A 288358-nucleotide genomic window follows, 5' to 3' on the forward strand; every position below is an offset into this window, starting at 1 on the left:
TTCCACAGCATGACCGTCGCCGACTATGTCCATCCTGCTCCTTAATACACCTTCATTTCCACCGTTCAACAAATCTCCGAAGTGCTCCTTCCACCTGGCTGCCACCATAGTCTTGCCTGTCAGCAAATTCCCCTCTCGATCATTGCACAAGGCGCAGTCTTATGCCGCGAGCCATTGACAGTTGCGTAACACCTCCGCATGTAGTTTCTATCCATGTTCTCATGTTCTCCTGCGCTTCAGCTATTACACTCTCTTCGTGTTGCTCTTTTTCTGCGGTGGATTTGTTTCTCTTCTGCCCTTGCTACACTGTATCACTCTCTGTTGGGACGGGTACGAGCCACTAGCAGTCGACTCCTAGCAACATTTTTCTCGTCCGTCACTCGCTGACACTTCTCATCAAACCAACCATTTCGTTCACGTCCTGCGCTGTTCTAGTCACAGTTTCATGGATATTTTCCCACAATCTGTTGACGTCGCCAGATCCGGAGGCATCTCCTATCCGCTCGTCCAGCTTCTAGTGGTACTGTTCAGCAACTCCTTCAACTTACGAGCGTTGGATATTGAAACGCATCGTTCTGTTGTTTCGTGAATTCGTGACGCTGTAAAGTCGCGCCCGATTTTTGCAACTACAAGGTAGTGATCCGAGTCGATGTTCGGACCTCTGAAAAATCTTACATCTATAATATCCGAGAAATGGCGTCCGTCCATCAGCACGTGGTCTATCTGTGAGCAAGTATCTCCACTCGGATGTTGCCAGGTGTGTTTGCGGATATTCTTACGTGCGAAGTACTGCTGATTGCCATCCCTCTAGCAGCAGCAAAGGTTACAAGTCGCACACCATTATCGTTGGAAGCGGAATGAAGACTTTCCGTATCCATAACAGAAACTTGCTCTTCCGATCTGCGCATTTGCATCCCCGATGACAATTTTATCATCGTGTGTTGATTACTCTCCGTATGCCTTATCAAGGCTCTCATAGAACTCATCCTTCACGTCATCAGGCTTATCGTTTGTTGGGGCATATATGCTGATCAGGCTATAGTTGAAGCATTTACCCGACCTTCTGCAGCTCACGAGCCCAACACGTCCGGGTTCATTCAAAGTTCTCACGTTTTAATATCCGACTTTCCAATCGTTGTCCTTTATTCGTTGCCGAGTCTGTTGCCGTTGAATCAATCCATTTGCTCTACTTTTGTCTTTCTTGGTAACTGTAGAATCTTCGATTACCAGGGTTGCGCTACCTACATCGCGTTGAAGGGGGTTCGATGGGGGTACATACCTTGGACTCCTCAAAACGCTCTGATCGAATAGAGAATAGAGTTCGCCGCCGTACCAAACTGACTATCTACAAAACGCATTATTTATCAGATCGCTCACTGCAAGAAAACTATCAAAATTTGAAATCTGATAGATTACCTGTAAGAGCTGGTGTCCCCCAAGGCAGCATACTGGGGCCCATGATGTATAACATTTTTACTTCTGACTTACCTGAGCTAACACCAGGGTGTCAAAAATCTTTGTTTGCATATGACACGGGCCTTTCCGCCAAAGGTCGAAGCCTTCGTATCATTTGTAGTAGATTGCAAAAAAGTTTGGATATTTTTTCCATTTACTTGAAAAAATGGAAAATTTCCCCGAACGCTTCCAAAAATCAGCTTATAATTTACCCACATAAGCCGAGAGCTTCTTATTTCAAACCTTCTAGCAGACATATTGTCACTATGAATTCCAATTTTTTGGTCTAGCGAAGCTAAATATTTAGCACTACTGCTAGGTCAGAAATTAACTTTTAAAAATCACATTGAAAGCATTCAAGCCAAAACACGTTCATCTTTTAGCAAGTCAAAGAGGGCCTTATTACCTATGTTGTCTGCCATTTGTAAGAATTGTAAATATAAATTCGAACAACTACTGTAACCATATTCGCTAATCTGCCACCTCCTTCTAGCTATCCTTATTTCATCCACTAAAAGAACTTGCTTCTTTCTTACAAACCCTCCAGGCTTTGTTTCTTCTATTGCGCTACTACACTAACCCCCCACCCATTTGGTGCGCCGACTGAAAAGGAAACTCTAACGTCCAAATTAGCATATTTGCGATAGAATCACTTTCGAACAAAGGCGACCGGGGCGGCGGTAAAACGAGAGTGAAATAGTCTCAGATACGCACACAACCACCCACCCACCTGACTGTCGCCAAGCCTCTTCCCGCACCTTTCTTCAAATTTCACCACAAAGCAAGTGTTGGGTGGTAGGATCGGAATCAATCGCAACGGAAAAACGGCTCTACAAAGTGGGTGGTGGTGGTGGTGACCGACAGGCGAATCAAAAATCACAACAAAGCTCCAACCGTGCGGCATGGTTGCAAAAAAGGGGGTTTTAGATTTTGCCTGAAGCGCTGCCGCTGGCATTAGGTCGGAGAAGCCGGGACAAAAACTATAACGACATAGTAGTGGGCCAGCAGCGGCGCGCCAACGTCCATTAGGCACTTCCGTTTTGTTGTGCACGTGCACTCAACTTTTTGTATTGTATACATAGGTAGAGTTGCAATTTATTTGAATGAGTTTTGTCTCATTCACTTTACCCCTCTATGATATAGTCGGGCTCTCATTTTCAGTTTTGGATGGCAGCAAATTGTAAAAATTTCAATATTAGGCTCTTGTAATAATTATAATCCTTTTTGTCTAAGGACTAATGATAGAAGGCAGGGAGACTCATAGTGTTGGTGTTGTGTAACTATGAAAGGGCTTTTAGGGTCTGAGTGCTTCTTTAAGAATTGAAATGTCCGTCGATCGGATTGATGATATGTAGATACACATATGTAGATAAAGAACCTTACCTAGCTGTGCGATAAGATGCGCGGCCACAAAGCAAGACCATGCTTGAAGGAAGCTGGATTCAATTCAATAGCGGAATCATTCCGTGACCATTCCGTATCCTATCTATCTGCACAGTACTTTTCAGCAGCGTACTAGGCTTAAAGTTTGCATGGAAAGTTTACAGCGGACTATTTCCCTTACTATGCAGGACAGGTGTGCTGGATCAGCTTTCTTTCTTTCTTATTGGCATTACATCCCCACACTGGGACAGAGCCTCCTCGCAGCTTAGTGTTCATTAAGCACTTCCACAGTTATTAACTGCGAGGTTTCTAAGCCATGTTACCAATTTTGCATTCGTATATCATGAGGCTAACACGATGATACTTTTATGCCCAGGGAAGTCGAGACAATTCCCAATTCGAAAATGGCCTAGACCGGCACTGGGAATCGAACCAAGCCACCCTCAGCATGGTCTTGCTTTGTAGCCGCGCGTCTTACCACACGGCTAAGGAGGGCCCCTAGATCAACTAGTACCTATAAAATAAACAATATCCAGAGACTTGGCGAATCCCTCTGTGAGCTGTAGGATTTGCCTAGGAGTTTGACAGTGGGCTACGTTAAACCTCTAGTAAAAGCTACATAGATCTTAAAACAGTGGTTGCAGTCAAAACTGCGTTTCACTTCTCCACTGCTTAGGACATCCTCTGGATAAGGGTATCCGGGGTTGTGTCCCGACCGCAAACGCCTACACCCAAAAAAAATTCTGTCAATTATTGTATAAAATCTGAGCATATACAATTCTGTAAGCTTTTTATACAAATATTGTATTAAAATAATACAAATCTGTATTATTTCAATACAACAATTGTATTAAAATCTTCCGAAATTGTATATGCCCAATTATTATACAGTTGCTGTAAGGTTCTTATGCAGAACTGTATTAAAATCTGACATCCGCTGGTTGGGTGTAGCATAGCTTTTATTTCGACGTCTAAACGAGGACATACGAACAATATGTGCTCTACAGTTTCGTTAACACCTGGGCAGTCATGTCAGACGGAGCTCTCCGCGTGCCCAAACCTGTGGAGGTACTGGCGAAAGCAGCCATGGCCTGACAGGAATTGAGTCAGATGGAAGTGAACTTCCCCATGGGGTCTCTCCACCCAGCTTGATATGTTAGGTATCAGCCGGTGGGTCTACCTACCTTTAGAAGAGTTATCCCACTCGCGCTGCCATCTGGTAACCGAAGTCACCCTGATACGTTCGTGGGCTCCTCTGGTGCTACGTAGCTCGAAACACTCCTCATCTTCCCGGATGACCAGCCCGACTGGCATCATGCTCGCAATCACGCAGGCTGCCTCGTGTGATATCGTACGGTAGGCAGATATCACTCTGAGATACATTAAGCGGTACGTGCTCTCCAGCTTCCGCAGGTAACTGGTTACCCCCAGAGCTCTCGCCCAGGACGGGCCGCCGTACCTGAGAATAGATACGGCAACGTCTACCAGTAGCCTACGTCTACTGCCACACACCTTGGAACTGTTGGACATCATCCTCGATAATGCCGCAACAGCAGTCGAAGCCCTCTTGTACGCATAGTCGACATGACTGGCGAAGGTCAGCTTTTCGTCTATTACGACCCAAAGGAGCTTCAATCTCCGCTTTGATGCGATCGTGACTTCACCCACGTGAATCATTGCATGTTGAACCGACTTGCGGTTGTTGACGATAACCACCTGCGTCTTATGTTGAGCGAGCTGCAGACCTCTAGCGCTCATCCAATCCTCCAGCGTGCTGATCGCGTGTGCTGCGGTCAGTTCTGCGTCGGGAATTGGCTCCCCGTAGACTTCCAAGGTTACGTCATCTGCGAAGCCGACGATCTTAACACCAGGAGGGAAATTTAGCTTCAGAACCCCGGCATACATAAGGTTCCATAGTACCGGGCCCAGAATTGAACCTTGCGGAACTCCTGCGGTAATAGGTACGCTTCTCTGACCGGCATCGGTCTCGTATAATAGAACACGGTTCTGGAAATAGCTTTCCAAAATCCGGTATAGGCCCAGCCGGTGTAACAAGAGCGCGATGGCATCCCAGCTTGCGCTGTTGAATGCGTTCTTCACATCAAATGTCACTAACACACAGTATCGAATACCTCATCTTTTCTGTTGGATCGCTATCTCGGAGGTCTTTACCACCGAGTTAATAGCAACAGATTGGTCTATGCACCGATGGGTCGCCCGGCGGCTTCACGGCCTTCGGCAACAACACCAGTTTCTGTCTTTTCCATCTTTCGGATGGAGCTAGCTAGCCTGAACATGTTCGGGTTCGCTATGATTGCTGCCTTGAGAGCTCTTCAGAACGACTAAAATAAATACTCCCTCTAAACAATTAGAAAATTCCCATAAGAAAATAGAAAATTGCCAATAAAGAAATCAGGGTATGAGCAATAAATAAATATAAAATTTCCACAAATAAAACAAAATTTCCATAAACAATTAAAAATTTTCCACAAAACAAAAATAAATAAGCACTTTTAAAAGCAAAAATTGCAATTATAAAAGAAGAATTTTCCATAAAAAAAATTGAATGTTCCACGAAAAAAAAATACAAAATTTCCATAAATAAATCAATATTAGCAATAAAAAATAACAAAATTTTCCACAAAATAAATATATTTTTTCCATAACAAAATAAAAAATTTCCACGAAATGATCAATAAAAAGCAATAAAAAAATAAGAAAATTTCCATAAAGAAATATAAAAAAGCAATCAAACTGTGCTTTTTTTCCAAAGATGACCCCATCTTTAAAAGCGTTTAAAGTTCATGTAAAATTTCATTAGCTTTATTGCTTTCTTGTATTTTTTAATGGAAATTTTCTTATTTTTTCATTGCTCTTTATTGATTATTTCGTGGAAATTTTTTATTTTTTTATGGAAAAAAAATTCTTTTGTGGAAAATTTTGTAATTGTTTATTGCTAATATTGATTTATTTATGGAAATTTTGTATTTTTTTCGTGGAACATTTTCATTTCTTTATGGAAAATTCTTCTTTTATAATTGCTATTTTTGCTTTTAAAAGTGCTTATTTATTTTTGTTTTGTGGAAAGTTCTTAATAGTTTATGGAAATTTTGTTTTTTTTGGGGAAATTTTATAATTATTTATTGCTCATACCCTGATTTTTTTAATGGCAATTTCCTAATTGTTTATGGAAAATTTCTAATTTTAAATGGAAATTTTATTTAGCTGCCGTTCGGAACTCCATCAGGCCCTGGAACTTTGTTCGTTACCAGGGATTTGGCCACCGCGAGTAACTCTTCGTTCGTCACCGGAGCCACCATTTCGGCCGCACCCATATTGCCTTGCGGTGCAGGAGGCCAGGGACTTGTGGTTCGGAACGGGAAGAGTACCTCGATAATCCTCGCCAACCAACCTGTTGAAAGCTTCCAATATCTTGGTAGCCAAATGGCGTCAGACAGAGGAACCAAGATCGACATAAGCGCACGGATTAAGAAAGGAAGGGCTGCTTTTGCGAGTTTAAGAAATATCTGGAAAAACAGGCAGATAAGTGAACGCACCAACATACGAATTTTCAACTCTAACGTGAAATCTGTGCTGTTATACGCTAGCGAAACATGGTGTGTATCAGTGGAGAACACTCAACGTTCATTAACAGTTGCCTGCGGCATATAATTCGGGCCTGGTGGCCTCACAACTGGATCTCAAATAACGAGCTCCATCGTCGTTGTCACCAGAGGCCGATAGCAACAGACATTCGGGATCGGAAGTGGGGCTGGGTCGGCCACACTCTACGTAGGAGCGGAAACGAAATCTGTAAACAAGCATTAGACTGGAACCCAGCGGGACATCGCAGCAGAGGCAGACCCAGAGGCTCATGGCGGCGAAGCCTCAATAAAGAAATAAAAGAAGTCGACCGAAATCTAACCTGGCAACAGGTTAAAGCGATAGCCGGGAAACGCTCAGGATGGAGATCTTTCAAGTCGGCTCTTTGCACCACCGGAGGTGTACAGGATCCATAAGTAAAAGTAAGACACACGACACCTTCCATCCATTCCTGAGGCAGGACCTCATCCTCCCAAACCAGTGCAGCGCTCTAGCCAGTGCCTCACCACCGTGTTTAAACAGCTCTCCTGGTAGTTGGTCAACTCCAGGAGCTTTGTTGGTTTTCAGTCGGCCGATCTCCTCCTGGATTTCCTGGAGATTTGGAGCCGGAAGTCGTGTGTCCTACGCGCGTGCTCCAAGGTTCATTATTATACCGCCACAGTTGTCTGGCATATCACCATTCAGGTGCTCTTCATAGTGCTGCTGACACCTTTGGATCACCTCACGTTCGTTTGTAAGAAGGTTCCCGTTTATGTCCTCACCCATATCGGGCTGTGGGACTATGTCCAAGGGCTTGACGATCCCTCCCCAGGCCATCTGCGAGTTGTGGGGCTTGCCTAGGATGTGGTGGGGTTTGACAGTGGGCCCTGTTAAACCTCTATAAAAAGCTGCATGTATCCGCAAGTAAGCCCCACCAAAGCGACCGTGTGCCGCTCAAAGCGCACAAGCCCAAGTCCTGGTGTTAGGTGGGACGCTAAACAGCCCTGACACGACGGCCCTCCGACGAGACAGGAAGTTTGCGCAGGCCCAATAAGCCCCCTGGAAAACCAATCATTACGAACAATATAAGAGATAATGCGACTCGATATAATCGGCAAAGACCTAGGCGACGAATACAGGATCACGATTGGAAGCTTGGAACATGGAACTGCAAGTCGCTAGGTTTCGCAGGATGCGACAGGGTGATCTACGATGAATTACATCCCCGCAACTTTGACGTCGTGGCGCTGCAGGAGATTTGCTGGACAGGACAAAAAGTGTGGAGAAGCGGGCATCAAGCGGCTACCTTCTACCAAAGCTGTGGCACCACCAACGAGCTGGGAACCGGCTTCATAGTGCTGGGTAAGATGCGCCATCGTGTGATTGGGTGGCAGCCAATCAACGCAAGGATGTGCAAGCTGAGGATTAAAGGCCGTTTCTTCAACTATAGCATCATCAACGTGCACTGCCCACACGAAGGGAGACCCGACGACGAGAAAGAAGCGTTCTGCGCACAGCTGGAGCAGACATACGATGGATGCCCACTGCGGGACGTCATCGGTGACATGAACGCACAGGTAGGAAGGGAGGAAATGTATAGAGCGGTCATCGGACCGGATAGTCTGTACACCGTATCGAATGACAACGGCCAACGATGCATAAACTTCGCAGGCTCCCGCGGAATGGTAGTCCGAAGCACCTTCTTTCCCTGCAAAAATATCCACAAGGCCACATGGAGATCACCTAACCAAGAAACGGAAAACCAAATCGACTACGTTCTAATCGACGGTGCGAATATTTAATCTGACCACTACCTCGTTGCAGTATGCCTACGCTCAAAACTCTCGACGGTGTACAACACGCGTCGAAGTCGAACGCCGCAGCCTAACATTGGGCGGCTACAAGACGTAGACTAGCCCAAGAATACGCGCAGCAGCTGTAAGTGGCACTCCCAACGGAAGAGCAGCTAGGCGCAGCATCTCTTGAAGATGGCTGGAGAGATATTCGATCCGCCATTGGTAGCACCGCAACCGCTGCACTTGGCACGGTGCCCCCGGATCAGAGAAACGACTGGTATGACGTCGAATGTGAGCAGTTAGTGGAAGAGAAAAATGCAGCATGGGCGACATGCTGCAACACTGCACGATGGCGAACGAGGCACGATATAAACGGGCGCGGAACAGACAAAACTCGATTTTCCGGAGGAAAAAGCGCCAGCAGGAAGATCGAGACCGTGAAGAGACGGAGCAACTGTTCCGCGCTAATAACACACGAAAGTTCTAAGAGAATTTGAACCGTTCACGTAGGGGCCAGAGCCTGATATTTGTAAGAACATAAACGGGAACCTTCTTACGAACGAGCGTGAGGTGATCCAAAGGCAGCACTACGAAGAACACCTGAATGGCGATGTGGCAGACGAAGATGGCGGTATGGTGATGGACCTGGGAGAACGCGCGCAGGACATAATTCTACCGGCTCCGGATCTCCAGGAAATCCAGGAGGAGATTGACCGCCTGAAAAACAACAAAGCCCCTGGGGTTGACCAATTACCAGGAGAGCTATTTAAACACGGTGGTGAGGCACTGGCTAGAGCGCTGCACTGGGTCATTACCAAGATTTGGGAGGAGGAAGTTTTGCCGTAGGAGTGGATGGAAGGTGTCGTGTGTCCCATCTACAAAAAGGGCGATAAGCTGGATTGTAGCAACTACCGCGCAATCACATTGCTGAATGCCGCCTACAAGGTACTCTCCCAAATTTTATGCCGTCGACTAGCACCAATTGCAAGGGAGTTCGTGGGGTAGTACCAGGCGGGTTTTATGGGCGAACGCTCCACCACAGACCAGGTGTTCGCCATTCGCCAAGTACTGCAGAAATGTCGCGAATACAACGTGCCCACACATCATCTATTCATCGACTTCAAAGCCGCATATGATACAATCGATCGGGACCAGCTATGGCAGCTAATGCACGAACACGGATTTCCGGATAAACTGACACGGTTGATCAAAGCGACGATGGATCGGGTGATGTGCGTAGTTCGAGTTTCAGGGGCATTCTCGAGTCCCTTCGAAACGCGCAGAAGGTTACGGCAAGGTGATGGTCCTTCGTGTCCACTATTCAACATCGCTTTGGAAGGGGTAATACGAAGAGCAGGGATTAACACGAGTGGTACAATTTTCAATAAGTCCGTCCAGCTATTTGGCTTCGCCGACGACATAGATATTATGGCACGTAACTTTGAGAAGATGGAGGAAGCCTACATCAGACTGAAGAGGGAAGCCAAGCGGATCGGACTAGTCATTAACACGTCGAAGACGAAGTACATGATAGGAAGAGGTTCAAGAGAAGACAATGTGAGCCACCCACCGCGAGTTTGCATCGGTGGTGACGAAATCGAGGTGGTAGAAGAATTTGTGTACTTGGGCTCACTGGTGACTGCCGAAAATGATACCAGCAGAGAAATTCGGAGACGCATAGTGTCTGGAAATCGTACGTACTTTGGACTACGCAAGACGCTTCGATCGAATAGAGTTCGCCGCCGTACCAAACTGACTATCTACAAAACGCTTATTAGACCGGTAGTTCTCTACGGACACGAGACCTGGACGATGCTCGTGGAGGACCAACGCGCACTGGGAGTTTTCGAAAGGAGAGTGTTGCGTACCATCTATGGTGGGGTGCAGATGGCGGACGGTACGTGGAGGAGTCGACTGAACCACGAGTTGCATATCAGCTGCTGGGAGAACCATCCATCGTTCACACCGCGAAAATCGGACGACTGCGATGGGCCGGGCACGTAGCCAGAATGTCGGATAGTAACCCGGTGAAAATGGTTCTCGACAACGATCCGACGGGCACAAGAAGGCGAGGTGCGCAGCGGGCAAGGTGGATCGATCAGGTGGAAGATGACTTGCGGACCCTCCGTAGACTGCGTGGTTGGCGACGTGTAGCCATGGACCGAGCCGAATGGAGAAGACTCTTATATACCGCACAGGCCACTTCGGCCTTAGGCTGAATAAATAAGTAATACAGTTCCTCCGTCTCTTCACGGTCTCGATCTCGATGTCGGCTCCAGCTGTGTATAGAATGCTTCTTCCTCGTCGTCGGCTCTCCCTTCGTGTGAGCTGTATACGTTGACGATGCTATAGTTGAAGCCTTTTATCCTCAGCTTGCACATCCTTGCGTTGATTGACTGCCAACCAATCACGCGTTGGCGGCGCATCTTTTTCTGCACTATGAAGCCGGTTTCCAGCTCGTTGGTTGTGCCACAGCTTTGGTAGAAGGTAGCCGCTCGATGCCCGCTTTTCCACACTTTCTGTCCTGTCCAGCTGATTTCCTGCAGCGCTACGACGTTGAAGTTGCGGGGATGTAATTCATCTACGAATTCTTTTACGATATTCGCCAGAAATTTCTTTGGGATATATTTTAGGAATTTTTCCCATTTCTTGCATTCTTCTTGTAAAAATTTGCTTCGAAGACTCTAGGCAGAAATTCTTTCAATTTCTTCGAAATTTCCCACAGGAATTTCTTCAGAACTTCCTTCAGGAGTTCTTTTGAAAATTCTTTTAGGAAAGTCAGAAGTTTTTTTTCACCTGGAGGAATTTCCAAATGTATTTGTGAATGAATTCTTGAAGGGATTGGATATAAAAAAATGTACATACATTTCTGAAGGTATTATTCAAGGAATTTCCTAAAGAATTAGAGTAAGAATTAGAAAGAATTTTCAATGAACTCTCTAAACAAATATCTATTAGAATTTTCATATAAATTTCTAGATTTCTACAAACTCCTGCAAGAATTCCTTCAGAAACATCTGAAAAAGTTGCTTCGGGAATTCTTTTGAAAATCCAGACAGTAGTAAAAAAACCTTGTTTTGAATCTGGAATTAAGATTTCATACCTTGCTTTAAAAAAAACAAAATATCGGGATTGCAGTCGATCCATCATCGTAAATGTACGGATATTCTGATGTATTCCTTAGGAATTTACTTCAAAAGTTGGTTCGAAAATTTCTCCAGAAAGTTTTTAGAGTATTTATGAATTTATCCAAAATTTCGTTCGGAAAATCCTCCTTACATTTTTTTCTTAAAAAATAACCCCAGGAATTAATTCGGTTATTCATTCTGAAATTTTTCCAGTCATACCTGGCATACCTGGAATTCCATCGTTAATTTATCTAAGTAATCCATTGCAAATTCCTTCAATAATTCTCGAAGAATTTCTTCAAAAAATATCCGCAAACGAATCTAGAAACACCTACAAAAATTCCTTAAGGAATTCTTACGAAAATTCCTTTAAACAATTTACTAAAAATAATTTTAGAAGCTCCTCCGGAATTTCCTTCAAGAAACCTTTAGCAATACTTTCAGCCATTCCATAAGAAATTCCATTTCCTTGGTTTCAGTCTGGAACTTCCGTCATTAATTTCTGAACAAATTCCCCAAAGAAATTTCCGACATTTTTGAACATCTCTGGGTAAACATTCAAGAATTCCTTCGAAATTTCCTCCAGATATTCTTCCGAAAAATTCTCAGGAAATTGGAAATGGAAGATATGGGAGGAATTGGAGGAAGTTTCTAAAGAATTTCCATATTGAATTTCCGGAGAATGTTAAAAAGGAATTCCTGACGTCATTTTCCTGGAGTTAATTCCTGTAGGAGTTCTCACAAGAATTTTTAAAGGATTTTTTGATTTTTAAAATAATTTCCGAAAAAAATCCTAAAGAAATTTCCGGAGGATGTCGCGGGAAGGAATTTCGGAAAGTATTGCTAAAACAATTTCTGTAGGTATTCCAGAAGGGTTTCCCTAACGTATTTCCGAAGAAATTTTCAAACGAATTTCCGAAGAAATTTTCAAACGAATTTCAAAGGAATTTTCAAAGAAATTTTTAAAAGAATTTCTGTAGAAATTCCTGAAAGAATTCGCAAAGGAATATCTGAAAAAAATTTCTTGGAATTCAATGATCGAATTTTCAAATGAATGTCTTGAAAAGTTTCCAAAGAAATTTCTGGATTTATCTCCGCAGTAATTTCCGAAGGATGTTCTGGAGAAAAAATTCGAAAGAATTCTTGTAGAAATGTCTAAAAAATATTCTTGGAAAACTTTAAGAACGTCGGAAATTCGAAAATTCCTTCAGGGGTTACTTTGACAATTTCGTTGGAATTTCGTTCGGAAATCCCTAAGGAAATTAATAAAATTTTGTCCTAGAACTGTGTAGAGATTTCTTGAAATTCCGGAGGAATAACTGAAGAAATTTCCGAGGGAATGGAATTTCCGGTGGTATCCACAGGAATTCCTGAAAAAAAATTTCAAGTTCAAGAAAAAATGTTAAAATGTAATTCATCCATTATCATTCTGTTTCATCCATTATCATTCTGCTTAGGATATTCTCAGGAATTCAAGGAATTGGATTTTTTTTGTAAAAACATTCCAGCAAAAAAACATGTAAAAACATGCCAGCTCCCGCGGACTGTGAGGTCAGACTTTCGGATACGCTGCAAGAATGAAGAATGACGACATCCACACTGTTCAAGACATGTACTTTCATGAAGGGTGTTTAATTTATCCTTTTCGCAGAAACGAACCCCGGCAGCGACCCAGTCCAGTGAGTCAGTTGGGGTTAGGTCATTGTGCTAATTTGTAATTGCTTGGAAAATGTACAAAAGGTACGTCACAACGCTGGACTGGACACGTGAACGTGCAGTTTTGCAAATGATTGTCGACTCGATTCGAACCACGTAGCTGAGGCATAATAGTTTGACCATTAGCTGCACGAATGGTTTTATGGATCTTGCAAATGTTGTGACGTTTAGCTTCAATTAGATCTAATTATGAAACTTTTTTTTTAGTAATGAATCCTAATAGAGAATAACATTTCCAAAGCTTATTAACAAATAACGATTAGATGCAGAGTTGTGTTAAGCATTTTCGACTGGTATTGATTTCCCGTCATAGACTGAAAGCAACATCCCTTTACACCCAACCGGTGGTTGTTAAATTCTCCAACAATTATGTATAAGAATCTAACAATTTCGCATATGCTAAGTTCCTATACAGGTTTTGGTAGATTCTTATACAGAATTGTTAGAAAATTCAACAATCGCTGGTTGGGTGTAGGTACTGTCTTATCTTTTTGGTGTTGATAGTCATTCATTTATACCTTGTTTTCTGGACCTTTTGTCTTATTGTCTTCTTGCCATGTCTTTTTATCTTCTTTTTGTCTTTTGTCTTATTGTCTTTTTGTCTTCTTGTCTTCTTTGCTTCTTGTCTTCTTGTCTTCCTGTCTTCTTGTCTTCTTGTCTTCTTGTCTTTTTGTCTTCTTATCTTTTTGACTTCTTGTCTTCTTGTCTTCTTGTCTTCTTGTCTTCTTGTTCTTGTCTTCTTGTCTGCTTGTTTTCTTTTCTTCTTGTCTTTATGCCTTCTTGTCTTGTCTTCCTATCTTCTTGTTTTCCTATATTCTTGTCTTCTTATCTTCTTATCTTCTTACCTTCTTGTCTTCTTCTATTATGAGAGAAAAGAAATAACAATCACTTTGAACTGATTTCTCGTTTTTCCAATATATCCTTTTTTCAACACCCCTCGTTTTATCATTAGTCATGCGCATGTCCAAGAATATCCTTCCATTGCTTGTTGTTGTGCGGCACAACTGAGTTGTGCCTGCGAAAGAAAGGGAAAAACTACGAATGAACCCCGACCATCTGTGCGATAAATTGTTAATTGCCAGCAACCCACTTGGCATTTGTTTGATAACAGCAATCATAGAAGGATTCATTCCAGCTATCCTGCTCCAGCCTCGTACTATCGGTGAACGTCAAACAAAGTGGTAGCCAACGTTGTCCTTTGCTTTGTCCAATCGCTTTTCACCGTTGTTGCAGTCTAAACACTTGAAGCTTATCCGTGGAGTATCATCGCAAACAAGCACGCATGAGGTTTGAGACAGTGGAGGTGGGGTTTAAAACAAGAAATTTTCCGACTTGCAATTACGACTAAGCGAGCGATTTCCGAGAATTGGTTTTCGTTTTGTTTGCTAAATGAGATCCCAATCATTCCCAATGTGTGCTGCTATGCAGGTGGACCGTAGTGTAAAAGCTGCATAGCGTGAAGTGGAAAGTGTCGTATCGAAGTAAGTAAGTCGTAACAAAAAAGAACAAGAGGCCGTATTTGTTGGGGTGAAAATTTCTATTCTGTGAAAGTTTTCTGTGTCAGTGTGTTACGTACTTGAGCCTGGATCCGTGTCGGTAGTTTTCCTTGTTCCTGATGGCCTAGGACTTTGGCGGTCCGCCGTACCACCGTGAAAAACGACCAAACATTCTAACATAATGATGCAAAAATGTCAATTATAATAGCAATTGTACTGATGGGATTCATCGAAGCAGGTAGGTGTCGACGAAATTGCTTTTTAAGATGTATAAAGTTTCAAGACATAGTGGTTCAAAAGAGTACATCTGTTGCTAAATCAATATTATTTTTTTAAATAATGAAAATGTTTCAGTGAATTTACAGAGAAAATCTGATTTATGTTTACATTTTCAAAAGGGCCCTAAGCAGACACATTTCGATTTTCTAGAATAAGTAGCGCCAGCGTAAAGATCAATGCAGCGAAGAGATGGATTAACTGTTTCTTGTAAATATCGCGGATATTTTATAAGAAGATAAACCGTTGACGAAAAGGCTGCAGCCAGACATGTGTAGGGACGCAGAAAGGAACTTCTTACCAACAAGTGTGAGGTGATTCAGATGTGACGGCAACATAACGATCCTCCCTTACCGACTTGAAACTCGTGTTCTACTGCAGCTGCTACGGCCCACAGCGTGGTCGGTAGAGACGATTGACAGACTAACGTTCGACCTGGCAGGTTAGAAGCCATTGGTTATGGTGGGCGATTTTAACGCGTGGGCATTGGAATTGGACAGCCGATGAACCACCACTAGAGGACGAATCTTACTTCGGGACAGTACGTTTAGTAGGAGTGGCGTTCTGTAGTTTTGGTTTGACCAAGTGATATGAACTGGAGAATGGACGGAGGCTACACACAGCGAACACTTGGCGTTCTAATAGAAGGTTAGCCATGGCGATCACAGTGTTTGGTGTACGAATACTTATCAAGCAGGTGAAAGGACTCGGACTGCGAGGAGGAAATTTCACCTCAACCACCCCTTAGGTTAGAGCACGATACCCAAAAAATCTAAATGGCCTATTGACATGGCGATAAAAAAAAATCAAATGCCCGTTACAAGTAAAAATCAATTTTGTAAACAAAAATGATTGTTTCACAGTTATTAACTGCTAGGTTTCTAAGCCTAGTTACGATTCCCAAGTTTATCGCTTATGCCCAGTTTTTATACAGATTTTGGTAGGTTCTTATTCAGGTTGGGTGGTTGGGTGTGGATAACTAGCTCAGTAGCATGAAACCCCTGAATTGTATTGCCGGGTCGGCATGCTCTTGTGTAATTCGGAAGGGGGTTGCGCACAACAACGTGGGTGAGTTGAATCCGTTGTTGGTATAAACCGTTGGTGTTGTTCGACGACGTTGACGAACGTTAGTTGTAGCAGAGGAATTGATGATTGACGAGTTGATTCTTTTAACCCGTATCGGCCTAGGTAAAGGAAACAATCGAATTGTTGCCATTTCGTCATTTTATATCGTATCGGCCTGGTTTTATCACCATTATGCTCGTACTGGTTCAATTGCAGTAAATTTGACCAAAACTTCCTTTTGGGGATCCAACAAAATTTCACTCTTTTCGTCTCTATTAACACCATTTCAGTAGATTTGTATATAAGGATTCTTCTTCTTCTTCTACAATGGCTCTACATTCCAACTGGAACTTGGCCTGCTTTTCAACTCAGTACTCTATTAGCATTTTCTCAGTTCAAAGGAGAGACCAGTTCATATTGAGGACAGTCATCATAATCGACCATTTAAAACAAAAAAATCACAAACTATGCCAAAATATAGAAACTCCTAGAGGAACCTCCGGAGGAACTCCTGGAGGAACATCCGGAGGAAACTCTGGAGGAGCCTCCGTAAGAAACTCCGGAGGAACCTCCGTAGGAAACTCCGGAGGAACCTCCGTAGGAATCTCCAGAGGAACCTCTGGAGGAACCTCCGGAGGAACTCCGGAGCATTCAGGTCGTTCTGTGCGCGATTTTAACTTCGTTTTTTTTTCTATCGTGGCAGTGATCCACCAGTTCTTAACCGTGAGGTCGCTATTGTTTCCGCCGTAAGTGACGCCAACCGGGAAGGGCGGCTCCTGCTTTTCTCCTGCTTTCAGCAGCTACAGATTGTTCCTGCAATAGGGACGCCGAACAAGAAAAGTAGTGATTTGTGATCAGTGAAGAGTTATTGGCTGAAGGGTCGCCAAGCTCAATAAAAATCGCATCTGTCTTGGGATTCGAGGCATTGCCCGGAGGAAGCCGACTCGCTAGCGACACGACAAGTTGATAAGCAATTGTCGAGTGTGATTCCGTTAGACAACCATCCCCGCCTCTGGAAAACGAGGCCCTTATGGACGACACCATCAACGAGGCTGATCCGCGAGCTGCTGCTAGTCAAGGTTGTGGTTAGGAACGACACATCGCATGGGCAACGTAAATCTCCTGCTCCATCCCAGGTTGAATGATGACAAATCCCATTCGGACCAAGCCGCCACAATAAATGGAATAAGATCGAGGGAACGAAACACCGCCACATGTCGATGACCCGGCAGCCTTCGTCATCGCAGCCCAGCATTCTTCCCAGTGGAAATCGTCAAACGTGTGTAGCAATCCTTTTCTTGTCCCTTATTTGAAATCCATTTCACATCACAATGAATAATCAATCGCATTAAAATGAAAATGTAAGCCTAAATTATTTACTGGATTAATTTATAGAGCACATTCCCTTTTTCTACTACCTTTTTTATTGATTGGTCCACCTTGACCGTTTGTTTAAGGGAAGCATTTCCGCCCGCCCGTAAACCCCCCAATTACTTCCAAGAGATTTAAGAAAAACGACCCTGAGGTCACGACAAGGGCAAGACAAAAGTCCCCAGAAAAAGTTGCTCTTACAAGGAACCTCCGGAAGAACTCCTGGAGGAACCTCCGGAGGAACTCCTGGAGAAACCTCCGGAGGAACTCCTGGAGGAACCTCCGGAGGAACTCCTGGACACACTTAACTCATTTCTCAGTATTCGGTTAATTTTACCGAAATCTCAACAGCAGAACTGTTCGGTAAATATTTTACAGATTTTTTGTAATTTTTTCCATTGTTCAACTGTCAAAATCACCGAAAATCAGTAAAATTATCTACCGAGCAGTTCTGCTGCTGAGATTTCGGTAAACTAGGAACTCCTGGAGGAACCTCCGGAGGAACTCCTGGAGGAACCTCCGGAGGAACTCCTGGAGGAACCTCCGGAGGAACTCCTGGAGGAACCTCCGGAGGAACTCCTGGAGGAACCTCCGGAGGAACCTCTGGAGGAACTCCTGGAGGAACCTCCGGAGAAATTCCTGGAGGAACTTCCGAAGGAGCTCCTGGAGGAACCTGAACTTCTGAACTTCTGGAAGAATTCTCCAAGGGCCTCGAAACTGCCTTCAAGGGGGCTACTATCCCCAAAATCATACAGGGGTTAGACAGAAAACTAAAGAGTTACTGCGTCCGATGGTCTTAGTTTTATCAAAATCGGATAATTTTATGCAAAGTTATGCTGATTTGTATTTCGACAAAATTTTGCCTATCTCAACCATTTTGTCTAACGGTCTAACTTCTGTATACGGATGTCGTAATTCCTCTTGTCTTGCAAAAAATGTTGTTTGATACCCATTTCGCCATAGTTTGTGATTTTTTGAAAATTGTCGATTTCGATGCCCCTGGAGGCTCTTTCAAGGGCCTCGGAACTGTCATTACAAAAATCGAAAAAAAAATCAAAAAAGGGCTGCAGTGTGAACCGACCTGAACATTGAGATTGATGCTCTACTAAAATCTGACAAAAATCAGTCCAAAATTAGATTTCCGTGCTTTTCTAATTTTTTTGATTTTGGTTTTTTACTACAGAAGCGACACAGCAGAAAGTCTTTTGGAAAGTTTACCTGTTTTTTATTTTATTATCAGACTAAGGCCGGAGTGGCCTGTGCTGCACATAAAAGTCTTCTCCATTCAGCTCGGTCCATGGCTGCACTTCGCCAACCACGCAGTCTGCGGAGGGTCCGCAAATCGTCCTCCACCTGATCGATCCACCTTGCCCGCTGTGCACCTCGCCTTCTTGTTCCCGTCGGATCGTTGTCGAGAACCATTTTCACCGGATTACTGTCCGACATTCTGGCTAAGTTCCCGGCTCACCGCAGTCTTCCGATTTTCGCGGTGTGAACGATGGATGGTTCTCCCAACAGCTGATGCAACTCGTGGATCATTCGCCTCCTCCACGTACCGTCCGCCATCTGCACCCCACCATAGATGGTACGCAACACTTTCCTTTCAAAAACTCCCAGTGCGCGTTGGTCCTCCACGAGCAGCGTCCAGGTCTCGTGTCCGTAGAGAACTACCGGTCTTATAAGCGTTTTGTAGATAGTCAGTTTGGTACGGCGGCGAACTCTATTCGATCGGAGCGTCTTACGGAGTCCAAAGTACGTACGATTTCCAGCCACTATGCGCCTCCGAATTTCTCTGCTGGTATCATTATCGGCGGTCACCAGTGAGCCCAAGTACACGAATTCTTCAACCACCTCGATTTCGTCACCACCGATAGAAACTCGTGGTGGGTGGCTTACATTGACCTCTCTTGAGCCTCTTCCTATCATGTACTTCGTCTTCGACATGTTGATGACTAGTCCAATCCGTTTAGCTTCGCTTTTCAGTCTGATGTAGGCTTCCTCCATCCTCTCAAAGTTACGTGCCATGATATCAATGTCGTCGGCGAAACCAAATAACTGGACGGACTTCGTGAAAATCGTACTACTCGTGTCAATCCCTGCCCTTCGTATTACTCCCTCCAAAGCGAAGTTGAATAGCAGACACGAAAGACCATCACCTTGCCGATACCCTCTACGCGTTTCGAAGGGACTCGAGAATGCCCCTGAAACTCAAACTAAGAACATCACCCGATCCATCGTCGCTTTGATCAACCGTATCAGTATATCCGGAAATCCGTTTTCGTGCATTAGCTGCCATAGCTGGTCCCGATCGATTGTATCATATGCGGCTTTGAAGTCGATAAATAGATGATGTGTGGGCACGTTGTATTCGCGGCATTTCTGCAATACCTGACGTATGGCGAACACCTGGTCTGTGGTAGAGCGTTCACCCATAAAACCAGCCTGGTACTGCCCCACGAACTCTCTTGCAATTGGTGTAAGTCGGCGGCATAAAATTTGGTAGAGTACCTTGTAGGTGGCGTTCAGCAATGTGATTGCGCGGTAGTTGCTACAATCCAGCTTATCGCCCTTTTTGTAGATGGGACACACGTCAGCTTCCATCCACTCCTGCGGCAGAACCTCATGCTCCCAAACCTTGGTAATGACCCAGTGCAGCGCTCTAGCCAGTGCCTCACCACCGTGTTTAAACAGCTCTCCTGGTAGTTGGTCAACTCCAGGGGCTTTGTTGTTTTTCAGCCGGCCGATCTCCTCCTGGATTTCCTGGAGATTCGGAGCCGGAAGTCGCATGTCCTGCGCGCGTGCTCCTAGGTTCATTACCATACCGCCACCGTTGTCTGACATATCGCCATTCAGGTGCTCTTCGTAGTGCTGCCGCCACCTTTGGATCACCTCACGCTCGTTTGTAAGAAGGTTCCCGTTTATGTCCTTACACATATCGGGCTGTGGCACGTGGCCCTTACGTGAACGGTATAACTTCTCATAGAACTTTCGTGCGTTATTAGCGCGGTACAGTTGCTCCGTCTCTTCACGGTGTCGATCTTCTTTCTGGCGCTTTTTCCTCCGGAAAATCGAGTATTGTCTGTTCCGCGCCCGTTTGTATCGTGCCTCGTTCGCCCTTGTGCGGTGTTGCAGCTATCTCATGCTGCATTCTTCTCCTCAACTAACTGCTCACATTGCGGATCGAATATCTCTCCAGCCATCTTCAAGAGATGCTGTGCCTAGCTGCTCTTCCGTTGGAAAGGCCCCTTCCAGCTGCTGCGCGTAGTCTTGGGCTAGTCTACCTTCTTGTAGCCGCCCAATGTTTAGCCGCGGCGGACGACTCCAACGCGTGTTGACCACCGTCGAGAGTTTTGAGCGCAGGCATACTGCAACGAGGTAGTGGTCGGATTCAATATTCGTACTGCGGTAAGTGCGTACGTTCGTGATGTCGGAGAAGAATTTGCCGTCGATTAGAACGTGGTCGATTTAGTTTTCCGTTACTTGATTAGGTGATTTCCATGTGGCCTTGTTGATATTCTTGAGGGTGAAGAAAGTGCTTCGGACTACCATTCCGCGGGAGGCTGCAAAGTTTATGCATCGTTGGCCGTTGTCGTTCGATACGGTATGCAGACTATCCGGTCCGATGACTGGTCTATACATTTCCTCCCTTCCTACCTGAGCGTTCATGTCACCGAAGACGATTTTGACGTCCCGCAGTGGGCATCCATCATATGTCTGCTCCAGCTACGCATAGAACGCTTCTTTCTCGTCGTCGGATCTCCCTTCGTGTGGGCAGTGCATGTTGATGATGTTATAGTTGAAGAAACGGCCTTTTATCCTCAGCTTGCACATCCTTGCGTTGATTGGCTGCCACCCAATCACGCGTTGGCGCATCTTTCCCAGCACTATGAAGCCGGTTCCCAGCTCGTTGGTGGTGCCACAGCTTTGGTAGAAGGTAGCCGCTCGATGCCCCCTTTTCCACACTTTCTGTCCTGCAGCGCTACGACATCGAAGTTGCGGGGATGTAATTCATCGTAGATTATCCTGTCGCAACCTGCGAAGCCTAGTGACTTGCAGTTCCATGTTCCAAGCTTCCAATCGTGATCCTTTATTCGTCGCCTAGGTCGTTGCCGATTGTATCGAGTCGTATTATCTTCTATGTCGTTCGTATTAGTTATTTTTTAAAGGCGGCTTACTGGGCCTGCGCAAACTTCCTGTCTCGTCGGAGGGCCGTCGTGTCAGGGCTGTTTAGCGTCCCACCTAACACCAGGACTTGGGCTTGTGCGCTTTGAGCGGCACACGGTTGCTTTGGCGGAGCCTACTTGCGGATTCATGCAGCTTTTTATAGAGGTTTAACAGGGCCCACTGTCAAACCCCACCACATCCTAGGCAGGCGCCACAACTCGCAGATGGCCTGGGGAGGGATCGTCAATTAACTAAGCTTAAGCCCTTGGACATAGCCCCTGCTGCCCGCAAAGTTTACATGTATTAGTCGGATAATCGAAAATGTTGACGTTGGAGTTATAAACCAATATTATCAATTCAGTGCAAACCCGAATTATAGCCGCTAACGAAGTTGGATTTTTCTCACAAACCTAACGTTAAACCTATAACTTCGGAAGTGGTGCGCTGTTTTCATTTGGTGATGTGCTACACAGCACACCACTTCCGAAATTAGGTTTAACGTATGGATTGTGAGAAAAATCCAATTTTGATAGCGGCTATAATTCGGTTTTCTACTGAATTTACAATACAAAATGTTGACGCGAAAGGCCAAATCAACATTTTATGATTCGTAATGATCAATGGGGTTTGGGATTTTGGGCTCAAAGGCACAAAATTGGATTACTAACATCCAGAGTGTATGTAATTAAGAGTGGCGACATGTTTCCTGGTCTCCTGCTCGTTTGGAACACGATTTAATATGGGAATGACAGATGAATTTTGTTCCAATTCTGACAGTGTCGCCACTCTTAATTACATACACTCTGCTAACATCCTTTTATAAGATGTGGAACATGGGAGTGAATGCGCAAGATTTATTTGCACACGTTCTGTTCCTTCGGTTGTATTTTCGAAACTATGAATCTCACGCAGTGTGAATAACACATGCTGAAGTCGTCTTCCACAAAATTTCGTTACAATCAGCCCAGGAGGCGAAATTTTATCGACTTTTGAAAGTGACGCAATTTGATTCCATACATACATCCGAGGTTTTAACACGGAGTTTTTGAAAAATTACAGAACAAAATTGGTGATTTGTAGCGCAATCAACAGAACAACATGAAAGCTTTTGATTGCAGTACCCAAATTAATTCATGAAAAAAATGTTAAACGAGAAATCGTTTAACTTGAACACCTGACTGGCAAATTTGCCCCCAAAATTCGCTACTGACGCCAAGTTTTGGCTTGTCCGTTCATACATTGTAAACCATTTCGATGATTCCCTCTAGTATATTATTTAATCCAGCGAAATTAATATTTTCATTTCCTTCATATGTAATCAGAAGCATTGATGACAAGCTTCCGCTCTTTTGAACCACTATGTAAACCACCCTTCTGCATAAGCGATTATCATATTCAACATGACGATGATGTTGCTAAACATAAAATAATTTCCTTATTCGAAAACGTTCGCAGCTCGTTCGCAGTATCTGACCAACACCGTGCACAAGACCCCGGCCGCATCCGAGAAGATAAACAACTTATTTTGCTACTCCTGCAATGCCACCGAGGACGGCGAGACGTGCATCGACCTGACCGGAAATAATGCTTCCTTCGTCAAGAAGTGCTTTTCGGACGAGTTCATCTGCATGGTGAGTGCGCGAACGAGGGGGTAGAGGTGATAACCGAATCCGAGGCTTGGGCGTGATGGGGTGAGGCTTGTTTCGCTGCAGAACGCGTACCTACTACAGCAGAGGGGGGTTGCAGGGAAAAGCGTGCTAAATGTAGGTCGGGCGATGTGCTTAAGCACCTGCAATGGGTGTCTTTATAGGTGTGTGGGAGTGTATTTTTAGATCGTCTGCGACCATCCATCCTTGGCGCAATTTGTATATCGTCATATTCTATTTTTAGAACGTGCTCCTTGAATATGTTATGGGAGGTATTATGCTGCGAGAGCTATTAATGCTTCCAATCTCAAATTGCTTGGTTTGCTTGCACATGAACGTGATGTTCTACTTGTGCTGGCCGTTGTGGATAATTAATATTCGCAAGAAGTGCTTCACACATTAGGTATTTTTATCTTTTCGTTTCCCATCTTGCGATCCTATATTCAATTAATCCTATATCCAATCAATCGTGAAGTAGGAAAGCAAACTCTTAAAGCTCATTGAATCTCACATGTTGACACGAGATATGGATATTATGGTTCTAAATATAACTACGAGAAGATTGAGATTAGAGTTAAGGGAATTAAATAACAAAGCCACAAATCGGCCATCTAGGGAACTACGTGCTTTTCCAGTAATTTAACAAGAGCATGAGATTAGAGAAACATAACGCGAATAAAGATAAAACTATGATGCATCATTTGCTTACTTATGCTGAACTATCGACTTTTTCAGCACTTGATGAAACTATTAAATTAGATTTGGGGCTGAGGTTACATATTGAGAAACATGTTGTGAATTTGATATTCACCAGGGGATTAATAGTATAATCACCTTAATGTATACCCACTTCACTTCATATCTTAAGACATGGAGGTTTACAAATCTCAGTTTTATACCTTTCTATCTTTGTTGCGCTCGATGATTCAATCTTTCCTACCACGTGTCAGGACAACCCCAGCATCCAATGTGATGCTCATGAGCATGTGTAATTTTCTCAGCCAGCATTCATAATGTCCAATATTTTAAGCGTGCGTAGTTCTGCTTTTTTCCTTCTGGTGTTGCTTGAAGTTTGAGCGGGTATACGACTATCATCACCTCACCGTTTTTTTTGGACGCTACAATTTATTGTTCTTGCGGCTGGTTATCTGATTATTAAATTCATTCCCTTCTTCGATCTTTTTCAGGTCAAGCAGTTTTCCTACACGGTGCACACCAGTAACTCAAATGTTTCGGAACCGAAACTCTGGTCTCTGGAGCGGAAATGCATCAGCTCGTGCGAACCGGGTTGCATCATAATCGGTGAACGTACGAAGCTGTACGCCTGCACAAGCTGCTGCTCCGGATCTCTGTGCAACTCGGGAAAGGCCCATTCGACTCGGGCTTTCAATCAAGCGGTCTGCGGGGGCTGGACACTGGTCGCCGTGGCATTGATAGCACGAATTTTCCAACAGCTTTTGCTTCTGCCTCGATAAAGCTAACAGTCAGATTGTACAGGAAAAAGCACACGCCAAATCAATTCTTACCAAAAGGAAGTAACTGGTTGCCAAACTGACGTTCATAACAAATGAATTGAATTTACCTACATATTATGGAGATAATAATCGATAAATCCAAACATGAACGACTCACTTATAATGAAGAAACGAATTTCTTGCACCTCTAATCTTTGAAGAAAATATACGAATAAATAGATTAGCAAAGAACAAGCTTTCGCTTAATTTTAAACGCTTTTACTTCAAAGGTTCTTAATCAAATACTAAATCCTAATCTCCTTTAAATAATAAAATGAATCTAATTAATATTTTTCCAGTTCCAACTTATTCAAAATCCAATAATTCTTCCATTTTAACCGTTTTAAATTATTACTTTGATGAAATACATCCGGTTCCATCAGCATGTTTTAAATTTGTATTTGATAAAAAGATCATTTTAAAGTTTGAGTGATAAAATTATTATCGAACAAGAATATAAGAAATATTGATTACAAATGATTCCAAAAGGGCCAAATAGATTAGTAGGATAAGTGAAGGTTTATCGCAAATGGGGAATTTTAACTTGAAAGAGAAGGTCGGTCTGTTTTCAAAAATACTTACATCCGTCAAATACAAATCAGCAGAAGCAGGGTAATTATAGTTTTGTTTCACTTTTCAGTTACAATTTAATACAGTAAATTGAGATGAAGCCTAAGAGCACAGGAATATGGCGCATCGGAAGCCAAATTGTGTATAATTTCAGGGTATTAAGCTTACTTGAAAATATGAATATCACCGATTGATTTTTATGTAGTCTACTTAAGGCAATAAAGTTTAATTGTGAAATAATTCGATCGTTTTTCTAAATATTATGAATGAAACTTATGACATCTTCTAGGCTTTCTGAAAGCAATTGCCGACCCTCCACTAAATTCTTGAGCCCTTTGGCTCTTTTCTCGCCATCTTCAGGTTGCTCCAGCCTTGGGTAATGCCTGGTGGTGGATTAATATTACTTCGACGGGAAGTTCAGTGACGTCGGATGCTCCCGCGCATCCGACGACCCTCTTCAACGGGTGATAGGACGGGTACCGATGTCGATTCCGCGTGGAGATAGCTTCCGGTCCATTCATGCCTCCAGACAGACATTCCAGTTTGTGACAGCAGCGCGTGTAGACGGTGCGGACGTGCTTTTTGCTCGCGCATTTTTTCCAAGTGTTTTTCTCGTTCGTTCGCTGTGTTTACGTTTTTGCTTCATTGCGTTGGCGTTATTCCCCCCCGGACCCGTCATGGAAGACTCGGTGGCCGACTCGGTCGCTGGCAAGGTGTCAAAACGCACCGCAAACGGAGGCGTGGAAAGCCCCTCCAAGAATATTCTGGAAAACAACGTCTTCTCGTCGTTGTCACTTGACGACGCCGGCAATCCGCCGAAAAAGCGCAATAAGCAACAACTGCAGCTACCGCAAGTACAACCAAAGCGGAAGGAGCAGTGCTCGTCTGTGTACGCTGGATTTGCGCTCTAAAATTCGCCAACTGATCACGAAGGGGCTAAAATGTACTTTTGGGTTCTGCAGCGAGGGCGTGAAAGTGATGCCGACAAACAAGAACCGTCATCAATCCGTCATGGAGTTTCTCGAGGTCCACAAGTATGAGTACGCCCAAGGATTTGCTGCGAGGATTCCACGACATGAAGGAAGAGGAGCTTCAAGTTGCAGCCTAAAGCCAGTGGCCGTGCACAAGATCGCTCGTCACGACAAGGTGAAGAAGTATCGTGACCAACTTTACCTGATCCATCTGGAACATGGCTCCACCATTTGGAAGGACCTAAAGCTAATCAACGTCATACATTACACCATCGTTGACCGGGAGCGTTGACCATCGTTTGGCGGGCAGCAGGGACTATGTTCAAGGGCTTGACGATCCCTCCCTAGGCCATCTGCGGGTTGTGGGACTTGCCTAGGATGTGGTGGGGTTTGACAGTGGGTCCTGTTAAATTCCTATAAAAAGCTGCATGTTTCAGCAAGTAGGCCCCACCAAAGCGACCGTGTGCCGCTCAAAGCGCACAAGCGCACAAGGTTTGCGCAGGCCCAATAAGTCGCCTGGAAAACCAATAATTACGAACAGTATGAGAGATAATACGACTCGATATAATTGGCAAAGACCTAGGCGACGAATAAAGGATCACGACTGAAAGCTTGGAACATGGAACTGCAAGTTGCTAGGTTTCGCAGGTTGTGACAGGATGATCTACGATGAATTACATCCCCGCAACTTCGACGTCGTGGCGCTGCAGGAGATTTGCTGGACAGGACAGAAAGTGTAGAAAAGCGGGCATCGAGCGGCTACCTTCTACCAAAGCTGTGGCACCACCAACGAGCTGGGAACCGGCTTTATAGTGCTGGGTAAGGTGTGCCAACGTGTGATTGGGTGGCAGCCAATAAACGCAAGGATGGGTAAGCTGAGGATTAAAGGCCGTTTCTTCAACTATAGCATCATTAACGTGCACTGCCCACGCGAAGGGAGACCCGACGACGAAAAAGAAGTGTTCTACACACAGCTGGAGCAGACATACGATGGATGCCCACTGCGGGACGTCAAAATCGTCATCGGCGACATGAACGCACAGCTAGGAAGGGAGGAAATGTATAGACCGGTCATCGTACCGGATAGTCTGCACACCGTATCGAATGACAACAGCCAACCATGCATAAACTTCGCAGCCTCCCACGGAATGGTAGTCCGAAGCACCTTCTTTCCCCGCAAAAATATCCACAAAGCCACATGGAGATCACCTAACCAAGAAACGGAAAACCAAAATCGATCACGTTCTAATCGACGGTACCCAAGCAACCAGAAGTTCAGATTTTACCTTAATTTACTCTTAACCGAACTAATTGGTTCACTATGGTTCACATCAAGTTCCAAGCATCCTTAACGGAACTTTAAAGTTCACTTTTACGCTCCCACCAAACTAAAAAATACTTAAAATGAGAGCTGATTAAGCCAAAATAGCCCATCTTATCCGAACTTCTGGTTGCTTGGGTAAATTCTTTTTCGACATCACGAACGTCCGCACTTACCGCAGTGCGAATATTGAATCCGACTACTACCTCGTTGCAGTATGCCTGCACTCAAAACTCTCGACGGTATACAACACGCGTCGAAGTCGGACGCCACGGCTTAACATTGGGCGGCTACAAGACGGTAGACTAGCCCAAGAATACGCGCCGCAGCTGGAAGTGGCACTTCCAACGGAAGAGCAGCTAGGCGCAGCGTCTCTTGAAGATGGATGGGTAGATATTCGATCCGCCATTGGTAGCACCACAACCGCTGCACTTGGCACGGTGCCCCCGGATCAGAGAAACGACTGGTATGACGGCGAATGTGAGCAGTTAGTGAAAGAGAAGAATACAACATGGGCGAGATTGCTGCAACATCGCACGAGGGCGAATGAGGTACGTTATAAACGGGCGCGGAACAGACAAAACCCGATTTTCCGGAGGAAAAAGCGTCAGCAGGAAGATCGAGACCGTGAAGAGCCTGAGCAACTGTACCGCGCTAATAACACACGAAAGTTCAATGAGAAGTTGAACCGTTCACGTAAGGGCCACGTGCCACAGCCTGATATGTGTAAGGACATAAACGGGAACCTTCTTACGAACGAGCGTGAGGTGATCCAAAAGTGGCGGCAGCACTACGAAGAACACCTGAATGGCGATGTGGCGGACGAAGATGGCGATATGGTGATGGACCTGGGAGAGCGCACGCAGGACATAATTTTACCGGCTCCGGATCTCCAGGAAATCCAGGAGGAGATTGGCCGGCTGAAGAAAAACAAAGCCCCTGGGGTTGACCAACTACCAGGAGAACTATTTAAACACGGTGGTGAGGCACTGGCTAGAGCGCTGCACTGGGTCATTACCAAGATTTGGGAGGAGGAAGTTTTGCCGCAGGAGTGGATGGAAGGTGTCGTGTGTCCCATCTACAAAAAGGGCGATAAGCTGGATTGTATCAGCTACCGCGCAATCACATTGCTGAACTCCGCCTACAAGGTACTCTCCTAAATTTTATGCCGTCGACTAGCACCAATTGCAAAAGAGTTCGTGGGGCAGTACCAGGCGGGTTTTATGGGCGAACGCTCCACCACGGACCAGGTGTTCGCCATTCGCCAAGTACTGCAGAAATGCTGCGAATACAACGTGCCCACACATCATTTATTCATCGACTTCAAAGCCGCATATGATACAATCGATCGCGACCAGCTATGGCAGCTAATGCACGAACACGGATTTCCGGATAAACTGACACGGTTGATCAAGCGACGATGTGCGTAGTTCGAGATTGTGATGTGATGTGCGTAGTTCGAGATTCAGGGACATTCTCGAGTCCCTTCGAAACGCGCAGAGGGTTACGGCAAGGTGATGGTCTTTCGTGTCTGCTATTCAACATCGCTTTGGAAGGGGTAATACGAAGAGCAGAGATTAACACGAGTGGAACAATTTTCAATAAGTTCGTCCAGCTATTTGGCTGGACGACGACATAGATATTATGGCACGTAACTTTGAGAAGATGGAGGAAGCCTACATCAGACTGAAAAGGGAGGCCAAGCGGATCGGACTAGCCATCAACACGTCGAAGACGAAGTACATGATAGGAAGAGGTTCAAGAGAAGACAATGTGAGCCACCCACCGCGAGTTTGCATCGGTGGTGACGAAATCGAGGTGGTTGAAGAATTTGTGTACTTGGGCTCACTGGTGACTGCCTAAAATGATGCCAGCAGAGAAATTCGGAGACGCATAGTGGCTGGAAATCGTACGTACTTTGGACTCTGCAAGACGCTCCGATCGAATAGAGTTCGTCGCCGTACCAAAGAGTGTAGATCGGTTCCGCTGTTTACCGTGGGAAGCCTCCGTGACAACTTCCCATAGTATCGTTGTACCCAAAGCAAGAAGAAGTTCCGAAGGAATATCCGGATGAATTTACAAAGACCTCTTCAGACGATTTTCGGAAAGAATCCCTGAAGGGAATTCCTGTAGCGGAAAGAATTTTTGAAGGATTTTCAAAAGAAATTATCGGAGAAATTCCTGGAGAAATTTCAGAATGAATTCTCAAACAAATTTTCAAAGTAAAACCACGCAAAATCAAGATTTCGGAAAATTTAGAGGTGAGCCAGCCTAGGGCTGAAAGCCTCTAAAATAAAGACAATAATAATAATAATAAGATTTCGGAAAGATTTTGCAAAGAAATTTCTGAAGGAATTGCCTCGGGAATTGCTAAAATCATTTCCGAAGAAAACTTACAAAAATTTTCAAAGGAATTTCCAATAGAATTTTCGAAAAAAAAATACCTATCTGAATTTCCAAAGAAATTCCAAGTTTATCCAAAATTTCTTTTTGAAATAACTTTAAGAAATTCCAGGAAAATCAGTTTTTTTTTCAGGGCAATTTTGGTGTAAGACCTCTTCAGATGATTTTCGGAAAGAATCCCTGGAGGGAATTCCTGTAGCGGAAAGAATTTTTGAAGGATTTTCAAAAGAAATTATTGGAGAAATTCCTGGAGAAATTTCAGAATGAATTCTCAAACGAATTTTCAAAGTAAAACCACGCAAAATCAAGATTTCGGAAAGATTTTGCAAAGAAATTTCTGAAGGAATTGCTAAAATCATTTCCGAAGAAAACTTACAGAAATTTGCGAAGGAATTTCCAATAGAATTTTCGAAAAAAAATACCTATCTGAATTTCTACAGAAATTTCAAGTTTATCCAAAATTTCTTTTTGAAATAACTTTAAGAAATTCCAGGAAAATCAGTTTTTTTCAGGGCAATTTTGGTGTATATAATTAATATCCATGGAAAATTTTCGATATGGTGGGTCACGTGTCCCATCGTGCCCCAGCTTAGCTCCGCCAGTTATTTTAGAATTTGGCGGAAATTAATTTTTCTAGAGCAATTTTGACGTATATAATTAAATTTCAGTGAAAATCTCGGTAAAAATATTCGATTTGGTGAGTCACGTTCCCCAGCTTAGCTCCGCCAGTGTACTCAACATGTTTTGAACAACAGAACAAAGAATACCGAAGCGACAATCTTTCTCGTAGTTTATAAAACTCTCGCCTCTTTTTATTGCACCAATTTGAATGATTTGAAGCATAGTAAATTTCAATTCGAGCATTTTGCTATCATTCTCTTTGCGAGTTCCTAAATCATCAACCTTTCTGCTTCCGTGCAGGTCCACATAACAACCCTATTTTAGAACAGTACTAAAATCTCTAAAACAAAACAAAGAAACGTCAAAACAACTGTCAGTCGTCAGCTGCACTCGCGAGTCGCGAAAGACCGAAAAAATCTTTTTACTGCAATTTAGGTGAGAATTCCAAAATAAATCCTATGTTTTAAATTATCATAATTGTTGCAATCTGCGGCAACTTTTATGCAATCCAACCAACAATGCCTTGTAACTGGTTTTCCGATTTCAGGGCTCCAGTGGTGCGAGCATCAGAATGGTTCTTACGAACGATGTTTATCTCCCGAGCGAAGCGGAGCTCACCGTTCCGGAGGTGAACCTTTCGGGACCTGCTCTGAGGGCCGGTGCCTTCCATCTGGGCAAGGCTTGCGAGGCGGAGAATAATGTGAGTAATGTGTGGATGGATGGTCGAAACGGTTCACGGCTTTGATGGGTACCGTTTTCAAGCAATCGGTTTGTTATATAATTTGTTCCCGACATAACCACGACCTAAGGAAAATAATAACAATCTGTTGTGTATAGATGGTTTTTATTGAATTTTGTGGCAAAACCTAACTCGCTGGACATTGGAAAGTTAACTATTCATGAATTAACTTCCTATTGTGATAATCTGGTAACAGTAATCACTCAACTCCCTAGGTAAAATTTGACCGGGCCAGGTAAAGCAAATTTTATACCTACCAAAGGTGTGCTGAGAGTGCAGCGTCTTAAAACAGTAAACGTTTTCGAAAATATTCTGACAACTGTAATAGTTCATTGAACATTTCCATCGGATAAATATTTGTAGCAACAGAAACCTTCCTACTAGCTTCATACATAACATAATTTACCTTCGTTAAATGTCTTTCGCCATACAAATTTCTGGTTGATATCAGAGTAATTAATCAGAAATAACCACAACATTGTATTATCAGTGATGAACTTGAGTATAAATAAATAATCATTAAAATAATGTCTTTAAAAATAGAGTATTCAGCAGGCTTCTGATGATATTTTAATTTTTAGGAATTTATGCTGTGTCGTCAAGAACTAAACGATCCTCGGGCTTGCATTAACGAAGGTAAAGCTGTTACCAACTGTGCGCTGGATTTCTTCCGCAAGGTTAAGAAGTCCTGTGCACAGGAGTTTACCCAATATGCCAACTGCCTGGACAAGAGCAGTGGCGATCTGAGATTCCAATAGTAAGTTTGAACTACAATGCTCGTTAAACAAATTGGTTTTCAGCGTCTGATTACAATTTCCAGCTGCCGCAAGACCCAGGGCGTGTATGACAAGTGCGTACAAGACAATTTACACATTGAACGGCCGGATTACGGGTACTTCACCAGGGCCAAGGTTCACGCTACGGATCGCCCAGCACCGCCCAAAAAGGAGAAAACCGTGTATCCGGATGCCACCCCCGGATTGCCAGACGATTATCCGCGTCCAGAAGCCAAGTATGGTTCCCGTTTCCACTGGTTGAACTAAGGGAGGTACCGAACAATTAAACCTTTGTAGCAATTTGATTGTTTTAAAGGGTGCACTTCGTGGAGCACTTTTCAAAATACATTAACATTATCATTATGAAATGCGTACTTTTGGTGGATTATTACAGCCGAACAATTCTTTAGTTAGATCTTCACTGCTTTAATAAGTGAGAATATTAATGAGCGCCTGTTCACCAATTAAGTGTTGCTTACAAAATGCACACTAAGGCCTTCCGGATATGTAGGGGGGTTGTGTAAGCCAGTATTTTAAAACACCTAGCAACGATTTATTAACAGAGTACGGACTAAGACATTTATCGCCAAATTCGTGACGACCAAAATTAAATCCGCGCCATTTCCGACTTCAAATGCAATCCATGAGAAATATCTATTTTTGAACACAACATTATGAAGATGTTTACTTTTTACCCTTCTTACACCCAAGTCATATATACCAATCAACCCAGCTCGACAAACTGAGCATATGTGTGTGTGCGTGTGTGTGTGTGTTTTTTTTTCTTCCTAAGCAATGGAGGGGGAATCTGCTCAACAGACATCCTGGGTTGGGCGTCCAGGAAGTGCGGGGTTAGGGATCACCTCCATCAGCAAACGAGGGAGGCAGGACTACATCCCCGACCCGTTAACCGTTTGCATTGCCGCCAAGCCCATCGTCCCTTCGGTACAACCAGAAAGTAATGCTTCAAAGGGGGGCCAGTGCACAATGCTCGACTTCGCGCCTGCTTCCCTCTGCACGACTGGTATCAAGAATGATGATGCAGCGTGCACCCCAAATTGACCTCTCTTAGATAGGGCCTATTCGCCAACAGACAGAGGGACTTGCCGACGCGGTGCCTACGCCTGCCCCAGCCTTGACGAGGACCCCTTTCCGTCCTCGGGCTCGGAACCCGCCCGGAACGCCTCGAAAGCGAAGTTACCATGTTGTTTTCGCGCGGCCACTTGTTCGATAAAAGAATCGAGTTCGACCACAGGGCACCGGTATGAGCTTATCATCTATCATTACCCCCAAGAGTTTGATGGAGCGTTCAGAGGTGACCAGTTGTCTGCCCTTATCACCGCTTGTTGCTCCGACTTTCGGTTGTTAACAACAACCACCTCAGTCTTGTGGTGAGCCAGTTCCAACTTCCTGGAACTCATTTACTCCTCCACAATTCCGATCGAGTAGGCTGCAGTCAACTCCACCTCTTCGATCGATTCGCCGTAAACCTCCAGCGTAATATCGTCAGCGAAGCCGACGATTACCACGCCCACCGGGAACTTCAACCTCAAGACACCGTCGTACATGACGTTCCATAGCACCAGACCCAGTATGGAACCATGCGGAACCACTGAGGTTATGTCAACGCACTTCCGACCCGCCTCCGTGTCGTATACCAGTACTCGATTCTGGAAGTAGCTTCCGAGCATCTTGTACAGGTACTCGGGAATTCCAAGACGTAGGAGCGCATCTGCAATAGCTGCCCAACTGACACTATTGAAAGCATTCCTCACGTTGAGAGTCACTACTGCACAATAGCGAACTCCCCTCCTCTTACGCTGGATAGCTATCTCCGCGGATTTGGTAACCGACAAGATAGCGTCTACGGTCGACTTACCCTTTCGGAAGCCAAACTGGTTACTCGATAGACCATCCGCACCCTCCGTGCGTATCAACAACCTGTTGAGGATGATCTTCTCGAGCACCTTCCCCGCCATATCAAGCAGGCATATTGGTCTATATGCCGACGACGGATCCCCCGGTGGTTTTCCCGCCTTTGGCAATAGGACCAAGCTCTGCCTTTTCCATGCTTCAGGGAAGACTCCCTCGTCCAGGCATCTCTGTATGACAGATCTGAACATCTCGGGAGCCTCAGCAATGGCCGCTTTGATGGCCAGGTTTGGAATACCATCCGGTCCTGGCGCCTTACCTACACTAAGGGACTGTGCAATCCCTGCAAGTTCCGCCATAGTTACTCTTCCCTCGTCGGCCACCCTGGCCCCTGGCGGCTCCACAAAGGGAGGCCAGGGACTTGGGTCGTGACGTGGGAAGAGCCCCGCGATGATCCTCTGTAGGGGCCATCGCCCCACGTGTCTTGGCCATTACGACCCTATAGGCGTCACCCCATGGATTCGCGTTGGCACTTTGACACAGGTCCTCGAAGCGGGCTTTTTCGCTTGATATAATCTTAGTCTATAGAGCGGCTCTAGCAGCCACGAACGCCACTCGTCGTTCAACACGCTCCTCCTCTGTGTGTGTATGTGTTTGTGTGTGTGTGTGTGTGTGTGTGTGTGTGTGTGTGTGTGTGTGTGTGTGTGTGTGTGTGTGGGTGTGTGTGTGTGAGTGTGTGTGTGTGTGCGTCTGTGCGCACCCACCCAAAAAAAAATGTCACTCATTTTTCAGGTACTTATCCTTAACCGATTTACTCGAGTTGCATTCGACGCAGGACACTCTGCCATTGTTTCCCATTGAAAATTGGTCAGATCGGACTATGGGCTCGGAAGTTATGGCCAAAATACCACTTTTATTACAGAAAAAAATGTCACTCATTTTTCATGCACTTATCCTTAACCGATTTACTCGCAACAAATTGCATTCGACGCAGGATACTCTGCCATTGTTTCCTATTGAAAATTGGTCAGATCGAACTATGGGCTCGGAAGTTATGGCCAAAATACCACTTTTTTATAGAAAAATTGAGTAAAAAAATGTCACTCATTTTTCAGGCACATATCCTTAACCGATTTACTCGCAATAAACGCAAGATACTCTGCCATTGCTTCCTATTGAAAATTGGGCAGATCGGACTATGAGCTCAAGAGTAATGGCCAAAATACTATTTTTATAATGCACGAGAAAGGCACCATTACCGCTAGGTGGATTAATCAGGGTTTTTTATATAATGGTGTGATAATGTTCCATGATGGTTCTCCAACTAACACACAAGCTTCAGAATCTTTAAAACACTCTGTTGGTCTTTTAGACCTCCAATATCTGAACTCATATATGACGCCGTAAATATCCCGGGAATGTTATGATTTGTATATATTTGGTATATTGATGTCCCATGGGGTTTCTACAACTGACACATACGTTCAGGATCCTATGATTCACAATGTTGGCCTTGTAGACCTCCAATATCTGATTCAAAAATTGTTTGGAGCACCGTAGATATTCTGGGAATGTTTCAATTTTCATATACTGGTGTAATGATGTCTCATGGGGTTTTTACAACCAACACATACGCTGAGTTGCCTTTGAATCACTCTGTTTGTCTTGTAGATCCCCAAGATCTGAATTCAAGAAATATTTGGAGTACCGTAGATACTCTGGGATTTTTTTTTTGTATATACTGGTGTAATGATGTTCCATGAGGCTTCTCCAACTAACACACAAGCTCGGAAATCAATGAATCACTTTGTTGGTCTTGTAGACCTCCAATGTCTGAATTCAAGAATGATTTGGATTACCCCAGGAACTCTGGGAATGCTGTGATTTGCATATTCTGGTGTAATGATGTCCCAAGGGGTTGCTCCAACTAACGTACAAGCTCAGGACCCTATAAATCACTCTGTTGGTGTTGTAGAACTTCAATATCTGAACTCAAGAATGGTTTGGAGTACCGTAGCTATTCTGGGAATGTGGATGTTTTTATATATTGACATAATCACGTCCCATGGGGGTTTTTACAACTAACACACAAGCTCAGGAGCCTATCAATCACTCTGTTGGTCTTGTAGGCCTCCAAGATCTGAACTCACGAATAGTTCGGAGTACCGTAGATATTCTGGTAATGTTGTATTTTGTATATACTGCTGAAATAATGTTCCATGAGGGCTCCTCCAACTAACACACAAGCTCGGGAACCTATGAATTACTCTGTTGATCCCTGTAGACCTCCAAGATCTGAACTCAAGGAAAGTTTGGAAGCCCTAGAAGATTTAAAAAATACGACGAAAAACAAATCCGTATTGAATCGGTTAAACACCTCGTCGTCGAAGTATGATGTCTTCCACATACGAGGGCTAGGCCTCGCCCCTTCTTCCGTCCGCTGAATGCTGGTCATATAGTCGATACTGTAGCGAACCGCCAGGTGGTCGCTGTGAGTGTAGCCATCATCTACCCTCCAGTTCGAACTACTCGTTTGGCCAGAGCTCCAGAACGTAACGTCGACAATCGACTCGGCCCAGTTCCAGCTGTAGGTACTTTTGGTACCGACATAAGCCAAGTTCACATCCAACATGGCCAGTGATTCCAGCAGGATCTGCCCCCGTTGATTCGTGGATCGGCTTCCTCATTCCACGGCGCAAGCGTTGAAGTCCCCCGCTATCACCACCGGCCTACGCCCCGTCAAGTTATCCATCCCCCATTCAGCAACTGTCTGACACAGTAGTTGCTGGGCTGCATCACAGTGGTTCAGGTTTAGCTGCGTTACCTGCACTGTGATTTTGCAGCACGCTTAAACGCCAGGCACTTCGAACCCCCATGGGGTGCTTGCTGTTCGCAGCTTTGCTGGAACAGATCAAACAGTTGGGAGGGTTCGTGCCGCATTGTGCCTTATGTCCCTCCAATCCGCAGCGTCGACAGAGCTTGCTTCTGTCAGGGCCTTTGCAGTCCCATTGCTTGTGCCCCGGTTCCAGGCACTTGAAGCAAACTTCGGGTTGCTCATATATGCCAACAGGGCATACCGACCACCCCACCTTGACGCTCCCTAACTTGACTACCTTGGAGGCGTCCGATGCAGATAGCCGAACCAATACTACCTGTGTCCCTGCCAGACCTTTCCGTTGCCGAACGGCTGCGGTGGACGCCTCCACTTCACACTGTCACCGCAGTGCCGTGACGAGCTCTTCGACTTCGGTGATCTTGTCCAGGTCTTTAATTCGTAGATTCACCTCAGTCGTGAGTGCCGTCACCTTGACCGTCTTGTGGCGCCCTTTTCCGAGACGCCCCGCTTCAGCTCGAGGATCATTTCGCCCTTCCGGGTACGTCTTATTCGACGTACGTCGGCGCCGAGTTCACCGAGCTTGACGTCACTCCTCATCGCCTTCAAGACGTCCGAGTACTTAGCCTCGTCCGTTTTGATGACTAGGGCATCGCCCCTGGAGCGATTGGCGCCTACCCTAGACTTCTTGCTACCCTCATTCGCCTGGGCCTTCTTTTCGGCCCTTGACGTCTTCGGTTTCCTCTTGTTCTTGACCAGGGTCCAGGAGGCGTCATCCCCCTCTATTTCCCTGGTCTGGTGCGGCTGAGAGCTCTCAGCCTACCGTAACCCCTTACCACCGTCTTTCCTGGGTGGACGGACCTTTCCAGGTCCTTCCTCCCCCGTGTGTGTGTATGTGTGTTTTTTGACGTAGGAATTACGTCTTTCTTTACTATACTGGGTGTCATTTAGATTTTTAGAAATCGAGAGCGTTACGCTGGAAGGGAAGATTTTGAACGTTACTAGCGCTTTTATCTTTCGATGGATTTTTAAGATTTATATATCAATCGACTCGGAAACTCTCCACCATTTTGCATATTTCATTGAAATTAAAGATTATCAACGATAAGCTATTGAAAATTTCAATTCTTGTCAAAGCCAGTAAAAATTTCATATGTAACCAATCCCGTGCATTCCTAACACGGACATCAGAATGCGGTATGTCACGGGCCTTCGGGTCTACCGCAAGATTTTCTTTGTGTATAAAAGAAAGTAGTTCCTATCGTGTCATTACGAGTCATTACAATTTGTGACAGCAGCGCGCACTGACGTGCTTTTTGCTCGCTCATTTTTCGTTTCGTTCGTTCGTTCGCTGTGTTTACCTACATAGCGACAGCATGCAGTCACCAGCGGTAGAACTGCCGGTGGGTCTGCGAATATGCATGAAAGAAGTGGGCGCATTTTTTGGTCATTCTGTGCTTGATGATGGTCGGATGCAGTGGGTGTCGGTTGCGATGGATGCAATCGCCCATCGCATCGCTCGGAGCTCACGGCTAGAGGCCGATGATGGCTGAGGCAGCGGTGGTGGATGAAGAAGAATATAAAATTTGAGAGATCTGGTCTGCTCATTGGTTTCATAATCCACATGATACCGGAATGGGTACGAGTCATGTCATATGACTGACCATATGTTAAGTTGTGTTTGGTACTAAACGACACGTACATTAAAACATGATGCTACTATAACAATTCAGATTCCCCAGCAAAAAGTAAAAATCAACTACACTGATGAAAATAAAAATTTGATTAAAATAATTACTTTCATTTATTTGCAGAAGGCATTAGCAATTAAAGATGCACAATCAGCAATAGTGTTAATATCCATTTTAGATTAACAAATTTCGCTGTATTACATGTAAATGTTTTAAAAAAGTCCGCAAAAAATAATTTCCAGAAAAATATTTAAATAAACTTTATCTTATTCTTTGTTTTTCATTTTCAGAGAAATTGTATGATTAAACTTGACGTAGACTCGGAGTTTAGAATAAAAACATTAAATAATTTTTCGTTGATGTATTAGCAGTACCTCCTCTATTTTAGTAGAGTTACTGCTCCTTGACTTGTTTCTTATTCTTGTGATTTTTTCAGCAGTAAGCACGCATGTTAGCAAAAAGAAGCAACGGAATTGGTGCTGTATTTCTTTGTTTTGAAAACGGGACAGTTCCCCTAAAATAGCACATTTTGCCCAAGCCTGAAAATTTTAAAAATAGAATTTTTAAACTTCAAATACTACCATCAATAAGAAATCTATAAATGCCCTACATTTGCTTGAATAAATAAGGGCTTAATAGATAGAAACAAAGCAATTCTAATTATGTATTTAATTATTAGTTTTATTTCCAGAAGTTTTGAATAAACAAATTGCTAATAATTCTACACAGCATGGAAGTTGTCGTTTCCAATATCAATACCTTTAATCAAACTCCATAGATCCAAAAGTTAGAAGTTAAATGTAAATACGTTACGTTTATACAAGTCCTACGTCTACTCGCGGTTATGTTGAAAACATTACCCATTGCTCGTTTTTTCTTCCTAAGCAATGGAGGGGGAATCTGCTCAACAGACATCCTGGGTTGTCCAGGAAGTGTGGGGTTAGGGACCACCTCCAACAGCAAACGAGGGAGGCAGGACTACATACCCGACCCGCTAAACCGTTTCCATTGCCGCCAAGCCCATAGTCCCTTCGGTACAACCAGAAAGTAATGCTTCAAAGGGGGGCCAGTGCACAACGCACCCTCGAGGTTAGCTGCGTGTCCTTGCAACACCGAACATCGTAACTCGCTTTTTTAGAAGAACACCATGGTATCGTGCCAGCGCGTTGCCGGCTTTCCAGGTGGCCTTACCACGCCTTGATTCCTCGGAAGGTGGGAAGGGTCGACTTCGCGCCTGCTTCCCTTTGCACGACTGGTATCAAGAATGATGATGCCGCGTGCACCCCAAATTGATCTTTCTGCGATAGGGCCTATTCGCCAGCACACAGAGGGACTTGCCGACGCGGTGCCTACGCCTGCCCCAGCCTTGACGAGGACCCCTTTCCGTCCTCGGGCTCGGAACCCGCCCGGTTGACCGACGCCGCGAAAGCGACGATACCATGTTGTTCTTCGCGCGGCCACTTGTTCGATAAAAGGATCGAGTTCGACCACAGAGCATGACCAGGACCACCGGTATGACCCATGAAGCCGACTCCGATCCCTTGGACCACCTCTTATTTTCGCCTGAACTAGCCATCCTTGAGTCCACGCGGCACCTTCTGTGTAGCTCCGAGACGATTTGGGCGATAGCCGATAAAACGGCGTTCCTGCCAACTTCATCTTTACACATCCTCCGAACTAGGTTGTCCGGGGTAGTGTCCAGACCACATGTGGCAAGCATGTGGTCACGCATTGCGCGAAAACGTGAGCACACGAACAACACGTGTTCCGCCGTTTCCTTTAAACCTGCGCACACCAAACACTCGGGCGAGGCCGAGCAAGCCAGCTGCGTTACCTGCACTTTGATTTTACAGCACGCTTAAACGCCGGGCACATCGAACCCCCCACCTTGACGCTCCCTAACTTGACTACCTTGGAGGCGTCCGCTGCAGATAGCCGAACCAATGCTACCTGCGTCCCTGCCGGACCTTTCCGTAGCCGAACGGCTGCGGTGGGCGTCTCCACTTCACACTGTCGCCGCAGTGCCGTGACGAGCTCTTCGACTTCAGTGATCTTGTCCAGGTCTTTAACCCTTAGATTCACCTCCGTCGTGAGTGCCTCATCTTGACCGTCTCGCCCAGGACCTCCTCCGCCAACTTCTTGTAGGCGGCGCCCTTTTGCGAGACGCCCCGCTTCAGCTCGAGTATCATCTCGCCCATCCGGGTACGTCTTATTCGACGTACGTCGGCGCCGAGTTCACCGAGCTTGACGTCACTCCTCATCGCCTTCAAAACATCCGAGTACTTAGCCTCGTTCGCCGTGATGACTAGGGCATCGCCCCTGGAGCGATTGGCGCCTACCCTAGACTTCCTGCTACCCTCATGTCGCCTACACTACTACCACTAATTGAAGAATTGACTTGGTTTTCCATTTTGGTCCCACGAGTTGCTCGGGAAAAGAGGTCCACCACGCCAGAGCCCAGCATGACGCGGTAAGGGACAATTACTGTGGAGGGTGCCCAGGTACCCCACAGGCTCCGTTAAAGGCCTAACTCATTATTTCACCCCCTGGCCATGCATCCCCTCGGCACGGGTCGCTTGACGCCTTGGAATTAGGGGTTAGGGACGATGGTCCCGGTCTAACTCGCAGTGGCCATGGGGAGGGGTAGTCAAACCCTTGAAAATAGTCCCTGCTGCCCCGTGCCCCCCCCCTCCCGTGTTTTTTTTTTTTTACAAGGGAGAATGCATTTACACACTAACCCAGTACACGTGCATTGTAGTTGCCAAACTACCACACGGAAGTGTACTGGAGTGTCGGACTCGACCATACCGGTAATACCGACTAAACTCCCTTGGGCTCCACCATCGTTTCCCCCAGGAACTACCTCGCAGTACTACTGCTGGGGGGATGGCAGTACTAAGCGTACTCGCTCATTATCGCTCACACAGGCACTCGTCCCACGCGAGACTGGCTTGGGTGCTCGCACACCATTCACTCCATTTGCTCCATTTAACTGCCTGGGCCTACAGATATTACGCTACGACACTCCTGCCTCAGCACGAGCAGATCAATCACACCACTGCCGAAGCAGACCACACGCTACCCTGCCGAAGCAGGGACACTCCCCATGCACCACATGTGCACAACTGTAGGTGTGTGGGTACAACCCACTGCTACCCTGCCGCCGAAGCAGCTTCTCCAAAGACCATTCGCTCCATGTGACCCTTTTTTGGGTGCTCACTCTAACACTCCACTGCAATGCCTCGAGGTGTCGATGGGTACCTCGACTCCTACCTCAGCATGTGCAGTCCATACTCAGACTTCTGCTGCGCTTCGAGGTGACAATAGCGGCGACACGCTATGACACTCCTGCCTCAGCACAACCAGATCACTCACTCCCTGCCGAAGCAGCTCACGCGCTACCCTACCGAAGTAGGGACACTCCCCAACTCACTCTAACACTCCACTGCCATGCCTCGAGGGTTCGATAGCGGTATGTAGGGACCAATCAACGATACTACGCTACGACACTCTTACCTTAGCATGTGCAGTCCATACTCAGACTTCTGCTGCGCTTCGAGGTGACAATAGCGGTGACGCGCTATGACACTCCTGCCTCAGCACAAACAGATCACTCACTCCCTGCCGAAGCAGCTCACGCGCTACCCTACCGGAGTAGGGACACTCCCCATGCCAATTGGCACTCCCTGGGCTTGTGCTTTTGAAGCGACACATAGTCGCTTTGATAGAGTCTGATTACGGGCACTTGTGGTTTTTTGGGAGGGATTTTAGCAGATCCCACTGCTAAATCCCACCACGCCCTAGGCAGTTCTCCCCCCCCCCGTGTGTGGGTGTGTGTGTGTGTGTGTGTTTTTTTTTTTTTTTTTTTTTTTATAAGGGTTAAAGGCCATCAAAAATCTGCGCGACAGACACCTCGAGCATCCACACTATGCTCGCAGGCGAACAGGATGGGCTCCTCCTGACCTGCTAAAAATGTGCATCCCGGATAAAATGGGTCCCTTATCCTCCTTGCCTCGATCCCCCCAGGACCACGGGATGTTGCGACTACTTCGGAGGGGGGCTGTACTCATGCACTTCTTCTGAAATTCCGGCCCCTAGCTTATGCTTGTTCGCCAACTGGCTGGTTAATCCACTGCTCCACTGCAACGTAGTCTCGATCCCTCGACGGTCATGCACCGAACCTCCTGACTCCCCCTGCGTCGAGGGTGGTCCACCAGTTCCGGTGAAGGAAACTTCCGCACTGGTGGTGCCCCGACTACCGGCGGCTATCGCAGGGGACGCTTTCACGCATTTTCTCGACATCGTCCTCGGGTGCCCTACGTACCCCAATCGCTTTCTTCTTCTTTCTTCTGCAGGTTGGCTGTTCGAGTGCCGAGGTCGGTCCGAGGATTCCGGTTGGCAGAAAACTTCCGGTTCACCGGCGCCGCGACGACCCGAAGCCAAACACTGCTCACTGCGCTGAATACTCCCCAGAATTGGCACTTATTCGCTGATCTCGCCTCCATCTACGCTGCAGCTCCGACAGTATGTGCGTCACGACTCTGCTTACCGAATTCCACGTGTTTTCCTCGTGACACATTTGCTCTGCGATATTATCCGCCCTTGAGACAGGCATTTCTCTATGAATTTCCGGAAACCGCGGACAATAGAACACCACGTGCTCCGGCGTCTCTTCAACATTCTCACATTCTGCACATAACGGGAATTGGTGTGTCCGAACCGATGTAAATACTTCCGAAAGCATCCGTGGCCCGACAGGAACTGCGTCATGTAGAAGTTTACTTCGCCATGCTTTCTATTCATCCACGTCGACAGATTTGGAATGAGCCGGTGGGTCCACCTTCCTTTCTCAGTACTGTCCCACTTCTGCTGCCACATCGCCATCGAGCGAATTTTCGCCACCTTTCTCATGTTTCCGGTGTCTCTGCACTGGTAGCACTCGATGTCTTCCGCCAGGGTGATGCAAATGGGTACCATCCCGGCGATAACGCATACTGCCTCCGACGATATCGTTCTATACGCACTTGCAACTCGTATGGCCATCAGCCGGAACACACTTTTCAGCTTTTCCCGGTTCCGCTTGGTTTGCAGTGCTTTGCCCCAGGCAGGAACCCCATACCGCAGTATCGATGACGAGACACTAACTAGCAGACGCCTCGTGCTGCTTCGTGGGCCGCCAACGTTTGGCATGATCCTCGCTATTGCGTTCATTGCCTTCGCCGACTTTTCACAGGCGTAGTCAACGTGGCTGTTGAAATTTAGCCGGTCGTCGATCATCACTCCCAGGTGCTTCAGTGATCGCTTCGAAGCAATCGCATGTCCTCCGACGACGATTTCCATCCGCTGGATAGCCTTGCAGTTGCTGATTAATAGCACCTCCGTTTTGTGGTGAGCTATTTGTAGCTTAACTCCATTCATCCAGCTCTCGATCGTGGCTATTGCCTCTGTCACAGACGCCTCCACTTCTTCGAGTGTCTCGCCCTACGCCTGACGCCTACAGGATAGTGATGAGCAAGACCAAAGGGAGCTCGTCATCCCCCGAACGGTCCCCGGATAGGTTGGCGAGGATTATCGAGGTTCTCTTCCTGTCCCGAGCCACAAGTCCCTGGCCTCCTGCAGCGCAAGGCCGAAATGGTGGCTCCGGTGACGAACGAAGAGTTACTCGCCAAATCCCCGGTAACGAACAAAGCCCCAGGGCCTGATAGAGTTCCGAACAGCGCTCTCAAGACAGCAATCATAGCGAACCCGAACATGTTCAGGATAGCTATGCAGAGATGCCTAGATGAGTGTAGATTCCCCGAAAGATGGAAAAGGCAGAAATTGGTGTTGTTGCCGAAGGCCGGGCGATCCATCGGCGTATAGACCAATCTACCCGTAGACACGACAGGCAAGTTGCTAGAGAGGGCCATCTTCAACAGGCTGACCCCATACTTAGAGGGTACGAACGGCCTGTCAAGCAATCAGTTCGGTTTTCGCAAGGATAAGTCCACGTTGGACGCTATTAACTCGGTGGTAAAGACCGCCGAGATAGCGATCCAACAGAAAAGGCGAGGTATTCGATACTGTGCGTTAGTGACACTTGATGTGAAGAACGCATTCAACAGCGCAAGCTGGGATGCCATCGCGCTCAGCCTACCGGTGGGCCTGTACCGGATTTTGGAAAGCTATTTCCAGAGCCGTGTACTATTATACGAGACCGATGCCGGTCAGAGAAGCGTACCTATTACCGCAGGAGTTCCGCAAGATTCAATACTGGGCCCGGTATTATGGAACTTTATGTATGACGGGGTTCTGAAGCTAAAGTTCCCTTCTGGTCCCGAGTAGCACAAGCCAGACAAACATGGTTGCTGTAACTTGAATGTGACTAAATCTGGTCATATTTGATTTTGATTTTGATTTTGCAAATCAAGTTTATAGAATTGTGTGAACTTATGCCCCAAAAACTATAGGAATTGTGTAATCGATTGATGAAAACCAAATTCCGATGGAAGACTGCTGAGAACCGCAGTTTTGCTTCAAGTTCCCCTCTGCAGCTCTCAGCGGACGATCATCAGCCGCCCCTAACATAGCGAACAGACGTTGTTATGCGCCGATCGTAACATGGAAAACAGATGATCTATAGATTTGTAGAAGCCCTTTCAGCATATCATCATGATTCACACCGGGGTTGTTCACCCGGTCGTCCCAAAGGATGCTCGATCCCGCCCGATTCTACGGTACGGTCTGAATTCTAAATTCTCCATCACTGATTTCACTCTAAGATTACTATTTCTATCTATGAGATAATGGTATGCAAAGCAATGGTCGGTTGCAAACATTTGATCGTTCGAGTCAGATGAATAATAGCAGATGTATCAAAAAAGCCAAATAAATGTTTAGTTCGTTGCTCAAAAAGGATAAACATGACGATGCAAGTAAAAATCAAATATTTTTCAATATTTCCCTGAAACCACAATGATCAACCCTTCCGCAGCATGGTGCACAGCGTGAACACACGGTCACCGATCGTCTGCCCCATGGCACCGCGTAGTTGTTTGTTGGCGCGAGTTGAGGGAGTCGAGTCGTAAAACAAGCTTTAGCGCGGCTACAGCCCGTAAAGTCACTCTCAGCTCAGCATCTCAGCTCGGTGGCGCACCATCACGACGGCACTCCATCTATCGACATCGCCACGACTGAACAGGGTTTGCCTGCACTCAGCAGCTCACCAGCGGACAGCAGGTTGCGATCAGTCATCCGTCCAACGAGCCAGTCAGTGCCAATGTACAGCTGAACGAGTGTGTTTCTCCCGCGCCGTTTCACTTAGATTGTGAGTTTTTTTTTATTTGCGTTCTTCTCTCAGCTCAGAGCTGGATTGTGATCGAGTGGATTATTTCAATCAGTTTGTTAGTTAGTGGTCCAGTGCTCAGTGGTTATACGATTGCCCTTACAGTCTCTACTACCGACCTAACTGCTTTACATAGTGCATACTGCTGCGAGGGTTAGATTTTTCGATAGCCTGCCTATTTGCGTCGCTTCGCATTTTTGATTTGGTGCATTTTAGTTGTTTACCAGCGTGGAATATTATTGACCGAGAGATCGCGGAACGGATTGTGTCGATTTTGTATGAATTTTTTCCACTGCGGATTCAGCTGATGTTGATTTTGCTTTTTTTGTGCGTCTGAAAGTGCATTGTGGCATAGTCATTGTTCGGGCTTTGAATAGTACTCGATCGCGATCGCGCTACAGTGAGTTTAATTTGTCATCCAAATTAATAATTTTCGCTGGCACTTCCTACTTTGGAGAGCAGAAAAACAGTAGGCACCAATAGCCATTTTTTCTCCTATGGTTAAATCATCATTCCAATCCTGAAGTAGGTATCATTATAATAGTTCGCATATATAGAGGTGATCACAGCGGTTTGTGTCGCTGTGTAGGAGAGAGGTGTGCAGATCAACCAGCAAGCGCTGGCCAGTGGCTGGGCACAAAAAAGCAGATCGAAAGAGCCAGAAAAATGTACAGTGGGCTAGGGTGTGCCGAGAAATCTGAAATATTGGAAATGTTTGATGTTGCGAGTCTGCTATTTTCCGTAATTTGCATGATTTGTTAACCTTCTAATGCCCAAACCGTCTTTAGACGGGGTATTTTGATTATTTTTTTTTGTAGTTTTCAATTATTCAGATTTCGAAAATAAAATGATTTTGATCAATAGTATAAACTTCAATGCATGTTTGAATGTGGTTTAAACTTAAATTACAAAATTCGACACAATCATTAAAAATATATTGAAAATAGAGTATTTTTTGTTTTATCGTTATATGGTAATATGGTTGTCCACTGAATTATTCTAAAATCTAAACAAACCCAGTGTTGGTAAAAACTCAAAATCTCATTGAACAATGAATCGCCTAATTTGAGCGTGCTTACAGCGGCAAACTAGGAGTATAACTTTCTGAAATAGTTCAGAAGAAGAAGTTCATAGTTTTGAGAAAACCCGCGTTAGATGTCTTTCGCCATACAAATTTCTGGCAGTTAACTCATGCTGGCTATTTGCGCATATACTATAGCTTCTATATTTTTAAAACAGTTCGTCGCATAGAATAATAGATACTCCTTCCAAGTATTAATTTCCATGCTTGCTGGTTTTATTTAATTCTTATAGCGGATTTATGAATGCAATCGCTATAGCTAGTTGCTCAGTTTTATTGGCGCTCTTATTACCATTAGTTAACCTCTCATCAATTCGCTGAAAAGACATCAAAAGTCAAACGATTGATCTTATAAGCAGCTCTACGGTTGTGATGACGAGCGTAACGAGTCATATTTTCAAAGCCCGATCAAAACCACAATTTTTGGTCATAATTTGGTCAAATGGATAACCCCAATACAACAACAACATTTTTCCGTTCGGAATTCATGATGGCCATATTGGAATACAGATTTCCACTTTCGCCATTATAACGGATGCTATACAAGGTTTGACAGGAACTGTTTCCCGATACTGAATTGAAATTTCCGTCCAAGCAAACGTCGATTTTCTTCGTTACCTATGACTTTCATGGAATTGATAGAATGATACCAATGAATGATAGACCAATGTGCCAATATGAAAGCTTTTGATTGCACTACTCAAATTAATTAATGCAAAAAATGTTACTTAGGTCTTTTTGAAAAGTTAAGCGAGAATTGTTCATCCTTCAACAAAAAGAAAATTCATGCAAAAACCCGTATTTCCCAAAGTTTTTTGATTACGTTTATATCTAACATTTTTTTTTCTGACATCACAAAAGTATGAATTAAGTTATTTAAAGCCTTGTGAAACGATTGTAGGTTTGAAACCATGAACAAATACAAATGGCCCTTATACTACAAACCAGATTGTTAGTAATGTGTAACGAGTTAAAATAATAAGCGAAGGCAAATATTACTTTTTTAGAAACTCACAGGCTATAACCCTTTGTATGTTGCAAGATGGGCAATCTCTATTGACTTCTCCAAATAAATGAAAGTGTGCGTGACTTCGCTGTATTCCTGTCAATGTGTGCTGTTTTCCTCCAAAAGTATTCGTGATATTTTTGCCGCTCAAGATTACCACCCACTTTTATTTTATATATCCTATACAGTGACATTGGTGTGCGAAAAATTGCGCTTGGAGAACTCAATTGGCAATTAAAAGTGAGGTTAGGTTTCGAAAAATTTCAAAACTGGAATCAAAATTTATGCTTTCTTATCACTTCAATTGTCAAAGCAGGGTTTTCATTATAAAACATTTTCTTCCATTTCAAACACAAGAAACAGTGCATAGAACGCCTCAATCATCAATTTATCGAATGATGATACTTCGTTTTTAACCTCACTTTTATCTGGCAATAAATTTTGCTTTTTTATGATTTGTGGACAGAATGTCACAGATGCCCTCCATTAAATTTTCTACTATCCCGAATGTTCGTTTGACGAATAGATTTCTAGAATGTTTGATTCCGACAATAGAATTATTACTGCAATTCAAATAACATTTGACAATTCTCTCCTTAATGGACTTGCGTTACAACATTCTACTTGTAGAATTGCCGGATTATTATTGTAAGCCGAATGCTCCCATTTGGATTACACATTTGATACACATGGAGAACATCAAAATCGGCAAAGCCTTGGGATAGATGCCCTGCGATATTTTGTTATTTCAAATATTGATTTTCAAGATTAGACCAATTTCACTATTCAGCTCGCTATCATAACATAATGCAAATTTTAGATTTTGCCTAGAGTAAAATCAGTAGTGATTCGGTTTCATTCCAAATTTTCGACCACTATAATAAAATAATTCTAGTTAGAATCTTGAGCAAAATAGAACAAACTCGCTGGTTTCCCCAGTAGTGTTCCATTCATGTTTTTAAAATTTTCAATTAAATGAAATAATTATGTTATGTGGAAGATATTGATTTGAAAAATGTATTGGAGGTAACCGCTTTCCCTTCGATGGGACTCGAACCCACGACCCTCAATACGCTAGTCTGGTGCTTTAACTAACTAAGCTACGAAGGACCTCCGTCGGCCTTCGCAACCTGATTGCGAGTGATTTGACTATGCGTCCAATTTGGGAATCTTGAGCTCATTCAGTAGCCGCTAGGTTACTATAAAAAAAATATTCGTTCTGAGAATAACTTAGAGACATGGTAGGTCTTCTATCGATATTTAATACAGTTTTATCGCTATTCCAGATTCCAATTTTTAAATTCTTTTGATTTCAAACTTACAGAAAGACTGCTTTTACAATATTCTAACATGATTTCAAAGATTTCTACACACTCGTGGACTTCATAAATATATAAACAATCTTAACGAACTTACTAGATGGGTATCTTTTCTTTTAGAATCTCATTTGACTTTACAGGAATGCTCGTACGGATTTGTAAAGGGTCCTTCACAAACCACGTAACGCTGCCTGTAGGAGGTGGGAGGGGGTCTGACCGAGCGTTACGATCCATATATAAAAAAATAAACCTCCATACAAAAAGTTTTACGAGGGGGGAGAGTGGGGGTCATAAATCATCAAATTTAGCGTTACGTAATTCGTGAAAGAATCCAAAGTTCTTCTCATATTATCAGAAACTTTTGAGACTTCCAATATTGTTTGGAAATTCTTGGGAGCTTCCAGCAATTTACGCAGACTTCCAGGTACCACCCAAGTAACCAAAAATTCCTTTAAGAGTACGTTTTTCGCTTAATCAGCTTCACTGAGCTGCTTAAGCGAAAAACGTACTCTTAAAGGAACTTTTGGTTACTTGGGCAGTTACTGTCGCTCGTCGTTCAATACTGCAATTTGATGTATTTTGACAAACTAAATTGTTCAATTTTCCTACTTTTAAGTTCCTAGGAGAGGTCGGCTATGATGGGGTTAATTGAGGTTGACTTTCAGTTTTCTTATGTTCAAAAACGGGTTTAACGTTTTTATTCGATGTTTCGGTTACATATATTGTACTTATATAGAATAAGGTACAATATAGGTACAATACAATATATGTAACCGAATCGTCGGATAGAAACGTAAAACCTGTTTTTGAGCATAAGAAGACTGAAAACCATAACCTCAAAAAATTCCTACTATCAAACCCAGAATTATCCATCTAGTAATTATAGTGCCTTTCTTGTGAAACACATAAAAAGTAACAAGAAAAGCACATAGGAGAGATCGAAATTGCACTATAGGGAGATAGATTCAGGTATTTACATCAATTCATATTTAGGGAGCGGGACCATTTGGGCAGCACCCCCTATTCCCGTCCACAACATTAATAACTCGACCGCGTTCCAACCAAATGGCTTGATTGTTTGTACATCACTAGATATCGACAGGAACTAACCATGTACTAAAAAACAAGTAATTCGGTTGTAATGCGCTCGAGTAATGAACGTTGCTGACGGGAATACTACCCAGTACTGCCCAAATGATTCTATACCTATTTGCGTTCATTTAAATGCATTGCAGCAGTTTTTGAAAAAAAAAATCGATTATGATTTTTTTTCAACTCCAGAACGCAATGGCCGATTGGGCCAATTTTCGTTAGCAAAAAAGGAAGGATTCTGCGTCGAATGCAACCTGTTGCAAGCAAATTGGATATGGCTAAGTACAAAAAATAGTGTCTCACATTTTTTTGTACACACACACATACATACATACACATATACAGACATCACCTCAATTCGTCAAGCTGAGTCGATTGGTATATAACACTATGGGTCTCCGAGCCTTCTATCAAAAGTTCGGTTTTGGAGTGATCCTATAGCGAAAGGCAGAAATGGAAAGTTCAGTAAAGAAGGTACGCCTAGGAAAGATTTGCAAAAGGTGCTACAAAAATATAAGATCTGCAGAGTGTAGAACAATAGAGGATCCTTTTTAGAAGATAGGTTCATTGAAAATAGTGTCAATACAATACAATACCTTTTACAACAAAAGACTATTTGATCGAACAGTCCGTTGGTACTGTTAGACTATCGTTGCGAGAAGATAGAGAAAATATCAGACATATGAACATTATTTTGATAAAATTGGATAATGATCAATCAATAAACTATGTTGTTTATTTTTAATTTATCCTACACGGGTAAAAATCTGTTTCCGCAATGTGAACTTAGTTCATAATTTCAGGAATTTAGTACAATTTCATGGTATGAAAATACATCATGAACCTATTTCGTGATTTGATGAATATAGTTCATGATTTAATTTTTTTATGTAACGCATCCCATGCGCTACAATTTGGTTGTTAAGATTGAAAAATAAAAAAGGCTCCATATGAGAATTGGACTCAAGTCCACCGAGTGAGCTGCTTCTCGGCTGTTCTTGCTTCTTGAAAACGGAACAATCGAAGTGTAACTGGTTATGCATTATATCAACTGATGAGCATTCCAGAGTGTCATGAATGCAGTTCTTGAAATCGTGAACTATAATCATGATTTCATGAACTGACAAATTTTATTATTTTATGATTTTGTGTCCATGTTGTGCGCTTTCATTATTTGCGCGCTTTTCATTATCTACATGGCGAATGGCCACATAGGTTGTAGAGTGCATTCAATAACTCAAAAGCTTTTTTCGGCCTCTATTCGGTTCTCTGTTGAATATTGTTTTCGTGATTCTTTCTTCCAACATTCGCACTAAGTGACCAGCCCGCTGAAGTCTGCCGTATTTTATACGATTCACAATATTTTCTTCTTTGTATACTTCAATACCAAATGTTCAAAAGGACTTATTTGCTATTGTAATCGTTGATTTGACAAATCTGATAGCGCTCCCACGCAAACAAATACCATCAGCACGTAGGTAAAGACATCTGCTACCTGTTGATAGCCACGATAACACCTGCAAATCCGTGAGATTTTTTTAACGGAATTCAAAGGATTTCTAGAGTCGTGTTCAAAGAACTCAAAAGTCGTGTCAAAACATAGAAGATTTCACACAAATTTCCAGAAAGAATACGAAAACCTTAACGCCTCAACGATTTGAAAAAGTCAGTCAGTAGCCTTGGAGATTTATTGCGACTCCAGGGAGTCCGTGAGAATTCCGGAAGGTAGATGAGGGCACCAGAAAGTTAATAACATTATTTGGAACCAATTTTGGACGTCTCACTTCTCACTTCGCACAACTCACTTTTCACAGTGAGAAGTGGAAAATAGGTAGTGAGAAGTGAAACGTATCACTTTTCACACCTCATAACTCACTTTTCAAATGACCTGTCTGGTCAAATGTCCTATTCGTCCAAATGTCATATTCGACCAAATGTCCTATTCAACCAAATGTCATATTCGACCAAATGCCCTATACGGCCAAATGTTCGATTCGACCAAATGTCCCATTCGACCAAATGTTCTATTCGGCCAAATGTCATATTCGACCAAATGTGCTATTCGGCCAAATATTCTATATTATTGACTTATTCAAATGACTTATTCGGCCAAATGTTCTATTAGGCCAAATGTCCTATTCGACCAAATGTCCTATTCGGCCAAATGTCCTATTCAACCAAATGTCCTATTCGGCCAAATGTCCTATTTAACCAAATGTCCTATTCGGCCAAAGGTCCTATTCGACCAAATGTCCTATTCGGCCGGATGACCTGTTCGGCCAAATGACTTTCGGCCAACGATGGAGCTCGTTGCTTAAGATCCAGTTTTTAGGCCACCGTGCTTTCTTGATCCGTGTGACCCTGAAAATCCAGTTGAACGGGAAAGTTGTGATGTCCCAGATATTACGAAATAAACGATGTAGTAGTTGAGTGGATGTCATGGGGTCAGCTTTGAGCATCTCGTGGACATGAGCATTACACTTCCTTTTCTAGAGCCGAGTATCGTTGATGGGCTAAAACTTTGGCTACTTTGGTTTTTGTTCGCTCTATCGTGGTTTTGGCGTCTCTTCGCTCCTCTGTCTTCCTCCAGATCTCATCGGTGATCCATTGTTTTCAACGAGTGTACAGTTCGCCCAGATTATTCTCGCTGATGGCGATGAAGGCATTCTTCATGGCAATCCATTGATTTTCTACTCTGCCACCTTCCGGTGTATCTGCAGTTCTTCCACAAAGGACCTTTTCACCGTGGCATCTTCCAGTCGGCGTGTATTGAACCGTCGTTCAGCACACTCCTCCTGCTGACGCAATGCGTAGGCGTATTTAGCTGATGAGGAGGTGATGATCAGACGCGATATCGGCACTTCGTTTATTCCGTACATCAGGAAGGTTCCGTTTCCATTTTCGGCGGACGCAGATGTGGTCGATCTGATTTTCTGTAAAGCCGTCACGAGAGACCCACGTGATCTTGTGAAACAGTCGATAAGGGGAGAGCAATCCGCCAATCACTATGTCGTTATTACCACAGAAATCTGCAAACAGCTCACAGTTTTCGCTCATTTCTCGGAGGCTATGGCGTCCCATGATGCGCTCATGGTTTGAGTTGTCCGATCCGATCTTCACATTGATGTCGACGGCATTAAGTTGACTGTAGAAGTTCTCTTTGTCTTGCAGATCGGCAGCAAGCGTTCCCACTTCATAAGCGCAGATTGTGCTTTTTTTTTGTTGGGGCGTAGAACCACTGCGTCCATTGAGTTGAACTTTTGTGGTATACCCCTGATTACTCTTAACTATGTATTCGCATCTTGTAAGTTGATCACCATTTGTCAAGTAAACAACCTAAGACGCGTCTTTTCCCAGTCCGGTATAATTGAGTTAATAAAACCCACTACCTTTCCAGGATTTGCAGTCCAAATATTTCCTGGTTGCATAAAGCCACTATTTAGAAATCTATACCTAGCCTTGTACAATGCATCACAACTGCAAAGCAGATTTTCCGAGGTTGCATGTTCCATGTTACAGAAATGGCAGATATCATTCTGAATCTGGGCAATATTTTTCAAATGATATCTACTCGGGCAGTGTCCGGTTATTACGCCAGTAAAGTTGCGAGAGCTCTCTTGCTGAGCTCCAAGAGCTTTTCGGTTACTGAAACATTTGGAATTATAACTTCTTTGATTGAGCACACTTTTTGGCAAGCTACCAGTTGGTCATCAACCTTTGTGCTTCCCAGGATTTCAATTTTTTTTCTATTGTACAGTATGATATATCGCAGAAAGGTTCTGGGCCAATAAACTGTGTGTTTGAACCTCGGTTTGCGAGCTCGTCTGCCTTTTCATTACCTTCAATGTCACAGTGTCCTGGAACCCAGTACAGATTTACGGAGTTCTCTTGGCACACTTTTCGCAATGAAAGAATGCAGTCCCAGACAAGTTTTGATGTACATTTAAAGCTACTCAATGCTTTGAATGCCGCTTGACTATCTGTGAAGATACAAATATTTGCATATCTATATTTCTTCTCTACACAGATATTAGCACATTTCATTATAGCCAAAATCTCCGCTTGGAACACTGTTGGATAGTTTCCCATTGCCACTGAGATCGATATCCCAGGGCCGAAGATTCCTGCTCCCGTTTTTGTTCCTATTTTTGAGCCATCTGTGTAGAATTTGATGGAACCGTCCCGAACAGTGGGACCTCCGATTTTTTTTTCATATCTTTATTGCTTGGAGCAGGGAAAAGCCCCTGGGAGTGGTATTCATTTGAATCACTTCTCCCAAAGGCATAAAACCTCCTCTTCTTTTCAAACCTCTTTACAATTTCGGTGCACTTCCAATGAGAATTCATTCTCTTTAAAGGAAGTGCAATAAGTTCATCAATACATATTTAAACTCTTATGCTACTCTCAATGACTTATAATCTATAAATTACTACTAACTAATGTTAAATGCAACTCAACACTATTCAAGTCACTTCATGGGCAACGTTAATGAATGATCCTAGGTTCGATGGGTAGCTTAGCGACAGAAGATTCAAACTGACCGAGCAGCAAGGAACAGGAGCCAACAAGTGGATCTAGAGCCGCGTCATCGTCTGGTGTTCATCGACAGCAGGTTGCGCTGGAACCATTGAATTTTTTTTAAAAGAGGGAGCAGTATCTTGACTTCGACTAGACATATACTAATTCATGTTACCTGGAAGAGAAACTGGCGATTCTAGCTAACTGATTCTAGAAGCAGGAGCTCACGTATGTAATAAGGAATGTCATAGTTCTCCACAGGTTTCATCCAGTCTCCACTCATATTCATCACTGGCCCATAATGAAAATTTTGTGAGATACTCAAGTGGCCCACTAAATCGCCTGACTTGAATAACTTCAATCGTTTAAGTTTTTGCATATTCTGCACGAATTCATACAATGGTAGCAGATTTAGAATTGCATCTAACGATTTTGAAGGGGTGCTACGCATCGCTCCCGTTATAGCAATGTACACTAACCTTTGCAGTTTTGTCAGCTTCTTCTATGCAGTAGCCTCTTATGTTTTTGGCCGCTATACAAGAGCAGCATATGTCAGTTTTGAACGAACAATGGAAGTATGAATCCACTTTATCATTTTTGGTCTTAAGCCCCATTTTCCCATGTTTTAGAGCATATCCAGAAGGCACTAGTTGCCTTTCCGATTGCACACTCAATATGAGCATTCCAGTTCCGTTTAGAATCCAGAATGACTCCCAGGTATTTGACCTGTTCACTAAGCTGAATTTCTAGTCCTCCAAGCTTTAGAGCTTTTAGATCAAGTTTCCTTTTCCTAGTGAATGGTACAATTACAATTTTTGACGGATTAATGCTAAGGCCTTCCTGAATACACCACGATTGGGTAAAATTTAGAGCCCATTGCATTCTTTCAGAAATGATATTGTCGAATTTCCCCCTCACTATGATGACAATATCGTCAGCAAAGCCTACAACCTCGAAACCTTTTTCTTCTAAGCTTCCTAGAAGATCGTCTACAACTAAGGACCACATTAGTGGTGAGAGGACCCCTCCTTGAGGGCAACCTTTTGTTGCCCATACTGTAAGAGACGAACTTCCCAGCTCTGAAGAGATTTCTCTTTTTGCAAGCATGGTGTGAATCCATTTGATAATGTTCGTGTCGAAGTTTCTTTTCTTCATGGCACGATCCATTGACGAATAAGAAGCGTTATCGAAAGCTCCTTCAATGTCCAAGAAAGAACAAAATGCTATTTCTTTTACCGAAAACGCTTTTTCCACCTTAGATACCACTGTATGAAGTGCCGTAATTGTTGACTTACCGGACTGGTAAGCAAACTGGAACTTAGACAGTGGATGTTTAATCATGTAATTTGAGTTGATATATACACTCAACACTTTTTCCATAGTTTTCAACAGAACTGATGAAATACTAATGGGCCTGAATGATTTAGGATGCGTCTTATCTCGCTTTCCTACTTTTGGTATGAAAATAACTTTTACTTTCCTCCATGAAGATGGAATATAATTGAATCTTAGACTTGCCTTGAAAATCTCAATTAACGGCGGAATCAGCACTGATTCTCCGTTTTGAAGCATTGCTGGAATTATTCCGTCCGGTCCGGCAGATTTATAAGGCTAGAAAGATCTCACTGCATTCTCTACCCTCTACCCGTAAAGATATCGTCAGCCAAGGCTTGTGCAAATTTTTTCGCATCATCAGACATTTTAGTTGTTCTTGCTGAACATCTTTGACTTTCAAACGAAATACTTGTTGTTGGGTCTACACACATAATCGATCCAGGAAAATGGGTTTCCATAATCAACTTTAATGTTTCACCAGAAGTTTGTGTGGAAAATCCATCCTTTTTTTCAGATTCCCTAGCTCACTCGTATGATCTTTTGCAAGCGACCCCTAAAGTCTCGCGATTTCTGGAGTATTGCTAATATTTTCACACGTTTGAGCCCACGATCTTCTTTCGGACTTTCTTATTTCGTTATTGTACTCAGTAAGTGCACTCCTATACGGAGTCCAATTCGAGGTTCTTTTTGCTTTATTAAAAAGTTTACGAGAAGTCTTCCGCAGTTTCTCCAATTTTGAGTTCCACCACGGAACGTCCCTGTTAGAGGACGACTGTTTCGTAGGACAACTGTTGTAGAAAGCATTTTAAATATTATCATTTACCTTTTGAGAGAAACATTCCAGTTCTTGAACTAAATCAATCTTTCCACCTTTTGTAAATGGGTCTGAATTTAAATATTGCTCATATTGTTCCCAGTTCGTTTTTCTAGCGTTTCTAAATGAAGTTGATGGTCGTTTTCCCATTTAAACACAATATGTCTATGATCTGACAATGATGTTTCCTTGGAGACATGCCAGTTTGCATTTCTTTCAGCCAGTTTGCAGAAGGACAACAGTACCGAAGCTGCACTTCCCAGTTAAGTACACAACCCTTTGTCATCGGCAAGCCAGTGGAAGCGTGAGTGTTGGAACTTGTAAAGACCAGAGCTATGTTAGGTACCCCTTCCCGGATGTCAATTCACCATTTCGTAGCCGTGGATTTCTATGTCCTTGCTAAACTACATAGTTCTTTGTTCAATCTACCACATACTTGTCTCTAGCATTCGACTCTTGGCAGTATTCTATTCGTCCGATACTCAACCATCTATTTGTTGTCGTTTCTGAGAACTACCTACCACTTCTTGAGTTTCGTAGTCAATGCTTCGTGGATAGTCTCCCGTGAACAAATTGGCGTCTCCAGAAATGTTGACATTTTTATACTCTCGTTCAGCATCTGGTGGTACAGTTGAATCACCCCGTCAACTGTCAAGAATTAGATATTGAAACGCATAGTTTTATCGTTTCTCGATATCATGACGCTGGATATTCACGCCCGAATTTTCTAACATCCGTAATATAGGAAAAATGCCATCCGTCGACCAGCATGCGGTCTGTCTGGGAGCAAATTTTATGAGGTGAAGTCCCAGATGTGCTGAAGAAGCATCCACTTGAGAGCCAAGTTTGAGAAATTTTGCCAATATTTGATCCATATTGTTCAAGACTTTTGATGATTTTGATGAATGAGAGTTCGTGGATAATTATCGTTGTTTTTGGCTACTTGGCATAATAACCAAAAGTAAGCGAGCCGACTGGTGGTATAATATTGGTTAGAACTTCAATATATGTAGATTTATAACGATAAATAGACGAGCTCGGTGGTCTAGTGGCTACCGCTTCTGCCTCATAAGCAGGAGGTCGTGGGTTCAATTCCAGGCTCGTCCCTTTCCTACTTTGTATTTCTATCTTAGTTCTTTCTGTGTTTCACGTTCTACCAAATGGATTCCTACTGTTATAACCTTCCACATAATCCCAAAACCTCCCGTGGCACCTATGAGAGGTCGTAGAGTTCTCTGCATCTTTCTTAAGTAGGTGTCCAACTAACCATCCTTCCCCTTCCTCAGCATTCGCAAGGACGTGGCCAGGACAGATCTTGACTATTGGAGTGTGCAATGCTTCCATCTAAGAGATAGTGATTAGTCCCAAATCAATATCTGAGGTAACGGATGAAAGTAATGCTACTCTCATACAATAGTCTTGGCTTGTACCACCTACGAATTTGTGCGAATTGCTCAATGCTAATGCTAATGCTAATGTAGATTTATAACGATAAATGTGCTCAGCTGCAGCATATAAGGCTTAGGTTTGAGCCTGATACCCTATATCATAACCGATAGTAGTGATAGCTGGCTAGTTTCCCATATATATTGAACGCCCCTCCTTTCCATTTGATCGTTTCGCTCTCAGGATTAGTTTGGATCAATCCTTCATTATATATTTACAATCGACTCTTCCCATCTCGATAACAATCCCTATCTAGTATTGATCCACATATAGATTCCATTTCTTGATATCTCCCTATCCTAATGGTCCTTTTAATTTCTACACGTAGACTATACGATCTAGTTAGACATAAGAAAATGAACACCTCGTGGCTTTAATAAGCTCGATTGACTAATATTCCGAAATTTGGCAAATAAGATAAGATGCCAACTCAGTTCAGAAATGAACACATTAGGACATTTTGAACTTTAGATTGATTTATCTTTTACTTCTGAGTTAAGCCCAAAACTTCTCCATCATTAAGATTGATTATCGTTGGGACACCCTACCGCGAACGGAAAGCGAAAGAGAACGCTGATCAAAAGCCTCGCGTTTTAGCACGGCAATCACCTCTCCTACTCCGCACAGTAGTATGCGCTGCGACTGCGACTGAGTTGAGACAACCACAAAAGCTCATACAGACTGCTGGCTGTGCTGCTGCCCTGTGGAGTATTGTGGAGAGGAAAAAAACAAGTATTTAGTGTATAGGGCAAATAGTGTAGGAAAAACCACGATCGCCGAAGAGGAAGCCTTCTCGCCGTCGTTGTCGTCGACGGACTCCAGTGCTGCTGCTGCTGCTGGAATGGAATCTAGTTTTGCGTCTATCGATCAAGTCACTGGAGCCGTCGTTGTCCGTCGTCGATCGCGGTGAACCATAGTGAGCCATCTTTTCTATATATACGTTTCCAGGGTAACCACCAGGTGAAGTGCGATTTGAAAACGTCATCTTCGACCGCAGAGTGATCGCAGTAAACCAGTGCATATGCAGCAGTGATCTATCGAGTGATCGAGGAAATTTTGTGTGTGTAAAAGTTGCAGTGCGATTTTCGACCTCAAAGTGCTCAAGTTGGTGCGCAGATTTGGTTGCTTGCAGTGGTGTTGGATTAAGGTCTAAAGTGTAACTTACGGAAAGTGGAGAGTGTTAGGCCAACAGTAGGCAACAACAGCAACAGAAGAAGCAATCATAGAAGTCACAGTGTTGGAGAACTCCGCATACCAACGATCGGTTCATACAAACGTGTGCACATACACATCAGTGCGAAAACATTGTGTTGTGAGCTACTTATTACTCAGTTGGTCGATCACTCACCACAGAGCAGCCGAGCGCCTCCACCGAGGAAAAATATCAAACACCACACCAAAGCAGAGAGGGAGACGTGTTGTGTGTTTGAAAGTTCGCCGAAGTTAGGTAACGTATCCATATTGCTTGTTGTGATGTCTTTTACACCTTTTCCGTCGTCGTTTCACTTCAGCTCGTTGGTACTTTAAGGAAATTTGTCATCATCATATTAAGTCGTGGCTGAACCTTAAAAAAAACCTTCGATAACTGAGTGCTGCTGCTACTGCTGTTGCAGCGGTATGGAAATTGTTTCATTCTTCGAGTGACTTCGAGAGCTAATTTGGGTAGGTGTGTGGTCGTGTGTGCAGTTGCGCTGAGGCTTGAACAATTGAAGTCACTGTACTGGTCGGGGTTTCTACTTTGCGCTGGGAGCCACTTAAGTGACTTCAACAGCCAGTCCTTTGTTTGATTGATGCGTGCGGTTAGGGCAGATTACTCTGGTATCTGCTTGAATAAGCGCGCATTATGTATTTTTTTCTGTTTCTCTGATTTATTGATATCTGCATTGACGCATGAGGTGAACAAACTCTTTTTTTTCAGTGAATGATACTTTTTTATATCAAATACTGAAATTTTCACTTCAGGCGAGCTTCAGTACAAGACAAAACATTTGCAACTATCCGAAAACAGTTATTAATCTAGGTAAAAGAACACTGTAAAAAATCAAAATTTATGGCAAAAATTCACTAATTTAATTTATGATGTTTATTAGTGCAGACATAACCATTCTCCACTGGAAGTAGAAATAGAATCTATAATCAAATAAAATTTATGTGTGGTCTCGAGCACTGATGGAGTTAAGCTGGGGCACGTGACCAACCAAATCGAATATTTTCTCTGAAATTTAATTATTTACGCCAAAATTGTTCTGAGGAAAAAAATTATTTTCCTACAATTTTGAATAATTTTGAATAATTTGAATTATTTGAATAAGTCATTCGGAAATTCCTCTACGAATTCTTTTAGGAATTTCTTCAGAAATTCTTTAACGGAAGTTCCTTCAGGAATAGGTACAGACGGATTTTTTTTTTAGACCTTCGAAAATTGCTTTTAGAGAAATCCTTCCGAAATTTCTTAAGAAATATTTTTGGAAATTTCTTTAGCAATTTGTTCGGTTCGAAAATAGATTTATAAATTTCTACGGAAAACATTTTCAGAATTCTCAAGAAATCCCTTTGGAAGCTCTAAAAAAATTCTTGGAATTCTTTCAAAATTCCCCTCTGGAATTTCTTAGGATTTTCAAGAATTATTTCGATAATTCCAACAGGAATTCTTTCGATCATTCCTCTGGATTATTTAGCATCTTTTCCAAAGATTCCTTCAGAATTTCCTTTGAGCACTCTTTCGGGAATTTGTTCAGAAAATCATTTAGAAATTCTATTAGCAATGGTTCAGAAATTTAATTTAGAAATTCTTTTTAGAATTCTTTAGAAATTCCGTGCGAAATTTTCCAAGAAAAACCCCTTGAATTCCCGTTGGAAAGTCCTCCGAAAATTCATTTCGGATTTCCTATCTATTAATTTCTGAAATATTTACTACTCCGGAATTTCCTTCAGGAATTCCTTAGCAATACTATCAAAAATTGAAAATAAGCTGTCCGTTGACTTGTTGTGGTGCTTTAACTGAAATGTCTCCTTCATCAAATTTCCTCGGAGCAATGCAAAGGTTTCGGATATGATCAGAATCGCTAATATTCATTCCTCACTTCTTGACCGAAGACCTTGAGAACAGAACCCTCGAATGACTTATTCTGGCGCAGAATGTGAAATGTCTCCTTCTACAGGTTCCCCGAGAACAATCCGTAGGTCCCGAAAGCGGACAAAGTCTTCAATTATACATTCATATCTCGCTTTGATAGTAAACTATGAAAAAAGAACCGTCGAATGACTAGCTTTGCTGCTAAAACTTAAATGTCCCCTCTACAATCCGTAGATCCCGGAAGCGGTCAAAGCCATAAATGGTCCATTTTATACTCATACCTCACTTCCTGATAGAGAATCATGGAAAAGGAACCGTCGAATTACCAGTTTTGGCGCTAAAACTGGAATGTTCCCTTCTACGGGTTCCCCGGGGACAATCCATAAGTCCCGGAAGCGGTCAGAGTCGTCAATGGTCAATTTTATATTCTTACCTCGTTTCGTGATAGAAAACCATGAAAAAAGAACCGTCGAATGACTAGCTTTGGTGCCAAAACTTAAATGTCCCCTCTACGGGTTCCCCGGGGACAATCCGTAGGTCCTGGAAGCGGTCAACGCCGTTAATGTTCCATTTAATATTAATTCCTGATGGAAAACCATGAAAAACGATCCATCAAATGACTAGCTTTGGTGTTAAAACAGAAATGTCCCCTCTACGGTAGAGATGGTCGGGTTTCACATTTTGTAAATTCCTTTCAAACCCGGACCCGACCCGAACCCGGAATGAAAAATCTTATCAAACCCGAACCCGACCCATACCCGACAATTTTTGCAGTCTTAAACCCGAGCTGGACCCGAACAATTTTTTTGGCGGAAAACTCAAACTAGATATTTTATATTTCTCATTACACTCAAAAGGATATAGGCCCATACAACGAACAAGCCTTAAAATTACCAGAAGCGAATAAAAAAACATGCAATACTTTATTTCTTAAACTAGTACCCGATCAAGACCCGACATTTTATCATCTCACAAAACCGTACCCGACTCGAACCCGAGATTGTTCTAATTTTCCAAACCCGAACCCGACCCGAACCCGAACACCCGAAACCCGACCATCTCTACTCTACGGGTCCCCCGGAGACAATCCGTAGGTCCTGGAAGCTGATGCCGCGTGCACCCCAAATTGACCTCTCTGCGATAGGGTCTATTCGCCAACACACAGAGGAACTTGCTGACGCGGTGCCTACGCCTGCCCCAGTCTTGACGAGAACCCCTTTCCGTCCTTGGGCTCGGAACCCGCCCGGTTGACCGACGCCGCGAAAGCGACGATACCATGTCGTTATTCGCGTGGCCACTTGTTCGATAAAAGGGTCGGTATGATCCATGAAGCCAATTCCCAACCCTTGGACCACCTCTTATTTGCGCCTGAACTAGCTATCCTTGAGTCCACGCGCCACCTTCTGTGTAGCTCCGAGACGATTTGGACGATAGCCGATAAAACGGCGTTCCAGCAAACTTCATCTTTACACATCCTCCGGACTAGGTTGTCCGGAGTAGTGTCCAGACCACATGTGGCAAGCATGTGGTCACGCATTGCGCGAAAACGTGTTGATAGTTTGTGTATGTGTGTGTATGTCTGTGGACAAATAAATCTCACTCATTTTTATGGTACTCATCCTTAACCGATTTGCTGTCAAAAAGTTGCATTCGACGCAGAATCCAGTCCCATTGTTTCCTATTGAAAATTGGGCTGATCGGATTATGGGATTCAGAGTTATGGTCAAAATACATTTTTTTACATGAAAATTTATTACTCATTTTTTGGCACTTATCCTTAACCGATTTGCTGTCATTTTTTGGCACTTATCATGAGTCGATTTGTTCGCAACAAGTTGCATTCGACCCAGAATCCTGTCCCATTATTTCCTATTGAAAATTGAGCGGATCGGATTATGGGATTCAGAGTTATGGTTGAAATACATTTTTACATGATCATTTCTTACTCAATTTTTGGCACTTATCCTTGGCCGATTTGCTCACAAGAAGTTGCATTCGACCCAGAATTCTGCCCTATTGTTTCCTATCAAAAATTGGCCAGATCGGACTATGGGCTCAGAACTTATGGCCAAAATATATTTTGTTATAGAAAAATCGCAAAAAAGTATCACTCATTTTTCAAACACTTTTCCTCACCCGATTCGCTCGCAATCAATTGCATTCGACGCAGAATGTCCCATTGTTTCCTATTGAAAATTGGTCAGATCGGACTAGGGGCTTAGAAGTTATGGTCAAAATACTATTTATTGTGAAAAAGATGCAAAAAAGTCTGGCTCACTTTTTTAGCACTTAGACTTTATCTATTCGCTCGCAAAGGATTGCATTCAACGCAGAATCTTGACCCATTGTTTCCCATTTCAGATCAGAAGTTATGGCGAGAACACCAATTTTAAAACTACAAAACAAAATTACATTTTTTGCACTTATGCTCATCCGATTTGTTTGCAACAAGCTGCGTTCGGCAAGAAATTTTATTATGCTTATGAACAAATATGTAAAATAAGACCAATCCACATATTGGTGTTATTTTAGCTTTTTCCAAACCTTTTGAACAAACAAGAAAGGCACCATCACCACTAGGTGGATTAATCTGGGTTTTGAAATTCCATTAGAAGTTTGATTCGAATTCTTAAGGAAAGTTCTTCCGAAATACCTACGGAAATTGTATAAGGGAAACCTTACAAAATTCCCTTGGGAGAGTTTCTTTGGAAATTTCTTCATGATTTCTTTTGGAAGTTGATTTGGGAATTCCTGTGGAAATTGTTTTAAGAATACCTTCAAACTTTTGTTTAGAAATTCCTTCCGAAATTATTTCAGCATTTTTTTTTTGAGAAATCCCTCCAGCAATTTGTTAAGAAATCCCTTCGGAAGCTCTTGGAAGAAATTCTTGGAATCCCTTCGGAATCCAGGCATTCTTGATTAAATTATTTTTGATGAATTTATGTATCGACAGATACGTATTTCGTTTTCTACTTCTTCAATATCAAAACACTGAAGAAGTTTTCAAGTAGAGAACGAAATACTTATTTGTCGAAACAAAACTTTATCGTAGTAGCAGTAAATGGAAAGCAGGAGTTCTTTTAGGATTCCCTTCAAAAATTCCTCCTGAAATTTGATTAGAAATTACTTAAGACCTCCGGATATTTCTTTAAGATTTTTTCAGGAATCTCTTCAGAAATTCATCCAGAAATTCCAAAAGAAATCATTCGGGGAATTTACTTTACGATTTCTTTCAGCAATTTCATCTGGAAATTCCTTTGAAATTTCAGATAGAAACTTCCTTTCGTATTTCAAATTTTCAATAAATTTCCTGGAAATATTTGGAGGATATATAATTAGTACGATCACATCGAACACCAAATTTAAACATTTATGAATAGTTTAAATAACTGTGTACTTGGAACGGGTACTACTGAAGGGTCGTTTAACGCAAACGATACATGTCAGTGGCTAAACGACAAGGAAAGAGTGATCGTTAGAGATGCAGCTAGGGGACCTGTACCGGTTTTGGCCATGTTCCTAATTTGGACAATTTTGCGAATAATTCCAAAAATAAAGCAATTCGCGAGAGTTTTATTAGTTCCAACAAAAGATATATCCCTCGCGATTTAACGCTGCTTCAAACTGATCGATTATTTTGGAAAAATATGTATTTTCCAGGGTTGGCCAAATTAGGTACTAAGTTGGCCAAAACCGGTGCACTTCCCCTATGTTTCCTTGGTGCGTGTTGTGAAGTACAAGTTCGAGGCATTCAGTGTATGATTCCCGGAGGGTAAACATCTGCTGGTTCGGATCGGAGTTTTAAAAACCAGAGCAAAAAAAAATTGATGGTGAGGAGTACCACATTGGCGGTGCAACAGCGTCTACGGCTCATCATTTTGAGCGCTGCAACTCTCACCTCCCTATGTTTTGCTTGTTCAGCAACCGTACTCAAAACTTCCTCAAACAGCTTTGCTTCCGAGTAATCGCATTGTCTAGCTGCCAATCCGACTCTTCTGATAAAACACAGAAGAGTCTGATCTGGCTGTTGTGCCATCAAGGTGAGCCTTCGACGCTGAAGCATGACATCGGAAGTGGATGCGTAGTACTTTTTGAGGCGATAAACTGCATTAGAATAGGGGCGTGTTACTACGTCAAGTGCGTCGCTGGATGTTTCTGTAGCTCGGTACACCTCTAGCAACTTCTGCCCTGCCTTGACTTTGAAAACTATGAACTGTGTCGTCTCATCACTGATGCCTGCCAGAGTCATAGAGTTTGTCAGTAGCTCTTGCCATGCTTCGAAGTCATGTCTCGAGATATCTTCGCCCTCTGCACTTGCCTTGCATTCCGGGACACTGATAGAAGATACCGATATTTGATTCATTGAGGAAACGAATCTGGACTATACTCTCCCAACAGAATTTCTGGAATAATTCCTGCAGGAATTTTGGAAGTAATTTCGTAAGGTTTTGCTAAAAGGATTTCCTGGAGGAAGTTTCCAAAGAGGACTAATGTCAAAAGGATTTCCTGACGTGGTTTTCTAAATTATTTCTGGAGGAGTTCTCTGACGAAAACAGATTTCCCAGAACATTCCTTAATAAATTTCCGATCAATTACCAAAAGGAAATTCTAAAGAAATTTCTAAAAGAATTCCTTAGAAATTCTCAAAAGATTTCGTAAAGGAATTCTGCAGGAGCCCCAAAAAAATTTTTGAAAATTTTCTTGGAATTCCTTCTTTGAATTTTCAAAGGAATGTCTTGAGGAATTTCCAAAGGAATTTCAAGGTTTATCTCCGAAGTAATTTCCGTAGGATTTTCTGGAGAAATACTCAGTGGAAATTCTGAAAGAGCTCTTGAATGAGTTCGTTCGGAAACTCCCAAGGAAATTTCTGAAAAATTTCTGCTGCGAACTCCGGAGAAATTACTGGAGAAATTTTCGAGGGAATGGAAATTCTGATAGTATCCGAAGAAATACCTGAAATAATTTCAGAAAGAGCTCCTATAGGAAGTCCTGGAAGTATTTTGTTGGAAAATGAGAAAAAAATGTTCAAGATATTTACGACAAGTTCATATTACATTTATCTATTTCCAAGTATGCAGAAATTATTGGATGATATACAAACATATACATATTTTTCCAAGGCTGCATCTCATTCCCTGAATTATACTAAAATTTAACTTAAAAGCGATAACGAATAACGCTGCTCACACAACTGAAATACTTTTGGCAGACATTGATTTGTTTTTGACTAATGTCTCATCGGCAGTATTGTAAAATGTCATTTGCATTCGTTTGCATATTATTCCCAGAACTTTTTTCAGGAGTTAGCTATCAGCTCCTGAGGTATGGCGAACTTATAGCGCTTAAATGTGCCTACAACTTTGTCTAACAAGACATTGCTGTAAATATGTAATCTGAGGCGTGGGAGGCAAAATGTCATTCAAATGACATTATGTCAAATGACACGTGACATTTTGGAGAGTTTTGGCTTTCCAGCCTCAGATGTTATATTTAGAGTAATGTACCCTTGGACAAAAATACAGCCCTACTCAAGCGTTATGAGTACATCTAAAATAATGAAGTAAATTTGGCTGCTGAAGAAAGTTATGAACAAATTAGTCAAATGACATGCAGATGACATTTTACAAGCCTGCTCATCGGTCTTATTGGTGTCTTTGATGTTTTGGTATGAAATTATCTCAGAATTGTATTACCAATTTCAATTAATATAATTTGGAAACACGGAAAAATGTATATAAATATCTAATAAACTATATTGGAAATTCTTCTATATTCTTGCATTTATTTTAGAATTTTGTCAGAAATTCCTTCGAGAATATCTTCTAGAAACCCACCCACCCAAAATTATTTCGAGAATTCATTCATTTGTTTACAAAAGCAGATAAGTCGTTTTGAAAATTTTGTCTTGAATTCCCTTATGAAATTATCCTAAAATTTCTATAAGGATTTCAACTAGAAATTTTTTTTTACGGGTTTCATGGTACCTGATAATTCCATTCCATTCCAGTCAACATTTTGGTACCTATAACTCTTGATATAGGTTATTATATAAGAACCAACTTAATCGTATATAATGCACAGATTGGCTATATACGTACCAAAGTGGAGGCGATATAGGTACATACGAGTTTTATTTTACGATTTTTCCCGACATCAAAAGAACATTATTACGATTAAACATTAAAATATAGAAAATAAAAAAAAACTTGTCAGCACCAAGTCTCGAACATACGATCGTCGAATACTCTACCACTGCACCATACTGCACATCTTGAAGTGAGATGGATTTTTATTCAACATAAACTACACAATTTATATCTTTACAACTGCTTGAAACGTTTACAAGCCTTTTGGACTGAAGTGGCTTCGATTGTATTATGATTCACGTAGACATTTATTCGCACTGATATAGGATATTGCAAGGAATATAAGTCATTACGAGTTTTTAGTCATACAATTACGATTGATTTTCATTACGGTAAAAATTATTGTATACGATGCATTCTATACAACATTTTTTGACAATAATCTGACAAAGTGATTTAGATTTTTGATGGATGCCAAAGCGACTTTAGTTGCTGTTTGTTATACGATATTTGGTTTACTGGGACACTTAAACAGAAGCTTTTGTGCAGTTTTCCAGGACCAGGAGAATTTCTGAAGGAATTACTAAGACTCGATGCCCACGTAGCATTTTTTCAACTCTGTGTGCACACGGCGTTAAAAAAATGCAGGTGTGCAACGGGAAAAAGTAGTAACGCAGCGTAACCGCACCGATGCAAACCTACGTTATTTTATCGCTGCGTGCACGCAATTAGTGTACGACCCCTAACCCATTTTAACATTTCTAAAGAAAGTCACGGAGAAATTTCGTAATTGCTCCTTTGGAATTTCTAGACTCCACAGATATTTGAAAGGGAATTCGGAGGAATTTGGAGCAATTACTTCAGGAACTTCTGGAAACAATCATGCATGAATCTCCGAAGGAATTATCTGAGAGGCTTCCAGGCGAACTCTCTGGGGAACTTTCGAAAGAATTCCCTGATGAATTCTTGGAGATACTTCCGGAGAAACTACTGGAGGATCTTGCGGATGAATTCCTAGAGGAACTTTCGGATGAGAACGTTCTGGAGGAATTTCTGAGGTAACTTCCTGAGGAATTCCTGGAGGAACAACCGGTGGGCTTCCTGAAGGAATGTCCAGAGGAATTTTTGATTGTTTTCCCAACGGGCTCGTTGAGGAACTTCCGAAGAAACTTCGGAGAATTTTTGACGTTTGAAATCAGTTCACGCCGACTCACGCCGCCGCCGCGTTTTGATTACATATGGATTTATTAGCCATTATTTTTAGCGGAAAAAGTTTTTTTTATTGTCTTTATTAAGAAGAATTTCAGCCCTAGGCTGGCTCGTCTCCGCGAAGAAAGTTATTGCAATGCATTCAACAATGAAAAAACATGTAAAAAATTATGCAAGGATGCAAATCGCGATTATCAAAGTGGAAAATCTACGATCTCGGCACTACATACGGTAGTTCAAAAAATCGAAAAAAACACTTAATGCAAAAGAAATTGCTCTTGTAGCATTTCTTGATATTGAGGGCGCATTCGATAACGCTTCTTATTCGTCTATAGGGTCAGCAATGTTGAGGAGAAAATTCGACCCATGCATGGGTACATACCTGGGTACATGCTATGCTAGCTAATCGGAAAATCTCCTCTGAGCTTAGCGGTTCATACATCACTGTTAAAGCAACAAGGGGGTGTCCGCAAGGCGGAGTGCTTTCTCCTTTGTTGTGGTCACTGGTGGTGGATGAGCTTCTAGACAGCTTAGAGAGAAGAGGCTTCGAAGTGGTTGGATATGCTGATGACGTTGTCATTATTGTACGAGGCAAATTCGAAAGTGTTATCGTGGAAAGAATGCAATCTGCCCTAAATCACACTTTTTGGTGTCAAAAGTATCAACTAGGCATAAATCCTACAAAACTTCCATTATCCCTTTCACCAAACGGAGAAAGGTACAACTGAAACCCCTTTTCTTGAATCAAACACAATTAGTTTATTCAAGTGAAGTAAAATATCTAGGTGTCATACTCGACGCAAAGCTTAATTGGAACTCTCATCTCCAATCAGTTGTGCAGAAAGGTCTCAATACACTTTGGGTTTGTTCAAAACCCTTGGTAAAAGATGGGGCCTAAAACCAAGTATGATCATGTGGATATATAAAACCATTGTCCGTCCCAGGACAACTTACGCTTCCCTTTGTCTGGTGGCCTAAAACTAATGAGGCTGCTGCAAGGGCTAAGCTCAACAAAATCCAACGCACCGCTTGCATAGCCATCACTGGTGCAGTTCGTAGTACACCCACTTTGGCCCTAGACGCAATGCTTCACCTGCCCCGGTTAGATCAATTCATAAAGCTGGAAGCGGAAAAGTGCTCTAAGGTTAAAGAGAACAAAAACACTGCTGTCGGGAGACCTTACGGGTCACCTCAGCATATTAAATGAATTTGCCATAAATCCCGCAATAGGAATTTGTAGTGACTGGATGGAAACGGTAGTCAGTTATGACTTACCTTACGATGTGTTCATTCCTTCCCGCCAGGAGTGGGAAGGAGGTGGACCCAGCGTTCCAACAGGCTCTATAAATTTCTTCACAGATGGTTCGAAAATGAATAATCTGACAGGATCCGGAATCTATGGCCCTACAACAAACATTTCTGTCCACTTAGGACAGTGGCCCACAGTATTTCAGGCGGAAATATATGCAATATTAGAATGCGTGTTATTATGCCTGAGGAGAAAGTATAGATTTGCAAAAATATGTATTTTCTCTGACAGCCAAGCGGCACTTAAGTCGCTTAATAACTACACTTGTCACTCAAAGCTAGTGTGGGAATGCATTCTGGCTTTGAAAAACTTATCCATACGCAATCGAGTCTACCTATATTGGATCCCAGGACATACGGGTCTAGAGGTAAACGAGATTGCTGATGAGCTAGCCAGGAATGGATCTAATGAAAGGTTCATTGGCCCTGAGCCCTTCTGCGGGATCTCAGACTGCTCTGTAAAAATGGAACTGAACAAATATATGGTCAGTCAAATCACATCAAACTGGAATGCATCTTCCCCATACGAGCCAATCCAAAAGGCTCGTAACGATTAACCCCAAGAAAACCCAACAACTATTAGGTCTCAACAAAGGGATCTCAACATCTACACCGGTCTAATAACTGGACACTGCCCTGCAGATACCATCTACAAAAGATCGGAGCAATCCAAACCTCAAATTGCCGCTTCTGTGACGAGGAGAGAGAAACATCAGAACACATCCTCTGCTATTGCAGTGCACTCACCCAACGTAGGTTCAGTTCTCAGCAAGCCCTTTTAGGCCTGCTGACATATGGATCTTATCCCCAAGGACGTGGTTGGCTTCATAAAGCTAGTCTCGCCAGAATGGGGGAGTCACATACTGTAACTCAGGATCTCTATTCATCAATAATAGATGGTCTTGAGTTCAGTCGATACCAAGGTATCTCAGTGACAAACATGTTACTGAGATAACTTGCGTATTTCACAGTAAAAGGGTATATCACAATAGTCCTAAAATCTGGACGCAGTGATCTTCACCCGACAAACGAGGAAAAAAAAAAAAAATCGCGATTCGAATCATGAATGATTCTCTGGGCCATGATTCTGATGGGATTTAAATCACGCATGATTTGAATCGCCGATGAGATTTGATAAGGTGATGTGAGCAAGTGTAAATATTTAATCAAAACATCTGTTATTTGTTTTATCCAAACAGAAAATTAATTCAATACCAAATATCCTTATTATAACATTATAATAAAATTATCACAGACAAACAGACATAACACTCGTAAAACTTCCATCGTTCACTGATTTTCTGGTCGATTCAAATTATAATTAGTTGGCCAATCGATCACTCGTGGCGTGCGCATTGCGTTTGCTCGAGTTTGACGTTTGCTGACTACCGCCATCTGGTACGTGATTTGCCCAACTAACTGATATCAACAGATGTCGTTAGTGTTTGAATGACGATGATGAGTGAATGTTCAATGTCTGTTTGTCTATGACATTATTATACCTCCTATATTATGAAATTATAGGTCTCCGTTTCTCCTGAAAAATAGTTGTTGGGTTGAACTTATCGCCTTTTTATTACGCCTTGCCACGTACGAAAAAGGCAAAACGACTATAACTAAACTATAACGACAGACGAATAAAATTTTCATTTTACGCAGATGGAACATATCTTCTTCTTGAATAGCATAACAATTCTAATGAAACTTGGCCTACCTTCTCAATTTAGTGTTCTATTAACTTTTCCACAGTTGTAAATTGAAAGATTTAATATGTATTCATGTAATGCCTGAACGGCGTTGCATGCATAATTGATATTCTATGCCCATGGAGTCATAAAAGCTTACTATTTGAAAACAAACCGGACCGAGAATCAAACTCGTAGTCTACATAGTAGACTGGCCCAGGATACAAAAAGTCGTCCGATTCTAAGGGCACCCCAGTTTTGCCTTGGTGAAAATCATTCTCTGAAAATTTCAACCTGATCGATTATTACATAACCTGGCGCAATTGATTTGAAGTTAATATGGGGGTTCAGCCGAAATATATGGGAAAATACACCTCTGTTACTATTTCACAGGAAATTGGATGGAAAAGCCCGATTGAGCCCAGATTTGAAATGAAGTTAACATGCCCATGAACATTCGACAAAATTCTACCATTATAAATAAACTTTAAATCAGTTTTTGGCTGATTTATTTGGAATTGGGTTGAGCACTTTGAAATTCATTAATTGCCTTGAAAACAAGCGCGTGTAATCGAAGGTAGCTGCGATATGTGTTGTGGCGCGCGTGCAGTTACTAATGTTTCAGTGCGCGCGAAATCACGCATCGCAGGCACCTTTGATTGCATGCGTATGTTTTCATGGCAATTAATGAATTTCAAAGTGCTCAACCCAATTCCAAATAAATCAGCCAAAAACTGATTTAAAGTTTATTTAATAATAGTAGAATTTTATGCCGAATTGTTCATGGGCATGTTAACTTCATTCCCTGCCAATCTGGGCTCAATCGGGATCCTCCATCCAATTTCCTGTACGAAATAGTAACAGAGGTGTATTTTCCCATGTATTTCGGCTGAAATCCCCATATTAACTTCAAATCAATTGCGCCAGCTTATGCAATAACCGATCAGGCTGAAATTTTCAGAAAATGATTTTCTTACCTAAAGGCAAAATCCTGGAGGGTGCCCCGTAGAATCCGATGACTTTTTTTTCTCCCCATACTAGGCTGGGCCACTCTAATACATAGTAACCCTACGCTTTTGCTCGCAAGACGAACTGGATACCCCAAGATGGGACTCATTTGTAGTCATTTCCAAGATGGGACTCATATGAGGTCATTTTTAAGATAGGACAAAATGGCCTGACATTTTTTCATACTTTCTAAGATAAATTGACTTATTTTATAACAATATATTAAAATATGAGGTAAAATATGGTGCTCGGCAAACGTAACTCGAATCTGACTAAAATTCATATGGGCAGGCAGTGCAGTAAAGCTAATATATAGAATTTTCGGTAAACAATTGTAGAGATTTCAATGATGGAAAATCATTGTTAATGTAGGTATGACCTGATGTAACTGAACAAATTTGTACAGAAAGTGAAGTTCGTCCATATTACATAGCTGTACACTAAAGACCCGATTTTCCAGATATTAACCTTGATTAGCAGCTGCGTACGAACATAGTTAGAGCATGCGTACGAAATCAGTGGAACAAATCCGGGTTAATGTGTCTCTAACGCTTCTCGATTTGGCTTAAGCCATCCCGGCTCGTGTGATCTGAGCTCTGATGGCTGTATAGTTAACTTCGGAAGCACACGAAAACCAAACAAATTTCCACTGTATTCAGTAAATCTGCAGTCAAACATTCCCCAACAAGGCACCTAATGGGAATACACACATGGGTGGCTAAATCCGCCTTATCAGATTTTGTGATTGGCTTGCGCCAGAGCCGCCAGACAGCCGAATCAAAACAGTAAACATCGCCAAATGGAGCCGACTGCCAGTGAGGTATGCCGCCGCGCTGTACCGTTTATATACAGGCAAACAACTCTATAAAACGGGTGGATTGATAAACAATGTAAAGTAGAGTGGGGCAGATCAGATAAAATCTTATACGGATATCAACCAACAATTTTAGAAAGGTGCTTGAGCCTTTTTTTTACAGATCGCAAAAATATTTCTCAACTCACGAACCTTATCCAATGTTTCTAGGTTTTCTTAGTGCATTTTGCGAGACTGCGCATCAACATTTGTTCATAATCTTTTTCGAAAGTAAACTAGAATACGGGTAAGATCATAATACGTTACAAGTCATAGTTTTATCTATTGATTCCAATTTTGCCCACCTTCACCCTACGCTTATCTCGCAAAGTTTTCAATGCGAAAATAACTCGTTCCATTGGTGATGTACTGAATTAATCTTCTTTCGAGCTTTCAACAATAACAAGATGAGCTTCTTGCCATATAGCGTTCTTCTTTCCATTATCCGTCCATGCGATAATCCCTTCTCTAAAACTTACTCAAGAATTGCTCAGCTCACTCAGGCATCGTCGAGCAAAACTTGTTTTGGAGTCACGGCATTATCGGCGATCTTCTTCTTGAATAGTTGTGTGACGGTGTGTTCCTTTCAATCCGATTCAATCCGACCCGCCGGAGCACCCATAGCAGCCGAGTGTAGCAGCTATGCGCCTCGACCCGTGTGGTGGTGCTGACCTTGGGGAGCTATCAAACGGCACACATTCGAGCCGACTGCCTCTTATAGATACCTACCTCAGGTGAGCAGATTTAGCAAATACTCACAAGGTATGAAATTCAATTCAAACATCGTTGCGATTGATCGTTGGATTGATTCGGCCGATGATTGTATTGCGTCATATCGATGAAGTTGGAAATATTGCAGTAGGAGCAGAATGATTGAACGCAAGAGACGTTTTCATGTCACACGTAATCTGCGATCAATATAGACCACAGTATCCTTCTTCTACTTCTTGTTCTTCTTCAATTTCCACTTGGAACTTGTCCTGCTGTTCAACTTAGTATTCTATTGAAATGCTAATTATAACAGTTAATAATTGAAAGCTGAAATTGAGCTGAAAGCTGAAATCTAAGCCGGCAAATTGTACATGAATATGTATTTTGTGTGGCATAGTACACTATGCTTAGGGAGGCGAGAATGGTTCCCACCTGAAAACACCCTAGGCCGGAACGAGAATCGAATTTGCTATCTGCGGATCGGCAATCCTACGCCTTTGCTCGTAAGGCTAATTGGAGACAAAAAGATGCAAGTAGTAAACCCTTGGAGAATAAATTTGCGACCTGCTGTGTATGATGAACGGCTTTGTGACCTTCAGCTCCACACCTCCGATAAGCCGACTCCGATCAGGACCTTTAAAGTCATATGACTTATGTCCGTAATCGAAGTACTTGAAGCCATCCCATGAGCTTGTTGGTTTGCGCTCACTGAGCATACTGACCAACCCACCTTCAGGTTGGCCTTATCCAGTACCAGTACCAGTACCTGGAATGAGGCAATCTGCGTTCCAGCATAACCTTTCCGCAACCGAATCGTGGTATCCTGGATTTCAACGCCACACTGATCTCGCAGTGCAGCTACCAGCTCACCGGCTTCGGTAATTTCGTCCAGGCCTCGGCATTGGATTACCTCTACTGGGCATAGGGCTCTCACCTGAACCGCTTCATCCAGCACCTCTTCTGCCAACTTTTTATACGCGGAACTCTTCCGCGCAGCATCTCGCTTCAGGACGAGGATCATCTCGCCCTTCTGCATTCTGCGGATGCAGTTTACATCATCCCCTAGGCCAGTAAGCTTTTTATAGCCCCGGAAAGCTTTCAGAACGTCAGCATAGCTCTTACCATCAGCCTTGACGATAATTGCTTCGCCTCTGTCCTTCCTGCCATGACCATGGGAAGGTGTGCCCTTTCCTCTACGGGCACTCCCCTTCTTGGCCAATGGCGCCTTCGTCTCCTCTGCCGCTTTTCGCTCCTTCTTCGCCATTTGGGATTCACAACTTCCCTCCAGGGCAGGCCTTCCTCCCGGCGATCTTCGGTAGTACTCGTAGAAGGAGGAATTGGTTTCCGTCGTTTCCTTAGGGTCAGCAACCTGCCCAACATTCTTCCGACGGATCTTAGTAGCCTTCTTTTCGTGCAATATCGGCTTGGCGCTAGCTCCCTTCAGGTCGGTTGGCCAAACTGACCTGACTATGTTTTGGAGTTGCTCCAGTAACAGTCATGCGTATACGGAGTTCTGCAGTCTGGCTTTCTGCCAGCTGCTTTTCTTCCGTAAGGACTCGAATCTTCAACTCGGCTTCCTTCCTGGCCTCCACCGCTTGGCTAACTCCTATCTCTTTCTCCTCGGTAAGTTGGCGGATCTTTCGTTCCGCCTCCTTACTTGAATGCAGCAAGGACTTCCACTCCAGCTTCGCCTCTACAACCATGTTGCAGAGGGCCAGCACGGACTTCTTAAGGTCCTTGCTGTACTTCCTGTTGTCCAGAAAGGACATGATTACGTCCGTTACGTCTGTAATCACCTCAATTTTCTGGCCTCCACTCTCCTTGTGACTGGTCAGGGTAGCTCCGTCCATCTTGATCTCGATGGGCGGCTCCTCCGACATGCCACGCTCTTCTGTATCGCCTGCCCCTGGTGATCGGTGGGGCAACCTGTTAAATGTTTAAAAACAATTATGTCTCCCCCCTCGGATTTTTTGCGCAAAAGTAATATTTTGAGAGCGCAATAAAGGAATTCGGATAATTTTAAGGATTTTCAAAACAATATTTAAAAAATTCGAGGCGTTGTTTGATGTTTTTTATTTTAATATTTATTTTTTATTGTCCCCCCTTGACATATCGGAGACCAGTGGGAAATGCTTTTAATTTAATATTTGTTACGGCCGAACTCTGAGAAAAGTTATAATGTCAAAATATGTCTATCAAATTAATTGTCTTTTTATGTTCTAGATATGGGGAATATTTTAATTCCCAATTGAAGTGGATTTTGATCCCAATAAGATAGGCATCAGCGCCCACTAGCTTACAGCTCGGGCGTTGTTAGTCATCGTGTTTATTATGGACACAATCTCTTTCGTTACTCACACAAAACTTTGCTAATCCCCGACAAAAAGTCTATTAGGCGTGAAATCGTCGTTGTCTTCGTTATTTGGTTTTGCTTTTTGTTTTGTTGAATAGTAAATAAATGGCATGACCTAATGAGGTCTCGCGCTTAGAATCATAGTGGCGTAGCTGCATTGATCGATTTCTCTTCGTCGAAGATTTAATAATTAAGGGTGATAAAGGATGATTGTATCTTGTGCCTAATGCATTTATCACGGTCGTGGCTTTTAAAATAATTGAGTTATTAACGAATTATAAAATCGATTAAGAGAATTCGATCAAAACAGTTATGCCCTAATGATTCTAAGCGCTAGAGTTTTTTTTTGATTTTCTGTTCTATTACTTTTAAGTGCTACTACAAATGTTGATGGAATATCAAACCTGTTTTAAAAGACCGGTAATAATGTTTAGGCGAACGAATAATCACCATGAGCAGGGTGAGCACAGACATGGTCCTGATTCTTATAAATTCAATTTTGACCTCAATCGCAGCATATGCCTTTTTTGCACTCATCAACGCAACCGGTTCCTACCGGATGAAGGTGAGAGTGACAGCAACAAATGGACTCTTTCGCTTCCTCCAAAATACAAAGATGGACAATTTCGGACAAATTTTGGGTCAAATTAGATATGTTGAAACTCTGCCAATTATAAACGGGAAATTTAATCGCCAGCTTGGCCCTTCACTTTTGCACTGCTTAATTCCGGTTACTTGCGAAAATTTAACACTTTCATTTGCCGATTATAATTGATTACTTGACTAATGGTCCTCATGGGCACCCGAAATCGAACCAATCGAAAACGCATTTCGCGACTCGCACACAGGAAGTCCGCTTACTTCCGAAGGTTGTCACCTTCGTCGGCAGTAGATCGATTTCAAATTGGCTCACCTTTTTGTCGTCCGCTGATCGGACGTTCGATAGGGGTGCAGTATGGCGCGTGCTAACCGTTTGTGACAGCGCATTTTTGTTTTCTCACCACTTGGCAATACTTTCAAATTAAATTTCCAACATTGATTGTCCGTCGCCGAAGCATTCGTATTATGTAGCACCGATGACGGCAAGCTCGCAGAGCACGGCTGGCCTCGGTAGTGCTTGAGGTGACGGCGTCGTCACTATATTAAACGTGATCGCTGCTGGCTGGAACAATGGTCAAACGCAAACAGCAATACCTACTTCTACAACGCAAACGGTTGGGCTTCTGATAAATAGAGTAGCCGTTCCATTCGAAGGCATGTATGTAGCTGGAACGGCACCACAAGACAGTACTGCGACCACCCACCAACCCCCTTCGAATGCCTATCCGTACGTCCGTGAGTGGGTGTGCGCCAGATAACACGGAAAGTGGATTTCCTTTTCTGAACTTAGCTGCTTGGACGGGCGGCCGTAGATCGCATTTGGTGGCTAGAAATATGCGCTTGTAGCTTTCGATTTTGTAAACATGCTACTGGTATCTTATTCAACACTTGCGCTTTGTATGCCTGGAGTTATCTAAGGGAAAACACGGTGATTCACATTCAATGCCAAGTTTGTTTGAGCTCAAGCGCAAAGCTGACCACGACGGTTATGGCTTGTATGAGGTGTAGTGTCGGTTTAATAAGTAGAGCAAAGTTCAAGAAAATAATTAAATTATTAGAAAAATAGTTGTGAACAGCAATTCTATTTTGTGATAAAAAAGCCATCACAAAAATTATGTCTTTCCTGTAAATTTAAAGCCTCAAAACGTGAACATGACTGCTGCTAGAAATGGCTTCGTATCGTTAAATCATCCATTATTCCGAGCTGATTTCTCAAAAAAAAAAACAGTTTCCCAGAAAATTGGACTATTATTTACAAAAATGAGCCATGGGTAAAGTCTGAGACATTACCACAAAGTAGACGTAGGGCTTTCTTGAAAACTTCAATCCACATTCTATCAAAAACACTTTTGTATTGTACGAGACGTATCAGCCTTGGGCTGAAAGTCTCACTAATAAAGACAAAAAAAACTTTTGTGTTGTTAACATGAAACATGGTAAAAATAATATAACAATATGGGTTAAACATGGAAATGATAGATTTGAATGGAAGAAAAGTATTCTAGCCATCACATTTGACGGGAATATAGTGTGTAGTGTAGTGTGTGCCTTGTATATATTTAGTGTCTTGGATAGATCATGGATTTACAAGTTTATTTATTTATCATCAGACTAAGGCCGGAGTGGCCTGTGCTGCATACAAAAGACTTCTCCATTCAGCTCGGTCCATGGCTTCACTTCGCCAACCACGCAGTCTGCGGAGGGTCCGCAAATCGTCCTCCACCTGATCGATCCACCTTGCCCGCTGTGCACTTCGCCTTCTTGTTCCCGTCGGATCGTTGTCGAGAACCATTTTCACCGGATTACTGTCCGACATTCTGGCAACGTGCCCGGCCCACCGCATTCTTCCGATTTTCGCGGTGTGAACGGTGTCCGCCATCTGCACTCCACCATAGATAGTACGCAGCACTTTCCTTTCGAAAGCTCCCAGTGCGTGTTGGTCCTCCACGAGCATCGTCCAGGTCTCGTGTCCGTAGAGAACTACCGGTCTTAAAAGCGTTTTGTAGATAGTCAGTTTGGTACGGCGGCGAACTCTATTCGATCGGAGCGTCTTGTGGAGTCCAAAGTACGTACGATTTCCAGCCACTATGCGTCTCCGAATTTCTCTGCTGGTATCGTTATCGGCGGTCACCAGTGAGCCCAAGTACACGAATTCTTCAACCACCTCGATTTCGTCACCACCGATAGAAACTCGTGGTGGGTGGCTCACATTGACCTCTCTTGAGCCTCTTCCTATCATGTACTTCGTCTTCGACGTGTTGATGACTAGTCCAATCCGTTTAGCTTCGCTTTTCAGTCTGATGTAGGCTTCCTCCATCCTCTCAAAGTTACGTGCCATGATATCAATGTCGTCGGCGAAACCAAATAACTGGACGGACTTCGTGAAAATCGTACCACTCGTGTCGATCCCTGCCCTTCGTATTACTCCCTCCAAAGCGGTGTTGAATAGCATACACGAAAGACCATCACCTTGCCGTAACCCTCTACGCGTTTCGAAGGGACTCGAGAATGCCCCTGAAACTCGAACTACGCACATCACCCGATCCATCGTCGCCTTGATCAACCGTATCAGTTTATCCGGAAATCCGTTTTCGTGCATTAGCTGCCATAGCTGGTCCCGATCGATTGTATCATATGCGGCTTTGAAGTCGATAAATAGATGATGTGTGGGCACGTTGTATTCGCGGCATTTCTGCAATACTTGACGTATGGCGAACACCTGGTCTGTGGTAGAGCGTTCACCCATAAATCCCGCCTGGTACTGCCCCACGAACTCTCTTGCAATTGGTGTTAGTCGGCGACATAAAATTTGGGAGAGTACCTTGTAGGCGGCGTTCAGCAATTTGATTGCGCGGTAGTTGCTACAATCCAGCTTATCGCCCTTTTTGTAGATGGGACACACGACACCTTCCATCCACTCCTGCGGCAGAACCTCATCCTCCCAAACCCTGGTAATTACCCAGTGCGGCGCTTTAGCCTCACCACCATGTTTAAACAGCTTTCTTGACAGTTGGTCAGCTCCAGGGGCTTTGTTGTTTTTCAGCTGGTCGATCTCCTCTTGTATTTCCTGGAGATTCGGAGCCGGAAGTCGCATGTCCTGCGCGCGTGCTCCTAGGTTCATTACCATACCGCCACCGTTGTCTGCCATATCGCCATTATGGTGCTCTTCGTAGTGCTGCCGCCACCTTTGGATCACCTCACGCTCGTTTGTAAGAAGGTTCCCGTTTATGTCCTTACACATATCAGGCTATGGCACGTGGCCCTTACGTGAACGGTTCAACTTCTCATAGAACTTTTGTGCGTTATTAGCGCGGTACAGTTCCTCCGTCTCTTCATGGTCTCGATCTTCCTACTGGCGCTTTTTCTTCCGAAAAATCGAGTTTTGACTGTTCCGCGCCCGTTTGTATCGTGCCTCGTTCGCCCTCGTGCGGTGTTGCAGCAATCTCGCCCATGCTGTATTCTTTTCCTCAACTAACTGCTCACATTCGCCGTCATACCAGTCGTTTCTCTGATCCAGAGCCACCGTGCCTAGTGCAGCGGTTGCGGTGCTTGCAATGGCGGATCGAATATCTCTCCAGCCACCTCCAAGAGATGCTGCGCCTAGCTGCTCTTCCGTTGGGAGTGCCACTTCCAGCTGCTGCGCGTAGTCTTCCCAAGTAACATTTCAAGTTTTATTCCGCTCTAGGAATGGTTTTCAAGATCAATTTAGGCCGATACAAATATTAAATTTATTTTATGTCACCACCCCCCCCGTTCAACTTTCCCAACATATTGAGGGGGCGAAAAAAATTTGTTGTTGTTGTTTTGTTTTTGTTTCTATCTGGATACAATATATATCATTGATAGACCATAAATGTGCCCCCAAGAATATTTTAAATAATAATACGAGCATATATCTCTACCGGCATAAATATTCTATATCTTATCCTTACAGATTCCGTCTAAGCTCCCTAGCAATATATGGCTTACCCATTTCCATCCAAATCTAAATATTTCGAAAACTTGCGAAGGTAGTCCCAACCTTTTTGACTCATGTTCCATTGCAATCCCAGTTTCATCAACTGATGATATCAGACTGTCGAGATATTGAAGTCCTCCGATCGTCCGGCTACTGCAAAGTTTGTGGGGCGTTTACCGTTGACACTCAACCACCTGGTCATGTGGGGGTTGATGGACCCGCCGCAAAGAGGCACACATAAAAGAGCATCGCAGTACTGATATGGCGTTTCGTGTTCATTAGCCAAATCAGAGTCGTATAGATGTTCAAGTTATGGTACATGGTCAATCGCACACACCAAGATCTTTTCGATTACGCTGAGAAGTAACAGTATAGATGGTATGCATTCTTGCCTCACATCAGCGACTACCCGAATGAGGTCAGACAATGCTCTGACCCTATGTGAAAATACATTGCATCCCTGGGCGCAAAACAGATTTTTGTGATTCAGACAGACAGCATATGGTCACCTCCGCCGACTGCCGATCGACCTTGGTGGCCCCTTTAGACTTCCTGCTTCAGATGCTTTTAAGAACGCTGTCTAAGACTTGAAGAAGCTGTTCGAAGTGATCGAACCAACATTTCAGCTTTCCAAGTCAGTGAATTATTGATGCGATAATATTCGGTTGCTGCAGCCATGTTTTCTTCATCGACCAGGATGTCCACCCATGCCAACCTGTCCTGTCTGCAACAACGCCTGACTCCCACTTACAGAGATACATACCGTAGACGGGACTTGTACTCTACTCCTATGATTCTTCTCGTTCCTCAGCCTTTGATTCTATACGCTTCTCAATATCCAGTCGGGTGTTGATCTCGCCGGTTTTGATAAAAGTATTCTTCGCCACCCACTTCTATTCTACGCTGCCATCTTCCAGAACATCCACTACCTGAGTTCCATATTCTTCAACTAACGATCTCTTCACTGCTGGATCTTCTGGTCGGTCTATGGTGAATCGACACCAGAGTGAATTCTCCCACCGCTGAATTCTGGAAATGCGTGGTCGGATCTTGCCAATTAAAAGATGATAGTCAAACGCGATGTCATCGCTGTGTTTATCACGGACTCAAGAAGCCGCTCTCTTCATTTTCAGGTGATCTATTTCCAGAGGAGTCAAATACTTTTTTTTTTCTTTTTTTTTTTTTTTATCTAATTTTATTTGCTAATTATCTAATACATGCATTCATCTCTTAGACTAGGTGTTCCGTGTTTTCTTAACACTATCATCCTTATTTGCTATGTTACATTTTTAGTTATTATCAATACATTTCAATTGCCTCTGGCAGTTAGAATATTCCTTTGGTTGAATTGAACCATGTAGGAATTACAATGTTTTCTACTTAAACTAAACTTAACCTAATTTATACTAAGGGTACAAGGATCTAATCGTTGCAATAGAAGATTGCAACGATTTTTGTCTAAAATTGGAAATTATTTTGTTGGACATTTGTTGCAATGTATCAATATTAGAAATTCTATGAAGTTCATTGGTACTATACCACGGAGGCAACTTCAGAATCATTTTCAGAATTTTATTTTGAATCCTCTGAAGTGCCTTCTTTCTGGTATTGCAGCAACTAGTCCAAATTGGCACAGCATACAACATGGCAGGTCTAAAAATTTGTTTGTAAATCAAAAGTTTGTTCTTAAGACAAAGTTTTGATTTTCTGTTTATAAGTGGATATAGACACTTAATATATTTGTTACATTTGGCTTGAAGGCCTTCAATGTGATTTTTAAAAGTTAATTTTTGATCTAGCAGAAGTCCTAAATATTTAGCTTCACTAGACCAATTAATTGGAACCCCATTCATAGTGACAATATGTCTGCTAGAAGGTTTCAAATAAGAAGCTCTCGGCTTATGTGGGAAAATTATAAGCTGAGTTTTGGAAGCATTCGGGGAAATTTTCCATTTTTGCAAGTAAGTGGAGAAAATATCCAAACTTTTTTGCAATCTACTACAAATGACACGAAAGCTACGCCCTTTGGCTGAGAGACCTGTGTCATCTGCAAACAAAGATTTTTGACACCCTGGTGGTAAATCAGGTAAGTCAGAAGTAAAAATGTTATACAAAATGGGCCCCAGTATGCTGCCTTGGGGAACACCAGCTCTTACAGGTAATCTATCAGATTTTGAATTCTGATAGTTTACCTGCAGTGAGCGATCTGATAAATAATTTTGGATCAGTTTAATAATGTACAGAGGAAAATTAAAATTCATCAATTTTACAATCAAACCTTCATGCCAAACACTGTCAAATGCTTTCTCTATATCAAGAAGAGCAACTCCAGTCGAATATCCTTCACATTTGTTGAGCCGAATTAAATTCGTAACTCTTAATAACTGATGAGTGGTTGAATGCCCATGGCGAAAACCAAATTGCTCATCAGCAAAAATAGAATTGTCATTAATATGAACCATCATTCTATTTAAAATAATCTTTTCAAACAGTTTGCTTATTTAAGAAAGCAAACTGATTGGGCGATAACTAGAAGCTTCAGCTGGATTTTTGTCCGGCTTCAAAATTGGAATAACTTTGGCGTTTTTCCATTTATCTGGGAAGTATGCCAATTGAAAACATTTGTTAAATAAATTAACCAAAAACGATAACGAGCTCTCAGGAAGTTTTTTGATAAGTATGTAGAAAATACCATCATCACCCGGGGCTTTTATATTTTTAAATTTTCTAGTAATAGATCTCACTTCATCCAAATTAGTTCCCAACGAAGGGTCAAAACATTATCTTGGTTGAGAATGTCTTCGAAGCTTCGTGTAACCTGATCCTCAATTGGACTAGTGAGACCTAGACTAAAATTATGGGCACTCTCGAACTGCTGAGCAAGTTTTTGAGCCTTTTCGCCATTTGTTAATAAAATTTTATTTCCCTCTTTAAGCGCTGGAATTGGCTTTTGAGGTTTTTTAAGAATTTTCGTTAATTTCCAAAAGGGTTTCGAACTGGGATCCAACTTCCAGACATTATTCTCAAAGTTGGTATTTCTCAGAATAGCGAAACGTTTTTTAATTTCATTTTGCAAATCTCGCCAAATAACTTTCAACGCGGGATCGCGAGTTCTTTGGTATTGCCTTCGCCTCACATTTTTAAGACGGATCAGTAGCTGAAGATCGTCGTCAATAATAATGGAGTTGAATTTAATTTCACATTTAGGAATTGCAATGCCTCTGGCTTCGACAATTAGAGGAGTCAAATACTAATCCTGACAACTCAAAGCGGCTCTTGAGAAGTTGTTGGCTGCAGATGGGAGAAGCGGGAGCGGGTGGACTCTCCGGTCAACGATAGTAAAAAAGCCGCAACAACTGGCGATAATCGCCTCCTCTGCGATATTTCAAGGTGTCTAATTGGAGTAAGGACAAATCCGTGGATGCCAGAGAAAGACGCGACATGTCAGTCACTCACCGATCCAACTGATCAGCTGAAACGTTGGCTCGACCACTTAGAACAACTTCTTCGAGTTTTGACGACTTATCCTAATTCAGATATAGGGAAAGGTTGACAATTCTCCGACGTACCCGTAATGCTGGGTAGACACCTTTACGTGGTGTGTTACGGGGTAAGATCTACCACGGTTACATTGCCAGCTACAGGCAAATCCTGACCCAACAAATACCTTCCTCATTATCCAACTCCGTGATACTTATGAGGGTGTCGCTAAGTCGGTGGCCTCTCGTTAAGTAAGTACTACATCAACACTTCCTTCCTCTCCCTAGTTACGGTGAAGATGGGCGTGGCCAGGAGTAGTAATCCTCATGCTTTTGTTATTTTTGTTTAAGACTGGAATCAAGGACCACTCTCCTTCTTGATTTCTGATAGCATTCTAGATAAGGATCTCAAAAGTAAAACATGAGTATCACTAGTGTCCAATCTACGAATTACACCGTAACAATGCTAATGCTAATGCTAATGCTAAAAGGTTGACAATTCTCCGACGGCAGCAGGTAAGATTCAGCCCAGATGATCATGTGAGAACCATACTGTCATGATTTGCATCATCCTGGAGCAGGTCAATGAATTTCCGGAGTCCCTCCATTTGGTATTGATTGAGGGGCGTCCTTAGAAGCAAGGGAGGTCTAGACAAAATCCAGAGTTCAGTACAATATAATTGCTTAAGTGAGGCAAGGCTGGATGTATTGTGTCTCTGGTGCCCATAGTAATCGACGAAATCATGGGCCGCGCTAGTAGCCCACCACCATAGAGCAATCGTTCTACTTCGACCCAGATGACGATACTGCAATACTAACGCAGCAGTGGAGTAAACTGAATGACCTTGTTGAACGCTCCCCTCATCAACTTCAACAACACTGAATCATTGGATGTGAACAACTCCAACTCCAACTCCACGGCAAAAACTTTGCCAAGGTCTACAAAACAATTTAAGTGTGCAGGACATCGTAGCAGGGGCAGACCTAAGATCTCCTGGCGACGAAGCCTTAACAGAGAAATAAATTCAGTCGATAGGAATCAGGGCCTAATTCAATGATGGAGATCTTTAACGTTGGCCCTATGCCCCCCAAAAACTGCTCAGAACACAAGAGTGAGTGTGTGACGATTGGATCCCAGATTAAAAATACCACATGTACATGGAGCTGAAAAGGAAACCAATGCGCCATATAACCTATGTATTGTGCAACTTTGGTTAGCTATATTTACAAAGCAATAGAGATTTATTTTGAAACTGTTTGGAAGCATGTTTTATTTTTCATAGATCAATTGGACCTGTGACTCTCAAAAAGCAAGATTATTTTCAGTGTATCGTATCTTTGCTTGGAGTAAGGTAAACGAAAATCTGCAACCAGACGCCTGAGAAAACATCTCAGATCGTGTGGGGGTCGGGAAGTGTCCAAGCAGCAATCGCCGTCTATGAGCCGAAATGACCTCCTTACGACTATACAGATACTCTCGCAGCTTATCCGCGCATGTTTCTTGTAGGGTAAAAGACCCAATAGTGGAGGAACTGAGCACGTTCCACCACTATTTTTTGCTTTCCATCAAGTCTATACTTCATTGCACTTACCTCAAGAGTGTATAAGAAAGATCGTTAAACATATTTCATCCGAAAAGTGTTGTGTTGCCACCTAAAATAGTACCTCCAATTATTGGTGCAGTGTTCCAATAGTTGCGTTATTTTTAATTCGTGTTCCTATAGTTGCGGATCCCATTGTTTTCATATGGGACTCGCAACTATCGGAACACTTCCGGACTACCGCAACTATTGGTGCAACGCCAAGAAAAAGATAAGGTATTTTAGTGATACTTTACCGATTTTGAGGGAAATCCAAACCTGTTTCCTTTTATTTCGCCTACTGACATGTCAACAAATTGATGGACTACATGGGTTGCTGCGTTCAATTCGTAGATTTTGTAAAAACAACACTACCGCAACTATAGGAACACCCACGACTATAGGATCTTTCACCCTATGGGTGTGTTTTTCGTCCATTGCATCCTCTCTACGGGTTTGTCCGAGGTCATATCTATGCCGCTAACAAGTAGCATGGCATTCCAATAATTTTAAGATCGTGGGCATGCTGATATGGCGTGCTTCACCGATTCTACTTCAGACGTCACCTAAGTATTCCGTATAGTCCGAGAAGTCTGCAATTCCGAGCCTATGCAAGAGCGTCATGAAACAGCCATGTTCAAACAACACATCTGTGATTTTAGAAGTACATCTGACGATTGATTCAACCAGTTTGAATTTCAGACTTAAACTTAAGCTTATAATTCTAACAGTACTGTGGTGTTATGGATTATGGAAAATTGTGGTTTTATGGATTCAACAGTTTACTCAGAGTTCATCAGCAAAATCTACTACTGTATAAATATTTTACAAATATTCATATTCTTTGATTTTTCTAAACATTCTTTGCTATCATTTTCCATTAAAATTTAAAATTTCCCATGGAATAATTGAATTTTGGACTTTTTTTTCGTTTCCTTGTTATTTTTTTATTCCCCCCCCTCCTCGTACTAGAGTTTCCATTTCCCGGTCATTTTCGTTGTCCCGGGATTCGGGATAAACTTGTTCGTATATCCCGGGAAATCTCGGGATGCCGGGAATTTTAGATGTTTCCTTAGAAAACTTTTTTTTTATTTGAAAACGAATTTTTTCCATATTCAGGAGTAAAGTTCATTTTTTTAGAATCTTCTTCTTCTTATTGGCATTACATCCCCACACTGGGACAGAGCCGCCTCGCAGCTTAGTGTTCATTAAGCACTTCCATAGTTATTAACTGCGAGGTTTCTAAGCCAAGTTACCATTTTTGCATTCGTATATCATGAGGCTAGTACGATGATACTTTTATGCCCAGGGAAGTCGAGACAATTTCCAATCCGAAAATTGCCTAGACCGGCACCGGGAATCGAACCCAGCCACCCTCAGCATGGTCTTGCTTTGTAGCCGCGCGTCTTACCGCACGGCTAAGGAGGGCCCCATTTTTTAGAGTACAGAGTTCAAATTGAAACTCATTTCAATTCTAATTTGAATCGATTCTTTCGAAAAAAAAACTACTTCTAAAAGCAAATAATATTCACGTTTTTCTCGAAGGTAGAGTACCCTTTTGGAATATATGAGAAGAAGGGTTCGCCGAGTCCGAGAAGAAGGGTTCGCTGGCGGTTGAAGTCGGCTTGACTTTTCGCATTGTTTTGAATATGCATAGGTGTTCTGATAAGAACTACCCAGCCAGATGTACATCAATATATGTACGCTTCTACCGCCGACGCATGATGACTTTTTCTTTGTCAATCCTTCTTATCGTTGGGATCCAAGCTCTAAAACAATATTTGATGCAGCGGCCTGCATTACTGCATTCTAGGCATAGAGTACATGCACCGAGTAAAAATACTCTCAATGAATTGGTGAACTAACCTCGTCCCCTATTCAGTATGATGGTTAGGCTGAGGAATTTTGTCCTCGCTGTTGGTCATAAAATAATCGTTGAACTGGGTGTTTTGCATCTTAAAAATAGAAATTTGGTTAATCATACTAAATTAAACTGTTAAGACATTAAAATATTATCAGATTATTTACTATGGAAAACTAAGACTCTGTAAGAAATTAAAAAAAAAATAGGCAGGGCATCGGAGTCGGACCACTTGTACTTGCACATGTGCTGGAAACTTTGTTGTACGAATGTCGATTAGAAGGACATGAATTGGATCAAGAATTGTTATGGAGGCAAGAAGCTCAGGAAGACTGACAAAGCAAGGCGAATATCAGCTGGTGTACACAACCTCGCTGTAGACGGGAGATGAGTAGGAAGCAGACGCCAAATAGATGTAGCTGATCTTGTACTGTAGATACTTGTCGTTTAATTAATAGAGAGCTGTAGCTGCTGGAAAAAGTATAAGTCAGTAGCCCTCCATTGAGTGGTATAGGGGAATCTAATTTTTTTTTAAGGTGTTCTATTAACTAACTCCGATATTTTCATGTCTGTTCCTCTCTTACTAATTTAATAATAAGATGATATCGATTGTGCATCACAAAGAACCTTAGCTCCGTATACATGCCTGAGCCTCCCAAATAAACGAGTTTGGAAAAAAAAAATCATGTCTGATGGGAGGTATAAAAATATGATATGAGTTTATCGCCTAAGTTGGGTTTCGCGTTCAAAACAAATAACTTTTGTGAGAAGAAAAATTACACTGTTTGCGAACCGGAAATGAAACAGTATTTTTTGTCCCGGGTATCCCGGGATTTTCGGGATTTAAAAAATAATATCCCGGGAATCGGGAAATCCCGAATTTTCCTAAATCCCGGGATTTTTTGTCCCGGGATGTCCCGGGATGGAAACTCTACCTCGTACATTCATATGTCGGACATGAAATAAATTTAATATTTGTATCGGCTTTATAAGATCCTTCTGATGACCTCTATAAAAGTAAGATATTGCCAAGTGGCCCTCTCCAGATAACCACTGTAGACCTATTATAAGAGCATTTAGAAACCCTTTTTAAACCACCCGCAAAAAAGGGAATGACAACAAAATAATATTTTTTTCAGGTTGTTTTTTTTTCGATTCAGTACCATTAAAGGAAGTGCGCTTTTAATTTTATGGTCAAAGCTGGTGAAAAAGTAAGGTTGAACACCACGCGCCGGCAGTATAACGTAGTTCAGGGAAATAAATCGAAAATATTCATTACCACAACATCTAGGATGTCCACTACATCGATTAGTACTTTTGCCCAAATTATTAATAAATAAAATTATTTATCAGAAAACGTATGATACGCGGTGAAAATATCGTTAAATCATGAATTTCAGTGATATATTTCACTGACTGCGGAATACTACTTCATTTTCAATATGGCCATCATGGCATTTCATCAGAAAATTTTCGCTTTTATTAAACACCGTCATACACTCTTCGCAATGCAAACATTCTTATGGGGGTAATTCGTTGGCCACATTATGACCAAAAATTGGAGCTTTGTCCGAGCGTTGAGAATTAGATTTATTACGCTCTTTATTACAACCATAGATCTGTTCATATGGTCGATAGGCATTTGACGTTTGACGCTTTTTTCAGCAGATTTATGATAGGTTTATTGACAGCAATAAGAGCGCAAATAAAACTGAGCAATTAGCTTGGTGATTGCTGTCATAAGTCTGCAATAAGAATTAGATAAATCCAAGAAGCATGGAAATTGTTATTTGGGTTGGGCTAGTCTACCGTCTTGTAGCCGCCCAATGTTGAGCCGCGGCGGACGACTCCGACGCGTGTTGTACAGCGTCGAGAGTTTTGAGCGCAGACATACTGCAACGAGGTAGTGGTCGGAATCAATATTCACACTGCGGTAAGTGCGTACGTTCGTGATGTCGGAGGAAAATTTACCGAACGTGGTCGATTTGGTTACTTGATTAGGTGATTTCCATATGACCTTGTGGATATTCTTGCGGGGGAAGAAAGTGCTTCGGACTACCATTCCGCGGGAGGCTGCAAAGTTTATGCATCGTTGTCCGTTGTCGTTCGATACGGTATGCAGACTATCCGGTCCGATGACCGGTCTATACATTTCCTCCCTTCCTACCTGAGCGTTCATGTCACCGATGACGATTTGGACGTCCCGCAGTGGGCATCCATCGTATGTCTGCTCCAGCTGTGCATAGAACGCTTCTTTCTCGTCGTCGGGTCTCCCTTCGTGTGGGCAGTGCACGTTGATGATGCTATAGTTGAAGAAACGGCCTTTTATCCTCAGCTTGCACATCCTTGCGTTGATTGGCTGCCATCCAATCACGCGTTGGCGCATCTTTCCCAGCACTATGAAGCCGGTTCCCAGCTCGTTGGTGGTGCCACAGCTTTGGTAGAAGATAACCGCTCGATGCCCGCTTTTCCACACGTTCTGTCCTGTCCAGCAGATTTCCTGCAGCGCTACGACGTCGAAGTTGCGGGGATGTAATTCATCGCCTGTCGCAACATGTGAAGCCTAGTGATTTGCAATTTCATGTTCCAAGCTTCCAACCGTGATCCTTTATTCGTCGCCTAGGTCGTTGCCGATTGTATCGAGACGTATTATCTTCTATGTCGTTCGTAATGGTTGTATTTATGGCCGGCTTATTGGGCCTGCGCAAACCTCCTGTCTCGGCGAGAGGGCCGTCGTGTCAGGGCTGTTTAGCGTCCCACCTAACACCACACACTTAAAATAAATCGCCGACTTCGGTAAAATTTTACCGAAATCTCAACCGCTGAACTGTTCGGTAAATTATTTTACTGATTTTCGGGGATTTTGGCAGTTGAGCAATGGAAAAAATTACAAAAAATCTGTAAATTAATTTACCGAACAGTTCAGCGGTTGAGATTTCGGTAAAATTTACCGAATACTGTAAAATGAGCTAAGTGTGCAGGACTTGGGCTTGTGCGCTTTGAGCGGCAAATGGTCGCTTTGGCGGCACATGGTCGCATTTTTATGAAACTTTAGTAAGACGTATGCGTCACAGATGAGGGTGGATGTGTATATAGGAAATATTTCAAACAAGTCACGGAGGGATGGTTGGGTGTTCAAATCTGTGTTTTTTGCGTTATAAAATCTCGGGTACTTTTTCAAAACGGCGTATGTCGCAAATTGTAAACAAACCCGTTTTCAACAGCATATGACATCAAATTCATCTAAAAATGTGTATATCTTCAAAGCTACATGAAAATGTGTTTTTAAAAACGTAAATCATTTTTTTGCAAAACGGTGTAACATCATTGTTGAAAATATTGCACATACACCGCTTAGCAGAAAATGTACTTTAAAAAGTTTTTTCGAACAACTAAATAGTTTAAAACGTGCGTCTGCTTGTACTTTTTCATCACTAATTTCAAAATTAAGCATGTTGCTTGAATACCCTGATTTTCGTTAAGAAAAACATTTTACGTTGTTTTTCTGCAGCAAGTGTTGTTACGTCGTGTTGTAAGTGTTGCAATTTTTTTGTCGCATGTGCGTGAAACGTTTCAACTTGACGCAACATTTCGACGTATCAACAATGCAGCGTACGGAGCAGCGTAACATTTCGACGAAAGTAGCATGACCTCGGTCATGCTGACGTATCAAAACGACGTATGTGATTTATCTGTTGCAGAACGTTGTAACATATATTTTTATCAAAATAACTGAAATGTTCACACGCAGTATAGATTTCAGAGTCAGTGACGATGAACCTTTTCATAATGTATCGTTGAGGTGTATTCAATTGCAATAAAAATGATTAGTTTCTAAATTAGAATAAAAATGAAATCTGAAAACTTCCAAGCTCATTTTCTCAGCTTGATCAAAATGTTACATACGCCGATTTGAAAAAGTTCCCGAGAAATATGTAAATAAGCCCTATAAAGCTGCAGAAATTGGTGCAGCTTACCCACAGATTCCAGAAACAGCTTCAAACCGTCCATAAATAAGATGTGGGTAATGTTTGTACTCCTTTCCCCACTCTTCAAATGATTACCATAGTTGTGCTCTGCTAAGAGGGTATATGGCAAGGCAAAACCATAATAAACCATAACTCAATTGTAAATACAACAATTCGTCTGTACGGATATTACTCATATTTGAGACCGATGACTAACGTATTTATTAAGAACCTAACAAATATTTTTAGACTTTCTAGAAGAATGTGATAAGTAACTATTTTTGTTTTCTATTTTACTTTCAGGTTAGTTTGCCGATAGTGATACGTGGTGATGAAACAACGATTTTGAAACAATAGGTACTTAAAAAGCAGAATATCAAGATTGAGCTCCTGAAATACGTAATTCTTTAGTCATAAACATCTGTCACGTTGCAACATATTTCTAACGAAAATGTCATAATCCGTATGTGTTACGTATGGTCGTATGTCTCCATTGAAAGATCTCCAAAACCCCTGACGATCGAGACGACTGACACAAATCGTGCGAATGGTCAATCGTAAAAAAAATAATCTTTCAAGGAAACGCAAGCACCTATTGCCCAGCAATCGGAAACGGTCACGTTCCAAGAAACGTCGACTACGCGGCGCGGCTGGATCTGCGATAAGATCATCCGACCTAGTCCGGCCGGGCAGCACATGGTTAATGTGTGAGAAAGGAAATAATGCACAGTACTGTGACGATTACGACCACGGCTGAGATATTCAAAACAAAGACACTTTTATGGTAAAACTTACCTTCTGGGACTCACATACCTTCGAGATATAAACAAGAAGTCGGAGCGAATTGCTGACTGCATCGTCGTGTCCAAGCCTACGGCCTTGTGTCGTCGATTGTTTGTCTCGTGAATGCACCTTTTGTCGTCACCTTTTTGAAAGGGAATGAAACCACCGTGCCAGCATCTGGCGACATGCATTCCCACACTACAGATTTTTTTTTTCAAAAGTGATATTTAGTCATTTTATGAGTATTTTAAACATATTTTATGGTAAGTCTTGTGTGATTTGTGATTTGTTTCCGGATTTCTGACTGCCACCGTGTTTAAATTGCACTCCGCAGGAATCACATGATTGGCTCAAGTCAGTCAGCAAACGAAGCTGGAATCTGTATTTTTGTTAAATACATGCTTCGATAAGGAATTCTCGAAGCATACCGTTCCACAAACGTGGGCATCATTCTTTTAGAAAACATCTACCTTTTTGCCAGCTATTGAATGCGAATCATCCAGTTGCATTGATTGCAGCTCCACATGATGGGCACATGTTTATTGAACGCCTCTGCGCCGCGAGAGGGAAAGAAGAAGTACGACGATAATAAATTTCAAATGTTATAGAAGAGGAAAATCGTAATGTGCAAATGCACTGCACTGTCGGGTGCGTTCTTGGATTGTGCACAAACATGCGTTTCGATTTCGACCTAAATACAATTATTGATGATGCACGTTTATGAACGTTGGATTATGGCCAAGGGGATGCTTCATGGCTATACTCGAGGATGCCTTCCATTCCATCATCGACTGTAATCACTCTACTATGGGAGGAACGAGCACTTATTACTCGAATTAGCGAGGGCAGTGCTGCATGGAACATATGTGCACCTATAACTATCTGTGTGTGGTATCAATAACATTTGGACCAAAAGTGGGTGTTTCTCTATTTTGCATATACAATGATTGGGTTTCTCTGTTATTGAATATTGATGAACATCGCGGTTCCATTTTCAACTTCTTTGCTTTTCTCGTACGTTTAGCTGTACCCGCAATCAAGAGTTAGCCAATCGTGCACGCGATGCTTGATAATTGATTGAAACCTGGCGAATTCATTGTCGTCAGTGTGCCTTGAACACATGAAAATCTTGTAAATGGAACACTGATGCATTAAGAGTCTAGTTACCAAGACCATGTTAAGCAGATCAGAGGGTCAACGTTCCAACTCTGTTAGATCAACCGATTACGAAAACAATGACAGAAAATCAATTTTTCATATGGCTGAACGAATTCCTAATTCTCACGCCGCAAACGCATTTGCAAAGTACCTCGCATGAGTTCATTATTGTCAGACCTGTGAGAGTCTAAGAGATGTTCACCATTCACTTCTACCTATGGCGGCATATCTTAAGATGATAATGAGATAATTTAACGCCATTCTCGATACATGCCGGTAACTGTCATCGTTGACTGTATGACGATCGTTGTGCTAACAGTGCCACAATGATGGTGTACGCGGTTTGTAAATATTTATGGAAATTATTGCGTTTGCCTTGCACGCCAGGCATGACGCGGACGAAGGTTGCAAACAAAGAATGGAACCTAGAGAAGCATATCTACATACGATGCTATCGAGTGTCGATTGTTGAATGAAAACTCCTCAGTGTCATACATTATTACTTAATGAACATCGTCATTTGCTGCATGCGAAAACTGAGATAGATTGGGTGCATTTAACCTCACTAATAACATCACATATCGAATACGTATTACACGAATAGATAAGATAAAATAGTCATAAATGAGAATAACCTTTATAACTAGAATAACCATTCTATTTCAGCAACACATCGGATAATGTTATGTTCCCAAATGTGGGATTGGTGGTTAAATGTCTAATAAGCAGGAGAGTGAGGGTTCAATACACAGGCTCGTCCCTAGGCTGGATCGTCTCCGGAGATCCCATACCTACTCTTTATCTCGTTCTATGGATTTATCATCGTTTCCATTTTTTTTCTATTTTTTTCTATATCAATATAGCAATTCCATAAACATTACATGGCATTTATGTAAGATCAAAGATCTCTACATAATTCTGACTGCAAATAAATTTTTAATCACTTGAAACCCAACTTACCTTACCGAATAGTGATACAGACCCCACTCGATTTTGGCAAAACATTTTTTTTTTAGATTTTTGATATTGTGTATAAACCACGTAAATATCATAATCCTCGTAAAAAACTGGTTAGATCGTTAAACCGAGGTAAAAAACCCAAATCAATCCATCTAGCGTTGGTCGTGCCTTTCACGCGCAAAAAATAAGAAAAACAAATAAGAGAGGTCGAAATAGCAGTTTAGGTGGATAGTTATTAATTAAAAGCTTTTCTAAGCCCGCCATTGCATGATTATGTATCCTGTGTGGCAAGTACAATGGATACACTACGCCCAGGGATTCGATAATGTTTACAACCCGAACACATCCTAGACTGGACCGATAATCGAACTCGCCATCTCCGGATTGGTAATCCTACGCCTTTGCTCGCAAGGCTACTGGAGACCCCTGAGCATTATGATCGCACAATTCGTAGTTGCTACTCCGTGTTTGAGTAAATTTACGAAATTGTACAGAGAACACAATAAATCGGTCTTGGAATGAGCTACCCATGCTCACTGTACACGTTTCGGGAGCTCAAATACTTAAAGTCAATAACGGCGCCGGCCACGTCCTTACGGTCATATAGGGAGTATATCTCTGCATCTCCACGATTGTCTTGGGATAGGATATCGTTTTAGTTACAAAGGATAATTTATCTGGATTTACTTCGGTAAGCGATGTTATCTATGGGATGGGAAATAACATTAATAAATACGCTGTCTCGTGACGAGTAAAAAGTTAAAACACGTAAGCCCGATGGCATATGAAAATTGAGGAGAATTGCGCTTTGGACGACCGAACGAAAGCGCAGCACTCTGTACTCAATTGCTTGTTTCGACCGGAGCAAAACGCAAAATATGCGCATGAGCCACCGAACACAAGAAAGATATTTTTATAGGGGTTGCGGGGGTAAAGTGAACAGGCGGGGTAAAGTGGGTAACTGCTTGTTTATCCCCTATTTATGGATTTATCGTATTATTTTCCATGCTACCCCATAAATTAAGCATTTAATGCTCTCCGAGCAATTTAAAATCATGAAATATCTATTTATCAGCTAGATTTTAGCAAAATTCTGCGCGCTTTCGCAAAATGCTAGTTTGATGTAATTTCGGCACTGTTGCATTTAAGCCATGAAAACTCGGAGTTAGTAGTTCTAAACCAAAATATCGTTCACATCGTTCATTTTGCTTGTTATGAAGCGGAACTGGTTGATGTAAGAAAAACATATAGCTATGGGGGTAAATCGGTTATGTCGCCTGGGGGTACAGTGAGCAATGTTCTGACAGAGAAATGGAGATAAACCACACACTTCGAAAAAGCCATGTAATTTTAGATGCTTTGAGACCGACACCCACGAGCATCATTATTGATGCAAAATTGTGTCATGAATAATGTGAAACTAGGTTCACTTTTAAATTTACACGGCTGTATTATTGTAATAAAAATGATAAAGTACCATACGGGAATCGAACATTGGTTAGCTGCGTGAGCGCCACTCACGTTACCACCCAGCCATCACCGCTTCAGAAGGAAGGAGAGATCAAAGTGATACAACTTCTACATTCTTCCGTGTACGCTATGTTCATTGCATCAACCCGTCAGCTGCTTGGGTGTTGGGTGCGTGTGTTGTCATTTCATACGTTCATCGCACCGGTTGCTGTGCTTTGGATTCGATGGATGTAAATTTCAGTTTGTTTTTCATTGAAACTGTGGCGATTGGACTGAAACTTTCGTGTGCATCCAAATTGACTGAAAAATACATCTCAATTCATATTACGTCTTGCGTTATTGTGTCAGTTTTTTCAATCACGTCACCTGTAACATTAATATTTTTTTGGTGTGCAGCTCAAATATCAACCTTAATCGGTTCTGTTGATAGTGGGATGATCAATCAGGGGGTGAAGAAAGAGTATAACAAGGGCCAACATTTCATCCATTTTAATAATTTAGGCGCACCAAATCTAACATTTTTTACACGCCCTCAAATAATCCGGATTTTCTCCTGCGGCCAGAACATGGATTATGACCCATTTTTCAAAACTAGATGAATTTCCTGCCAAGGGCGTAGCCACCTCCCCCCCTAAATTGTGGAAAGATTGAACGGGTACTGAAATGAATTCCTTCAAACATGTACACTTTACGATCCAATCATATACAGAAATAGGTGGTTGAAATTCAAAAGATTCCCAAAACTTATTAGGGCATCCAGGATTCATAATATATGAAAGTTCAAAACAACTCGAAACATTTCGGGCTCAAAAATTCTCCTTGAAATCCTTCTAGAAGATCCCCTGGGAACTTCTGAATTCCTCCGGAAAGTTATCCACAAATTCCTCTGAAAATCGTTCGAAAATCCTTCTCATACGGAGAGTTTCGTCAAGAATACATACGGAATTTCTTCCCAAAATTCTACCAGAAGTTTCTTCAAAAATTTATGACGGAAATCCTCCGATTTATCTCCATAATTTCACTTATAAATCTATAAGAAATTCCTTCGGAAATTCTTCTAGGAACTTCTCCGCATTCCTCTCGGAACTCTTCCTTTAATTCCTCCGGGATTACTTCCAGGAAATTCTCCGAATATCTCCAAACATTCAATAGCGAAATCATCTAGCATTCCAATCTGGAATTCTTTTCGCAATTACTTCAGAATATCCTTCAAGAAATCCTCTAGAAATATCTTCATGAATTTCTCCTGGAATTCGTCCAAGTATTTCCCAAGGTTTTTTTTCGGGAGTTTCTTTAGGTACTTCTCCAGGAATTTCTCCGGGAGATTTTCCACGGAAGTGTACTAGAATTCCTTCCGGACTTCACTCGGAATTTACTCGGATATCTGCCAAGAGTTCTTCCAGAAATTTCTTCGGAACAATCCGCAGGGATTTTCTTCAGCAATTCATCTGGGAATACTTTCAGGATTTCATCTGGGAATTTCTGCATTAATTCCTCCTGGTATTTTTCTGGGAATTCCTTCAGATATTTTTTCGGAAATTCCTTTAGGAACTTCTCTAAGAATTATTTCAGGACTTCAATGTGGGAATTCCTCCGGAAGTGCTTGTGGGAGTTCCTCCGGGAAATCTTCCAGAAGTTTTTACAAGAAATTCTCCGGTAATACCTCCAGGAACTTTACAGGGAATTCCTGGACGATATTTGGCAGGAATTTCACGGGAAATGGGATTTCGGAAGTTCCTTCAGAAATATTTTTTCTCTTCCTCTAGGGTATTCCACCGGGTGTTCCTCAAAGTTCCACCAGTAGTTTCCACCGGGAATCCAATCAGGCTTTCTTACAGGAATTCATTTAGCATTTCTTTAGGCATTTATCTACAAATTCCTTAAGAAGTTCCTCGGAGAATTTCTCTGGGAGTTCTTACGGGAATTCCTCCGGGAGGTGCTTTTAAGAATTCTTCCAGCAGTTCCTACTGGAATTCTTACGGAAGTTCCTTTGGGAGTTCATCCTAGAATTCTTACGAAAGTTCCTCCAGGATTTCCTCCGGAAATTCTTCCTGTAGTTCTTCAAGAAATTCCTCCAGAAGTTCCATCGGCAGTTCCTCCGAGAATTCCTCTGATAATTTATCTGGAAATTCCTATAGAAAATTCCCCGGGAGTTCCTCCGGAAATTACTCTGGGAGTTCCTTTTCAGAGAAACACCCGGAGAAACTGCCGGTGAAACTCCCGGAGGGATTCTCGTAGCTGGTGGATCTCCCGGAGGAATTCCCGAAGAAACTGCCGGAGGAGCTCCCGTAAGATTTCCCATAAGAACTCCCGGGGGAATTTCAGGAGGAACTCCTAGAAGAATTCCTAGAGGACCTCCAAGATGAGCTCCCAGAGAAACTATCGGAAGAACTTCGGGAGGAATTTCCAGCCTAAATGATTTCCTGAAAAAAGCCTGAATAATTTCCTAGAATAGCTTCTGGTGGAACTCCCGGAGGAATTTCCGGAGAAACTCCCGGATGAATTGCCGGAGGAATTCCCGGAGGAACTCTCGAAGGAATTTTCTGGAAGAATTTCTAAAGAAACTCCCGGGAGAATTTTCAATTTTTTTCTTGAACCCCGGGGAAACTACCAGAAGCATTCTCGGAAACAAGAGAATTCATCTTATAGACAAATCTCGTCTAGCTGAAACCTTTGTTGGGGTTTGTAGCTGGACCATCATCATCATCAGAGGACCTCCCGGAGAATTCCCTGAGGAGCTCGCAGAGAAATTCTCGGAGGAGCTTCTGGTGGAAAATCTATATAAATTTTTGAAGAAGCCTAAATAAATTCCAATTCTGCCGAAATTCCCGGAAGAATTTTCAAAGGAACTGCCGATTGAACTACCGGAATAATTCTCGAAGGAAATCCTAGAGAAATTCTTGGTTCAAATGTCGGTGGAACTCCTGGAAGAATTCCAGGAGGAATTTTCGGAGAAACTCCTGGAGGATCTCCCAGTGGAAATCTTGAAGTTTCATCCGGAATTCTTTCAGGATTCCATTGCGAATTAATCTAAGAATTCCTCCGAAAATTCCATTGTTGATTTCATTTTCGGTATAATTTCTGTATAAATTTCCGGTGGAATTCCTGGAGAAATTATTTGAAATTTTCACAAGAAATTATTCGAAACAATTCACGGAAATTTTTATGCAATTTACACAAGAAATTCTTAGATTTTTCGTGAAATTCTCAGGAATGTTTACGGGCAGTTCTGCGGAATTTCCACGGAATATCCTTATTCTTAAAAATTCTGGGAAACATTCATTGGCGTAACTAATGAAAAATTCTAGGGGGGGGGGGCTAAATTTTTTTAAACTTTTCTATTTTAACACTCATAATACAAAGAGTTTACCATTTTCGCTCGATTCAACTGATGTATATTGTTGGTCTTCCAGATATCAATGGACGACTTAAATATTTCAGATGATGTTCATCGACGCTCAGCCTTGTTACAAATCTCGTAGGATTCCCAAAATCCTTGATAGGTTCAGAAAACCATAGGTGTTGCGCTCGCCGTAAATAGAATGTGAAGCACGATCCTGATTTTTAAAGGATTTTTTTATTTGCTTCGAACCTAGAATTTATTATAAATTAAATATAGGATAAATTAGTTAGCTAAACTCTTTTCACTAGCCTTCAATTCAGTGGCCTGAGAATTCCTGCGAGCTTTCAAACGACGATCTGATCACAACAAACTAACCTTTCTTTTCTATTAGAATAACTTCTAGGATGATTTAAAAAATCAGTTTTACATCCCAATACAACTTATTGGTCGTTAGTTTTAAATTGAGTTAAAAAAATGCAACAAATTAACTTATAGGAGCATTTGTTAACACATAGGAACATTTAACACATCTTTTCTCTCAGTAGGTCTGTTTCACGCCTACTGAGACATTTTCACTGGCTGCAGCGACAATAGGAGTTTAGAGAATTAAAAAGTATGCGGAGTTTTTAAAATCCATCCGAAAGAATACAAAGTTCTTTCTTATTCAACTTTTAGTTACCTCTACTTGAAATCTAAGAGTTTTACCGAACCTTTCTCAAGAAGCTTACAGTGATAATTAAAATGCGCTGCAGCTTTTAGGATTGGTATTAGTTAGGAAGATTGAGATCATACGCTCGATTTAGATAACAATTACTCACAAAACCCTGAGAAAACTTGAAAATCTCAAGGAATTGTCCATTATCCATTAAGTACTTGTAATACTAATAAACAATATATTTTTAATTCACTTGTTGATGAGGTACCGTCAACTGGGGGGAAGATGATCATTTTTAAGACAAAACATGCAATAACAATGTGTGTTTACTTTTTAAATCGAAACAAATATTTTCAAAACATGTACTGCTATACGTTGCAATAATCAACAACTTTAGTTTTCTGAAATGTGCTCGCATTTATTAAAATAAATTAAATTATCCCACATTTTCTGATAAATCTGGTTTGGGGTGAAGTTGATCAAGACAGCTCTACTAAAATCATTATGACCTAGTAGTCAAAATACACTAGGTTATTTGTATGAATGTTGAATTTACTACGCAAAGAAGTCTACGAAGTCAATATTTGAAACGAAAATAGCGTCATTTATGACTATCTCTCTCTTTCTTCCACAAAAGACATTTTCATGATTATAATCGAAAAACTCGGATTTCTACCTAGCGGTAACATTACTTGAACGGAGAATATTGTTGACTACCGTTTCATAAAAAAATTGGCACTTTTGACTGACACATCAAATGATCATCTTCACCTCAATGATCATCTCCCCCCCAGTTGACGGTATTTCCTTTGGTACCGCCATCGGGGGTGACAATGGGTCTGGGGGGTGAGATTGGGTCATCGCTCTCATCCGCACCCTGGACGTCGGATTGCAAAATCGTTCAAAAAGGTCTCTTATATTTTAGCCTTCTTGCCCTCAGATACATTCCATCTAATCTACAAGCATTCTAAGTAGTTGAAACAGTGACCCATTCTCACCCCCATTTGACCCATTGTCACCCCCGACGACGGTATTTCATAAGTTATAACGTGTTTTGAGGGGTCCAGATTTTGTCGTGAGCAAGCCTTATAACAATTGCTCGAAGTTCAAAAACCTGAGCGAATAGATTCAACTTGTTTCGAAGAGACAGATTGGATAATGAAGACAATCCTTTCTCTGCATTTACCCCCGTATATAATCAGTGGACTAAATATGTGCAATACTTATACAGAGTAACAAATTTTCTAGGGGGGCCCTAGTTACGCCAATGGAAACAGTACGAAATTATTTGAATTATTGCAGGGAATTCTGCAGAACTTATGAAGAAGCTCGTGAAGATTTTCTTGGATTAAATAATGGTGGAATTTTCGGATCAATTCCCGGCAAAATTTATGGTGGAATTCCTGAAGACACTGCCGAAGAAGTTGCTGGAGGCATTCCTAAAGAATCCCTAACTTCGTTAATATTTTTCTCACTTTATTTTAAAATATCTGATGAGCAATAAATCACGCATTTTTAAATCCATTATTGTTTCGATTTGGTTTGGATTTGGTTTCATGTGTTTTTATAAAACTACTATAAAACTACGATTTAGAAGACCAAAAAAGTTGCCTCCCCCCTTCTCAAAATCCTGGCTACGCCCATGTTTCCTGCCGAACAATGCCAAAACCAAAGGATCCTGGTAATATTTCACTGAGCATATAATATGTGATATAACGAAGGCTCTATACCTGTCAGGTAACATTTTCAATATTATTTACAATATGTACCTTTGGTTTAAAATATTTTGATCGACTAAATTGCTTTATTTACAATATTGTTCGCTTTACCCCACCGCCTGACCATTTTACCCCACCCAAAACAAGATTGAACTATTTTGGACTAATTTTAAATGATCAAAATAACATATTTAAATATTTTTTCAATTTTTTTTCACAATAGGCTTTGTTAACCAATAAGATAAGCTTCGACACACCTGCATTGAACAATGCAATTTCTTGATAGCCACTTGATAATCAGCGCCCACCACCCCTACCTGTGCGCCGATTGAAAATTTACCGGCGGCGGCGTGATAGATCATTTTTAGTCAGCGGCGGCGGCAGCGCGGCGGCGTGGGTCGGCGTGAACTGATTTCAAGCGTCAAAAGTTCCACAATGAGTTCGTTGAGAAGTTCATCAAACAAATCCTAGGTGCATTTCTTCAGGAATTCTTCCTGAAATTCCTTCCTCCGGAAGTTCCCCCAGGAATCCCTCCGGAAGTTCCTCCAGGAATTCCTCCGGAAGTTCCTCCAGGAATTCCTCCGGAAGTTCCTCCAGGAATTTCTCCGGAAGTTCCTCCAGGAATTCCTCCGGAAGTTCTTCCAGGAATTCATCCGGAAGTTTCTCCAGGAATTCCTCCGGAAGTTCCTTCAGGAATTCATCCGGAAGTTCCTCCAGGAATTCATTCGGAAGTTCCTCCAGAAATTCATCCGGAAGTTCCTCCAGGAATTCCTCCGGAAGTTCCTCCAGGAATTCCTCCGGAAGTTCCTCCAGGAATTCCTCCGGAAGTTCCTCCAGGAATTCCTCCGGAAGTTCCTCCAGGAATTCCTCCGGAAGTTCCTCCAGGAATTCCTCCGGAAGTTCCTCCAGGAATTCCTCCGGAAGATCTTCCAGGAATTCCTCCGGAAGTTCCTCCAGGAATTCCTCCGGAAGTTCCTCCAGGAATTCCTCCGGAAGTTCCTCCAGGAATTCCTCCGGAAGTTCCTCCAGGAATTCCTCCGGAAGTTCCTCCAGGAATTCCTCCGGAAGTTCCTCCAGGAATTCCTCCGGAAGTTCCTCCAGGAATTCCTCCGGAAGTTCCTCCAGGAATTCCTCCGGAAGTTCCTCCAGGAATTCCTCCGGAAGTTCCTCCAGGAATTCCTCCGGAAGTTCCTCCAGGAATTCCTCCGGAAGTTCCTCCAGGAATTCCTCCGGAAGTTCCTCCAGGAATTCCTCCGGAAGTTCCTCCAGGAATTCCTCCGCAAGTTCCTCCAGGAATTCCTCCGAAAGTTCTTCCAGGAATTCCTCCGGAAGTTCCTCCAGGAATTCCTCCGGAAGTTCCTCCAGGAATTCCTCCGGAAGTTCCTCCAGGAATTCCTCCGGAAGTTCCTCCAGGAATTCCTCCGGAAGTTCATCCAGGAATTCCTCCAGAAGTTCCTCCAGGAATTCCTCCGGAAGTTCCTCCAGGAATTCCTCCGGAAGTTCCTCCAGGAATTCCTCCGGAAGTTCCTCCAGGAATTCCTCCGGAAGTTCCTCCAGGAATTCCTCCGGAAGTTCCTCCAGGAATTCCTCCGGAAGTTCCTCCAGGAATTCCTCCGGAAGTTCCTTCAGGAATTCCTCCGGAAGTTCCTTCAGGAATTCCTCCGGAAGTTCATCCAGGAATTCCTCCAGAAGTTCCTCCAGGAATTCCTCCGGAAGTTCCTCCAGGAATTCCTCCGTAAGTTCCTCCAGGAATTCCTCCGGAAGTTCCTCCAGGAATTCCTCCGGAAGTTCCTTCAGGAATTCCTCCGGAAGTTCCTCCAGGAATTCCTCCGGAAGTTCCTCCAGGAATTCCTCCGGAAGTTCCTTCAGGAATTCCTCCGGAAGTTCCTTCAGGAATTCCTCCGGAAGTTCCTCCAGGAATTTCTCCGGAAGTTCCTCCAGGAATTCCTCCAGAAGTTCCTCCAGGAATTCCTCCAGAAGTTCCTCCAGGAATTCCTCCGGAAGTTCCTCCAGGAATTCCTCCGGAAGTTCCTCCAGGAATTCCTCCGGAAGTTCCTCCAGGAATTCCTCCGGAAGTTCCTCCAGGAATTCCTCCGGAAGTTCCTCCAGGAATTCCTCCGGAAGTTCCTCCAGGAATTCCTCCGGAAGTTCCTCCAGGAATTCCTCCGGAAGTTCCTCCAGGAATTCCTCCGGAAGTTCCTCCAGGAATTCCTCCGGAAGTTCCTCCAGGAATTCCTCCGGAAGTTCCTCCAGGAATTCCTCCGGAAGTTCCTCCAGGAATTCCTCCGGAAGTTCCTCCAGGAATTCCTCCGGAAGATCCTCCAGGAATTCCTCCGGAATTCCATGAAGTTTTTTCAAGAATTTATTCGGGATTTTTCTCCAGGAATTAATTTGAAGGTTTCAAAAGGAGTTCGTTCGGAAGTCTCTCAGATAGGTTCTTCGAGGATTCCTGCAAGATTTTTTTTCGAAGTTCCTGAAGCAATTCCTCCAAATTCCCTATAAACATTTCTGTGAAGTCCAGAAAATCCAAAGGAGCTATTACGAAATTTTTTCATGATTTCCTTCCGAAACGCACCTCTTCATAATTTTTTTTGAGAACTCTCCAGAAATCGTCACTGGTTTCAAAAGAAGTTCGTTCGGAAGTCTCTCAGATAGGTTCTTCGAGGATTCCTGCAAGTTTTTTTCGAAGTTCCTGAAGCAATTCCTCCTAATTCCCTATAAAAATTTCTATGAAGTCCAGAAAATCCAAAGGAGCTATTACGAATTTTTCCATGATTTCTTTACGAAACGCACCTCTTCATAAATTTCTTTGATAATTCTCCAGAAATCGTCACTGAACTTCTTTCGAGTCTCACATAGAATTTCTAACCCAACTCCCACCCCCAGGAATCCGAATATTTTTTTTGCAGGAACTGCTTCGGTATATTCCTCCAGACAGAATTCACGATGGAGCTATCGTGGGAATATTCGAAGGAGTTCTTTAAAGGTATCGTGGAACAAGTCCTAAAAGATTTCTTGGAAAAGCTCCTAAAGAAGTTCGAGAAGGAATTTCTGGTGGAAATTCTTATAGAAATCCGCGGACTCCGCGGAATTCCCGAGGTGTGAGGCTACCTTTACAGTTGTGGGTAGGTCGCCATCCACTAAATTATGCATACTTGGATGTAGATAAATGTAATATGAATTTATATGTATATTATGAAAATATATATTTCCGATAGGATGAGCTTACCACTCAAAACTATCTTTTATCAAAATGTATGAAACCCATTACCCTAATAATTACTACTAGCCCTTCAATAGCCTTCGGCGTGGAAAGAAAGATTCGGCGGCGAGGACAATTTTCATGCGGCTGATTCATATTTGACGGCGGCAGTGGCGTGAGAAAATCAACGGTGACGGCGGTGTGGCGTGGCGGCGCACAGGTCTAATATTTTATTCTTTTTGTGACGACTAAAACACGCACTGCACTTACTTGCTCTATAGCTACTGCAAACTATTGCAGATCACGCTTGTTTCGACCGGAGCAAAACGCAATAGAGTAGAGTGGGGCAAGAGTACGCACTTAGTTTTCAATCGATCATGTGGCCCTTATGAAGCAAGCTTCTGCATATCAAATCAGTGTCGATGATTCATATACTCTTCCTTTATGTTACCCAGTGGAAAAAATATTGAAATTATTGAGATTCGTTTTTGTAGAACCCTTATTGCAAGACAAGTGAAAAACGCACTCTTACCCCACCGGTGGGGTAAAAGTGCGCATCGGGTGGGGTAAGAGTACGCATTTATCCAATCATGTGCTTTAAGTATATATTAACACAAATAAAAGTTAATAACATTTAATTGATGTTTAATGAGCATATATTACGAAATGTTTAAAGATTACGTAACTCTTAAAGGGGGAGGGGGTCCTAAAAATGTGCACTTTCATTCGAACAACCATTGTTTTTTTATATATACAAAAAACTACAGAGGTAAAAATATTTATCAGGTTTCGCGTGGCGTATACAAATGCATTTTCCTTACAGAAAGTCCAACAATCACGTAACGTAAAATTTGGCTATTTCATCACCCCCACCCCCCTCCCCCCCCCTAAATTACACTATTTGTGTAAATCCACTAAAAATTATATGGATCGTCACATATCTCGCAACCCCTCCCAGCTAAACGTTGCGTAATTTATGAATTTTTCTTTTGATTAAATGAAATTATCGTTTAGATGAAATTGTGTTTTCGTACTATGTTTAGGTGTACAACAAGTCCTAATACAATTTCATTATTTCGCTTCAGTGCTTTGTTCGCTAATTCCTTTCTAACACCGAATTACTTCAACTTATCCTAAAAACTTGTGATAAATTCGAATTCTGTCCCTTTTTTCTTAGTTGTGGATCTTTACGCCTTGGAAGAAGTCTTATTTCGGCCGGAGATACGGGTTTGACATCATAACTTGAAGATTCATATGCGTACTCTTGCCCCACCGGTTCCTGCGTACTTTTACCCCACAGTCCCAAAAATTATTCAAGTAATGGTTTTGACTTCTTGGAAAACTAACCGGATTGGTGTTCTGTACCATAAAGTACTCTATACAATAGGTTATTGAAAGGGTATAATGTTCACCTGATTGAACGTATATATGGTAATGAAATACTAGTTGCGGAAATCAAATTATTTTTAGCAAAATGACCAAAAAGTTATCTAACTCCATATCTCCCTTGTTGTTTATTCAAATCGTTTACAATTACACATGATAATAGTTGGTCAGAATACCTGTCAAACTGATGCAGTGCTGCTAGTTTATCTTTTTTTATTACTTCAAAAAATCGAAAACGTACTCTTACCCCACGCGCACTCTTGCCCCACTCTACTCTACATGCGCATGAGCTACCGAACACAAGATAGATACTTATATGGATACGCTGGGTTGCTATCGGTTTGATACCAGTTGTACTTAAATTTGATTGAACTCAACTCCCGGACAATTTGGAGAACCTAGAACATCTGCGTTGGCGTTATTTGACTGGTGAAGAATTCGCATGACCTCTAAGGGCCTATATGGACACGCTGGGTTGCTTTCGGTTTGAAACCATGCGTAGTAAACCTGGTAGATCAATTGAACTCAACTCCCGGACAATTTGGAAAACCTAAAACATCTGCATTGTACTTATTTGAATGGTGAAGCATTCGCATGGGCTCTTAGGACTTATATGGACACGCTGGGTTGCTGTCGGTTTGATATCAGGCGTAGTCGAACTCAACTCCCACACAATTTGGAGAACCTAGGAAATTTGTGTTGGACTTATTTGAATGGTGAACCATTCGTAAGGGCTTTTAGAACTTATACGGACGCGCTGGGCTGCTGCTGGTTTGATATCAGGCCTAGTAGACGTGGTAGACCAATTGAACTCAACTCCCGGACAATTTGGAGAACCTAGAACATCTGAATTGAACTTATTTGAATGGTGAAGCATTCGCATGGGCACTAGCGACTTATATGGACTTGTTGGATCACTATAGGTTCATGCTTCAGGCACATACAATTTTATTTTTTTCAGAGCAACTTCACCACAATCTGCCAGATGTATTGGAGGCCTTAAAAAAGTTTTTGTTACATTATTTGCACAAATCTCATACAAATGAAAAATATTGAATAGCTCTGTTCATACGAGCTGTTAAACAGACTATCAAAACGCCAAATTTGACCAGTTTCATATATAACTGCCTAAAATTACGCTTTTGGGTCACCTAGTTTTCTTAACCATAAAAAGAGTGAATTTAGTGAAAACCTCTAAAAACTTCAGAGATATATGGTTTTCAAAATTAAAAGTTCGTCCTGGACATTCACGGGTTAAAAGCACCTGCATGGTGTTTTTTATGGAAAAATATTATTTTTCAGAAATCAGTACCTCTGAAACACCCACCATGTGAAGATATATGATCTTTATATCGCTAAAATGTTCTATAGGGGATCTAGAACATTTTATTTTTTTTTTATTTTTGGTGCAAACTCCACTTAAATGATAAGCGATTTACCCCCCCAAACATGTATGGAAAATGACCCCCGATATAACATTTTAAAAATACACCTACGAGAAAAAGGAAAACCTATACTTTCATGTAGTGGATGTTTTAGAGAGGCACCGTGACCAGTCTAGCGTACTGAGGATCGTGGGTTCGAGACCCATCGAAGGAAAAACGGTTACCTCCAATACATCTTCCACATAATGTACATATTCACAACTGAGTTTTCAGAACATTGTAAACCATTCATTGTCATTCGTGTCAATAATACCAATTTTAAACCACTGCTAAGAGGTCGTATACTTATAGCCTCGACTTAAGTCCCCACCTCTGAACCACGCTCGCGCAGAAACTATAGGAACTATGGAAAATAGCCACCGTCCACCCAGACAACCACACATCGCATAAGAATGCACGATCAAAATCGTTTACCGATCCAAGTTTCATCAGAATCGCATTGTTGTGCAAAGCTCATCAGTTTATTTATAAATTTTCCCGCACAGTAGGCTATTTTACGAGTTTATTCCAGCTTCATTTGTTGACATCGCATATTCCTGCAATCAAACTCACATGAAATCGGATTATCTGTCAAACAGAGTTTGTTATCACAAACTACATCTCAATGCATAACGAACAAACTCGCATAAAAATCGTGCACATCGCATACACTTCCGTGCAACGTCGGATAAGAAATACACATATATCTATACATACATACACATAGCCTCCACTATTGTACGTAAAAAGTGTTTTCGCGACTGGCAAGCGATGAAATTTGTGCGCATATGCATCGCATAACAGAAAAACAATTCTATTATGCATGCATTCTGGTTGTCTGGGCAAGTTCGTTGTGTCAGCTGTGTCATTCCTTTGTCAGCTGTGAAGAGTACTCTGACGGACTAATGGGAAAAACCGAAAAACTAATCGTCTATCATAAACCTCACCTTCTCGTGCGTCCACCTTTACCAGCGAGTCCGCCTTCTCAATGCCGTAGCAGTGAAATGGTACCCAATCTAAGGTACTCTTGAATGATTTTTCGACCAAAACATGCATTTGCTCTCTTATGTTTGTAAGATGCGTGCTTAACAGGGGTGACATTGCGCATCTCGAATCGAATCACTCGATTCGTACGTTTTTGCATTCGTTTCGAAAAAATTGCGGCATTATGTATTTCGTTCGACTTCATTCAGTCGCAGTACAAGATTTCGAATGGTGCTGTACCAGTTTAATCGAGTATGTTCTGTCAAACTAAATGTAAACAGAGAGAATAAGAGATAGCTGTCTCCGTGTTTAGTATTGAGATTCTCACGTCCGAATTGTAATAATTGGTTAAATTCAGAGAATTCGGATATCTTCCTTAATGAACGCCAAAGAGCAACTCTTTACCAACACCATATATTGAACTGTCTTCTACAGTATTCTGTTTCCAACTCCTAACTAGAACGTACCAGAAACCCATGGCCAACTAACGATTCTAATAGGATACTACATCCCCCCTTTACTTATTCTTAAACAAATCATTATTTTCTAATCAAGTTACATAGTGTTTAAGATAATGTGGAGCCTTCATTTCACGACGAGTTCACCGAACTACTTACGATTCTTCATTCCCTGTATGTCTTGTATCAGTCGAAGGTTCCTTACGGTTAATTTCTGCTTGGTTGGTTACTTCACTTGTCTCCGCACTCTCATCTATTTGTTTGATATATTTCTTCAGATGGGCCACATCTCGATATTATACCTTTCCTGATTCTTTTGATCGAATTTCTGCTTCTAATCCATTTCTGTTTACAATATCAAATATTTCCGATCCATAATTGGTAGCCAATTTATTTTCTTTGCTGACACGTTTAGCTTTCACAACATCTTCTTCTTGCAGTTTTTTTTTTTCGATGCTTGTCTTCGAGCGTCTGCTTTTTCTGCTGTTGAAATTTTTTTCTCCCAATCAGGACCCCGTATACCTTCTGATAGATCGTTGGATGAAAGATTTGCGCTTGGTCTTTTGTCCCTCAAAACCCGTCCGAACATCAAAGCCGACGGTGCCATTCCAGTCAAAGTATGTGGAGTCGAGTTATACATTAATAAATCCTTAAGTCCCACTTCCAGAGTCTGTTCTTCTCTTCTTGACTGATTCGCAGTCGTTTCAGAATTGTGCTGTTCATACGTTCTACCTCACCGTTCGCCTGTGGCCAATATGGAGTTGTCCTCTGATGATTTATCCCGTATTCCTCACAAAAAGCCTTGAACTGTTCGCTGATGAACTGTGGTCCGTTATCTGATCTTAATGTTTCTGGAACTCCAAACCGACTGAAGGTTTCAAAAAGTGCATTGATAGTCAATTCGGATGTTGTTTGTTTCAATACAATTACTTCAGTAAATCTACTGAAATAATCAACTAATACAAGCAAGAAGTGTCCTGAAGGTAGCGGTCCAAGAAAATCGATAGCCACGTCCGTCCAAGGTTTTTCTGGCATCTTTGTACGTTGCATTTGTTCTGGAGGCCCTACTGCTGAAACTAAGATGCATGAACCACAACTTTTGACATACTTCTCGACTTGATTATCCATTCGTGGCCACCAAACCTTTTGTCGCAACAGTCGCTTCATCAAACTCATGCCTGGGTGTCCAGTGTGTTGGAGTGATTCAGGAATAATCAGCCGATCTCCTCTCATCAAAACACCATTAGCTAAATAAATTTCGTACTTAAACGGCCTAAAATCTTTCAATCCATCCGTCCACGACCCGGTCAGGAGAGAATTTTCAAGTTCTAGTAAGGTATCGTCATGTTTCGTGGCTTCATACACTTGAGCTAGAGTAACTGCTTTGGGTATCGAATGATCCAAAAGTTGATTGATGTAACGATTTACTGGTATGTCAAAATCGTAAGCTTCAGATATCGATAGCCGAGATAGAGCATCCGCTAGGTTTGTGACTCCTGGTTCGTACTTGATGTCGTAGCTATACGACTGGATTCTCAGCACCCAACGCTCAATTCTCGGACACGGGCGAGATCGCGGTTTAAACAAAAACTTCAATGCTTTACAGTCGGTGATGAGTTGAAATTTCGATCCAAGAAGGTACAAATTAAATTTCTCTACTCCCCATACTATTGCCAATGCTTCACGCTCTGTCTGACAATATTTACGTTCCAAATCCGTAAGCGATTTGCTGGCGAATGAGATAATTCTATGTTGACCATCCTTGTCCTCCTGTAGTAAAACAGCTCCCAAACCTTCCGGACTAGCATCGACAATCAACTTGGTTTTATCTTTACGATCAAAAAAACCTAAATATTTGGTGTCAGAGATAGTGTCCTTGATGGAATTAAATGCTTCTTTTTCTTCCTTTTTCCACTGAAAACTTGATCCATTACGAAGTAATCTTCTTAACGGTTCTGTCTTCGCGGCCAGGTTTGGAATGAAGCGACCAACATACGTGATAAGTCCAAGAAAACTCCGCAACTCTGCTATAGTTTTCGGTTCTCTGAAATTCTTCACTGCTGCAATCCGACTTTCTGTTGGACGAATACCGTTCTCATTCATCACGTGACCCAGAAATTCTATCTCCTCGGTGCCAAAAGTACATTTTTCATAATTCAATAAAATTCCATATTCTTCCATACGTCTCATGAGCGCTTCCAGCCTTCTGTTATGCTCTTCTTTTGTTGAACCAAAAACGACTACGTCATCTAGATACACAATGACTCCCTCCAGACCAGCTAGCACAGTTTCCATAATTTTTTGAAAAATTTCTGGAGCGCAGCTAACTCCAAACATAAGCCTTCTGTATCTAGAACGTTATCATCATAAAAACACAAGTATTCATCAGCATTTTTTTTATTGAAATTCAAATTAATTTTCGTAATGTTACAAAATTACCTGAATAGACCATTTTTGGTAACAAACGTTGTGATTGGCCGAGATCTTTCAGATAACTCGAGTTGATGGTAAGCGTCCTTTACGTCCACTTTGGAGAAGAACTTCGCCCCATTTACTGACCCCAGGATTTCGTCAACCAACGGCAACGGATGAGTTTCACGAATCACAGCTTGATTTGCTCGTCGCATGTCCACACATAAACGAACATCTCCTGAGTCTTTGAGCACGGGTACCATTGGAGACACCCATGGCGATGATCCCGTAACCTTCTCAATGATTCCTTGATCTAGTAGCATCTGTAGCTTCTCATCTATCTTCCTCTCTAGAGCGTACGGAACCCGACGATACGCCTGCTGTACCGGCTGAACATTGTCATCAATTGGGATCTCAACCGTTACCCCTTTGAATTTGGGAAATTCAGTTCGAGCGGCGTGTGTGACTCTTGCGATATCAAATCCTACCATCAGCACATTGAGTGACTTTGCAGTCTGATCACCTAGCAAACACTGTTGCCCTTCCTTAGCAACGTAGAATTTAGCATCTACTTTTCTTCCACCGGCTTCTACTTCCGCCATGAAACAGCCCGTTATTTCCATAGGCTTGTTTGATGCATAACAAGTGAAATTTCGATCCACTACAGTGGACATATCCCAAACATGTGCTTTCAGTTGTTTCATTCGTTCCCAAGCCTTTTGGCTAATAATGTTTGCTGCTGCACCCGAGTCAATAATCATTGGGATTTCCACAGTTCCTACTTTGAATAGGAACGTATTCTTTCCCATAGCATAGAATATGTAATCCTCTTCTGTATCAGGTTCCAAATCCTCATGTACAGCTCGAATCCGCTTAGGAGCTACCGCAGCTCTCTCTTCAGTGTTTGCTCGCTTCATACACTGCTTCGCAAAATGTCCCACTCCACCGCATTTCAGACATGATTTATTCTTTGCTGGACAAATATCGGCTCCCTTCACATGGCCTCGTTTGCCACATGAAAAACAAACAGCGACAGAGCCACCCTTATGGACGAACTTTTGGTACCTTCCTTCAAATTGTTGACGGTTTACGACTCCTTTGAAGTTGATACGGTTTCTATTTATGTTGTTGTAATTTCCATCCACTATTTTTTTCGTCACGCTACCGATCTGATCACCTTGAGACACGTTTCGAAACTCCTTTACTTTGCGCTGACTTTCCTCCAGGCTTGTTCCCAATCCTTCAACTTCACTTAACGGCATATCCCTTTTCAACATCTTCTGCTTGAGTTTTTCTGACGTACATTTCTCCACTATTTGATCCAAAATCATTTCTTCTGGCTTATCGTATTCGCATCGCTTTACCTGTGTCCTTAATCGCAAAACAAAATCCGTAAATCGTTCCGATGGTTGTTGAGCTATCTGCCGAAACAGGTGTCGCTCGTACGTACATCGCCGGTATGGTTCAAAATGAGCATCTAGTTTGGCAATTGCTGTATTGTAATAAGGTGGATCTTTCAAAGCATATGAAATGTTCTCGACCTCTGGTAGGTTGTCATAAATATCACGGAGATCCGAGCCACCGAGATATAGAAGTTTTGATCGTTTATCGTATTGAGAACAAATTTTCTCAGACTCGAAATAACATTCCAAGTCCCTTTTCCACTTAGCCCATGCTAACGGAAGTTGTGACGAATCCAGATTGGTTTGAAAAGTCTTGATTCGTATTTCACCGCTGGCCCTATTTTGAATTAATCAAAATGTGTTAATTATTTAAACATTGGCTACACATCAATCCTATATCATTTAATTTTTGTTTCTTTCATATAAATTTTATGACAAACTCGTCCATTATAAATCAATCTCCATCATCAAATATAATATGTGATTTCTCAATTTTAGTTTATTCACTTCTTGTTTTACAGTAAGCGAACCCGCTTGTTCATTTATTTACATTATGTTTTAGCGAACCCGCTTATACATTCATTCGTATTAGAATCTTTCATACTCTCTAAGCGAACCCGCTTGTTCTTTGTATGGAAATTGTTTAAGCGAACCCGCTTATAAAACTTGTTTTAGCGAACCCGCTTGTTCATGTTTTCATTAGATCCTAGCGAACCCGCTTAGGCATTCTCGACAATTATTTATAGCGAACCCACCAATGAACATTCTCTATAGTTTTTTTTTAACCAAAATTATTGCGAACCCGCACTTTCTGTAAAGATAATCATAGTTTTTTTTTTTTTATGTACCAGCCTATTCTAAAAAATATTCCAACATATATTTCCAACTTTTTCTTAACATTTGCATTTTCGAAATCCTCTTGCAAATTTTGATCGTTCCTCTTTTTTTATAAACACAAACACATTCTTATTTGTAAAAATAGTTTTGTTGTAATTCACAAATCTCTAAAGAACAGCTGTTTTCTTAAGAAACAATGTACGTTGCATGTATTTTTAGATTTTCTCTTTATTCACTCAATGCTCAATATTTTCTCGTTTTCACAACCCGTCACCATCGTAATTCGATTTACTTACCAGAATATAGCCCGTAATAGCACACACAATTTCCGTGCCGTAGATAATTTTCCGCAATCACTAGTTCACCAACGTTTCACTTTTACTTTTTCTGTTGACAAATCAATAGACGAATCCAAGTAAAAATAAGAAGAAGACACACGACGGTGTTAACTTTGACAGATCCTACAGCTCAGCATAGGGAGATCATTTTAAAATGCTTATAATAAATTCTAGACAAATTGTAATTAAAATCTGATTGATGTATGATACGGAAAAAGTTCCGAACTGTATGATAGATACATTTTTGGAAAAAATTCAAAAAATTGAGATAAGCTTCCAGATATGCAATTCGGAACTTTTTCCGTACCGTACATCAATCAGATTTTAATTACAATTTGTCTAGAATTTATTATAAGCATTTTAAAATGATCTCCCTATGCTGAGCTGTAGGATCTGTCAAAGTTAACACCGTCGTGTGTCTTCTTCTTATTTTTACTTGGATTCGTCTATATTTTTGTTCTCCTTTTTTTTGACGTTTAGATTTTTGACATAGAAGAGCTTTTTCCGAAGCTCCGAGGGTTGAATGAAACATTTCACCGAGGTTGCCAAGGTGAATTTTCGTTTTCAAAATAACAGTTTGCAATTTTTTTTTTATTTTTTTTTTTTTGGATGATGTGTAGCACTTTTGTTTAAATAATTGCACCGATAATTCACTTCAAATTATTACTGAATACTCACATTTTCTCCTCGTCGCCAATGTAATAATTGGTTAAATTCAGAGAATTCGGATATCTTCCTTAATGAACGCCAAAGAGCAACTCTTTACCAACACCATATATTGAACTGTCTTCTACAGTATTCTGTTTCCAACTCCTAACTAGAACGTACCAGAAACCCATGGCCAACTAACGATTCTAATAGGATACTACACGAATGTGTGAGTGGCGATAAAAGGAAAACAAACACTCCTAGATGGTGCTACTCAGCAAAGTTTGGGTAAAAATGAGTATATTTCCATATATTTTTTGACTCCTTCGCAACCATTGTGATGACTCGATCAATTTTGAGGTTATGAGCAGAAGGAAAACAAACATGTATTTACACATGCCGAATTGCACATCAGTGTGCGAGCGTTAAACGTCACTCATCTCTATGCCGCCCGCTGGAGAGACAACCTTCAGCGCATGGCGAATGTGAGTAAACAGAGAGAATAAGAGTAATTTCATCTGCGTGTAGCATGTTGCCTGTTGGAAAGGCATCCTTCAGGGCATGAATTGGCACACTGACAAAAATCCAATCATATCCATTATGTGTGGCACAAATAAATTTTGACTATAGCATTTCCCACATAATGGCTATGTGAATTCGCATAACATATATGTGGAAACACACATAACCGTTATTACTTTAGATTTTTGCCAATAAAAAGGGATTTTTATTAGTGCAGTTAATTTATAAAAAAGCAAATCGTGCTCAATGACTTTAAAAAACAATATTATTCATTGAGCAGTTGCAACCGATTAAAACATTATGCCGATACGACATGTTTTGTAAATTGATATGTTACCACACGAATTATAAGTTTTATGTTTATTCGAGTTTATGCTAAATAATCTAAAGCTAAAAAAGGATTGATAATAAATTACTTTGATGTTTCCATGTGTTTTAGTTAAATTCACTTGGGTCATCTCATGCGCGCTTTTTTGTTTAACTCATCTATTTTTACGTAGATTTTGGAATATACACGTTTTACGCAGATTATCCTCATAGATTTTCCACGCGATTTATTGAAATTGTCAAGAAATACGTGAAAACTTCAAAAACCGATTTTAGTTGAAGTCATAATTAGAGATTGCATATTGCCTGGAAACTATAAAAGTAGGTATACTAATGACATTCTTTTCCTCAAGAGACAATAACAAAACATTTATTCTCTTCCTGTAGAGAAATAATAACAAATATAATTAAAAACTTTCAGCAAGAGATAACTCTCGAACAACATTCGAAAGCTATAAAGGTGACGAGTGTTTTTCGTTCGACTTGAGTCGTTTTTCAGTGTGCTATCGAGTAGCCGTAATGCCAAAACATCTCGTTATTCTTGTACCTCCTCGAGCAAACTCGAACGATGAGTCGTTTTCGAGATCGAATCGAAACATGTTCGACTCGATAGGATTACGTTCGAATCGAGATGCACAATGCCACCCCAGGTTTCATTGACCGGAGTGGCTCGATAGAACTAAGACTATCCGAAAAGATGAAATAATGGTCTACGGGCTGATTCGAAATTGTCCCCAAAGTGAAGTTAATTGCTGCCAACAGCAACATAAACCGAACACGGTTCCTGAAGTTTTCGGAAGGTGGTTGAATTTACGTTGAAAACACCGAAGCCAGTAGATCCGTTAATGCGAGAATCAACAGTAAAATATCTGTTGTTGCAATTGACATGTTCACATTTTTTCAGATAAAAAGGGAATAGCTATTTGTCGAAGATGATCTGGTATTCCTTGAATAGCATATTTCATGGACAGATCGTATTCAACGAAGGATTATTGAGAGGTTGATTTTTTTTATAGAAGACAGAGCACGCTGCCAAACCCAATAACATCTAACCCTAGCTAATGTCAGAAGGACAACAATGCCCAGACTGCAGTACCAGCTAAGTACGCAACCCTTAGCTGGCAGTCGATTGTCATCGGCAGACCCGTGGAAGCGTGAGTATTGGAAATTGTGAGGACCAGAGCACTGTCGGATGCTTTTCGCCATTCAAATTTATGGTAATTATCTCTCTGCTTCTGGGCTCGCATAAGTAGCGAGAATCTGGACTCAGTGCATGGGTCTTATTTGGAGTACACCAAAATAGAACTCTTTGGACGTGGTTGAAATTCATCAATATCCTGGTTATCCTGAACATTCACAACTGCTTTAATACCAACTGAGTTTTGTTTTTGATATTCTGTACTTTTTTTCATGGTTTCAACTCATGTTTCATTGCAGCTGGAGGTTATAATAGACCAAAATCAAACCGCGTAAAAATAAACCTTGGTGCAATTTTGTACGTGGTCATCCAATCTATAAAAAAAATTACACCTTCAATCTCTACAATAATCTACTGTTCGAAATCAACGTGTCGTCTGATAGGGTTCCGCGTATTTTTGCGCTATTATATAAGATAACGACATATACTCCAAATATAAGGCAGCGTAATAACGACGGAATTGGCGGGATTCGACCGAAATTGTTTGAACTAACCCTGCCGTTTTTTTTTACCATTTGGCTGTATTGCGTTTGAGGCTTCAAGTCGAGCATTCCTAGCACAGGCTCAAAAGCCATAGATAGAAACATTATGTTGCTAAGCTCGTCCGTAATCGCTCTAGAATCTACGAAGCAGCTAGTTCAAATCGAAATTTAATATGTAGGTTGGAGGGGTGTGCCGAAACGCAATAGCCTGCCGGGAATATATGCCAATACCCTACGTACTGATGTTCAGTTCAGTTCCATGTAGGAAAGACACTCCCATGTATGAAGGCGGAACTAGACCGACCATCTGCAAGATTTAGTCGCTGACGTTATTATGGGTTGAACTGGTTGAATCATATAGATAACAGCAAATATTTATGATTCCGATCATCCATTTCAATTCTCTGCAATTGAAGGAACCATTTATATGCACATATAACTAGTCGCATGTGCCGCACCGTAATACAGTCAGCTAATTGAGATTGAGCGCTCCAATTGACGACATGTGGCTGCCCGGATAAAAATATACCATTGACTATTATGTGGAAACAGTCCAATTACATTACATTATACAGTACACATTACGATATACAGTTATTGTATGGGCACATCAGATGTTCTAGAATATAAAATACAACACAAAAACTTTGTTTTCTATTGAAACATTACAATATATTGTTCTTCTTTTGTTTGGGCAAACTTTTGTCAGGAATGAAAAAAATGTACAGCAAAACATGTTTAAAGTCGTAGGGGAACTGTCCCGATCTCCATCTCACTTAACATATATTCATCTCATCGCGAAATAAAGAAATACAGCACCAATTTTGTCGCTTCTTTTGGTCAACATCAAAATCACACAAAATACAAGAATCACAAAAATAAGAAACAAATCAAATTGCTTTCCATTGCTTTGTTTTTGATGGGATGAATATCGGAGCCTTGAGATGAATTCCAGGAGCAGTTTCCCTACATCATGATAACCTTACATTTTTAATGTTAATCGACCCATGGTACAAATTTAACAATCCTTATAAACATTCTATTAGAAATAAAAATTCGAACACATTTTTTGACCGACTCGTTGACCTTAACAAGAATTTCATTATCCTTTTGTGTTGCAATTAATAATTCCTGCTCATTTTGAACAAATAACGGTTTATAAACAAAATAGAAATTATTGCTTGAAAAAAGAATGCGTTGGATTATTCCATAGATATCTTCACCGTTTACATTCATGGTGAACGTTGCATCATCGGAATTTTGTTGCGATTTCACGGATGGTTGTTTTACTGGTTTAAAAGTATATCTATTTTTAGTCATTAAATTACGCTCTTCCAACAATGGAGCCGAGATTTCTTCACCTATTGTATTCATTACATGCTCGCTGATGATACAATTTTGGTTTATACATTTGCTTTTCTGTTTGTGTTCATTAAGTGATGCGCAAAATTCTCGTACTTTTTTGTTGTTGATTGAGTTAAGATTGATACTATCTTTCTTCAGTGCTAAAAGACAACGGTTTGCAATTTGAAGGACAGGTTGCTTTGGACCTTTTATGTACTTCTTTAGAACTCCATTCATATCTTCGAAACAAAACAATGAAAAGGCCCATAATGGACCGAAATTTCTCACACATGCAGCAATGTGTAGAAGTAAATGAACATTATATTTCATTTCATCGATACCATACAAAATTTCACAATCACGAACGAATGCTTTCAACAACCTCTCACTTTCTAAGATATCTTCTTCGGTAAGACCTGTGCTTAAGAGTTTTTCAATTGCTAACACTAGTAAATTAAAATGATCGTAGTATTTTTTCGGCAAAAAGTCCTTCAAACAAACGGAACAGTAAATTAGTAACCAATTTTGCCATTCGTTCGCTTTCCAAGTTTTTCTTTCGGAAATCTTACGCGGTGATCTTGAGCATTCCTGGAAGGAGCGTATTGAGGTCATGATGCTATCAATAGATTCTATATAACTTTTTATACAATACTCGTTAGTACTGAAATCAAACCATAGTCCACAGAACTGCTTACAAACCCCAAGAAAAACTGCATGCATGTAATCTACCGGACAGTTAACGACAATATCAAACGAAGGTATCATTAGTAAATTTGACACGCCTTTAATCCCATTCACGGCTGTTCCGCGTTTTATGCACAAGTCCATCGCCATAACAGTATCTAAATGATTTCTCTCGTGTACTTCCATATATTTGTATCGTATTTGGTTACTTTTCGTTAAATATCCAGGATGCAAACAAAACTACACCCTTCATATCCGTTAAACTGTTTAATCTGCTGGAGTTTACAGCGTGCTACACTATCGACGCAACAACAGATTGTGACAACCTTACAATATACGTTCTCATACAAATGGAAACCCTTGTTTGCGAGAGACTCCAATTGTTCCAGAAAAGGTTTCATGAATACATCGAGATCTGGCTCGCTATTGGACAACCAAAGTCCAGCAACTACAATGTTTTGTCGTAAAAATCTCAGAGAGGGTGGCAGATTGTTGATGGTCACTAATATAGGCCACAAAGATTTTTGATATTGGAGTTAAAACAGCTACACCATCCGTGTTAAATGAAATCAGAATGTTGTATGATCCATCCGTATTATACGTCTTGCTGTTGAAAGCCACTTTTCCTTGCAGAATGTCACTGAATTGACCATCAATCAAAGATGATCCATATGCAAGTATTTTATCCCAATTCTTCAGGAGTATGCTTCTCAGATTTGTGATCATATCAAAAGAAATGAAAATATTTTTCTCGCTTCTTCTACACATGTTGCATTTTTCTTCAGGGGTAGTTCCCATGTATAGACCGCATCCTTTGCACACGAAATGACGCACTAGTTGTTGGGTTCCAAAATATGACATGAACGAGTAGAATGTGTTTGGAAGTGATGAAAACCCCAAAACTACGTTGATCAAACGAAGGATATCTTCGAGGGCACTGTTTGAGAGATTGTGGCGCATAAAAATATGCATAAGCATAACTAATACTTCCTCCTTGGTGATTACTAGGTTTGGATGAAGCAGATCATTTTTGTTGAAAAATTTATCCTGCAACAAATAGAAATGATATGATTTTGAAGCTGAACATGATCTTGCCATTACGTAACGTAAATTTTCGCAACTTTGACCCATTCAATTTATTTGCATTAACCATAATATTTGACCTGAACCCCTATCTCATCCTATAAATGACTTTATCGACCAATTTGAAGTTGACTGATTGCGCGTTTTACAACTAGAGGTGCTAGCATCGTCATCCCTCGAGTTTGACAATTTACTCTAGCGCCTTCTGGTGACAATGTCATACGAAACAATGTTTCGTGTAACAAGCTCGTAAGATGGTGGTAGAGGAGTTGAGCGATGATTTTTGAGTGAATTGTTCAAGCTGTTACGTCTGTTTGTCTGTGCTATAGCGTTACATAATTTGTGAATAGCTTCTAATAATCTTCTATTCACGACCTTACTATCGACTGCCGTTCGCTAACTGGGGCATTTTGGCAAGAGGCAATGTTGTTTACATTTTGCATTAAATAGAGGACAGTTTTACGCGCAAACATGCATTGATCTTATCAAAAACGTATCTGTCAAGATAACAAAATGTAGTGGAATTGAATAGAAAATACTGAACTCGTCTTAAACAGTTGAAAACATCCCACTAAAAGAGCTTAAATATTTTTTCTAAAAATTTGACTGCTTTTAATTCACCCCGCCTATTGAACCCCCAATCAAAAAGCGCCCCAAATAAATAAAAACCGATTGGCGAACGTTCACTGTATTTGTATTTACGTTTCTCAGAGCTAGGAATATTCCCGTTTTAAACTGCGACTTATTGTCTTACTTACCTGTTCATTTTGGCTTTCAGAATTCTCCTTCGAAGATGTTTCACATTCCGAGTCGGAAATTTCGGAAAACTCAAAACTGCTTTCAGTATTCGAATGGTCGGGATCACAAATGAAAACTTGTCTAGAAGGTATTTCATCATCTGACTTGGGAACGCTTCTGTAGAGATCCTTGCTGAGAAATGCTTCTGCAGAATCACTCCCTGTAGATCCTGATGATATGGCCTGATATTAAATATTATCTGTCAATACATTCCTTAGAGAATACGCTATATGTGTAATTATGTACCTGCTGATCAATAGCGTAACAGCATGTTCCTTGTGAAGTCTGAGGGCGCCCGAACTCTACGTTTAGTTCCCCCTCTTCATTTTTGTCCTGAACGTGGTACGAGCCATTCCGTAATTGATTATTGAGGTTAGTAGATTTTGGATGGTTACTGTATTGTTGATGGGGAAACTGAAACGATAGTTTTTTTTCATAAAAGAACTACAAACACTAAGTTTAAACAAAAAAACTTACTCTTCGATGTCGCCGTGCGTATGGAACGTATTTATTACCACTAAACAAGGTATCGAGTCTGGAACTACGCATTTTTTTGTTTTTATGTTGAACACTTTCACTGATGATATTTCGACATTGTTGTTTCATAAGAACGAAAATCGTAAACGTAAACATAAACTTTTCCTTCAGGAAGATTAGAACATGCTAACGGTATTTTACACTTCTATTTGGTAAAAAGCGCATATAGCTTTATCAATTTCCAGGGATAATGGAAGCGAAACTAATTGATGATAAATTTTCAAGAAAAGTTGATGTTTTCGTTTGCGACTTTCACCTAATAAAACAACAATGTCGATTTATATGTGACAGATGTTGAACAATACGTTTACCATCCAAGGTACATCGTTTATCGCTTACAATTGACGTCACATTATAGAAATAGTGCATTAATGACGTCACATACCAAAGGAATACTTGCATGACATTTTTTATACTCCTCGTTCACAGCAACAATCGAAATAGTTAAATTTTATAGATTAATTCACATGTATGTAAGACACAGAAATGAGAATTCATATTTTTAATTTAGATTTTAGAATAAAATATTTTGCAACTATGTTTATTCGATAATTCATTTTCGTCGTACCTGAAATTAGGTTATACACTTTGTACACAAAGTGAAGCGCACGCTAAAAAAGACAATCTCGCACTTTCCATTGATTAGTTTTCAATCAGATTTTTTTTTAATTTTTGACGTGCATTTTAAAATCGCCGCCATATAAATACTTTTCCATGAATGATTTTGTTGTTTTTCGCCGTCGCATGTCTTCTTCTTTGTGCCTCTCGAATTCGTCAATAATTAATTAATTAATTATTATTCTTCTCCGCTGAGTAGCGTTTTTCATACGTGTGGGTAACGACGAACTGCAGTGCAACACTTTAAAAGGGTTGATACACGAAGTAAATAAAACATCTTATTTATTTATTATTATCTTAATATCGAACTACGAAAAATAAAAAAGTGCTGTGCGCTCCAATATCAAATTGTTACATTGTTCCTATGTTTTAAAATATACTATATCATAAACATCCGATAAAAAAACACCGAAATGACCTTTCCCTTCAAAAATTGAATCTCATTTTATTGTCTCAGTAGATTCTTTGACTTAAGGTCAACTTTCCCAAAGAACCCATATTTTTTGAAGCCTCCAAGTATTTTAAAAATCCAAAACAAAAACCGAAAAAGTGCTGCACGTTTGATCCGGCCGGGAAATTCTCCCGATGTTCTTTCAAAATCGAGCAAATGCGTCCTTGAAAACAGAACTTTTTTGATTTTTATTTTGAAAAATACTTAGAGGAGTCACAAAATATGGATTCTTTGGGAAAGTTAACCTTAAATAAAATAAAGAATCTCTAGAACGAATAAAAATTTTGACGGAAAAAGCCAATTGCTTTTTGACAATTTGTTTTTGCACATTGGACATTCTTATGTGTTATACTAGCTTCCTATGTTTTCTGACGAAGTTCACCGCCTGTAAAATCATTTTTTGTTGTTACAACCTCTACCGCTGCGGGAAAATATATTTTTAAAATGCCTCCGAAGAAAAGAAATAATGCCTCTAAAAAACTGAAGAACGGTGAGTAAATTCCCGAAGTTTGAAATCAGATAGAAATAAATCCTTCATATTTATTTTCAGCGGCAGCAGAAAATAAATCCGCCCGTGATCTTGCCCGGGACACAGCAGCAAAGCAAAATGGCGCTCGTAAACGTGCCAAGCTCTGCAACCAGGGATATTTGTTGGAAGCTGTAAGTATATTGAAAAACGTTTGTAGATTACCTTACGTGTTCAGGGGTTGAAAATGACCGATTTTTTCAGTAACTTTTTTTCCTTAATTCTACTCTAACTTGGTCAAATATCCACGAATTTTCATGCTTCTGGTATTGTTGGATCCAGAAATTCATATAGTTTTCGTTCCCGAAAGTTCCCTGGAGACGGTCCGTAACATGGTTCCGGAGATATTCCGGATTCCGTTGGGGTAATAGATTATTTTGGCATGGAAAAAATCCTTTTCTCAGCAATTTAATGATTGTAAAATATAAATTCATCGACAGATTTTTTAATACGTAAAGCAAAATGACCTCATAGATTCCCTACGATTATAAGGCCTCCTTGGAAGTACCTGGTGCCTGGTACCCTGGGGGAAGTAGCCACATACCAACCCAATCGAAACAAGGCCTTGTGATGTTTCAAACTTTACGATTTTGCAATGCCAGTGCATTCCTGATCATTTCAAGCATTATATTTCTATCTCTGTCCATCTGGCCATGTCCCTGGATCAGGTGCCCTGGGGGAAGTGGCCACTTATAAATCCAAATCAAACAACGTCATGCGACGTATCAAACTTCATGATTTTACAATTCCAGTTAATTGCTGGCAAATTCGTATAATTTATGTCTGTGTCCTTCTGGCCATGTTCCCGGATCAGGTGCCCTGGGGGAAGTGGCCACTTATCGATCCGAATCAAACAACGTCATGCGACGTATCAAACTTCATGATTTTACAAAACCAGTTCACTGCTGACAATTTCAAACATCGTCATGCGACGTATCAAACTTCATGATTTTACAATAACAGTTCCTTGCTGACAATTCCGCGTATTTTCTGTCTGTGTCCATCTGGTCATGTCCTCGGACCAGGTGCCTTGGGGGAAGTGGCCACTTATCGATACAAATCAAACAGTGTCATGCGACGTATCAATCTTCGTGAATATTTGCATCCAAATCACTGCTGACAATTTTGTAGAATATTATTTATCTGTGTCCGATTGTACATGTTTCGGTTTAGGTTAACTGGGAAATGTGGCCACTTATTGATCCAAATCAATCAATTCCATGCGACATATCAAACTTCATGATTGTGTAATTGTTGCTGGCAATTTGGTATATTTTCCATCAGTGTCCATCTTGTTGTGATCCGGACTAGTTGCCCAGGGGAATGTGATCAGGTCCAATATCTGCATTAGCATCTTTTTGACATTCATGGAGTCCTGGCAAATATTCAAGGAATTTTACAATCTCAATTTAAATCACAAAAATAAAAACCCAGATTAATCCACCTAGCGGCGATGATGTACTGAAAAAATCACATAAGAAAGGTCAAAAAAGCACTTTAGGGGAATAGATCGCATATTTTCTATCATTTTGCATGTTTTTGCATTAATGACTATGCATTGCCACCATTCTAAAAAAATTTTTTTTTTTCGATTTTGAATTTTTTTCCAAGGGAGGGGGCGACCCTTGGGAAAAAACAATGATTTTTCAATAATTCCGAAATGTAATGTCTGATCGGGCCAATTTTAAATAGCAAACAATGGGACCGCATTCCCCGTCGAATGCAACTTGTTGCGAGTAAATCGGGTAATGGTAAGTTCCAAAAAGTGTGTCTATACAAAATTTGTACACACCCACCCACCCACACACACACACACAGCGTCGCTTTCGCGGCGTCGGTCAACCGGGCGGGTTTCGAGCCCGAGGACGGAAAGGGGTCCTCGTCAAGGCTGGGGCAGGCGTAGGCCTCGCGTCGGCAAGTCCCTCTGTGTGCTGGCGAATAGGCCCTATCGCAGAAAGGTCAATTTGGGGTACACGCGGCATCATCATTCTTGATACCAGTCGTGCAGAGGGAAGCAGGCGCGAAGTCGACCCTTCCCACCTTCCGAGGACATAGGGCGTGGTAAGCCCACCTGGAAAGTACATGCTAGTGGGCGGAAAAAAAGATTCACGCCCGTACCAAACGTACCATGTAGAGTAGAGTGGGGCAAGAGTGCGCGTGGGGTAAGAGTACGTTTTCGATTTTTTTAAGTCATAAAAAAAGATAAACTAGCAACACTGCATCAGTTTGACAGGTATTCTGACCAACTATTATCATGTGTAATTGTAAACGATTTGAATAAACAACAAGGGAGATATGGAGTTAGATAACTTTTTGGTCATTTTGCTAAAAATAATTGGATTTCCGCAACTAGTATTTCATTACCATATATACGTTCAATCAGGTGAACATTATACCATTTCGATAGCCTATTGTTTAGAGTACTTTATGGTACAGAACACCAATCCAGTTGGTTTTCCAAGAAGTCAAACCCATTACTTGAATATTTTTTGGGACTGTGGGGTAAAAGTACGCAGGAACCGGTGGGGCAAGAGTACGCATAAGAATCTTCAAGTTATGATGTCAAACCCGTATCTCCGGCCGAAATAAGACTTCTTCCAAAGCGTAGAGATTCACAACTAAGAAAAAAGGGACAGAATTCGAAATTATCACAAGATTTTAGGATAAGTTGAAGTAATTCGGTGTTAGAAAGGACTTAGCGAACAAAACACTGAAACGAAATAATGAAATTGTATTAGGACTTGTTGCATACCTAAACATAGTACGAAAACACAACTTCATCTAAATGATAATTTCATTTAATCAAAAGAAACATTCATAAATTACGCAACGTTTAGCTGGGAGGGGTTGTGAGATGTGTGACGATCCATATAATTTTTAGAGGATTCATACAAATAGTGTAAGATGGGGGGGATGGGAGATGAAATAGCCAAATTTTACGTTACGTGATTGGTGGACTTTCTTTAAGGAAAATGCCTTTGTATACGCCACGCGAAACCTGATATATATTTTTACCTCTGTAGTTTTTTGTATATATAAAAAACAATGGTTTTTCGTATGAAAGTGCACATTTTTGGGACCCCCTCCCCCATTAAGAGTTACGTAATCTTTAAACATTCCCTAATATATGCTCATTAAACATCAATTAAATGTGTTAATATATACTTAAAGCACATGATTGGATAAATGCGTACTCTTACCCCACTCGATGCGCACTTTTACCCCACCGGTGGGGTAAGAGTGCGTTTTTCACTTGTCTTGCAATAAGGGTTCTACTAAAACGAATCTCAATAATTTCAATATTTTTTCCACTGGGTAACATAAAGGAAGAGTATATGAATCATCGACACTGATTTGATATGCAGAAGCTTGCTTCATAAGGGCCACAAGATCGATTGAAAACTAAGTGCGTACTCTTGCCCCACTCTACTCTACAGAACGCTCATACGGACATAAAACTTGAACCACACTCGGAGAGGACTTGCAATTCGGACTATTTGAGAGTAGAGTGCTTAGGAACATCTTTAGCGGTGTGCAAAAGGACGGTGTGTGTACGGCGAACTCAGGGGCGGCAATGCGCACCTAGACTCGAAACAAGCAAACCATGCAAACTCATAAGAAAGAGTTATCGAAAGAAAATGCGCAATGAGGCCTCAGTATCCTGAAGATAGCGAAAGCTGGAAGGGCAGTCTAAATAAATAAATGAATAAACTCAACTTGAGCTTGGTGACAGTACATTTCGTAGATGCTACTCCGTGATTGACTAGTATGAATGAATAAACTGAACTAGTGAGTAAATTATTAGTTTTTAATTGGTTTCTCATTATTCTTAGGATTTTCCGAGTTATTTTAAGGAAATCTCTCGCAAAATAACAAGGAATTTCCTCCAGACATTTAGGGAAATTATTTTAAGCAATTCTTCGCAATTTTCTTGGGAAATCTTTGGGATTTCATCACGAAATTTTCAGAACTTTCATTGGGAGCTCCCTCGCAAATTTGGTGAGAATTTCCCCGGGAATGCTTTTGAATTTCTACGGGAAATACATAATTTTCTTTGGAACTTCCTCAGGAAATTCTTTGCATATCTCTTGAGAAATTATTGGAATCTGGTCGGTAAATTCATTGGAACTTCCTCGGGAGACGATAAGTGAGTGACTACCAGAGCACCTTGTCCAAGCATAGCCGAATGGATACAGACAGAAAATATACGAAATTGCCAGCAGTGAACTGGTTTTGTAAAATTATGAAGTTTGATACGTCGCATGACGATGTTTGATTCTGATCGATAAGCGTCCACTTCCCCCAGGGCACCTGATCCGGGGACATGGTCAGATGGACACAGACATAAAATATACGAAATTGCCAGCAATGAACTGGTTTTGTAAAATCATGTAGTTTGATAAGTCGCATGACGTTGTTTGATTCGGATCGATAAGTGGCCACTTCCCCGAGGGCACCTGGTCCGGGGCATGGCCGAATGGACACAGACAGAAAATATACGAAATTGCCAGCAGTGAACTGGTATTGTAAAATCATGAAGTTTGATACGTCGCATGACGTTGTTTGATTCGGATCGATAAGTGGCCACTTCCCCCCGGGCACCTGATCCGGGGACATGGCCAGATGGATAGAGATAGAAATATAATGCTTGAAATGATCAGGAATGCACTGGCATTGCAAAATCGTGAAGTTTGAGACATCACAAGGCCTTGTTTCGATTGGGTTGGTATGTGGCTACTTCCCCCAGGGTACCAGGAACCAGGTACTTGAAAGGAGGCCTTATAATCATAGGGAATCTATGAGGTCATTTTGCTTTACGTATTAAAAAATCTGTCGATGAATTTATATTTTACAATCATTAAATTGCTGAGAAAAGGATTTTTCCATGCCAAAATAATCTATTACCCCAACGGAATCCGAAATATCTCCGGAACCATGTTACGGAACGTCTCCAGATTCCAGGAACGAAAACTATATGAATTTCTGGATCCAACAATACCAGAAACATGAAAATCGGTGGATATTTGACAAAGTTAAAGTAGATTGAAGGAATAAAAGTTACTGAAAAAAATAGGTCGGTACAGTAAAGGAAGAAATTCAATAATATTAAATTTCTACTCCTAATTCTTTCCAGCTCGATGAAGCGATGTCCAAAGGGAATGGTGCCGGTTTCACCAACAGTGGCCTTGTATTTGTTGCGGCTAACACCGCTAAAAGCTCGACAGAGGACAATGAACAAAACTCCGATCCGCTGAATTTAAGCTTAAAGGCAGTTCAGGTAGACCTCGAGGTAGACAAACATCAGTATGCCCAAAAACGTATGATTGACGGCAAAACAATATCGGGAACGTTTTGTACACAAAAACAATTGTACAATTCTCACGGCAATCATGTGTCTCCATTAGCAAGGTCACCGTACTCTGAAAAATCGTCAATCGATTCAATCGTTGACATTGTTGAAAATAGCCAGCCAAACACGACGTCATTGAAACCAGGTCCAGCTAGAAAGCTAGTTACCGAGTTTACTGCCGCTGCCAACGTTTCAAATATCCAAACGAAAAGCTCCTATCAGCAATGGAAGCGTCTGATTCCGGATCATCCACCGAGTTGTAAGGGAAATGCGAGGGGAAATGATCTGAACAGTTCCAGTGAAGATGGCTTCGATGACTGGGATGTTGGTCTAAATACAAGTCCACAAGTCCTTGCCAGCAAAGTGTCTGCTACTGATATGCAACCAGAGTCAAAGTCCGAGGGGTCAAATGATCGATCACGTATCCCAGTTCCTTGTCTGTCCAATGGTCATGGTAATGCATCTCGGACAAGAAATCGCGCCTTCTCAATTCCTCCAACAAGCTCTGATGAAGATTCACCGAATGTCAGAAAGCTTGCTAGACCTGGAAGGGTTGCTGTAAGATGTCCGACAATTGACTTTGGAATTGATGCTTCTTGTCATGAATTGTCTATTAACGAAGCTCCCAGTGCTGTACGACGCCCTCAACAGACGACTACATCGCTAGTAACAAAAGGAATGTTGAAAGAACAGCCACTCATCATTCCACAGAAGGATCCTAGTCAGGCTGATGATGGCGACGGCGGTTCATATCGTGAAAAGTATTTCAATGTGTTGGAAAAATACAAGGAAAAAGCAGCGGCATATAAAGATCTGAAGAAGAAATACGATCAACAGAAATTGACCATAGCCGAAATGAAAGATCTTGTTGTCTTCGCAAACATCGAGACAAAAAAGGCACAAATGGATCCGAATGCAAAAATGGTAACATATTTTGTCCAAAAGAAAATTGTATTTATGATTTTGAACAATTTTGATTTCTCATTTTAGGTATTCACAACAGTTCCTGGAATTGAAATAACTGCACAACAAATTGTGGAAATCGATTCCGTGTCAAAAACAGACATCATGTTCGGTCAAAACTTGGCTTTGTTTTTTTATGGTGCCAAAAAACTGCAAACAATGTCTGTGACCGGCACTGCAACCAATCGTTTCAAGAACGCTAAACCCCGACCTGGAATTTCACCTAAAAAACTGGCTTTCATTCACGGTATATTACTATTCATACTAACACTGAAAACAATCTAATAAATACTTTGTATGCATTCCCCAGAGAAAGTACAGCAACGAGTTGCTTCACGAGTAGGAGCCAACAATTTGTCACAGATTACAACATTGGCTCATGCAACACGAATCAACAAAGGCATCGCTGAGAAAATCGCCAACCTGAACAAAGCAATGAAATACGCAGTTGCGCGTAAAGTTATTCGGGACGTTGAGCAAGGTGTCAATCTTGCAGCAGATCAAACATCAAAATAACGTTACAAACTGTTTTTTCTTGAATTTCTTGATTCTTATGTGACTTTATTTTTACTTTACGTGGGCAGCCATTAACCACAGAACATTCTCATAAATTGTCTTCATTTTTACTTCAGGCGGGCAGTCGTCAAAATTGTTACGTTACGTTTCATCTGTTTGTTATGTTTATGATAAACCAAACCATGTTTGGTACATTTTAACACAGTATGGCTTTTATTTGATTAATAAATAAATATTATTAAAACACAAGCAGTTTATTCAATTTTCTAGGAAAAATACTATCGAACAGTAAGAACTGTGGTTATACTATACACTGTATTGTAGAACTACTGATTTCATTACTATTCATTACAATACGTGTACAATACACCTTTTTGTACAGCCACTTTAGAGAAACAATTGAATTTAAGGTAAAATTCATTAAATGCTTAGTTTTATCAACAATAAGTTGACTATAAATCGAATTGTTATGCGAAAAAAAATGTATGAAATTTAATCAATTTTTGTATTGTTACGATACTTAACAACCCGTATATTCTATTGCGAAAACTTCATTTACAGTTCAGTAAATAGTTTATAACAATACATTCTAATGTATTTCTATGATTGCATCTACAATATATTCTATAGCAAATTTATTGTTTTGAATGGTAGTGTTACAATACAATGTATTGTTTTTCTAAAATATTTTTTATTCGGGTGGTGCTGTCAATCGCGATATTCGGCTTTGCAAAGTTCACCGCGGGAGCCACAGTACAGTGCTCTGCTGAGTTCATAGAAAACTATGGGGCACTTTTTCCTGTAAGGTACACCGGGGCAAGTTGAAACGGTTTTTTCAAAGTTGAAATTCGAAGTGCTGTAAAAAAATCACCCTTTGATATATTTTGAATCCGTTTGCGGTGTTTGCTAGCTCGGGCCAAATATTATACATAAAAAATGAGCAACCTTAACAAACTTTTTTATAAATATTTTTTATATTTAAATTATTTTTTTATATGCATCGTTTCAACTTACCCCGCGAATCGGGGCAAGTTGAAACACTGCGTTATACTCAGACGTAAGCTAATTTTGCCGTATTAATAACAAAATGTATGTACTCAGTGAGACTCAAGAAGCACGAGGTTGGAAAGGTGACTATAATACTGCCAGGATTCGCATAAGAGTCCCATGTAAGTTTTTGACGATTTTGATTTTCTTTCAGTAATTAGCTTTAAATTGTCTTCTGAAAACTGAAAACTGATAAAATAGTAGGCTTTGTTCTAGAAATTTTAATACAAATTCCACTTTTGTTGTCTCATCTTGATATTTATTCTCATAAAAATCAGATTCCAGATTTTGATAGGTACTCTTTTACACAAGAAATAAAGTATGGTCTATTTAATTGTGGGACAATTAACACGGATAAATACGGATAAAGAATATTATGTCAATTTTTTGGAAAGATACCAATTTTTTTTTTCAATTTATTAGATTTTTTTGTATTTCTCCATGTAAAACAAGTTTGATAAATTCAACAGCAAATTACTCAAGTCAACGAAACTGACATGGGACTCTTATGCGAATAAGGGCAGTGTACAACAAAGTCACAAGCGTATTTTCAGAGACCAAATTCTGGAGAACGCACTGCGTTGAAAATTTATCAAATTGATTTCTTCCTACTGTGACCACTCAGATAACTATTCAGCATGCTTCATTATTTGGTTTACTTGTATATTTCGCAGTTGATTAATTCGGCTGTGGCTTCTTCTTAACTACATTAATTAACCAGCCATCACATCTCTCATAAACTCTTCGATTAGAGAAATAAACAGCTGGGGTAGGGAAAGATGTAGTTAACGAAATGTTCACATACTGTGTTCTATTTTTCTGAGAGTCAGTGCTCAGTAGATTAAGAACCACAAAACTGCAGTTTAAACATGACCCCTTTTCATTCTAGTGGAGATTGTAGGAGGGTTGCATTCAGGACGGAATGGGCGGAAATTTATTAAATTTGGGTTCAGAAGTTTGCATGTTTTCATAAATTTATGTTTTTTGAATGTATGTATTAACGGACCATGTTGAATGAATCGCCTGCTTTGAGCGTGCTTACAGCGGCACAGAAGGAGTTAACTTTCTGAAATCAGTATGGCGAAAGGCATCTACGGTTCGATTACTCGAAATTAAGCACCTTAATCGAAAAAATATTTGGTAGGCGTAGTAGCGGACACCATCCTTCATAACCGGTACCAAATAGTTTTTCATGAAAAGTTCCTAATCTTGAGAAAACCTGCATTAGATGTCTTTCGCCATACAAATTTCTGGCGGTTAACTCATGCTGGCTATTTTGCGCATATACTATAGCGCCGGGATGTGATAGCGGCGAGTAGAAAATCAGCCACTGTCAATAATTCATTCTAAAAAAAATTACTTTTAATTGCGAGGGTGATGTTTTGAATCGTTTGTTTCAACTTGCCCCGCACTACGCATTTCTATTTGCCCCGATGAGTTGAACATGCAGAGCAATATCAAACAACCAAAATACAAAAATTAAAACGGGTCTTTCATCGATTTTTCATAATCATTATGCTTATTCAACATTGAATGATTACCTACCGTGAAAATTTGATGAAAAAACTCTTCCAAACATCGTTTTGAGACCTGTTTCATTGACGCGTCAAATAGTTGGTTTGTATTTTGCAAAGGGCGAAAAATAAACAATGGCAGGGATTGCTTTTGAAAGCTGCAATCTTTCGGGAATGGCAGTCAGAAGGAGCGTTTAGGCGAGTAGTTTGTTGAAAAAATAAACCAGTGCATTCGGTCGTTTCTTATCTGAATTACAGCTTCCGTTTCAACTTACCCCGCATTTCAACTTGCCCCGGTGTACCTTAGCTGGATCGTGTGATACATTCCTCGCATGTACCCGCGGAGTTCTGACTACGGTCACCTGTCCACGAGGAGGAATATTCGACATTGCTACAAATCGCTGTTCTACCGATGCTGATGCTAAGTGTTATGAAGAAGAATGGCCCAGTACGGATTACTCATGCGGTACCTTAGATGAAGCGTATGCACTTGCAAATCCATATAATTGTGCAAAATACGCGCTTTGTCTTGGTGAATCCATCCTCACACGCCAATGTGATCTTGGGCGGTTTTTCAACTCGCAGACCGGACTTTGTGACATTGCCCAGAACGTCTTCTGCGACCTGAACTGTCCAATCGAAGGCAACGAAGTGGTTTACCTCGCCGATTCCACAAAGCAGAATTGTGCTAAGTATGATAATCCAACTATTAGAACTACAATAACTACGAATACGAATAATTTTCAGGTACTACGTTTGCGTTAACGGCAATCCCCAATCAGGTGAATGCTCCTCAATGCAATATTTTGATTTGGTAACGGAAAGTTGTACGGCGCCAGCTGAAGCTTCCTGTAGGGTGCAAGATGTGGAATGTTCATTACAAGATGAACTGGTAGCGAATCCAATGGACTGTACCAGTTATTACGAATGCGAGAATGGATTTCCACATTATATGAAGTGCGGTGACGGACAACACTTTTCCAATGGGCAGTGTATTTTCGGAGAATGTTCGGATTTACTCACAGACGAACCGGAAGATACTACAGTGACCACTGCAGGAACTGCTACAACTGAGGTTTCCACAACAGATGTGATTACAACAGAAATCACCATAACGGATGTCACACCGGATGTCACAACGGATGTCATAACGGATGTCACAACGGATGTCACAACGGATGTCACAACGGATGTCACAACGGATGTCATAACGGATGTCACAACGGATGTCACAACGGATGTCACAACGGATGTCACAACGGATGTCACAACGGATGTCACAACGGATGTCACAACGGATGTCACAACGGATGTCGTGACAACGGGGATTCCAACAACGGAAATTCCCACTACAGAAGTTGTGATAACGGAGATTCCCACAACAGAAGTGAATACAACTGAAATAGGGACAACAGGAGTGACAGATGTTCCATCCACAGATCCAGCTGTGGTATGCCAGAATGTGTCCATCGGGATTATTGCCCATCCTTTCAACTGTTATCAGTATTTTGTGTGCATTTTCGATGCCGGAAAATTATTCACATGTCCCAATGATCATATTTTCGATGCAGTATCGGTGTGTGTTCGTGGTAATGTGGAAACATGTATTCCAACACGACTTTTAATGTAAAAACGTGCATCCAATTGAAGGATTGTGCAACCGTTGGGTATCGTATCAGCCTGGCTAACAGCCTGTTATGCTAATGACTCGCATGAACATTGAACATGCATGCCGAAGCCCTTACTTCGAGAAATATAGACAAATTATTTTCCTCGTAGCAATAACATCCGAAATCTAAAGATCCAATAAAATCTCAAACGATATAATTTCACTGTTCAAGTTCTTCATGTCATGGCTCCTATATTCATCCAATTAAAAACAAAGGAATGATAAGCCAATCATTCTGCAAGGAAGTGTCATTTTACTCATATTTGGATTAAAGCTGAATAGGGTAAAATGCCCAATAGTGGACCCCCTAGTAGCGAAATTTTGCTCTTCCTGGCATAAGGAGTGGAAATTTTCAAAATATTAATTCTGCGTGATACCTAATATCAAGCTCTGCATCTCCTCTTCACGATACATACATGAAACACGCAAATACTCGACGTTATTCGTTGAAATTAACATTTTAAAGTCTACCCGAATTCGCCCTATAGTAGACCCCCTGGGGGTCCATAATAGGAAATTGCTTCCCTATAGTCGACACTTCATTTGATTTTTATGTTCCGTTTCGGGACGTTCTTCTTCCCTATTATGGACCCCCCTAAATATTCCTATGATGGACACTCTCGTGTTTATTTTTTATAGAATTGTATTAAATCATCTATTTTTACATTCCATAGCATTTCCAATGCATGTAATCAAATCATAGAACTGTAAGGTAGGTTCTCCCGATGGAATTTCATAGCAAAATGTTAACATTGTGCTGTAATAATGCAAAAATGGCTGGAGGGTCCACTATTGGTTGGGGGTCCACTATTGGGCACTTTACCCTACATAAAAAGTTCGGAAATTATGCATTTATACATTAAAAACTACGAGAAACATAATAAAATAACTGGTGGAGAAAAGATCTGGTCAAATAAACTGGTAAAGGCTACTGATCTCGACAGAGGTTCACCTGATAGAGAGCTGGACTCGCTGATTCCAGCTGTTTTTATTCCATCCTCGGTTCTCGATTCGGCTTCTGCCAGGTCGTTGTTTCTAGGGATCCTATAATGAGAGATATGCGAAAGCGGCCATTGTAAGCCAATCGAGCATTGAGAACTGTCAAAACGTGAGCCAAATGAACGTTGTTATTGTTGCAGATTGAGATGAGGTTGAGAGGTATTGAGATAGATTTTAGGAAAAGTTTCATCGAATAAACAATTTGTTTTACTTTCGCGAGTAGAAGTAGTCTAGTTTATGTATCGTGTTTCGCCTATTTGTATTGCATTTTTATTTTAGTGATAATGCTTATTTAAACACTGTTAGTGGACAGACAAACATATTCCAAATTGTTATCAAATGCAAAGTCATATACAAGCTTCAACATTTTGCGCTGCGGTAAGTGCTAGAAGCGTTTGCTAACAAAAGTAACAGCGTTGCTAAATCGTCTGGAAAAGTATTTGCATATCTCTCATTATAGGATCCCTAGTTGTTTCCAGACGTCAGATGACATTCGCGACTACGAAGGTAAATGCTTCACGCACAGTCTGACAGTTCCTTATGGGATTTTACTGTGGAGGAACAAGAATGGGTGATTGGCGGCCATGTTTCATGCACAGTCTGACAGATAGCAATGAGATTTTCCCATAAGAGTGAGTAGAGGCATTACTTTCGTATTCGCGAATTGACGCGGTTATGACCGACTGTGCACGGAAGAAATAAACTACTTAATAGTGAGTTTAATTACCCAACCTCGAACATCCGTACACGCTCGTCTGGCTCAACTCAAATTTGGGTCAGTTTCACTCAAAATCGGAAAAACTGGCTCAAGACAAAATTGAATTCATGGCCTTGAACTCAATTTTGAGTCATGGTGTCAGATATTTTATTTTGAGTTATATCTACTCAATTTCATAAAATCGAATATTTATGAAATTGAGTTTGTCAAACCAAAAAAAATCTATTTTCATTATTTTATTAAACAACAGAATAAAACAAAATAAAAATGAAAAACGTTTTATTTACATGTTTAACAGTTAATGCATACATAAATTAAATATTATAATGATTTCGAGTAAAACTCGGCAAAGATTTTTCAGCGTTTTGAGGATGATATCTCGGGCTCCAGTCCTGCATTGTCACGGATTCACGCCGAACATCTTGCAAGCCTGCACCAGTCTTAGTCAACGTCCTCCAGTAACACTGGGTTTTCCCGATTAAGTCGTTCAGTCCAGAAATTTCCTTTAAATTTCTCCAAGTCGCCAAACGGAAAGTTCAAAAAATAACTCTCTGCAGATCAGAATCAAAAGAAATAATTATTTTAATTTAATTAATGAATATGAAACATGTCAGTAACTTACCCCATAAGCAGAGATGACTGCTTCTAGCCATATTTGCAAATTAATAACTGGACATGCTGATAGAACACAAAGTTGAAATGCAGGCCAATTTCCAGTTGGAATGTAGAGCCATTGAAGAAGAAGCATATATAATTAATTGAACTGAAGCTGAACCTGCAGAAAATAATGAAGAAAAATATGAGAAACATAAAACATACTGACAAATGTTGGCTAAACTTACGTACTTTTGATTACTATATTTTTCCACTAAAGATTTTTTATTTATTATCAGACTAAGGCCGGAGTGGCCTGTGCTGCACATAAAAGTCTTCTCCATTCAGTTCGGTCCATGGCTGCACTTCGCCAACCACGCAGTCTGCGGAAGGTCCACAAATCGACCTCCACCTGATCGATTCACCTTGCCCGCTGTGCACCTCGCCTTCTTGTTCCCGTCGGATCGTTGTCGAGAACCATTTTCACCGGATTACTGTCCGACATTCTGGCTACGTGCCCGGCCCACCGCAGTCTTCCGATTTTCGCGGTGTGAACGATGGATGGTTCTCCCAACAGCTGATGCAACTCGTGGTTCATTCGCCTCCTCCACGTACCGTCCGCCATCTGCACCCCACCATAGATGGTACGCAACACTTTCCTTTCACTCCTCCCAGTGCGCGTTGGTCCTCCACGAGCATCGTCCAGGTCTCGTGCCCGTAGAGAACTACCGGTTTTATAAGCGTTTTGTAGATAGTCAGTTTGGTACGGCGGCGAACTCTATTCGATCGGAGCGTCTTACGGAGTCCAAAGTACGTACGATTTCCAGCCACTATGCGCCTCTGAATTTCTCTGCTGGTATCGTTATCGGCGGTCACCAGTGAGCCCAAGTACACGAATTCTTCAACCACCTCGATTTCGTCACCACCAATAGAAACTCGTGGTGGGTGGCTTACATTTACATTGACCTCTCTTGAGCCTCTTCCTATCATGTACTTCGTCTTCGACGTATTGATGACTAGTCCAATCCGTTTAGCTTCGCTTTTCAGACTGATGTAGGCTTCCTCCATCCTCTCAAAGTTACGTGCCATGATATCAATGTCGTCGGCGAAACCAAATAACTGGACGGACTTCGTGAAAATCGTACAACTCGTGTCAATCCCTGCCCTTCGTATTACTCCCTCCAAAGCGATGTTGAATAGCAGACACGAAAGACCATCACCTTGCCGTAACCCTCTATGCGTTTCGAGAATGCCCCTGAAACTCGAACTACGCACATCACCCGATCCATCGTCGCTTCGATCAACCGTGTCAGTTTATCCGGAAATCCGTGTTCGTGCATTAGCTGCCATAGCTGGTCCCGATCGATTGTATCATATGCGGCTTTGAAGTCGATGAATAGATGATGTGTGGGCACGTTGTATTCGCGGCACTTCTGCAGTACTTGGCGAATGGCGAACACCTGGTCCGTGGTGGAGCGTTCGCCCAGAAAACCCGCCTGGTACTGCCCCACGAACTCTCTTGCAATTGGTGTTAGTCGGCGACATAAAATTTGGGAGAGTACCTTGTAGGCGGCGTTCAGCAATGTGATTGCGCGGTAGTTGTTACAATCCAGTTTATCGCCCTTTTTGTAGATGGGACACACGACACCTTCCATCCACTCCTGCGGCAGAACCTCATCCTCCCAAACCTTGGTAATCACCCAGTGCAGCGCTCTAGCCAGTGCCTCACCACCATGTTTAAACAGCTCTCCTGGTAGTTGGTCAACTCCAGGGGCTTTGTTGTTTTCAGCCGGCCGATCTCCTCCTGGATTTCCTGGAGATTCGGAGCCGGAAGTCGCATGTCCTGCGCGCGTGCTCCTAGGTTCATTACCATACCGCCACCGTTGTCTGTCATATCGCCATTCAGGTGCTCTTCGTAGTGCTGCCGCCACCTTTGGATCACCTCACGCTCGTTTGTAAGAAGGTTCCCGTTTAAGTCCTTACACATATCGGGCTGTGGCACGTGGCCCTTACGTGAACGGTTTAACTTCTCATAGAACTTTCGTGCGTTATTAGCGCGGTACAGTTCCTCCGTCTCTTCACGGTCTCGATCTTCCTGCTGGCGCTTTTTCCTCCGGAAAATTGAGTTTTGCCTGTTCCGCGCCCGTTTGTATTGTGCCTCGTTCGCCCTCGTGCGGTGTTGCAGCAATCTCGCCCATGCTGCATTCTTCTCCTCAACTAACTGCTCACATTCGCCGTCATACCAGTCGTTTCTCTGATCCGGAGCCACCGTGCCTAGTGCAGCGGTTGCGGTGCTTCGAATGGCGGATCGAATATCTCTCCAGCCATCTTCAAGAGATGCTGCGCCTAGCTGCTCTTCCGTTGGGAGTGCCACTTCCAGCTGCTGCGCATAGCCTTGGGCTAGCCTACCGCCTTGTAGCCGCCCAATGTTTAGCCGCGGCGGACAACTCCGACGCGTGTTGATCACCGTCGAGAGTTTTGAGCGCAGGCATACTGCAACGAGGTAGTGGTCGGATTCAATATTCGCACTGCGGTAAGTGCGTACGTTCGTGATGTCGGAGAAGAATTTACTGTCGATTAGAACGAGGTCGATTTGGTTTTCCGTTACTTGATTAGGTGATTTCCATGTGGCCTTGTGGATATTCTCGCGGCGGAACTAAGTGCTTCGGACTACCATTCCGCGGGAGGCTGCAAAGTTTATGCATCGTTGGCCGTTGTCGTTCGATACGGTATGCAGACTATCCGGTCCGATGACCGGTCTATACATTTCCTCCCTTCCTACCTGAGCGTTCATGTCACCGATGATGATTTCGACGTCCCGCAGTGGGCATCCATCGTATGTCTGCTCCAGCTGCGCATAGAACGCTTCTTTCTTGTCGTCGGATCTACCTTCGTGTGGGCAGTGCACGTTGATGATGCTATAGTTGAAGAAACGGCCTTTTATCCTCAGCTTGCACATCCTTGCGTTGATTGGCTGCCACCCAATCACGCGTTGGCGCATCATTCCCAGCACTATGAAGCCGGTTCCCAGCTCGTTGATGGTGCCACAGCTTTGGTAGAAGGTAGCCGCTCGATGCCCGCTTTTCCACACTTTCTGTCCTGTCCAGCAGATTTCCTGAGCGCTACGACGTCGAAGTTGCGGGGATGTAATTCATCGTAGATTATCCTGTCGCAACCTGCGAGGCCTAGCGACTTGCAGTTCCATGTTCCAAGCTTCCAATCGTGATCCTTTATTCGTCGCCTGTATCGCCGATTGTATCGAGTCGTATTATCTTCTATGTCGTTCGTAATAGTTGTTTTTAAAGGCGGCTTATTGGGCCTGCGCAAACCTCCTGTCTCGTCGGAGGGCCGTCGTGTCAGGGCTGTTTAGCGTCCCACCCAACACCAGGACTGGGCTTGTGCACTTTGAGCGGCACACGGTCGCTTTGGCGGAGCCTACTTGCGGATTCATGCAGCTTTTTATAGAGGTTTAACAGGGCCCACTGTCAAACCCCACCACATCCTAGGCAGGCGCCACAACTCGCAGATGGCCTGGGGAGGGATCGTCAAGCCCTTGGACATAGTCCCTGCTGCCCCCTGTCCACTAAAGATTGTCACCCATATAAAGCGTTTGGAATGCGGTTTGGGCTTTTTTTGGAGCCATTTTTTCTCAGTGAACTCAGTTTTGCAATTTGTCGACTCAAGTCGAGTCAAGTACGAGACACTGAAGACGGCCTTACTATTGAGGTCGAAATACGTATCTGTCAAGATACAATTAAGTGGTGGAATTCAATGGGATTGTATAAACTCGTCTTATGACAGGTGAAAACATTCCACTAAAAAGCTCAAAATAATTTTCTTATCAGGTTTTGTTCTATTATTGGCAGGGTTTTTTTTATGACTGACTAGGCTCAAATTTGGCCTAAACATTCTTTGCATATCAAAGAATATTGTGGTCAAATTTCATAAAATTTGGTCGACAAAAACCCCCCTGCCAATAATAGAACAAAACCTGCCAAAGCCGTCTTTCCCCTTACTTTTTTATTTCTTAATTGAACTCTAATTGCTAGCATTCAAAAATAATAATATAATAATATGAAAAAAGACACTATATACAAAAAAAACAGATTAATTTACCTACACTGATAAAAATCCAATCGTATCCATTATGTGTGGCACACATAAATTTTAACTACAGCATTTCCCACATAACACACATAACCATTATTGACTAATAACTTTTATGTGGATTTTCCTATAGTGGGTGGTTATTAACGCACACATAAAATTTATTTGTAAATTTCTTTAGATTTTTGCCAATAAAAATTTGTGGATTTTTATTAGTGTACAGTGAGATTTTGACCCTTCCTTACATGAAAGGAAATATTTTCAGACCCCAGTATTTAAAACAAGATTAAACTACTCAACCTTCCACTGCGATTGAAAGTGTACATGACAAATTAATTGCCTACATAAAGGCGGATTTCATGGGTTCAGTGATAACAAAACGTATGATTCCGCACTGTACGTAAGGTTGCCTATCTATCAGGCGCTCGTCGGATTGAATAGCTATATTGAAACATGTGGTAACATGGTTGGTTAGTAACTATCGTAACGCTGGCAGCATGTATACTCGTAATTTCCAGAGACCTTGATATTAATTAATCCAGAACTAACTAAATCAGTCATTTATCTGAACGGAACTCAATAGCGTTCAATAATAACATATATTTTGCCTTATGATGGCTGCCTAATTTTGTCAAACTTATGTTGTTTAATACCTTAAAAATAAGTGAGATTTATATGGTAGTAAATTTCAGATTTTGCACACATACGCACACATATATGCATATAAGTGGTCTATTAGTGTCTCAAAACATGCTGCCATTTGATATATAGCTTCCACAGGAGAAATTTTTTAAATCCCTTCAAATTTTAACGTTTTTGCTTTTCTGAGTAGATTTTGTGGTACATGCTTCTATCTGATACTTATGGATCCTGTACACCTCCGGTGGTGCAAAGGGCCGACTTGAAAGATCTCCATCCTGAGCGTTGCCCGGCTATCGCTTTAACCTGTTAGATTACGGTCGACTTCTTTTATTTCTTTATTGGGGCTTCGCCGCCATGAGCCTCTGGGTCTGCCTCTGCTGCGATGTCCCGCTGGGTTCCAGTCTAATGCTTGTTTACAGATTTCGGTTCCGCCCCTACGTAGAGTGTGGCCGACTCAGCCCCACTTCCGATCCCGAATTTCTGTTGCTATCGGCCTCTGGTGACAACGACGATGGAGCTCGTTGTTTGAGATTCAGTTGTACGGCCACCAGGCCCGAATTATATACCGCAGGCATCTGTTGATAAACACCTGCAGCCGTTGAGTGTTCTCCACTGATACACGCTAGCGTATAACAGCACAGATTTCACGTTACATTTGAAAATTCGTATTTTGGTGCGTTCACTTATCTGCCTGTTTTTCCAGATATTTCGCAAAGGCAGCCCTTGCTTTCTTGATCCGTGCGCCTATGTCGATCTTGGTACCGCCGTCTGACGCCATTCGGCTACCAAGATATTGGAAGCTTTCAACATTCTCCATTGGTTTCCCGGCTACTGTGAAACTGGAAGGAGTCACCGTGTTTACATCCAACGATTTGGTTTTGTTGACGTTGATGACTAAACGAGGAGGAGCGCTCGGCAAGGTCGTTGAGCTTACTCTGCATATCAGAGCGCCGATGCGCGAGGAGTGCAACGTCACCAGCCAATTCGAAGTCGTTTAGGTGCTCCATGGTTATAGGCTGCCATAACAGCCCGCGGTTTGGTTCACGGTCAATCGTATCTACCAGAATCTCATCGATTACGATGAGGAACAGTAACGGTGATAGAATACATCCTTGCCTCACACCAGCTACGACCCGGATAGGATCGGACAGGACCCCATTGTGCAGCACTCTACACGAAAAGGCCTCGTACTGTGCTTTGATGAGGCCGATGATTTTCATAGGAAACCCCCTTTGCGTCTAAGGGCGCCCCACATATTCTCGTGATTGAGACGGTCGAAAGCTTTTTCGTAGTCAATGAATACCAATTAAAGGAACTTTAATTGGAACTCGTTGACCTGCTCCAGCGTGACAATATGGTCCACACAGGATCTTCCGGCACGGAATCCGCCTTGCTGCCGCCGGAGAGTCGCATCGATCTTCTCTTGAATCCGGTCTAGGATAATTTTGCACAGAGCTTTAAGAACGGTACACAGCAACATAATGCCTCGCCAGTTATCGCATACAGTCAGGTCACCCTTTTTGGGCACCTTCACTAAGATACCTTGCATCCAGTCGACCGGGAAAGTTGCGGTGTCCCAGATATTACGAAATAAACGATGCAGTAGTTGAGCGGATGTCATAGGGTCAGCTTGGGCTGATATGCAGTCGACCCCTGGGGCTGTATTCGATTTCATGCTTTGGATGGCTGTTTGAATCTCTAGCAGTGATGGAGCTTCGGTATTGACGCGTGTTATACGTCGGATCCTAGGCAGATCATGCCGAGGTGGTGATGGCCTGGCTGGCACTTGAAAAAGTTGTTTGAAGTGCTCGAACCAGTGTTTCAGCTGGTCAGTTGGGTCGGTCAATAACTCCGCATTCCGAGAGGAATGCCCGTAGAAGTTCCTAGAAGAATTTCCGAAGGAATTTCTTATAGATTTACAAGTGAAATTATGGAGCTAAATCGGAGGATTTCCGTCATAAATTTTTGAAGAAACTTCTGGTAGAATTTTGGGAATAAAATCCGTATGTATTCTTGAAGGAACTCTCGAATGCATTCCTGAAGGAAATGCCGGATTCTTCCTGAAGAGAGAATAGCCGAGGAAATATCTAGAAGTAAATCTTGGAGAGAAGAAAAGAAATCTTCAAGGAATTTCCTCGTGAATTTCCTTAAACAAATTTAGTGGGGGGTTTCTAGATAAGGAGGAATTACAATTACATGAGAAGGATTTTCGAACGATTTTCAGAGGAATTTGTGGATAACTTTCCGGAGGAATTCAGAAGTTCCCAGGGGAGCTTCTAGAAGGATTTCAAGGAGAATTTTTGTTTCGAGTTGTTTTGAACTTTCATATATTATGGATCCTGGATGCCCTAATAAGTTTTAGGAATCTTTTGAATTTAAACCACCTGTTGACACTGCGGTTCACCCAGTGTGCCGACCAACACTGGCATGAAGCAGATGAAGAGTTGATCACACCTATTTGTTACTTACTATTGGTATTGTTTGATGTGGCTCCCTAGATAGTAAGATAGATGTTGATACTGAATGAAAACCAAAACAAACTGTGAAAAGGGATAAAGAAAAGTTGCGAAAACGGCCATTCTAAATTTAGCAAAGAGCAAGTTTATTCGAGTGGAAATTGTAAAATTAATCTTAATTAGTTGAAATCAAGTTCGGTGCCTGCAAAGGAGTTAAAGAAGTTTTCGGATTTGCTGTAAATGAATTGAAGGTAAAGATAAGAAATTCAGTTAACTAACGAGTTTGTTTATATTTGTAATTTGAAGATTTGCGAATCGGTGTTGCTGCTGGTGGCGAATACCTGAAAAGAGAAGAGAGAGGTTGAAATTACAATCTGAATGAAGTTGTAAGTATTTAGCAGGATTTAAGGGTGTATGAGCTATTCAAATAATTAATAGTTACAGCTTGTGTAGACGGAATTAGAAACTCTTGAGAAGGTGAGAAGCACCGGAGAATACAAATTAGTGTTCGGTTATAGCTGGAAGGGAACAAGACCAATTCTTGTGAGTAAAACCAACACAAACAATGTATTCAAACGTAATAAATCTAATAAAATTTTAGTTTGAGCTGCCACGAAACAGTGCTGCTGCGAAAAGCTAGTACACCTCCGAACACCACCTATTTCTGTATATGATTGGATCGTAAAATGCACATGTTTGGGGAAATTCATTTCAGTACCCGTTTAATTTTTCCACAATTTACCTGCCCCCCTCTGGCCCTTGTACGGAGGTGGTTCTACGCCCCAACAAAAAAAAAATCCTGAAGCAACTCCAGGATGAATTCCTGGAGGATATCCAGAAGGAATTTCTGGATGAACGCCAGAAGGAATTCCCGAAGGAACCCCAAGAAAAAATCTCGGAGAAATCTCAGGAAGATTTTCTGGAAGATCTTTATTGGAAGAAGTGGTAGGTAGTACTCCAGGAGTAAAAGCAGGAGGAACTCCAAGTTTTTCGAGCCTTCCAGGAGGAATCTCTGAAGGAATTCCAGGAGAATTTCTGAGGGAAGTCCAGAAGGGTTTCGGGGAGGAACAAACGGAGGAACTGGAAAAATGATTCATTCTGATGACATCCCCGGTATTGTTCCCGGGGAACTCTAGAGGGAAGTGCTAGAAGGACTCAAGAAGGGATTCCCAGAAGAACTTTATAAGGACATCCTGGAGAAACGCCATGGTAGGTAGTACTCCAGGAGTAAAAGCAGGAGGATCTCCAGGTTTTTCGAGCCTCCAAGCCTCTCCAAGAAGAATTTCAAGAAGAGAAATTATGCTGCTGCAAAAGAATGCGCGGTAGATGCAAAGTGAAATGATTCGCAGATGAAACAATTGAAAAATATATTTCGTTCGTGGTTCAAATATGCAGAAAATAGAGTTTTCCGCGAGCGGTAATGGTTGCCAGTTTGCCTTCGGGTTAGTCTCTGACTTGACGTTTGTGGAGGTCAACTGCACCCACTGTTCCGAGCATTTTGATCAATGTGTATATAAGAAGGCGTGAATGCACTTCATCAGCACGTTCTTTTATGCCGCATTGGTCAGAATGATCGAAGTGGTGGATGCAGTTGACCTCCACAAACGTCAAATCTGAGACTCACCCGCAGGCAAACTAGCGGCCATTACCGCTCGCGGAAAACTGGATAACAGTTTTATGCTTTTGAAACTGAACTGTTATAAAAAATGAATCTAGAACAGCTTCTGGGAAAATGTATATTTCAGATTAGTATTCAAATCGGCAGTCACGAACAATTTGAATCACTAAAGGTTAAAAAATCGAATATTAATAAATCTTTACAATGGTAAATGATGCAAGTCAGGGTAATTGTATAATATTGTATATTGTGTAATTTTCTCAATTTATATTCTTCATGTGGAATTCGAATAATTCATATAAATACAAATCTGCTAAATCTATTAAAAAACGAGATCCTGTTGTGTGAAAAGCGTCTTTGGCAGGTTTTACTACGACAAGTTGTATTTTTATGAACTATAATGCCATTATCCTCCTTCAACTTTATCTTACATCAAGACCACTATTGTAAAAGTTTGCTTATTATGAACGAAACACGTTATCCGTAGAACAAAACCTGCCCAAGTCGTCATTTCCACTATTTATATTCCTGTTACAAATCTTCAAAGCCTTGCTAATTATTTGTTACGCGTATTGATGCATGTCGCTCTGTTACCAGTCACGCACGCCATCGAGCCAGCATCGAAGAGCAGCCCACTATTGCACGTCGCTAGATTACCGCTGCCGAAAATGCATACGAAGTACTGATCGCAATTGAACGGATGAGGCAGTAGACCTATGTCGACGCCTTGGCAGACGATCGACGGATCCGTGGATGGCTCGTCCGTGCTTATGGGGACCACAGTGCCCGTCATCGGTTGTTCAGTTGTAATCGAACAGCTAACTTTATCGGCAGCCAGGCACGTCTTCGAGCTGGTGTCGAACAGTAGTCCGGTGTCGCACGTCGCTAGATAGCCGCTGCCGTAAAGGCACGTGAAGTACTGATCGCAGTTGTATGGATGGGGGAGGAGGCCAATACCGGGCACGTCCTGGCAAACGATGGACGGGTCCGTAGGTAGCAAAGTGACTGGTTCCTGCGTGGACGCTTCCGCGGTGACAGTTGACGTGGAGGTGGTAGAATCAGTTGCAATTTCGGAAGTCTCGGCCGACGTCTCTTCGACGGTAGTGCTGGTCGTCACTGTTGAGGAGGTGTCGGTAATCTCTGCGGTGGTCTCTGGTGTTTCCGTGGTCGAAGTGTCTACAGGGGCGGTTGCAGTTGTTGGAAGTGCGGTGGAAATACCTTCCGAAGAAAAGGTAACACTCGTACTGGTTGACTCGGAGGTAACAGTTGAGGGACGGATGGTGGTTGACGTCGAAGTTATCGATCCCTCGATAGTAGTGGTAACAATCGTACAGATGACTCTGTCGGCGGATACGCACAGCATCGAGTTGGCATCGAAAAGTAGTCCGCTATCACACGTCGCTAGAGTGCCGCTGCCGAAAAGACACACGAAGTACTGATTGCAGTTGTATGGATGAGGAAGCATGCCAATACCGGACACGCTTTGACACACGATGGATGGATCCATTGACGGTGTAGTTATGGAAGCTTCGGTGGTTGTGGAAATAACAGCGGGTGTCGTCGGGAATTCGGTTTCGGTAGTTTCTGGAGTAATGGTCGATGTGTCTTCGATAGTTGATAGGGAAGAGTCTGTTACAGTACTAGTGGTCTGTGATGAACCAGTGCTTTCAGTGGTCATATCTGATGTTACTGTGGATGATTCCGTAGTCGAAGTCTCAACAGGTTCGCTTGAAGTTGCCTCAGTTGTGATGGTTGAGACACTATCCGTAGTTAACGTCGTAGTGGATGTTTCTTCGGTAGAAATGATGGCTGTACTAGTCTCAGGCTCATTTGTTTCGGTTGAACTGGTTTGTTCACCAGTAACAGTTGATGGACTATTCGTTTGCGAAGATGTTGTTGATTCAGTTGCTGTAACAGCCGTGCTCGTAGAGGGTACATCAGATGAGTAACTCACATCTGTTGTCATGGATGTACTTGTCTCAGGCTCATCAGTTTGCATCGAATTGGTTGATTCATCGGTAACAGTAGAGAGACTACTCGTCTGCGTAGATGTTGATTCGGTTGAAGTAGATGACTCCTCGGTAGATGTGGTAATAGCCGTGCTTGTTGGAGGTGTCATGACTGTACTTGTCTCTGGTTCCTCAGTTTGAGTCGAACTGGGTGCTTCACCAGTAACAGTAGAGGGACTATTCGTTTCCGTAGATGTCGTTGATTCGGTTCTAGTAGACGATTCTGTCGTGTAAACATCTGTTGAATAACTCACATCTGTTGTCATAACTGTAGTGGTCTGGGGATCATCCGTTTGAGATGAAGTACTTGATTCCTGCGTTCCAGTCGTGGGGATATCCGTTTCAATGGTTGTCGTTAATTCAGTTGAACCAGCAGATGTCGTCGTGGGCGTTTCTTCAGTTCCAGTAGTAATGTCCGTAATCGTTGGAGGAAAATCCGTTGGTGTTACGACTGTGCTGCTCAGAGGATCTTCTGTTTCAGTTGGAATAGTCAAATCGGGTGTTGAAGTATTCGAATCCTCTGTAGAAGTTGTTACATCCGAACATGTCGCACTATCTGCGGACACGCATACCATCGAGACAATATCGAAAAGTAGTCCACTATCGCAAGTTCCCAGACTTCCGCTACCGAAGAGGCACACAAAGTACTGCTGACAGTTATATGGATAAGGGAGCATGCCAATACCGGGAATACTATGACAAGCGACGGATGGATCCGTGGGTAGCAAAGTAGGAGGCTCGTCCGTGCTTGTGGACGAGATAGTGGTAGCCGTTGATTCGGTTATTATCGTCGATGTTTCAGTCGAAGCTTCTGATGTAGGATTTTCCGTTGTGAAGATTGGAGTAGAAGGAAATTCAGACGTAATGTCAGATGTATCGGGCTCTGTTTCTGTCTGTGTAGAGCTAGAATATTCATTTGTTATTGTGAACGACACAGTGGTCGAAGCGTCAACAACACTGGTCGGGAGTTCATCTGTTTGAGTTGTTGACGTGATTGTGCTGGTCAAAGGATCATCGGTTTGCGTTGGCTCGGATGAGGAAGCCGATGAACTATCCGTCTGTATGGATGTTGTTAATTCGGTAGAAGTACTCGATGAGGATTCGTCAGATGATGTTGTTTCAATCGTCGTAGATATGTTCACGTCTGTAGTAGATAATGACTCGTCGGTGTTTACGGTGGACGAGTCAGTTGTTTGTACTGTAGAACTGCTTTCGGTATCGTCAGTTACGAAATCTTCGCAATACCCTGCAACACACCGCCCATCTGTAAAGCCTTGGCCTTCTTCGCATTCCCTGAAGTGTGGTATCCCTCCTTCGCACTGATAATAACCGAAACAACTCTGCGGATCCGCAATCAGCTCATCTAGCGTTGAACATTCAACATCCCTTATTCGACAAGAAGATTCTTCAGGCCGTACACAATTTCCCGTCAGCAGGTCGAAGTACAGCAAGCTAGAGCACTCCGCTGGATGAGGGACTCCATTCAAACAGATGTAATATCTGAAATAAATGGTTTATTAGTTTTTCCATTGTCACTATAGTTCATAAAACGTACTTTGCACAGTTCCGTCCCGTTGAATCTGGAAGAAAAACCAGTTCGGTACTACTCTCTGGGCAACTCACATCACAGACCACATTCTCCGGAAAGTCACACTGTCCCGTACCGGCGTTAAACAACAGTCCAGAAACGCACTGTGTTTGAATGGCAAGCTCCCCAAGACAAATCACATACTTTGCACAGTTATGGGGATCGGCATGGAAAGTGATTTCTTCCGAATTGCTGCACATTCCAACATCAACTACATCAACTAGCCGTCTTCGAGTGGAACACCTCGCTTCAACTTCCGGCACGCATTCACTTGATACCCCATCGAAGTGCATTCCATTAGGACAGGATTTTTCTATCAGTTGCCCATCGGAACACTCAATGAACTTTTCACAGGATCCGTTGACGGGAAACACTGAACCATGGTGCGCTACGAACTCTTCCGAACACTCCAGCGTTGCTTCTGCGAGCGCAACAACTGAGAATAAACCTATGATCAGTAATTTCCGCATACTTCATTAGGGAGCTTAAAGATTGGAATGATTGGTTTGAAATGTGGCAATAAACTAGGCTTTTGATTGCCGGAAGACAGACTAAATACGAGCCAAAATTCGTACCATTTTATGGTAGGACTATCTTATCACGTGTGTGAAATATCGTAATAAGATACTTGAGGACCAATGTGACTAATCTAATCGATTACGATTTTTTTTCGTCCAAAGTCGAGTGCTGACGTCGCATGATATGTCACATTAACATTGTGAACCACATTAGCTTCTGATTTATGATTAGTGAATGAGCTGATCATATGAAATTGATTACCCAAGTTCCGAACGTATGTCCGTACGGATTTGTCCATTCATCGATGTTGAATTGTGTTCACAAGGCGTTGATAACTGCTTTGGGTGTCGACGACGATAACCCTCCTTGGGGCATGCGCGGCATATGTACCTGCCTGCCGGAGTGCACGATCCATGACTCATGATTCATGACCTTACAGTCAGTGCGCGAAGATACTCCGACGGTGCCGTGCGGTGCCTTTTCTCTCGGATTGAGGCGTTGATAATTTATTTGCGCTTGATGGTTGCCGTTGGGTAGCGTGTATTCCCAGAACTTTTATAGATTTTTTGTTGTTCCTCTGCAGGCATCATGATACCGGTCTGACAGGTGTTTATGTAATGTGCTGCATTTTACTGTTGATTGCAGAATGCTGTTTTGTATCAGTCAAGTGACGCAAATTGATTGATAATGGTTTGATGAAGGAGCTGACTGGCCTCCAGAGTGGATGATTTGCATTAGAGAAATAGCTGATTCAGGGTCAATAAAAATTCTATTTGACTAATTCAGGACTGTTCTCAAGGGCAAAGAATACGATTTCTTAAGTCGATTTAACAGTTCTAACATAGACAAACGAACAACATTTGCCAATAGAAAAATACAGGCATTTATCTGATTTAAGAAAAACTATAATCGAACAAATGTCTGAGAAAATATGTGAAAACTTTGATACAACATAATTCAAGTGTATTTAACAAATACACAATACACATCATCCATTTATGAAATAGAACTGAATAGTTGAAACTATCAGATAATGCAATGTTCTCATAGGCAAAAGAAATGCAACTTTTTCAAATCCTCCACATCGCATACTGGTTCAAAAGTCCCCAAAACGTGCGTTTTCTACTTTTAGAAGAGTTGAAGGATATTTCTTAGGCTTCCTTTTGATAAGAAAACATCTATGATCTATCCACCTTGACGGGCGGTATGGAATAACAAATTTTCGCAGATGTACTAAACCAGTGGTTATCCTCTGCATTGTTATATAGAATGTGAATTAGAACATCTTTTCTCAAGATACAATATTGATATAACGGTTTGGTAACGTAACTCATTTTGTATTTATTTATTATCAGACTAAGGCCGGAGTGGCCTGTGCTGCACATAAAAGTCTTCTCCATTCAGCTCGGTCCATGGCTGCACTTCTCCAACCAAGCAATATGCGGAGGGTCCGCAAATCGTCCTCCACCTGATCGATCCACGACCGCAGTCTTCCGATTTTCGCGGTGTGAACGATGGATGGTTCTCCCAACAGCTGATGCAACTCGTGGTTCATTCGCCTCCTCCACGTACCGTCCGCCATCTGCACCCCACCATAGATGGTACACAACACTTTCCTTTCAAAAACTCCCAGTGCGCGTTGGTCCTCCACGAGCATCGTCCAGGTCTCGTGTCCGTAGAGAACTACCGTTTTGTAGATAGTCTGTTTGGTACGGCGCGTTTTGTAGATAGTCAGTTTGGTACGGCGGCGAACTCTATTCGATCGGAGCGTCTTACGGAGTCCAAAGTACGTACGATTTCCAGCCACCATGCGCCTCCGAATTTCTCTGCTGGTATCATTTTCGACAGTCACCAGTGAGCCCAAGTAGACGAATTCTTCAACCACCTCGACTTCGTCACCACCGATAGAAACTCGTGGTGGGTGGCTTACATTGACCTCTCTTGAGCCTCTTCCTATCATGTACTTCGTCTTCGACGTGTTGATGACTAGTCCAATCCGTTTAGCTTCGCTTTTCAGTCTGATGTAGGCTTCCTCCATCCTCTCAAAGTTACGTGCCATGATATCAATATCGTCGGCGAAACCAAATAACTGGACGGACTTCGTGAAAATCGTACCACTCGTGTCAATCCCTGCCCTTCGTATTACTCCCTCCAAAGCGATGTTGAATAGCAGACACGAAAGACCATCACCTTGCCGTATCCCTCTACGCGTTTCGAAGGGAATCGAGAATGCCCCTGAAACTCGAACTACGCACATCATCCGATCCATCGTCGCCTTGATCAACCGTATCAGTTTATCCGGAAATCCGTTTTCGTGCATTAGCTGCCATAGCTGGTCCCGATCGATTGTATCATATGCGGCTTTGAAGTCGATAAATAAATGATGTGTGGGCACGTTGTATTCGCGGCATTTCTGCAATACCTAACGTATGGCGAACACCTGGTCTGTGGTAGAGCGTTCACCCATAAATCCCGCCTGGTACTGCCCCACGAACTCTCTTGCAATTGGTGTTAGTCGGCGGCATAAAATTTGGGAGAATACCTTGTAGGCGGCGTTCAGCAATGTGATTGCGCGGTAGTTGCTACAATCCAGCTTATCGCCCTTTTTGTAGATGAGACACACGACACCTTCGATCCACTCCTGCGGCAGAACCTCATCCTCCCAAACCTTGGTAATCACCCAGTGCAGCGCTCTAGCCAGTGCCTCACCACCGTGTTTAAACAGCTCTCCTGGTAGTTGGTCAACTCCAGCGGCTTTGTTGTTTTTCAGCCGGTCTCCTCCTTGGATCCTTACCATACCGCCACCGTTGTCTGCCATATCACCATTCAGGTGTTCTTCGTAGTGCTGCCGCCACCTTTGGATCACCTCACGCTCGTTTGTAAGAAGGTTCCCGTTTATGTCCTTACACATATCGGGCTGTGGCACGTGAACGGTTCAACTTCTCATAGAACTTTCGTGCGTTAATAGTCTCCGTCTCTTCACGGTCTCGATCTTCCTGCTGGCGCTTTTTCCTCCGGAAAATCGAGTTTTATCTGTTCCGCGCCCGTTTGTATCGTGCCTTGTTCGCCCTCGTGCGGTGTTGCAGCAATCTCGCCCATGCTGCATTCTTCTCCTCAACTAACTGCTCACATTCGCCGTCATACAAGTCGTTTCTCTGATCCGGAGCCACCATGCCTAGTGCAGCGGTTGCGGTGCTTCCAATGGCGGATCGAATATCTCTCCAGCCATCTTCAAGAGATGCTGCGCCCAGCTGCTCTTCCATTGGGAGTGCCATTTCCAGCTGCTGCGCGTAGTCTTGGACTAGTCTACCGTCTTGTAGCCGCCCAATGTTTAGCCGCGGCGGACGACTCCGACGCGTGTTGATCACCGTCGAAAGTTTTGAGCGCAGACATACTACAACGAGGTAGTGGTCGGATTCAATATTCGTACTGCGGTAAGTGCGTACGTTTGTGATGTCGGAGAAAAATTTGCCGTCGATTAGAACGTGGTCGATTTGGTTTTCCGTTACTTGATTAGGTGATTTCCATGTGGCCTTGTGGATATTCTTGCGGGGGAAGAAAGTGCTTCGGACTACCATTCCGCGGGAGGCTGCAAAGTTTATGCATCGTTGGCCGTTGTCGTTCGATACAGTATGCAGACTATCCGGTCCGATGACCGGTCTATACATTTCCTCCCTTCCTACCTGAGCGTTCATGTCACCGATGACGATTTTGACGTCCCGCAGTGGGCATCCATCGTATATCTGCTCCAGCTGCGCATAGAACGCTTCTTTCTCGTCGTCAGGTCTCCCTACGTCTGGACAGAGCACAATGATGATGCTATAGTTAAAGAAACGGCCTTCTATCCTCAGCTTACACATCCGTCGTGCGTTGATTGGCTGCCACCCAATCACGCGTTGGCGCATCTTTCCCAGCACTATGAAGCCGGTTCCCAGCTCGTTGGTGGTGCCAGAGCTTTGGTAGAAGGTAGCCGCTCGATGCCCGCTTTTCCACACTTTCTGTCCTGTCCAGCAGATTTCCTGCAGCGCTACGACATCGAAGTTGCGGGGATGTAATTCATCGTAGATTATCCTGTCGCAACCTGCGAAGCCTAGCGACTTGCAGTTCCATGTTCCAAGCTTCCAATCGTGATCCTTTATTCGTCGCCTAGGTCGTTGCCGATTGTATCGAGTCGTATTATCTTCTATGTCGTTCGTAATAGTTGTTTTTAAAGGCGGCTGTGCAAACCTCCTGTCTCGTCGGAGGGCCGTCGTGTCAGGGCTGTTTAGCGTCCCACCTAACACCAGGACTTGGGCTTGTGCGCTTTGAGTGGCACACGGTCGCTTTGGCGGAGCCTACTTGCGGATATATGCAGCTTTTTATAGAGGTTTAACAGGGCCCACTGTCAAACCCTACCACATCCTAGGCAAGCCCCACTTTTGTTAAAGTGAACTAATTAAAATTCTTGAGTAATACCCCTCTGGGAAGTACCAGAGCGAGATTCCTTTTTCATCTTAATTACTTGGACTTATGTAATTCCACGTTATTGCGAGATTTAAATTTTAATCTCATCCAGTGATTTTTCATCACTGGGGAAACCTTTTAAGACGACTTTAAACAATCGCTCAGTTTTGTCGTCATATGTGAAGAATTTATGCACCTTCTCAGTTAAATACTGGAGAAGACGTTTGCGATCGTCAAAGGATCCCAGTAAAACGCGGCAGTCACCCTTCCTGGCAATCTGAAATGAAACCTTGATCCCTCCTTACTCAAAATCTCATTCCTAAAGCCAGAAAACTCGGCAACAGGTACCACAATTAGCGGATTCTTTTGCTTTTCGCATGGATCGAATCACCTGGGCTAGATGTAGATTCGATTTGCTCAATTTTGTCATGAATCAAATCGAACTGAATATCTGAGGTATCCAGCATCCTTCTATTTCTTCCGCGCTTTGGCAGGACGGTCTTGAAACCTTGTTTCTTAGAAGGAAGTGGAGAATTCAGCGATTCCCCCTTCCTCTTTTTTAATGCTCATTGTTGAGCGTTTTTTCCCAGAACGGTGTCCCTGCAAGATTACCACCGCTGGTCGGAATTTTACTTCCGCAAACGGGTCCAACGTGAAAAGATCAGTAGGTACAAATAGCGTTGAGAAGCAATGTTGAAATTAAAATAGCTTCGGGTAGTATTAAAAACTTCCTTCCGCAAAGAGAGAAAAGAACCGCACAGCACGAAAGCATGATGCGGTCTGATATGGGTATCTTACTTCATGGTTTTGCCAGACGATGATAAAAGAAACATTTCCAGAATGGTAGTGTCCACTGCCACCCTTATAGCAGGTTCCAAGGACCTTCCAGGAAGGGCCGGTTTTGGCACCATCTGGAATATGGGTGTCAAAATTCATATTTTTACTTTTATATTTTTATTTTTAGGAGAACACTCAGATCATGAGACACAATCGAATGAGCGATGTGGAGCAAAATCTATTTTTTGAACCACCCTAATACCATATACATTTATTTGATGATGAAGTTCCTGGTACATGAGTAAAGACATCGTTTACAATAGTTATATTTTTCACTTGCTTTATGTTGTAGAAATTGAATTGTGTTTGTAGAACTTATTTGACTCTCTAGATAAATTTCTTACAACCTACTCATTTTTTTCTTCTTATGTCTGTGGCTTTCTGATACTTTAGCAAGAAGAAACAATTGAACTGAAGTTGGTTCAACAAATCAAGTGTAAAGAATATCTATTTGATCACACAAAAAATCTCATTGTCCGGACCTGGGGGACATAAATTGATTTTACACCACAGCTACATTATAAATCTGACAAATCATGATTTTTTTTATTCATTTCTTTATTTGGTAGGCACTCTGTGTTTCTTAACCGCTACTGTGCCGTGATCTACTGTGGTATTCTGCTGTACAGAATCCACACAGAATCTATTTTTAGACATTCGTTGTTGTTATCATTGCCGGGTCCATCTCATCGTGAGTCCATTGTGTTCCTTTTGTCCGTATCGTGTATCCAATTGCTCGTTGCATTGTTCGGTTGCCATTTATCCGGGTACGTTGGAGGAATGCCTCCGAGAAGAACAATTTGTCAGTCATCATCGGGCAGCCGTGTCGGTAAGACGCGCACCCCAAAACGCCACCGTTTGGGCTGCACCTCAGGCTACTGACAAGGGCTTGGTGGAGGGGCTGGGAATCGAACCCATGACCGTCCGTTTATAAGGCGAACGTGTAGGTGTAGCCAACTACGCTACGGGACCCCCCCACAAATCATGATTGTTATTCCAAATTTGGCTAATATTCACATATTCAGAATGCATCATATTGATATTAATATTGTTGATTCAAACCTCATAAAGTAAGGCATCATACTTTTGAGCAATTTTGTTTAATTTCAAATTTTGTACAAAGTTCACAAAATGAGGATCTGATATTCCACGAAGATAAACGACTTTCCAATAGCTTTCTTCTGTACTACATAAGATTGTGGAGGGACCTCTGCAAGTGTCTTTTTGAGAAGTGGCCGGTATTGGGAGGTGTCCGGCACCGGCACTTGATATGTTTAATTCTACTTTTTTTTAATTCAATATCTGAACACATAATAAATATCATATCAGTTTATTATTTTACTAATTATGTGTTTTTCCCCCACTTTCCAGGTAAGCTGATACACGACAAAAAAAGTGGTTGGCGAAACAACTCATTAACGCTGACCGCGCGCGCAGTGGTAGGTTGAGCTAATTTACCGTCGTCTCCGAAGCAAACAATCCAACAAAGTCAACACACGGTTGACATTATTCCGTTGATTGAATTAATGCATCGCATTTCAACCGTTTCAACAAGCTATGCTTTAGCTTCAGCAGCTGCTGACCACCGGCGCGAGTGAAGCAAACCTCCGCTGGTGTGGTCAACATACACATGTTTACTGTTCTCGCAAACTTACCCACTTGGATTTGTGTGTGATTCGAACCATATGACCAAATTTGCGAGACTATTGTCACCGAAAATGTATGGCCGCAAGCCTGACCTGTTCAATTTGTACCGCTTTTTGGGATTGATGACATTTCTCATTAGAGTATGCACCGATTGTCATGATGATGTGATAAATCGATTGAAGAACTTTCACGAAATAGACATTCTTCTCAAGCAGCATTCAAAATGAGAACACTTCGTAAATTCGAAGAACACAAACATTCACCATTATAAGTTTTATATCGCAGTTCTTCGTGTCGTAAAATAACTCCCTCGACCATAGCACGATCTCGGCAGCTGGTGCACTGTTCTACCAGGTCCGCCCGGCCGAACAGTGATCAGACCCACTCGTCGGTCGTCATTGGAACTCAGTCACGTGGAAGAATGAAACCGGCTTTTCTGAACAAGCGGTTGTTGTGTACTACTGTGACTGCGAGACTGGAGAGGCATCAGCGAGACACTTCCCCCTCTTCGCGGGTACACCATCTTGCGCATCCACCCACCGACGACGCCACCACCTGCAAGACCTGGGTTGTAGATGATTCGAGACCGATGCGGCGTGACGTGAATAACTGTGTTTGCCGCCTCTCACCGCCGGTGCGGCGACGCGACACGATCGCAGCGCTGTGTAGGTACTCTGTTGTTGGTTGTACGACCAATTCAGTATTTTTCGCACGAAGCTCGTTCGCTGGCTGCGGCAGATGCATTCGAAATGCACTCATTTCCTAATCCAATTGGGTAAGCTCGCTATCTATCTAGAGATGACTTGACTGACCTGATTCTCATCAGTTCAGATGGTTTTATTTTTACGAGGAAGATTCCTGGAATAACTTATTTGCATGGAGCAGGCAGTGAAACCAAAAACCGCACTTGGGGTAGAAAGTTTCAAGTATGAATCATTGTTTGATTGAATCTTTCAGTATGAAAACATTTTAACATTCTGAGTCAGATGTTGTAGCTTATCTGTAATGAAAACTGGCAGGTATGTTATCTTAATCGGTTTTTTAATGTTGTGATAAAGTATATATTGTCTTAATCGTTTTTTGGATGTTGTGTTGAGAATGATTCACTGTTCCAACAATTTCGAATATTTGTATAATGGAATTAATGTATGTAAGTACAAGAAAACTAAAATATAATAGTCCTACCGTCGTGATCTCGTCCAGGTCTCTGCACTCGATCACTGTCTCCTTCGTTAGAGCTCTTATGTTTCCTTCTCATCTTCCGCTGGTTTTACACGGTATCCCAATCACCATCTTTGACGCGCTGGTACAATCCTGCACGTTCTGCTGCTTCTTCGGGACTTCCTGCTCTCCAGACGAGTCTCTGCCTCGTTACTTTGTGCGAGTATTTCGAGGGCTGTTTGGTGTCTGCGACGCCTCAACTGCTCCGTAGCTTCTTTCAGCGGTTTAGCTTGATTTTATTGTGAACATTGTGATTATCGTTCACAGATTTTTACCCAGAGATCGCAGTAAGTCATGCGCGCGAATGATTGCTTTTAATTTTGCCGTCACGTTTTCGTTCGTTCCCGCAAGAAATAGATTTGGGTGATGTTTATATTTTGCATATGTACTAGAAGAAAAAAAGTTTAAGTGATCTGAAGTTTGAAATTAACGCGTTTGGTGACCTTTAATAATGTGTGTTTCTGAATTGAGTGCGCGAAGTCGTTTGTGTAGTTTGTATACGAGGACGTCTTTGGTGAAATATCAAAAATACATGGATCTATAACGAATCACTCAGAATAGCTCTGGAAAAATGAAGGGAATCGTTCGTAGATACTAGAAGTGAACTTCGCTACCTTAGCTCATTTATCCGGAATTGGATCAATTTCGTGAGATTGATTCAATATGTTTTTATATGATTCCAAAACTAAATGCGCCGTTTGTGCTATATTCGTGATCCGGGCTACCGCGGGTTTGCAATATTTAACGACGAGAAGAAGAAAAGTTCGAGAAAACGCTGAATTTCTTCCGCGGAAAGTGATTTTCGTTCTGCCAAGATGGCGCTTGCCGGTCCTACTAGAACCTCAACTGCCACGTCTGCTGTTATGCCACTGTTATGTATATGACCGCTGGTTGGAGACGCTTAGAAATTTCATTTCGGATCTACAAGGTTGCTCAGACTGACGGGCGAGATTACCTGTTGCATTTCATGGGTGGTCAAACGTACGATGTTTTGTGCAATAAGTTGCAGAACCGTTCCTCGGAAACCCGTTCATACAACGACATCGTTGTGCTTCTAAAAGCACATTACAGTCCGGTGCTACTGGAGATCTTGGAAAACTACAAATACATTTGTAGGAAGCAGTTGGGCAAGCGCTGTGCAACTACATAACGGACCTCGAAAAACTGGCACAGACATGCAACTTTGGTGCCCATTTGGAAACTGCCATCCGGAATCTGTTTGTTTTCGGATTACGGAATCGTACCATTCAATCCCTTTACTGGAGGCACGTGATTTGACTTTAGAGAAAGCAAAGGAAATCTCATTCAGCATGGAAATGTCACATAGAGGTACTGGCGAAATGCATGGCACGGTTTCTAAACCGGAGGTTTAATTTCTGGAACAAGGACGTCAGAAGAAGAAGAAGATGAGTACGAGAATGTCGGCACCGAAAACAAAGCTTGCTACCGATGCGGAGATCCAGATCACTTTGCCAACAAGTGCAGACATTAGTCAACCGTGTGTAATTACTGCAAACGCAAAGGACACTTGGAGAAAGTTTACCTAACGAAATTACGTGGCAACCCGAAGGAGAAAGCTGTTACACACCACATTGAAGACTCACATGTAATCAAAAATGTCTTTCACCTGAGAAGCATACTGGGGTTTGCCGACAAATTCATGCTGGATCTAACGATTGATGGGAGGACGCTAACCTTCGAGGTAGATACTGGATCACCGGTTTCCCTAAATAGTTCCCACGACCAAAGACGGTACTATTCACCCGACTGTTACAAAACTGGTAAGTTATTGAGACACCGATATTAATGTTCTCGGGATAATTCTGGTTAATACACATTCGAACGATGATGCGCTCACACTACCTTTACATGTGACGGAGTCTAACAGACATCCAATTTTGGGTCGTGGCTATAGATAGTGGACTATATAGATGAGCGAAGATAAATCCTCTGTCTCCAAACGAACTGTCAAACGTGTCTCCAAACGAGCATGATGTCACGATTTCAATGGAAACGTTAAGGGCTGTGACGTCATATGCGCGTGTGCACGGGCAAAAAAATCGACTCAGCCATGCTTTCGCTCATCTATAGATTCTACTATCTATAGTCGTGGCTGGTTGCTTCGATTAAATATTCACAAATTTTCAAAAATTGATTTGTCACAGGCTTATTTGCAGCTCGAAATCCGAGTGGAGGACAGCACGCATACCGTGCCAATCGTGAAAAGTGTGAGTTCCTTTCAAGCCAAATCGATTACTGTGGCTATTCAGTGGTTAAGCGTGGTATCCATAAACTATCATCGAAGTAGATGCAATTCAGAGTATGCCTGTTCCAGCCGATAAAGATCAAGTACGTTCGTTTGTCGGGCTTGTTAGTTACTATGGTCGTTTCTTTCCAAACCTTAGCACAATTCTTTACCCGCTTAACAATCTTCTCAAAGATGACGTACCCTTTTCATGGTCAAAAAAGTGCGACGAATCGTTCAATTTGGTGAAGAAAGAGATGCAGTCTGATAGATTTTTGGTCCATTTCGATGCTAATCTTCCTCTGGTACTTGCGACCGATGCTTCCCGGACGGAACTGAGCGCCCACGTCAATACGCCTCTCAGACATTGACTCGCACTCAGCAAAAGTATTCGCAGATTGATAGGGAAGCTTATTCCATTGTGTTCGGTATTCGCACGTATTATCAGTATCTGTTACGCTGGTGACCGATAACAAGCCAGTTAGCCAAATCTTTTCAGAGAACAGAGGCCTTCCTACTATATCCGCAATGCGTATGCAGCACTACGCTGCTTTTCTCCAAAACTTCGATTACAAGATTCGATACCGCCGTTCTTCGGAGCATTGCAATGCGGATGCTATGTCACGTCTGCCGGTTGCTGTGACCGATTCCGAAAGTGAAATTGAAGAACCTGATGCAATTGAAATCAATTCCATACAAAGCCCTGCCATTAACTGTAGATGAGTAAGGTTCTGCTACACTAGCAGATAGTAGCGTACGGGAGTTAATCCGTGGATTGAGGACAGGTAGCATTGTTGAATCTAAGTTTCGATTCGCAGTTAGCCAGGAAGAGTTTGGTTTGCAAAGAGATTGCATGATGAGAGGTATTCGAGTGTATATTCCACCGTCTCTTCGACCGCGAGTCCTGAACGAATTGCACTCGATACACTTTGGCGTATCTAGGATCAAGTCGTTAGCGCGAAGTTATTGCTGGTGGGAATGTATTGACAGCAACATAGAGGAGCTTGTCAAGAACTGTGCTTCATGCTAGGCAACTAGATCAAACCCACCAAAAGTTTCTTTTCATTGTTGGGACACTCCGTCAGCTCCATTCCAACGTGTTCACTCCTACTCGAAATGACCTGATGTCCATGTTGTAAAAAATATGACAACAGAAACTACGATTAGAGCTTGTCGACAATTTTTCAGCACATACGGTATTCCATTAGAATTCGTTAGTGAGAATGGTCCACAATTCACTTCTGCGAATTTCGTTCACCCTAGTATGCCAAATGGCCAATCTGAAAGATTCTTAAAGCCATTAAGTGTGATCGATCCGAAATTCATGCAGAGCTGTGCTCTATATTGATGTCGTACAGGACAATAGGAAAAGTTCGTGAGTTAGAAGAAGGTTCAAGAGTTTCCAGGACAATAAATGGGAGTTCGGTATTATTCAAAAGCGATTAGGAAAATTACATTACCTTATCTTGCTTGATGATGGCCGGGTTTGGAAGCGCCACATAAATTAGCTACGAAACATTGGCCAAGGGGTTGTGAGCTCTTCAACGTTTGAACGTTTTGCGTGCGGTGATCGGTCTGAGGATGTTCAAGGCCAAAATGTCGCAGTAACTTCGTTTGGGCCAACAGTTCGGCAACTGTAAGCAGCACTGGAATTTCTCATGTTCAATTAGAGATGTCACGCGATGTTTACATATCTGCCCCTTTCAATATCTATAGAAACGCGAAGGATGAATGGCATGCTACAAAAATCTCAACAAATACTTGTCCCGTGACAGGGCATGAAAGTGTGCAATATCTGCTTTATTTTTGTGTTTATTACAATTTTCAACTCGGTCAACGAGCACAAGGTGGTCTAAACCTACACCTCCCGACGGTCAAAAGCCGAAGCTTGTTGACTAACCGCTGCATTCAAGAAATCGACGCCATGCCATTCTACAAATCCATTCTATTTCCCAATGACCCCGACCGGAACATTGTTCCAACTGATCTTCCTGATCTCAAGATAATTAGCCAAAATTACAGACAGCTTCCCTTACACATTCGACAGAACCCTTCTTCAGAACTCATATACCGTTATTTTATGCAGCAAACTGAAATACCTAGAGTGGAACGTCTTCATCCAGAAGCCAACTGGCGAAGAATTTGGCTGACTCTGCGCTGGAGTCCCTTTACGTCGATGGAAAAGAGTAACTTGTATCTGATATTGAATGAAAAAAGTCCACACAGAGAGCTTTTACACACCATTGGGCGAGCAGATAGCAACACATGCTTACACTGTAATGCAGCTGTAGAAACTAAGCGACACAGATACAGTGAATGCCAAAGAGTTCATGCAGCATGGGATCTCCTTCAACGTAAAATAAGAGAAACTTCGGGAGGCTGGAGAAGACTAACATTCAATGATCTTCAGCGGCCATCCTTGAGCAGAATAAGTAAACCAAAAAGAATAATTATTCTCAAACTCTTCATCAATTATGTTAATTTTCTAAACGATAATGTTAACCAAATAGATGTAGGCGCTCTTGAATTCCACCTAAATTGTGAATTAGAATAAGTGTTTTAGAAACTTCTGACTTGACAAAATAAAACAACTTAAAAAAATCAGAAGGGTTATGTACAAGACACAACCGCCCAACGTAAACTACGTAAGGCAGTTTTGTTTATTGGATTGTAGTGCCATCATGAATGAATATTTTTAGAAAATTTATTTGATTACTTATGTCACTGGTTTCGAACAAAACTAGCGTATCTTAAGATATGAAAATTGTTGGATTCGACAATTGTTTTAAAAATTTACTATGAAAACCCAAATTTATTCCTCAGTGGTAATAATGCCTTTAATAATAATGGTTTTGAAGCATTTGATGAAATATTTCAATAGAAGAAGCTCTAGATGAGCATCCTCTTTTCCGTTTGCAACATTTGTTATTCAGAAATATTCCAATCATTGGCATATCTTGTTTTTCGTGCATCACTAGAAATCATAAAATGTTAATCATGTACTAAAACCAAATTAATTTGGTTGTGATGCGCGCGAGTTGCGGACAGGAAAAGAGGGTGTGTGTGTTATTACAATCTAACTCCCACTGTCTGGCAGTGTCACCAGTGTTGGTAAAATCTCAAAATCTCAAATCGCATCGGCGATTCAAACCATGCGTGAGTCAAATTCCATCAGAATCATGGCCCAGAGATTTGCTCATGATTCGAATCGCAATTTGCATCATTGCATGAAATTTACGTGTTCTTCATTGTTGAATGCATTGAATTAATTGTTTTTCGTCTAAAACAATGGCTAATAATTGCATATATAAACAAAACATACGCCTCGATTGCGTTTTGACGCTTTTTACGAAATATTTTTTCGGGGAGTAAGCGAAGCGATGCGATTCTGGCCGAGAAACTCAAGCGCTCCCTTACAGAATCGCAGGCGAGCTAGCTTCAGATTTGAGTATGATTCTACCAACACTGAATGTCACCATGGATAAAATATTCGTGCAACCATTTTATTAATATCATTGCAAGACTTTTGAATCAGGGAGCAAGAAGGTGATATCTCTATTGTAACTCATATAGCCCGTTTCAAGAACGTATGCGTTCCGAAGCTTTTGTCGTGTACAATAAGTACCGCATGTTTGCACCCACGTATTATAAAAATATTTTAAGTGCATTCACACTTCCTGAATCAAAGTTAAATCTTTCTGATTCAGTCGCGCATTTAATCGGACAAAATATTATTAGGCCGATTTAAATATTTTTTTTAAATATGTCTCCCCTCCCCTTCGGATTGTTTTGCTCAAAATACCAATTTGAGGGCAACAAAAAAAAATTCCGGTAAATTTTGAGAACTTTTAAAACGTTCTTTAACAAATCCGAGAAGTTTCTTTAAATTTTTTTTTCCATTTTAAAATTTATTTATTACTAGCAGACACGACGAACTTTGTTTCGCCTAAAATTGATTTATTCTCTGATTAGTTCTCAAGTTATGCAGAAAATTTTGGTTCATTTGTATGGGAGCCCCCCTTTCCAGAAAGGGGAGGCGTTACAAACCACCACAGAAACATATCTTTCCTTCCAAAACCTCCTCACGCTAGATTTGTTTCCATTTGCTTGATCTCGAGTTATGATTTAATTGGTGTTACATTTGTATAGGAGCCAGGTTTCAAAGAGAAGAAGGGTCTCGAACCATCTTAAGAACCTTCCCCGGCCCCAAAAACTTCTGCATTCACATTTTCACGCCGCTCGATTCAGTAGAAGAAGAAGAAGATTACCCCCTCCCCCTTGACTTTGCGGAGACCAGTAGACCTTGACCTTGCGTAGACCATAATGTTTAATAAATATGTGTAACGGCCTTATTAATTTTCAGTTTGCAAAAAGAAAAGCTCAACATTTTTCCAAAGTCGTTTTTTAATATAAACATGTTTGTGCAATTACATTGCGATGATTGCATTACTAGCAAGGGCATTGGCATTGATAACAATTGATCGTCTCATGCCTGCACAAACATGCCCCTATCTGCATCACTTTTTATACACCATGCACTACATTACGCATTTTTGTTACATTTGTTTCGACCGCGGTCACTGCTCCGCTCCGGCTCCATTGTTCTACCTTTTGTGCGAAACACCGCACAAAAAGCAGAGTCCAAAAGCCAACCGCACTGAACGGCGACGGCCGAAACGAGACTCTTGCGGACAAGAAAAGAGGGTGCTGCCAAAATGATCCGATACCCTATTTTAACGTTCATGATCCAAAGTTTCAATATAATTGACAAATTGGTAGAGAATTTCCGAGTCGATTGATATATAAATCTCAAAAATCCATCGGAAGATAGAGGCGCTATTGAAGTTCAAAATCTTACATGATTTCGTGACGGTCTCGAATTTGGAAATTTTCATTTGTCACCCTGTATCCGAGTCTTCCCCTTAGACGTAGTTTACGTCAAAAATCAGCAAATGATATGAAGCAGCGGAAATGCACGTACCTATATCTGAGGATTCAAGTGTTACCATTTACTTGAGTTATACGAACTCATCTGCAATACTGTGGACACTAAACTATCAATTTTATAATTACCATTCAGTTTGTTATTAGTGATGCAATTTTCTCAAATCTTGCGTTTCTCGGATTGTATATTTTACCAAAGAATATGCCTACATCACGTTGTATGTAAATAATAGAACTTCACCATGTTGCAGAATCTTTGCTGCCGGATGACTGTAAGTTGAAGGCTGTCTCGATGGTCTCAATCGTTGTATATATACAACATGACAAAGGGTATTGTCGATGCATAAATCACCAGCAGAACTAGCCGACCGCGTTGTACCCAAGCTGCAAGAATGAAACACTGACAGCAACCGATTTTATTGCAAGCTAAGCTGACTGTTGAGAATTTTAAGTACCCTTGCGGCGTGTGGTGGCCACTGCACGGGCCCCAGGCCGCGCCGCCACCACTTCCCCTTCAAGTAGTGTATTCCTGTTTCTGCTCGAAGGCATTTAAAAAAACAAACACGATTTGGGACGAAACGATGATGATGATCGACCAGTCAGTCAGTGGACAGTAAGTTGAAGGCATAACATCGAATAAGAGCGAGGGACGCAGGTTTCCTTTTTTATTGAGAGCCGTTCCATAAATGATACGGATCAACAATGATAGCCGTTCGCAGTACGTACGATAGATAATTGAAGGGTTTCATTCGCTACATGATTGCAAGTCATATTTCCTTATTTATTTTTATTTCGTTTATTTACAATCACTAAAATTGCTGACAGGATTAATGATTCTTTAGCTGGTTTCTATCATTGCCCGAGGATTTGTCGATTCAATTTTCTTAAACATCTACACTTTGATTATTATGTCAATGATTGCTCCTATCTTACCCATGCAATAGAGCTATACAGGTTCCCCCAAACACACGCGACACGACAATCGCATGGTGACTGCGATTCTGTCGCCGTTGGTATGGAAGCGTAAATGGAGCATTGCCTGCAGCGACCCAACGATAGAATCGCGGCGATGAAATCGTCTATAGGTTTGGGGGATCCTTTAAACTATAGAGGACGATTGTCGCGATGCTTGCATAAAAGGCAATAGGAGACTTTAAAAATGCACATTTTGTTCTGTACTTTTGGCGGTTCACAATTTCCAATCATCAACATTAGTTTTCAAATTTCTTCTTCTATTTACAAGCAGAATCATAAATCATAAAGAGTTTGCAGATAAGCCTATAAATCGAACATGAAATTCCGTTAAATTATGTACATTTAGATCGTTACGTAATGTACTTGCCTTTAAGCAGACCGATTACTGGAGTCATAAAAATGTTATTGAAACAATTAAAAATTTATAGACTTCTCTCTGAATAGTTGCATCCAAATGCCTACCGCTCGTTGGTGCAGCCCCAGATAATAATGATGATGCCAGGAGTTTAGTCAGTTTAGCAGAAATTTCCTAACCTGCGCTGCACCGTCGCCCGCCGACTAGCTGTTTTAATTGTGTTTTGCCGGCTGTAAATACCGCCCATTTACCACGAACTGTTCGAACAGGTTATGGGCTGCCGCTAAAAGTCGTGAAAACCGGGTACTTACGTTTGCAATCACTTCGCGGCATTTTTCGGTGTTCGTCGACATTTTCCGCTGAGAACACCTCTCCGTCAGTGGAACGTTTGAATAGATTGCAGTTTTTTTTCGCTTTTGTTGAACGGAAAATTGCACAGCCACTGACTGGCGGGACTGGATTTACAAAGCGATGATAATATGATAATGGGCTTTAATAGTTACCTCAGCAGAACATTATTCAAACTGGCGAATAGACCAGACACTTGCTGAGATTTCTTGGAAATGTTTTTATTGATTTGATTGGAGAAAATAATTAAATCCACAAAGTATAAATCATTGATTAATTAACCTTGATAACTAATCACACGGGCGACCTCTGATCGAAGATGGTAATCATTCTATCTTTTATTTCTTGCCGGTTTCTTTGAATCGACACAAATGTGGTATATAGAACCACCCTTCCAAAAAGAATATTTGGAAACAATATCAATACAATGAGTTTCAACGGAACAAGACGGTCGGTGCTTAGAAGATTTTTATCTGCTCTCAAGCATTCTTTACATTTCACACATTCCGTAAAAACTGGTCATGAGAGTGCAATGACTGTCGTCGCGTTTCATGACTTTTGTTGTTTGGATCTATGCCTATAGATATATACCTACTAGAATAGTGTTGGGAATTTCCCACAGGCAATGACGTTCTCTGTTCGTGTTTTTAATGCAGTAAGTATAAACCGAAACTGCTTGCGAATCGGATATTAATTACAATGCATGTAAGAGCATGCGGGATGTAAAAGATATCAGCTGTGAGGGGCAGAATATTTAATTGAATCAAGCATCTTATTTGTCTTTCTAATGATTAAAGTAAAGTTGTAATGAAAAGCTTTCATTTCAATAAGTAGCCAATGCAATGTAGGATTACGTAAAGTGTAAATCATTTGAATTGAAATTCTGAATATGCTTACTGACGCTGATCTAAGGGCATCTTTAGTAATGTTACAGTTGTAGTTATACTTCTTCTTCGAATTATAGCTTCTACAACTGTCAAAAACATGAAACGGAATATGCATCTTCAGTAGCAGTTATAAACGACACATGTTTTATATCGAAAATCAAAAACATAATAATCCCAGGAATAAGATGTTAAGGATTGCTAGCGTAATCAAAAGTCTATCGTGCAATTTCAAAAACGGTACATGCTCTTTATGGTGCTTCGCATATAATGCCTTCACAATATATGTTCCAGGTCATCCAAAAAATCTCATCCAAATAGTTCTTGTTGTTGTCATTGATTCCAGGTAGTCTACGAACTCCATATAGTCAAAGTCTGTGGATCAACCTCAGTAAGGAGGAGGAGGCAGTTGTTGAAGAATAAACAAGTTTTGTGACCCCTTCTTGGTATATGTTTGTATTCCAAGTAGTTCTTGTTGTTGTCGTGGGCTCCATGTAGTCCACGAACTCCATAGAGTCAAGGTCTGTGGATCAACCTCCGTAATGGATGCAGATATTGAAAAATAAACAAGTTGTGAGACGCCTTCCTGATATGTGTTTGCATTCCAAGTATTACTTGTTGTTGTCTTGGGTTCCAGGTAGACTACCAACTCCATAGAGTCCAGGTCTGTGAATCAATCTCCGTTATGGAGGCAGTTATCGAAGAATAAACAAGTTGTGTGACCCCTTCTTAGTATATGTTTGTATTCCAAGAAGTTCTTGTTGTTGTCATGGGCTCCAGGTAGTCTACGAATTCCATAGAGTCAAGGTCTGTAGATCGACCTCCGTAATGGAGTGTGACATATGTATAACACATGTCATCATACCCTTTAATAATTTCTCATACTTTCGATCGATGCACAACGAACGCTCAAAGCCGTTATTTGTGATGACAATCTTAGAACAGTAAACTTACCACAGGAGGCTGTTGTTGGAGAATAAACAAGTTGCGTGATTCCTTCTTGGTAAATGTTTGCATTCCAAGTAGTTCTTGTTGTTGTCATTGGTTCCAGGAAGTCTAAGAACTCCATAGAGTCAAGGTCTTCGGATCAATCTCAGTAATGGAGGCAGTTATCGAAAAATAAACAAGTTGTGTAACCCCTTCTTGGTATATGTTTGTATTCCAAGTAGTTCTTGTTGTTGTCGTGGGTTCCAGGTAGTCTACGAACTCCATAGATTCAAGATCTGTGGATCAACCTCCGTACAAGAAGCAGTTATTAAAGATTAAACAAGTTGTTTGACCCCTTCACGATATATGTTTGTATTCCATGTAGTTCTTATTATTGTTGTTGTGAGTTCCATGTGGTCTACGAACTCCATACAGTCAAGGTCTTCGGATCAATCTCCGTAATGGAGGCAGTTATCGAAGAATAAACAAGTTGTGTGACCTCTTCTTGGTGTATGTTTGTTCTCCAAGTAGTTCTTGTTGTTGTCGTGGGCTCCAGATTGTAATGAAGGTAGTTATTGGAGCACAAACAAGTTGTATGACGCCTTCTTGGTATAATTCTCGTATTCCAAGTAGTTCTTGTTGTTGTCATTGGTTCCAGGTAGTCTACGAACTCCATATAGTCAAGGTCTGTGGATTAATCTCCGTAAAGGAGGCAGTTATCGAAGAATAAACAAGTTTTATGACCCCATCTTGGTATATGTTTGAATTCCAAGTAGTTCTTGTTGTTGTCTTGGGCTCCAGCTAGTCTATGAACTCCATAGAGTCAAGGTCGGTGGATCAACCTCCTTAATGGAGGCAGTTATTTGAAAATAAACAAGTTGTGAGACCCCTTCTTGGTATATGCTTGTATTTTAAGTAGTTATTTTCATTGTCGTGGGCTCCGTAATGAAGGCAGTTATTGAACATTACACACTTTGTGTGACCCCTTCTTGGTACAGTAGTATCCCCATTATATCACCCCCTTGGTGAATTTTGGGGTGATAAAGTAGAAAATGTGACAAAATCGGAACAGTTTTTATTTCTAATTTATTTGTTTCGCAAATATGCATCAGTTTATGCCTTGGAAAGGCAAAATACGTGAATGGAACCCGTAATTTATTGTCGAAGAGACTTACAATCTTTTTGACAGGTACTCATAAATGATTCACAATTAGTTACAGGCGGTAAAAGTTACTTCATGAAAATCATTGTTGTTTGCGGCAAATTGGGTCGAAAACGTGATAAAATCGGGAGTAGACAAAATCAGAGGTAGACAAAATCGAGGAGGAACAAAATTGGATCAATACTGTATATGTTCGCATTTCATGTTGTGCTTTTTATTGTCATAAGTTCGAAGTTGTCCACGAACTCCGTAAAGTTAAAATCTGCAGATCAACATCCGTAGTTGAGGCACTTGTTGAGGAATAGGCAATTTGAGTGACCGCTTTTTGCTTCTTGAGTAGTTCTTATTGTTGCCATAGCTGTCTATTCTTTGGAAATGCAAAATGTGAATAAATTGGAATGATACAACTTCACGCCGAGAACGTAAGGGAAAAAACGGGAAATTAGGGTAAAATGCCCAATAGTGGACCCCCTAGTAGCGAAATTTTGCTCTTCCTGGCATAAGGAGAGGAAATTGTCAAAATATTAATTTTGCGTGATGTCTAACATCAAGCTCTGCATCTCCTCTTCACGATACATACATAAAACACTCAAATACTCGACGTTATTCTTTAAAATTAACATTCTAAAGTTGGACTAAATTTGCCCTATAGTAGACCCCCTGGGGGTCCATAACTCGGTCCATAATAGGAAATTGCTTTCCTGTCGACACTTCATTTGATTTTAATGTTTCGTTTCGGGACGTTCTTCTTCCCTATTATGGACCCCCCAAAATATTCCTATAATGGACACTCTCGTGTTTATTTTTTTATAGAATTGTAAAAAATCAACTAATTTTACTTTCCAGAGCATTTTCAATGCATGTAATCAAATCATAGGACTGTAAGGTAGGTTCTCCCGATGGAATTTCATAGCAAAATATTTCCATTGTGCTGTAATAATGAAAAAATGTCTGGAGGGTCCACTATTGGTTGGGGGTCCACTATTGGGCACTTTACCCTATATTAAAGACCCTCAAGCTATTCGTTTAAGGCTAGAAGTCTTACTCCATAAATTTCTAGGATGGCCTTTAGCATATGCCATGAACGCATTTTATTCGTGGACCACAAAGGACAAGTACCAAATTTAAAATACGCTGATGTAGATCCTAATGCCTTACTTCAGGGTTTTCTTGGATGATCATAAACATTTGAAATGAGTGCATTCTATTCTACGTACCATAAAGGGCATGTATAACTATTCAAATAGGCGGAAAGAACTCTGGTTACGCGTGAAGTCCTTGAGGATTATTCAAGGGTTTTCTTGGATAACAATGAACATATGCAATGAAAGTTATCTATTCTATATACTACAAAGGGCAGGTGCCACTTTTGAAACAATCCGAAAGGTATCTGGCCTATTCTAGCATTTTCTTGAAGACCATAAACATATGCAATGGACGTATTCTATTCTATATACCACAAAGGGCGTGTACCACTTTTGAAACAATCTAAAAGATCTCTGATCACGCGTTTAGATCTTAAGGCCTTTTCCAGTTTTTTTTTTGATGACCATGAACATATGCAATGAAGGCGCTCTATTCTATGTATCACAAAACACATACGTCCAGAAGGATCTCGAAAAACTTTAAATACTTGAAAATGATGATGAGCGTCTTACTGTGCGTCATCAAGGATCTGCACCCCTTAAGACTTCTTGATTTCTCGGCGTACCAAGAACATCTTACGGCCTCAGCAGTCAAAAAATTGGGCGACCATTATAACGAAAACAATTTTGACGACCCTAATACCGAAATTGGTAAAAGACACATCTTAAGACTAAAAGTAAGTTAAATATCAAACTTTGCTTACCTAAAAGATGGCAAACTTTTTTTACGCTCCAAATTTCAAATAACGTTCCATCTTTTTACGCCCTCAATTCGAAATAACGCTCTTTTTACGCTCTGATTCCATTTACGCTCCCCCGTTTTGGGCACAAAAAGAGACTTGCCAGTACATATGTTGTGATCGTATTATTTCCCAAGGACATGTACCAGCATGTACCGCTTTTGAAACCAATTGACAGACTATCGGTTACGCGAGTAGACCCTATAGCCTTTCTTCAGGGATTTCTTGTATGACTGAGGACTTATCCAAGAGATTTCTTCGATAGCGCAGAACATATGTAGTGATCACATTTGATTTCCAGGAGCACAAAGAGCATGTACCACTTTTGAGACAAGTCCATAGACCCATGGTTACGAGTGTAGACCTTGTATAACCATGGACATAAGCTGTAAACCTCGACAATCAATTGGCAAAAAGTATATGAGCTTCTGTTTCCAAAACTGTCAAAATTATCCAAATCGGTTGAAAATTGTTGAAGTTATGAGAATATCAATTTATGGGAACACACCCTGTCAACCATCCACGTGTGTTTTTTTGTTCGCCGCATAAGGGTTAAACCTCTACAAAAATCTTGTTACCGATTTCGCAAAAATCGAAACAATACGCATCCATTGAAGCCACAATTGTTATTTTACGATAAGCATGGTTAATAAATTGTATTATTATCGACGAGTAAATTTAAATTGAAATCCTTCTAAGACTGTTAAAAAAACAAGTTTGAACATCGTCTTAATAAAATATAATGCTACTGAGGGGACGATCGAAATCAGAACAAAACTTGCCTTCTAGAATTGACAGCCCTACTAGATCCGATGGAAAATGGCAGATAGGGAGAGAAAAAATGATTTTTGAAGGCGAATGAGGTTTTGGACAGGAGTGGTGGATTATCGTTTGGACGATAAGTGGAAGCATTCGACAGAAATCGATAACGCCGGGACAGCGAGTGGTGAAGCGGAAGATCCATAGCCAGGACGTAGCCGTGATCATCTCAGGGCGGTCAATAACCGGAGAAAGTGCAAGAACCAGTCTTGCAAAATGTCGTGACCATCACCAGATGATCAGATATGAAAACAAAAACCACCACGCTTTTAAACGATGTTCTTTACTGACAATCACTGCAAGCGCATCGTGACATGTAGAAGCTGACACGTGAGTACCTTCGGTAAGCGTGACACCCAGATTGACAACCACAAGCTGAGAGCCATAAAGAGCATCAGGTCGGTCAGCTGTCAAAAGTGCAGGTGAGCACCGTTATTGATTGATTTTGTTGTCGTTTGATTGGACTGACGTCGTTTTTAATTGATAAATTGGATAAATCAAGACAAAATTTTCAAAACGACTTATCTACTTTTGTAAACAAAGATTTAAACGTCGATTTCATGAATCTGGTAGCACTTCGACGCAAACCAACACCATCAACAGCTAGCCGAAACCTTCATCTACCTATTGATAGTGTTGGGTTTCGTGGGGGTGCTATCAGATTCGTCAAATCGACGTTCGAATCTTTAATTACAAAAGCAGATAAGTCGTTTTAAAAATTTTGTCTTGAAATCAATAGTTAAATTAAGGGTTCATTCACAAATTACATAACGCTAAAATGGACCTGGGGGCTGAAAGCCCCCACCCACCCTCTCGTAACGTATTTTGTATGGGAGGGTTCTGAAATTTGTATGGGCCGTATTTGTGAATGGCTCTAACTAAGTTTTTACCAATTTGATCCAGACTATCTTTTGAAAAAGGCCAATTTTTTTATTGATTTTTCAAATGGATACAATCAAAAACGACGCATCCTACAAAAAATGTTATAAGGGTGACTATCGCAAAATCAGTTAAAGTTTCTAATAAAGATATCGGAAACAATTCAAATTGAGCCCTACACTGAAAAAAAAAATCAGTTTCAACAGTTTCAAAAATAAAACTCGATTTGCGAAAAAACGCTTTTTGATTTGTATGAAATTGTGTCTCAAGATAGGTGATTTTGTTCCCTACCAACCGTCCATACATCGCAAGCTGGGCACTTTGAAGGAAAAAGTTTTTCTAACAAAACTTTTTCTTGTCGAAATTATTTTCAGTGTATTTTTATCCGTTGCGATTAGTTACGACCTAAATATTGTACTCTGCTTGACTGTACAGGAATATTTAAATATATGTATGTATATGTTAAATCCAATGGCACTCCTTGACACTGAGAAAAAAAACCAATTCCGACAAGAAAAATTTTTTGTTAGAAAACTTTTTTCCCTTAAAAGTGTCAAGCTTGCGATGTATGGACGGTTGGTAGGGAACATAATCACCTATCTTGAGACACAATTTCATACAAATAAAAAAAGCGTTTTTTCGCAAATCGAGTTTTAATTTTGAAACTGTTGAAACTGATTTTTTTCAGTGTAGGGCTCAATTTGAATTGTTTCCGATATCTTTATTAGAAACTTTGACTGATTTTGCGATAGTCACCCATACAACATTTTTTGTAGGATGCGTCGTTTTTAATTGTATCCATTTGAAAAATCAATAAAAAATTTGGCCTTTTTTTGGATCAAATTTGGAAAAACTATGTAAATATGTACTTTTCTTTTAATAGCACCTCTTAAAATATTGCACAAAAAGTCAATATAAACAATAAGAACACTTAAATGTTCCCAAAAATTCTTTTTTGGTTTCATGCATTTTTATCACAGCAAAAATCCATTAATTCCGCTAAGTGGATTATTCCATTGCTGTCGAGCGTTGATTTCGAACCAAACACCGCATAGGTCAAGTGATCATCACGATAGTCAAGATGACATGGATATGACAACCACAACATCAGGAAAGTTTTCCTATCATTCATGCCGGTGATCACAGGCAGAAGAAGTGAAGACATGGTGAGTGACCAAGCGCTAGTTGCTAAAATGTCACTTTCATGGTGATCGTTACACCAAGCATGTGAGATCCACATTGAGCATCACAATTGAGTGCTTGACACATGACCTGGATTTTGTTATTGTCACGCTTTGCGTGACTTGTACGGTGACACTTTGCAGCACTGGCAAGAACATCTTCAGGCCAGGCAGGTCGAAGTTCCACCGCTACTCGGTCCACTGCTACAACCCTGGTATTATCAAGGATTCACAAGAGCAGAATTCCCCACCGAAGGCACACATCTCCGCAAAATTTTTCGGATCTTTGTAACCGTATTCTTAGTGGAGGTAGCACCAATAGTGGAGGTAGTGGGGTTTTAATGTTTTTATCATAAATATACCGTTTACGATGGTTTCAGTTGATGCGTCGTGCTTTAAACATCCTGTTAAATGCAAACTATCCTAAGATTTCGCTTGAAAAACTATTGAAAACAATGATTTTCCTTAATTAAATCGACTCCCTTGCACCTATAGTGGTGCAACTGTACCAATAGTGGCTAGTTCCATAAGAAATCCATGGATAGCAACACTATGGGAACCAAAATTATTTTTTACTGCCACTGACGTCAATCTCATTTTTGTTAGCAAATTTATTAGTTCATCTATTGGCTAAAATATTAAAGCTGTAAATTTTCCATAATTATCGATTTAAAAAAATATTTTCTTTTGTAGATCTACTAATACCTCCACTATTGGTACCGTTACCCTATCTCCGACAAAAACAAAGCTTTGTCGTTGGTTCTCTTTTGTCGCTTGTTTCGCAAGCGCATTTCAGAAAAATTGATTCTCTGTCGATAGGCTATCGTATGACCTAGTGGGTCGTAAGCCGGTCGTCATAGCAGGAGATATGACAGCTTGGGCAGTGGAGTGGGGCAGCCGCTGCACCAATCGAAAGGGTCAATCATTACTAGAGGCACTAGCGAAGCTCGACGCAGTGCTAGTCAATGATGGTTCCGCTAGCACGTTCGAGGTCCGGGGATCCCTGTCAGGTCCGTGGGTGGAGGACCAATCACTTCGACAGCGAGGTCGAGAAATTGCAGATGCCCAGTATACAAGTGAAGTCCCGAGATTGCGGCCCTTCAATCAACCTTCCTCAAGGCTAGACGAAGGATGCAACGTGCCCGCACCGAGAATGAAAGAGTGGACCGCCGTGAAGTGTTGAGAGCTGCGAAACTAGCCTTTAACAAGGCCATCAAGAGCAGTACGAGAGCGTGTTCCGACAACCTATGCTCCAGGGCCTGATGGAGTTCCGAACAGCGCTCTCAAGGCAGCAATCAAAGCGAACCCGAACATGTTCAGGCTAGCTATGCTGAGATGCCTTGATGAGTGTAGATTCCCCGAAAGATGGAAAGCGACCCATGGGCGCATAGACCAATCTGTCTTATTGACACGATATTAATTCAAAAGTTTACACATGATTTTCAATAAAATTTGTTCTAGCTTAAATATCTGTTATCTGTGCTTTAAGATATTTCATCCAGCTGATTATACTCACGCGTATTCAAGTGAACAATATAAATGATCGCATTTTTTTCTTCTCTTTTCAGGTAAGTTTACCGATTCAACGAATACCCGATATTTTAATTATAAATTGAGGGAAGCCCTATTTGTGAATCCAGTACATCCATACATACGTACAAGCAACTTTTTTGGGTGAGTCTTTACAACGACATTTTCTAGCTAATGACAGTATATTACTCACTATTTCGTTCTCAATTTTTCCTATTATTGGCGGATTATAATGATGAATCATTATTCTATAAAATGTTGTTTGACGCATTCTATACTAAGTTTGTAGCGATGAAAATAAAATAAAATGTTTAAAAATCAAATTGCTTCACTAAAGTTTTACGCAACTGAAGGGATAAGTAAGTGTTTAAATTGATTCTAGTTTTATTTATTTGTTTTCAAACCCAACATTACCTTTGAACGCCAATTATACAATAGGGAAGGTTTTGCAACCGGTATACGGATCGAAAGATTTAAGTTTTGAGTTAGGGGGCAGCAGGGACAGCAGGGACAGCATGGACCATGTCCAAGGGCTTGACGACCCCTCCCCAGCTGTCTGCGAGTCAGGGAGAACTGCCTGGTGGGATTTAGCAGTGGGCTCTGCTAAAATCCCTCCCAAAAAACCACAAGTGCCCGTAATCAGACTCTATCAAAGCGACTATGTGCCGCTTCAAAAGCACAAGCCCAGGGAGTGCCAATTGGCATGGGGAGTGTCCCTACTCCGGTAGGGTAGCGCGTGAGCTGCTTCGGCAGGGAGTGAGTGACTGTTTGTGCTGAGGCAGGAGTGTCATAGCGCGTCACCGCTATTGTCACCTCGAAGCGCAGCAGAAGTCTGAGTATGGACTGCACATCATGGATACAAATTTCATCCATTTGCTTCAAAAACATACATGTTTATTTCCAAAATGGTAATATGTTTGAATCAAACATATTTATTTTTAAAACCAAATTAAATCCCTGTTTGTTTTATACATACACTAGTGGGCAGCCCCTCGCTCGCTCTTGCAAAAGTAAACAAAAACTCGAGTTCCGATCGGATCCGATCGGAAGTCAACAGAGGAGCAGGAGCAAGAGTGAATCATATGTTTTCTTGCTTCCAAATTGATGATAAGGATGTTTTCAGGTACAGAAAGGTAAGTAAATGAAAAATGAATGTTTGGAATAGTGAAATCTGGTAGTCAAATGCTACCAGAATATGAAAATTGGTAGAATTGATAAGAAAATATTATGAGTGGTCGAACCAAAACAATAATATCCATGTTTGCTTCAAACATTTAGCTGGTTGAAACCACCCCCCTGAAATGAGATGTAGTTCTTGAAGCCGTCTACCGATTGGGTGGCGCTAGTGTTTCTTTTCCTATTTTAAGCTCCGTTCATACCGCCGTGCGAGCATTGGCGATTGGCGCTTTGATATTGCATGAGAAAGAAGAAGCAGAAAGATGATAATCAAACATATTCTCACGGGAAAACATACGAAGAAATTTTTGAAACTCTTTTTTAAAATTCTAGAAGCAATTTAATTAAAAACGGTAAGTAGTACGGGGTAAGACTTGTTTTCTACTGCACAATAAACACAATATTTCAATTTCAATTTTTATTCTGTGATATCATACTTAATACACAGTATAAGAAAAGTCCAACCCCGTACTGTTTACCGTTTTTAATTAAATTGCCTTTTAATTAAAATTTAAGAGAAGAGTTTCAAAAATATCCTCGTATGTTTTCCCATGCGAATTTTTTAAATATCATCTTTCTGCTTCTTCTTCTTCTTCATGCAACATCAAAGCGCCAATTAATAACGTCGAAAATCACGCAACAATGCAATACATCTCATCTCGTTGAATATTTAACAATGCAACACATGCCACTTACGCCGCTTGCGCATCCGACTGTTCTGACTTCGTGTGTTTATTGCTTAACCGGCAATGTTTACATCCAGCAGTTGCAGCACCATGTTTTTGGCTTCAGGCGAGTTGTTCGTGAATGACAGCCGTTTCATGGGGGTGGTTGAAACAACTTGAAACGCACATTTGATTAAAAAAAAAGTTTTCGTTCGCTTCAAATGCAACAATATGTTTGATCCAAACATAGTTATGTTTGATGCCAGAACAAACTGAATTTATGTTTGGATTTACCTAGAATATGTTTGTTTTTAACGTAGTTTTTTCTGCGTGATGCTAAGGTAGGAGTGTCGTAGCGTAGTATCGTTGTTTGGTCCCTACATACCGCTATCGACACCTCGAGGCATGGCAGTGGAGTGTTAGAGTGAGTTGGGGAGTGTCCCTACTTCGGTAGGGTAGCGCGTGAGCTGCTTCGGCAGGGAGTGAGTGATCTGGTTGTGCTGAGGCAGGAGTGTCATAGCGTGTCGCCGCTATTGTCACCTCGAAGCGCAGCAGAAGTCTGAGTATGGACTGCACATGCTGAGGTAGGAGTCGAGGTACCCATCGACACCTCGAGGCATTGCAGTGGAGTGTTAGAGTGAGCACCCGAAAAGGGTCACATGGAGCGAATGGTCTTTGGAGAAGCTGCTTCGGCGGCAGGGTAGCAGTGGGTTGTACCCACACACCTACAGTTGTGCACATGTGGTGCATGGGGAGTGTCCCTGCTTTGGCAGGGTAGCGTGTGGTCTGCTTCGGCAGTGGTGTGATTGATCTGCTCGTGCTGAGGCAGGAGTGTCGTAGCGTAATATCTGTAGGCCCAGGCAGTTACCGCTATTGACACCTCGAGGCATGGCAGCGGAGCGCCCGGGAGAGCATCCAAGTAAGACTCAAATGGAGTGAATGGTGTGCGAGCACCCAAGTCAGTCTCGCATGGGACGAGTGCCTGTGTGAGAGATAATGAGCGAGTACGCTTAGTACTGCCATCCCCCCAGAAGTAGTACTGCGAGGTAGTTCCTGGGGGAAACGATGGTGGAGCCCAAGGGAGTTTAGTCGGTATTACCGGTATGGTCGAGTCCGACACTCCAGTACACTTCCGTGTGGTAGTTTGGCAACTACAATGCACGTGTACTGGGTTAGTGTGTAAATGCATTCTCACTTGTAAAAAAAAAAAAAAAAAAGTTTTGAGTTAACCGGCCAACAAACATCGCATGATTCAGCATTTGACCATGTGCTCCTCTCAGCTCTAATGCATCTACGATGTGTGGAAAATATGACATCAAAACACTTGACGCAGTTGAATCAAGCTAATAGCTTCGTCGGAAATGGCCAAGCGGACTGCACCAGCACCACCACCACCGCCGCGGTCGCAGGACCACAGGCAATGGCAAGCAACTGTTGCGCACAATAATGCGCGCGGCATCCATCGGCACTGTTTACAAATAACTTAATTGCAATCAACCGTCGATCAATCAAAATTGTAAACACGTCTGCCCGGTACTGCGATGCGATGGAGAATACACTCCGAACTGATCGCATTCGTCTGTCCGATTGGCATAAATAGCTGGCAGTCTTAAATCATGCACCAAAACATGACGGGCCGAAGAGAGTGGGTCAAGTTCGTCAATGATTTCCAACCGAAGCCGGATCTGATGTGTTTTGTTGGTTTGCGCCAATGAAACCTTGTAAGACGTATATCTAGCTACTGTTGATCGATTGATGGGTTAACCGAAACGTTTTATTGTAGTGAACCCTCCAGTCAGTGAACTCTCTTTCTCGGGTATTCGATTGCCTAATGCGCACCCAAACCGGTTCCACTAACTATGGGCCGGAGTGGAGGGATTTCAATCAAATTCCTGATTAATCGTGATAAAAAGTTATAATAACTTGGAGACATAAAATTTCCCCAGCAGTGATTCAGTTCAACGAAAAGCTGAAGTCACTTAAAACACTACTTTCAGGACTCATACAAATATAATAATTTCATGAAACTCCTACATAGTCACATAGTGCTATAAATTGGTTATTTATCAAATGGAAAACCGATTTGAAGGTGTGCTAAATCAAGAACTCATTATGTCTTATCAGTTCGAAGTTATGTTCGACTTTCGACCACTATGTGACTCCTACCACCCTCCTACCCCGAACGGTTTTTCAGATTTTTCCCACACGTGCCAATCTCCCAGCGAACTGAACTATTTATACGAATTATACAAAACAGCGAATTAAGGAGATCAACGCAATCAACCGGTTCTACAACATCTTTCAACGACGGCAGCGAGCAGCGACGATACACGACAGAGGTGAATGAAAGAAATGTGGCACACTTTAGAGCGACGGACTGGTCAGGGTGGGCACCTTTTGCTCAGGAACAGGAAGCTAAGTCTCTGCCGCAATCCTTCTCCCCTGCTTGGTAGCCGATCGCGATGGGCGCTTCTGGTACGGGTGAACCGTAGAGAGGGCTTCCTTTTTCACGGTATCAGTAGCTTAGATCAGTGGCTCCACGCTCTCTATCTGTATATAGGCGGGCTGGAATGTCGAATTAGAGATTGCTTTACTTAATTCGAGTGTCGGTCAATTTAAATCGCCCCAGAGCAGTAAATAGGGCGTAATTGACTTATCAAGCCCAGCTACTGGAGCTCGGTGGTGTGAGGAGCTGATTGCAGTGATTTTATCTTGTTTAGATATGAGTACAACAGCTGTATGCGGGTTACGAGTGATAGTTCTTGTTGCGTTTAGACATACGACAGGAGCTCAAAATTCTCATTCGTTCAAGTGTCAGCTCTTGAGGAACGTGCAAGTTGATGTTGATTATGGTCCCAGCTGAATTTCCGAATCTCAGGTACATTGTATGATTGTCTTCCCCATAAAAGTTCCCCCATAATTTATTGAGCTAATATTACGTAATCCGTGGTAACTATGTACAAGCTCGGCGTCAAGCTTACTTGAAGATATTTCTGATAGACACTTTGAAAAAGAATACCTATCTTCCCATTTTTCTGCGGTTGGAATTTATTGATTTGTTAGTCAACACGTAAAAAAAGGACATGTAAAAATATATGAAAAATATTAGGAATAATCGGTTATATAGGTCAATGTGTCTTAATGTGCCAAAGAAGCCAAACCCCCAAATGAATTTAAACCCTACTTGAAGTAAAGCGAAATAATCTGCAAGGCTGTTACAAACGGTGATGGCTTCGCCGTTTTCGCGAAAAAAAAAATTTCCTTTCGCGGATTCAGTGCGATTTTCGTCAGATTTTAGTCAGGGTTGGTCCAAAGGTTCAGATTCAGCGTCCAATCCTAAAACGCCCCGACTGTCTAGATTACTAAGACTGTACTTTTCTTTACCCAAAACATTTAATAATAAAAAAAAATGCCAATTTTTCCATTTCAACTAGGTAGATGTTCTTGCCCATTTCCTTCCATGTTCATCCTTTATTAATAAGTGCTGCAGTTAGCGGCTTCTTTGATAGTGTCACAAAGCTGCGTTTGTAGTAAACGCACAGCATCGAAGCAAAAAGTTTTCAAACTGATAGGCCTAACATGCTCGCAATGAAGACGTGCATTTATGCTGCTGGGCGAGGTGCCCATAAAAACACCCGAATGCGTGAAGTGAAGAAGCATTTGGCGCGAAAAGTGAAATCGCAATCACCGTCATCAACGTTCACAGAAGGCGGGTTATTTAATTTTTTGTTTTGTCTTCCGGTGTGGTGAAATAAGTGACAGTCACAATAATTATGTATGAAATTCGACGTTATAGTTGTGACACTGTTGCCTGCAGGCGTTTTTTCAATACAAAAGTCACCATTAATGAATCAATTTGTTTGCAGTTGAATAAGATAGTACCAGATAAAACATTAATGGAAAATTCTGTTTCAATTGGCATATTCTTCTTCACTATCAAGCTTTAAGAATAGTTCAATGAAAATAACACATTTGAACAGGAGGATAAAGAAACGAAATTCTATGTTCGATTAAATACTGCCGAGGAAATGCCTCATAACTCTTCCATTATCAACAAACTCACGTCGATTGCCTCTAGATGACTTGCCAATGGGTTTTGAATGACTTGCCAATGGGTTAGCAAAAATAATGCCGTATGGTGGTGGCATCTACCTACCCGACCAGTAGATGTAACCAGTAGATGGTAACAGATTTATATCAGAACTTATTATCCTGTTACAGCATATATTTTTATAACAGAGGTTGTTCTAAAACATGCACCATTAGTAGTAGAAATAACAAAAAATTGTATCAAAATTTCTTCTAGTTAAAAAAAACGTTACTAAATATATTTTCAATTCAACAAAAGTATAACTCGAAATAACCAAAATTATTGCAAATTATGTTATTTAAAAGAACTAAGTTATAACTGGTTGCATTACTAATATTACTATTCATAATTATTATATCACATTGTGTTATAATCATGTTGTGACGATCATGGATTTTTTTTTCTCTTTATCCGGTACAAAGAATTAATAACAAAATTATTGCAGATATTGTTATTTGTTTCACATATAGATGTGATTGTGATATGTATCATTTTGTTATGGCTAACTGGTCGGGTAAGCATTAGCGACTGCTCTCCACGATTGACATACCATCATTGTTTCCGGCTGGCGAAACCGAAACCTAAACGGAACCGGTTCAAAGCGGATTCGACTCGAGCGGATGCTTCAGATCGTTTTGAGTTAATAATCACTCCTCTTGCATCCCGAGATGTGAGAAAAAAACGTCATTTGCATTCGATGAGATTTTAAGCAAGTAGGGGAACTTTACAGTAGTCCACCTCACTGAACATATATTTATCTCATCGCGAAACAAACAAATGAAGCCCCAACTTCGTTGCTTCTTTTTGCTAACATGCGTACTCATTGCTGAAAAAAATCACAAAAATAAGAAACAAATCAAATTCTTATTCATTGCTTTGTTTTTCATGGGATGAATATCAGAGCTATGAAATGAAGTCCAAGAGCAGTAACCATTGGCATAAATACCACCGATTTTTTTTACACAATGGTTTCATATTAAACTTCTGAATCCTAAAATGTCATGAATAGTATGATTTTTGACTTAAACTACGTCTTAAGGGGAAGGCTTGGATACAGGGTGTAAAATGAAAGTTTCAAAATTGAGGACCGTCACGAAATCATGTAAGATTTTGAACGTTAATAGAGCATTTATCTTCTGATGAATTTTATATATCAATCGATTCGGAAACTGTCTACCAATTTGCTAGTTTTATTGAAACTTTTAATTATCAACGTTAAACTAGGGTATCGGACCATTTTCGCAGCACCTCCTATTCCCGTTCGCAACGTGAGTTTCATTTCAGCCATCGTCCAGTGCGGTTGGCTTTTGGGCTCTGCTTTTTGTGCGGTGTTTCGCACCAGTTTGGCACAAAAAGTAGAAAAATAGAGACGGAGCAGTGACAGCGGTCGAAACAAATGTGTGTATGTATGTGCGCAAACAGTCTCGCCCATTTTTAGGCACTCAACATTAACCGATTTTTTCGCCACAAATTGCATTCGACGACATTGCATTCCATTATTACCAATCAAAAATTGGCATGATCGAACTATGGGTTCGGAAGTAATGGCCAAAATACTTTTTTTTGCGCCAGAAACAAATAAAATAGTCTCGCCCATTTATTAGGCACTTATCCTTTAGCGATTTGCTTGCAACAAGTCGCATTCAATGGAGAATCCTGTTCCATTATTGTCTATTGAAAATTGACCGGATCAGATTATAAGATCAGATGTTATGGCCGAAATTCTTGTTTTTGCGCCAGAAACGATTAAATAATTTTCGCCAATTGTTTAGGCACTTATCTTTAACTGATTTGCTTACAACAAGTTGCATTCGGCAAAGAGTCCCATTGTTTTCTTTTTAAAATTGTCCAGATGTCCTATGAGATGAAAAGTAATTGTTAAAATAAATTTTAAGGTAAAAACGCGTGAAAAAATTCTCAGCAATTTTCTACGCACTTATCTTTAACTCCGTTCAAATTCGATTCGAAATTGTAAAATAATTCTTCTCTACAGCACGGACAAAAGTTTGGATCTCCAAAGACTCCATCTTAATAGCGGAGGGATTCCATTCTGAATCGAAAAAGTATTTTATTTGTCATAGCAGGAGGATTCTTTTCGAAAGGATTCTATTTAAGGTCGCAGAAAAATTTCACTCGGATTCGTAAAAGAACGTAGTTACTACGTTCAGAATCACAAAAGAATGATGCTCAAAATCGCAAACGAATTCCGTTCGGAATCGCATTATAACGCCGATCAAAATAGCAGAATGATTACGTCTGAAACTTGATTATGCATATGTACAACATGTGATAGATTTAGTTCGGAAAAGGTATTGGAGGGTAACCGCCCCTTCGGTGGGGTTTGATCCCACGACCCCAGTTCGCATGACAGGTGCTTTCCCTACTAAGCTACGAAGGACCTCCGTCGTCCACCGCAGCTTAGCGGGTACTGATGAAACCAAATTACCAGCACCAGGTACCAGCCGATCTCTCGCAATACATTTTCAGAACTAACTCTCTCAAATGTATTTTTGTACACAATGTCAACCAAGTAGGATGAGTATTTAGTATTGTCCGGCTCCTACACATGTTGTACATACGCATAATCAAGTTTCAGACATAGTAATTAATTTCCACTCCGGGTGGCTTAATACCCGGCATATAGGCAATTAACTTTGAATGTACTGAGAATGGTTACGTTCAGAGTCGCAGAAGGATTTCGTTATGAACCGCAGTATGACTTTGTTCGGAATCGCAAAAGGATTCCATCCAGAATCGCAGAAGGATTTCATTCGGAGTCCTAAAAGGATTACATTGCAGAAAGATTATTTCCTACTTAACCAAATAATTCCATTCGGAATCGCAACCAACTACGAGGGTCTTCACGACCACATTCACGATCATTTTTATTTGTTCTCATCACTTCATTGCGTGACCATCGCAAGTTACTCTCTACACATTGACATCGCGGTCTTCCAGATCTCCCTCTAATACCTCACCGCGCATTCCATGGCACGGTCACCCCGATCCAACTTTTCATTGCGCGGTCATCCCGATCCGCTTCCTAAATTTCATTGCGCGCTCCTCTAGATCCACTTCCCAAATTTCATTGTGCAATCATCCTGATCCGCTTCCTATATTTCATTGCGCAGCTATCCCGATCCGCTTCCTAAATTTCATTGCACGGTCCTCTAGATCCACTTCCCGAATTTCATTGTTTTTTTTTAACTTTATTAATGTGTTTTTTAATTCTAGGATTAAGTTCAACACATTAAATTTCATTGTGCGGTCATCCCGATCTGCTTCCATCACTTCATTGCACGGTCATCCAGATCCGCTTCCTACATTCCATTGCGCAGTCATCCCGATCTGCTTCCTAAATTTTATAGTGCGGTCCTCTAGATCCACTTCCCAAATTTCATTGTGCTGTCATCCCGATATGCTTCCATCACTTCATTGCGTGGTCATTTTGATCTGCTTCCAACAAATCCATTAAGCCTTCATTGGCGAAAACAGGGGGGGGGGCTGGCCCCCTCCAGACCTACTTATGCCCCCCCCCCCAGAAAATTTTGAAAAGTAATTCCAACTTAGTCAGTTTTTATTTCATTTACATATTTCCTACATATTTCTTAATTTTGATTATGAATTCTATAAACATATTTTTTGTTGCGTTATCACATCTATGATCATTTGTTTAGCAAAGCATCGAAATATTTAAGTTGGACCCCGTTGGTCGCAGAAACATAAAAACATAATTGAATTAAGATATAAATATTTCTGTTCTATTAAACTACCATCTGCTTCAAAAAAGACTGAAGCAACTGCATCAAAATGAGCACATGTACACAAATCCGGTCAATGAAATTTCGAACGACCATTCTTTGGAAAATCTTCGAGTTAATCGCAAGGTATGCCGCAAAACAGTTGATCAAATTCCTATGGAGCTTTTTGCTCTCGCTATATAATTCTGGCACAGAAAGATATAAAATTATAAAACTTAAGAATCTTTGTTACAATGACAGAAAAATCAACAACGCATTCCATTGAAAGTATTAGAACAAAACTTAGGCAACCTTCGCACTCACAACAGAGATTGCATTAAAGAAATATTTTTATAATCATCAAAAGACCTTGTTCCATTTAATTTTTTGGTGATTTCATAAGGATCATCGGAAAACTCTTTTGTGCCTGCTTTAGTTAGAATTTGTTTTTTAGGATAAAAAAAATTAGATTTAGAAACCAGTTCGTATCAGAAAACATTTCTTTGCAGTACAATTCAGATCGATTTGGTTGCTTCTCAAACCATAATAAAGCCTCTTCCTAACGTCAGTAACTACAAAAACCCTATGTTATTCTGGAATTTGATTTATCTCATAATATTATGACTCATGGAATTTATGACTCATAAAAAACACTTTAGGATTCCAAATTTGTGTTCATCGGTACTTAACTATTTCAGCACATAGCATACATTTTGGAATTGCATGAATACATATTGATTATGACAAAATTTCGTGGAACTTATTCCACATCTAAAGAGTTTAAAAAATTTCAAGTTTCAAAGAAATCGAGATCTTTATGCATTAAGTAATTATGGAAATGCTTGAAAACTTTCAGAAATATACTCATATCGAATTTCATTTATGAGGCATTCCACGGGGGCATGTCAGTCGATCCTGAGCGACCATTTCGAAAATATTTGAAACTCTGCACAGTTTTTCAATTTCATCTAAATCGTCATTTTTCGATATCAAATCTTCATATTGAGTCACGACTAACTTTTCAAAATGGTGTATGTGAAAATGGTTCAAAAATATTTAAAAGCTGCACAGCAAAAACGGAATGTTCGATTGTTATGATTTTTCAGCAAAATTATACAACTAAATGGTGATTCTTAAGAAAATGTGCACAGTAAAAAAAATTTTTTGCCTTTAAAAATATCATTTTGTCACAAAAACTCAAATATCTCAAAACCCTATCTTTTTCGAACGTAATTTTTTTAGGAAAACGGTCCATTATATTAGCTATCTACCAAAAAATTTGGTGATGGTAAACTAATAAACAAAAAGTTATGACATTTCAAACATTTCACAATTTTCACATTTAGTAAAAAAAAATTTTTTTCTGTGTAAGTTATTTCGAGAATTGCAGTTTGATGCAGATTTTATTGTTAAGGGACGTGATTTAAACAAGTTGTTTTCATGATATTTTGATTTAATTATTTATAGCATCTATAAGAAACTTAGACACGATCCAGTGTTGTGATCAAAAGTATTGATAGTGTCATAATTTTCATTGCACGTGACTGGCGAAAAATTCTTTTAATAGTGTTGAAACCTGTTGATAATAACGTTGATAGAAACATATCAGAAATGTTATTTTTAAGACAAAAGCTGCAAAATCAAAGATTTATATACACGTGTACGTCTATAGTTTACCTGCAAAAAATATACCTCTTAGAGAATAGACTTTATGATCGGGAGGAAACGGGTATCTTCAACAACAACAAATGCATGATAGGTACATACCATGACAATGCTCACGAAAAAGCAAAAAATTACTACTACTAAGGTTGTTAAAGATCTTATAGTAATTTTTTTCTTCAGTCAAGCAAAAGACACCAAACTAGTCAGTAAAAACTTAAAAGTGATTTTGTTTATTGAAATATTACGAACAACATGAGTAGCCGCTTTCTCAACTGTTGTAGGCCGTTTGATGGAAAAAAGTGTTCAAAAGAGTTACGAAATCTCACCGAAAGCACCATAGATAAACTGAAAGCGACTGGTTATGCTCCAATGTCCACATTGAATACAAATTTACGCATTTGCACGTCCTGCCGTCTAAACGTTGTCAAAAGAGCAATCTGTATATCATCGGCTGAGCAGAGCGCAGGAAGTTCGAAAACGACAGCAACTGAGGAATTGCCAGATGTATCGACAACAACTGAGGAATTACCAGAAGTATTAAGTGCTGAGAGCCTTGCCACCGTACCATCAGCGAAATCTGTTTCAACAAATCAATCGGAAGATGAGTGTATCCAAAAGGTCAACATCGAACGCTTTAACGAGGGCATAGCTGGGATAAAAGTGACTCCGATTAAATGGAGTAAGATGGACTACGTTTATTACCCGGAGAAAAATACCGTGAAATAAACGAAGCTGTACGAAGAAACCTCTTCAAATTAGGGACCTGATGATGTGGAAAATACAGACTACGATGAGGTAATTATAAATATGAAGGAAAGGTTCTCGAATGCAGCCACGACAAGGAAAGAAAAATTATTGATTTTGTCGATGCTGCCAAGTTCGTGGTCTATTCTGGATGCCATTGATGAGTTCAAAACCAATAGAAATACAGTAAAAGAGGCAAAACAATTGAAGAATAACTGTCTTTCAACCAAAAATACTAGGTCTAGTACTGCATTAACAGATGAGACAAAAGAAATAGTAGTTCAATATTTTGAAGATGATGAAGTAAGTCGAGCTATGCCTGGTCAAAAAGATTATGTATCAGTAAAAAGATGGAAAGCGTCAAGCAATCCAAAAACGATTAATGATGACGACTTTGAAAGAAGCGTACACACGCTTCAAGGAAATTCACGATAATATTAAAATAGGTTTTCCTCGTTTGCAAGCCTTCGGCCAAGGCAATGTAAGCTTCTTTCCAATTCAGGAACACATAATGTGTGTGTGCACAACCCATGAGAATATTAATCTTATTTTACATAGTTTGAAAAGAATCAATTTAACAAAGGATATTAAAATGTTAACTGGTAGTCTTTTGTGTGAAAATACAACATCAAATTGCTATCTACGATCTTGTTCGGATTGTCCAGATTCTTCATCATTGGAAAATACTTTATTCGCTGAGTTTGAAGAAAAATATATTGATCAGTTATCATTTGAGCAATGGGTGACCACGGATAGGTGTGACATAGAAACTATTGTAAAACCTGTAGATGAGTTTGTGTCATATTTTTGCTTGAAATTAGAAAGTTTAATCCCTCACGATTTCATTAAAACAGAACAATCCAGCTTTTTAAAAATACGAAAAATACATTACAAAATGGTGAATTTTTAGTCATTTGTGATTTTTCTGAAAATTACAGCTTTGTATTGCAAGATGAAGTGCAGTCCCATCACTGGAACGTACAACAAGCTACAATTCATCCATTCGTTATTTATTTTAATGGAAGTACGCAAATTGAACACTTAAGTTTTATTATAATTTCCGAAGATTTAAGACACGATTCAGTATCCGTAAACTTGTTCATTGAAAAAATGATTAACTTTTACGCGTTGATAAGCATAAAGAAGTCAAAAGATATATTTCATGTCTGATGGAGCAGCGTCGCAGTACAAAAATCGTAAGAATTTTTCGAGCCTATGTCAATTTAAATCAATGTACGGAATTGATGCAGAATGGCATTTTTTGCTACATCACATGGCAAAGGTCCTTGTGATGCTATTGGAGGAACAATAAAGCGCATGGCCACAAGAGCAAGTTTAGCCAAAGAACGTGAGCATCCAATTAAAACTGCGAAAGAACTTTTGATTGGGCAAATCGTAGAAAAGAAAAAGATTTAACCAAATTATCATTTTGTTTTACTACTACTGAAGAGTACGAAATAAAGGCTTCAGAGCTCAGCGAGCAATTTAATAACGCGAAAACGATCCAAGGAACCCAAAATTTCACTGTTTCATTCCATTGTCGGAAAATAAAATTAAAGCTAAACTATACTCAAACTGTGCTGATAATAATTCAAAAGTGTTCGATATTTTAAAAAATTTGAATAAAAATAAATAAAAAATAAGTATTAATAAACTGTTTTCATGATATCATAACCCATACCAAAATTCAAACCCAAAACTCTTAGAGTTTCTATAACAACATTGTGTAACTGCCACATTTAATTTAATACTTAGGATAATATTAATTCATTTTTATTTATTTATACATATAATATTTATACATATAATATACATAATATCGATGAATACATAAATATGGAATATCATACAAACAACTTGTTCAACTCACGCAAGGCCCTTAACAATAAAATCAGCATCAAACTGCGATTCTTGAAAAAAATTACACGGATTTTTTTTTTATTAAGTTTGAAAATTGTGAAATGTTTGAAATGTCATAACGTTTTTGTTTATTAGTTTACCATCACCAAATTTTTATTGTAGATAGCTAATATAATGGACCGTTTTCCCTAAAAAATTACGTTCGAAAAAGATAGGGTTTTGAGATATTTGAGTTTTTGTGACAAAATGATATTTTTTAAGGCAAAAAAAATTTTTTACTGTGCACATTTTCTTAAGAATCACCATTTAGTTGTCTAACTTTGCTGAAAAATCATAACAATCGAACATTCCGTTTTTGCTGTGCAGCTTTTTAAATATTTTTGAACCATTTTCACATACACCCTTTTGAAAAGTTAGTCGTGACTCAATATGAAGATTTGATATCGAAAAATGACGATTTAGATGAAATTGAAAAACTGTGCAAAGTTTCAACTCAATAGAAAATCATGAATTAAAAATTTTCTTAAATTTTGATGCTGTTGCTTGGAATCGCTCTTATAGATAATTCGAAGAAGATTCTTGAATCTTAGTAACATGGAGAAGACAAGTTGACACAGACATAGCGTTTTGAAGCAATCACAGCATCATTGGAAATCAAATGTATTATTCGCGATTTTTTATGTTAGTTCTAGGACGAATGAGCGATAAACTTAGTCAAACAATTTCTATTGCAATCCATGCGCACAGTGCTTTAAATCGCCTTTGAAAATTACATCCCACCAGCTGAAGCCATGGCCCCCCCTAGACCGAGACTCTAGTTACGCCTATGTAAGCCTTCACATCGATTCTTTACTAGAGACAAAGTTGCAAGCAGTAACTTAATCCATCCACAACCCTAACAATCCCAATCAGCCAAGAGCATTCAGCAGCTAAACTGTGCTTTTCCATGTAAAATAAACTTCACAACAAAAACACTACACTTTTTATCCAGTTTGTCTATTTGGCAGGTCCAGTCGCAAAATCAACTCCTCAATCCAGCTGGAATCCCCATTATAAAAACAAACAAAAAAATAACATCCGTTTGGAAGTGTTTATTTATTTATTTATTTGCCGTCAATCAAATGTTGACCAGTTATACTATACAGTACAATAAATACTTATTATCTAGTCTATGTGTAGTTCAGTCATTACCTAACTTGTCTAGAGAAAAACATTTTTAATCAATTTTACTCATTGTTACATCAATTGTTTCACAATTTGCGTTATAACATGACATCATTCTATTTATTGGGCCATTTCGACCATAGTTTGTCCTTCGATTATTGATATAAAATAGACTTCTATTCCTAAAGCCCCAAACACAATGTCAGCGCCAACGGAAACGGCAAATTCGACAGTTAGCCCATATATAATGTGACCAGATATATTTTGTGCCAGCGCGGGACAATTTTTTCAAATCCTTGTTTTTATTCAAAAAGTCAAAACTTTAAAATTTGATAAATCCCTCTGGGACTCGCTTGGCTCTGGATCAATCACACAATCCCACCTCTGTTGTGAATGAATATGTTCAACTTTTTACAACGGTGCGAGTTCCTGATGGTTAAACTTATTTGTATTGGTTACGTGATTCATTTAACTAACATTCAAAGTGATCGTAATATTCGTTTTATGCAATTAGGCAGAGTATTCTAATTTGCTTAAAATGCCTACATTATACTCAGGTTTTTTTTTATTATTCCCCGCAAATTGACAGACGATTCATCATAAATTTTTCCATAAGCTTCAAATACAAAAAAAAGATCCGAGCTACTTAAAATTCGTCGAACTTACTCAGATTTCATGTGAAGTTTTTACTGAAATAATAACGAGATTTTTCGCATAGCCTGATTTATTAGAACATATTTTTAAATTTTGTCCAGCGTTTCATCATCGGGTTTGATGTTTTCTTCCAGGAGAAAAAAAATGATCGCTTTTTGTTAAGTATGATAGGCGTTCCGTTACAAAGAGCAAACAATTTGCTTCCCTGGAGAAGACATCGAATTCAAATCTCGAAAATTTATTATTTCTGTGAATTTTGAAATGATTTCAGTTCTTCACTTCAAAAGCATTGTTATTGTTGCAGATTGAGTAAAATATTCCTCAATAGCACGTTCAAACCTTCCTTTTTACTTATTATAGCTCTTTTAGTAGGTATCCAATTAAACATTCCAAACTTTCCTCGTTCTCGTGTCCATGAGGATTTGACTACGATCCCTAGAATACACCAAAGCAGGCTTGTCAAAATTCCTCAAACTCGCTCGAGTTTAGGACGAAATGTTTTAAGGTGACACGGGCAGGCTTGTAAAATGTCATCTGCATGTCATTTTACTAATTTGTTCATAACTTTCTTTGGAAGCCATATTTATTCCATAATTTTAGATGCACTCATAACGCTTGAGTAGGGCTATATTTTTGTCCAAGGGTACATTGCTCTAAATATAACATCTGAGGCTGGAGAGTGAAAACTCTCTAAAATGTCACGTGTCATTTGACATAATGTCATTTGAATGACATTTTGCCTCCCACGCCCCAGATTACAAATTAACAGCAATGTCTTGTTAGACAAAGTTGTAGGCACATTTAAACGCTATAAGTTCGTCATACATCATGATTTGATAGCTACCTTCTGGAAAAAGTTCTGGGAAAATTAAACAAACGAATGCAAATGACATTTTACAACACTGGACACGGGAAGAACGAACAATCATCAAATCGTTATCATTTTCATCATTAAATGCTTATTTTTTTTTCTACAACAATTATGATTTTGAAAAAGTATCACCGGCTCGTGCTTACTCGCAATCTACATGCTGATACATTTACAGTTACATCAAATAACTGAAAACCGAAATACGGGCCCCAAAGTTACGAGGTGACAATGCTAGAAAGAGACAAAAGATAGGAAAAATAACACGGTGTTTAGTGCCTCCCCAAGTCACCTTAGGTGCGTGTTTTAAGTGAGTGCTTGTGCTGCCGCTCGGCGTTGCACTACCACAGTTATAATTTTGTGGGAGACGGAAAGATACAAATGACGTTGATGACAATATGAAAAACCCTTGGAGAAACCTCTTTTCTGCGTCCAAATTATATTTCTTACATCTTAAATAAAATTATCATCAGTAACAAACAGAGTAAGGGAGAGCTAAACAAATTTGTTTAAACCACAAGCGAGTGTGGCCGTGGCGTTGGGTGAAAGACCACTTATCAAGCCTCTGGAGCGATGCTTTGTATGTGACGAAAATCGAAAACCATTAATCAATATAATAAATTTTCAAAATCTTATAAGTTCTTGAAGAACGTTTACTAAATTACTGCTATTTTAAAATATTTCTTTATTTCGCGGGACATTATTTTGAAATAAGTGAAACGCGGGACATTTCGCGGGACTCTTTTCAGCGCGGGACAAATGGCGAAAATGCGGGACTGTTCCGCGAAACGCGGGACGTCTGGTCACCTTACCCATATATTTTGTGTCAAATTTGCTGTTTCTGTTGCCGTTCCGCTGACATTGTGTTTGGGCCTTAAGTGGACAGATAGGAGCGCATGCATATGCTCTACGGTATGTATACAATAGGATATATTGTTTTTTGATGGTTGTACATCTTGTATTAACACCGTGGATATAATACGTCAACATTGTTCTATATTGTAGCACTACTTGCAATTGTTTTTGGAACATTTTAGTATATAAGTTTTAATCATTGATAACTTTTGAAAATTTTGTTTAAATTGCATATAAGCTATTGCACCAATTGTATAACAATATTTACCCCATTGCACCAAATATGCATTATTTTTCTTTAAATCAGTTATCTCGAAGTTCGGTGAAAAAATACCCAATTCTGAGTGTTGCTGTCACTCTTTTTTATGCATTTATCATTAACCGATTTGCTCGCAAGTTGCATTTGAATCGTGTCCCATTGTTGCTTATTAAAAATTGGCCAGATCGGACCATCACGGTGCTTCATTTACCGTTTGGCCGATACAAATATTAAATTAATTTTATGGCCGACAGCTTTTGAAATGTACGGGCAGAATAAAAAAAATAACAAGGAAACAAAAAAAAGTCAAAAATGCAATTATTCCATGGAAAATTTTAAATTTTAATGAAAAATGATAGCAAATATGTAACAGATTTATCCTCGAGACGAGCCAGCCCAGGGCTGAAAGTCTCGCTAATAAAGACAAAAACAAAAATATTTATACAGTAGTGAATTTAGCACAAACTTTATGTAATTAAAAAAAATACTGGAACTTATTTTTGTAGGTAGTTGTTTTTGTTTTTCTTTTTAGAAAAATGCTGTTTTTGCTGATTATAAGTAAACTGTTGAATCAATAACACCAAAGCACTGCTAGTTAGAAATAAAGGTTTTGCTTAAGACAAGTATGAAACTCAAACTGGTTTAATCAATAGGGGCAATGGTCAGATGTACTTCTGAAATCACATATGTGTTGTTTGAACATGGCTGTTTCATGACGTTCTTGCATATGCTCGGAATTGCAGAATTCCCGGACTATAGAATACTTAGGTGACGTCTGAAGTAGAATCGGTGGAGCACGCCATATCAGCATGCCCACGATCATAAAATTATTGGAATGCCATGCTACTTGTTAGCGACCTCAGACAAACCCGTAGAGAGGATGCAATGGACGCTAAACTCACCCATACAAGAAACATGCGCGGATGAGCTGCGGGGGTTTCTGTATAGTCGTAAGGAGGTCATTTCGGCTCATGGACGGCGATTGCTGCCTGGGCGCTTCCCGACCCCCACACGATCTGAGATGTCTTCTCAGGTGTCTGGTTGCAGATTTTCGTTTACCTTACTCCAAGCAAAGGTACGATACACTGAAAATAACCTTGCTTTTCGAGAGTTACAGTTCCAATTGATTTATGAAAAGTAATACATTCTTCCAAACCCGAGCAGGAACGACGACCTCGATAACAGAAATTGGTATGATTTAGCCTTGCATAAGAGGTAAAATACTAAAAAATAATACCAAAAACTTATATGCAGAATACTTGAGGCATACCATGCTTAGGTATTTAGGTAAACGAATAATAATTGGTTATGCATTTGGTACTGAAATTTAATTTAATAACTGAGTTTGTTATGGCTTAAGTATTGTGCATATTAGTTTTTGGTATTATTCCTGTGGTATTTTACCTCTTATGCAGGGCTAGTTCATAACAGAGTATGGTATCAATAACAGAATTAAGTATTATTGAGCCAATTTCTCCTGCTCGGGAACAGTATCAAAATAAATCTCTATTGCTTTGTAAAAATAGCTAATTAGAGTTACACAATACATAGGCTATATGGCACATTGGTTTCCTTCTCAGCCCCACCGTTTCACCGTGGCATCTTCCAGTCGGCGTGTGTTGAATCGTCGTCCAATTTTTTCCTCCTGCCGACGAATCCGCGCAATGCGCAGGCGTATTTCGCCGATGAGAAGGTGATCATCAGACGCGATATCGGCACTACGTTTATTCCGTACATCAAGAAGGCTCCGTTTCCATTTTCGGCTGATGCAGATGTGGTCTATTTGATTTTCTGTAAAGCCGTCACGGGAGACCCACGTGACCTTGTGAACCGGTCGATGAGGGAAGAGCGATCCCCCGATCACCATGTCGTTATTACCACAAAATTCTGCGAACAGCTCTCCGTTTTCGCTCATTTCTCCGAGACCATGGCGTCCCATAATGCGCTCATGGTTCGAGTTGTCGGATCCGATCTTCGCATTGTAGTCGCCCAAACAGATCTTGATATCACCCTTCGGAATTCTATCTACGACGGCATTGAGTTGACTGTAGAAGTTCTCTTTGTCTTGCAGATCGGCAGCATCGGTTGGCGCATAACATTGGATTATAGTAAGGTTTCGGACCCGTGTTCTAAATCTGGCAACGATTATCCTTTCACTTATAGGTTCCCACTTCATAAGCGCAGAGTGTGCCTGGGCGCTTAGTAGGAAGCCAACTCCGCGATGCCGGGGAGCGTGTTTGACGGCGTTCTGTGTTCTCCAAAGTTTGGCCAACGGACTTCACTCAGTCCCAGGATCTCAAGCTTCATGCGGCGTGCCTCATTGGCAAGTTGTGCCAATTTACCCTGCTGGGCTAGGGTTAAAACGTTCCATGTTCCTATTCGTGTCCGTTGTTTCGCGCTAAGAGTCGTCGCCGTAAAATCAGTCCGTATTCTTTCATTATCGGATTCTCGAACAAATTGATGTTTCGGGAACAGTAGGTTGTTTGCCCAAGGTTCCCTATCCACCGGGATGGGGCTGCCATCTTAGGTATAGCTTCCGGGGAATAGCATTTCATACTCAGCCGCTGGATGCCAGAACAGACACTGTTGGAGCCGCACCTCCTTGGTGAACAGACGCTCGGTCAGTCGGGTCAAATTTGTTTAAAGTCCCACCCAACACCAGGACTAGGCTAGTGCGCTTTGAGCGGCACACGGTCGCTTTGATAGGGCCTGCTTGGGGACACATGCAGCTTTTTATAGGAGTTCAACAGAGCCCACTGTCGAACCCCACCACATCCTAGGCAGGCCCCACAGGACGCACCCTCTCACTCTAGCTGATGTCAGAAGGACAACAGTGCCCAGGCTGCACTACCAGCTAAGTACGCAACCCTTAGATGGCGGTCAATTGTCATCGGAAGACCCGTGGAAGCGTTAGTATTGGAACTTGTGAGGACCAGAGCTATGTTAGGCGCCCCTTCCCGGATGTCAACTCACCATTTCGCAGCCCAATTGGGCCTATTGACTTCATTTATTTCTCTGTTAGGGTTTCGTCGCCAGGTGATTCTAGGTATGCCCCTGCTGCGATATCCTGCCAGATTCCAGCGCTTGCTTGCAAATTTCGTCTCCGCTCTTACGTAGTGTATGGAAGGCCTACGTCCATTCACACTGTGGAGTTGCTGTTGATATCGGATTTCGATGGCATCGTCGATGGGACTCAACATTCAGAATCCATTGACATCGGTTGATGAATACTTGCAAATCTAAGAGATCTCTGCTAATGCGCACCAAGTATCACTGGCGTATAACATTACAGATTCCACGTTAGAGTTGAGTATTCGGGGTTTGGTGCCTTGCCTAGACCGCCGCCCAGCGTTGACTGACTTTGGTTTTCGACCTTCTCCACTGTTTGCCCGGCTACCGTGGAGTTGGAGTTGTTCACAACCAATGATTCGGTGTTGTTGATGTTGATGAAGGGAGCGTTCAACCAGGTCATTCAATTTACTTCACTGTTGCGTTAGTACTGCAGTAGCGTCATCTGGGTCGAGGTAGTATGATTGCTCTATGGTGTTGGGCTGCAAGAGCGGTCCATGACTTTGTCGATTACTAGGGGCAATATTACGAGGGATATAATACATTCAGCCTTTCCTCACTTTAGCGATTATATTGTGTTGGACTCTTCTAGGGACGCCCCTGAATTAGGATAAATCGTCAAAACTCGAAGAAGTTATTTTAAGTAGTCGAACCAGTGTTTCACCTGATTTGTTGGATCTGACATGTCGCGTCTTTCACTGGCACCCACGGATTTGTCCTTGCTAAAATTAGGCGTCGTGAAATATCGTAAAGGAGGCGATTATCGCCGGTTGTTGCGGCTTTCCTACCATCGTTGACCGGGGAGTCCACCCACGCCCACTTCTCCCGTATGCAGCCAACAGCGTTTGACTTACTTCTCTAGGACTAGTATTTGGCTTCTCTGGAAATGGATCAGCTGAAAATGGAGACGGTGCCTTCTTGAGTTCGTAATAAACGCACCAATGACATCGCGTTTGACTATCATCTTATAATTGGCAAGATCCGACCACGCATTTTTTCCCGAGAGAATTCACTCGGGTGTTGATACACCATAGACCGACTACAAGATCCAGCTGTGAAGAGATCGTTCGTTGAAGAATATGGAACTCAGGTAGTGGATGCTCTGGAAGGTGGCAGCGTAAAATGCTTGGGCGGCGAAGAATGCTTTTATCGAATCCGGTGGGTGGGATCAACTTGGATGAGCTGCGCACTCAGCGAATAGAATGGATTACAGATGTTACCCGACTGGAGATTGAGAAGCGTATAGAATCAAAGGCTGAGGAACGGGAAGAAGCAGAGGAGTAAAGTACGAGTCCCGTCTACGGTATGTATCTCTGTAAGTGGGAGTCGGGCGTTGCTGCAGATAGGACAGGCTAGCGTGGGTGGTCATCCTGGCCGATGAAGAAAATATGGCTGCAACAACCGAAGATTATCGCCTCAATAACTCACTGACTTGGAAAGCTGAAATGTTGATTCGATCACTTCGGACAGCTTCTTCAAGTCTCAGCCAGCGTTCTTCAAAAAGCAGCCAACCGAAGCATGAAATCCAAAGGCGCCCCCAACGTCGATTGGCAGTTGGTGGAGGAGACCCTATGCTGCCTGTGATGTCTGTCTGAATCATAAAAATCTGTTTGGCGCCCAGGGATGCAAGGGGTTTTCAAATAGGGTCAGAGCTTTGTATGACCTCATTCGGGTAGTCGCTAATATGAGGCAAGGATGCACTGTTACTTCTCAGCGTAATCGAAAAGATCTTGGTGGGTGCGATTGATCGTGTACCATACCTTGAGCTGCTTTGGCAGTTTATTGTTGTGGAACATCTAGACTACTCCGATTTGGCTAATGAACACGAAACGTTATATTAGTACTGCGATGGTCGTTAATGAGCTGACCGTATGCAACTTCGCGGCGAGACCACCTTCAACACCCACAGGACCAGGTGGTTGAGTTTCAACGGGAAAAGCTCCTCGAACTTTGCAGCAGCCTTTGGGTCGGCCATATATTGCAAGGTGCTTAGACGAAATCTGTAAGGATAGGATATAGAATATTTATGTCGATAGAGATATATGCTGGTATTTTCATTTAAAATACTCATTTAAAATACTCGCATGATTTTTTGTAATTGTACACTAGTTTCAGTTGATGCTTTAAGGTATAAATATGATGTTAAATACAACTTATCCTAAAATTTAGTTTAAAAAACCATTGAAATCAAAGATTTTCCTCAATAAAATTGACTCGCTTGTACCTACAGTGAAACAAATGTACATAGCTCAGGAAGGTGATCTGGTGTGATCTTAAGATCTGGTGTGCAAAGAAACGGAACCATCATGGCGGCTGCCGATGGGATGCACAGTAATGGCTAAAATACTATTTTTTTTAAACGCACGAAAAGGCACCATTCCCGCTACGTGGATTAACCAAGGGTTTTATAAATAGCATCAGTATACTTTTGAGCATATCGTTTCGTCACTACAAGCCGAAGGTCTGCCTTTACATCTCCATTTACGTTCTCGTATTTTTGCTGATATCGGTTCAAAAAAAAAGATGAGGGAAAAGGTCTTCGCTGGATCTCAGTGAAAGGCTCGAAACATAAACCATAGACATTGTTTGAGCAATACCTACACCTACTGCAATTAAAAGATGATGATCAGACGGGATGACCGTTCTGCGTTTATTCCTGATATCCGGTATATCCGGATATCCGGTATATCAGGATATAAGGTTTCGTCTCCATTGTTGGTGAATTTGATTTTCAGTATGTCACAAGAAATGGACCTGTAGAGATGATGATCCGGAATCTTCTAATCACTACAACAGCCAACCAATATATGTTACACTTACAAGTCATTTTGGAAAATCTCATATTTCCAATTATAGAAAACATCTGAATGCATCCCAGATTGAACTTCTAGCAAGCGAACCACTTTGATCTAAGAATACCATATTATCTATTCACAAGTAATTCTGAGCTTGGTTGATTGTTAATCATCATAAATGGCCGAATAAATAAAAACCATCAATCAGTTTGTGTTACCGGTTGTTTGGTTCCATACCGGAGCTCTATTCCGTGTACATAATCTAATAATAGCGCGCGAGAGCCCCATTATTCACGCTCTGTCCATCGAGCCAAAAGGCGCGCGCTTCTGATTCGAAGAAAGTGATTTTGTAAAAATAAACCACGACCTCCACCCATAATCAACCGGCCCACCGCCAATCAGCACCTTCGCAGCAATAATGTATATATGCGACTATGATGCGAGCGATGCGGTACAGGCCAAAACAAACACACAAAATGTTTCTTCACGGGAGTTTGTTTGAAAACAGTTTGCTCATAGATATGCACCTCAAATTATTTCATTGAGCTTATGGTATAATTCAGGGTTTGGAATACATCTTCAAGTTACCCATTCGTTAGTTTTGTTTTTAAATTCCTATTCAACACATTCTCTATTGATAACTAGGCACTATTATACTATTTTTTTACTTCATTGATTAGGACCATACAAATATTTGCCCAAAAATAATAATAAGTTCTTATATTCATTGGTTTCAAATTTCTAAATGTTTTGGGATATATAAACTATGTAGGTTGATTATCTTGTTTTCTCACTAAGTTTAGTTTTTCAATGAGGAAGAAATAATTTGAGCATGATTTATCATACTCGAACTTCATCAGATTCAAACGACATGAGATTTGAAATTTTGCACCCTGCTATCTTTACGTATGAAAATCGCTAGCAGCTCCGGTTTGCGGCGGCCGGCATTGGTGTGAGCCAGAGCCATAAGTGCGATTATTCAATGAAGAAACGTGAACCCCATAAAGGGTTTACCTCTGGCTGCCCGGTGGCTATGCTTGTGACTTTGTGTGGCAAATTGATTTAGCGAAAATAGTGGAGCGTGTGTTTTCTTATTCAATTCAGGAGATCACGTAAATCATCGTTCCAGTGTTGGCTGCCTGCCTGACTGATAATATTTTATGAATTGGTCGTCACAAGTTGTGGTTAGATCCAATGAAGCTGGCATTTGGATGCATGCCTTTCTTGAAACAAACTTTCGATGGAAGGCTTAGAGATCCATTTAGTTATGTATCATTCGACTCGGCAATTTCACCAACACACCTCTAATCGCAAGTGGATCACTTCGTTGAAACTGCTGTGCACCATCATAACCACTAATCTACTAGAAAATTATTGCATTTGTCATTTTGGCGTACGGCGTGGAATGCATGCTAAAGAATTAATACCTTCCCGCTGCTCACGACTTTTTTTTCTGGGATTTTAATTCGAGCACTATTGAAACTGTATGTCACTCCGCCTCAGAAAGGATGTGCCTAAGTCAGCGTCCAATAGAACGCAAAGAGGGAAAGGATTTGGCTAAAAACCATGCAGGCCGAAAGTTGTTTGGCTTAGTTTACCATTTGCCCGAGCAGACCATTAGGCCAAAAGTCATTTGGCCGAAAAGGTTATTTTGCCAAATAGGACATTTGGCCGAACAAGTCAAAGTCCGAATATGTCATTTCGCCAAATAGGTCATGTGATGTTTCACTTCTCACTTCTCAATAATCATTTCTTATTTCTTACTGCGAAAAGTGAGAAATGAGAAGTTAGAAATAATGAGTGAGAAAAGTTGCGAACTATTCGGCCGAATGACTTTTTGTTGGTCAAATGACCTATTCGGCCAAATAACCTATGGGGCGGTAAGACGCGCGGCTACAAATCAAGACCATGCTGAGGGTGGCTGGGTTCGATTCCCGGTGCGATTCTAGGCAATTTTTGTATTGGAAAATGTCTCGACTTCCCTGGGCATAAAAGTATCATCGTGCTAGCCTCATGATATACGAATGCAAAAATGGTAACCTGGCTTAGAAACCTCGCAGTTGATAACTGTGGAAGTGCTTAATGAACACTAAGCTGCGAGGCTGCTCCGTCCCAGTGTGGGGATGTAATGCCAAGAAGAAGAAGAAGAACCTATCCGGCCAAATGACCTGTTCGGCCCAATGAATCTTGGCCAGATGGCTTTCAGCCAACTGGGTCAACCAAGCATCGTGGCCCAAATCAGCCAATCCATGGCAACGTTTGCATTTGGATTTTATTATTCCCATCTACGAAATATCTTTCTCATTCTAGTTGATTCCTACACAAAGTGACTGTAAGTAATGTAGCAACCACCGTACGACTGCTACGGGGGATTTTCTCAAGGTACGGACAGCCAGATACTCTTGTTATCGATAACGGGACGGGAAAAAATGGAATCACATTACGCAACAAATGGGATCATCCATCTAAAATCTGCTCCATACCACCCGCAGTCGAATGGTCTTGCAGAGCGGTTTGTAGATACGTTCAAACGATCAATGAAGAAAATCACAGCAGAGAGGGAAACTCTTCGGATGGAACATCGAGCGTATCGGTGGCGTTATCTATAACATCTGGCTTATTTCGATGAAAGATTTGATACGATCCCATTGTAACCAGATGCGAATACGCCATGAGAAGAACGCAGATGGCAACAGTGAATCGACAAGCATAGTTTCCACTGTCAATACTCTTGGACAGTTGGGGTCTGCGCAACACCACACTTGAGCAGGGAAAGAAGCGATCAAGCACTAGCACTTTTGCCGGCTGATCTATTGGAGGACCTACAACCAGTTTAACAACAGCGTCAAAAAAAAAATCAGACCGCATCGTGCTTTCGTGCTGTGCGGTTCTTTCTCTCTTTGCGGAAGGAAGTTAGCTATTTTAATTTCTACGGTGCTTCTTAGCGCTATTTGTGCCCACTGATCCCGTTACGATCTTTGCAAGGACCCGTGCCTTCGTTTTACGTTGGACCCGTTTGCGGAAGAAAAATTCCGACAAGCGGTGGTAATCCTGCAGGGACACCGTTCTGGGAAAAAACCTCTTAGAAGGTCACGTCTCCACGCTCAGCCATGAGCATTAATAAAAACAAGAGGAAGGGGGAGTCTCTGAATTCTCCACTTCCTTCTAAGAAACAAGGTTTCAAGACCGTCCTGCCAAAGCGCGGAAAAATAGAAGGAAGCTGGAGAATTCAGATATTCCTTCTAACTCTAACATTGAAAATAATTCATCTCCTACCGAACAGAGCAATCAGTTCGAATTTATTAATGACGAAATTGAGCAAATCGAATCCTTCTCTAGTCCAGATGATTCGATTCATGTGAAGAAGCAAAGGATTCTGCCAATTGTGGTATCTGTTGCTGAGTTTTCTGGCATTCGTTATGAGATTTTGAGTAGCATTCAGGGGATCAAGGTTTCAATTCAGATTGCTAGGAAGGGTGACTGCCGCGTTTTGCCGGGATCGCTTTGACGATCGCAAACGTCTTCTTCAGTATTTAACTGAGAAGCGCCATAAATTCTTCACATACGACGACAAAACTGAGCGATTGTTCAAAGTCGTCTTGAAAGGTCTCCCCAGTGATGATAAATCACTGGATGAGATTAAAATTGAAATTTCTCAATTACTTGGATTTTCACCAGTCCAAGTAATTAAGATGAAAAAGAAATTCCACTCTGGTACTTCCCAGAGGGGCATTTCTCAAGAATTTTATTTAGTTTTTTTTTGTGTCTTTATTAAAGAGAATTTTATTTAGTTTATTTTAACAAAAGTGAACTAAATAATATGAAAAGTTTGGAAAAGGCCTGTATTATGTCCCATGTCCGTGTTACATGGGAACATTTCCGCAGGCCTGGGGGACATTTCCAAAACCCCACCCAGTGCCGTAAGTGCCAAAAGTGGGGTCATGGAACCAAACATTGTCACATGGATGCTAAATGCATGATTTGTGGTGGAACCTCTCACGCCAAGGACGCATGTCCTGTGAGAGAAGATTCCAATAAATTTAAATGTGCAAATTGTGGGGGCAATCATAAATCCAATTTCTGGGAATGCCCTTCACGCAAAAAAGTTTTGAATTCCCGTGCAAAATTGATGGCGGGAAATTCCAATCGGATCCCAGATTCGACGGGTAGAAATTTTTCAAACGCTCAAATTTCGAAACCAGTTACCGGTCGAGCAATTCATACCCACCACAATTCACAAACAAATTTTGTCGCTCGTCAACGGGTAGCAAGCACTTCAGTAAATTCCAATTTTTCAAATGTACCTACGAATGCAAACATCGCTGCTGGTACACAAAATTTCTCTTCTCAAAATGAGGTTTATACCCATGTCCCAACGGAAAATAATGGTCATGTTGCCGATTCAGGTAGCATGACTGCTTCCGATTTTGATTTTTTAACTGAACAATTGCATCACATGATTGATGCAATGTTCAAAGCAAATACCATACCAGAAGCTGTTCAGGTTGGTATAAAGTACACACAAAAAATTGTTATCGGACTCTGTTTTAATGGATCTAAATAATTGTGTGAAAGTTCTAAATTGGAATGCCCGCTCTCTAAAGGGTAAGGAAGATGAATTATTCAACTTCCTAACAGTTCATAATGTGCATATTGCCATTATAACTGAAACGTATTTAAAACCAGGACTCTCCATTAAAAGAGATCCAAACTATTTTATCTACAGAAATGATCGTCTTGACAGCGCCTGTGGTGGGGTCGCCATTGTCATTAATAGACGTATCAAACATAAATTATTTTCTTCGTTTGAAACCAAAGTTTTTGAAACCTTGGGAGTTTCTGTTGAAACAAATTTTGGTAAATTTTCCTTCATTGCAGCCTATTTGCCTTTTCAATGCAATGGGCAGCAAAAGAATTTGTTGAAAGCTGATCTTCAAATTCTGACTCGCAACAAATCAAAATTCTTCGTAATTGGTGACTTCAATGCCAAACACCGTTCATGGAATAATGCTCAAAGCAATTCCAACGGCAAAATTTTATTTGAAGATTGTTCTGCGGGATATTATACTATTCAATATCCCAATGGACCAACTTGTTTTTCTTCCAGTCGAAATCCTTCTACAATTGATTTAGTTTTAACGGATTCAAGTCAGCTGTGTGGCCAATTGGTAACTCATGCTGACTTTGACTCTGATCACCTTCCTGTGACATTTGAGATCTCACAAGAAGATTTATAATCCAATCAGCTCTACTTTTAATTATCATAGAGCTGATTGGGATTTATATAAAACATATATCGATAGGAATTTTGATGTTAATATTCCTTTGGATACCAAAAGTGATATTGACAATGCGCTCGTATCTTTGACAAATTTAATTGTCGAAGCCAGAGGCATTGCAATTCCTAAATGTGAAATTAAATTCAACTCCATTATTATTGACGACGATCTTCAGCTACTGATCCGTCTTAAAAATGTGAGGCGAAGGCAATACCAAAGAACTCGCGATCCCGCGTTGAAAGTTATTTGGCGAGATTTGCAAAATGAAATTAAAAAACGTTTCGCTATTCTGAGAAATACCAACTTTGAGAATAATGTCTCGAAGTTGGATCCCAGTTCGAAACCCTTTTGAAAATTAATGACAATTCTGAAAAATCTCAAAAGCCAATTCCAGCGCTTACAGAGGGAAATAAAACTTTATTACCAAATGGCAAAAAGGCTCAAAACTTGCTCAGCAGTTCGAGATTGCCCATAATTTTAGTCTAGGTCTCACTAGTCCAATTGAGGATCAGGTTACACGAAGCTTCGAAGACATTCTCAACCAAGATAATGTTTTGACCCTTCGTTGGGAACTAATTTGGATGAAGTGAGATCTATTACTAGAAAATTTAAAAATATGAAAGCCCCAGGTGATGATGGTATTTTCTACATACTTATCAAAAACTTCCTGAGAGCTCTTTATCCTTTTTGGTTAATTTATTTAACAAATGTTTTCAATTGGCATACTTTCCAGATAAATGGAAAAACGCCAAAGTTGTTCCAATTTTGAAGCCGGACAAAAATCCAGCTGAGGCTTCTAGTTATCGCCCAATCAGTTTGCTTTCTTCAATAAGCAAACTGTTTGAAAAGATTATTTTAAATAGAATGATGGTTCATATTAATGACAATTCTATTTTTGCTGATGAGCAATTTGGTTTTCGCCATGGGCATTCAACCACTCATCAGTTATTAAGAGTTACGAACTTAATTCGGCTCAACAAATCTGAAGGATATTCGACTGGAGTTGCTCTTCTTGATATAGAGAAAGCATTTGATAGTGTTTGGCATGAAGGTTTGATTGTAAAATTGATGAATTTTAATTTTCCTCTGTACATTATTAAACTGATCCAAAATTATTTATCAGATCGCTCACTGCAGGTAAACTATCAGAATTCTAAATCTGATAGATTACCTGTTAGAGCTGGTGTTCCCCAAGGCAGCATACTGGGGCCCATATTGTATAACATTTTACTTCTGACTTACCTGATTTACCACCAGGGTGTCAAAAATCTTTGTTTGCAGATGACACAGGTCTCTCAGCCAAAGGGCGAAGCCTTCGTGTCATTGTAGTAGATTGCAAAAAGTTTGGATATTTTCTCCACTTACTTGCAAAAATGGAAAATTTCCCAGAATGCTTCCAAAACTCAGCTTATAAATTTCCCACATAAGCCGAGAGCTTCTTATTTGAAACCTTCTAGCAGACATATTGTCACTATGAATGGGGTTCCAATTAATTGGTCTAGCGAAGCTAAATATTTAGGACTTCTGCTAGATCAAAAATTAACTTTCAAAAATCACATTGAAGGCCTCAAGCCAAATGTAACAAATATATTAAGTGTCTATATCCACTTATAAACAGAAAATCAAAACATTGTCTTAAGAACAAACTTTTGATTTACAAACATATGTTTAGACCAGCCATGTTGTATGCTGTGCCAATATGGACTAGTTGCTACAATACCAGAAAGAAGGCACTTCAGAGGATTCAAAATAAAATTTTGAAAATGATTCTGAAGTTGCCTCCGTGGTATAGTACCAACTTCATAGAATTTCTAATATTGAGACATTGCTACAAATGTCCAACAAAATAATTTCCAATTTTAGACAAAAATCGTTGCAATCTTCTATTGCAACGATTAGCTCCTTGTACCCTTAGTATAAATTAGGTTAAGTTTAGTTTAAGTAAAAAACATTGTAATTCCTACATGGTTCAATTCAACCAGAGGAAATATCATAACTGCCTGAGGCAATTGAAATGTATTAATAATATCTAAAAGCGTAACATAGCAAATAAGGATGATAGTGTTAAGAAAACACGGAACACCTAGTCTAAGAGATAAATGCATGTATTAGATAATTAGCAAATAAAATTAGTTAAAAAAAAAAAAAAAAAAAAATCATAATCTACCGTAATCCTTACCCAATCTAGCATTTGAAAGGCTCCTTTTACCCTCCTTTTAACTATGTGTATTCCATTTATTTCTTACTATAGCATGTTTAGATAACATATGTGAGATTTGGGGATTTCCGATGTTATGAAGGCGACCCGCTTGCGGTTTGTAGCTTCTAAAATTTCCCAGAATTCAAGTTTTTTTTTAAATACAAACAACATGACTAGAATAAAGCGAAAAGCGCAGAATAACAGACACTACTACGCTTCTACGTCAACTATGTAACGCTGCCCAGTGCGGTGCTTCGTGGTAAAGCCGAACACGATAGCCATATGGGGGAGAACAGTGCAAAACGCGCCCACGGACAGGGAACAAATATTTCACAGTCAATGCAGTTAAAAACATGGATCTCAGTTCAATCAAAGTTAATTGCTTATTTTCCAGGGATTGGGTCACTCGATTTGCACAATAATTTACTATATTCTGAAAACTCAGATGCGAATATTTGCATTATGTGGAAGATTTTGATTTGAAAAATGTATTGGAGGTAACCACTTTCCTTCGATGTGACTCGAACCTACGACTCTCAGTACGCTAGACTGGTGCTTTTAAACCAACTAAGCTACGAAGAAGGTCCATCGTAAAAAAAATCATTGCCAACACCAACCACTCAATTTATCAATCAACCACACACAAGTCCAGTGCTGCCGAATATTTACAACCCTGCCCACGGGGCAAAATAGCCTAACTCATAAAATCACTCTTATAATCTTTTGTAGGACATTAGTGAAAGAATATTACCATTACATTTTTCTTAAATAATTCTTTAATATTTTCACTTAAATCAAACGATTTGAAATACTTCCACCTCACCCGTTAGATTTTCGTTCAATCCGCTAAGATAAACAAACAACCATGCGTTCACCATTATTCCACTTGAAATTGAGTCATTTTACACCACTATTCGGGCGTTTTGCCACAAGCTTATCATTGGGAAAGGGAAATCATTGTTTAATGTAACTAGTTTTGTAAATTTTGCAAAAAGTTCGGCATTCTTGTTTATATTACTGAAAACATTCAAAAAGCTTAAGGGTGCCTTCTGTGTTGAACTTAGTTTATAATTTAAAAAACACACAATAATAATGTATTAAAAAAAAAATAAGGGTGCCTATTAAACTGTTTTCCCCTAAAAGATAACGCAGTCATCGTGATTTGTAGGATGTGGGAGAAGATGATAAGCCTGTGCCGCCTGCATGACGCCCTTGTCAGCTAGAAAGCTCAATAAAGTGAGCCAGAGAGGTACCCGAGGAAAGATGAATGCACAAACGAACGCTATAATAACAATAATAACATTCTGCTTTTCTCGTGCTCATATGAAACGTATACTGAAAGGCTGTATGTTATTTATTCACAAATCATCAATTGACTTAGTTTTTAATTTGAGGATGTATTTTCGCTGTATCCCTTTTTAGTGGGACAAAAGCCTCCGCAGCTACTCTGCAATCGATTTCAATGAGTTCGATGTCGTCCGCAAAGCCAAGGAGCATATGCGATCGCGTGATGATCGCACCTTCGTGTGCTGTGCGGAACAGCAAATTCAAAAGCGTGTCAATCCATTTGAAGTCACAAACGAGATTGACATTTTGACCATTGTTTTGAGAAGACCCTTATCCGCCACAATTTTGTCCTGATCCGTTGACGATAGGCTGCTTAAGTGATTTCAGTCTGTTAAACAGTTTGATGCGTATCGTAATTATGATCACCGATTTTAGTAAAATTCTCTGCACATAATTGACGCACTTCAGTTTGAGTCCTTCCTTATAGGTCGCGGTGGTTTATTCGATTTAAACACGATTTGATCGCAATTAACTGAATTCGACGGGGAAAGCCGTCCATTTTTCGTTATTGCCCAACAGTTCTTGTAAAAAACACACTGGGAGGATTTCCATATTTTGTTTTGTTTTAGAACAAACTTTCTAAATGTTCTATTCCTCTCATTTTGTCATATTGCACTAGGAAAGCATTATTACAGCTAGGCTATAGCAATATTTTTCGAATCTTTTTGGTTTTTTGGTTTCAAACTAATATTTTTTGTACAAATGTGGCCCAGCCTACAATGAAATTCGCCTTCATTTGTAATCTGTTGTTAGTCACGTGAATAACGTCTTTTGTCGACCTAATATGCAATAATTATCGTCTCGCCATAAGAGGCGTTTTCTATAGAAGTCATCATTCCAAATCACAACATCCCCATCCCCAACCGATTGATCGACGGAGAAACGAATGCATGTCTTGTTCAAAGTACGCATGACATAGGTTCAAGCATGGCGCCACTGCTGCCCAACTGTAACTCAATACTCTCCCACATATGTATTAAAATAGAAGTATGTTTGCATTCGAAGCCAGATAAACCCAGCGTGCGATCTGCGCGACTGCCGGCTCCCTATCAGTAACCGGAAACGTCTCTTCAGGACGTCATCAGCATCATCATCAGCGGCAGCCGCCACTGCAGCCATCTGGATCTGCCTCAATTGAGGCTACTTCGCAGTACCCAACTATCGACTAGCGACTTATCAAATGTTTTCGCTCTCATTCCACTTTCAGACGTCGTCGAGTTGATCGAGTAGTGCGGAATTGCGCGGGGAGCTCGCCGTAGCTTTGCTGTCCGTCAAGATAGGTCCTCCGAAGTGACAACCCGAAGAGTTTGGCGAAGCGATCCTCCGGTGCCGCGATGGCGTCCACACTGATGTTCTGGAACAAGCAGAACTCCAACAACCAAAACGGAAACGATGCCAAGAACACAAAGAATGGCCGCAACTGGCTGCACGCCCCGGACGTGCTGGTCAACGGCCATGTCGCATATCTAGTCAAAGTGAGTATTCCAACGTTGTTAAATTCTATTAAAAAGGCTAGATCACAACAAACCTCCTTTTTTGCCTAACAGTTCCTCGGAACTACCCCAGTCGAGCAGGCGAAAGGCATCGAAGTGGTGAAGGAAGCCATCCGGAGGTTGCAGTTCACACAGCAAATGAAGAAAGCGGAAGGTGGCAGTAATGTTAAGACGAAAAAGGTCGAAATCACCATCAGTGTAGATGGCGTTGCAATACAGGTAAGATATCGAAAGCGCACCACTAGCTAATCATAAGTCGAAACTAATGGAATCAATCCATCGTCTTAGGAACCCCGCACCCAAACGATCCTGCATCAGTTCCCGCTGCACAAAATCTCCTACTGTGCCGACGAGAAGGGTGTTAAAAAGTTCTTTAGCTTTATTGCCAAAACCGGAACCGGTTCGGCGACGCCATCGCTGAGTGCCAGTGACGATACCCATTCGTCCCATTCCGGTGACCATCAGCACCACCAGCAGGATGGTGGCCAGCACGAGTGCTTTGTGTTCATCTCGAACAAGCTGGCGTCGGACATCACGCTTACGATCGGGCAGGCGTTCGATCTCGCCTACAGGTTAGTTCGATTTATTATGTTTTATTGTTTTATTGGCTTACATGGCTCGGTTGCTTCGGGCGGTACAAATCATGTTTCAATGTTGCCATGGCACAGATTTGGTTGCCCGGCAATCCTTGGAATTAGAAACTACGATGACTACGATTTTGCTGCGATAGGTTTTGTTTTTCTTCATTCCTTCTACATGTGGTCCACTTTCCACAGTCTTTGCGTAACCACATCTTCTTGCCCGCAGAATTTGAATTTCTTCCTTTTTTGCTCCTTTTTTGGAAGATAAATGGGAATTTATTTCAAATCAATTTTAAATTTTGGTGTCGAATGTTTTCAAAATTCGAACTGATTTTGGAATGGATAATTGGATTTCGATTGAATTTGGATTGGATTTAGATTCGATTTGGATTGGATTTGGATTGAATTTGAATTAGATTTGGATTGGAAATGGATTGGATTTGGATTTGGATTTGGATTTGGATTGGATTTGGATTGGATTTGGTTTGGATTCGGATTGGATTTGGATTGAATATGGTTGGTTGGATTGGTTTGGATTGGTTGGATTGGTTTGGATTGGTTGGATTAGATTTGGATTGGTTTGGATTCGGATTGGTTTGGATTGGTTGGATTGGTTTGGATTGGTTTGGTTGGTTTGGATTGGTTTGGATTGGTTTGGTTGGTTTGGATTGGTTTGGTTGGTTTGGATTGGTTTGGATTGGTTTGGATTGGTTTGGATTGGTTTGGATTGGTTTGGTTGGTTTGGATTGGTTTGGATTTGGTTGGATTGGTTGGTTGGTTTGGATTGGTTTGGATTGGTTTGGATTGGTTTGGTTGGTTTGGTTGGATTGGTTTGGTTTGGATTGGTTTGGTTGGTTTGGTTGGTTTGGATTGGTTTGGTTGGTTTGGATTGGTTGGTTGGATTGGTTTGGTTGGTTTGGTTGGTTTGGATTGGTTTGGATTGGTTTGGATTGGTTTGGTTGGTTTGGTTGGTTTGGATTGGTTTGGATTGGTTTGGTTGGTTTGGATTGGTTTGGATTGGTTTGGTTGGTTTGGATTGGTTTGGTTGGTTTGGATTGGTTTGGTTGGTTTGGATTGGTTTGGATTGGTTTGGATTGGTTTGGATTGGTTTGGATTGGTTTGGATTGGTTTGGATTGGTTTGGATTGGTTTGGATTGGTTTGGATTGGTTTGGTTGGTTTGGTTGGTTTGGATTGGTTTGGATTGGTTTGGTTGGTTTGGTTGGTTTGGTTGGTTTGGATTGGTTTGGTTGGTTTGGATTGGTTTGGTTGGTTTGGTTGGTTTGGATTGGTTTGGATTGGTTGGATTGGTTTGGTTGGTTTGGTTGGTTTGGTTGGTTTGGATTGGTTTGGATTGGTTTGGTTGGTTTGGTTGGTTTGGATTGGTTTGGATTGGTTTGGATTGGTTTGGTTGGTTTGGATTGGTTTGGTTGGTTTGGATTGGTTTGGATTGGTTTGGATTGGTTTGGATTGGTTTGGTTGGTTTGGATTGGTTTGGATTGGTTTGGATTGGTTTGGATTGGTTTGGTTGGTTGGATTGGATTGGTTTGGATTGGTTTGGATTGGTTTGGATTGGTTTGGATTGGTTTGGATTGGTTTGGATTGGTTTGGATTGGTTTGGATTGGTTTGGATTGGTTTGGTTGGTTTGGATTGGTTTGTTGGTTTGGATTGGTTTGGATTGGTTTGGTTGGTTTGGATTGGTTTGGATTGGTTTGGATTGGTTTGGTTGGTTTGGTTGGTTTTGATTGGTTTGGATTGGTTTGGATTGGTTTGGTTGGTTTGGAAGTTTGGATTGGTTTGGTTGGTTGGATTTGATTGGTTGGTTTGGTTGATTGGTTGGATTGTGTTTGGATTGGATTGGGACTGGATTCAATTGGTTTGGTTTGGATTGGTTTGGTTTGGTTTCGATTGGATTTGGATTGGTTTGAATTGGATTGGTTTGGATTGGATTAGATTTGGATTGGTTTGGTTGGTTTTGATTGGTTGTGTTGGTTTGGATTGGTTGGATGTTGTTGGTTTGGATTGGTTTGGATTGGTTTGGATTGGATTGGGATTGGTTTGGATTGGTTTGGATTGGTTTGGGTTGGTTTGGATTGGTTTGGATTGGTTTGGATTGGTTTGGTTGGTTTGGATTGGTTTGGTTGGTTTGGATTGGTTTGGATTGGTTTGGGTTGGTTTGGTTGGTTCGGATTGGTTTGGTTTGGATTGGTTTGGATTGGTTTGGATTGGATTGGTTTGGATTGGTTTGGATTGGTTTGGATTGGTTTGGGTTGGTTTGGATTGGTTTGGATTGGTTTGGATTGGTTTGGTTTGATTTGGATTGGTTTGGTTGGTTTGGTTGGTTTGGATTGGTTTGGGATGGTTGGATTGGTTTGGTTGGTTTGGTTGATTGGACTTGGATTGGTTGAATTGGTTGGTTTGATTGGTTTGGATTGGATTGGGACTGGATTCGAATTGGTTTGGTTGGTTTGGTTTGGTTTGGATTGGTTTCGATTGGTTTGGATTGGTTTGAATTGGATTGGTTGGATTGGATTAGATTTGGTTGGTTTGGGTTGGTTGGGTTGGTTTGGATTGGTTTGGATTGGTTTGGATTGGTTTGGATTGGTTTGGATTGGTTTGGATTGGTTTGGATTGGTTTGGATTGGTTTGGTTGGTTTGGATTGGTTTGGATTGGTTTGGTTGGTTTGGATTGGTTTGGATTGGTTTGGATTGGTTTGTGTTGGTTTGGATTGGTTTGGATGTTGTTGGTTTGGATTGGTTTGGTTGGTTTGGATTGGTTTGGATTGGTTTGGTTGGTTTGGTTGGTTTGGTTGGTTTGATTGGTTTGGATTGGTTTGGATTGAATTTGGATTGGTTTGGAATGAATTTCAATTGGTTTGGATTGGTTGGTTTGATTGGTTTGGTTGAATTTGGTTTGATTGGTTTGGATTGTGTTTGGATTGGATTGGGACTGGATTCGAATTGGTTTGGATTGGTTTGGTTTGGTTGGATTGGTTTGGGTTGGTTTCGATTGGTTTGGATTGGTTTGAATTGGATTGGTTTAGTTGGATTAGTTTGGATTGGTTTGGATTGGTTTGATTGGTTTGTGTTGGATTTGGATTGGTTTGGTTGGATTGGTTGGTTTAGATTGGATTAGATTTGGATTGGTTTGGTTGGTTTGGATTGGATTGGTTTGGATTGGATTAGATTTGGTTGGTTTGGATTGGTTTGGATTGGATTTGGATTGGATTTGGATTGGATTTGGATCGGACTTTGATTGGATTTGGATTGTATTTGGATTGGATTTGGATTGGATTTGGATTAAATTTGAATTGAATTGGATTTGTATTGGAATAGGACTGGATTCGTATTGGACTTGGATTGGATTTGGATTGGATTCGGATTGGATTTGGATTGGATTTGGATTGGATTTGGATTGGATTTGGATTGGATTTGGATTAGATTTGGTTGGTTTGGTTGGTTTGGATTGGTTTGGATTGGTTTGGATTGGTTTGGTTGGTTTGGATTGGTTTGGATTGGTTTGGTTGGTTTGGATTGGTTTGGATTGGTTTGGTTGGTTTGGATTGGTTTGGATTGGTTTGGATTGGTTTGGATTGGTTTGGATTGGTTTGGGTTGGTTTGGATTGGTTTGGATTGGTTTGGATTGGTTTGGATTGGTTTGGATTGGTTTGGATTGGTTTGGTTGGTTTGGTTGGTTTGGTTGGTTTGGTTGGTTTGGATTGGTTTGGATTGGTTTGGTTGGTTTGGTTGGTTTGGATTGGTTTGGATTGGTTTGGTTGGTTTGGATTGGTTTGGATTGGTTTGGATTGGTTTGGGATTGGTTTGGATTGGTTTGGTTGGTTTGGATTGGTTTGGTTGGTTTGGATTGGTTTGGTTTGGTTTGGTTTGGTTTGGGATTGGTTTGGATTGGTTTGGTTGGTTTGGATTGGTTTGGTTGGTTTGGATTGGTTTGGATTGGTTTGGATTGGTTTGGATTGGTTTGGATTGGTTTGGATTGGTTTGGATTGGTTTGGTTGGTTTGGATTGGTTTGGTTGGTTTGGATTGGTTTGGTTGGTTTGGATTGGTTTGGGATTGGTTTGGATTGGTTTGGTTGGTTTGGATTGGTTTGGATTGGTTTGGATTGGTTTGGATTGGTTTGGTTGGTTTGGATTGGTTTGGTTGGTTTGGATTGGTTCGGTTGGATTCGGTTCGGTTTGGTTTGGATTGGTTGGATTGGATTGGTTTAGATTGGTTTGGATTGGTTTGGATTGGTTTGGATTGGTTTAGATTGGTTTGGATTGGTTTGGATTGGTTTGGATTGGTTTAGATTGGTTTGGTTTGATTTGGATTGGTTTGGAATGGTTTGGATTGGTTTGGTTGATTGGACTTGGATTGGTTTGGGTTGGTTGGATTTGATTGGTTTGGATTGGTTTGGATTGTGTTTGGTTGGATTGGGACTGGTTCGAATTGGTTTGGATTGGTTTGGTTTGGTTTGGATTGGTTCGATTGGTTTGGATTGGTTTGGATTGGTTGGTTTGGATTGGATTGGATTTGGTTTGTGTTGGTTTGGATTGGTTTGGATGTTGTTGGTTTGGATTGGTTTGGATTGGATTAGGATTGGTTTGGATTGGTTTTGATTGGTTTGGATTGGTTTGGATTGGTTGGTTTGATTGGTTTGGTTGAATTTGGTTTGATTGGTTTGGATTGTGTTTGGATTGGATTGGGACTGGTTCGAATTGGTTTGGTTTGGATTGGATTGGTTTGGTTGGTTTCGATTGGTTTGGATTGGTTTGGTTGGTTGGTTTGGATTGGATTAGATTTGGATTGGTTTGGTTGGTTTTGATTGGTTTGTGTTGGTTTGGTTGAATTTGGATATTGTTGGTTTGGTTGGTTTGGATTGGTTTGGATTGGATTAGGATTGGTTTGGATTGGTTTGGATTGGTTTGGATTGGTTTGGATTGGTTTGGATTGGTTTGGATTGGTTTGGATTGGTTTGGATTGGTTTGGATTGGTTTGGATTGGATTCGGTTGGTTTGGTTTGGATTGGTTTGGATTGGTTGGATTGGTTGGTTTGGATTGGTTTGGTTGGTTTGGATTGGTTTGGTTGGTTTGGATTGGTTTGGATTGGTTTGGATTGGTTTGGATTGGTTTGGTTTGGTTTGGATTGGTTTGGATTGGTTTGGATTGGTTTGGATTGGTTTGGGATGGTTTGGATTGGTTTGGATTGGTTTGGTTGATTGGACTTGGATTGGTTTGGTTGGTTTGGTTTGGTTGATTGGTTGGATTGGATTGGGACTGGTTCAGTTGGTTTGGATTGGTTTGGTTTGGTTTGGTTGGTTTCGATTGGTTTGGATTGGTTTGGATTGGATTGGTTTGGATTGGATTGGTTTGGATTGGTTTGGTTGGTTGGATTGGTTTGGATTGGTTTGGATTGGTTTGGATTGGTTTGGATTGGTTTGGATTGGTTTGGATTGGTTTGGATTGGTTTGGTTGGTTTGGATTGGTTTGGATTGGTTTGGATTGGTTTGGATTGGTTTGGATTGGTTTGGATTGGTTTGGATTGGTTTGTGTTGGTTTGGATTGGTTTGGATGTTGTTGGTTTGGATTGGTTTGGATTGGTTTGGGATTGGTTTGGATTGGTTTGGATTGGTTTGGATTGGTTTTAGTTGGTTTGGATTGGTTTGGATTGGTTTGGTTGGTTTGGGATGGTTTTGATTGGTTTGGATTGGTTTGGTTTGGTTGGTTTGGTTGGTTTGGTTTGATTGGATTTGGATTGTGTTTGGATTGGATTAGGACTGGATTCGAATTGGATTTGGATTGGATTTAGTTTGGATTTGGATTGGATTTGGGTTGGATTTCGATTGGATTTGGGTAAGATTTGAATTGGATTGGATTTAGATTGGATTAGATTTGGATTGGATTTGGATTGGATTTTGATTGGATTTGTATTGGATTTGGATTGAATTTGAATTGGATTGGATTTAGATTGGATTAGATTTGGATTGGATTTGGATTGGATTTGGATTGGATTGGATTTAGATTGGATTAGATTTGGATTGGATTTGGATTGGATTTGGATTGGATTAGGATTGGATTTGGATTGGATTTGGATTGGACTTTGATTGGATTTGGATTGTATTTGGATTGGATTTGGATTGGATTTGGATTAAATTTGAATTGAATTGGATTTGTATTGGAATAGGACTGGATTCGTATTGGACTTGGATTGGATTTGGATTGGATTCGGATTGGATTTGGATTGGATTTGGATTGTATTTGGATTGGATTTGGATTGGATTTGGATTAGATTTGGATTGGATTTGGATTGGATTTGGATTGGTTTGGATTGGTTTGGATTGGTTTGGATTGGTTTGGATTGGTTTGGATTGGTTTGGATTGGTTTGGATTGGTTTGGATTGGTTTGGATTGGTTTGGATTGGATTTGGATTGGATTTGGATTGGATTTGGATTGGATTTGGATTGGATTTGGATTGGATTTGGATTGGATTTGGATTGGATTTGGATTGGATTTGGATTGGATTTGCTTTGGACTTTGATTTGGATTGGATTGATTGATTTTTCTTTTATTTGGTTTGGATTTGGTATGGACTTGGATTGGATTTGAATTTATTTTGGTTTGGAATGGATTGTCATTAGTTTTTGGATTTCGATTGGACTTTGATGAAATTTGGATTGGATTAAATTAGGATTTGGATCCCTCACTCCCTTTTTCCAATTCCTATTCACAGGCGTTACGTAAACGACAGCGGCAAGACAGTCGAATCGAGCAAGCTGAATTCGCAGAATAAGCAACTCGAAAACACAGTGCACGCGTATCGTCAACGATTGAAGGACCTTTCGGAGTTGGTGTCCAAGCCGGACTTGGACAAACTGCTTCTGAGGCTCGGCCTGCGGGACATCTGCGAAGTTCCGGCGTTAGAGAACGGAATTGACAGCCACGTGGCCGCCGTCAACGGTAGCAAAACGCCAGATTTGGGTAGGTTCACTTCCGTATCTTGAAAAGTAAACATCTAACGGCTGTTTCATTAATCTTGCAGGCATTGATGTGTCGTTACCAAACAATGATGATCAACTGTTGATCGAAACTTCGCCGAAGCACTTTGCTCCGATCGTTCCACCAAGGAACATCCAGAATCAGGTTTGTACCACTTTTCAAAGAAACGACAAAAATCTATTCTGTAAATCTATATCCGCAGATCAATAGCACACTGGAGGCGTTTAAACCTTCGGTGGGTACCAAGATGGAGGGCCTGCTCCTAAACTCGGACTCGGACAGCGATTTTGATCCACGAGCACCGGACAACGATAGTCCGTCGATCGGAGGCAACAAGATCAGCAACGATCTGTTCGGATTCGAACCTCCGAAGCAGAGCTTAGGTCAGCAACTGTTCACCAGCACTGCGATCAATAACAATCACGTCGGGTTTACAAACGGTAACAATGGAACCACAAATGGATTCGGTGCTCCCACAAGTCCTCCTCCAATTTGTGAGTATCTGTACTTTTTAGAAGATTATGTTCGTCTTTTTTCATATTTATCATGCAATGTGATGCTTTTTAGTGGCTCCTCCACCCCAGAAAATCGCCCCACGAAGAACAACCCCAGCGCATCAGAACAACGGCAACGGATATCAGGACTTGTTTGGATCAGCGCCATTCAACCCACAGGCGCTTGATGTAAGTTTCAGAATCTAATTTCTTAACCATTTCGCCCCAACATCATATTTTCTAGTAATTAAAAAAGTTTAGAGATCAACTATGCATGGGCTAACCATAGTGGTAACACATTTTCGATCATTTCCGCGACAGGGCACATCCTTCGAAAGTTCCTTCGATGATTCGGGATTCGCGGGGACTCACAACTCGACAGCCAATTCATTCTCAGAAGAGATGCGAATTCTGGCCGACAACTCGTCCAAGCTGGACAGCGTTCTGGCGGTGAACAATAGTATCCGCCCCTCGGCGTGCCCCGCGTACGCTCCAGTTAAACTCATTCATAATGGTCCTTCGACGCAGCCACCCGCGGTCATTGGCACCAAACTGAATCCCTTTACGTCGTTGGCCGCTCCGGCCAAGAGTGTGCTCCGTGGAAATCCCCTGGCCACGGTTATGAATGGGCACAGTTCGTACGACGTGTTCCAGAATGCGTACGACGCGGACCCACTGACCGGTAGTATTTCATCCGCACCTCATGCTTCATCGCTTGGTACCGTTGCCACCCAGCAGCCATCGTCGTCGGCGTCGGTCTCGGAGTCGGAAGCCATGTTTCACGACTTTGCTTTATCGGCTTTTCATGAATTCAAGAAAGATTTAAGCAACACCGCCAACTTCGGGCAGCGACGCGGAGCGCCGCCGGCGGCCTTGAAGATGGAATCCGGTGGCAAGGGTGCTTCCATTGTTGGCACGGCTGCTAGCACTGTGGGTAGTCACGGTTTGCATAGTGCACATGTGATCGTCGGGGCTAGCGGGGCACAGTTCCACGAGAAGGTATGGAACGTTGGGGAAAGGTTGGTGGATGAAAGCACCAACCCGAGTCGTTTCAAAACTCTGTTTGTGAAGTCTTAGCGATAGATTGGCCTCAATTATGATAAACTAGGTGAACGGATATAGAAAGAATCCAAATAGATGAGATGACGGTTATATCGAAATTTACTCAAAGAAACTCTGAAACGAGCATGGTTAAAAAAGATTGCCCAAAGTTTCGGATAAGTTTAGATGATCCTTTACTGCCGTGAATCGCATATTTGTCCCATATAAATAGGAAATCCAGCAAAGATGGGCCAGATATGCGATTCACGGAAGTTTACCTTTACATAGCAAATCTGCAGAATTCCTACACCAACCCACACTGATTAGCTTTAGCTAAAATTTAAAAAATCATGTAAATAAAGATTTAAAAAACATTTCATTTCTGCAGCTTGATGTTCGTATGAGAAGGTTATTATTAAGCGATAAAGCAAATCTCTAAGCCCTGTCTGAGATAAAGAAACACCAAGAATTTGATTAAAAAAAGTGTTTGAGATTTTACTAAGGAGCTTGTAAAATTGCTCGTTGTAGTGAGATCAATTGCAGTTACACAGGCAACTATAGATTAATGCTAGTCGGTTACATTTTATTTTAATTTTTTCAAATTGTCAGAAAAAATTATTCAAGTTTTCTTTCTCGAAAAGGGAACCAATATTAATTAAACAAACAAATCTTCAAGCTTCTTTTATAGGATGAATTACCTTGAACAGACATTTTAGTCAACACGAACGAACATTTTAGAAAGGTTAGACACCATCACATAAAGCAAAAAGTACGATTGGAATTTCCGGGAAATTAGGAACATTCCGGAAATTCTTTAGATTTTTTCGCAAAATTCAGGAGATTTTCGTCATTTTTTTTGCTTTTTAACTAAATATGATGAAAGCATGGACAATGACTTGAATTTCGGTTTCTCACAATTGAACAGGTTTAACGGTTATCTTTAAGCAAAATTTCAAAACATAACATTCTCCAACAATTTTGGTATTTAATCCAATAGATCATTCCCATCATACCTGATGTCGATTCACATGGCTTGGACATTCAGTGGCCTCGTAATTGTTGTTCGAATATTCTTTATATCAGTATTGTGAGCCAATCTATTACTTGTCTCATGTATCGTAGAACTGTGTACCGTGTCATATTCGCAATGATTGTGTAAAATATTTAAGGCTAAAACATTCAAGCACAAATGATCATAAGGCTGAAGCTCTAACGTGTTTTTGAAGCACTCGTTTGTTTAGTGCACTTTATGTATGTTTGAAGGAAAGGGCCCGACCTAAAAATTAATGAAAAAAAAAAATCTATCGAATTCAATTCTTCATTACAAGTTATATTCTGTATTGATAACACGATTTCTACGACTTACAATCACTTATAAGCAGAAGACGTTAGGTTGAACACCAACAAGATTGAAAAGATCTCGCACTGACAACAGAATTTCCTCCATTCTAATTCCGAAAAATCAACAATTGAAGAACTGATTTTTCGAAATTTGAATGAAGAAATCAATCAAACAGACAAGATCCACGCCGAGTAAGGTTGAGTTTCCTGTACTCAAAAATTCGCAATTTTTGCCTTATGAGCTCAGTCTTTTGAACTTTTAGCCTTAGATGTTTTTCAGCCATGCGTACAATTTATTTAATCGATGAAGTGACTGTTTCGACTTATATTTTGTGTTGTCTTGATCATTTCGATTGTTCTATCGTTCTAGTCATCTGTATATGCTTTTCGTGTGAACTTTTTTGGTTTTCGTTTTTATATTTGTGTACTTCTGAAACCTTTTCATTTGTCTTTTGATTCTATTTTTTTTATTTTCTTGTATGTTCCATTAACTAAAAACATCAATAAGCGCATTTATTTGTACTCCATGACGCACGTTAGTATAGGGTAGTGATTTACAATGTTTGACAACTCGATATGCATATATAGTGCCCCACTCGCATATCAGTCCCAGGGTAAACCTTAGCCTATTATGCTGCGGTTGAACATATTTATTGTTGTACATCAGCATATATTGGTGCTCTTTTTTTACCAATGTGTTTATTTATTAGGGTCAGCATGTTTCATAAGAAAACTCTACGGAGCCGAGAGCAAATAATATATAAATATAAAAATAAAATTAATAATAAGATCTTCGGACACACGGTTGTGTTGTTAAACCGGCACTTGAACCGGAGCCCAAAGCAGAGAATGAGCCCATCGCTGAGTCACTGGTGGTTAAGACAAAGCTTCCTTGATTGCGATTGCAACCTCCTCTAGTGTAACATCATCTTTCCTCCGACGATTTTTTTTCTCCGGGTGGGCGTTTTCACGTACTTCCGACTGTCCTTGGTTTTCTGGTTTCAGATTTTCTTCCGGAACTTGAATGAAGTCTTCAACCGACTCAACCGAGTATTTTCGACAAGCTTTCATCCGTAACCGGTCCGATCGAATACTCGCACGTACCGCATATTTGTTTAACTGACTTCCCACTCTAATAAACAAACATCCTCGGGTCAATGTTTTTCCTCATTGATTCCTCCATTGCATCGCGCGAAACAAATTTGATGTACCGCAGTACGATCGTATGCCATTTTGTACGCCGTATCCATCACTAATAAACCTGTATCAAGCTGCTTCAAAAAGCAGGCGATTTCACCCCATGATGGCAGGGGATTACCGACGGGGAATCGGAACTGCACCGTATTAACGAATACTTTATCACCCATTTCGATGATTTAGTGCCCAGCCCACCGCAATCGTCCGATTTTCGCGATGTGAACGATGGATGGTTCTCTCAGCAGCTCATGCAACTCGTGGTTCATTCGCCTCCTCCACGTACCGTCCGCCATCTGCACCTCACCATAGATGGTACGCAGCACTTTCCTTTCGAAAACTCCCAGTGCGCGTTGGTCCTCCACGAGCATCGTCCAGGTCTCGTGTCCGTAGAGGACTACCAGTCTAATGAGCGTTTTGTAGATTGTCAGTTTGGTACGGCGGCGAACTCTATACGATCGGAAAGTCTTGCGGAAACCAAAGTACGTACGATTTCCAGCCACTATACGTCTCCGAATTTCTCTGCTAGTATCATTTTTGACAGTCACCAAGTACACAGCCCAAGTACACAAATTCTTCTACCACCTCGATTTCGTCACTACCGATACCACCCACCTCTAGGCACACATTGTCTTCTCTTGAACCTCTTCCTACCATGTACTTCGTCTTCGACGTGTTGATGACTAGTCCGATCCGCTTAGCTTCCCTCTTCAGTCTGATGTAGGCTTCCTCCATCTTCTCAAAGTTACGTGCCATAATATCTATGTCGTCGGCGAAGCCAAATAGCTGGACCGACTTATTGAAAATTGTACCACTCGTGTTAATCCCTGCTCTTCATATTACCCCTTCCAAAGCGATGTTGAATAGCAGACACGAAGCACCGTAACCCTCTACGCGTTTCTAAGGGACTCGAGAATGCCCCTGAAACTCGAACTACGCACATCACCCGATCCATCGTCGCTTTGATCAACCGTGTCAGTTTATCCGGAAAACCGTGTTCGTGCATTAGCTGCCATAGCTGGTCCCGATCGATTGTATCATATGCGGCTTTGAAGTCGATAAAAAGATGATGTGTGGGCACGTTGTATTCGCGGCATTTCTGCAGTACTTGGAGAATGGCGAACACCTGGTCCGTGGTGGAGCGTTCGCCCATAAAACCCTCCTGGTACTGTCCCACGAACTCTCTTGCAATACCTTTTAGGCGGCGTTCAGCAATGTGATTGCGCGGTAGTTGCTACAAGCCAGCTTATCGCCCTTTTTGTAGATTGGACACACGACACCTTCCATCCACTCCTGCGGCAAAACTTCCTCCTCCCAAATCTTGGTAATGACCCAGTGCAGCGCTCTAGCTCTAGCCTCACCACCGTGTTTAAATAGCTCTCCTGGTAGTTGGTCAACTCCAGAAGTTTTGTTGTTTTCAGTCGGATGATCTCCTTCTGGATTTCCTGGAGATTCGGAGCCGGAAGTCGTATGTCCAGCGCGCGTGCCCCAGGTTCATTACCATACCGCCACCGTTGTCTGCCACATCGCCATTCAGGTGTTCTTCGTAATTCTGCGCCACCTTTGGATCACCTCACGCTCGCTCGTAAGAAGGTTCCCGTTTATGTCTTTACACAAACACAAACAAGGCTGTGGCATGTGGCCCTAACGCGTACGGTTCAACTTCTCATAGAACTTTCGTGCGTTATTAGCGCGGTACAGTTGCTCCGTCTCTTCACGGCCTTGATCTTCCTGCTGGCGCTTTTTCCTCCGAAAAATCGAGTTTTGTCTGTTTCGCGCCCGTTTGTATCGTGCCTCGTTCGCCCTCGTTGTGGGGAATAAAGTGATTGGATTGGATTTGGATTGAATTTGGATTGGATTTGGATTGGATTTGGATTGGATTTGGATTGGATTTGGATTGGGTTTGGATTGGATTTGGATTGGATTTGGATTGGATTTGGATTGGATTTGGATTGGATTTGGATTGGATTTGGATTGGATTTGGATTGGATTTGGATTGGATTTGGATTGGATTGGATTGGTTTTGGATTGGATTTGGATTGGATTTGGATTGGATTTGGATTGATTTGGATTGATTTGGATTGATTTGGATTGGATTTGGATTGGTTTGGATTGATTTGGATTGATTTGGATTGATTTGGATGGGGTTTGGATTGGGTTTGGATTGGATTTGATTTGGATTTGACTTGGATTGGATTTGAGTTTTTATTGGATTTGGATTGGATTTGGATTGGATTTGGATTGGATTTGGATTGGATTTGGATTGGATTTGGATTGGATTTGGATTGGATTTGGATTGGATTTGGATTGGATTTGGGTTGGATTTGGATAGGATTTGGATTGGATATTAAGGAGCTAATGAGAGGAAATTTGAAATTCAATCTCAGTAGGCTGACAGGAATTCTAGATGATTCGAACGGTGAAAATAAACGATCATTCAGTGTTCTGTTTTTGAGGAACATGCGAATTATCCTTCGGTGTTCCGCGCTTGTTTTCGTTAGTAAAAGGCAAATCGGAAGACGGATTTGCTTGGCTACGAACTCGTGTGGTATTGCAGCAATCTCGCCCATGCTGCATTCTTCTCCTCAACTAACTGGTCACATTCGCCGTTATACCAGTCTTTTCTTTGATTCGGGGGCACCGTGTCAAGCACGGCAGTCGGCAGATCGAATATCGCTCCAGCCATCTTCAAGAGCAACTGCGCCTAGCTGCTCTTCCGTTGGGAGTGCCACTTACAGCTGCTGCGCGTAGGCTTGGGCTCGTCTACTGTCTTGTAGCCGCTTTATGTGGAGTAGCTGCCCAATGAGTTCGACTTCGATACGTGTTGTACACCGTCGAGAGTTTTGAGCGAAGGCATACTGCAACGAGTTAAGCACCAAACGCAATTCAGCGTAACGGCGACGGAAACGGAAAATTTTATCACTAGTGTTGATAATCGTGATGTAGGAGAAAAATTTACCGTCGATCAGAACGTGGTCGATTTAGTTTTCCGTTTGTTGGTTAGGTGATCTCCATGTGGCCTTGTGGATATTTTTGCGGGGAAAGAAGGTTCTTCGGGCTACCATTCCGCGGGAGGCTGCAAAGTTTATGCATCGTTGCCCGTTATCATTCGATACAGTATGCAGACTATCCGGTCCAATGACCGGTATACGCATTTGCTCCCTTCCTACCTGTGCGTTCATGTCGTTAATGACGATTTTGATGTCCCATGATTATGGATATGCATTTGTTTCCATGCAAACTCGTCCCTCAACTTCATAATCGGCTTCTGCTAGGTTTTCAATACCCTTTCCCTTCTAATGCAATCACGTCATAACCATGTCGCTCCTCGTGTGACTACCTGCACGCGTTCCTGAGCAGCCTGATTTCTTTCCGTTGCATTTGCAGGCTCTTATTTCGGTTCAATCAAAGGTAATTGCCTATTTCCGGGGATTAAACCACCCGACTTGGACGTTAATTTACAATGTTATGAAAACTCATATGTGAATATGTACGTTATGTGAAAGATATTGATTTGGAAAATGTATTGGAGGTAACCACTTTCCCTTCGATGGGACTCGAACCCCTGACCCTACAGGCTCTCATTTGTTTTTCCTCTCTGCCTACTATTTGAAGTATCGGTGTTGTCAAGTTCCGGAAACTTCTTATCCGATGCGATGTCTAGCAATTCATACCGGTTGCTTGTTTTTGGGAAATGAGAGTCCACTTCGGCTAAAGTTATTTTCTATTTTCTTTTTGTGGACAGAAAATGTTCAGTAGAATTTTGCCGATAGTTTGGTGATACTTTCTCCAAGGGTTCGCAGAATGCCACTTCGAATAGGGTCTGCAAGTTCGTGTTTTTTACAAGGAGTAATGCTTTATGCACTGATCCAGCACACGCGTAGTAGTTGCCAAGCTACCACATTGCAATGTACCGGAGTGTGGGACTCCCAGCCATTGGTTCTACCGTCCCAGGTTCTACCTACCCTTTTTGGGCACCAACCCTTATATCCCTCCGGGACAGCTTTCCAACATTACTTCAGGGGATAGGCTGAATTTAATGTACTCATTCACACAGGCACTCACGCCATTGGATGTTCTCTCTAATACTCCACTGTCATGCATCGAGGAGTCATTAGCGGTTACTGCCTGGGCCAACCGATAGTACGCTAAGACACTCCTACCTTCTCCTATCTCTGAAAATTTGAGTTCATTTGGATTAAAACTGATTTAGCACAAGCCATTGCAAATGCTGCAAATTTGTATGGGGAAATTTATTTTTTCATTAAGCGCAGGTTAAAAGAAAATCTACATAGCTAAAAGGAATATTCAAGAGCTTTCACTTAGCGCAAATCGCATGTTAAATCAATACCGTGGTTTTCTGGAGCTAATTGGGTAACTCCTCAAAAAAAAATAGCACACGCAAATTCAGGCTACTATGTTTCACTGCACATTTCAGTGATGCCCTCAAATAAGTTTATCGATCATGATTACTAATTATTGGGGCGATCAATCAATATGCGGTTTTCGTTGGGTGAAAGCTGTTGAGTATTCCTTCCGGTGCCGGTCTAGGCAATTTTCGGATTGGAAATTGTCTCGATTTCCCTGGGCATAAAAGTATCATCGTGCTAGCCTCATGATGTACGAATGCAGAAATGGTAACTTGGCTTAGAAACCTCGCAGTTAATAACTGTGGAAGTGCTTAATGAACACTAAGCTGCGAGGCAGCTCTGTCCCAGCCAATAAGAAGAAGAAGAAGAAGTATCACTCATTTTTGTCAAATTAGTTTAATGACATTTTACGACACTAGTCTGTTTCCTATCAGTCATCTACTCTCGTCCAAGGAAATAATTATCCAAGCCGCGCAAAGTTTGAGATCTCTATTTTTTCTCATGAGAGATTAAAACTGATATGCACAGTGCACCCACTCATTGTGAATTATTTCTATTGTGGTATTTGTTTCTCGTCTAAATTATCATCGCCTCGTTTTGCATGACGTCATATTAGTTGTTTCATGTTGTGTTTACTAAAATTGTTTGTCCGATGATCGAAAAATGTACCAGTTATAATAACCTCCGACATTTTTCTTCTTTCCAGACCACATCCAAAAACGGCTTATTTAGTTCGGACGACCTGCTGGACACGTTCGATCCGCTAAAAAAGTGATGGACCCCTCCCCGATAGATCGATCCGGACCGTCTTCCGAACCGTTCCAAGGCGCACCGACGTTCTTTTGTTTCTGTTTCCGGTTCCTACCGTCCTTTCCTTTAGGAAAACCCCCAAACCCCCTCAAGCATTGCAACATTCCAATTGAATCTCACCCAGCCATGAAATTAAGTGAATCTCCAATCATTAAGTGCGCACGAATCACTTTTTATCCTCTCGTCGGAATGCAAACAACGTGGAACGGAAATGATCTTTAATAATTATTGCACTATAAATAATCACCTTTTACCTAGGGAAACTAATAGCGTGGAAGGAAGAAGAATGTCACCGGATGGGGTGATGTCTGCGTTTTCTGTGACAGAGTTTATACGTGGAAGATTGAAAATTTGGTATTTGTAGATGGATAGTTTTTTTTTCTCCGCTGGCCCCGTGTGAAAGTAGCACACGCGGGTCCTACTATTGATAGTATTAAACTGGAACGAATCGAAAATTGAAGTCAAATTAAATGCTATGGCGAAAACCAAGTGCGTGGTGTTTTATCCCCTCATAACAATGTGATAACGATGATAAGGCGACGGATACGCGTGGCGTCGCGTGGAGAGAAAATAAAACGTGAGCATTCCATTCAGTGCATGCCGGTACCGCCACGCTGTATGCAAGTGAAGTTGGATGCAAGTTTTCAGCCGAACAAAGATTGGTAAGAACGATACCTAGCGGCGGCTAGTGGAATCTGAACGCGGTGTGTCCCAATCCAAATCTGATCCATAAGTAAGTGGTCGGATCGTTGATTACAAGACGACAATGGTGCTATGGGAAAATGTTTGCATAACTAGAGCGGTGTACGTTGGAATTTGTTTAGCCAAATTGGAATAATTTGAATATTTGGAAGTGATTTATTTTATGTTACGTAAAGTTTATACGTACGTTGGATTATCATATATTTACATTATTTTGCATTGCCCATATTTTCTCTTTTTTTTTCTTCGCCCACTTCTACATTGTGAGTGTTATGATGAATCGTCGTTTTTGTTTAGAGAATAAATTTAATATATTTTTGTCATGTATGTACTATGCATAATAGTAGAGTTGGAAGCAGCAACAAAACAGGAAAAGCAAGAATAAGGATTTATTTTCTCCTGTCTGAGGATTTAATACATGTACTAGGAATATTGAGAGTACGCAATAAAATGTAATCAAGTAAATACTATCTGTAGATTCATTGTTATTCTAGTTATAAATACAATTAGAGGATGATGTTGCGAGCAATATGATCAATAAAAACTGAATATTGAATATACAATTCATAATAATTTAATTTAATATCACTTTTTCTGAGAATATTTCCATTAATGAAATTAACATTTAAACACCCCCCAACCAGAGACTGCAACATTTTATTACAATCATGCATTAATTCCGCCTACCGTTTGCCATAATTTGCGACATATTTACACGTGTTACATTTAAATATCAATGTCCCATAATTGAATAAAAAACACCTTCTTGTTAAATTTGTTTGGTAGGAGCTAGGAAATGTTATTTTTGTTAAAAGTTGTTATTTCGATGCACCGCTAAACACCATCCGACTCCCGAGGCCACTCCGACAATACGAAATACTAAAAAGGAACACCGAGAATGATCGGGAGGTGGTTTCCGCCCCGATCGTGGGGGGCTCGATCGTCAGAAGGGGGTTTTGGATAGCCGAGTGGAGATAGTTCGCTCTCTTGTGTTGCAACCGTCAGCTAGACCGGTCGTGCGATTCGTGTGAAGTGCGAGAATTCCCGGTCGAATAAGTGGACGCCAAGCTGCGATAACGGATCCGGAGATTCAGATATCCTATTCCTTTCCCGGAGTTATCACCGATTACGGGAATCCAACCGTGGAGTGCATAGGGACGCCGCGAAATACCCCATGTAGTGCTGATAGTGTCCGTCGGGTATGCGTTTGAATGGGCTAGCGACAGCCTACCGCGTGGTGTAATCGGGTTCAATTGTCTCCCGGGGATCGGCCCATTGTGTTAGATCTGGTGGTACCGGCCAAGAGTTAAACCGTCCAGTTCCTGATAGAGACTTCCCGCTTAAACAATCGTTCGCTCAATGCCCGAGGGCGATAGACGTTCCCATAAGTTACAGTGAATTAGACCGACCCTGTGCGGAGAAAAATGTCTCGCCGGAGGTACAAAATAATTGTGTGGCTGGTAGTATTGTGAACTCGCTGAATACCCCCCTTCAAACTGCCCCGCCCAAATGGAAATTAGGGTCCGGTGCACAGAAGAAAATTAGTGAGCGTGAGTGTCACGGTGAAACAGAAGAGGTAGCGCAGACGGTGCGGAGAGGCCCCTCTCCCAACATAAAAAAATCATCTCTCGGATAGGGAAGCTAGGCGCCCCTGAGATGAGTCGCAAGGTAAGTCGCATGCTCTATTCCATAGTAAGCTAAATCGTAACTTGCACATGATTCGTCGAGAAATCATAAAACTTTTTTTACACGGATTTTCGAATTTTGAACTGAAAACTTTTTTTACACGGAACGCATCCCCCGTGTAAAAAAAGAATCGGGTGTATAATAATGTAGATTGGAACTAGCGCCCTAATTGGAGCCTGGACTTCGGATGTTCTTGTCCTGGGAGGGGTGTTGAGGATCATCCTCAGGAATTTGTTTTGGGCCCGTTGAAGTTTGAGATGGTGGGTTTTAGCGCAGCTCTCCCAGACCGGCATGCCGTATTCGATTACAGGGAGGATGATTTGCTTGTAAACAGCAAGCTTATTTTTCAGGGACAATGACGACCGACGGTTCTAGACCAACATTTGAAAAGGGCGTAACAGCCAAAATTTATTCCTTCTGATTCTTCGTCTATAGCTATACATGTAGACGAGGAATCAGAAGGAATAAATTTTGGCGGTTACGCCCTTTTCAAATGTTGGTCTAGGGTTGATCAAAGGATACAGTAGTGGTAACAAAACGTTATGCAAAAAGATATTTTAGTTACTAGATAAAGATTGTCGCTTCGGTTCCCTTTGTTCTGCTGTCCGAAACATGTGTGGTACATACCTGTCAAATCGTATGGATTTTCCTTCTTTGACATTTAGCTCCCCTATCCTCGCCAGCAAAAGATGTTCCGGACAGCGACGACAGCGACAATCTTTATCTAGTAACTAAAATATCTTTTGTTATGCAGCATACACACCGGTCAAGCCGTTTGACGAACATTGACTCCGCCCCCAAGAAAACGCTTTGGTTACTGCTTTGTTTGAACGTGTGTGAAGTTGTTCGAACAACCATTTGACCACAGACAAACAGACATAACACTCGTCAAATTTCCATCGTTCAACGATTTACTGGTTGATTCAAATAATCATTAGTTGGCCAATCGATCACTCGTGGCGCTCGCATCGGATTTGCTCGAGTCTGACGTTTGCTCACTACCGCCATCTGGTTCGTGATTTGCCCAACCAACTGAAATCAACAGATGTCGTTAGTGTTTGAATGACGATGAATTTCATGAGTGAATGTTCAATGTGTTATGTCTGTTTGTCTGTGATTTGACAGTTGGCGGCTCGGTTGGAAAAAATTAAAACGGTTTGATTTTGGTTTAAGTTGTCGGGGGCGGAGTCAAGGTTCGCCGAACATGTTTGAGCATTTGTATATTTGTTGATGGTTGATGCTCAATTTGGTACTTCAGACGTTCGTGTGTGATATTGTTGGTCGAATAAATTGATTGTTCGTGCCGCTGTTGGTAAAACTTGATAGATGTTTGAATAAACGAGAGGTGTAGTCAATGTTGGTCAAACTGCTTGACCGTGTGTACGGTCTTTTAAACATTATGCATTTGTTTCGACCTTGGTCACTGCTGCGGTTCTATTGTTCTACTTTTTGTGCCTATCTGTTGCGAAACACCGCACAATAGCGGGTTTGGTAGTCATATGGCTACTGCTTTTGCCTCATACACAGGAGGTTGTGGGTTCAATCCCAGGTCCGTTCCATTCTCCTACTTTGTATCTTTCTCTATAAGGTACCCGAGGTAAGTGGGACCTAAAAAACGCTAGTTCAGCAAAATTGTTAACGCATACTTAGAAAACAGCTTATTTCAGAACAATAAACACGGATACTTCATTATATGCTTCCATTGTTGAAGTGTAGAGGTGTAGAAAGCCATTTATTCAATTACAAAAATATTGGTAGTGCAAGAAATAAATTTACCTTCAGGACTCACTTACCCCTTCAAACGGGGCAATCGCTAGAACTGGAAATGGACTTCCATGCCGTTTCCATTATTATTCCTATACATTCAACTTGAGTATTCTAACAGTAATCTGCTAGAATTGGAAATGAACTATACTGCCGCTAACCGCAAGTCGAGCACATCTGTATATGGAGGCCCATATACAGATGTGCTCGACTTGCGGTTAGCGGCAGTATAGATAGAGCTCGTTTCCTACATCCAATTAGAAATTCCATCAGTTGCCTTCTCCTATCTATCACATTGGCAGTTCGTTAACCAAGACAGACCTCTGCCTCTCGAACCTAACCCAAAAATTCCATCAAATTCCGCATGAACTTGTGGCAAGTGCAGAGGTATATTCGGCTTGCAGTGGGCGAGTGATTGCATAATCATTTCCTCCCCCTCCCCTACATTGACTTGCATTCTGACATGGCATGCGCCATTATGACCTAGCAAATGAGATCACCAGTGCTTGTACATTGAAGATGTGTGCTAGTCCCAAGCAAACATCTGTTGGTTCCCTGTGCAGCAACAGCTGATCTGGTCATAATGGAGTAGCATGGAGTAGGAGTACGAGCAGTCAATCAAGCTCAAGCTCAAGCTATCTGTTGCGAAACACCGCACAAAAAGCAGAGAACAATAGGCCAATCGCACTGGACGACGGACGAAATGAGACTCACGTTGCAGGCGGAAATAGGAGGTGCTGCCAAAACAATCCGATACCCTAGTTAAACGTTGATAAACTAAAGTTTTAATAAAACTGGCAAATTGGTGGAGAGTTTCCGAGTCGATTGATATACACTCAATCCTCTTTTTACGGCAGTTTTTTATACGTCATCCAAGAATTCCCTAGACTCCTCAGTCTCGGTTTCATCCTAAATATGTCCTCCGACTATTTGTCTTTCACTTGCGTCTCAAATGTAGGCATATGAGTTGCTCTAAGATCTCCAAATTGTCCTGGAGTTTGAATCAAATGGTCTTCCGAATCAACCAAGTCTTTCATGATGTCCCCAACCGCGGTATAAACCCTCCTAATGTCCTCCGAGTATTTGTCTTTCACTTGCGTCTCAAATCCAGGCATATGAGATGTTGTAAGGTCTCCAAATTGTTTTGGAGTTGGAATCAAATTTTCTGCCGAAACAATCAAGGCCAAATGGTCTGTTGAATCAACCATGATGTCCCAAGCCGCGGTAACAACCCAATTATGTTCTCCAAGTATATGTCTTTCGCTTGCGTTTTAAATCTTAGCGTATAAAATGTTGTAAGATCTCCAAATTGTCCTGGAGTTTGAATCAAATAGTCTATCGAATCAACCAAGGTTTCCACGATGTCCTCAGCCACGGTATCAACCCAATTATGTCCACTGAGTATTTTTCTTCCACTTGCGTCTCAAATCAAGACATAAGATATGTTGTATTTCATTTTTGCATTTATTTAGCTTACATCTAAACAGATAACACAGAATCAACAATTTGACGCCACAATACACGGTTCGAGGCCGCAACTCTCCATCCTCGGATACGCCCCACGCTCGCCAAGTCGTTTTGCACCTGGTCTGCCCATCTCGCTCGCTGCGCTCCACGCCGTCTCGTACCTGCCGGATCGGAAGCGAACACCATCTTTGCAGGGTTGCTGTCCGGCATTCTTGCAACATGTCCTGCCCATCGTACCCTTCCGGCTTTAGCTACCTTCTGAATACTGGGTTCGCCGTAGAGTTGGGCCAGCTCATGGTTCATTCTTCGCCGCCACACGCCGTTTTCTTTGCACACCGCCAAAGATGGTCCTAAGCACCCGTCTCTCGAATACTCGAATACTTGCAAGTCCTCCTCGAGCATTGTCCATGTTTCATGTCCGTAGAGGACAACCGGTCTTATAAGCGTCTTGTACATGACACATTTGGTGCGGTGGCGAATCTTTTTCGACCGCAGTTTCTTCTGGAGCCCGTAGTAGGCCCGACTTCCACAGATGATGCACCTTCGTATTTCACGACTAACGTTGTTGTCAGCCGTTAGCAAGGATCCGAGGTAAACGAATTCCTCGACCACCTCGAAGGTATCCCCGTCTATCGTAACACTGCTTCCCAGGCGGGCCCTGTCGCGCTCGGTTCCGCCCACAAGCATGTACTTTGTCTTTGACGCATTCACCACCAGTCCAACTTTTGTTGCTTCACGTTTCAGGCGGGTGTACAGTTCTGCCACCTTTGCAAATGTTCGGCCGACAATGTCCATGTCATCCGCGAAGCAAATAAATTGACTGGATCTGTTGAAAATCGTACCCCGGCTGTTACACCCGGCTCTCCGCATGACACCTTCTAGCGCAATGTTGAACAACAGGCACGATAGTCCATCACCTTGTCTTAGTCCCCGGCGCGATTCGAACGAACTGGAGTGTTCGCCCGAAATCTTCACACAGTTTTGCACACCATCCACCGTTTGTCAGTCTGGTAAGCTTCCCAGGGAAGCTGTTCTCGTCCATAATTTTCCATAGCTCTACGCGGTCTATACTGTCGTATGCCGCCTTGAAATCAACGAACAGATGGTGCGTTGTGACCTGGTATTCACGGCATTTTTGAAGGATTTGCCGTACAGTAAAGATCTGGTCCGTTGTCGAGCGGCCGTCAACGAAGCCGGCTTGATAACTTCCCACGAACTCGTTCACTAATGGTGACAGACGACGGAAGATGATCTGGGATATCACTTTGTTGGCGGCATTAAGGATGGTGATCGCTCGAAAATTCTCACACTCCGCCTTTCTTGTAGATGGGGCATATGACCCCTTCCTTCCACTCCTCCGACACCTGTTTAGTTTCCCAGATTCGGACTATCAGTTTGTGTAAGCAAGTGACCAGCTTTTTCGGGCCCATGTTGAAGAGTTTAGCTCAGATACCGTCTTTACCAGCTGCTTTATTGGTCTTGAGCTGTCGGATAGCATCCTTAGCTTCCCTCAAGGTTGGGGCTGGTTGGCTTCCATCGTCCGCTGAACTGACGTAGTCATCTCTGTCCTCGTAGTGCTGCTTCCTCCTTTTGATCACCACACGTTCGTCCGTCAAGATGCTCCCATCCTTATCCCGGCACATTTCGGCTCGCGGCACGAAGCCTTTGCGGGATGCGTTGAGCTTCTGATAGAACTTGCGTGTATCTTGAAAACGGCACAGCTGTTCCATCTCCTCGCACTCCGCTTCTTCCAGGCGGCGTTTCTTCTCCTGAAAAAGGCGGGTCTGCTGTCTCCGCTTCCATCTATAACGTTCCACGTTCTGCCGGGTACCTTGCTGCAGCGCGACCGCCCGCGCTGCGTCCTTCTCCTCCAGAATCTGTCTGCACTCTTCGTCGAACCAATCGTTCCGTCGACTTCGACCCATATACCCGACGTTGTTCTCCGCTGCGTTGTTAATGGCTGCTTTAACTGTATTCCAGCAGTCCTCAATAAGGGCCCCATCGAACTCACCCTCTTCCGGAAACGCTGCCTCGAAATGCTGCGCATATGAAGTGGTGACATTAGGTTGCTTCAGTTGCTCTAGGTCGTACCGTGGCGGACGTCGGTACCGAACATTGTTGATGACGGATAGTTTTGGCGCAGTATAACCATCGCCAGATAATGGCCAGAGTCGATGTTAGCGCTCTTTATGTCCTGACGTCGATAATGTCGGAGAAGTGCCGTCCGTCCATCAATCAGAACGTGGTCGATTTGAGATTCTGTCTGCAGTGGTGATCTCCAGGTGTACCGATACGGGAGGCTGTGTTGGAAGTAGGTGCTGCGAATGGCCATATTCTTGGAGGCGGCGAAATCAATTAGTCGTAGGCCGTTTTCGTTCGTCAGCCGATGAGCGCTGAACTTTCCAATAGTCGGTCTAAACTCCTCCTCTTGGCCAACCTGAGCGTTCAAAACTCCTATGATGATTTTGACGTCGTGGCTTGGGCAGCTGTCGTACTCACGTTCCAGCTGCGCGTAGAATGCGTCCTTATCATCATCAGTGCTTCCGGAGTGTGGGCTATGGACGTTGATTATGCTGAAGTTGAAGAACCGGCCTTTGATCCTCAACCTGCACATTCTTTCATTGATCGGCCACCACCCGATCACGCGCCTTTGCATATCGCCCATCACTATGAAAGCTGTTCCCAGCTCGTGTGTGTTGCCGCAGCTCTGGTAGATGGTATGATTACCTCTAAACGTTCGCACCATTGATCCCTTCCAACAAACCTCCTGCAGCGCTACGATGCCGAATCCACGGTCCTTGAGCACATCGGCGAGTATGCGTGTGCTCCCGATGAAGTTGAGAGATTTGCAGTTCCACGAACCGAGTTTCCAATTACTAGTCCCGTTTCGTCGCAGTGGTCTTCGCCGATGGTTCCGGTCCGTACTCTCTTGTTGATTGTTCGTTGCTTATGATTTTTTAAAGGCTGGCTTGCAGGGCCTGACACCAAACCCCCTAATTTTCCGGAGGACCATTCCTCCTTATTTCCGGTGGACCATGGTGCACAGTTTCACTTAGAGTCCCTCGCTGGCACTCGGACGATGATCAGCCGCCCCTAACATGGAGAACAGACGCTGTTGTGAGCCGATCCTGACATGGAGAACAGACGCTCAATAAGATTTGCACCTCCGGAGAGGAGCAAATCCCCCCTTCCCTGTCAGCATACCACCATATAGTTCCCACCGGGGTTGGTTACCCGATCTTCCCTAAGGTTGCTCGTATCCCGGCCAGCACCGCGGGGAGGTAGGGATAGGAGTTGCTGGGTAAGAGGCTAAGGACCGCGAGATGGGGTCTATTTTATTCCTTCAGGTACGCGAAGTACCAATGGTATGCTTTACCCAGCATTTGCCGTGCCGATATTAGCACAATGTAAACGCTTATTAGCGAAGACAGTTCCTGTTTACATTATGCTAATATCACGCTAGTACTGTCGGACAGTGCATTGTCCGCTAGAACTAGCGTATATGTAAACGGGCCCTAAACTGAAGTTTCTATCAAACTGGCAAATTGGGGGATAGTTTAAGAGTTGATTGATATATTAGGGTAACTGTCCTATTTCGGACCCCTAGAGGAAGTGCATCCCAATATATGCTTATATCTATTGAAACACAGGTTCGATATGGGCGGAAATGACACCATTTCAAAGATGAAAGTCTTATTTGTGAAATAGAAATTCGAAATGAGCTTCAGTTATTGATAAATCAGTGAAATTTGCCATTTTCTGAAATAAAAATATTCTTCGTTTTGGGCAGTGCAACATATTTTGGACCCCCAAATGTACACATTTTGGACACCCCCAATTTAGTCTCTTCAAAGTCGAATTTCTAATTTACCCTGGTCAATTGAGTCGAAGCCAAGTCTTATCTTTCGATTGGCATGCATCAATGAGAAAATTCCTGCGTTTTAAATTCACAATTTCGACAAAAACTTATTGTGTACGTTCTGAGATTTTCAGTGAAGTATACTTTTAAGCGTAACGCATTGTAACGCTCGCCTTCTTGAACAAACTAATTTCCTCGAAATTTCATCTAAATATCGCTTTTTCGCACGGGAAACCAGTGAAATAGATGATGCTGAACAATGTTTTTTTCCTGAAGCCAATGGGAGAAATGGCAGCGGCATGTTTTTAGTTTAGAAATCAGAAAAATGTCGCCAAGAGTGTCCAAAATGTGTAGGGGCCCAAATCAAGTTGGTTGCCCTAATCTCAAAAATCCACAAAAGATGAATGCGCTTTTTACTTACTTACTTATGGGTCCTGTACACCTCCGGTGGTGCAAAGGGCCGACTTGAAAGATCTGCATCCTGAGCGTTGCCCGGCTATCGCTTTAACCTGTTGCCAGGTTAGATTTCGGTCGACTTCTTTTATTTCTTTATTGAGGCTTCGCCGCCATGAGCCTCTGGGTCTGCCTCTGCTGCGATGTCCCGCTGGGTTCCAGTCTAATGCTTGTTTACAGATTTCGTTTCCGAATTTCTGTTGCTATCGGCCTCTGGTGACAACGACGATGGAGCTCGTTGTTTGAGATCCAGTTGTGAGGCCACCAGGCCCGAATTATATACCGCAGGCATCTGTTAATGAACACCTGCAGCCGTTGAGTGTTCTCCACTGATACACACCATGTTTCGCTAGCGTATAACAGCACAGAATTCACGTTAGAGTTGAAAATTCGTATTTTGGTGCGTTCACTTATCTGCCTGTTTTTCCAGATATTTCTTAAACTCGCAAAGGCAGCCCTTGCTTTCTTTATCCTTGCGTCTATGTCGATCTTGGTACCGCCGTCTGACGCCATTTGGCTACCAAGATATTGGAAGCTTTCAACATTCTCCACTGGTTGCCCGGCTACTGTGAAACTGGAAGGAGTCACCGTGTTTACATCCAACGATTTGGTTTTGTTGACGTTGATGACTAAACCTGCCGAAGAGGAGTGCTCGGCAAGGTCGTTGAGCTTACTCTGCATATCAGAGCGCCGTTGCGCGAGGAGTGCAACATCATCCGCCAATTCGAAGTCATTTAGGTGCTCCATGGTTATAGGCTGCCATAACAGCCCGCGGTTTGGTTCACGGTCAATCGCATCTACCAGAATCTCGTCGATTACGATGAGGAACAGTAACGGTGATAGAATACATCCTTGCCTCACACCAGCTACGACCCGGATAGGGTCGGACAAGACCCCATTGTGCAGCACTCTACACGAGAAGGCCTCGTACTGTGCCTCGATGAGGCCGATGATTTTCTCAGGAACTCCCTTGCGTCTCAGGGCGCCCCACATATTCTCGTGATTGAGACGGTCGAAAGCTTTTTCGTAGTCAATGAATACCAAGTAAATTCGTTGACCTGCTCCAGAATTATGCGGAGCGTGACAATATGGTCCACACAGGATCTTCCGGCACGGAATCCGGCTTGCTGCCGCCGGAGAGTCGCATCGATCTTCTCCTGAATCCGGGCTAGGATAATTTTGCACAGAACTTTGAGAACGGTACACAGCAACATAATGCCTCGCCAGTTACCGCATACAGTCAGGTCACCCTTTTTGGGCACCTTCACTAAGATACCTTGCATCCAGTCGACCGGGAAAGTTGCGGTGTCCCAGATATTACGAAATAAACGATGCAGTAGTTGAGCGGATGTCATGGGGTCAGCTTTGAGCATCTCGGCTGATATGCGGTCGACCCCTGGGGCTTTATTCGATTTCATGCTATGGATGGTTGTTTGAATCTCTAGCAGTGATGGAGCTTCGGTATTGACGCGTGTTATACGTCGGATCCTAGGCAGGTCATGCCGAGGTGGTGATGGCCTGGCTGGCACTTGAAAAAGTTGTTCGAAGTGCTCGAACCAGCGTTTCAGCTGGTCCAGTTGGGTCGGTCAATAACTGATCATTCGCGTCTTTCACAGGCATCGTTGTATTCATCTTCGCCCCGCTTAAGCGTCATGAGATATCGTAGAGGAAGTGAATGTCCTCGGTTGCTGCGGCTCTCTCTTCTTCGTCGGCCAGAGAGTCTGCCCACGCTCGCTTGTTTCATCGACATGAGCGTTTTACTTCCATCTCAAGAGCCGAGTATCGTTGACGGGATAATACTTTGGCTCCTCTGGTTTTTAATCGCTCTATCGCGGCTTTGGCTTTTCTTTCTCCAGGTCTCATCGGTGATCCATTGTTTTCTCTAGGTGCACAATTCGCCCAGATTGTTTTCGCTGGTGGTGATGAAGGCATTCTTGATGGCGGTCCATTGGTCTTCCACGCTGCCACGCGTCTCCAGTTCTTCAAGGAAGGACCGTTTCACCGTGGTATCTTCCAGTCGGCGTGTGTTGAATCGTCGTCCAACTCTTTTCTCCTGCCGACGAATCCGCGCAATGCGCAGGCTATTTCGCCGATGAGGAGGTGATGATCAGACGCGATATCGGCACTACGTTTATTCCGTACATCAAGAAGGCTCCGTTTCCATTTTCGGCTGATGCAGATGTGGTCGATTTGATTTTCTGTAAAGCCGTCACGGGAGACCCACGTGACCTTGTGAACCGGTCGATGAGGGAAGAGCGATCCCCTGATCACCATGTCGTTATTACCACAAAATTCTGCGAACAGCTCTCCGTTTTCGCTCATTTCTCCGAGACCATGGCGTCCCATAATGCGCTCATGGTTCGAGTTGTCGGATCCGATCTTCGCATTGAAGTCGCCCAAACAGATCTTGATATCACCCTTCGGAATTCTATCTACGACGGCATTGAGTTGACTGTAGAAGTTCTCTTTGTCTTGCAGATCGGCAGCATCGGTTGGCGCATAACATTGGATTATAGTAAGGTTTCGGACCCGTGTTCTAAATCTGGCAACGATTATCCTTCACAATGCGCTATTAACGTTCAAAGTCTTACATGATTTCCTGACGGCCCTCAATTGTGAAATTTTCTTTTTTACACCCTGTATCCAAGCCTTCCCCTAGACGTAGTTTACGTCAAAATGAATCTTTTCTTGTAGATAATTTCTTTTGAAGACATCAAAACTCTAGCGCTGCCGTTTATCGAGTTATCGAATTATGTTGTTAAATTCGACGAATCCGAATCTAATTGACCTGACCTGAACCCTATCGAAAACCTCTGGAAGATTGTGTATCGAAATAAAAATCACAATGGAGTGATAATGGAGGATTATAATTGCTTTTACAATCCTCAACAACCTGAGTGAGCCTGTACCACAAAAGTGCAATGCAGTTATCGAAAACAAATGATTCGCAATTTTAAGTTGATATTTTTACTATATACCTAATAATACCTAATTGAAAATTAATACCATATAGGTCGGCTTCGATTATACTTTGTCTGTTTTACTTTGTTTCCGATACGAATCTACACCATGTCTATATGCCTTGGTATTGCCAATTAAAAGTGAGGTTAGGTTTCGAAAAATTTCAAAACTGGAATCGAAATTTATGCTCTCTTTATCACTTCAATTGTAAGAATTAAAGCAGGGATTTCATTATAAAACATTTTCTTCCATTTCAAACACAAGAAACAGTGCATAGAACGCCTCAATCATCAATTTATCGAATGATGATCCTTCGTTTTTAACCTCACTTTTATCTGCCAATAGAATAAAATCAAAATATATCGAGTAATGATGTTCTAATATTTTAATGACTGGAACTTCAATACTGGGATATACTTTCCGTTCCTAAAGTAGCATGGAAATATGTTCTGTCCGTTGTCACATCTTTATCGCTGTCACCCTTGGCGGTATATTTTTTTATCCCAACCGTATGATTTTATGTTCATCTTCACCAGGGCCCATAAATATGTGCGAAAATCTCACTCACAAACCACATTGCACTTGTTCTATGTCCGCATGTTTCCTTCTCCCGGGGCACTGCCTCTGCCACGCTGGCTTCCGTAATGATGATGATGACGCTGGTGATCAGAGTGGCCACCGGGCGAGCATTTGGTGGGCGGTCTCGGAGAAGATTGCTTTCCACAATTTGTACCGCTTTTTGGGGACGGCCGCATAAAAAACGGGAAAACATTTCCTCCGGTCCTTTGATTTGATTGTTGGAAATACTGTCGTGCTGAACTAAGCACTTTTTGCGTTGTACATGGCATAGATACTTTGTCAGTTGAGGCAGCAGAGCACCCACTGCAAATATTGAGCCAGAAGATTAGAAACATGTGGTTTCCATCTGAGTTCACAAAGCTAGAAACGATGGATAGGAATTTCTGCCGACAAAAAGGATTGAACCACGCAAACCGGCAAAGTGTCGAATGAACACTAATGAGCGCGCGAACTGTGAACTGTGTGAAGGGAGTCATTTGTCGCAAATTGTCCATCGACTTTTTTCAGTTTCGTTTCGGTAGAATTGATGGACCCACCCAGAGCACAGTCACAAATCAAAGATCCTGCCGAAAACATGGCCCATCAAAAATATATAATTAATGATCAGAGGGAATCCCAAGTCGGCCAGCGAGCGGTACAATCATCCTGCTTCTAATGGATCATAAATCAATTTTGGCTTCCTTTTTGCATAAATTATGATCTTTATTTTTGTACTACTCGAACCTAAACATCATGAAATTATTATCCGACCAGTAGTAGAAACGTTCGCTTATGAACTTCTACTACAAACAGAGGACACACGCACCAGCAATCAGCCTCCCCTAAATCACTGGTGCTTGCCGGCCTCCTCGAGCAAACTGTAATTTATGGAAAAATAATTTCTATAACAATTTTCTACGGACACAATCGTGCGGTATCTGCTTCTATCTGCTATTTCTGTATTGATAACCAGCTTTCATGTGGAAGGAAGAACAACTCATAGTTGAACAGCAGATTAAAGAGAGATTGGAAGGGGCGTGGCCGAGATCATTAGTTTGGATGATGACAAAGGGAAATTTTATTGGAATGTCCTTTTGCTCGCCGTTATTGGGGTGACTTGTTTGATACGAGTACATATTTAGAATTTTTATGCATGTTGTATTTTTAGGAAAGTTGCAATAAAACATTAACAACTACATTGATGAATTAAATATCCACAACATGTTTTGTGCTCTTTCGTAAACTACGGGTTTTTAGAAACTCTAAAATGCTGCTCTGTTAGGGTAAATCCGGGTGTGACGTGTGATATTGTTTTAAAAAATTCCACCTATTGGTTTTAATAATTTAGGGATCCTACTACATAGGGTACACACTAATTTTATTTCGCTGGAATCCAGCAAAATTTTGTTGAATTTTTGCTGTAAAATCAGCAATGCTTCCAGCGAAATGAAATGTGCTGATTAATCAGCAATCCATTCAAAACCAAAAATGACAAATCATTGCTGAAAAATCAGCAATTTAAAATTTGGAAATTTTGGAAAAGAAGAAGAAGATCTGCTTATACAGGGTGTTCAATAAGTTCGAATACAAATGTTCGATCATTGTGTTTGTAAGCCCAATGTACATATTCTGTATTAGTATTGGTGTCAGCGTTAGCAGTATATATACGCTATCGGATGTGTGTGGTGTTGACATTCTGTCACTTGTTGTTTGTTTATTACGCGTGTTGAAAATGGATTGGGGCATCATAAATAGCCGTTTTTGAATGTCAAAATCATTGCGGCGTAATACAAAACTGAGGTTTTGGGGACGATTGATGCTCCCAATAGCCCGGTGCTAAGACGGAGATGAGCCCTACGTGTTAAAATTGGACGATAACTCTTTATACACGGAAATTGCGATTTTAGCCTAATATGGGGACAATTTCATCGACTTTTTGGACAAAACTTTGCGACCTCCCAGCTTCCCGGATTTGAACCCTCTTAACTTTTTTGTTCGGTCCTTTATTATGTTAAAGTTGTACGAATACAAGGTCAGTAACTTGGACCAGTTCAAGACGTAATTCTCAAAATCTGGAACGAAATGCCCATGCAGATGGGTTTTAGAAACGTTTAAAGCTCGTGAAGAAGTACAAAATAGAGGTCATTCCAAAAGAAAGGTTACAAACGATCCTTATAAACAATACTTCCAATGAAATGCAACTGGGAAAAGAAATAATTTAAACTAAATTTTTAAACATTTTTTGAAAGTGTATTCGAACTTATTGAACACCCTGTAATTAAAAACAGATTTTTATGGATAAAACAAATAAATCAAAGCTTGGGAACGGCAATTTATGAAACATAAATTTTATTAACGCAGATGTTTGGACAAAAGTGTGGGCCTGATGGTATCTAGCATTATCCAAGCATTTTCATTTTCCGAACGATGGTTCACGTTCATATGAAGCCTGCCCGTTTTAGTAAAAAAAACTGTCGAGAAGAAATAGTTTTCCAGTTGCAGAGGGAATTATTTTGATAGCGATAATACCCTAATCATTGTTCCGTTCCGTTGTATTTCCAGTGTCGTATTATCACGTACGTGTCAAGGTGGAAATGGATCTACAACTTTGTCTAAAAATATAATAAGAAAGCACAAAAAAAATGAATCAAATTCAATCAATTCTCACGAATAAGTTGCTACTTTTGCTTACCTTTTTAGCCCTAAAGTACATACAAAACTATTTCAAAAATACATACCCTTAGTAATCAACGATAAGTTAAATCTAGTTTACTCAACTTACGATTTTCTTCTTTTTGGAAGAGAAAAAAAGATTTGCCGAGTTGTCAAATTATGACAAATCATGTGCCTTACTGAGCTATCGGTAAAGCATAACTGAATTTCTGGTTTTCCAGTAATTCAGATTTTGCTGGAGGCAATACAGCAAGGGTCTGTTCACAAATTACGTAACGCAAAAATCCGAGTTTTTGACCCTCTCCCTCCCCCTCGTAACAAAAAGTAAAATGGTTGGAACCACCCCCCCCCCCTCCCCCATATAACGCGTAACTGAGAAAATTTTGATGCCTTTCTCTGAAGCATGTGGGTTTTGATATTTATTGAACACTGTTATATGGAACGGCACATGATTGAAACCAAGGATATCAGCGGGACTGATCTGTCGATTAATAAAAACGAAAGACAAATTATTTTTTAAATGAACTGTTTAATGTGGTTGATGTGGTTGAGCTAAAATGAAATTACTTTTATTAACTTTGGCTTGGTTTGGGAGATCTAATCATGAAATACAATACCAATAAAAGATTGGAGGTCGTTCTATAAAATAATATAACCTGTAGAAATCGTGAATATTCATCGTGAGACAAAAATGCTTCGAAATTTAGCAACAATTATTCGAACAAAACTCACTGTCTTTTCGTATTCCCAAAACAAAAAACAAAAATCTACAAATACTAGCATGGGACAATTATGGGTAGTATGGAAAGGTTGATACGTATTCATCGTCTTGATCAAGACATATTAGCAATTACTTCAACCAGTGATTTAAAAAATCCTTTAAAATATTTTTTTATTCGCGTTATGCGTAACATTTGGTAGTATCCACCCCATCCCCCACCTTTTAGTGTAACAAAGTATAACGCAAGTTGGACCTCCCCCCAAAAGCGTTACGTAATTTGTGAACAGACCCAATTCATTTTGCTGGATCGAAAATTAGAAATTTGGTGTGTAGAAATCATTTTCAAAATAAAAAACCCAACTTAATTCACCGAGTAGTGATACTGCCTTTCTCGCATTTAGCCAAGACACCAACCTTATATGGTTCGATGAACCATTTTCTTTATAACTTTTAAACGCAACATTCGATCGTTAGTAAGTTCAATAGTGATCTACAAAGCTTTACCACCTTTCGAATGCAACTAGTTTCGAGAAAATCGGTTAAGGTTTTCTATATTCAAAGTTAGCCAATGTTTTTATTAGCTTTTGTGCACACACATACGCACACACATACACACGGACAGACAGACATGTGTTCAGTTCGTCGAACTTCGATTGGTATATAACACTATGGGTCTCCGAGGCTTATACAAAAAGTTCGTTTTCGGAGTGAAATGATATCCTTTTGGTACAACTTTGTTGTACGAGAAAGGCAAAAATCGGACTGTACTAGGGGAAATGACGGCTTTGGCAAGTTTTGTTCTATTATTGGCAGGGGGGTTTTCTATAACTAATTATGATCAAATTTGGCCTAAACATTCTTTGTATATCAATGAATATTGTGGCCAAATTTCATAAAATTTGGTTAACAAAAACCCCCTTTTTCCGCCTTTTGATAAAATTTAAGCTTCCGTTCCCTTAAGGATTTTCCACTAAATAAAAACATTTTTTCAATAATCTTTGCACATGTCTGGAAAAACAAATTAGTAAATATTGTGCCAAGTTACTAAAAAGTTAACTTTACTACATTTTTCATAGAAAAACACATTTTAATAAAAACTCTGCATGCAGGATAAAACGCGCCCATCTGATGTGTTTGACTATGGATGTCATAGTTTGAGAAGGGCGTGTGCCAATAATAATTTATTTTTAAATAATTATCAATTAAAAAGTAAAAAAGTAAGAATTGAAAAATGAGAAAATAAAAGTGAAAAGTGATGAGTGAGAAGTTATGAGTGATGAAAAGTGAGAAGTAACAATTGAGAATTCTACTAAAAAGGCCTCAATAGTTTTATAATCAATCGTGAATTGTAAGCTGAGATTTGGGATATGAGAGCTGAGGAGTGAGATGGGAGAAGCGAGAAAAAAGAATGAGTATTGAGAAGTGAGAAGCGATAGGCAAGCATTAAGAAGTGCGAAATAAGATGTGATCAGTGAAAAGCGAGACCCAAGTAGTGAGCAGGTTTGACAAAACTCCTCATACTCGCTAGAGTCAAACAAAATCATCATCAGCAAATTGCTGTCTTCGCAACCTCTCCCATTGAGTAGAAGCGTAAAAAAGCAGAGGGACAGAAAAGCAGAGTGAGGAAGAGCTAAATAAAAACACACATGAGTGAGGCTTCGGGCGAAAAAGCACTCATTGAGCCTCCGGAGCGACTCTTTGTATGAGAAAAAAATCTTGGAGGCTGTGTTGAGTGTGAGTGTAAGTGAACAAGAAAACGATGAACAGATGGACTCGCTCTTGTATTGCGACGCACAAACTCGGGTTTAATGATGCACAATGTTGTGAGTTTTGATGCTTATTTCTGCTCCTCCTGCTCTTGATATTGCGCATTTTCTACTCGGCGAGAAGTTTTTGGCAAGCCTGGTAGTAAGGTGAGAAGTAATAAGCGAGATACTTTGTGTGAGAAATGAGCAGTAAAAAAGCATGAAGAGGAATATGACAATTGATAAATGGGATGTGAGTAGTGAAAAACGAGACGTGAGAGGTATAAGGTAAAAGAAGTAAAATTGCAGAATAGAGACAAAAAAAAGCGAGAAGAGAGACGAAGGGGGAATAGTAAATAGTATGGAGACTACTCAGAATAGAGTTTTTTTCAGCACAGATTTTTGGGCATGTAATTGATCCCTGAAGTGAGGGCTAAAGATCTACAAGCGTAGCTGAAGATCAATCGGACTGTTTCAATTATGGCACATGTCCTTCTGGATGTGTAGAATAGAATGAGCCAACGTAAGAGATTCTGGGTCATTCAAGAAATCCCTGGAGTTGGGCCTTAAGATCTACACGCGTTACTAAAGATGTATCGGACTGTTTTAAATGTGGTACATGCCCATTTTAAATTATAGAATATGATGTATCCACCGTCAAACCGACGGGCATGTCTAATTCCAAAATTGGCAAAAAAAAATTGAATGTAAAACGGCAGTGTAGTAACTCGTTCTGTCACTTGTGACATAAGCGATCATTTGACAAAAAAAGTCAAGAAAGAGAGAAGGAAAATGCGCGAGAATCGACCAGCTGTTCGGTGTAAACATCATATGCACGCTTTGTGTAATCTACACAGATGTTAATTAAAATAAACCCTAATTAAAAATCTCTTCACAATGCTAAAATCGACAGTAAAAATCCTATACCATCATCACTACAGAATGCATTAAAGCTAAAAAAATAATTCTAGCATGAAAATATTGATCTATATGATAAACATTCTCAGATGGAATGTAAACCCGAATATTGATTATTATTCGATAGCTGATAAAATTCATCGAAGAGTGCATGCTCTAGTTTGCCCACACACATGTGAGAGCTGTTGTGTAAATCATCGCACAGATGGAGTTAGTGGAATAAATTGCCACGAATTTTGATGAACTGTATATGGGAAGGCATGTCGGTTTGTCGGTGATGTATCTACGACATAGGTTGTCGGTTATCCAAGACATACCTAGAGCAAGGCCTTAAGATCTACTACAAAACAAAATAGAATTGCCTTTTGTGGTGCATAGGCACAGGGCATGTATCATATTTGAAATAATCCAATTGCTCCATGGTTATTTAAGTAGATCTAAATGCCTTATTCCAGGGATTTTTTGGACAACCAAGAATTCATACTTTGGTCACATTCTATTCTATGCATAACAAAGGGCATGCTCCATATTTGAAACAATCCAGGTAACCTTTGGTTCGCATGTAGATTTAAGACCTTATTCCAGGGATTTCTTGGACGACCAAAAACCTATGCTGGGAACGCGTTCTATTCTATGTATCACAAAGGGCATGTACCATATTTGAAACAATCCAATTGTTCTATGGTTACGCATATAGATCTAAAGGCCTTATTTCAGGGATTTCTTGGACATCCAAGAACATATTATGTGAACACATTCTATTCTATGCATCACAAAGGGCATGCTCCATATTTTAAACAATCCAAATAACCTTTGGTTACGCATGTAGACTTAAGACCTTATTCCAGGGTTTTCTTGGTCGACCAAAAACCTATGTTGGGAACGCGTTCTGTTCTATGTTTCACAAAGGGCATGTGCCAGTATTGGAACAATCCATTTTATCTATAGTTACGCATGTAGATCTAAGAGCTTATTCCAGGAATTTCTTGGACGATCAAGAACCTATGCTTGGAACGCGGTCTATTCTATGCATCCCAAAGGGCATGTACCATATTTGAATCAATCCAAGTAATCTTTGGTTCTGCGTGTAGACCCAAAGGCCTATTCCATGGATTTCTTTCCACCAGCCGAATCCAAACAGCCTTTTACAAGGCTAATGAGTCAATTTGCCTCCGTTCCAGTCGAGCTACCGATCGTGTCCCGGTGATCCTTCAACCGAAGGATCCGGCCTACAAGCAAGCAGCCTTCACCTTTAAGGAGTCACTGCTTACTCCAGTTTGAGAGCGAACAAAGGGCATATATCACATTCGAAGCAATCCGATAGATTGTTGGTTACTTAAGATCTCACTCCAGGAATTTCTTGGAAGCGTGATACATGTACCGTGAACAGAAAATCGTGATTTGGCTTCGTAATGCACTAGGTTACATGCGCCCGCCAAAAAAAGTTAAAGAATAAACATATCTTGCATTCACCCATCAACCAAATTTAGCAAAAAAAAAGTAATTAACGTTTCATAAGCTTTCATTGCAGTGAAAACGAGAATAGGACTTTTCATAAATTGATACTAGATTCTTCCGTCAGTTCACTGCTGTTTGTTTACATTTTCAGGCTGGCGCGTTTTAGCGTCGGGGTGGCGCGTTTGCACGTTTGCAGCGCTTCAAAATAAAATAACTTTCTCGGAATATAATTGGTTTTTCGTCCAAATTTTTATTCCGTATTATAGATGGTAAGTTCAATTAGTGGTTAACACATTGGAAGTACATAATTTCGACCATTATCATCGTTAAATTCGAAGATTTGCTTAGGGGGCGCATATTGAACGTCTCTCCCCTATTTTTAGGCTGGCGCGTTTTGGCCTCGGGGTGGCGCGTTTCAACCCGCATGGTTTGAATTTGCACGAAAATGCAGCACTTTAAAATAAAATCGTTTTCTCGGAATATAATTGGTTTTTCGTCCAAATTTGTATTCCGTATTATAGATGGTAAGTTAAATTAGTGGTTAACACATTGGAAGTACATAATTTCGACCATTATCATCATTAAATTCGAAGATTTGCTTAGGGGGGCATATTGGACGCCCCTCCCCTATTTGTATTTCAACCTGCAAAAACAATCAAAATCATCATGTGAATAATTTATTATTTCTACTGTGTTACCATACACACTCCTGAAGTAGGAAGCCAAGCGGATCGGACTTTGTCGAAGACAAAGTACATGATAGGAAGAGGTGAGCAGGAGAAGACAATGTGAGACAATGAGCCACCCACCGCGAGTTGGCATCGGTGGTGACGAAATCGAGGTGGTAGAAGAATTCGTGTACTTGGGTTGGGGCTCACTGGTGACTGCTGAAAATGATACCAGCAGAGATATTCGGAGACGCATAGTGGCTGGAAATTGTACGTACTTTGAACTCCGCAAGACGCTCCGATCGAATAGAGTTCACCGCCGTACCAAACTGGCAATCTACAAAACGCTCATTAGACCGGTAGTCCTCTACGGACACGAGACCTGGACGATGCTCGTGGAGGACCAATGCGCACTTGGAGTTTTCGAAAGGAAAGTGCTGCGTACCATCTATGGTGGGGTGTAGATGGCGAATGATACGTGCACTCAGGAAAATGAACATACGAAAAACGTAAGGCAAAATTTTGAATCTACAAGATTGCTGAAATTGGTTGAAACATAAGTCCCTCATCCTTTTCATATTGAGCGCTTTAGACTTCATTATTGGGACGTATGTTGTTAATTCGTTGCATGTAATGAATTTCATAAGGCACCTTTTGGAATTTTATTCAAAGCTAAAATGACTAAAATGACCGCTTACTTATTCATACCCCCTCGATGTCCTTGATTAAGCCGAAACGCGAATTTGAAATCACGCATAACCATGAATGAATCAAATATTTTAATTACATATTTAATTTTCTGCTATTAAGCATATGGTCTAAATTCGAGAAATTTTTCAATATGCTCAATTTAGGAAATCATAATGCAGCATTATGGATCGATAATATATTGGAAAATGCAATAAATAATTCATAAATTCGCATTATGAATTTATTAAGATGTTTCATAAGAATTACGAAATTCATAAGGCGTGATTATGGGCTCCAAATGCTACTTCTGCAATTCATAAGGTAGAGGTTATGGATTTATTCATGTCTACAGCGTACAGCGTTCATAATGCTTCATTGTGATTTCATAAATCAGACTTAAGGAAATGTTATGTTTTGTATTGACCATGAACATTTATTTCATAATGAATCCTTTTGAATTTTAAACCCAAAACTTGTGGCAACTTTCCAAAAGGCTGAATTATGATATTCGAAAGCCAATTTGCCTGAGTGTGGAGGAGGCGAATGAACCACGAGTTGCATCAGCTGCTGGGAGAACCATCCATCGTTCACACCGAGAAAATCGGACGACTGCGGTGGGCCGTGCACGCAGCCAGAATGTTGGACAATAACCCGGTGAAAATGGTTCTCGACAACGATCCGACGGGCACAAACAGGCGAGGTGCGCCGCGGGCAAGGTGGATCGATCAGGTGGAAGATGACTTGCGGACCCTCCGTAGACTGCGTGGTTGGCGACGTGTAGCCATGGACCGAGCCGAATGGAGAAGACTCTTATATACCGCACAGGCCACTTTGGAAATCGTACATACTTTGGACTCCTCAAAACGATCCGATCGCCGCCGTACCAAACTTGAAACGGGCGGCTTGGTTTCTGAACGCCTACAACTTAAAGTTACAGACGCACGTTCCGACTCCGGCCAGCGATTCTTGCCTGAGAGCGGGTATAAGGCTTGGCTCAAACGCTCAAAATTTTCCCCACGTGATTGGCACCGTTGCGCTTGTTCGAACGATCGCGGACTCGGTTGATCTCTCGCTCTCTCACAACGCTTGATGGGTGAAATTGACCTACGGTGACCACGCGTCGATACGATCTCGTTCGATCGATGCAATCTCACAGTCTCTCACTGAACTAGGGGGTGGGTTTCACTAATATGGCGAAATTTTCCTCCCAACACGTGCTAGGGTGGACCACTCTGGTTTGACAGGATAAAAGACCCAATAAAAAAATAGACTTCAATGCGGGTTCTTTTGTACAATCTAGTCAAAGTGAACTAATTAGGAACATGACTTCTCCTTTTATTAGATTGTATTACCTATAACGTTTACTTTGTCACATCACTATATAGGCATAATGGAGCACGGAACAATAAAAATGCTCTTAAAGGGGGATATGGAGGTTTAACAGTGGCCGCTTAATCATTGACTTCACGTGTAGTCAATGATTAAGCGGCCACTGTTAAACCTTAGCAAATTTCAATTTCCTCATCCCACATTTCATCCAAAAACCTCCAAAGGGGGTCGCACCTGGGAGCTGCGGACTCGATCGAATCCAATTTTCAAGATATTTTGCTTGAAACTCGCTAATTTCCTCTCGATGTTCAATGTACACCTTACGGTTTTCTCACATTGAATTATATTTATGTTTATCTTTATAGAATTAATTACAAAGATTTCGTCAATTTACTGCATCGCATAAATTAACGTGTCGAATATTAAATTAATTCATACCTCCACTTTTTTGAATCTGTCGATATAATTAAAACGACGCCAGAAAATTGAAATTTGTTCAAAATGAGCTATATTTAGTATGAGTTGATTTATACTTGTACTCTCTCGGCTGCGCTCAAAATGCACAAAACCTCTCTCGATGCGATGGATACTTTTGACAGCTTGCCTTGGAGATTTTTGGCACTCGTTTTGACTCTATCCGCAGCTCCCAGGGTCGCACGAAACTTTGGAGAACTATTTCAAAAAAGTTGGATCCTCTTAATTTTTAAAGACTCAATTCACTCATATTCACTGTGTCTACTAACGTAGGACCTTGATAAATGGTCTGACGGGTTCTACAGTCAAAACCAGGGATTGAATCCTAAAGAGAAAGAGCAAGTCTCTCACTTATCATCTCTGTATAAGTACATATACGATATATAGCATACCGCAAGAAACTTTTTTCGCAAGCTGTCATGATAGAGGACAGATTCTGGATGTTATACCCCATGACAAATTTCTTTTAGAAAGCTCCAAATGTTGGAAGCACTGGCTCTGATGATGCATTTCAACTTGCTCTACACAGCTGTGCAGTAACCAACACGAAAGGAGCGAAAACAAAGCGAAAATCACCATTTTTCTGTGGGGGCTGCCTATCCGATTGTGTTTTTTCGCACTTGTATACAAGTTTGATAAATTTGTTATCATGGCTTGTTATGATTCGGAACAGTTTTTGCCTCTCTTTTATCCTGGTCAGAACCCAGCAAACCCTGGTCAGAACTCAAACACCTTTCCAATCGCATTGTGATTTATTCTATCGTTTGATAAACTAGGTACAAGAGTTGCATTTTTTGAAGGTGTTTCACTATCTCCCACAATTCCCATCGTGTAAATCTATCACCACTTTGTTTGTTAAATATCTCGGCATATGCACAGCTGGGAGCTGCGGACTCGATCGAATCCAATTTTCAAGATATTTTGCTTGAAACTCGTAAATTTCCTCTCGATGTTCAATGTACACGTTACGGTTTTCTCACATTGAATTATCATTGTGTTTATCTTTATAGAATTAATTACAAAGATTTCGTCAATTTACTGCATCGCATAAATTAACGTGTCGAATATTAAATTAATTCATACCCTCCACTTTTTTTGAATCCGTCGATATATTTAAAACGACGCCAGAAAATTGAAATTTGTTCAAAATGAGCTATATTTAGTATGAGTTGATTTATACGTGTACTCTCTCGGCTGCGCTCAAAATGCACAAAACCTCTCTCGATGCGATGGATACTTTTTGACAGCTTGCCTTGGAGATTTTTTGGCACTCGTTTTGACTCTATCCGCAGCTCCCAGATGCACAGCACATGTTTTGAAATGGACAAATTGATATGAAATTTGCGAAAAGAATCTACGTGTCTTGGAGGGACTCGCACCCTCAACCTCCTACTCTCTAGATAGGCGTGATAACCCCTACACAACAAGAAAAATTGAAGGTCCCGTTTGCGGAAAAGCCAACCTCCATCTCTTTTTTGCAAATTGAATATCTTTCGGATGCTTGATTTGGCCAATCTTCACATGTACCTTACTGTTGTATATCCACAGTCAAGCGAGCCCACATGTAACATCGTAGAATGAAACATGAAACTTGTCGTATTTTATCCATCAATTCATAACTTAATTTCCGCAGATTCGAAAAATCTGACTGACGACTAACTGTTTAAACTCGTTGCGCCTCGAACAGCCATCGCCTATCGCGCTTTGGAGTCCCTATTTGCACACCATGAATGGCATGTTTACATACACATTGTCCAGCGACCCGTTTGCGGTTCGACATGCCGTGAAGGCAATCCATCGTAAATCAATTACTTATTCATCACCCGGACGCGATTAATTTTGAAATATGGCATCGATTTAGTGCAAACGATCATTTGTATTTCGCGAACGTCGTCCGCCAATCGCACCCAGCCCAAGAGCGCTGGCAAAAATTTCGAATAAATCAAATTATCAAAACGAAGGCAATGCCTGCCAATCCCGCGGTAGAGGACGATTTTAATCAATTCACTTCAATGGGGATATGCGACATGAATTTGTGAGTGCAATTTGCTATCCAGGATTGGTACAGGATTTATTGGACTCCAGAAGAATGTACCAAGTGGTCGTTTCCCTGGGGGCTGTCCATATACCACGTGGACAGGTTTTGGTCGGTTTAAGATACCCCCTCCCCCAGCGTGGACAACTGCTCATATAAATTTTCAAGCCCTGGACTTTTGCCATACACCCCCTCCCCCTAAACTGTCCACGTGGTATATGGACAGCTCCTGAGGTAAATTGAAGGGTAAATCGCGCTTGAAAGGTGCATTGGTGATTTGGCGACATACGGGATGACGTGAAAAGCCGGTCGGCATGATAGGTCACAATATTTAAGAGAGTCTAAAAAAAAGACAAAATTTTCAAAACGACTTATCTGATTTGGTAAACAAAGATTCAAACGACGATTTGACGAATCTGATAGCTCTCCCACGCAAACCAACACCATCAACAGGTAGCGGAAACCTTCACCTACCTATTGGTGGTGTTGGTTTGCGTGGGAGAGCTATCAGATTCGTCAAATCGTCGTTTGAATCTTTGTTTACAAAAGCAGATAAGTCGTTTTGAAAATTTTGTCTTGAGGCATTAGATCACTGGGACTGGGATATCTAAAAAAAACAGATTAATCCACCTAGCGGTGATGGTGTCTTTCTCGCGCAAAAAGGTAATAAAATTTAATGTAGTTTTTACTAAAACTGTTCCAGCAATCAACTGTTACTTCAACCATTTCGATCAATTTCTGCATTTTTTTTCACACAAATGAACTGTCAAACAAATTTCAACATTTTTTGACAATCACTGTTCTTCACACATTGGATCAACTCAAAATTTCTCAAAATTTTTGTCACTGCCATTTCGTTAAACATTGATTGCTTTATTTTTTTTTGTCGTTAGTGAATCATATTGTTAATAGTATATTTGCCTTTACGCTTACACCTCGATGATGTACAAGAAAGCAAATATACTATATTAACAATATGATTCACTCACGAAATTTTGGCGACACCACATGTGGCGCCAACTCGCGTCCAAAAGGATCGATACACACGTAAATCGAACTACCCAAAATATGACGATCGTTTTACACACACTTCAAAATGTCATCATGAAAAAATAGGATGCTTGATGTTTTTTGCAAACTTAATCGATTATGTTTAATCGAATGCAAACGGAAAATCAAATGTTGTAGCAGAAGTGTGGTAGGCATATTTTTGTGGAAATGTATAATAAATTTGATATAGCTCGTTGAACTGTATCCGGCGGGACCATGCCGGTGCGCCATATCGAAATTGACGCACGCTGAAGCAGTTGGAGAGCTATACGAGGTAGCTGTGGAAGTTTGCATTCTTCTCGCATTGTAATACTCGCTCTCTGTTTCGCACACCATGTTGCTGTTTGCTCATATGACTGCAACACTTTTATCAAATATACTATTTATATTAACAATATGATTCACTCTCGCAAAATTCTGGCGACCCCACATGTGGCGCCAACTCGCGTCCAAAAAGTTCGATACACGTTATAATTAAACTACCCAACATATGACGATCGTTATACACACACACACACACTTACGGAGCCGAATTTATTGAATTCAACATTTGGCTAGCAAACATTCCCGCTAGGCAATGGTTAAACTCACTGGTATTTTTAACAGCAAGGAAGGAACCCTGATCAATTTACTTTTGTTTTGTTACACTTTATGGATTTAATTGTAAATTAACAATTTATAGATTTATAGATTTATGATTTATAGATATATTCACTATTAATAATCCACACATATTTATTGGCAAAAATCCATAGATTTCACTTATGATGTATATCAGTGCACACATAACCGTTCTCCACGCGAACTTTTAATAAAATATATATCCAAATAAACTTTATGTGTGGTCTCGTATTAGCAATTATTTAATTTATTGGTGGTTCTATATCGATTATATTAGGTGGAGCTATTGCAAAAATTTATAACAGCGATACATATATCTTTATATAGATATTTTTGGCAGTGTAGATGCATAAGAGTTTACAAAATGATTGTTTGAGCTCGAAAAACGATGGAATTCCGACATTCACGACATTCACTTAAGGATTTTTGAAAACCTGACGATTTTTATCACATTTTCAAGGATGATATGATCAAAATATGTCACCTACTTGTGAGATGAGCATGTCCGGTTGGTGTAGGAAATTTTTAGGTTATATTATTTTCTTGGAATGATTTTTTTTGGTTTTGAAAGTAAGGAACACATTTGTTTTATTGAGTTTTACCAATATTAGCGGAGCTCAGTGGCATAGCCACGGGGATGGTTGTGAACATAAACCCCTCCCCAGAAAAAACATTTTTAGAAGAAATTTGTTTTTCGAATAAAAAAAAAATGTTCAGAAAACCCCCACCAGACCAATTTTCTGGCTAAGCCACTGCGGAGCTCAATCATTGGTAAACCTTTTTGAAATTACGGTTCTGATCATTGTTGATCTAGATTTTTTCCTTTAGATAGATGAATGAAAGTGAAGCTCATCGATCACTTCAAAGTCTGATGGTTGTACCAAGAATCATGCAAATAAGAGTCGTTTAGAAGAAAAAGCATTTGGAGTATAATTTTCGTTTATTGGTTCACTATTCTGAAGTGTGGGACAATTTTGTTTTCATAACATTCATCCCTTTTCTGACTTAACATCAAAACTTTTGAAAATCTTTTACAAAACTACCCTGGTTCCAATCATCCAGATTTTGTAATTGCGTTTTCTGTTGGTGGTATTTGGCTTGGCCTCGGGCGTGACCTAATAATTAAATGTTATTGAAAGTGATTGCAATAATGCGACTATAAAATGAAAAGTGAACTAAATTTTGAATGTATCAATCAAGGTAACTCATTTAGCACTCACCGCATCAAAACAACGGCGGCACTGTATATGCATATTTCTATTTGTGTGCTTTTGACAGAACATGTCTACGGTGGCGCGATCTGTTCATTTCAAAGCGGCGGTTTTTGCTCATTGATTGCTCCATCGGTAATGAATTCTGGTGAAAATAAGAGTTTCTAATGGTTATTTCTCCAAATTTCTCTCTTACTATCATAGAAAACGGCGTTCTAATATTGGTTATAAAAATATGGTGAAAACTAAGCTGCTGTTTGAAAGAGCCACATGATTTGTAGTAAAATGAATTTGCTTTTTGATTGAATCTACGAAACAATTGATCTAATCTTTAACTACGCATCGGAGCGATATGATTTCTAAGACAAAACATAGCAAACATTTTTCTAGATTTTCATACGCTAGCTGGAAGTAAATCCATTTCTAGCCACCTTCAACATGATGTTGCTTTGTAGACGCATATCCCAAGTAACAATTTCCATACTTCTTGGATTTATTTAATTCTTATAGTGGATTTATAATAGCAACCACCATAGCTAGTTGCTCAGTTTTATTGTAGATCTTATTGCTATCATTATGAGAGACTTATATATATGCTGAAAAAGCTTCAAACGTCAACCGCATATTGACCTTATAAGCGGCTCTACAGTTGTTGTGGAGATCCAACTCCAACTTTCATAGCTCGATCAAAACCAAAATGTTTGGTCGTAATGTGGTCAAATTAGTTACCCCAATAAGAATATTTACATTGCAAAGAGTTCATAAAGGTGTTTAATAAGAGCAAAATTTTTCTTTATCGAAATTTATGATGGCCATATTGAAAATGGAGAAGCATTTTTAAGTCGGTAAAAGTTATCACTGACAAAACTGACCAAATTGTTATCAATTTTTGTATATGATTCGACAGAGAGAAACGAACTTTTGTGAACAAACTGCCCGATATGAGAGTCTGATATAAATACAATTCAAACATAATTACGTTTGTGGTACAATCTCTCTATATAAAAATGAGTTTGCATCTCCTTTGAGGCAATATAACTCACGAACGGGTTGACCGATTTGTACGGGTTTCTCATTAATCGATTCGTCTTGAGGACAGCTGTGTTATAAAATATCACTAAATTTTGAGGAGAAAGTTGAGAAATTGTGAAAATACAATTTTGATGCGAGTTGTAAGGAAACCCAATACGATCGCGCTAAAAATGATCTAGAGTGCGGCGCTGAATGAACTCAACACTTGACAGTAAGAATGCAAAATATAGTCGACTTTGTAAATCTCGATGTTCTATATGTCGATATCTCTCCCTATGTCGATGGTTTCCTCGGTCCCTTCAATCTACATACATTTTGGCTTTCTACATCTCGATAACTTCCCTATTTCTAAATCTTTCTATCCCGATGTGTTGTAATCGTATCTTGTTCTGGATTCACTCTCCTTATGTCGATGATGAATTGTTAGGCTACTAGACCATATTTGGACATAACAATACAGATCAACAATAAGTAATGATATTTGTTTTGTTGTCGTTTCTCATAGCAACAAGCTGTTTTTGATCTAGTACCCATTTAAATTTTCCTTCCATTTCTCGATCTCTCCCTATCTCGATGGTTCCTTTAGTATCGAGAAGTGGAGAGCGATTGTAGTTTAATCCCGAGCAAGGTCGGGTAAGTTCAACTAGCTTTTCTTGCGAAAGTATCGAAAAATAATCTATTAAATCCCAAAAAATATCTGATATTGGATACGAAATCGAGAAAGCACAAAAAAATGGGCGTAATTAAGTTTAGCCGAAATATCTCACCGTAATGTTATTGTTTTGAAAGGGCAAGTGAATTGAGCAACTTAGTTGAATGCAATTTACTTGCCAAGAGTTGAACATGTTCAACTTACTGTCCGTTCAAGTGAGTTGAGCGAAGGTGTTCACTTTCCATGTCTAAATGTAACAAAATAATCATTACTCATTATGATAAGCGCAACATAACAAAACGCAATCGGATGAGTGTCATCTTCATGGCTTTTTTTTCATAATTCACAATAAGTTGAAACGCAGGTGTTAAGTTCCAGTAGGAATGTAGGACACCAAAGATCAAGAAGAAAGATGCATTGGAATAATATCGATAATATTCAGAAAGAATTAACCAAATTTCTTGCTGAAGAAAATGATAGAAATGTTTACAGTGGAACAATCATTTTAGTGTTTGCGGAACGGCTTTCACAGTTTAAACGTTTGAAGCAAAGGTGTAGTTTGTCTGCTTTGCACTGCTTCATCGAAATATTTACAGTAGTGTTTGCATTTAACAAAGTCGATATTCCGGTAATCGATTTATTGAAAAATGTATGGACATCCCCACACTGTAAAATGTCATCGAACAACTGTATGACTACTCACCGGAAGATGGCAGGAGGGTTTTCCAGCACAAGCTAGAAAAAAATATGTTTAGATTCCTCTTTGCTCGCTAGATGATGTTGTTATCACCGGCAAATTGTTCGCCATTTCGTTGTATGGGAAAACTCGAAGTGAACCATATTGTTAATATAATATATTTGAAGAAAGGCAAAACCGTTACACCGTCTAATGTTATGATAGAAAATTTACACTAGTAGACAACAGATGGCGCTGCCAAAAGTTTCTCGAATTTCCTATGTTCGAATTTTGTCAATTTCATAGTACTATGAAACTGAACGAAGAGGAAATTTACGCCTAAATGCGTGCAACATAAGCATCTTCATAGTACGATGAAACTCTTAATGGGAGCAAGCCACGGATAAACTTTAAAAATATTCATGGATGCAAGGCATTTTTTATAACACATTATTGTTCTATGTGACTATGTCTCATCACTATTTTAATATTATCTATATATGGAAATTCGCAATAGGACGATACCAGTGGCATTCTAGCTAAAATTCCGCTTGAGGCCCTTTCAAATCATTTCAACAACACTTGTACACCTGCTGGTATAAATTGGGATATTGACACTACCAAACGAGAGGTGGGGATGCTGCGTATTTATATCAATGTAAATTTGCATATACAGCAGTGACAACTGTTGTTGAATGGCGTAAGTTTTGAATGTTACTCTTGTACACTCTAGGTGGAGAGCAGTCATCAAGAAATTTGTAGTAAACCGCTTGAGTTTAGTATGGAGCTGTAATCAGATCTCATTTATTATTTAAAGTTGCAAAATGCAATAAGGGCATAAACAATCAGAAAAAAAAATTGTAACTTTTCTACCTAGGTCACATATCGCTGTGATGCGTAGTTAGTGAGAACGGGTGATTTGTCCATACAAGAAAATTCATTTTACTACAAATGTTGTGGCGCCATCTCTTTCAACCAGCACCTTTGGCCCTGTCCTATTATTATGAAATTCAATAGTGATCAACAGCGTTTTAGTATGTGGTTTTAGTCTCTGTCGGATGCAACTTGTTGCAAGAAAATCAGTTAAGAGTTTCTATGTGAAAATTTGGCTAATGGTTTTTATGGCATTTTGTGCACACACACACACACACACACACACACACACACACACACACACACACACACACACACACACACACACACACACACACACACACACACACACGGACAGGGGCTGCGAAATGGTGAGTTGACATCTGGGAAGGAGCGACCTACACAGCTCTGGTCCTCACAAGTTCCAATCTCACGCTTCCACGGGTCTTCCGATGACAATCGACCGCCAGCTAAGGGTTTTGTACTTTTGCTGGTAGTGCAGCCTGGGCACTGTTGTCCTTCTGACATCAACTAGAGTGAGTGGGTGCGACCAAAGGGACCATCGTCCCTAACCCCTAATCCCAAGGCGTTAAGCGACCCGTGCCGAGGGGATGCATGGCCAGGGGGGTGAAATAATGAGCTTGGCCTTTAACGGAGCCTGTGGGGTACCTGGGCACCCTCCATAGCAGCGGTTCTCAACCTTTTTCTTGAGAGGTACCCCTTGGAACTTTTGCATTAATTGAGGTACCCCCTCTCGAAGTTAGGCTTCCAATCCTTTTGAAAGAATAATACCCAGCCCTTTGAAGGGAAGCTCCTTTAAGCTTTTGTATCCCTTTGAAGTAGACTTCCGCGCCTCTTCATTAGAGGCTTCTGAGGCTTCCTTTGCAGCTTAAAACGACGATTCCAAGCCTCTTGAAAGAAGGCTTCCGAACCACTTGAAAGTAGACTTCTGAGCCTCTTGAAAGAAGGATTCTGAGCCTCTTGAATGGGGGCTTCCGAGCCTCTTGAAAGAAGGCTTCCGAGCCTCTCGAAAGGAGCCTTCCGAGCCTCTTGAAAAGAGGAGGCTTCTGAGCCAATTGAAAGAACGCTTCCGAGCCTCTTAGAAGCAAGATTTTGAACCTCTTGAAAGGATGCTTTTAAGTCTCTTGAAATGTGGCTTCCTACCCTCTTGAAAGGAGCCTTCCGAGCCTCTTGGAAGGAGGCTTTTGAGCCTATTGAAAGGAGGCTTCTTAGCCTGGAAGAAGGTTTTTGAGCCTCTTGAAAGGATCTTGAAAGGAAACTTCCAAACCTTCCGAGCTTCCGAACCTCTTGAAAAAAGGCTTCCGAGCCTTTTGAAAGAAGACTTCCGAGCCTTTCGGAAGAAGGCTTACGAGCCTTTTGGAAGAAGGCTTCCCAGCCTCTTAAAAGGATGTTGAAAGGAGTCTTTCGAGCCTCTTGATAGGAGCCTCTTGGAAGGAGACCTTTGAGTCTCTTGAAAGAAGGATTATAAGCCTGGAAGGAAGCTTTTGAGCCTCTTGAAAGGAGACTTCTGAGCCTCTAAAAAGGAGGCTTCTGAGCCTCTTGAAAAGAGCCTCTTGAAAGGAGGCTTCCGAGCCTCTTGAAAGGAGGATTTTGAGCCTCTAGAAAAGGAGGATTTTAAGCCTTCTTCAATTAGTGGTAGTAGTGTAGGCGACAACCCCTTCGCAAGAGGTGGGTTGTTCAGGTATCCGCCTAGGAAGCCAGAAGCAATATTCGACAGCTCGGTGCGCAGCGCCAGCGTGTGTCACTTAACCATCTCCCAGGCTACGCCGGTAGAGATTATAGACAGCCCATGGCTTGTGGAGGCGATGAACCGCAAACGCGATGGGCTTTCGGCCTTCGAGGTGGCGACGGAGCAGCTGGACGCCATCATCGACTTTGCGTCATCGAAGCATAATATCAGTAAGGACCTCAATAGGAGCTTGCTGAAACTTCGAAAGTCGATGTTGGATGCCAAGCTGGAGAGGGCGGTGGGGACGACCAAGTGTAAACCCGTGAAATCCGTGGAGTCGAGGTCTATCCAGACTGAGGCCCAAGGATTCGCGGACTCGGACAAGGGTTAAAGACGAGACGAGATCACCGAAGTCGAAGAGCTCGTCACGGCACTGCGGCGACAGTGTGAAGTGGAGACGCCCACCGCAGCCGTTCGGCTACGGAAAGGTCCGGCAGTGACACATGTAGCATTGGTTCGGCTATCTGCAGCGGGTGCCTCCAAGGTAGTTAAGTTAGGGAGCGTCAAGGTGGGTTGGTCGGTGTGCCCTGTTGGCATATACGAGCAACCCGAAGTTTGCTTCAAGTGCCTGGAACCGGGGCACAAGCAATGGGACTGCAAAGGCCCTGACAGAAGCAAGCTCTGTCGACGCTACGGATTGGAGGGACATAAGGCACAATGCTGCACGAACCCTCCCAATTGTTTGATTTGTTCCAGCAAAGCTGTGAACAGCAAGCACCCCATGAGGGGTTCGATGTGCCCGGCGTTTAAGCGTGCTGCAAAATCACAGTGCAGATAACGCATCTGGCTTGCTCGACCTCGCCCGAGTGTTTAGTGTGCACAGGTTTAGAGGAAACGGCGGAACACGTGTTGTTCGTGTGCCCACGTTTTCACGCAATGAGTGACCACATGCTTGCCACATGTGGTCTGGACACTACCCCGGACAACCTAGTTCGGAGGATGTGTGAAGATGAAGTTGGCTGGAACGCCGTTTTATCGACGCGTGGACTCAAGGATGGCTAGTTCAGGCGCAAACAAGAGGTGGTCCAAGGGTTCAGAGTCGGCTTCATGGGTCATACCGGTGCCCTGTGGTTGAACTCGATCCTTTTATCGAACAAGTGGCCGCGCCGTGGTCGAAATCATGGTATCGTCGCTTTCGCGGCGTCGGTCAACCGGGCGGGTTCCGAGCCCGAGGACGGAAAGGGGTCCTCGTCAAGGCTGGGGCAGGCGTAGGCACCGCGTCGGCAAGTCCCTCTGTGTGTTGGCGAATAGACCCTGTCGCAGAGAGGTCAATTTGGGGTGCACGCGGCATCATCATTCTTGATACCAGTCGTGCAGAGGGAAGCAGGCGCGAAGTCGACCCTTCCCACCTTCCGAGGACATAGGGCGTGGTAAGGCCACCTGGAAAGCCGGCAATGCGCTGGCACGATACCATGGTGTTCTTCTAAAAAAGCGAGTCACGATGTTCGGTGCTGCGAAGACACGCAGCTAACCTCGAGGGTGCTTTGTGCACTGGCCCTCCTTTGAAGCATTACTTTCTGGTTGTACCGAAGGGACTATGTGCTTGGCGGCAATGGAAACGGTTTAACGGGTCGGGGATGTGCCTCCCTCGTTTTCTGTTGGAGGTGGTCCCTAACCCCGCACTTCCTGGACAACCCAGGATGTCTGTTAAGCTGATTCCCCCACCATAGCTTAGGAAGAAAAAAAACACGGACAGGCAGACATTTATTTAGCTCATCGAGCTGAGTCGAATGGTATATAACACTATGGATCTCCGGGACTTCTATCAAAAGTTCGAATTTGAAGTGAAATGATAGCCTTTCGGCACAAGTTAGTTGTACGAGAAAGGCAAAAAAGTGTACACTGAAGTCAGTTTATAGGGCAAGATGTGGTAAAATGAACAGTTCGGTGAAATCATCATTTGGCTTTTTTTCGATTGAAAGATTGCAGCTCAATCCATTAAGGTCACTCCTGACAGAATCCAAGTTTCAAAGAGCTCGCGTTTTCGGGGCACACCACTCGATACGGAGGCAGCGGACAACTGTAATTTTTGTTGATTCAGCTTTGCTTTGCGTGAAAAAATAAAAACGACAGTTCTGCGTTGCTTCCGTATCGAGTGGTGTGCCCCCGAAAACGCGAGCACTTTGAAACTTGGATTCTGTCAGGAGTGACCTTAAGAAAAACCCATTTCAATCCACCGAGTGTTGATGCTGCCTTTCCCGCATTTAGTCAAAACACCAACCTTATGTGGGGCTTATATGGTTCGATGTACCATTTTCTTCATAACTTTTAAACGCAGTGGTCGATCATTATGAAATTCGATAGTGATCAACAAGGCTTTGTCCCCCATCGAATAAAACTTGTTGCGAGATAATCGGTTAAAGATTACTACATGAAAGTTGTCTAATGTTTTTCTTAGCTTTTGTGCACACACATACACACACACATACATACACACGGACAGACAGACATGAGCTCAGTTCGACGAGCTGTATAACACTATGGGTCTACGAGCCTTCTATAAAAAGTACGTTCTCGGAGTGAAATGATAGCCTTTCGGTACAACTTTGTTGTACGAGAAAGGCAAAAACAAACAACCATGTGTTCACCATCATTTTACATGCAATTGAGTCATTTTACACCACCATTCGGGCGTTCTGCCCTAGGCCTATTTTGAAAACTGTTTTTAAATGTGTTGGAAAGTCATGAAAATCTTATTGTTTTGAATGAAAGATCATTGTGAAATGTAGCTGGTTTTGTAAATTTTGCATCGACACGTACAAATGGTTGAAAAAAAGCTCCGAACGTGTCCGAAATGTTTAATTACGGAACGTAAAATGTTGAAAATGTCGCGTCAACATTTCATAGGGTAACAGTACCAGTTTTGGCCATGTTCCTAATTTGGCCACTTTCTCGCATAACTCCAAAAGTAAAGCAATTTTCGAGGGTTTTATTAGCTCTAACAAGAGATATATCGGTTATATACTATTTCCCCGAAAAACATTTCGCGGTGCGACATTTCGCGGAATGTATCAACTCTCCGAAACACATTTCGCGGAATGAACCTTTTTTCCGAAAGACATTTCGCGGAATGTACCTTTTCACCGAAAAACATTCCGCGGAATGCCATTTGACGGAATTCAGTTAGAATAATTATCATTCAAATAATTAAAGATTTCTGCTTAATAACATGAAATCCGTGCTATTTTTTTGGATTTAATGCAAAACCGAACCCGACCCCTACCCGAGAATGTTTGCATTCGTAAACCCGTACTCGACCTGAACCCAACATAATTTAACTATTTAAACCCGCACAAAAGTTTTCCCCGGGAAATTCATATTATATTAGATATTTTCTGGTTCTCTTTGAATTGAAAAAAATGTAAGCCCAAATAACGAATTAGAATAGAATTAGAATTAGAATAAAATAATTTTCAGTATTTTATTTTTTAAACCCGTAACCAACGCGAGCCCGATATTGTAGTAAATTTTCAAACCCGAACCCGACCCAAACCCATCGGGTTCGGGTTCGATTCGGGTTGCGAGTTTTAAAACCTGAAACCCCACCATATCTACTGCCCGGTATGAGGCGAAAGGAGTTGCTAATGTCTTCTTTCAAAGAACGCGACTCCCCGGTATAAGGCGAAGGGAGGTGTAACGCCTTCTTTAAATTGAAGTATCTGCCCGGTATAAGGTGAAAGGAGTTGATAACGCCTTCTGTTAATGGATGCATCTGCTTGAAATAAGGCGAAATGTAAAACGGGAGTAGACGATAAATTAGGATTGGTTTGCATACAACTCCACTTTAGCGCCAGGCATGCATGTATTACTTGCCGTGAAGCTGCTCGATACTTCTCTTTTATCCCGTGCCCGATGGTGAGACCTCAAAGGCGAGTTCCGATCTTCCAAACTTCAATTCACAATCGAAACTTTCAACCGTCAAACTACAGAATGAGTAATCTTAAATCAACAAAATATGATCCACAATTCCAGGGTGGAGTTAGTTCCAGTCCGCAGAAAAGGCACCCAAGTCCAGAGCCTATGCTAAATTCAAAACGAATAAAAACAGATTCTGCCTTAACTCAGCTCCAATGGTTTGCTAGGGTTGTTGCGTTGAACAAAAAGTCTAATAGCTCAATCGTGCTCTTAATACATACTTTTCCTTTTATTATCGCTATTAGTATGGCACCTTAGTACAAAATTTGGAATAATCTTTCCTTCCATAATTTTTCCCTTACCCCGTTCACAATTTTCCATTCTTACTATCTAGGATTAGTATAATACAATTTTGGTTTTGTCGGCTTCCCTCAACGTCCAACGGCGTCAAGACGCAGGTACATTAGTGGGTGGTACTGGTTCACCTGATTGCACGGTCTAGCATACGAGTAGCGGCCCTCTAGTGTCGGGTCTGGGCTACACTACGTTGAACCAGTTCGTATCTTTGCTCACTGTGGTTGCGTGGTCGTGGTGACTACGTTACGGTACTGCAACGGTCCCCAACGAGTTTCACGGCGGCGCGATGACGCGCGGCCTCTGATGACGTCTTGTCGATGTCACACGATCGATTTACCGCGTGGTTTCTCCACGACGAGTGCCAGACACGTTCCCCCTAGGGGTGCCACCTTCATTCGAAGGAATTCTTCGAGTGAAATAAATTACAAATAAAGGTATATCGGCATTATGGTGAGCACGGTAAAATTTTTACCTTTACAAAGATTTTTTTCTCGCGCGGCAAAACGGGAAACTTTTCCTTTACTTATACCTTTTTCTTCGTTGTCGGAATACAACAGTCCTAGATCGGATATTTCACATTAGGGCACAGTGCATTTTATATAAATTCAGCAATTACCTAGCTACTTGCAACACTACAGCGCATTTTGCTCGATGGTTATAACAAATTTGTTCTGGTATTATATCCGCGATGGCTGCTCGAACTCGTGGCTTATAACTTGCGACTCACTTGCTATCTTGTTTGCTATAGAGCTGTTAACGCTTGGATAGTCAAACTACGAGAGGCTCAGCTATGGCAGTCTGTCTAGCCAACAACCGCTTTACGAACCCGAAGTAGATCATTTCATTCGGCCTTGTAACCTGTAATCGCGTATCGAAGATGCGAATAGAACCCCTCTGGCGTATCACCGCTCGGAAAAGATCAGAGACTTGATGTGCGAAATCGGCTACTAGAGCAAGTTGTATGCAAGTTAGGTTTTACTTTATTTTAATTATTGTTTTTTTATTATTATTTTTCCTTTTTATCGATTATTCTGTAACTCGTTACAAGGCAGGGGTGACGCCTTCTTTGAAAGAACGCGTCTGCCCGGTATAAGGGGAAGGCAGAGGTAACGTCTTCTTTAAATGGATGCATCTGCCCGGAATAAGGGGCAATTGAAATTATGAAAACTACTTCTAAATATTCTGGGAGGCCTTCCTTAGCCGTACAAATTTGGCCAGTTTCTCGCATAAGCTCGAAAACATAGCAATTCTCGGCGGTTTTATTAGTTCAAACAGAAGATATATCGCTTATGCTTCTTCGCATGTTGAAACTGATCGATAGTTTTTGAAAAATATGCATTTTTTAGGGTTGGCCAAATTAGGCACCAAGGTGGTACACCGGTACACTTCCCCTATATGATTTATAGTTGGCGTTTGAGTGATAAAACGACCTACTTTTCCATACCAATGAAATGAGTGCTTTAATGAACATTATGCAACTCAAATAGGTTGCATAATAGTAGTTTGTGCAACTAGTTGCAAAAATATATTTTTTCAGCACGAGTTGTACCTTTATCCAACAAGGCTTGCCGAGTTGGATAAATACTACGAGTGCTGAAAAAAATCGAGTTTTGCAATGAGTTGGACACGCTTTTTTTTGCAATGACGAAAAATGGACATTAATATGATAAATCTGTACCAGAATTAAGTATAATTTACTCCACATGATCATTCTTGCCAATAAATTATGTTGCCGCAGAGAACAATCAGATTCTATGTTATCGTGTCACTTTGCATAGCTCGACAAGCCTCGAAGCGATAGATGAATTTGCCTTCGGAAAATTCTGATGTTATGTCCATCAAACTATTTCATTTATTACGTGACACAGATAATACACTATTTGAACACTATCCCAAGCTAATTCAACAAAATGTAGTCATGTAACTACTTTTCAGATGTTGGTTTCTCATTATTCATTATTTCATTATTCATTTCATTCCAAAATGAGTGCTATAATATATTTGATGCAACCCATTTGAGTTGCATAATGTTCATCAAAGCACCCATTTCATTGGTGTGGAATAGTAGGCCGTTTTATCACTCAAAGTCGAACAGTAAACCAGGTATTATGATCAGGAATTGCAAAAAAATCCATTATAGAACTCATTTGGGTGCTTTAATGAAAAACCAGCACTTGAACAATAGTTACATGACCACATTTAGCTCAATTAGCTTGGGTGAGTGTTCAAATAATGTATTTTCTGTGTCACGTAATAAATGAAACAATTTGATGGGCATGACATTAAATTCTCTTTATGAAAAATCTTCATCGCTTTATGAAAATGAAATATGTTTAATTTCTGCATGATATTTTGGCAAGATTGATCATGTGAAATAAATAAAATTGTACCATTTTGGTACAGATAGATCATATTAAAGCCCAGTTTTCGTCATTGCAAAAAATAGCGTGCGCAACTCGTTGCAAAACTCGATTTTTTCAGCACTCGTCGTATTTATTCAACTCGGCAAGCCTCGTTGGATAAGCGTACAACTCGTGCTGAAAAAATCATCTTTTTGCCACTAGTTGTATGAACTACTATTTACGTTACGTGCCCCTAAAAAAGGCCGTAAAATGAACATCCAAATTACCAAAACTTTGTACGATACTAGCCAGCTGAAAGTCTCGCTAATAAAGACATAAAAAAAACTTTGTTCCTTCTTTTTATTATTTTGATAAGCAAGAGCTTTTCGATAGATATACCAGATTTTTCAAATAGCTTTCGTAATTTTCAGTGATCATATTTACGGCACTGTAGTGAAAAAAATAAAATCATTGTTTCAAATGGGCTTTCAAAGTGATGTTCATTTTTTTTTTCCAATTTCGTTTATTTGGTAGGCTCAGGCGTGTATAACACTTTACGGAGCCACGTTTCTTTGAGATATGTACAATCGACATAATCTTATTATTAAATTAGTAAGAGAGGGAAATAAGCCAACGTACTCGTGGTGACTCGAGGTTAGGTTTACAATGTTTAAGGATGGACGGGGATTAGGATTCGGGAATCAGGGAATCATCATAATCATGGAATTTCAGCAGCTCATCCGGTCATTTGGCGTCGGGGACGATGTGGTGTGTCGTCGTGCTCAAAGAATGGTTCGACTGGGAGCATCTTCCGGACGGCCAGAGCTACGGCGCTCTACGGGACAGACAGACAGAGACAAAACAAAAAAAAACTTTGAAGAAAAAGAAAAAAACAAAAGTATTAGACTTCTGTGTCAGAGGAACAAAGAAAACCATAAATGGCTTACATATAGACCACATCACGGTCCCCCAAAACACCTATTATCCCCTGGAAGGGTTGTTTACCTCGGGCCACTAGGGTATCCAATAATTGCTCTCTGGAGACGTCGTTTTCCGAGCAGAACCAAACTACGTGATCGATGTCATCATAACCGGCTCCGCACCTACATAAGTTGCTATCGACAAGGTTTATTCTGTACAGATGTGCGTTTAGTGAATAGTGATTAGACATAAGTCTCGACATCACGCGAATGAAGCCTCGACTTAAGTCCTCACCTCTGAACCACGCTCGCCCAGAAACTTTTGGAACTATAGAAAATAGCCACCGTCCAAGTTCGTTGTGTGTCCAATTTCTTTGCCAACTTTGAAGAGTACTCTGACGGACTAATGGGAAAAACTCGTTGCTCGAGAATTGTCTATCATAAACCTCACCTTCCTGTGCGCCCACCTTTGCCAGCGAGTCTGCCTTCTCATTGCCGTAGATTGAGCAGTGAGAAGGGACCCAAACAAAGGTAATCTTGAATGATCTTTCGATCAAAACACGCATCTGCTCTCTTATGTTTGTAAGAAAGTAAGATGCGTGCTTAACAGGTTTCATCGACCGGAGTGCCTCGATAGAACTAAGACTATCCGAGAAGATGAAATAATGGTCTACGGGCTGATTTGAAATTATCCCCAAAGCGAAGTTAATTGCTGCCAGCTCAGCAACATAAACCGAACACGGTTCCTGAAGTTTTCGGAAGGTGGTTGAAGTTACATTGAAAACACCGAAGCCAGTGGATCCGTTAATGCGAGAGCCATCAGTGAAATATCTGTTGTTGCAATTGACATGTTCATATTTTTCTGAAAAAAGGGAGGGAATAGAAAGATTTCGAAGGTGATCTGGTATTCCTTGAATAGCATGTTTCATGTACAGATCGTATTCAATTGAGAAACTGTCATTGGTCAACTCGAGGGGGAGTATAACATGGAAGACAAAGATCTGACGATATGTAGTTGAGATAAACTCTTAAGAATCTTGACCGATGAACCAGTTCAAGCATATTGTCGAAGTTATCTAAGACAAGTGTGTTACTTGTTCCACATTTGATTAGTATTCTTAATGAGAGCTCCCAGTAACGGTGCTTTAAAGGAGTGACTCCAGCAAGCACCTCCAGGCTCATGTTATGCGTTGAATGCATACAGCCAAGGGCAATACGCAAACAACGATATTGAATTCGTTCCAATTTGATAAGGTGGCAATCAGCTGCTGAGAGGAAGCAGAAGGAACCGTACTCTAAAACAGAGAGAATAGTCGTTCTATAGAGTTTGATGAGGTCTTCCGGGTGAGCACCCCACCATGTTCCGGAGATAGAACGTAGAAAATGAATCCTTTTCCGGCATTTCTCTATCAAATACTCAATATGAAGTCTCCAGGTGCATTTAGAATCAAACACGACCCCAAGGTATTTAGAAGATAAAGATTGGTTGATGTCATCAGGCTTGTAAAATGTCATCTGCATGTAATTTGACTAATTTGTTCATAACTTTCTTTAGAAGCAAAATTTCTTCCATAATTTTGAATGTACTCATAACGCTTGAGTAGGGTTATATTGTCGTACAAGGGTACATTGCTCTAAGTATAACATCAAAGGATGGAGAGTGAAAACTCTCCAAAATGTCTCGTGTGATTTGACATAATGTCATTTGAATGACATTTTGCCTCCCACGCCCCAGATTACATATTTACAGCAAAGTCTCGTTAGACAAAGTTGTAGGCCCATTTAACCGCTATAAGTTCGTCATACAACATGATTTGATAGCTACCTTCTGAAAAAAGTTCTGGGAAAATTATACAAACGAATGCAAATGACATTTTACAACACTGGATGTCATCATTCAACTGCTTTAGTTCCAGTTGAGCAGAGTACCGCTTCTTAGTAAACACAACCAACTGAGTTTTTTGCGGTGAAAACTCGATCCCCAAATGTCTGGCCCAAACAGTCAGATTATCCAGGGTACTTTGCAATGGTCCTTGCAAGACAGCTGCACATGGACCTCTTAGAGAGACCACGGCATCATCTGCAAGTTGTCTGAGCGTGCATTGTCCTTCCAAACAATTGTCAATATCTTTAACATAGACTTGTCCTAAGACGAGTTTATACCATCCCATTGAATTCCACCACTTAATTGTATCTTGACAGATACGTATTTCGACCTCAACAGTAAGGCCGTCTTCAGTGTCTCGTACTTGACTCGACTACGAGACACTGAAGACGGCCTTACTGTTGAGGTCGAAATACGTATCTGTCAAGATACAATTAAGTGGTGGAATTCAATGGGATGGTATAAACTCGTCTTAGGACAAGTGAAGACATTCCACTAAAAAGCTCAAAATAATTTTCTTATTTAACATAGAAATTATAAAGCAAGGGACTTAAACATGAACCTTGGGGAAGACCCATGTAGCTATTTCTGGAAGTTGTCAGAGTGCCGAGTGTAAAATTCATTTGTTTTTCTGACAACAAATTGTACAAGAAATTATTCAAAATAACGGGCAATCCATTACTGTGCAGATTGTCTGACAGCACTTTTATGGAAACTGAATCAAAAGCGCCCTTAATATCCAAGAATACTGAAGCCAATTGCTCCTTGTGCGCAAAGGCCAGCTGTATATCTGAAGAGAGCAACGCTAGACAATCATTTGTTCCTTTACCTTTACGAAATCCAAACTGAGTATTTGAGAGTAATGCATTTTGTTCAACCCAATGGTCGATTCTTGAAAGGATCATTTTTTCCAATAATTTTCTCATGCATGAAAGCATGGCAATCGGTCGGTAGGAATTGTAATCAGACGCTGGTTTCCCAGGCTTTTGAATAGCTATTACTTTGACCTGTCGCCATTCTGGTGGTACGATGTTGTACTCCATGAAACAGTTGTACAGGTCAAGTAACCGTCTTTTTGCGATATCTGGGAGATTTTTAAGAAGATTGAATTTGATGTTATCGCATCCCGGAGCAGAGTTATTCGATGAAAGAAGAGACATAGAAAGTTCCAGCATTGAGAATGGCCCATCCAAAGAACCGGGATCAGTGACTGATTCTCGAAATAGCGGTTCTGCTGGTACGGAATCTGGACAGACCTTTTTTGCGAAATTGAATATCCATCGGTTGGAGTATTCTTCACTCTCGTTGGTGGAAATGCGGTTCCGCATGTTGCGGGCCGTTTTCCAAAGTGTTGTCATTGAGGTTTCTCGCGATAGTCCCTCGACAAAACGTCGCCAGTAGCTACGTTTTTTAGCCTTGAGAAGATTTTTGAGCTTTCTTTAGGCCTCAAATACTCTTCAAAAAGCTCAGACCTTCCGTGTTTACGAGAGGCCTTGAAGGCATCAGATTTCTCAGAATACAACTTAGTACATTCATCATCCCATCCAGGAGTGGCTGGTCTTCTTATGACAGATGTACTTGGAACGCGTCGTTTCTGAGCTTCCAGTGCGCTTTGATGAATCAATTCGGTAAGGAATCGATACTCATCCAGTGGCGGAAGAATATCAGTTGATTCAATACCAATTTTTACCGCCGATGCAAATTTTTGCCAGTCAATGTTTTTCGTGAGATCGAAAGGAACATTAACTGGCTCAGATTCCTAATAGCCACTCTTAATGGTGGTGGCTATCGGCATATGGTCACTACCGTGGGGATAACCTTCCACGTGCAATCTAACGATAGTGAATTAGAACAGAAAGACAGATCAATACGGCTTTGTTGACCGTTTGGTCCTATGCGAGTGACTTCACCAGGGGTCTAAATATTCAACTTGAAATCGTCACACAAATCATAGAAAATAGGCGCTCTATAATCGTCATACGTTTCGCCCCATCCAATACCATGTGCGTTCATATCACCCAATATCAATACTGGAGATGATAGGAGGAGACTGCGCTCCAAAAATGTCGACGATTGATAGAGGCATTTGGAGGAATGTACACTGAAGCTATGCAAAGATCTTTATTCTTCACATTTACTTGGCACGCGACGATTTCTAAGCCGGGAACAGTCGGAATGGGAATTCTGTAGAAGGAGTAGCATTTTTGATCCCCAAAAGAACGCCACCATAATGATCATCCCGATCTTGGCGAATAATGTTAAAATCGTGGAAGTTGATTTCATCTTCAGAAGAAAGCCATGTTTCACAGAGAGCAAATACATCACAATCGGAATTGCGAATCAAAAACTTGAACACGTCCAATTTATTTTTAGACTATGACAGTTCCACTGCAGCACAGTGATTGTATCTTGTATGGCCGTATTATCCATCGAAAGATACAATTTCTGCAAGAAGGGCCATGAAACAGTCAATTGCTTCAGATAACTTTCTACTGTTGGAATAAAGAGGTCAATGATTGGCCTCAATGAATCCGGAATATTGAAAAGATTCAAAAAGCGGTCCACGAGGTCCTTAAAGGATATCAATCCTCGCTTGGACGAGATTCTCTTTTCGGAAGTGCGAGTAGCATTTTCCTTTTCATTGATAATCCTAGCCGGATGTTTCTTAGGAACATCGGTTTTAGGCAATGGTGGGAATGTCTTAGAGCAGCAGGGATCTGCAGTGAAGACTGGTTGCTTCGGGATTTTAAATAATCCCCCATTGCCTTCAGATTTTGCCAAGCCTTTATGGATGACTTTTGTTTTCTTACGGCGCGATCCCGGGGAAGACGGTTGCTTCCTCTTTTCGGGCGCGTGTACCTCCGAAGAATCATCCATATCGGCTGCGTCAGAGTCCGATTCATCAATGGAGATGGAATCATAATAGTCACTTACTTGAACGGCAGCTGAAAAAGCAGTCTTTGCGGTGGCAGTGGCGGATGTGTCTTGCGTTTTAACCATTTCCGCATAAGACTGCTTGGAGCGCTGTACTGGTAGGTATCCTCCCGATGTCTTTGGAAACATTTACCACAAAGTGGTTTGTTGTCACAAAACTCGACAGTGTGACCTAATTGTTTGCAGTTGGTACAATTAAATACCCTTGGTACAAACAAACGCACCGGAAATAACATATTCTCGATATCTACATATTTTGGGAGCATCGAACCGGCGAACGTCACCCGAAGCGAGCCTGACTTACCATCTACTGTGGTTGCTGAATGCAATTCCTTGCAGTCCAGGATATCCACGGTAGATTGCAGGGCATTCTTTAAGCGACCTTTCCCTGCAAGCACATCCTTGCAAGTTAAGCTCGCTGCGTTGATCACACCTTCTATTTCGACCTCCCGCGAGGGGACATAAACTAAATATTCAATGTTGTACGCCCTGTCGCCAGCAATTTCATTCGCCACCTGGTATGTAGGTGCGGTGATGCGTAGCTTGTTTCAGTTGATTTGATTGAATTCAAGCTTCGTAAAACGACGCGTCAAGTCTCGTTTGATGCCGAGAAAATCTAGGCTTTTCGCTTTCTGCCGAAAGTAAACAACCCAAGGGCCAGGCGAAGATGCCTGGTAAAACCGTGTGCGAACCTCTTTCGGTGGCTCACCACCTCCCATAGTCTCTGCTTCCATTCTCACCCCGAGAGGTGGAAAGACAATTCTGTCTTATACTAACTTAAAACTATTAGCGAATCAGAAAAAAATAATAAAAAAAAACTAATCCAATTGATTTCAATCAGTCCCGCTCCAAAAGGAGAACAATAAAACAAAATCTGCCACTTATCTGTGCTGCTGCTGTAGGTAGCAGCAGAAACAATAGCTCGCTTTACTGGCGTCGCCAGAAGCATCTACTTCGCTCGCCGACAGTGATCGCCTTGGATCCGTAGGTAGGCACCACACAATAGACTCGCACTACCGAACAACACCCGCGATGAGACACAGCACACACGTCTGGCTCGTTCGAACTATCGGCACGGAATGATAATGTTCATTTTACCTTCAGACAGTGTTCGTTCATTTTACCTGCACTATTTTCGAACATATAAATTTTGAATGTTTTTTATTTCAAAGAAAAACTATCAGAAACAATTTTTATTAGAGAACAAACTGTTCAATACTAAATGAATAATGAATGTGTGTTAAATTGTTGGATTGAGTGGTAAAACTAGCAAATTATCCTCGTGTTATGACTGCATTCAATGCAAGACCTTAACGTGTTCATTTTACCACCTTTTCCTCTACATGAGGGATACGCACTGCGTGAATGAAAAACCGCGTAGACCCCAAAATCTGCGTAAAGAACGGCGTATGTCCCATAATCTGCATTAAAATAGTCGCATAAAAACCCAGTGTTGTTTTAATCCTTAAAAAGTCCCCTCCATTCCACGCGATCCGTGAACACACATTTGCCAGCCACGTGGTTTACGGAGGTTCCTTCCCAAGCAACCAAAAGTTCGGATTTTACTTAAATTTGTTCCAAACCGAACCTTGAGTTCCAAGCACATTAACGGATTTTCAAAGATCGCTCTAGCGCTCCCACCATACTAAAAATTACTTAAAATGCGCGTGCTGATTAAGCCAAAACATCCCCTCCTATCCGAACTTTTGGTTGCTTGGGTTAAATCTTGTTCCACCTGATCGGCGTTTAGAGAACTGTTCGGCCCTCTATTCGGCATCGGAAAATCTCAAACTGCATTCCTAACGTCTCATAAATCCCATACCGTACCGTTTTGACCGTTCCGAATTTGCCGACAAAGCGCACAATCGCCAAAAGATCGGTTCGATTCTCGGTAATTAAATAGCATGCATCCCGTCGCAGCCATCGACACATTAGCTGAATAACAAATCACTTTGGGAACGCAATGTCCCATCACAATCGATTGTTTGTTCTAAATTTTTATTGTCTTTTGCCTTATTGGTAAGTGATGCGGCCGGATGGCCAATCGAACCGCGCTGACGCGCAACGGGTGGTGCCCGGAATGTGTCATTCATTGTCTTGTCCGGGCGGGGGGCCACTTGGTGAGCGGTCCTCTCCTCATTATCAAACAATCGACCGCTGCTAATGATGGTTTTATGAGCTTTTTATCGTGTTCCCGGGTCTAATGCTAATTCCAAGCATTCATTCAAGTGTGTAACACAAACGTCGTCGGTATGTCTGTAGTTGCAGTCGGCGGTGGTTCTTTCTTCTAAAATCATAAGCCGAAAAGTTTTACACTTGCTTAGAATGGCGATAATTTGGCTTTCCCAATAAATTCCTCGTTCGATTGTTTAGAATTATTGTTTTTCGGTAGCCAGATTGAGCCATGTTCTCGGAAATGCACGAGGAGAATATATTAGCTCTTCCATCAAGCCTCATAAGCGAATTGAAATCCATTAATCTTGACCAGACATTTTTCATGCTAATTCGAACAATGTCGACGATTTGGAGAAATCGATAAATGTTTTAAGTGAGACGTGCTCGGAAAGAGGTATTAATTGTGGCTGGTGATCGAGCGATGTATATTTTTCGTTCCCGAACGATTCTGTGTTATTAAGTGCATGAATAACATAAACCGCGGGCTATTCAAATGGTTTACTTTACTGAATTACTGTTGACAAAATTATCAGTACCTAACTAAGATGCTATCGAATCAGCAGCAGCGAATGGCGCGACTACTTATTTCTTTGAGCAGTAAACTATTGTTAGTAGAAGAAAAACAACAAAATATGTACTTTTTCTTCTGTTTCATCAATAAATGAGTGGAAGCATAATTTGAAAACCAACGCGATTTTTTTCTACAAATGGGTAATTTAAATCTAATCTATAGAAAAAAAAATATTTCAAAATTTGACAACTAACAATCGAGCAAGTCACTTGAAAATGTAAAGAGACTGCTATTTAACTTTTGATTGAGGGGCTTAGAAGCAGAGGGGTGTAAGTGACATTTTGGTCAAATTTGAGTTCACCTCTGCAAAAAATGCTTTGTAGTTTGTACGTTGTTTGAAACGAAGAAATAATAGAAGAACTTTGCATTTACTTTTCCCGAAACTAAGTTTTTGTCAGTTACACCTTACACCCCTCTGCGTTTGACCCCTTCAATTGAATTGAGTTACATTTGAATAATCAGACTAACATTCGAAGTTTAATGCCCCAATGCCGAAACGTTCATTTTCACAACTATTTCTAATGCGCCAACTAATCCTTGCTACATATTATCAAAATATTTCACACAAAAGAGGGTTAGATAGAAACATCCGTATGTAGATTTGCTTGTCACTCATTTAAGGTACTTTGACTCGCGTCTCGCCCGGGAAATAGGGTGGAAACATCATAACTCTTGATTGAAGTCCTTTAGAATCGATTAGTCCGTGGCGCGGTCGGTATTCAGCTGGCAGAGCTGGAATATTGCAAGAAGGATTCTTTATTGCCGCCGTCGCCACCGTCGTCGTCGTCACTCGGTTCGTCGCATAACAAGACAAGGATCATCGGCCTGGAGGAGGGGGAAAAGTGCGGGCTCTTAATTCATTTGTCGTGTTATGATTTTTGAGAGGCGGAACCAACACGGGATGCATTTGCTCGTGGAAAACGCTTCACAAACGGTTTCATCGGTTGTTCATCTCGCTTTCATGATTAATATTTTCTCGGATGATTTTCCGTCGCCGTCTCCGTTTTCCCTCAACCTATAGCTTGCACGCTGTTGCTAATGTGACCCGAAAGGCTACCGTTGCACAGGCAGGTATTCGACCGATTAGGCTAGTCAAAATTACACAAGCTTTCGACTTTATCAGTATTTTTTTCTGTTTTACCGACGATGAGAGACACACACGGGGCAGCAGGGACTATGTCCAAGGCCTTGACGATCTCTCCCCAGGCCATCTGCAAGTTGTGGTGCCTGCCTAGAATGTTTTGTTGCTAAACTGATGCTCAACTAAAATGCTCATTGCTCATACCGAGATCCGCTCTTCCGAGGTTGGCTGACGGAGTGTGCATATGACTATTGTGCCAAATTTGTTGAAACAATACCCCACCGTGCATCGATGATAGTCTACTCGGCTTCGTACGCATTCACATGTACGGAAAATCACTTACAAATAGAGACACGCTCGCTTTTTAGGAATCAGGAAGTCATGGTAGCTAGCAGCAAGCAGCATCAGCAGCAGACGACAATTTGCTTCGATTCGAGTGCTGCTTCCTCGGTCGGTCGTTCCTGTATTCATGGCCGTGTGCGAGAGCCGGGAGATTTCCCGCATAATTGTCCGTTTCGTCATAATCATCATTAGCAATAAAGTGGGAAGAAGCGGGACAATTTTTTATGCTTGTTACTCTTGCGACGTCGATGAGTGACAGCGAACGCCAGAGTGCTCTTTAGAGAATCAGATTTATGGAAAGCGGTGTTTGCATATTTTACACATTAATCAGTCCAACTGCGATTCAATTTAGCGTAGCCGAACATAATAACTTGTTCGGACCATTTTGAAAGAAATTTAACAAAAGATCGTTATGCTATGAATGTTATTCATAATTGAGTAAAAGCAGAATCGATGCAACTTCTCGTCGTCGTCAGTTATCGAATGTACACGGGTACGATTGCCGCACAATAATTCCTCCAGGAATTCCACCCGAAGTTCTCCCAGGAATTACTCCGAAAGTTCTTCCAGGAATTCCTCCAGGAGATTTTCTAAAAGAAGAAGGGTCATTCTGAGCATTTAACCCTTCTACTTTCTGGAACTACTATTCCCCGTGGTCACAGTTGAAACCGCTTGCATTTTAGTTAAGAATTGGCCAAGAACGAGCTGTTTTAAGTTGTCAATGTTCGTCCCGGCAGTTTATGTTGACTGGGGAGAAGCTTCGTGGGAAACTCCTGGAGGAGCTTTCGGGAGAGCTCCTGGAAGCTTCCAAAGAAGCCCACGTCGACCACGTCGACCACGCCGCCGTGCCGACGCTGCTGAACAGCAACGGCGTGATGCCGCCACGCCGCCGCCGCTGGCTGAAAAAGGTGTATCGCGCCGCGGCGCACAAGTCTAATTGTTTGCTTATGATTCTGTTCAGAATTAAAATTTAAAACAGGATCAATGAAATGGACTTGTAGTTCTCGAGTGAATTCACAACTTTGCATAACATTGCATACAATAATTTGACATCAATTACGAGACTACTAAGTCGATACGCCTATGTAGAGACTAGAGAGTAGAAGTCCAGACAAACCAACTTAACACTGTTGAAATTCTCATCGATCGCGCGCACCCCCCTGGCGTCTTATACTATCAGAATGGGTTTGACCTGGGTGCTGCGGATAGAGCCGCTTTTGTGCTCTCAAGCGAGTAGCGGGATATTTTGAAATCAATCCCATAAGCAAAATTATTTTGCAGTTACTTGGCTGTCAAACATTTCCCGCTCTTCGAATTTCTCTTTCCATGCTGTAAGAAGGCGCACAAATGCGCGAGACTCTACATGACTTTACGATGGTTTACATACATTCCTGCTGCAATCAGCTGTTGAATTTCATAAAATTTCGCAACGAGTACATTTTAGTTGCATTCCTACTAATTTTCCACTCGAAATATAACGTGCATATACTTGTTAAAAAGAAAGCAAAAGTCTAACTAAGTTTATTTTTATTTTTTCCCCCAATAATAACAATACTTCTCAATATAAGATCTAAAACAAACATAACCACAATCTTCAATGTTTGGCTCCGGCACAATAGAAAATTTTGGCTTCACTTTGACAACCAAATCGATTCTATCCGCACCACCCAGGGTTTGACAATAGCCACCATGTCCACGGACGGTAGCTCATTACCGTCCGTTATTATCGTATGAAAATAAACATCATGTGTTTTGTTTATTATTTGTTTTGGTTAAATCTGAAAATTGTTTTCGAAATAATTTACAAGATTTACATCTTCGACCACGGGAATTATGTTATTTGATGATAAAATACAATAAACTTACGAATTGGAACGAATCTATAGGTGAAATCAAACGCTACACGAAATCATATTTCGTAACGTGTTCTCCCGCTCCGAATCAAACAAAAGATATTATTATTGTTTATACTGTGATGAGCATCACAGTTGAAATTGTCCGGGGATGCAAATCGAACAATATTCAAAAGTGAAACTGAAATGTAATAAATGGTGTGCAGAAAGATGTTTTAGGATTACATTTACATGCCCGTAATAACTGGTATTATTTTTGAACAAATTGAAAATGTGTAGCCAGCAATATTTGGGATAAAATCTAGTTGCTTGTAAACGCACGATTCGGGAGAAGTACTTTTCAAAATGTATGCTGGACATATTCATTAAGATATACACTCAAAATAATTGTCACTTTAATTCCACTATAAAAAATCATGTAGACTTTAAAAATCGAAACTTTCATCGGCCTTACTGGAATCAAATAAAACTTACTCAAATCACAAGCGCATCTTAATAAGAAATGTAGTGGAATTCATTAGAAAACATTGCAAATAATATCTATATACTCTTCTAGTGAATTCTACTCAAAATGAATGTATAAAAAATATATGAGTGGGGTTCTCAAAGCGAAATGTATGTTTATCAACTATCGCTAATGAAACATTCTGCAAAAGCATTATGAGAACAATTTACGAAGCAAAATGTTTGAGTATGAAATAGTTTTCTACTCCTATTTTTGTCCTCGTCCGCTTCTAGTGGACGGGATACACATCACTAATAGGGATACTATAAAAAAAATTATTAAAGTTTCACTTTAAATTTAAGTACATGGCCAAACACAAATTCACTTAAATTTTATTTTATTTTCTAGTTAATTGAGAGTAATGAGTGCCATCACTAACAAATCATTTAACTTTTACATCCGAAACTACATGGAAAACATCTGCATATGTTTTCAAGTAGCTTCTAAGTGAACATTATTTTGAGTGTTCGCTACGCTGAGAAGCATATCTTGCCACGGGGTTGATCGCGCGCAACAGTCGTTTTAAGAAGCGCGCGCATCTCACACTGACGCCTTCTGTTGACATTGTCATATTGTAAACGTTGATTCGTGCAACATGCACGTTAGGTGGTGCTAAAGTAACTGAGCGATAGATTTTTAAGCAGCTGTTATGGAACGTACACACGGTCAAGAAGTTTGACCAACATTGACTCCACCTCTCGTTTATTCCAACATCCATCAAGTTTTATTATCAGCGGCACGAACAATCAATTTATTCGACCAACAATATAACACACGAACGACCGAAGCGCCAACTTGACCACTATTATTTATTTATTTAATCAGACTAAGGCCGAAGTGGCCTGTGCGGTATATAAGAGTCTTCTCCATTCGGCTCGGTCCATGGCTACACGTCGCCAACCACGCAGTCTACGGAGGGTCCGCAAGTCATCTTCCACCTGATCGATCCACCTTGCCCGCTGCGCACCTCGCCTTCTTGTGCCCGTCGGATCGTTGTCGAGAACCATTTTCACCGGGTTACTGTCCGACATTCTGGCTACGTGCCCGGCCCATCGCAGTCGTCCGATTTTCGCGGTGTGAACGATGGATGGTTCTCCCAACAGCTGATGCAATTCGTGGTTCATTCGCCTCCTCCACGTACCGTCCGCCATCTGCACCCCACCATAGATGGTACGCAGCAACTTGACCACTAACCATCAACAAATATATGGGGGTTTGTGCTACTTCACTACAAATGCTCTAACATGTTCGGCGAACCTTGACTCCACCCCCGACAACTCAAACCAAAATCAAACCGTTTTAATTTTTTCCAACCGAGCCGCCAACTGTCAAATGGTTGTTCGAACAACTTCACACACGTTCCAACAAAACAGCAACCGAAGCTTTTTCTTGGGGGTGGAGTCAATGTTCGTCAAACTGCTTGACTGGTGTGTACGTTGCATTACGTCTGGTTGTATGTGATAGGAGGTTGTGAGTTCGAATCCTATATGAAGAAATGTGGAATCTTTTCCGCAAAACTCATATCAATTAGTCCATTTCGAAACATGGGTCATCGTTGTTAGCCTATTGTTCGCGCTGAATCGACTGCTCCGGAATAAACATAACAAACCTATAGTAACCATAGTTACGACAAGGACGAAAACACAAGCAACACAAATTTGCATGGATACACACTACGAAAACTCATGTAAGTTTACATACAATTGGATGCACATAAAGGGAGCGACCCAATTGACGTACATTTACAGTCACTCTCAAAATTGAGCGTACAGTATGGATTAGTTGACTACATTCGAAAATTTCAAAGGAAATTAAATGGTTGGCTCGGTTGTTTTTAATGCATATCATTATTCATCCCTTCCTTCAATGTATGCGTACATAAAATTGTTGATTTTTTTTCTCTAAAGTTCATTAATTTGAAAATAATCTCAAAATACGCCTATTAGATGTGACAAAATTGAGCGTACAGCGAACTTTTTTCTATAAAATTTCTTATTATAAACACGATTAATGTATTTTAATATTGTTTTTTCATGATTATATTTATAATAATAAACATCCGCTACTTAAACATTCAATGTTTTGAAATTAAACCATGTTTTAATCAAAATGGCGAACAAGTAAGATGTATAAACTATGGTATTTAACAATTCAATGCTGCTGGGCAAAATAGATGCTTTAAGACATGGATTTCATAGGCATCGTGTCTTATATATGATAGAAAATCGAAATCGAACAAGACATACGATAAATTTGGGAAAACTTAGTCGGTAAATGATAAAAACAGATGTAAACATACAGAGAAAATGACAAATGTTAGGAACGACATAATAACCAAGGGGGGGGGACATAAATTTTCAGTGCAAAACGTAAACAAACGAGCATAAATTCTATACAAAAATCCAAGATTACTGAGTTGGGGATATTGATAAGTCGGGTAACCTGTACATAAAAAAATCTTGCTCTCACGGTCAGTGTGGTAGTATTTTATATGCAACCAATTAGAATTCACGCTCCATAAGATGATTTGATTTTCTCAATTTGTTTGCATGCTGCCTTTATTCAACGCAAGCAAAATGACTGGTACTATAAACAGCAACCCATCTTTATCTCTCGTATGTTCGAAATCAACACTCACTCGTCCCAAGTGGGCTGAAAAATTATCCACCTTATAGGGACAAGAATGCCGACCTTTTGTCCATTTCTCTCGAGACTTTCGCTGGTTTAAATGAGATATTGCGGACATTCATCGTCGTTTTTTGCTATTCGGCGTCAAAACCAAATGTAAGCAAGCTGGCTGGTGGAATAATTCTGGTTGATAATGCAATATATGAAGATTTATAACGATAAATGTCCTCAACCGTAGCATAATGGGCCAAGGTTTGAGCCGTTACCCCTATATAAGTTTGTTTTGTTTTCGATTTTGTCATAATTGAATTTCTATGGTAACTGTTCCATAATTTTCCACATCACTGAAACAAAATCATCTCATCACGAAATAAAACAATTAATCACCTCTCGACTATTTTCACTCAAATGCGTGCACACTATTGAATAATATTATTACCATAAGAAACGTACATTGCTTTTGATGAGAAGAATATGGGCGTAATAAAATGATAAACTATTGACTAAAGAAATCTCTTCTTATCTTTTCGGATTGTGGCCCCAATATAATTGATAATTAAAACATTCTGAATGCTTGCAAAATATCTTTCAGTTACAATCTACAAATACATAGGCTCAAACAGCGTGTTAATTTAAAACGATAAATCATTTCCCCGTTTTTTCAAAAGGAATACATTTTTATCAAGATGCCACTAAACAAACTATCGATAGTTTTTCGGTGTTGCCTGGAAAAAAATACAGTTTGAACGATAATCCGATAATGCAAGACTGCCTCCGATTAAAAACTTACCTGCAAGCACATTCCCGATGCCGAGTCCAAGATTGCCCAGGAGATATCCGTTTGCAGCGGGCCAAGCATTTTTTTGCACCCTCTGCGACAAACTTTTTCACTTTCAACAAATTTCGCGAACAACATTTTTCTTTTGATTTTTCTCCTTGCTGCTGTCATCGATGTGTAGAGAAAATAATTTTACATCTTTTTATACACAAATTGAATTTATGTGCAGACTTTCACACTTATTTGAACTTATAATTATTTGTTTGTTGTATTATTGCATGATGTGGATTGAGATCTCGTGGTACATCAAAAGAAACATGACATTATGTCATATTTGAATTTGAGTCCCTAAATATTCTGTCACTATTCGGGTTAAGTCAGCAGTGAAATAAATAATTTTTAAGAGTGAGGCGTCGACGACCCGAGAAGAATTAGTGCATCATTGTTGTCTGGTTCCGGAGGAGCAAACCCGTCTGTTATCGTTCAGCAACAACCATTAAGAACTCCAGTCCCTTCATTTGACGTAAAATTGGCCGAAATTTCGGATAATGTTTGGGGATGCCGATAGCCGTGATTCTGATGCAGTCAAGCTTCATCATCTGGACAAAGCATTAATCGGTGACGCCGCCGGATGGATCACGGCAAAAATGATAGTTGAAAATAACTACCAGCAAACATGGAAACAGTTAAGCGACCAATACGAGAATCCCAGAGTAATCGTCGATACTCATCTCGAAGGGCTGCTTCAAATGAAACCGATGACCAAACGCAGCCATAAGGACTTACTCGAACTTGTGAAGACATTCAACCGTCATGTTGGCGATCTCGAGTACCAGGGACTAGTAGTTGATGAACTTTCTGATCTAATACTTACGAAGATCCTTACTTTACGGTTGGAAGACCAAACACTCCAGGACCCAGGAAAGGAAAGGACCCAGCAGCACGCCAAGCTACCCAAGTTTGAAGATTCTATGCAGTTTTTACGAAGCGAATGCCAGGTTTAGGAACGATTTCAAAATGGGCACCATATACCCTTGAAGGAATCCTCTCAACGATACAAATCGCACGCTGCAACCACTGTGACCATCACCGGTTACTGTCAAATCTGTAGTGAAATCCATCGCCACTTCGAATGCCCGGAATTCAACAAATTGACACCAGCTGAACGGAGGTAGAAAGTCAAAGTGTTGAAAATCTGCTTCAACTGTCTTCGCCCAGGTCATCGATCCCTTGATTGCTCGTCAAAAAAAAAAACGTGCTCGCGCTGCCAAAGGAGGCGCCATACACTTTTGCACGAAGAATGAACATCAACAACAGCGGAGGAACGAGCTGCTTTTGTATCGTGAAGCCAATCCCAGGCTGCTAAAACCGTGATGCTTATGACTGCTGTGGTGCACATCAAGGACCCTCGAGGATGGACAGTTCCATGACGTGTGTTGTTGGATAGCGGGTCCCAAGTAAACTCCTTTGTAAGGCAATGGCCGATCGTTTGGCCAATGAAAAACAGACACACATACCCATCGCTGGAATCGGTGGAGTTAAAACCTACGCCTACGCCAAGGAAAAGCTGATGAGTCTCGGTATTCCGATTTCTCTACCAACATCGAATGCCTCGTAGTTCCTAAAATAACGGGAACTATTCCTGCAGCGAAAATCGACATTTCTGCATGGCCAATTAATATCGATCTACCTTTGGCAGACCCTAAATTCAACATTCCTTCTCAAATTGATATGTTGATTGGAGTTTCCCACTTCTTGCGGTTGCTGAAATCTGGACGTCTTCAATTGAATGATATGTTACCGGAACTTCAAGAAACCCAATTCGGATGGGTGATTGCCGGAGACATCGACGAAGATTCGGTTTCCCAGCAATGCCTAGCTGCAACAGTGGATCCTGTTTCCGACATTCTTCGTCAATTCTGGGAAATAGAGGAAATATCAGAGTCAACAAAACCAGTGTCCGATAAAGATGAATGTGAGACATTGTTCCAGTTGACCCATCGTCGAGATAAATCAGGCAGATATATAGTATATAAGTCGGTGAATCAACTTGGGAACAACCGAAACTTGGCCATGCGTAGATTTCTTTCATTGGAGAGAAGATTCAAGAAAAATCCGGAACCGAAACTGAAGAAGCAATATTGTCAATTCATCGATGAGTATAAAGAAATCCCTTAAAAGGAACATGTTCCACTGGGATTTATATCCGTTGTTATTGAATTTCTATCCTGTCTATTAGATTCGTTTTTCTTTCTTGTTTTAAGCAAACAAATAAAATTATTTTGTATTTTGTATTTTTATGCTGTCCAGTGTGTGAAATTAAATTAGATGCGTCCATTTCCAGGGGGCTCCCAGTGAGCTTCTTGGTGTGGGGGATAGTGGAGGGCAATTAAAAAAAAAAAAAAAAAAAAAGAAATGGGGCACTATCACGAAGTAAAGAAATCCGAAGCTACCAACCAAGGTGTTTACTACTTGCCCCCATCAAGCCGTTCTTCGCCTATCAAGTTCTACAACCATGATCCGAGTAGTTTTTGATGCGTCAGCAAAGGCAGCTCCCGCTGAAAAGTCGTTGAATGACGTTTTGCGAGTCGGTGCAACACTACAGAGTGATATATTCAGCATCCTTTTACGGTTCCGCAAACATCAGGTCGTATTCACTGCTGACATCTCGAAAATGTATCAGCAGATACGGATTGAACCGGAGCACGCATGCTTCCAACGAATTTTCTGGAGAACAAATCCGGAAGAGTCTCTTCATGTCCTGGAACTCACAACAGTAATCTATGGGACAGCCGCAGCCCCATATTTAGCGACTAGATGTCTATTCCACCTCTGTGATGATGAAGGCAGTTTTTTCCCGCTTGCAGCCCGTATAATTCGACTGGATTGTTACATCGACGATGCAATTTCATGTGCAGATACCGTAGAAGAAAAGCCAGAGACAAATACAGCACTTGCTTGCAAGAGGTGGATTCCCTGTCTACAAAAGGAGCTCCAACACCTCGGAAGTTTTGAATTCGATTCCGGAAGTCGAACGTGGAAGGTTAGTGCATATAGACAACACCACCAGGAATGTAATGAAGATACTAGGTCTGATCTGGAGTCCGCAACAAGACCAATTTCTATTTAACGTCAACCATCCCAATCAAGAAGCAAACCAACTCACAAGACGATCAGTACTCTCTGAAATCGGTGAGCTATTCGATCCATTAGGTCTCGTAACTCCGGTTACTGTCATAGCCAAGTTGATAATGCAGAAGATTTGGAAGGCCGGTTTATCGTGGGATGATGCGCTGGAAGGTGAACTATTGCAATCCTGGCAACAATTTCGCGAAGCTTTGATCCAGATAAACACAGTCAAGATTCCTCGATGAACAATACCATATGGTATTATTATTTATTTATTCAGACTAAGGCCGAAGTAGCCAGTGCCTCACCACCGTGTTTAAATAGCTCTCCTGGTAGTTGGTCAACCCCAAGGGCTTTGTTGTTCTTCAGCCGGCCAATCTCCTCCTGGATTTCTGGAGCAAGAGTCGATAAAATTATGTCCTGCGCGCGTTCCCCCAGGTCCATCACCATACCGCCATCTTCGTCTGCCACATCGCCATTCAGGTGTTCTTCGTAATGCTGCCGCCACCTTTGGATCACCTCACGCTCGTTTCTAAGAAAGTTCCCGTTTATGTCCTTACACATATCAGGCTGTGGCACGTGGCCCTTACGTGAACGGTTTAACTTCTCATAGAACTTTCGTGTGTTATTAGCGCGGTACAGTTGGTCCGTCTCTTCACGGTCTCGATCTTCCTGCTGGCGCTTTTTCCTCCGGAAAATCGAGCTTTTTCTGTTCCGCGCCCGTTTATATCGTGCCTCGTTCGCCCTCGTGCGGTGTTGCAGCAATCTCGCCCATGCTGCATTCTTCCACTAACTGCTCACATTCGCCGTCATACCAGCCGTTTCTCTGATCCAGGGGCACCGTGCCAAGTGCAGCGGTTGCGGTGCTACCAATGGCGGATCGAATATCTCTCCAGCCATCTTCAAGAGACGCAAGAGACGTTGCGAGTGCCACTTCCAGCTGCTGTGCGTATTGTTGGGCTAGTCTACCGTCTTGTAGCCGCCCAATGTTAAGCCGCGGCGTCCGACTTCGACGCGTGTTGTACACCGTCGAGAGTTTTGAGCGCAGGCATACTGTCGGATTCAATATTCGCACTGCGCGGTAAGTGTGGACGTTCGTGATGTCGGAGAAGAATTTACCGTCGATAAGAACGTGGTCGATTTGGTTATCCGTTTCTTGGTTAGGTGATCTCTATGTGGCCTTGTGGATATTTTTGCGGGGAAAGAAGGTGCTTCGGACTACCATTCCGCGGGAGGCTAAGAAGTTTATGCATCGTTGGCCGTTGTCATTCGATACGGTGTGCAGACTATCCGGTCCGATGACCGGTCTATTTATTTCCTCCCTTCCTACTTGTGCGTTCATGTCGCCGTTGACGATTTTGACGTACCGCAGTGGGTATCCATCGTATGTCTGCTCCAGCGCTTCTTTCTCGTCGTCGGGTCTCCCTTCGTGGGGGCAGTGCACGTTGATGATGCTATAGTTAAAGAAACGGCCTTTAATCCTCAGCTTGCACATCCTTCCGTTGATTGGCTGCCACCCAATCACACGATGGCGCATCTTACGCAGCACTATGAACCCGGTTCCCAGCTCGTTGGTGGTGCCACAACTTTGGTAGAAGGTAACCGCTCGATGCCCGCTTTTCCGCACTTTCTGTCCTGTCCAGCAAATCTCCTGCAGCGCCACGACGTCGAAGTTTGCGGGGATGTTATTCATCGTAGATCATCCTGTCGCAACCTGCGAAACCTAGCGACTTGCAGTTCCATGTTCCAGGACTTGGGCTTGTGCGCTTTGAGCGGCACACGGTTTCTTTGGTGGGGCCTATTTGCGAATACATGCAGCTTTTTATATGA

The 288358-nt window shown here is 41.4% G+C and overlaps 6 protein-coding genes across 14 annotated transcripts; 5 read left to right on the forward strand and 1 right to left on the reverse strand.

Moving 5' to 3' along the window:
* Positions 1–14089: 14089 nt before the first annotated feature.
* Positions 14090–25402, forward strand: LOC134214857 (uncharacterized). The gene is made up of 3 exons (XM_062694143.1): positions 14090–14794; positions 22888–23063; positions 24266–25402. The coding sequence occupies exons 1-3, from the start codon at positions 14749–14751 to the stop codon at positions 24551–24553; spliced, it is 510 nt and encodes a 169-aa protein (XP_062550127.1). The 5' UTR covers positions 14090–14748; the 3' UTR covers positions 24554–25402.
* Positions 25403–30803: 5401 nt separating this feature from the next.
* LOC134214858 (NADH dehydrogenase [ubiquinone] 1 alpha subcomplex subunit 8) lies at positions 30804–32361 on the forward strand. The gene is made up of 4 exons (XM_062694144.1): positions 30804–30913; positions 31026–31178; positions 31799–31974; positions 32038–32361. Exons 2-4 carry the CDS (start codon positions 31050–31052, stop codon positions 32258–32260), a joined length of 528 nt encoding a protein of 175 aa, XP_062550128.1. The 5' UTR covers positions 30804–30913; positions 31026–31049; the 3' UTR covers positions 32261–32361.
* A 13189-nt stretch (positions 32362–45550) lies between these two features.
* Positions 45551–228412, forward strand: LOC134210571 (PTB domain-containing adapter protein ced-6-like). Of its 9 annotated transcripts, none has more exons than XM_062686645.1 (11): positions 45551–45695; positions 59273–59771; positions 210037–210304; positions 210377–210541; positions 210611–210894; positions 217632–217879; positions 217941–218041; positions 218100–218391; positions 218465–218580; positions 218713–219390; positions 227044–228412. In XM_062686645.1, the coding sequence occupies exons 3-11, from the start codon at positions 210164–210166 to the stop codon at positions 227110–227112; spliced, it is 2094 nt and encodes a 697-aa protein (XP_062542629.1). In that variant the 5' UTR covers positions 45551–45695; positions 59273–59771; positions 210037–210163; the 3' UTR covers positions 227113–228412. The 9 variants fall into 9 exon arrangements, with proteins under 9 accessions (XP_062542629.1, XP_062542637.1, XP_062542632.1 ...); XM_062686653.1 differs by having other exon boundaries at positions 45552–45695; positions 218713–219073; XM_062686648.1 differs by having other exon boundaries at positions 45665–45771.
* LOC134214859 (uncharacterized) lies at positions 123615–130899 on the forward strand. Its single transcript, XM_062694145.1, has 5 exons — positions 123615–123772; positions 123833–123942; positions 128943–130082; positions 130149–130368; positions 130432–130899. The coding sequence occupies exons 1-5, from the start codon at positions 123727–123729 to the stop codon at positions 130635–130637; spliced, it is 1722 nt and encodes a 573-aa protein (XP_062550129.1). The 5' UTR covers positions 123615–123726; the 3' UTR covers positions 130638–130899.
* On the forward strand, positions 131304–134902 carry LOC134209124 (integumentary mucin A.1-like). The gene is made up of 4 exons (XM_062685108.1): positions 131304–131413; positions 133804–133890; positions 133946–134774; positions 134849–134902. Exons 1-4 carry the CDS (start codon positions 131304–131306, stop codon positions 134900–134902), a joined length of 1080 nt encoding a protein of 359 aa, XP_062541092.1.
* Positions 146147–158517, reverse strand: LOC134209125 (mucin-2-like; the record flags this gene model as incomplete). Its single annotated transcript, XM_062685109.1, is given in 4 exon segments — positions 146147–149510; positions 149566–150019; positions 157655–157773; positions 158420–158517. Coding segments are annotated over 4 exon segments (3624 nt in total), but the record flags the coding sequence as incomplete, so codon positions are not given.
* Positions 228413–288358: the final 59946 nt, after the last annotated feature.

Source organism: Armigeres subalbatus, chromosome 2, assembly GCF_024139115.2.
Source record: "Armigeres subalbatus isolate Guangzhou_Male chromosome 2, GZ_Asu_2, whole genome shotgun sequence".
NCBI lineage: Eukaryota > Metazoa > Arthropoda > Insecta > Diptera > Culicidae > Armigeres > Armigeres subalbatus.

Coding starts and splice junctions, on each gene's coding strand:
- LOC134214857 (XM_062694143.1), top strand. CDS start 14,749: ATGTCAATTATAATAGCAATTGTACTGATGGGATTCATCGAAGCAG. Junction 14,795..22,887: donor GATGGGATTCATCGAAGCAG/GTAGGTGTCGAC, acceptor AAACGTTCGCAG/CTCGTTCGCAGTATCTGACC. Junction 23,064..24,265: donor CGGACGAGTTCATCTGCATG/GTGAGTGCGCGA, acceptor GATCTTTTTCAG/GTCAAGCAGTTTTCCTACAC.
- LOC134214858 (XM_062694144.1), top strand. CDS start 31,050: ATGGTTCTTACGAACGATGTTTATCTCCCGAGCGAAGCGGAGCTCACC. Junction 31,179..31,798: donor CTTGCGAGGCGGAGAATAAT/GTGAGTAATGTG, acceptor TTTAATTTTTAG/GAATTTATGCTGTGTCGTCA. Junction 31,975..32,037: donor GGCGATCTGAGATTCCAATA/GTAAGTTTGAAC, acceptor TACAATTTCCAG/CTGCCGCAAGACCCAGGGCG.
- LOC134214859 (XM_062694145.1), top strand. CDS start 123,727: ATGCCTCCGAAGAAAAGAAATAATGCCTCTAAAAAACTGAAGAACG. Junction 123,773..123,832: donor CTCTAAAAAACTGAAGAACG/GTGAGTAAATTC, acceptor ATTTATTTTCAG/CGGCAGCAGAAAATAAATCC. Junction 130,369..130,431: donor AAAACTGGCTTTCATTCACG/GTATATTACTAT, acceptor TGCATTCCCCAG/AGAAAGTACAGCAACGAGTT.
- LOC134209124 (XM_062685108.1), top strand. CDS start 131,304: ATGTATTGTTTTTCTAAAATATTTTTTATTCGGGTGGTGCTGTCAATC. Junction 131,414..133,803: donor CAGTGCTCTGCTGAGTTCAT/AGAAAACTATGG, acceptor TTGTGACATTGC/CCAGAACGTCTTCTGCGACC. Junction 134,775..134,848: donor ATATTTTCGATGCAGTATCG/GTGTGTGTTCGT, acceptor ATCCAATTGAAG/GATTGTGCAACCGTTGGGTA.
- LOC134210571 (XM_062686645.1), top strand. CDS start 210,164: ATGGCGTCCACACTGATGTTCTGGAACAAGCAGAACTCCAACAACCAA. Junction 210,542..210,610: donor TAGATGGCGTTGCAATACAG/GTAAGATATCGA, acceptor CCATCGTCTTAG/GAACCCCGCACCCAAACGAT. Junction 218,042..218,099: donor CAAGGAACATCCAGAATCAG/GTTTGTACCACT, acceptor CTATATCCGCAG/ATCAATAGCACACTGGAGGC.